A 249,436-nucleotide genomic window follows, 5' to 3' on the forward strand; every position below is an offset into this window, starting at 1 on the left:
ATACCTCAAACGATTTTAAAAAAGTGCTTTAAAATGCTGTCTTCATTCGCACTAAATGACAGTTGTTTCCCCCATGCAGTATCTCTAACAACCCAACCTCTTGCAGCCACACAATACCCACCTCAGTCTGGTAAAAACAGTGTACCCTAACTCAAACATGATGCTGCATCCAATAGGCAGGATTAATCATCTCCTTGCTACAGCGCTATAGTGGGCTGCTCCATCTTGGCCCGGAGGAGACATCAAACGCACTCTCCCTGCCCGCCTGCCTACTGTTTCCCCTGGAGAGACAGAGATGGGTTAGAGAGTGGAGACTGGCCTCTGGTAGTGCAACTCTCTGTGGAGTCCATATTGATTACACCTGCCACCGGCGGCTAGCTGGAGCTGTGTATTCTGACAGCTGGCAGCACAGGGCGAGATGGATAACTGCTCCAGCCAGGCTCTAGCCAGCTACATCATCACTTGGCTCTGTAGAGGGTGTTTGGAAGGCAAGATGTTTTTTTTCTTTTCTTTTCTTTTCTTTTTTTTTTGTCACTGGTGCAGTTTTAGTTTACTTCTTTATAGCAGTGATTCCCGACCAGGGGTGCTCGTACCCTAGGGGGAACTGCTGTTGCTAGGGGGTACTTGGAGAGATTGTAGGGTAGCTCAACTAATTTTAAAAAAATGAATTAATGATTTGATTAAAAAATATACATCCACATATTGAGTCAGCTATAACAATTCATTTAGGTGTTATTGCAATTAAGAGTATGTGAAAACTAGTCAGCAAGCCAGCAGAAGAGATGAAATAGTTACTGTAGCTAAAAATAATGGATAAATGGTTGGAACGTCCAGCTTTTGCCAATCCATGTGGTTGTAGTACGAATACAAACTGAACTAAACATTGACAGTTCAATTGTATAAAAATATCGTAACATCCACTATTATATCCACTTCTATATGATTAATAGTAAAATAACATCCAGTTTAAAATTAATGAACACATCTGGAACATAAATGGTGGTGTTGATGAAGGGGTACTTGAGTTCATCAGACTGGGCTGTGGGGGTACATCTTTCAAAAAAGGTTGGGAACCACTGCTTTACAGCATGGTTGACCTGTGTGGAATTCTTCATGTCACAAATCTTGTTAGCAGAATGTGAGGTTTCTTAGCTTTTCTGTCATAATACACTAAATCATCTGAATCATTTGAAACTCTAGACTTGACTTTATCTTGTATGTTTTAATGGCTGCAAATTAAGATGTGTAAAACACTAAACACTGAAAGAATCTGGTGATGTGAATTCATTTTTTTAAGTAGTGGCCCTTTTACAGTAACATCCATTGTCTATAACTTATTCTACACATAAATGACCACAGCCTTGAATATTAAAGTTTTCTCATCAGAGATGGGCAGCATCGGGAGTCCTTCAAAGTGAATAAGTCTGAGACTTGTGAAAACATTTCTGCCCTTATATCAGCCCCTTAAGGACTGCTCGCTAAACTCTGTTTAGAAGGCAGGACGAGTGACTTGTGGGAAGAGTTGGGAGGTAAAGCCAGTGTGAATCTTTCTCCCCTGTTAGCTCGCAGTCCCTCCTGTAGGCTGCTGGGTATATGGTGTTGATTATGGAGATGAGCGGCTATAAACTCAATATTTTCCAAGGTGCAGTGAGAAGACTGTAAAGTAGGCAAATATCTCTGCTCTCGCACAGGAGAGCCATAGAGTGAGCAAGCTAAATGGGTGTAGAGGGATTCAGATGGCTTAGTCAGGATAAGGAACTTAGATCTCTTGGTATGTTTCTCTCATTTGTGTTCCTCTGCCTTTCTCCCTCCTTCTCTCTCTCTCTCTCTCTATCACGATCTGTTTTCACACCCCAAAGGCTTTATTTACAATCCTATACTTCTCACACTACAGTCTGTGACAACAGCAGAGTAAAACAGAAATTGAAACGTAAGCCTCACCAAATCCCTGGTCATCTGCTTTTAGAAAATGCACTCATGAATTCACAATACGTACTCAACTTAAGCAAGCATTCGGTACACTGAGTTAACAGCGTTATAATTAAAAAGTAATTTGATATATGACAGTATGTGGTGCACTTTTACAAAGTTGTCCCACTGAAGTTGAGCAAACATTTGCTCTGCTTAATGATTCATATTCTTCAGTATTATTCTCACTTTCTTTGTCAGCCTGTGCATTGTAATTTCTTCGTTCCCTGCAAGTGCAGCTTCCCCCCAACCACCATGCATCTGTCTTTGGTAGTGTTCATCAAAGAGTAGTGGCTCCCCTGACACCGCTACAAGAATCCGGGATCAAGTTGCTCTACTTTTATTTATGTCTAGTGCTGGGTGTTTAAATATTGTCTTGCGATCTGAGAGCTTAGTCTGCTTTGACCCAGCCATTATTTCTGTGGTAGGGACCATGAAAAACCAGACCTCTGTGTCTCATGAGAGATCAAATCAAAGAGTAAGACCAGAGATAGAGAGAGAGAGAGACAGAAAGAGAGAGTCAGTCAGTTTAGGTATTTTGAGAGTCAGTCAGCTTCTTGTCTGTCAAGCTAGTAGTTCCTCCGCTGTCTGCTGATGCCCGATGAAGTAGGAGACATGCCGAAGCATTAATGGAACTGAAACAAAAATAAACCATTTTCAAGTATAAAAAGAGATGCACACACACAGCTGCGTAGAACTTGGCATTGTTGCCTTTGATTTATTCCTCTGGGGGAAGAAGGGCGGTGTTTTGTGTGTTTGGAAAAAGAAAAAAAACATGGCACACAAGGAACATTCCAAGTTCGCCACAGGAAATCAATTTATTTGAGAGGGCAGCCAGGCTAAAAATAGGGAGGCCACAAACAATAGTGTTGGAATTAATTGCCCAGATTTTGTGAGAAGGCAAGAAGACTCCAGAGAGCCAAAGTTTGTTCTCTGTCTTGTTTTCATATGTGTGTTATGGAAATATTAGTCTGGTCTAGTTGTCATGTTATTTTGTTTTTGGCATATTTCTGCTTGTCTGCAGCTGTCAAAACAGAACTGAATCTCAATCATTTTCCTCCCTGATACGACGACTTACCACTCGTCAACACCACTGCCAGCTGCCTTATTTGACAGGATATGATGATTTATCACAACTACTTCACAGTAAATAGACAATAACTGTTTTGTCACACTCCACCGAGTTCTAACTGCGTTTTTGGGAGTGTGTGAGGGAGTGCTGTAGGGGCCTTATGGGGGCTGATGTGCCGTTTTTAATGAGATCTCACAGCAGTGTTTAAATATTTAACCGTTCCTGGTGAAGCCTCCCCAACAGCCGCCAGGCAAAACTGGTGAGGTATCATGCAATCATCACAGACTATACAGCACCTATCCCCTGAAAACATCAGAAAATAAGCACAACCTGAATATATAATGGCATTCTGAATACACAGCCTGCTGTGCCTAATACCCGCACCTATCGACAGAGATGCTGTCTTTGCCCCTGCAAATAAGTATTCAAACACCATGACAAAGGGTGAGCATGATGATGAAAAGCTGTTGAATTATACATCTGTTTTTTGATGGGATATTTTCAAAACTTTTTTTTCTTCCCCCGACAAAGTAATTCCCTCATCTCTGCCTGGCGTTTGCCTTTTCCACCTCATTTTGAGCTTTGCTGTATTTTTTTTTTGAGAAACATTTCACCACCGATCAGTTCAACTCCTACTCCCTTCATGTTTTTACATCCCACCACCCGTCATTCAAAGAGAATGGCGCTGGGGTGTCTGCCACCACCTGCTGTGTTCAGAGGGAAGTGGTAGTGGTGCGTATGCATGCTGTGTGTTTATGTGGAAGTGTGTGAGGAGGGGGGTTGGAGAGGAGAGTGGGCTGGTTGAGCAAAATTTTGGTAGGTAGTGGGGGGTCAAAGAGGCGATTGAAGGCTGAGAATTTGTAATTGTGGTCATGTACTTTAATTTAGTCTACTGGATTATTCAAACTCAATGATATAATCTGATTATTTTTCCCTTAATCTTGTTTAAAAGTCTGTAAAAATATGAGGCTAGCAAAGCAGTCGATTTTAATCCTAAATTTTAAATGCCTCCTTAAACATACTTTTGAATTTTGTTTTTGCAGTCACTCTATTTTAATCAGATTTTTCTAATCCAATTTGGCGTAATGCTTTTACACATCAAACCTGGCAGTTGTTAAGGATGTTTAAGAGGTTGATGTTGGATATGAATATTTCGGAAGGACCTTGGATCTGCTTGGGGAATGCTACATACTGTATTTGGGGTGAGGATAGCATTTGGGAAATACGTTTTACCTGCCAGCTGGAGGAATGTAGAGGGAGTTGAGCCCGCAGATGACAGCATCGGCAGCATCTCCCTTCACTCTCGCCTGCCCCCCCTTTATACTATCCTGTCCTCCTTTTTCAGTTTTCCCCTCGGCTCCTCTTCCCTCTTTTATCCCCCCTCCCCCCATGCAGACAGCCCATCCCTGCCTGTCTACCCAGCAAACATAGCTCTCCCAAAATCCGCCATCATATCCAGTCACTGCTCTGAGGCCACACTGATTGAAAGGAGCATTATTAGCCCCTGCTAACCTGCCCATTCACTGTGTAAAATGTTGTTTATTTGACAAGGGATGTATATAGACATTGCTGTAGGGTCTTTAGGAGTTTGGCAGACTCTTATTGGTGCCAAATCATATGCATGACTCCTCTTGCCATGCCGCTTCATGTGGCTGCCAAGTGAGGCCCACTGGGGTCTTTGCCAGGGGACCCAGACTACTATTCAAACCCCTCACCCCCCACTCAATCACACTCCTAACACACACACACACACACATAAAACACCTTGTGCTTCCCCGATGCCCTCTCTCCCTCCCCCAACCTGTACCAGCCCTATGCTCTCCCATTCCCCTCCCACCCTTACCCCCTCAGTCTCCATACCACACTCATTATTAATGATCTGAGGGACAGCTTTCATTTGATCTATTACTTAGGAAGGGACGGCGGCTGCTGTGCTGCTGCATCCCTGCTGGATCTTTAATTATTTCATGGAGGGCTTTCCTCCTCTCCGCTGCTCCTTCTCTGTTGTGCAGATGAAATATTGAAGTTGAGGAGTGTAGTGCAAAGTGGCCCCATACAGGGTGAGGTGTGTGTGTGCATGTGTGCTAGTTTGCTATCTTGTGTGTGTGTGTGTGTGTGTAAGCGTACAGTATAATTGTGTGTATGGACATGTATGTGTGTGTAAGGCTGGGCTCCTCCTATGGTTCGTAGACAGATCTTAGTTTTGCCATAAATACGGCTTGGACTTTAATCTTGCAACTTCAGTAGGGAGGTCACAGATTGGAAGCAGAGCGCATTAGTTATTAACTTTTCCTCAAAGTAGAGTTCAATTTTGAAACACAGACACTTAGTGTGTGAATGTGTGAGCTGTTGTTATGGTTAAGACCTCTGAGTATATTCTGGCTATCTGACAAAACCAACTGAGAAAATCCTTAATGTTTCGAAAAGGAAAAACATTATTAACAAATGTAGAAAGAATTATTTCAGTGCATGTGTAATGTACTGTGATTATGGGCCATTAATGTCATATTACAGTCGTGTTGAGGCGCAGTAATGGCATGATATCACCGCTCACTTTTGTTGCCAAGAATAACAAAGCATAACAACATCTGACATGGAAATATAGCTAACACCATGTGCGCACACAACTTTGCATTCAGGTATGATGTATGGCATAAAGCCTAATTGCTTTGCTCTCCTACTTCATAAATTCTGGCCTCTCTTGAGACAGAGGCTACGGTGTTAATAGCAATCAAAATTCCACACAGGTTTGAGCTACATTCATTTTGTGTCATATAGCACATCTATAACGTCGCTAGGCAGCTGAGAGTTTATGAATTCAGTAAACTGTTCTGAGATACTTACCTCATGCAGGAATCCATACTCCATAAACATAATGACACCTTATTTTAGTTTATGTGATTACATGTGATGCTAAGATTTGCATCCACAGCACCTCTCCACTCAGTAAAACATTGGATTGCTGTAATTGGTAGTAGGAGTAATCCATGCGCTTATGTGGGGGAGCATTGGAATGACATTGATATACAGCGCTCCATTAATTGCCATATGAATAGGGTCTGCAGTGGTTGGCGCGCTGCTGATGCATCACAGTAAAAGAGATGGGTCACTCTGTCTTCTCCAGCCCGCAGCTTTGCCAAGCTCATAATTACTAAAACCCCCAATTAATCTTCCCATCACATAGGCCAAATATACACTTCCTCCCTATATAAATGAGATACAGTATATGCTCTTAGTAAATGTGCACGCTTCTGTGTGTGTTTATACAAGTAGATGTGCCTGTGCCCATGAGAACATCAAGTACAAATAGCACTATATGTTCTCAGCGTACTCTATAACTCCACTGCAAGCCGCAGAGGTTATCAATACAAGTGGCATCATTTGTGTCGATATCATTCAGTTGAACTAAAGGGAACTGCAATGTACAGTGCACTGCAAAAAGGACTGTTTATTGGTAAAATGCAAAAAAAATGTGTTCACAGAAAGTTCATACAAACTTACACAAGCAACAGATATACTGGTACATATGAATAACCAACTTCATATAGGCTTATGTAAGACATAAGGAGTTAAGGAGAGATCGCAACCACACATTTACTGTCATTTAGTTTTAATTTTAAACAACCTAACTGTTATCTGAATGTAAATTTGATTCTGAAGTGCTTATACTGTATAAATGTTTTAAATGTCTACTCATTTCCTCTTTGTTGGTCCAAATACAAGTAGCTGTCAATAAGTGCAGCTACACTGTATCTGATTTCTAAGAGCTCACAGCAGTTAAATGCACACTTCTTCTGCACAATTGTTGTGTGTGTATGTGTGTGTGTGTGTGTGTGTGTGTGTGTCTCAGAATCTGCACATGTATGTGTGTCTACATGAATATGTATTACTGATTGTAGCATGCGGTTCTGGCCCCTGGCCATTAAACCTTTACTCATTCTGAGTAGGATCTCCTCTCCACACTCCAATCTGGCCACCAGCCCTCCTATTATCACATTCACATCACCTTACTGGCACCCAGTGGTGAAAAGAGGTACTGCGTCCACTTGATGCTTGGCTGCCAGCAGGGGAGATGGAGAACTGTTTACAAGTGGCATTTGCCCCTAATTAAAAGCAGCACTTGTTGGAGCACTTGGTCTGCAGGAGGACTAGCATCCACAGTGACGCAAGCTGGGCCACTGATCCTCCGGTAAGCCTCCTCCACCCTGAGGAGACATGCACAAACACAATGGTCAACAAATGAAGAAAATACACATATAAACACAGCAAATGACACTTTACATTTATTAATCTGTTTCTGGATATTTGAGTATTTTAACTGTTTGCAGTTTTGGTGAAAAGTTAGGACAGTGATGAATTGCATAACATCTGAGAAATATATATGAGAAAAGAAACAGATGGCCCCGAGCGCAGCCATTTCCTGAGACAAATGAAGAATAGTCCTTGTGATAGTGATTGACCAAGTCCACAGAATCTCTCACTCTCTCAGGGGCCGTCAACTCCCTCCATTTTCTAATTCTGCTGGCCCAACATCTGGCTGTCCCGTGTGGAAAGGCCATTCTGTCAGGATAGAGGATGAATGAAGGTAGCCATCGACCTGTCTGCGTAGCGACTAACTGGCCCGGCAGTGCCTGTGAGTTTTGACCAGCTTAATGGAGCACAACAGCTCAGCAACTAATCACCTGTTCTTTCTCATCAGCTGCTTCCCCCACGGGACAGTAATTGATTGTTAAGTGTTTGATGGATCAGACTCAGACTGAACTGACCTGAGTCAGTGAAACGTTTGGTACAGTTTGTACCACCATCTGTGGTTTCATGTTTTCACACTCAGAGAGAAGTTTTTTTCATCAAAGACTATAAAAATCTCCACACATGTTACATAGTAAAATGTGTTGACTTTTTCTTTGTCTGTTATTACATATTCTGACCTGCTCTATGTGAAAAGTCCCACGAGATAACTTCTGTTGTGATTTGGCACTCTATAAATAAAACTGAATTGAACTGAATTGAATTGAATTCTGGGTAACATACTGTACAGTAGTACTGTAATACAGTATTTCTGTCAGATTTACAGAATGTAATCATAATACAATCCCAGATACATCTATTTTATGAAAGCTTTATTTATGTTACAATATACACCTACTATGCAGTAGTCATTTGTGATTGTGGATTAAAGACTAAATGTCCATCTTAACAAATTAGTTGGGCTTTCATTGTATTGTATTGTAAGTCTTTAAGTCTTTCTTGTGTAAATGGAACATTTTGATGAGATAGTTGTTCCCAGGGCAAAAAAATCAGTAGGCATGTCTTTCAGCAAACCAGAATAAGTCCTATAACTCTGGTAATTACTTTGGAAATTATTTTTTACTTTGGTCGAAATTATTAAAATGAACTTCAGGAGAATCTTTCTTTTTTCAGGAAAAGTAATGTTAATATTTTAAATGTGAAATGTTACACTTGTAAACTAGAACTTGTACGTATTCCACAGATATTCTATGCACATGTAATCAAACTACCTCACCTGAGTCTGAAAAGTTGGTTGTGATCCAGCTTATGCTCCTCTACAGTCTTTTCTTGACCTCTGTCCCTCAGCCTCCTCTTCCTCTCCTCAGGATCCAGGGTAAGTATGACCACCAGGCTGGGCTGGAGCAGGTCACTGGGCCAACGGTACATTTCCGAACCCTCTGCTGGAAGGTTACACACTGGACCGCTCACTGCTGTGGCAATGGCATACGCTGCTGTGCTGTGCCAGAATCTGGGGACAGATCATGAATGGAGGATTGAAAGGTGGATGAGTCTCATAGGTAGACTAAGAGATGTTAAATTTTGAATTGTAGGCCAAGATCCCTGTGGAATGTTGTTCTATTGTCCCCTTTATCCTCTTACAACTTCTTAAAAGAGAGAAAAAGGTCACAAAATAGGCAGACTTCACTCTACCTCTGACATCTCAGCTGCCTTTACCTGTCAACGATGACAGGTGTCTTCATGCCCTCCTGGCCTATTTGTTCTGCTGTGATGTAGTTCCCCAGAGCGTAGAAGGCCCTGCGGATGAGGGGTGGCTCCTGATCAAAGTGGGCCCTCCAGGGGGAGAGGCACTGGGGAGGGGACCGCAGAAGAGCGGCCCCAAGAGTATCCCTCAGAGACTCCGTCAGAGTGGTCTTACCTATGATGGGGAAGAGGGAGGGAGAAAAGATTCACCTCACAAACAAAGAAGGGAACAGACACAAAAAAAAGAGTTGTGGAGCATAGAAGGTCTTTTTTTTCTATTTTAAATTTAATGAGGGTTTAAAGTGACTGATGAAAAGTTGTCTGACGTAAAACTTCCAGTTATAGCTAATGTACATGGTCGAGTTTTTATAAGGTTTGCAAAGAATATTAGATGAGCGAGCTATTCAATAAACCATTTTCACAGTGATGTAACTTTTCTGAGGTCATGATACATGATATTCCATTAGGTGAAGCTCACTAGCAGATAATGGCTTTAGCAGAGAACAACCGGCCATCACCTTAACAAGACATCTATACATCATGCTGATCATGTATTTATTTATGAGGTAATGGCATTAACCTGTGGCATCCAGGCCTTCTATGACAATAACAGGGAAGTCTGGTTTACGTCTGGCCTCCACTCTGCTGGGCAGCAGCTCCAATACAGACGTTGCCTCTGGGATGATGTCACCACACTGCGGAACAGACAAAATCAGTTTGCTGTAGTGAGAAGAGGCAGGAGGGAGTCACAGACTGTGGTGCACATGAACACACACACTACTGTGGGCCAGCTGGCACTGGTAGATAAATTGAAGAATGAACTGCTTTGAGACACTAGTTACACAATGCTATACCACCTTCTACCACACGAGTGTGCCATTTTTTTCAGCTCTCGCATGTTTTCATACATTTAGTTCATGCAATTGTAAAAGAAGTATGTGAATTTAAATAACAAGAGTATCAGAACCTTCTTTAAAACTTCATAGGCCTCCTGAAAACTGTAGAAAACATCAGAGTTGATGATGTTGAGAGTAGATGGGTGATATTCTGGCGCTTCTGACGGTACCACATAGTAATTCTTGGACGTTTCCATCGTTGGGCACTCTGCGTCAGACCAGAGATGCTGAGTCCACAGTCGACCATCTTCACCTCTTAAGTATGAACACACCAACACTGGGTCATGCTGCGTTAAACGTCGCAGAAGTCGCTCTGTAGATGAGGAACTCTCACATGAATCTTTTAAAAAATACCCCTTGATGAGTGAATCCTTGACGTTTGGCAGAAATGATGACATGGGAGACAAATCACACTCCGGAGGCAAATCTTTCAACAATTTGTCTTTCAGCTCCCAGTAAAACTTGGCTTTTCGGACTCTGTCGCTGCTGCACACAAGGAGAGAGTAACACTTGTCATGCTGTAGTACTTTTCTGAACACTTGTGGCACTTCAGCTCCCCGGTGCTTTTCTTGAATTGCAAAGTAGAGAGGTGCTCCCTCCTGCTCCACTGAAAAAATACGAGAAGACCACTGAGGAAGAACAGCCATCGTACGCCGCGCCATTAGGCTACTGGTCAGAGTCAAGTCCGGACAAGTGACAGCCTATTAAGTGCGAGGTGTGGCGCAAGGGAAAACGAAAGTTAACTTAGCCAAACAGGCAAAAACAAAACTTAAACACCCCAACTGTACGTGCAAGATAAGCTTAACGCGTTTTCTTCTGTGAAGGAGGAGTTTGAGCTTAAGTTATGTTTATAAAAAAATACTTAAATAAGCAAAGAAGTAGGACAATTTGACAGGTGGCAGGTGCTCACATGAGCGCAATGAATCGATCAGGTGTGATCAAAAGGTGGGCCCGGAAGGTAACAAGGGTGATGGATTGCGGATATAGGAATAAAATAAAAGAAACACGGAATGAAATGAGTCATTATTATGAAGACAGAGACGAATCAGGCTTGCACAGAAAGGTTACCAAAACTACAACAGTCTTATACTGACAGTAAAAAAAACAAAACAAAAAAAAAAACGCGCAAGGATACAGACACAAAATAATAAACATTAGCAGACAAACTTTTAAAAACATTTGACAGCTTTGATTCTGTGCAAGTTTTAAAGGTGATTTAAGTATATATTTCTATACATTTTATGGAATCTCACTAATACACATACAATCCTCTATAATGCATATAACGTTTCAATTAAATTGTCAATTCTTATCATTATTGTATCAGTGTAATGATTGGACTTCTCGCCTTATCTGCCACGCACCAGCTGGGTTTCGTTTTCGCTGTTTGTAAACAGAAACTGCTCAGCTGACCGTTTTCGCATCATCTCTAAGTTATGTAAGGTGCGCCCTGTAGCTCAGTATTTAAGACATCGACATCCAAAGTGCAAACATAGCAGGTGTGATAGGACTCCGAAGATGAATCTCTCTTTTTCTCCAGTCGCGTCTGCAATGCTGCTTTTGCGGCTCTGCATCAGCACCCTCCACTGCTTTTTTTCGAGCGTCTTTTCAAAAGTTTGTTACTGGACAGCAGGAGCCCGCAAGGAAACAACCTCACCTGTTTTAACTCAAAAGCTGGAACAAAAGGAAATCCAAAATGCTACGACTCCAACAAGTGTCAATTATCATTTTACACGCCAGTGTAATTATAAATGTGGATTTTGTTTCCATACTGCAAAAACGTCCTTCGTTCTGCCTCTGGAGGAAGCCAAGAGGGGTCTGAAACTTCTGACGGATTCAGGTAAATTTGACAGATTTGTATATTCTGTTATTTTATTTTGTGTCAAACCTCTTGCTTGCAGTTTAATGTATGTATCTGCTTCTTAGGCATGGAAAAGATTAACTTCTCTGGAGGAGAGCCCTTCTTGCATGAGAAGGGGGAATTTCTGGGGAAGTTGGTTCAGTACTGTAAAGAGGACCTCCAGCTACCAAGTGTCAGCATCGTCAGCAATGGAAGCATGATCAGAGAGAAATGGTTCCAGAAATATGGTAACATCCCAAATTAGTGTCAAATTTTTAAGACAAATTCACTATTACATTCAATAATTGTGTTGTAGCTCTTTTCTTACCACAATGCACACCTGTTGGCAACATATGAAAATATTTTTGATGTCATTTTGCACCAATTCAAAAAGGTTATGCAAGATTTCCAAAAACAGGCTCTACCTCTTTCTATTTCCCTTTATCAGGTGACTATCTAGACATCTTGGCCATCTCTTGTGACAGCTTTGATGAATCAACCAACCAGCTGATTGGCAGAACCCAGGGCAGGAAGAGCCATGTGGACAACCTCTACAAGATTCGCAATTGGTGCCAGCAGTATAAAGTGGCATTCAAAATCAACTCTGTCATCAACACCTTCAATGTTGACGAAGACATGACGGAGCTTATCGACGCACTTAAGCCTGTCCGCTGGAAGGTAAGGATGGAAAAAGGAGAGTGTGTGTATATGTTTTATGTGTATCTTTGTCACAACAGATATACTCATCTTCTTCGTCTGTACTTCCTGTGTTCAGGTATTCCAGTGTCTGTTGATTGACGGCGAGAATGCAGGAGAGGATGCCCTGAGAGAGGCCGAGAGGTTCGTCATCAGTGACCAACAGTTTCAAGAGTTTCTGGATAGACATAGCAACGTCTCCTGCCTTGTTCCTGAGTCCAATGAGAAGGTATGAGATTACAAACAGCTACAGTAGGTGCCTTATTAGCAGTGATCTTCTCTCCATATGTCCCTACACTAACAACATTTTCACTTCAAGATACTATTGTTCACAAATATCATCTCTAAACAAATGATAGCAAGTCAAATCTCACTGAAATACATACTTATATCAAAGTTATGCTATGATAATTGCTATGATATTAATATTGCCTATGTCATGTTGGGAATAAAGGGACCCTTGACAATCAAAGTAACATTTTGTGATTTTGGTTGTCTTCACAGATGAGGAATTCCTACTTGATCCTGGATGAATATGTAAGTATATAATATAAATATATAAAAGTATATAATATTTTTTATGCCATAGGAGTCTTTCTTTGATTAACTGTTAGTGCAAGTGGGCCATTTACTAATTATTGAAAGTGAAAGTACTTCCTTCAACAGTTAAAGCACTTAAAAGTCATCAAATGGTGATTGTTTGAAATCCTTGAACATAGTGGAAAGGCTTAATTGTGATTATTGAAATTAGCAGGTTTTTTAGGTGTTTAGCTGAGAGAGAAAAAATTATCTAAATCGTCATTTGCCTTTAAGCAGTTTAATACACATGTAACTTACCTCATGTGATGAGCAGTGAAACTCCTAAACTGATTTACTCTTTATTTTTTTTCAGATGCGTTTCCTGGACTGTCGAGAGGGTAGAAAGGACCCATCCAAGTCCATCCTTGATGTTGGCGTGAAGGAGGCCATTACCTTTAGTGGCTTTGATGAGAAAATGTTTCTCAAGAGAGGAGGGAAATATGTTTGGAGCAAAGCCGACATGAAGCTGGAGTGGTGAAATTTTACAACTGAAGGATTTTGATCTACCTTTGTTGCTATTGCACTCATAATTTGTACAGCATGAATTATGTCTGTTACTTTTACAACTTGTTCAAGTATTAATGCATAGATTTAAATTCATCAAAATGTTTTGCACTTTCCTGTTTTTATTGAATATTATGTTTCTTTGCACTGACTGAAGCTTGTGGCTAAAATATATAAATAATTTAAAAAAAATAAATATATTTTAGATTTTTTTTAAAAACTTTGTTGAAATTGTTTTATTTTATTTTGTTATTTTTTATTTTGTCATTCACAACACAGTTAAGTCACTTTCTCCCATCACGACCATTAACAGCTATGTGCAAAAAATACATTATACATCACATGATCTTTTAGTTAAACAAATACAACATAATTTTGCTCATGAACACTTTATTACTGAAACTGGCCACATTGGCTTTTGCACTTACATGCATGATGCCAGTAAAGTAAGTTGATCAAAGGCCATTGATGACTGGACAATGGAAGCGAACTTTAACCTTTTTATTCTCTAGGTATGTGAGATATAATCTACCTTTCATGAGTCTGGTGTGTATCAGTGTATCACCCCACAGTTGCCATGGGTCATGCATGATGTGGACATTTTATCCTGACTGAACTGAGATGACTGGCCTGTCTTGTCATTTGTTAGCTGAGGACAGGTCTAAGTTTGTTGTAGCAACCCAGCTGTTCAACCACAAGGGTAACCTGCATTAGTTTTGTATGGTGAATTAATATTATATGGAGGCTGTAAAAACATTTTGATAAAGAGCTTAAAATGTGTTCACATGAGGATATAGACCACATTTAACAAGGCTTTTACCCTAGAACCCTTTTATTCTTTTATTTGCTCAGTTTTTCAAAATGTCATTCTCTGACATTTCTGCCTCCACGCCAATAAATGGAGCTGAATGGAATTTAGTTTTTGTTGCTCACATTGAAAACTTATAGTGAAAATGTTCTTGCGTGTACATTATAATTTTATATGTTTATGTTTGTCTTTCTTCAGCTTGGTTGTTCTTGTGTATCTTCCTGAAGAACTGTCATGTGTAAGAACACTGAGAACCACTAGAAACCAGAATCCTTGTATTTTTTGCCAATAAAGCTGATTCTGATATTCAACAGCAGCATTCATTTGGTAGAAATAGTTCAAATGAGAATTGTATTCAGATTCAGGGATCATGATTAGTTGTATTGACCTTATTTGTCCAGGATTTCAAAACCTGGACACATACAGCATCTGCAAACTATCTGCATGGCTAAAAAAATAATAATAATTGTAAGACTTTGACAATGAGTATTCACAGACACAGACTGTGTTAGTGTGTGTTTGTGAAAAGGAGAGAAGAGAGAGAGAGAAAGGTGGAGTGAATGATTGAATCAAGTGCTAATATATCATGACAGTACATGTACTATAAAAAAACTACTTTGGTACTGAACACTGACCTCTTTCTAACAAATAACCTATCATACAACATTTACAAAATGAACATCGTAATAGTGTGATATCCGTAATATATACGCCACTAGGGGAAAGCTCTGTTAGAAACAGTCTATTGCGGTGTTTTGCCAGCAGGGGGCACTCTCGGTTGTGAGAAGCTGTTCGTGCAGAGCTCTCCTCTAAGCGGCAGCGCAGGACAGGAGACGGGAAGCCTCTCACGGAACAAATGGCGTCCCTCCAGTACGAAGCAGCTGATTTCCTACCGAGCACGGCAGCAGGAACCGCGAAGAGGTAAATACACCGCCCCCGGATTTCTTTGCAACAAGACAAGCCTATTGCATATCGCAGGATTTGTGTAACAGGGTGACGGCTGGACGTTGCGCACTCTTCAGTAACCGAGAGTAGACCGCTGTTCCGGTGTAGAAACAACCCTCAACAAATAGCAGAGTGGCAGCTGCAGCTTATGCTTCCCTCTGGTTTGCTTATTTTTTTTCTTTCTGTTTTGTTTTTTCGCTGATGGTTGTTGCTATTAGAGTCTCACCGGGGCCTGATTACAGGCGCTGTAGAAGACAGTAGCGGGTCAAATGTTTCCACCCCGACGTTGGAGGGACACATAAATGAACATGGGCATCACCCCTTCTGAGATATCCCCCTCCTCCGTCTGACTGACTGGTTGGCCGCCTCTTCGTTAATCCAATTCAGGAGATCATCTTTTCAACCTTTCCTGAGGTTACACCAATCAAGACGGCGTTATCTCAGAAAGCCAGGTAAGATTTGGTGCTTTTGTTCAGTGTAATAATATAGTGGGAGCCGTTCTGGCTTATGATCTGTCACTCTCGATTATTAACTGCTGTCGCATGTTTTCGCCATTTCCTCATTTTCACAGCAAGATATCCTGTGCTTATATCACTGCCAGCCGACCATAACGGATGTCAGATGAGTCTTCTTAAGTCTAATTGTGAAGCCTTTAACTCTTTGCTGGGCTATTTTTGGAGTAAACAGTTATAGTGGTAGATGACAAAGCATTGGCTGCAGGTAGCTTCTTCAGGATGACATCAGTAAGGTTTTCATATGTGTGTGTGTGTGTGCACTGACTGCGTTTATAGCTGATTTTTTTTTTAAATCAGATTTGCTGTGTCTGCTCCTCACCACAGCCTTAAATCATACATGTTTTGCCATACAGCAGCTGCAGAGTGTTGTATCCACAACTCCAAGCATAACATGCTCAGAGTGGATGGCTCCACTGAGCCCTGAAAGGTCACTGGGTGCCCTGCTATTTCCATTTTAAGCAGCAGGTCCCCCTTGGGTAGCAGTCAGATTATAGGCATGAAACCAGGCTACTAGACAAACAGAGCATTCCTGCAGTCTGCACTGGCCAAGGCTGTGTACATGAAATCTATTTCTAATGTCTGTGCTAGCTGTGCACTGTGTTCACATCTCTGATTCTGCCTTACGTCCCTTCAGGTAGGCTGACATGTTTGTATCTTAGATAGACTGTGAGCATATTTTCTCAGATATGAAGCCAAATATCAGCATCCTGTAAAGTAGGGCTGGATAATATATCAATATTATATTGATATCGTGGTATGAGACCAGATATTGTCTTAGATTTTGTATATCATGATATGGCATGAGTGTTCTTTTCCTGGTTTTAAAGGCTGCATTACGGTAAAGTGATGTCATTTTCTCAACTTCCCCAGACTGTTCCAGCTGGTCTATTATTTGCCTTTACCCACTTAGTCATTATACCCACATTACAGATGACTATTTATCAAAAATCTCTTTGTGTAAATATTTAGTGAAAGCACTAATAGTCAGAGTCAGGTATTTGGTCAAAAATATTGTGATATTTGATTTTGTCCATATTGCCCAGCCCTAGTGTAAAGACATTATGTCCATAATAAGTCAATATGTTGTGTTTAAGTGCCTGGTTTTGTTCCTGTGAAATACATTCTACATACATGGTCCATCCTGTTATAAACTATGGCTTTTAAGATCCCTCTCATTGTGTGCTATTGATTCTCTCTCCAGTTTCATGCATCTAGCCATATTACAGGAGCTATACACACTGAAACACACGCTTACTCTTCCCCTCACAAACACACATTTAGGGAATGTGTCTTTGACGTGGAATTTCACAGACATGCTTCTTTTTTTCCATTCTTGAAAATTTGTTCTTGAAAGTGCCCCCTTTTCCCACCGGGGGAGTAAGTGCATCAAGCTGATCCCACTGTCTCAGGATTTGTTCAAAACAAGAGAAGGACTGTTGGTACAAAACAGTAACACATTACTCAGAGTGACCAGCAGCTGTCTGCCCTTTCCCAGAGGAAAGCAGAGATGAGTTTACCGAAAGAGTGAGAAGGAATGAGGTTACGACGCCCAGAACTACGTGTACCATTCCATGTATAAGACACATGGACTTTCAGAAGGAGCTGTGATTGTTTTGGTGTGCTGTGTTAGCCTCAAACAGCTCAGGTCATCTCTCAGTATGTTTATCTAAGCCTTTCATGGGTCTGTTTGTCCTTCTGAAAAATATCACTGCTGCGTTTTTCAATCACTGCTAAATATGTTATTGTGAAGGTGATGAAAAGGCATTTTAGTTGACTTAACAGATATTTTGATTGCGCAGGAAAATCCGTCACTGGATTTGTTTTACATTGACTCAGCTTTGGGTTGGGCCTTTTTAAGCAATCTTTCAACAATATTAGATATATTAGATATGGAGTTTACAGCATAATTATAAGCAATATATGGGAAAAAAATAATAGATTCAGATAATAACTGTAATATCGTTTTGCCTGCTGCATATACTATAATACTTTCTGACTCTTAGTTTTGTTGAGTGTCATTTTAACATTCTTGCATAACCACAAAAATGTGCCTGGAAAATAAACTCTGATTCAGTCTGAGGTAAATTTCCACATCCTGAATAGGTTATCTGTCTATGTAAGAGTTATAACTCTGGTCAGCTCTAGATCACACAGCGGGACCTAACGGTAAGGAGATTAGACATCCTGAGACAGACTTGATCTAGAAATGTGACACTTGCTCCACTTAAATTTTCCCAGTAATTAAAGCTGGATTACTGTTCATTCAGATACCAGTTACTTGTTAAATGGAGTCTGTGAGGGCAGGAGGACACCGATTGTAAAACTTCCGTGGTTAAGTAACTGGCATTTCCAAAGACACGCATGCGGTACAGTACCGCAGTGTGCTTTTGTTGAATCACTCTGTTCTTCTAGTAACATTTATACGTCTAGCGAAGTCATTTAGCTGTAATCTGACTTCAGGGGTTGTATTCTGCCTCTTATGCAGTCAGGCTGCCAAAGATTATGCAACAGCCTAAATGCAGGGTGTTTTGAGTGAATGTTCAGGGTGGTGCCAGTTTCCAGGTGAACCGTCTGTGTGTTTTTGTGTGTGTGTGTTGTGTGTGTGTGTGTGGAGTGGAGGGAGGAGAGGTGTTGAGGAGTGGAAGGGTAGCATGTAGACAAAAGACAGTCAACAATGCAATCACTTGAGTTCTTAATAGCTCCTGAAAATGATGTTCATTGCTCAATTAGCGCTTTAGCTCTGTGCGTTATTGTTCGCATTCAGCCAGTTAGGATTGCACTGGGATGAGAAAGGGATTGTGATGAGAACATTATGTGATGCTCTTGTGCGCCTCGCTTCTCGCAGACGGCTGCTCGGCGTTTTGAACCGTTCCCGAGGGCGCCGTTCTCTCAGACAGGTAGGGCTCGTAAAGTGAGAGACTGTTACGTAATAAATTCACCGCAGATTCTGTTGACCGTCTGACACTTTCCAAGATTTAGCATTTCAGGAATGTGTAAATTGCAGCAAGCCCTCGGGGTTAAATCAGCCCCACACAAACAAACAGTGAGCCGAAGTCATTTTAGACAAAGGGAAAAAAAAATAAAGAACTTCCTATGAGTGCCTATGAGTTCACAATTATGTGTTTATCTTCTTCGAACAATGAAAAGAGTAATTTCTTCTGTTATAGGAAGCAGATATTCAAAAAACGTCGAATTAATTGTTGAGCTGTTTTCGAGCAGCGATGCCGCAGCTACATCCACACTTCCGGTACACAAGAACTGCCTAATGAGGGCCACAAACAGCTGTCACTGCAATTCTGGAACCACTTTTTATTTTGTGGAAGATTTTACCGACTCCAGCAGAAAAAAAGGGCCCCAAATATAGATGATGTAACATCATTATGTTGAGATATTTCCAGTGCAGCTAAAATTGAGCTTTACAAGTTTAGATTTTTGTGTCCCCCCCCACACACTCACAGTGCCAGATACTCTTTCCAAAGTTACTAATTTGGAATAAAATCAGAGAAAAATATATTGTAGGAGGAGATATACATTTTCCCACCTACAGTAGCCTCAGTAGACTATAGTCCAATTCAACAACAAATCATGTTTCATGTTCATAAAGGAGTACAACTCACACTTCAGCTCAACTGGGAATAAGCCAACCCTTTGCTCTTACTATGTCTGTCTCTATTGCTGATGCTTTCCGCCTACACATAGAAACAGCAGAATACAACACGTCCAGGCTCGTACTCTGCTGAAAGTCATTCTCGGAAAGGCTGGAAATCACTAACTGAAGTAGAAGCAGATGAGTCAGGAGGTAGGACGGGATTTGGGAGTGCCAGCAGTGAGCCAAAAGCTAGTGCATCCTGGCGTGGCATAAAGCACGAGCTAATGCCACTGGGGGAAGGAAAGTGATGAACGGCACAGTGACTATGCACAGTACGACAGATCTGATCACATTACGACTTGGCGTGTTCTCATTTTTTGGGCATATGCTACTAAAATCTAAACTTTCTTGCTGGCACTTTGTCTCCCTTTGGAAGGGCTTGACTAATACTTGGAACACAATAACAGTCCTTTCTTACACTGGAGATGCTTTTGATTCCCAGTGAAGCAGCAGCCATAACTTTTTTTTTTATAAACTAAACAGAAGATTTAGGCGGTGTGAAAATAATTGGCTGTAATGATGTGTGTGTGTGTGTGTATGTGTGTAGACTGCATATGAACCTACTGTACATCAGTATATTAGATGTAGCTACTGGTGTGTTCAAGTGCAACTCATATCAGAAGACATGAGGCAATGCCAAAGTTTTTAATCCTAGTTTTTTTTTTTTAGTTTGACCTGCTGTGTCAGAGCCCTAAAGGATAATGAGACTCCAGCTTTGTCAGGTTATCTGAAAGTAGTTTTATCAGTCATTCTGATAACAGTTTCCTCCCTTGCATACCACTGTCTGATATCCCAGTAGTATAATCTATTACATCCCAACCCTGACCATGAGTGTACCTCTACCTATACAGTACACCAGCTGTCTGGAGATTGCAATTGCAACTTCTGAGGTGAGTCCTAGGTGATGTCTTCAAATGTTTGACCTAAAGTCCAAAACCAAAAGATATTCAGGTTAGTGTGTATGTATATATATGACAAAGAGAAGCAGCAAATCATTTTGAGATGCTGGAACCTGAGAATGTGTAGCATGTTCCTTTCTCGCTTGGAAAAATGACTAAGCGATTAATCAGTTATTAAAATAGTCTATTATTTTTCTGTCGATCAACTCATCAATTAATCTACTAATTGTTTCAGCTCTACATGCTACCAAATCAATACTCATGCGCTGTAGTGTCACCAAAGAGATAGATGAATTGTTAAATGTAATCACTGCTCAAAGCATTCTTTCGAAATGTGTCAGCACAGCGGCGTCTCTTCTCTCCCCCCCCCACCACGCTATTGATATGTAAAGTCACACAGAGACATACGCCTTTTGTAGTGTTTCCTCTCCCCACTTTGAGAGGGTTTACGTCCTTTGTGTATCTGCAACAAACCCAACAACAGGATGTTAGTGCATTTCCTAAGGTAGTTTTTTGGCTTCCTCCTTTGCTATTCTTCTGCAGTGGGACTAAGAGTCTGGGTTTGCTTTACAAGGCAGCAGCTGGCCAACAGCAAGAATGAGGGCTGGCAGGCAGGAAAAAAAAAAAGTGTGAGACAGAATGCGCTGTTGTGCTGCGGTGTATAATATGTGAGAAATCCTGCTAGGGTAGATGATACGTCAAAGTATCTTATCCACCGAGAGACTGCAATGAACAGGGAAGCCAAACCGGTCAAGTGAGATCCTGGAATGACACACAACATTTTAAAATTCTTCAATCTATACTCTTATGTTTTTTCAGCATGACCCTAACTCAGCAATTACTGAAATTGCTTGTGAATTGTTTAGCCCGCTGCTGGTGAGAGTGCCACCATACCACACAGATTAAGTCCCTGAGTGCCTCTCTGTTGGAGTGTCTCTCTCCTCCTGTGACCATGAAAACTGCGTTGTCCAGTGGAGTGACAGGAGTCCTCACTGTGCAGCTGTCACGCTAGTTAGTTTAGTACTATCTATGGAGTGTTCTCATCACAGTTCATTTCAATAAAAGGATCAAACTGTTGCTATGATATGCTGCGGTTGAAGTGTCTCAGTACTGCGCAGTCGCTTTTTAAAAGTTGAGGTGAAATGACACATAGTGTTATGAAAGCTTACTGCAGATCTTGCAGCAAGTCCCTCCAGCCTCTACATGTATAGCAACAGTTAGTATTGTTGCATAGTGAATTTATCCCCAGGGTGGCTTGTGTGTGTGTTTATGTGTCTGGTGAAACTGATGTAGTCTGAAAGGATCTGGCAGACACACAGAATAGTCCTGCCATTCCTTTTTATGATTACAGTAACAACAACAACATTAACAATTTAATTTAACTTCAAATCTCTGTGTAGTCAATGTCTGATATAGCTTATTATGCCTCCAAGCCAAGTCTAAATCCCAAAAAATGTACTGTAAACAGATGAAAGAGCCACACTGTTGTATTGGTTTTCATATCCTTTTTATTTTACGAAGACAGACTGTGTTATTAGTTCACTAATCTCATAGTGTCAAACTGACAAGGCAGTGTAAACACAGAAGCGAGTCTCCTGCCAATGTAATATTCATGTTTCAAACATCTTAACCAGTTTATTATCGTAGTCAGATAAAGGTGGGAAGTAAGTAAGCACAACCAAATTTATTAGTCATGAATTTATCAATTTAAGTAGATTTTTCTTTTTTTTTTATTCCAACAGCAGCATGGATAGCAGTGGTGGTAATTCAACTTACATAAGTGCAAATTTAACAAGTGAAAAAAGAACATTTGACTTTTTTTTTTTTTTTTAAAGAGAAACATTCACAGTTAACTGTCTTTAAGTAGTAGTTGTTGGGCGAACAGTCATAAGGCATCTTCTTTTTGTCTCAGAAACATTACCAGAAGTTCACTCGAGTGTGTTCACCAATTATCTCACTGGCAGACAGCTTGTGAATACAGCTCTTATTTGTTGGTTTTCAGCTTCTGCTCTGGGAGGGTGTGACCTTGTGTGAGTTTGCTGTGTGGTTGGTGGTAAACTTTTTTTTTTTTTTTTTTTTTTTTTTTTTTTTTTTTTTTACAAAAAAGACTGGAGTCCATTTAGTAAATCTAGTCAGCCATCACTGTGGGTTTCACTGCGGTATTTATCTCCCACTTTGTTTTAGATGGTAATTTGCGGGGAATTCTAATGAGGCTTTCTTCAAAGACAAACTGAAAGTAGGAAAAAAAACAAGCTGGCAGCAAAATCACAATAAATACTTCACTGAATTGAGAACATAAACCAACTAAATCAAGCGAGTTCTGAAACAGCAATATTTGCCAGTTTATTTTTGTTGAATTCTGTTTTTGGATGAGATTACAAAAGGAACTGGATGGATACATGAAGCTATCTTCAATGACAAACTGAAAGTAGCCTCCCATGATAACACAAATGAGAGAACGATTGAGTCCAAAACATGTTGACAGCCAACCGATCTGTTAGAAAATACATTTTTCTAACATCGTGCACCCAAAAAAATCTGGGATTTTGCTTCTATAAATACAGGTAAGATTCAAGTTTGTCCACAATTATGACCTGAGAGTTTAATCTGATTGTGACTGTAATCTGGTTATGGTGCACATGTACACATAATGACTGAAGCTGTAGAGCAGTGAGAGACAACAGATTGCCAGCAAAGTCGACCCTGTGCTCGGGCTCTCTGCATCTGTCAATAGAAATAGGCTCAGTGTGGCATGCCTGTCGTCTTCACTTAGCTTCTTAGACGCTAATGTGAGCTGGGATGGCTTTTTGGAGGGGGAGAGCAAGCCTAATATTGCTGCTTAGAGCCTTGTTGTAAGCACTTGTGGAATTGGAAAGCTACGCCTTTTGCCGCGGTCTCAAACAGGACACTCTTCTAGCTGTCTTATCTTGTTTTTTTTTTAACGTTCTTTATTATCCTTTGTGTTGTAGAGAACTGTATGTTGTCACGCTCGTTCGGTACAGTCTGAGCATGTTGTCGCCCCGGACAATAAGACTTTGTGGGGAAGAATTGCGTCTTGCTTCATCCTCTACTCTGAATGTTTTGCTCTGTGCATGTTGCTCACCATCATGTCATTGAGTCTTAGTGTGCTTTCATATCTTGTGTAATCAGAACAGCATTGTGTTGTTGTGCTTTCTCTTTCCTCCAGGTACTGAGAGGTGATTTCGGGGTGTGGACATTGATCTCATTCAGGTGAAAAAACATTCCGAAAAGCTTACTAGCAATCTGAGAGCTTTACTTAAAAGTGCCTCTCATCTCAGGTCCAGACAGTGTAGACCCATTTACAACTTCAGGGAACACGTACAGAGCATTTAAAATGCTGCTGAATCTCATGAATATTTACACTCCGTCATTAAGTAATGCTAGAGCCTCAGCTTATTTGCCTAATGGTCCACTTACGATGCTTACGGGAGTGTGGAAAATAGTCCTTTTTTAATTACAATTTCACATTATTTTTTTTACTTTTCCTCCCATCTTCTTACTCTCTGTTGTTCCCATGTCTTTTTTTGTTCCATTTCACTCTTCGCACTTTTTTTTTTTTTTTTACATCATCTCTGGCGTGTCCTTCCCCATCTTCCTTCCTTCCCTTTTCTTTTTTTGCCCCATCGTACACTCATTTCTTTTGTTCCTACTTGCTTCTCTCCTTTCTCTCGGGGCAGCTTTATAGTTTGTACAAACGGGCGGCATTAATGCTGTGAGACTGTTGTCTTTGCTGACAGACAGTGTTTATTTTAAATGTGGTAGCACTGCTGGGTTCGCAGAGCTCAGAGTTTCCTCTCCCTGTTGACACTGTTGAAAATAGCAGATTTTTGGTCATTTTTTTTGACCTTCCTGGGACCCTTTTATGGAGTGTGGCCTTTGTTACACAGACTCTGTACTGCTCAGTGAAATGCTGAAAAAGTATAAACTGACCCTAGAGACTGCACTATGCTTCTCTGTACTAGTGGTGTAGTGATTATTCTGTAGACTCCAAGGGTATAGGGGTTGATTTATAGCTTAGTGCAGGATTTATGTCATTGTTGTAGCACTGCAGCAACACTAGAAAGCAACGTCTTCCATTCATCATACACCTTAAAGTAATCGTGTTTACATTTCTCATTCATTTTTTGATAGAGAGTAGTAGCGGTAGTTGTGAAGACAAGGATGAGACTGGGTTTGCTAGATCAGAATAAATTTGTTTAGCATTACTGAGACACAAACATCAGTTAGCTGTTCTTCAGCCTGTTCTGTTTTTGTCATTATCAACAAACACAACCAGCATATAAAGCAAACACAAACCAGCCCAAGCAGACTGCTCACAGTTCTTGCAGTTACTGTGTACCCCGCATAGAAAGAGGATATTTATCTTGCATTGCAGCAGAGAAAATGGCAAGAGATCAAGTAGACATGAGGCTACAGTCTTTTGCCCTACATACCCGATGCATGACCACTGTCAGTGTCTGTCTGTCCTAAACAGCAAAAACGGACTTTGACTTGCAAGGCATCACGAAAAGCACGTACACACACACACACACACAGAGCTTCTCCGCACCACTCACAATGCCAAAATACATCTGGGTGATTGTGTAACTCCTCAGGGCATGGAAAAACTGGGCCTATCACCACTCTTAGCAACCCTCTTAGTGTCCCCCTGCCCCTCCTCCATGTCAAGGACAGACGGCGACTGTCCCCAACCGCTGTCCCTCCATGTCACCTTTCACATTCAGCAACCGAGCTGTCCAAAAATAAAGTCCCAGTATCTGTGTGTGTGTGTGTGTGCTTTGGGTACTGAATGTGAATGTGGATTAGTTGACAGTTGATTAAGAGAATAACACAGGCCGACACCCGGGTTATGTAGGTTATGTTCTATGCATGGTATAACTTTTAAACCTAAGGCCCATATAGACCCATGACCTATATTCTGCCTACAGTAAATGTGCTCAAAATAGACGCTGGCATGATTTATCGCCGGGTAGTAACACGTTACTGCCAGGTGCTGGTAAAAACATGTGTGGCACATTCAGTTCAGCTCTTTCCCGGACAAGGGCAGTATAGCATTTGCTACAGCACTGTGAGATGGGCTAGATGCTACTGTACAAACAATACACACAAACATGCTACTACAGCTGTCAAAAAGTTCTGTGTGGAACTCCTTCAAACTCCTCTGTCAGGGAAAGCTAGCATATCGCGAGTCTACAACAACTATGCACAGTCAATTGAGAGTGAAGCACCCAGCAGAAGGTGGGGGCCCATCCACAGATCAACAATCAATGGCTAGCTTTGTCACCAGGCGAAGTAAGAGTTTGATGGTAGACATGCAGAGCGAACAACAGCCAAAGATGATAGCTAAAGACATGCTTCTTATCAGCTTTGTCGAAGATGAGGGATTTCAAAGTTTGAGTTTACGGTCCCATCAAGAATATCCATTATTGCAAAACTGGAGAAACTGTAACAGGGGCATACTTGTGTGTGCTTGCAAAGTCTGTGCCATCAGAGAGGGTGTTTTCCACAGCAGGACTTCATTCATTCATTCAAATAATTTTCCCTTATTCGGTTGTGCCATTGGCATTTTGTTAGCTTTTGTTAGGCCTTAAGGGTCAGGACCATGTTGCCTTAAACATACTTAGTTGTAGTATGACAGGCTGGTTCCCAATAACCTGTCCTGTGGAAGAGATATGATTCATTTCTGTCTGTGTGTTTTATGGGGAAGGAGGTGGTGCAGTTCATTATACCCTGTGTTTTATAGGGTTTTGGGTTTCCAGTTTAATTAGATTTTATTGTGGATTCTGGCTCATTCAGACAAGCATCAGATCACTAAAGAACATGACATCAATACAAAAAGACAGAGTTGTGAAAATCGCAAATGGGTCTCTGGGAATAGTGGGAATAGTTCCCAGTGAATATCGAATAGTATTTTATTTATTTATCTGTCTGAATAATGCAAAAGATGTCTATTACTATCCAGGCCAGGGCAGAATTTGTGCCCCAGGGCTATAAGATTCAACTTGACTTGTGTCAATTTTGATTTGATATGAAAGAGAAGATCTGTTTTCACACATATGTTTGTGTCTCCGTTACCGTGTGTTGGGACTGAAATTGGATTCCCATCAGTCATTCTCCAGGTGGCCATCAAAAGGTAAACAGTTGCTTATTATTTGTCTGCATGACAGACTGAGCATTAGCAAGGTTTACTCTGGACTCACTGTTAGATGAAGGGGATTTTATAACAATACTTTTGCGCTGGTCAGTAACATGGCTGATGATCAGTTAAGGAAATGGCTTAAAATTAGCCTCCCTGATGTTTGTTATATGCCAGGGGTTTTCAGAGTAGGAGGTGGTCCTTCCCAATGGGGCACCAAACAGTTTCAGGGACCATGAAAATGAAAAAATATTATATTTGTTATCAAAAGGAGATCACATAATAGCCTAAATGTGTGTGATTTGGTTAAAGAGATAGTTCTGAGATACAGTAGTTTGGGAGAATTTTACTGTTTTTCCCACTTTCCCACAGTCAGAAACAAATGAATGCCTTCAGACAGACCTTTTTTATGTATTTGGTTTGGTCTGAGGTCATGTCAAACAGCAGTATCAGGCTATCTTGGCTCAATTGTTGAGTGTCTATGGGATCAAATAACATAATCATGATCCCATAGGCATTCAGGAATTGAGCGAAACAAGGCAAGTAAACTGGGGGGAGGTGGAGTTTCCAAGCTTGGTCTGAGGCGAGACCCACAGCCTCAGACTTTGAAAACCCCTGTTATATGCTCCCATAGTATTATTTGCTTCTGTCCACTCCATCTACAATATGTTTTAACTAACCATTGGTGTCTGCACGCATGTGTGCTTAGCGTGATAGTGTTTTCTCTGTGGTCTGTTGGGCTGTTAGTTCCGTTGCCTGGTGTGAACTTCACAACAAGGTGTCAAGAAATAATCGCAGGCAGTAAAGGTGAGCCAAGAGAGTCTAGAAAATAGACTAAATTCGCACATCGCCACTTACCTCCTTTCACTTTACTCTGTCTCTCTCCTTTTTTTCTTCTGCAACGGTGGACACATAGAGGATATGACATAAATGAAACTTAAAGGCCCTTCTAATTGGCTTTGAAACATAGGGCTGGGCTCTTGAGGGAGGAAAGGCAGGAAGGAACAGAGGAGGGAGGAGAAGACGGCAGGATCACTAAGTGCTTATTACAGACCTGAGCTCACTGGGATCACCACATAGACAGGCCAATCTAGGTTTTTTTCTTTTTTCTTTTCTTAACCACAAATTGCCATGATTTCAGGTGATTCAATATACGTGGATTTTGAGATGAATGAAATCGCATGCTGTTTGAGTAAACAGTATATGTGTTGGCAGAATGCAATTATAGGAATGAGTCCAGAGAGACGAAAGGAAATCACTGTAGCAGTTTGCCAGACAGAGATGTTGACACGAGTAAACTTGAGGCGAGATTAGGTTTCGCTGATAAGGCCGGTCGGAGCAAATTTAGTCCAAGTCAGCTAGTATCGTATCATGCTTCTCACTACATTAATTTTGCTGTAGCAAATAACGACAAGTCTACTGTGTTTGCTTGTCCCCAGGCTTCAGGTAGAATATCATCTGCATGGCTCAACCCTCATTTCAACACTACTCTCCCGTCTCTGGCTGAACACAGTGCGGCCTTCAGTTTTCGTCCTTCATTGCACTCCCTGACTTGTCTTATTGGATGAAAGCAGAGTCTTGTAAATCAGCTGAGGGACAGCTTTGTGCATGGAAGAATGTCAGTATGTGTATGTGTGTGTGTGTGAGAAAATGAGTGAGAAAAATGTGTGGGCTGTTCCCACTCCCAGTACAGCTAACAGTTGTTTGCAGCTTTCTTTCACATTAGCCATAGGTGAGGTATATAAATAGAGTCTTACGCAATACTTTGATGTGACATTATATAATTACACACAGGTGAAAATGGTGAGCTGAAAGACTGTTTCTGCCTTTTTTTTCTCTCTCTCTCACATTCCTCTCTCCTCACTGCCCTCACTTCCCATCACTGTCTGAGTGAATTCAGATGAGAATTTGCATTTTATTGTTTTTTTGTTTTTTTTATGCTAGGCGACAGCATTTTATTTGAATGCAGACCGGGCTCGTCACTTTTTGTGGAAACTGAACAGGCAAAAACACCAAAGGTGTCAAAAAAAAGAAATCCTGGGCTGCAACTAATGACTATTTTCATTATTCAATTTTTTTTTAGAACAGTCCAAAATCAAAAAGTACTCAATTTAAAATAATATAAAAAAGCAAGTTTTCACATACATTTGAAAGTTAGAACCAGTGAATGTTGAACATTTTTGTTCGACAAATAACTTAAAAATCAAAATTGTTGGCTGTTATTTTTTTGTCTGTTGAGTAATTGGTTCTTTGATTAACAATTTAGCACTAAAAAGATCATTAAAAAAATTCCGAATTTCTATTTGCTGTGATAATAGAATCATCTCTAGCAAATTTGAATTTGACTACTACTGGTTTGTACAAACATTATCAAACAATGAACTTACAGCAAATTCCACATCATAATGAGACTAGAAATGCTTACATACTGTCCTTAAGAGTGCCACTTAAAGCTTGACATCACTAGAGTGGGGGCATTTTGTGAATGCTTGCTTTAAAGATTAGAATTAACTTTGGATTAAGATTGAGGTCAGTTTAGGGTTTAGAGCGAAGGCTAGGTTATTGTTGTTGCCGTGTGTATCTGTGTTTTGGTATAAAGACCTGTATCTTTGTTTTGCATACTTTAGTTGATCTTTATGTATCAACGCTGCATGTGTTGCAGGTTCAAAATGAACGCTGCAAGCTTGGTATCATGTATACTGCAGCAAGAATTCCCTTTCAGCTCCCCAGAGAAGTTCTCCTCAATCGCTCCTCCATGACCATTACGCTCGCCCCCCACCCCCACCCTGCTCTGTTATGCAATGGAATGTAATGCGTGTGTGTGTGTGCGTGTGTGTGTGTGTCACGGTTGTGGAATCATTATCGCATGAATGCCGCTCTTACCATTTCAACTGTGAGTGGAGCCCCTTCAGACTGATGACCGACACATGGTGACCACTGCTCAGGATGGATGTTTGACTTTTGACTCACTTCTGACTCCCTACTTTATCGATTTTTAGCTCTCTGACCTCATCTTTTCAGATGTATAGTGCTCTGGAAGGCTATATTTGAAATGAGCACACTGAGCATGAGTGGCCCACATGCACAGTCCCATTGCTCCGATATACTGTATATATATGTGTGTGTCTGTGTGTGTGTGTGTGTGTGTTACTCTGTGATAATGGACCCTCTAGTTAATAATGCAGCAGAAAGATTGCACTGCACCACCTTTTCTCATGAAAACTCATTTTCCCTTTGTCGCTCTTTCCCTCTCTCTCACTCCCTCTCCCCTCCTCAGGCCATCCTTACAAAACTATTTCATTTGTCCCCATCGACCCAGTCTGTCAGCATTTGCACAGCCAATATAAAGTCTGGGAGTAGAGAGGTAGATTCAAATAAAAAGTACACACTATATTAGAAAGACTTGGTTTGTACGGTGTAAATTGCTTTTTACTGTGAGTTGTTTTTTTGTTTTTTTTGCCACATTGCTAATGGAGTTCAGTGGCTTGGCTCATGCAGAGACTAGCAGACAGGAAGGAAGATAAACAGACAGACAACTTTCAGTCCTCCTGGAAATGATGTCATTCAAGTTCTCAGCTGTACAGATTTGAGGTTACCGCAGAGGTGTTGATTCAGTTACCGAGACTGAAGTTTTTAGTTGTAAGCACCTATGCTGGGAAGTGTCTGTTCATTTCTAATAATGAGCTTAAACACGAAAGCTCTTCCTCTGTGGCTACATTAAATCATTTTGAAGTTTTTATGACTGATGCTCTTGCAACATTCACCCCTTTCGAACCCTGTCAGATCATGCTTCATTTTGTTTTGCACATTGATGATGGTCTGTCCTGTTGTTAAAGGGGACATATCATGCACATTTCCAGGTCTATATTTATGTTCGGGGGCTCTACTGGAATATCTTTGCATGATTTACAGTTTAAAAAACTCTTTATTTGTTTTATACTGGCCCTTTATGCAGCCCCACAGTTCAGCCTCTGTCTGAAACAGGCCGTTTTAGCTCCTGTCTCTTTAAGGCCCTCCTTCTAATGAGCCCACTTTGTTCTGATTGGCCAGCTTCTGGAGGCTATGTAAAACACACAGTAGTAGTAGGATTTCACTTCTTTTTCTCATTCCTTACTCAAAATGGATACTAAAAACATCCATACATCTTTGAGCCCAAATATGCGAGTGGACAACGCTAACAACGCATAGAAAAACCTTGGTAACAAAGACTACAGAACAGGCGGCAAGTTTAAATAAATAAACATTTATTTAAAGTAAAAGTTTTTTTTTTGTAAAATGAAAATGCCTGCCTTAAGGCAGGCTGACATCGCTGCGTTTGTGTGTGTGTTTGTGCACCCACCTCCCCTTCTTCTTCTCCGTATGTGCAGTTGTGCATGTGGCAGAAGAATATATGTGTGTGTGTGTGTGTGTGTGTGTGTGCCTTGTCACATATAGTAGCTTAACATTAGTGTATGCTGCCTCTGTCTGCCTGCAGCTCTCCCACTGTCTTTTTTGCCGCCATTGCTGTTTAAGACAAATGGACCCCGCAACTGGCGCAATGAGTCTAGTCTGCTAATTTGTGCCTGATGGAAAATGAAGCTTAAAATATGTTCACATTTTAGAGAATGTAATTAATATTTCCCTCATAAGTGATGTATTATTTCACCCACCCGCAACCCATCCGCTATTAATCAGAATGTTAATTTTTATGACTCAGCCCGCCTGACCCGCGGTGCCCGCGGATATAACTGCGATCCGCGCATCACTATGACACATATTACGGCTTATTTGCAGTCAATTGAGTATGGCTCACCAGTGTAGCTTCATTTACAAGTGTGATTTAATTACTTCAGTGGTAAAATCTTGTTCCATGTGTCTTTTTAAAATTTTGACCACCAAAGCACACGCCGTCCCACACATTCCCCACATGGTCCTGTTTGTAAGTTCAGCACCTACATAACAGAGCTCCCTCACTGCTCATGAGTGTAGATTTGGGTAAGGATGGTAGGGACATGTTCCTACCAATGTCAAGTTGTTGCCGAATTGTCCCTACTGATATTTTTTCAAACGATCTTGTCATTTTAACTTCACACAATGTTCCCAGTAAGATGTTTGCAGAGTTGCTGGGTTTGTGTGTTTTCTGTGTTATAGTTTAAACATTTCAAACATCGTGGAATTAATTTGTTGTTAGTTTGTGATCATTGCTCAGATATGTCATTTTTTTTTAAACAACTTTATTACTGTAGGCGAAAATGCCTCCCAAAGGTGGAAATAAGACATCAGGTCCTTTTTAAATGAAAACCAAAGTGTCAGTAACTGCTGATCTAATCAGAACGTTCTGTAATTAATCCAATATTTTATTACTTGCAGGAAACTTTTTGTTGCCAAAATCAACCAACTGTAAGCTCAGGTGAGATTTGAAGATGTCTTACATCAGATTAAACATAGTAGCACATTACCTACAGGTTATTGTACATTTATTTTCTTTTCACATTCGTTGTGAAAAATCTATTGTTTCTGCCAAAAATCTGGAAACTGTTATCCACTCCTTCATTACCAGTCGACTGGACTATTGTAATTCCCCTCTCGCTGGCATCAGTAAAAAAATCTCTCTCTACAGCTCATCCAAAACTCAGCCGCCAGGATTTTAACTGGGAACAAAGAAACATGATCACATTTTGCCGATCCTGGCTTACACTGGCTATTGTTCATCGATTACTTATAAAACCTCACCCCAAGTTATATTTTGGACCTCTCATTGCCTTATGTTCCTTCCCGCTCCCCGAGATCCTCAGATTCGTCTTTTCTCGCTGTTCCAAGGTCCAGACTTAGACAGAAAGGCAAAAGAGGCTTTGCAGTTAGGGCTCCTTCTTTGGAATGACTTCCCAGAGGAGATCAGGGCTGCAAACAGTTTCCTCTTTTAAATCAATTTTTTAAAAAACGCCTTTCATGTATTATTTATGGTATTTTATTTAGTTTTAATCTTTTTGTATTTTTATTCTGTGTCCTGTTTTTATTGTAAAGCCCTTTGTAACTATGTTTACAAGAGTCCAGCTCTCTATGTGTGCATATGAAAGACAAAAGAGAGAGATAAGTTTGTTTTGGTTGTCCGACAAAAAACTGACCCTGCCAAAGTTAAAACCAAACCTCGGCCCTTGACTCACCGCTCAGTGCTTTCCGGTCAGCGTGACGGATGGTGGATTGATGGATGAATGCCAGGTGATTTGCGTGAGTCAGACATGAGGTGCATCTCATACATCTTATTTGTCCTCTCAGTTTTCTCACTTTCCTTCTTTTTCGTCACTCCGCCTACGCAAGACACAGTGAAAAGATGTGAAGGAGATAGAACTGAGGCAATCAGATTTTAAAGAAAGCAAACATGTTTTCCAGCCCAGTGTCATCTGAATCGACATCAGTCTACTGATAACATGTGCACAGCTGGATCACCTGTCAGTGGGCTTGTACAGTAACTGCTCTGTACCATCTTGTTGATTTGGAGTATGTGTTAATATGATGTAGTGAAATATTTTGAATATTGTCACATAAATCTGCACATTTTGACAAACAGTTTCCTTTTGCCAGTTTCATTTTTGCATCTGGATTTATTCATGCTCATTCATGCATTTTGTTTCTCCTCCTCATCGATGTTGAAATAGTTTATTACCCGTTCGGGAAAATATGAAATGATTTTGTTTCTGCCCCATGTGATTGATCGCTACACTGAGACTAAACAGGAAACTACACTCGTAGACAATCAAAACCATCTTAAAACGCTGAAAGAACAGAACAGACACAAGCCAGCAATGAAACCAGCTAAAGACACTCTAAATAAAATCATTTGACTATGTGGGAAAAAAATAAATCATATGGCTCATCAGCAATAATCATATTATGTGAATCATATTCTCCTGATCTCTCTGAATGTGCCAAGTCGTGAAAGATCATCAGACCATCTGGCTATTTAAGAGACACTTGAGAAACCTTCGCTTAACACATTTATCCAATAAAAAAAAATGTTCTAACGCCCAAATTTGTGCTGCTATTTCTTCTCTCCTTGATTGCAGCTGCTGTTCATCAGATCATCTGCAGTATAGAATCACATACAGATTTTCAATCGGTGTGTTTCCAATAATAATAATCCTTTGGGAATCCTCCTCCTTCCTCTTTCCTCTGTCCTTGCATCACCAAGCAGCATTAAAGAAACTGACACATCCTACATAATGGCAGGTAATGTGGGGACAAATGAATGAGGAGAGGAGATAAGAAAAAAAGAAAGATGCAAAGACTGTATGTGAGACAAACACGTCCTCAGCACCTTCTTGACAGATCACCCTGCTCCTAAGGTTTGAGCACATCATGTAATTCCTCATTACAAGAACTGATTAGTCTCTGTCCCAGTTCCCTCTCACTGCCATATCATCTGTGGATTGCCTTCACCTTGTGTCCCACTGAAGTGCCTTTCAGTTAATACACGGTGGATGCATAAGCTCCTGCATTTTTCCTCCTCCTCCTCCTTATAAGATTAAATGTGTTATTAAAAGGGGCGGTGTGAAGTGATATCATATCTCTGCTAAACCAGAACACACTGTCTGTCTCTCTTCTCTCCACTCCGCTCTTTGGGTAGCACATGTAGTCAGCACAAGAGTCCATGGAGTGATAATGTGAACCCCTCTCCTCCCACCCGCTGTCCTCTTCCTGTAACGTCTGTGAACAGGCAGCTGCACATTGAGGCGGACTGTGCTGTGACCAGTTAAAGCGAACCGCGATCCCTCCCAGTCTCTTCTACTCTTGCCGTGCTTCTCTTCCTCCTATCTATGCCCCCTCCACCTCCAAAATCCTCCTTCAGCCGGTTGCTAAGCAGCACGGGGAGAGCTTGACAGTGTTGACGCTGTGTGCGCGGGACCACTTCCTGTAAACAGCCGAGTGGGTGCTCTTTGCTCTCAGCTACAGAGGGAAGGGGGGGGGAGTGAGACGAGACGGCCTAAAATAACCCTTTCTGACTTTCACAAAGAGATGCGATGACGCGCAGTGAAGGGGAAAAAAAAAAGTGTTATTTCATCCGAAGTGAAAATTTCACAGGGTGTCAAGATAGCTGATAGCTACGGGAGTTTCAGGAGCTTCTGAACTGTATTTTCTTTTTTTTTTCTTTTTTTTGTTTTTTACTGTTACAAAGCATGAGGCCCAGATTAAAAATGAACACAGCTGACAAGGGCCATTTAGGCCAAGAGCTGGTGTCACTCTGCATATAGCAGGACTGTATGTGTGTGTGTGCACCCTCGCTGGACACAACTCACAATGCATTTTCAGTCTGTGCTCACTTCATCATGCTGATTTTGTCACAACAAATAAAGCACATCTTAGACTCTGGATATATTATGTAGACGGACACAAACAAAGCTGAGCCAGATATGTTCTCACTTTGAGAATTTCCTCTTGTCATCAGCAGGATTATAAATAGTATCTGTTTGAAATTTGTTTCGTCTCGGGATACATTTTTACTCTCTTTGTGTCTTTCTTGTGTGTTTCTTCAGCTCTGTGGCGGTGAAGATGACCACGGCGCGGTACCGTCCCACCTGGGAGCTGGCCGTAGACCCCCTGGTCTCATGTAAGCTGTGCCTTGGAGAGTTCCCTCTGGAGCAGATGACCACCATCACACAGTGCCAATGTGTCTTCTGTACACTGGTGAGCAGGACACAACACACATCAACCAGGTTCTCGCAGCTGTCAACAGAGTGATGACTTTAAGTAAAAAAGAAATGATCTACAAATCAGGTTTATGCATCACCAGAAAAAGATTTTTTTTTATTGAGCTGCTGTAGAAAAACACTAGTTCATTCACAATACACTTCAATGAACATAAGTCGCCCAAATCACTGTTAAAGTAAATGTGATTTTCAGATGGATTTTAACTTAATAAGAACCACGCAGGATTTGCACGGTATTGTAATCAGTAATGAGCTCAGGATCTATTACAAATCTCACATCCCTCCTGTGTAACACAGGACCCGTGTGAAAAAGGCCAGACTAGTAGGGAGGAATAGTAACACCCACTGTCAGATCCTAAACAATCTAGTTCAGAGATGAGGAAACAACAAACCAAGAGGGACCACTAAAAATAGCTTCTTCCTAGAACACAGTTTGAGTGGCGGCGGTCATTATCAAAGTTCAGTTGTACCGTTAATTCTACAAAGGTCAGTCATGATGTCAACACAAAGAGTGCCTGATATCTCACTCAAGCTACTGTTTTTTTATGAGTAATTTCATATTTGATATTTAATCAATTTTAAGAAAGAAAGAAAAGAGGAAACTACATACACAATTGACTGAACCAGTAAATTCTTAAGGAGACATTATGTATTAAATCTCACACAATCTTAAGGATTTTTAGTTCATAAAGGATAGGTCATCAGTTGTTCCATATATTTAATCTTACAATCAGTATCATTGTCTTCCCCTACACAAATAAAAGTTGATGTGGCAAACCTGCTAGAAAACAATTGTATATTTACACATTGAGCGGACAGAGAGCAAGATTTGAATTTATTTGGACTTGTGTTTCCAATCTTCTCTCTCCTTTTAGCTCTGTTTTGGCCTCCACTAACTCCTGTGGGAAATATCTGGCTCTTAAAACTTTCTTCACCAACTTGTTGGCAACTCGCTGTTTGTCAGAATTAAGGTTTTCATCAGATACGATCGCCACATACCATCACATATTCACCACGTACTCCTGCCGCATTTTCTGAGACAACAGACAGAGACAGAGATCAAGATAGACTCTATGGCCGGTGTTTGTTTACCAACTTTCCTGGTGCATGATCTGGTTGTTGTTTCTTCTTGTTTTTTTCCGTCTGGCTAACTGATTAGATATTGAACCGGGTTGTGTTTGTCTGTCTGTCTCTCCTTCAGTGCCTGAAGCAGTATGTGGAGCTCCTGATTAAAGAAGGCCTTGAAACTGCAATTAGCTGTCCAGACTCTGCCTGTCCCAAAAGAGGACACTTGCAGGAAAACGAGGTACTGATAAAAGGAAAAGTGTGATTTTGTTTTTTACTCTGATTGACATTAGATTAGTTTGTCCTTTTTAGGTGGTGACTGATTGTCAATAGCACCACATTCCCCGCAGCCCATCAGGCTCATGAACAGTGAATAAAGATGTCCAATATGTCTTCGCTCTGAGACGGCATGAAACTAGATTTTATCAGAGCAGCAATTTCCATAAACGGTGGTTTGCACACAGTGGTGAATAGAAATTTGCAAGTAACTTTGTACATGCAAATGTAGTACATGCTGAACCTGAGGTGCGTGTGCATAAAATGAACAAAAGTACATGGTGGTTTCTTATCTCTACAGATCAGTTTTTACCATCTCACGTGTCTCCTATCATACTGCTCCTTTTCATGTCAAATAAAAAGGTCCCAGTTGGAAACATGAACATGTTTGCAGTTAGTTTAACACCTCCAAACCTCCTCAAAGCCCTAGCCTTACTCAAGATCACCACTGTGCTGCACCTACCAGTGTGTTTATTGCATTATAATGAGCGTGTACTTACATGCTTGCCTTCCTAGCGGAGGTCAATCGGAGGGCAAAGCACTCTTCACCCTCCAGGCAGTTTGGTTGATGGACTCACCCTCACTCTCACTTGGTCTCGGAGGCTCGGAGGCACAGCATGGTTCAGCCCACCACGGCCTTATGTTTCTAATCAATCAGTGTCAGCGGCCCTCACTACTACTCCTCATCCCTGTCTGCTCTGACAGCAGTGCCTTCACCTTTTTTATAATTGACTGCTCTTTTACAAGCTCGTATGCTCATTTCATTACCCAGTAAATGAGTACATTTAACCTTGAGTAGGCCTGTGTATGCACCTTGAATATATTCTGGCAATTGTATTCCCCTTTTGTCTGAGATGAAGGGCCTTATTGGTAAGCAAGTAGCAAGTTCTGATCTTGTTGAAATTTGACATTGTTCTGGAAATGAAATTCACATTCTGAATGTATAATCGCTTCTCACAGCTTCTGTCTATAAATACGCACAATGACCTGCTTATTTCCCTCCCACTTCTCCTCTCCTCTCTCCCTGTAGATTGAGTGCATGGTGGCCACGGAGATGATGCAGAGATACAAGAAACTTCAGTTCGAAAGGGGTGAGTAAACGCAAGAGCAGCCGCAGTACGTCAGTGTTTGCTCCAGAGTTCCTCAGTGGGTGTTGTGTGGACAAGGGCTGTCAAACGCAGACACACGTGGACCCTCCTGTCTTCCCGGGGCAACCGTATTTCACCGTGACACACAAAAGGACGACGACAATCCAGTCCAGCACGTGTAGCCGATCTGCGGCTTATTCTGTGTAGAATCACCCCCTGTGGACTGTTCTGCTCTTGAATTACACCGTGGGGTATCTGAGGAAAGCTAATAGAAAAGATTTGGGCTATACTTGTTTGCTTAGTAAATCTTCACCAACATCAGATGCTTTCTTTCCACCTATTTTTCATGTCCAAACTGAAGAGCAGTTTAACAGTTTCAATTACAACTTCTGACACAAAACAGTTCTGGACTGGTACCACCTCACTGCAAATAATCATGTAGTCGGCGAATATTCTTGTCACAGGTACTCAAGCCTAACCCTTGTCTGATTTATACTGTATATTCAGACTCAACCCTGTCATCATCATCAAAGTATAACACCAGCTCCCATCAAATATACATGAAGGGCAAAGCCTTCCAGACTTTGTTTAAAGAGACTGTAATTGGATTGGTTCAGCACTAGTCTCGTAAACTGTCTGCCTGACTCTGATGGAGGCTGTTCTCTTAGCACAGAAATATATTTTAGTTAAATCCCTTTTATCTCTGTCTCAGTGTGCCGCTACATATTCAGCGTCTACAGTTCACACTGTTTGTAGAATAAATGTTAACCTACTGATAAAAGGCTCGGATATCGGTGCTGGAAAAGATAATGGCAGGTCTGTGTCACTTTGCTGCATGCTGTCAATGTAGATATGCTAATCAGTAATATTAGAGATCCCTCGCTACAATAGAAACCAGTAACCAAGCAGTGCTATCGCTCTTTGATGGTACTCGTCATGCAGGTTTCTCCACCTACACAGAGGCACAAACTGTACACAGAACATGCAGATCACACTTGGTTGAATAAATGCATGAGCACAAACACTTATATAGGAACACAGAGGGGGGTCCTGCAAATGAATCAAAAATCCTCAGAAAAAGCTGTTGATGCTGCCTAGATAAGGGTAGTCAGCCGTCTCATCAATGTCCCATCCAGTCAGGCAGAACAGTTGCTGTACCCATTCCATATTTTTCAGGCTGAGCCAAGAGTGCATGTGGAACGTGTGCTCGGAGTTCTTGGCAGAGAGGCAAGGGGAAGGAAGGAGAGGATGTAAGGGCAAGTGCATCATGCTATGAATTTAGAATAGAACTGGAGGAAAAAAAACACAAAAACTCATCTCTTTACCACCTGAGAATATAATAGAAAATGATTCAGAACTAAAAATGACACACATTCAAAAGTCATGGAAATTTGTTTACAGACAGCAAGACAAAAATGAACATCTCTACAAATGCAGTTTTCAGACATAAGCCAGTACAAAAATGATCCCTGAAAATTGTACATTATATAAAATATGCATGAGCAGGAAGCCTACAAGTTTGCATTTCCATTTCAGGTTGGAAGTTGATTGTCCCTTCCTGAAAATGTCTATGCAGCCATGCAGAGAGTTCTGGTTTTCTGTGCTTAGATTTTGAAATGTCCACCCATCTATTTTGGCTTTCACCACAAAACGTAGAATAGATTTTTTGCAGGTGTCACTCAAACCAAAACATCAACACCAACTTGACTACTTTCTACCAAAAAACTGTTGTGAAAACGATTTTTTGTGATGGGGTTGAAATGATCCTTTTAAGGGAGCATCTGTCCATAACGCTGGCACTTCTCTTGTGCTATTAGAGGTGCTGCTGGACCCGTGCCGGACGTGGTGCCCTTCTTCAACCTGCCAGGCCGTGTGCCAACTAAAGGAAGCAGATTCTCCGACACTGCCCCAGCTGGTCCAGTGCGCCGTCTGTGCCCTGGAGTTCTGCTCGGCCTGCAAGGCCAACTGGCACCCCGGGCAGGCCTGCCAGGAGAACAACCTGCCTATTACCTCCTTCCTTCCAGGAGAAAACAGGTACTGCTTTTTACCTGTTGAGATAATCTACATTTTTTATCTCATCTGTGTCTATGTACCACATATACTGACAAACACATTCATACATGTTTCTTTTCTGGTGACCCTTTGAGGCTTTCAGCAACTATTAAGTGTTAGTTACAGCTGAAATGATTAAGTGATTAGTCGATCAACAGAAAATTATTATTTGGTAATTAACTAATTGTGTGGTAAAAGGCATTTTTAAGCAAAAATGTCAAAGAGAAATTTGTTTTAGCTACTCAGATGGAAATACTTGCTGGTTTTCTGGCTATTCAATGATATTAAACTAAATATCTTTGGGTTTTGGACCCTTGGTCAGACAAAACAAACTATCTAAATATGTGAACTTGCGCTTAGTATTAGTATTAGCTACTGGATAGTGTAATCACCTGTTATAATGATATATATATATCATATATATATGATATAATAAAAGTACCCTTTAAATTGGTCCAAAATGTAATTGTATGTATCAATTAATTTGCTTAAGTTACTATTGACCCACTTAAAACTGATATTTTTACTGTTACAAATATATTGACGAAAACTTAAATAACTAATTAAATTTAATGTTGAGTGATAAAAGTTTGCTCAGTTTTATATCAGCAGTTGCAATGCTGATATAATAATGTTAGCAATGTTATACCCCAGCAATTTCTACTCCAGTATTGATACAACTACATTATCGAGCATGTTTTTACTACTTCTTCAAACATTCAGAAAGATATTTTACTTCATTTTGACATATTGTGACAGTATCAGTTGCTATAAGGCCATATGTGCAGATGCAACTGGAAATGATATTCAGTTTCTCAGAACTGAAGTAGCGTGTCATGCTCAGCTCACCTGACTACCATTCAGTACCACAAGTCAGTATACAGCAGGATTCACTCAGTGCATCTTTAAATTTAGACTGACAGCCGGTTTGACTGGCTGTTTTGCAGCCACTGCTCAGTGGAGCATCAGCCAATGCCCGAGTACAAATTAATAGCCAGACATAAAACAATCTGCTGAAACTTAACTGCAGTAAAGTAGTCTGAGGTGGGCGTATTATTCATTTCAAGGATACAGGATCTGTCTGTAAGAGTAGAAGAGGGCTGCCCCGAGACATATGCTGCTGACCCGTTTTCTTTGTGATATCCTCTTACTCTGGAAACGTCATTAGCTCTGCTGAGCTTTCCTCTATCAGCACAGGTTCAGGACCAAGCCCAGAGGCCACAGTGGAGGGAAAGAGAGGATTAACAGGTCTACTCTTAGTTGTAAAAAGCCCTGGTGTTTGAACTACACTTGTTCACAGTAAGAAAGTCTCTGATAGCTGGATTCTGATTCTTCTTTGCACCCCAGGCATTTTATTATAGCTTGGAGGATGGATGATGACCGGAGAAATTCTGATTGTCCCCATATGAATGGTCCACCTGATCAAGCAAGCGAGACTTATGTTAAAAATGAAAAGTTCAGAATTACTCACTTCTTTCCTTCATCCCAAAGACAGTCATTTTCTCCCCACAGCACTTTAACCTGACTGCTGTAGTTGCCCAGAATAATGTTTAACTAGAGTCACCTAAGAATGTTAAAAGCTGCCCATTAGATATGCAAAGTAGATGATTTGATTGACTAACTTTAGCTGAGGTTGCTCCAGAAAAACAAGGAACGGCTTTATGCAGGGCAGAAATTCAGAGCCAGTTTCATGATGGCTGCCAGGTGTCAGATGAATGGAGGTGTACAGAATGTGCTGTAATTCAACTCAAGGCACACTGAGATCAATTCATGGAGAATTGGCCTGGAAATGAATGGGCTTGTGTGCTGTCCTATGACGACGCCCAGAATGACAGCTACCTGCTCGCCTGCAGATTTCGGCTGTCAGCACTTTACTGAAACAGGAGAAATGGATACAGATAAACTGACACCAACAGGAGAGGGAAAAAAATAAGAGTCAGGGAGGGAGTTCGATGCCATTTAGTGATTGGTGGTTTTTAGAGAATTTGCAACCTCCTGAACTAAAGCTTTTCACACTGCTGGCACCAACCGCCATTTCACACAATCCTGTTACGCCAAAGATTGTAAATATTGATTACCGCATAAAAGCAATCTCATCCGCAGCACTTCTAGTAAACTGAATGTTAAATGATTTTAGATTTTATGTAATGTTTGGAATTTAAAAAAAAAAAACACATCAGGCTTATGTCTTTCTTCTCTCCAGCTCTTTCTATAAGAATGAAGAGGATGATGCACCAATCAAGCGCTGTCCTAAATGTAAAGTTTACATCGAGAGGGACGAGGGCTGCGCGCAGATGATGTGCAAGAACTGCAAACACGCTTTCTGCTGGTACTGTCTGGAATCTCTGGATGTGAGTTGGTCTTTACTAATTTCTTTGTCACTTGATATTCACTTCAGTAGCAGTGAGAGCAACATTATGCCATTTTTCTCCAACACTAAAAGTCACTACACTTAACTGTGTTAGGACACTGTGATAATCTTGGATGTGGACATCATTTGTCTCCTTGTGACAACAATAGCTTTCATTATCAGGAAACTGCAGCATAACCTTGGACTTGATAAGGAATGAATAAGATGTATTTGCATGTTCTGTTTTTTTTTTTTCCTTGAAATTCATCACAAGACAGATGAAAATGACAGGTTCAGCAGAGCTTGGATAAAGGTGACTCATGAGCCGCTGTACCTTATGTAATCCTAATTGTGTGAGCCCTGACGTGAGGGCCACACAGGTCATTTAAAAAGCAATTTAGTCTGAACAGCTGCCCGTGTCTTTCAGACTGCTAATGGTCAATCTTTATCTCTGTTGCGTGTGTTTGTATGACAGGATGACTTTCTCCTGATCCACTATGACAAAGGGCCGTGTCGAAACAAACTGGGCCACTCCAGGGCGTCTGTTATCTGGCACAGAACGCAGGTGAGAAACCCATCTCTCTCCTCTCTCTCACTCACTCAGCCCCCACCCACCTCCCCTTTAACCACACTGCAGCATGTGGCCATACATGTGCTCTCTGGTTCTGCCTCTTTCTCTCTTTCTGTGTGACACGCACTCGCATTCAGTAACGGGCTGGTAATATCTTGACAGCACAATAGGAAAAGGACAGCTTGATCCGTCCGCAGTGACAAGTGCCTGGTGGTCAGTGTCCTGCTGTTTCCAGCTAAGCCCATTTATGTACACCTTTCACACTTAGATAAAAACATTTACATAACCAAGGTCTTCTTTACCTACAGGTAATAAAATGAAATGACAGATTATATGAGAAAGATTGGATACAACATGTAATTTCCCTGCATGTGATAACATGTTTTAGTCTGCATCAGAGGTTGACAATGTTCTGTACCCACATTTCACCTTAATATCTCTCCTTAGCCAAAGTGTCTATTCACAGGCATCACCTCCCTTTGTCCAACATACTTGTTATTTTGTCAACATTAGCATACACACTGGCATCTGTTGCCCAGTGGGGCAGGTTGAGTCATATGATTACAGTTCAGCTGGTGGAGGCCAGCTATAGCTTCACTGCCCTGTGAGTCTTTGTCTCTCTCTTACTCTCCTCATTTCACCCCCTCGCTCCTTCATATCTAAAAAGCCCTTCCGCTCACTCCCTCATAAATACATAAGATGCACCAGCGCAAACCTATCGTGCAAAAAACATCCTCTCTCCCGGTTGGTATCGGATTACATGAGGTTTATGTGTCCATGCGAACCATGCCATCGGCTAAAAGAAAGGTCATGTCCTAAACATGTAAGCATCATCAGGGTCTGTTAATCAGAGGGAATTGTGCTCAGTGCACTGCACTTTCCTCTGCAGCACAGCCTGTGTACTAGCTGTAAAAAAAAAAATAGTTAGGACAGTTAGTAATGTAAATGCGGTCTTTAATAATAGGCAGAAACCTGGCTGCAAGTGATCCCCCAAAATCTCTCTTTGACCTCAAAACGGGAGGAAAGGCATTGTGCTATTGTAAGTCACTGTTGAATGTGGCTGTGTGTTATATATTCCATTTTGTGGCTCTGCGCTTGCTGGTGTTTGGCTCCACCATGTGGTGAATTAAGTAACTTGCACTGCTCATAACAGTGAAGAGAAATTTTCATTAAATCTTCAGGTTTGTTATGTGTTTTGCCTTGGTAATGTTAGTATTGCACTGAATATTTCAGTGCAATACTATGGGTAATAATAATCTATGGGTAGTTAGGATGTGTTAGTAGTTGTTCAGACTGTTCCATATTCAGAACATCCTACATTCACCACCCAAACTACAAATGTTCATCAACAGCCTCCCTGGTATTGATGGTTTGACTGAGAACCGGTAAAACCAGTCTGTGTGTGAACTTCTGGCACTATGTCCAGATAGTCAAATTTCTTTGCGTTGCACTGTGCAGTGACACTTTTTCCAGTCCCTGTAGCCTGACCTCGTGCTTTGCATGAGGTCAACTGTCTTTGTCTGTCTCTTCCCATATTTCACTCAATGACAGAGAGATATCTACACACAGCTACAACACAAAGTATAATGTGAAAAAGGAGCTTCCCAAATCTGGACAGAAGAACTAATTCACATCCTATTAGACTCATATTATGTTTAGATAAAATAATAATCCTTAAATTTACAAGTTGTTTTAATTATTAAATCTTTTCATTAAACCATTAAAATAGCTACAGGACAAAGAGAGATTTCTGAATTTATTGTTTTTGAAGCATTTGGTGACCTCTGCTGGCCACCTTGTGGTATTGCAAGAACAGCTGTCACCTCTTTTGATTCATGAGGTTATGGTTATAATCACTAACAGTTAGTGGTTATGAATAAATAAATATAAGAATGGGCTACTCAAGCCTTGATATAACAAACCTTTTTTTGTTTATTGTTTTTCAGTATGCTGAAGTAATGCAATGAGATGTTCTGCTTCCAAGAGCAGTGGATAAATCAGACTGTATTGAAATGAATGTGTTTTCTGCTGCTCTCCCTGCAGGTTGTGGGGATCTTTGCCGGGTTCGGCCTGCTCCTGCTGGTTGCCTCCCCCTTCCTCCTTCTGGCCACTCCCATCGTCCTCTGCTGCAAGTGCAAGTGCAGCAAAGGCGACGACGACCCATTGCCAACTTAAACACACCATCAGAGCCGAAGCGGAGAACCGCTGCGAGGATGGGCCATCTTTTTTTCCTTTTCACCCCTTTACATTCTTTTCCTCCCACCAGCTTCCAGTGCTTCATTTTTTGGGCTGAGCCTGCACCGGCCCCCGGCTGCTTTGGGATCCATCGCTCTGCATGAGAGAGGCATGGTAGAAAAGTGACCCGACAACTTGGCCCAATGAGAGATGCGGGGTCAAAGGTCAGAGGAGGTCAGACTTGTCTAAGGACCACTGTGTCCGTGTGTGTCAGACGTTGGTGGTTTGAGAATGTGGAGCAAGTCTGGGCCACTTCAAGTGGTCCGTACGGTAGTTGTTGCTTACTGTGGGGTGGCGAGTTATTACAAACGAAGGAAAAATTAATGTTAAGAAACGCTTTTCTCTTGTATGGACAATATCATGCAGGAGACATCTTAGAAAGAACATTTACTTTATCGCTCTATTTTGTCGGTTTGTCGTACGCAACAAAAGCTTTTTCCCCCCACCACCACAGTCAATGTAGCTCTACAGGTTCAGTCAGTAGCATTAGAGTTACACCACGCATGTTTGGTGTTCACTCGATTTGCACACAGAACATGATTTCTTTGTCATGTTCACGACTGAGGTAGAGAAGGGAGGCTGTTGTCACTCTCAGCTCAATGTACAGCACGTCCTCTTGATGATGTCAATGTTTTATAACCTGTCGCTTTTAATAGAACTGTGCTCAGAGTAGTGTCTGTGTGTTGTACTTTTGAGTGTTTTCCAAACCGTTTAAAACACGCATTAAAGGGGATTGCCACTCAAATTTAAAATACGCTTCTTTTCTGTGGTTCAGTAAATAAGATTATGAAGGTTTCTTAAAGTATCAGCTTATGTTTTATAGCCAGATGTTTTTCATTGCTATTTTACCATCTCTCCTAAGTCATTCTCTTTAGCATTAAACATTTTAGTCATCTCCATGGATTGTGTTTCCAGGTGATGTTATACATTTTTACAATCCTAGACTGAGTGGTGCTCCCCTTTAAATTAAGCATTAATTTAAAGTCTGTCAGAGGACTTTGCGTCCATATGTTCAGGACCCATTTTAACAGTTCACTAAAAAGAGATGTCACTCCTGTAATTCTCTGATCCCAGGTGGTGATTTAGCCAAATAGAAATGGACAGCCTTAAATTAAGAATAGCCAAAATCAGGCATTTCCCCCTGTGCATTAAAAAGAGTAAAAAACAGTTAAATCCAAATAATCCCAGGGAAAGCATGTATAAAGGCATTTTTAAAGCATTACAGACAGTCAGTGAAGCCCTTTATATTCAGATGATTCTATGATGTCATCCATATGCCATACTGTTAATAGCCATACTGTTAAAAAAAAACAAAATATCAAAATAACTGTCCTAAACTGATGTTCTGTGTTAACAAGGGCCTACATTTCCTAAGCCTTTTTGAGCAGGAGAGCTGATCAACATCCATCCACCCATCAGAAACTAGACTCGGTTCAGATCTCCCACTCTTTGAGACTTAACAAATACCCGCCGGCCCAAATTGCAAACTTGCATATGTTAGTGGTCAGAGTGTCGATGTTTTGTTTTGTTGGTAGTTAGACCTCCAACAACAAGCAGCTATTCCTTACAGGGACGTCAGAAAAGCCTCTACAGTAAATATTAAAGAATGTTCCTTTTTTTTTTCGGGCACATTATTATGAAGCTGCTCTATACTATATCACTTTATCTATGCAAGTTTGTACATTACCATTCTTAAACTGTCACCGATTGGTCATAAACAGCTCTATGTCATGAGTAAAGATAACACAGTGAGATCTGCGGAATGTCACCATGCATTTGCATATCATGGCTTTTGTTTAATCAGGGAGTTATTCAGAAACTATCCATTTTACTTTCATTATGTATGTCGCTATTATCTTTATTTCATTTAACAATATTTAAAGATGGTTAGCTTGAAAACGAGGACAGAGATTTTCACATTGCATTTATTTAGTCTTTTTTCTGAGGAGTCTCAAATTCCTTTTTATAGTTGCATAGCTTCACAAAAAATGGAAAAAAAGGTCAAACCATTTAGTTATAAACAGATTATTTCAGTACATATGTCTGCGTGAGGTCTGTCTAATTAGTATTTCATCATTTCAGATTAAACAGAAATCTGAGTTTTGCCATCATGCATAGGCATTCCAACGTTTTGAATAAGCCATTTACTTTATCCCTCCCTCTGGTGTAATTCACCAGTGTTCATGTAGCATTTCATGAGAGGTGTGGCTACAGTTACCACAAAAAGGTAGCTCAGCAGTAGCTAATCTAAGCTTAACAGTAGCTAAAAATCTGCACCTCCCACCTGTCCTCACTAATTTAGCTCTGATATTCAGTATAATCGTTCTTGTTATTAGTAGCCTTAAATTTTGAGTATCTGACCCGTAGCCCGTTTTGCTTTCACTGACCTCACCTACTCTATGAGCATGATCGTTGGATATCAATGCCAGTCCAATTTTTTTACCTTATGTTTCTTCCCTAAAACTGATTAAATTCCTGAAGCTTTTGTTGTTTTATGACAATCGTGCCAAGCAGATTTCCTAGAAGGGATAAGGAAACTTGAGTTGTCTACTGTATGTGCATTTTGACCATGTATTTGTAATGTATTACAAGCTTTTACAGGGTGGAAATATTTTAATGCTTCTTAATGTAAGCGCTGCACTGTATATGGGTTTCATTGTTTTACTTCTTGATATGATCCGTGATGTGTGTGTGTGCGTGTGTGCGTGTGTGTATGTGTGCGTGTGTGTGTATGTGTGGGGTATGGTGCCTGCTGTGTTTATCGGAGGAGTTTAGCAGCTGAGATCTATGTTGACTCTATAGAAACGTCAATACATATGAGAGATTGCAACTGTACTTTTTAGGAGTTTTCACAATTTTATCTGTCAGGGGTCTGATAATATTGCTGGGCAGTGCTCAAGCCTGGCCGGATAAGAATTGATTTTAGATAGTGTATAATATTCAAACACAAAAATGTCACATTTAAGGCACAAACTAGCGTCAAACTACATCCCAACCACTTCCAGTTTTGTTTTTTTTTGTTTGTTTATAACACAACATTTTGTTTTTTAATACATCGTTCTTCTTTACTTATGTTTGCTGGCACCACAAAACAGGTAGATAATGTATTATGCAACAAACATAAAAGGGCCAAACGGCAAACATTGCAATCACTGCAGTGTCACATTGCATAATGACTTGCTTTCCACACTGGGGCCACCTGAAGAGGCTTATCAGGCCTTGATATAAAGGCCTATATAACCACTTAACGTAGATGAAACATCAGCACAGATGTTGGGAGTACGACAGTTTGAATAAGGGCTTGCTTCTAATATTTGGCCCTTAAATGGGAAGCAAGGTATTTATTTTACAAAGGCTCAAGACCTACTTTGCAACTATTCTAAGATCATGGTTGGTTACAAGCAGCAATTTATATTTTATAACCTGTTGTGTCAAGAGATGAAGCTGCATGATTTTTCTCTGACTTCTACATGTTAAATATTACAATATTGTAGCCTCTAAAGATCTTTGAAACGGTAGCGTTGTCACCCTGTCGCCCAGCTTTCTGGTTTTTGTTTTGTTGTTTTTCTAGAAAACATGTTTTGATGTTCAGCCATATGATATACAATGTTGTTCAGCCTTCCTCCATTCAGGTTGGCTTCATGTGTCTGTTACTATTTTGGTTTTTGCTTTTTATACGACTGTGTTACATAATAGTTTGTTGTTACTGCATTATCTGTTTTAAGGGCAGAATTTTTCAGGCCTGATTGGTCAATTAAATGTCCGTCGCATAAGTAAATGGATTATTGTCAGAGGAAATGCTGTCTGTACACAAGACTTCTGTATTTAGAGATGGTAAACAATGTCTCTAGTTTAGTCAGTAATTGAACGTTAATTGACCTGGGTGATAACAAAAATATCAACATTGTAAAATGGCATATTCGGATGAGTTCTGTACAACGTAGACTTGGCATCTCGGTATATCTACAGTTCCACCAACACTGTGACACCAGGTATTAAAGGTTGTTGTTTTTTGTGACTCTGCCCTCTTCATTCATTCACACCAAAACAATCACTTGAAATATTACAATTTAGCATCTCAAACATACCATGAAGATGTCTCATGGCCCATTAGGTTGTGTAATGGCTCCCTCTGGTGGTAGAAGTGTATAGTTCTCTTTTCCACTCAACAGGGAAGATCCATAGTACAAGATGTGCACAAATGATCTGCATCAGTTAAACAAGAGATTCACATGTCTGAATTAATCTGCAAAAGATGAGATATGACATACAAGATGTGTAAATGAATAAACAGGATATTACAGTAAACGTGAAAATCGAGCATACTTTCATAAGGCCAGTTAATACACACAATTAGAGTTCCTAATAATCTTTAGCCTTTATGCTACAAAGACACATTTATTTTCCCTTTTAAGTATTAATTAGTTGAATGTTTTTACTATTTCATAGAGATGATAAGCAATACAGGCTGAGGAAAACAATGTAGACTAGCAAGATTCAAAAGGAAAAATTGATTATGTGACAGTCACAAGTGTATGTAATTTCCTTTTTTCAGTTTTAATCCATCTCCTCCTTTCCTACATGGCAGATGAATAATGTGAGTCATACAATACTTTGTTCTGATCCTCATGAGGCATATTCATCATGTCTTGTTTTTAACAATGACCTTTTGTAGAGCATGTTCACATCTTCTCATCTATTTTTTTTCCCACTTGTGTCAAGCATCTTTCCTTCATATTCACCACAGCTCTGTCTGTTCCATTGCAGCTCTGTCTGTTCATCAGACATGTGTCAGCCTTTTGTTAAGGTCTGCCAAAGAACAGGTTGTTCTCTCCCTCTCTCTGCCTTTGTGTCTATTTCCTGCCAGATGCTGGATTGGGAGCATTAACAAGACAACCCTGAAAATGAAAGTGCAAACGCTTGGTGATATATCATCCCTCACCAGCTGTTCTCTGTTTGGAAGTCTCTCCACCAATCACTGGGCAGGACCACAGGAAGTTACCATCTGTGGGCACCATGGTGACAGGGTTTGTGGATGGGCGTTGAAGCTGATGTGTTATCTGGAGCAAATGAAGTATGATACAGGGAGAGGCAGGGGAGATACAGAGCCAGGAGGTGCAGGGGACAGAAATGGAGAGATGGACAGAGAGACAGGGAGGAGTGTATCGCCTAGAAGACAAAGAGCTGAATCTAAGAGAAACAGAGACAGAGAGCCAAGCTCCTTCGCTGAGAGAGGGATGGATGAAAAGAGAAGAGACAAGGCCTTTGCACCTGCTCTGTATAGAACACAAGGTTCAGCTATCACACATGTGCTGGCTGCAGGCCGATCAGGCAGGCCTGCTCTGGCTTTACCTTCCACACCCTGCTGCCAAGTCCTCCTCCTGCTCCCCATCAGCATCCTCTCCTCTGTTGCTCTTTACTTTCCAACCAAACAACAATCTCTTAACCTTTTTATGCTGTAACATCATCGCAAGAGAGTGAGGTTTACAGTCACAAATCATAATAGCTTGTTTTGAGTGAACTTGTATGTCGACTTTAGATGGGCCCCTCTTAGTAGTGCTATTCATGGAGTGTCTGGTGGTTAAAATATCTTGAAACAGTTGAATATTCAAAGGAAAAGTAGCTAAACAGGAGCTAAGCAAACATTTTCTGGATACAGAAAACCTGTTTTGCGTGTGACTCTTAATATGAGGTCATATCTCCTTGAGAACACTCGTCATACGTTGCATGTCTTACTTGTTAGCAGTTCAATCAAAAAATGCGTTTTCAATTATCAGATTGTTTCATTTAAAGAATTTTGCAGAGGCCTGAAGAGATAAAATTATATAGTATTTCATAAGAAAAAAGACAGATTAGAGAGTTCAACCGATAAACATCTTTAGTTTGTTTACCAGCATCTGGCAATCCCTTAGATTAATTTCGCAACCCATTTAAGTGGTCCGGACCCCCAAGTTGACAACTGGTGTAGTTCAGGTAAGACCTACAGAATGTGGATACAGTGAGAGTTACCGGTGATATTTTTTTCCCCTGTTCACAGTTAATATAGAGGATCTACAACAATTTTGTCCAAGAAGGCCATTGGATAAATGCCCGTGCTTCATTTTACTTGATGTAGCTTGTTAGAATGGTCATCTAAATCCCTTGATGACTTTTCCATGACCAGAATTCAGTAGTAAGACACCTTACCTTTACTACTGAAGGTGAATCCATGGGTAGTATGGTATGGCAGAAGGATTTAGTCATTAAGTAGTGGTGTTGTACATAATATTCAGATCCACTTGATGTTAATGGTAAATCTGCTTGCCAGAAGAGGGAACTAGAGTGCTGTTAAAATAGCACAGCCTGTTTGTCAATAATGATACACACACTTTTTTATTTTATCAAATAAAAATACGAAGTGAGACTTTCTTAGTGTAGAAAGATTAACTAGCTTTCTGTATTTTGAATTTTTCTTGTTTCGTACATAGTTGAAGGATGCATGCTTTTGTTAGCCAGTCAAAATATCATATCAGCTGTGGTCAAATAGATCAGTGATTCATTCTGTATGGTTCAGCACCCTCAATCGTTATGGTTAGGAAATAGTCTTTAGTCCACATGTAGAAATATATAACCTATGTCTTCTGTTGCAGTGAGCATCAATGCCTATTCTAGAAGATATATCAGTGTTTGCCCCCACCAAGGAAAGAATGGAGTAAACACACGTTGACATTGTAAGAGCAAAGAGCTCCCTGCCAGCTCTCGATGGGGGTAAGGGTTAATAATAGGCATGTGCATTCGCTCATACTTGCATACGCACAGCCTACGGGACTCTAATTGCGACCAGGGGCCATTGTACAACAGCCACTGACTGACATTAGGGTGACAGGGCTGATCCAGGTCTGCCTCTGATCTATTTTATCCTAGCATGTAGTTGTACTGCTCATTGTCCCTGAAGCCTGTGACACCTATTAGCTCTCATTAGCTTCCTGTGGTTCAGTGAGAAAAGGCACTGGCTTGTCAAAACAACAACAAATGATAGCCTGGATTGTGACTTGAAAAAGTTCACTTCTAGCCAGTAGTTGCTTCTACAGGGAAGGAATTATGGAATTTTCAAGATTTCATCACATTAAAAATAATAACACTATTTGGTACAAACAAGTCTACAGCCATGCTAGCAGCTTTGTGAGGCTGTACTTAAGCATAGTAGTGCTTTGAGCTAGATGCTAACATCAGTATGCTAATATGCTGATGTTGAGCAGGTATAATGTTCGTCATGTTCACCATCTTAGTTTAGCTTGTTAGTGTGCTAATATTTGAACATAATAATAACTACTAAACAAAAAGTACAGCTGAGACTGATAGATACATCATTAGTTTTACAAGTATTTAGTCATAAGCAGTGGTGGTAAGTAACATTTACTCAAGAACTGTACTTAAGTACAATACTACTTTATACTTCCACTACATTTCAGAGGGTGATATTGTACTTTCTATTACGCTACATATATCTGACAGCTTTAGTTACTTTCCAGATGGAGATTTGACACAATGGATAATATAACAAGCTTTTAAAATACAACACATTGTTGAAGATGAAACCAGTGGTTTCCAACCTTTTTGGCTTTTGACGTGTTACAAAAAGCAGTGTGTAGTCGGGTCACATTCCAGATGTCTATCAGTTGTTAACAGCTCCACCAAATAGTGATTTTCCCTCTAAACTTCTCACATGATTTCATTTCAATAAATGTTCAAATGACCCAATATTTCACCAAAGATCAAAGATAAGAGAAAAAGCCCAAAAACTGAAAACAGATTTGTGTATCAGAACTTTGTTTTTTCTTCTGTCCTCTCCCATTAATCATCTTACAACCCCTCAGATTTATCTGGTGACCCTTTGGAGGGGCCCAACCCCTAGGTTGGAAACCATTGGACTAAACTAGCTAACTGTATATAAAGTAGTTTAAACTAGCTCCACCTCCAGCAGCTACAACAGTAACATGCTGCTTACACACTGATGCTTCAGTATTAATAATCTAATGATGTCATATAAAATAATCTATCAGTCAGAGGGACCAAACCACAACTTTTACTTTTAATACTTTAACTACATTTTGCTGCTAACACTTATGTTCTTTTACTTAAGTACAATCTTCCATGCAGGACTTTTATTTGTAATGGAGTATTTTTACATTGCTGTATTGGTCCTTTTACTTAAGTAAAGGATCTGAGTATTTCTTCCACCACTGGTCATAACCACCACTGGTAATAAGTAATGGAAAAATAGAAATTTAGACCTGCTGCTAGCACTAGAGGAAATGTCAGGGGATCACTAAGTCATTGGGATTCATCCAGTGCTTATGTAATTTTTCAGTCATGACCAGAGACAGATTGAACTGCATACTCTCCATCTTTCCTCCTTCCATTCATATGTCATTATCACCTCTCCTCTCTTAACCTGCAGTTGATGTACCCTCTTGCCACTCCGCACCTTAATAAAACTCATGTACTTCTTTCTCTACAACACCCTGTGTTTGCTTTCCCACTCTACTTACCTCCTGTCTCATTCCACCCCGTCTCTCCTCTCACTCAATTTTATCTGGGAGAAGAAGTTTGCCTGGGGTCATTCACCTGAGCCTCCTCACCTGGCCTCTGACAGGTCTGTTGGGATGGCAGGCCTGCCTGGTGAGGATAACAGTTGTCGAGGGCCGCAGGGAAAGTAACAAACTCTGTTTTCTGTCATGATGACATACCTGAGAACAGCTAAGACCTCAGGGATTTGGTTTGCAATAGGCATGTAGTCAAATACAAATAGACTTGAGTTGATTACAATATTGCCAGGTGTAAAGAGAACTGTAGGGAAATCACTCAAAGACATGTTCTCAAGTCCTGTTTACATTTGGTTAAGCAAAGCACTTTTTCCTTTTTATGCAGCTCACAAATTGATTTTTTTTAAAATACCTTAGGCTACAATAGAAAAAAGTATTTTCACCTGCAGATTTAATGTGAAGTTTGTGAAATGGAGCTGGATGCATATCTAGCCCATGCTCTTTATATAATGTCAGTCATGTGTCTTTTAGTCACTGGCAGTTGATGTGTGTTTGATTAGTAGGACTGGAACCGTCAGCTATCACAGATGACGTACTGTACTGAGCCCCTACTGCTCCTACCACCACCACAGCTTCCAGCCATGCACCTGTTCCCTCAGCCTGCTCTATCTCTCACTCCCTCTCTCTGAGACACATACACACACACACACACACACACACACACACACACACACACACACACGTCTGTGCCTGTGGTTTCAACTTGGCTTTTTCTCATTAAAGACTCAGTGAAATTTGACAGGTTGTGACAGCGAAGGTTTCCACATAGATCCTGCCATAGTGACAGATATCCGACAGCTTGATGATAACTGCTGCCTTATTGCAGAAACACAGGTGTCCCTCATGGCTCATGACAATAGACAGCTCTGAGTGATGGACGGGATTGATGAAAAGTTACAGAACTGGAACAAGTGAAAGGTGTGCATTCTGGGACAAAAACAAGATAGGGATTGTGAATTTGTGTGAGGTTACTGTGTAACTGGCTCAGTAATGAGAACACTGATTTAAATGCTTTGATGTTCACTATTGTACTCGGATGCAAGTTTCCAGAATGACTCCGCTTGGATGGGAATTTATTAATGTACCTAACCTCGACAATTCCTCCACATCCCCCTCCCTTCTTTAGCACCTACTCCTTGCCACCCACCTTTCTCCTCCTATTTTTCCTCCTTTGCCTCCTCCTCCACTCTCTGCCTGTAAATCAGCTCCTTAGCGCTGCTTTTAATATTGCTTGAGTGTGCAGTCTTTTTAACGCGCTCTGGCGTTCACTCCTCTCGCGTGCCCTCTGTCAACAGTAAACTTTCTGAAAAGCGAGCTTAACAGGCCGTGAAAGGGCGGCACAGATGGCTACATCCTAGGTGGTAATTATCAACCACTTCCTCCCAACAAAAAAAAAGGAAACAAGCGAAGGTGTTGCCGTCAGGTCAACTGATGCCGCTGACACGTTCGTAGGCTCTCTGGCAGTGAGCTCAAACCGACGTACAGCGAAGGGCCTTCTGGAGCCCAGACAGCACGTTGACAGTGTCACAGGTCAAGCACAGCCATAAGAGGATGATTTTTGGCTTCAGTGCACATCAGCCAGAAGGAGATCTATATTAAAACCCAATTCTAGTTGGCTGGAAAATCAGTTTTTCTTTTATACCATACTGCAGGTGCTCGTTTAGCTTGGCATCTCATCTTGTTTAACTGAAGTTCCTGAGAAGTCTGTTAATTGCATTTTAACAGGCTATTTCTGATAGGTAGGTAGGTAGGTAGGTACTTTATTAATCCACAGGGGGAAATTTCTTTGCTTTTTTTGGGGTCGGGGCACCAGGTATGAGTTATAAAACGGGTAAGGAGGACCTCCTGTGCTGCTCCGTGGTACACCAAGGCAGGATGAGTCTGTTGCTGAATGTGCTCCTCTGCCTGGCCAGAGTGTCATGAAGTGGATAAGAAACATTGGCCATGATGGCCAGCAGTTTAAACGACACTCTCTTGTCAGTCACCAAATTCACTGGGTCCAGGCTGGCCCCCGAGGACAGACCCCGTCTTCCTCAGCAGTCTGTCTATCCTGTTGGTATCTGTAGCTTTTATGCTGCTGCCCCAGCACACAACCACAAAGAAAAGGGCACCACCACCAACTGATAGAACACATTTAGCATGGTTCTACATACATCAAAGGACCTGAGCCTCCTCAGAAAATAGAGTTGGTTCTGGCCCTTCTTGTATATGGCCTCAGTGTTCCACTCCACTCCAGGTGCACTCCTTGGTACCTGTAGGACTGCACCAAGTCTACATCCTCCCCCCTGATGGAAACAGGGGTAATTGGTGTCTTAGTCTTCCTGAAATCCACCATCTCCTTGGTTTTTCACACATTCAGCTGCATGTGGTTCTGGTTGCACCACCCCACCAGTCACCAACCAGTCCTCTGTACTCCCCCTCCTGACACCCCCAACACATCCGACAACTGCAGAATTATCCAACAACTTCTGCAGGTGGCATGACTCTGAGTTGTATTTTGTTGTTAAGTTGGATTTATAAAGGGTGGGCATGAGGGGAACCAGAATAGTCTCCTGCGGTGCCCTACTGACCACCGTATCTGACACACAACCCTGTAGCCTCATATACTGTGGTCTGCCAGTCAGGTAGTAAATAATCCAGGTCACCAAAGGGCCCTCCACCCGCATTGTCCGTAGCTTATCTCCCTGGTCACTAAGGGGCCCTCCACCTGCATTGTCCATAGCTTATCTCCCTGGTCACTAAGGGGCCCTCCACCTGCATTGTCCATAGCTTATCTCCCAGAGTATGGGCTGGATGGTGTTAAAAGCACTGGAGAAATCAAAAAACATGATCCTCATGGTGCTGGCCACTCTGTCCATATGGGAGTGGGCCTGATGAAGCAGGTAAATGATTGCGTTCTCCACTCCAATGGTTAGCCTGGTAGGCAAACTGCAGGGGGTCCAGTCCTCCCTTCTCCGGGGGTCTGAGGTGAGCCAGCACAAGCCTTTCCAGGCTCTTCATGATGTAGCAAGTCAATACCACAGGTCTGTAGTCATTCAATACACTGGGGCACCCTTTCTTCAGTACAGGGACCAGACAGGAAGACTTCCACATCACTGGGACACTTTCAAGTCTCAGGCTCCAGTTGAAGATGTGCTGGAGGACTCCATACAGCTGGTCTGCACATGCCTTGAGGACACCTGGTTTGATGCCATTAGGGCCTGCTGTATTGCCTGCCTGGAGCCTCTTCGACTGCCTCTTCACCTGATCGGAGGTCATATTGATGTGTGGCTGTGTGGGTGTTGAGAATCCAGGGGGAGGTTCAATGTCAATGTCTGAGCTACAGAGTTGTTCCTCAATGGTAATATGTTTTGGATTACACCATCTGTTATTCACAAGCAAGGCAAGCCCCCTGCCTTTCCATTTACCACTCTCTCGCTGGTTCCTGTCTGACCTGTTGATGGTCATGTTTGAATTGGGGATATGGTCATGCAGCCATATCTCCATAACGCACATGATACTACACTCCAGATACTCCTTCTGACTCCTAGTCAGCGCCACAAACTCACTCTCCCAAGCTCTCACGTTGCCCATAATGATGGAAGGAATAAACAGCATGTACTTCCTTTTCTTTTCATGGGGTTTCACTCCCACTCTGTACCCGCGGCTCCTCTTCCATAGGTGCTTTGGAATATCCAGACTCTCTCCCTGGAACATGGCTGGCTTGTTTAGGGCAGTACATGAGTAAACAATGCCTGTGCTGTAATTCGCATTGCAACTGGCCAATAAAAATTTCCCCAAGGCTAGTAAAAATGTAAAAACACTCATCACCCAACTCCTAGCCATTATATCAAAATATGAAGAAAGTACTACTAGCTGGAGCACCAAAAGACATAAAAATAAAGCACAAACAACAAAGGTATAAGAGCTTCTGCAACAGGCTGCCACCCTCACGGCGCCATCTTTACTGATGTTGTGTAATGTACAGTAGACAGGCAATAAGAGCTAATTAGTCTGAAAGTGTTTCAATCGGCACTAGGTGTTGGTAATGGCTGCATTTATGCACACTAAACAAGCAAGGGGCCATTTTTGAAGAGCTCAACCATTTATTTTGCTGTAGATCTATTAAAATTGAAGGTGACAGCTAATTTGAATCCTCTTTAATTTGGGGGAAATTTAATACACTGCAAGGTGATAGGCAAGGCTCCCCCTACCTCAGTACAAGTCGCCCGCCACATGCAAAAATATGTAAATGCTGCCCGTATTAGAATCTTTGTCTGGTTGTCATTCTCACATGGGGCACATCAAAGCCATATGACCTGATTTTGCACCTGCTGTTTAATTAAATTTACAAGACAGACACAGTCTCCACTCCCGGTGATATACAAATCTGGCTTTATTACCCCAGCACTGTAATTTACAAGGCAATTTACTGCTGGGCGGTAATGGTGCCTGCCAAAGTGCTCCCTCTGAAAAGATACACAAACATGCACAAAAACAAGTTATCCCATTTCGCTTCCTGAAGATAGGACCAAGAATGCCAAGACCACTTTATAAATTGTAACCACAGGATTAAAGATTGTGCTGTTTTAGCCCAGAAGACATCGGCTGTACGTTCTAGGAATCTCACCTCAATGTTCCACTTCCTGGAAAGTCCAATAGCAAAAAAAAACTAAACTGAATCTTAAAAATCCACCATAAACATCTCATCACTGGTCGGTGGGAGTAGCACAAAACGTGTGTGGATGAGCTTCTCTAAATTATTCTAAATTAAACAGTGCCCATTACTGAAAAAGGAAAATCTGGTTAGTATTTTGTGAGTGACTCAAGACCCTGATCTTGTCACTCCTCACAAGCATACAGTAAACCAAGCTCAGCACTACAGAGATTGGGGAGTGACAGTCATAAACTATACCCCCAGGAGAACTGAGATTTAGAGACTAGAGGGTGGAATCTCAAGTGATGGTGGAGCTTGTGAAATGCTTTACAGGTAGCAGTAGCAGAGCAGAGTTTGTAAAAACAGCATACCCAAACAAAAAAGTGAGTTAGCATAGACAGCTTACCATAAATAGGCCACTGCATTGCCAAGGCTTGGATATACAGTATGTTGCTATTGTGTCTTGTGTGAATGTGGCAGTGCAGCCAGTTCTCTGCCTGAACTACCTTGCGGGCTTTGCTCTTTTTCAGTTAGTCAACTCATATAGAGCAGATGAGGATAATCTACAAAGTTAATATGTAGTGGGCCTTCATATCAAAAATGATTTTGCATCAAAGCAACACTGCATTGGTGAGAGCGTGTTGCTTTAGCTACTGGTGAAACATGAAATACAATCCAAGAAGCCCAGTTTGAGTGACAGAACCATTAATTTGAAAGCTTATCAGATGCCAAAACACTGGATTTTACAACTCTGGAAGGCAGCAAATATTTTCATTGTGACGATCACAAGTTAAACAACAGAAATACAGCGTTCATGTTACAAAGTAATCTGCCAGTAATGTGCGTATATATCTGATTGTCCATCGCAGCACCTTGCTGGATGACGTTGCACTGCTGTCTGGCAAAAGGTGAGCTCTCTGCGTTGGCATCCCTGCTGTGTCCATGGACCAACCTCATTCAAATTAATAACACTACTGCATGTTTTCATGCAGGGCTGGTGTTGGGCTGAACACAGCCTTAGCTATAGGTTCTGACCTCATCACTCACCGCGAGCGTACACCAAGCTCAGCACAGCACAAAACCACATTAGATACAGAGCTTGACAACAGCTGTTACATGAAATCTACTATATGTGGATTGGGCACCAGCTGCCATGTGGCCATTCGCCTGTTAGGCACTTCTGCCCATGAAGGGAATATACTATCTAGAGTGCACCTTCTATTTAAGGCCCAGACACCAGCTATCGCATGGCTATTCCCCAACAAAGCACCTCAACCATTGCAGGGTTTATACTATGAAGTCAATTGTGTCATAGAACAGGTAGTAATGGTAAAATTATTTGATTATTGAATTACTGCTAATCCTCTTGGCTGTGTGGTATCAGCTACTGACAGGCCGCAACATGCACTGAATTCCTTGGTTGCCAACAAGAAACCTAAGCTTGAGCTCAACCAGCTTCCCACAGTCTCTTCCTCTTCTTGTGATGCCAACCGTGCACTGAGCTCAGAATTGGTTTCAGGTTATTTAGGTTAAAAAATAGTCAAAGATAGAAACTAAACCAAAATACCTCAGGGATGAGGATTATCATTCATTGTCCGTCCTGGTCTCAACAAACATTCTTCACTATCAGCAGAGGGCAACTCTTTCTCTCCTCTTCATCTACTCTCTCTCATGCATCTTTTCCTCTGACAGATTCATAATAGTTAAGATCCACCTCTTGACATGCAGCAACCAATCAGTAAGCAAATGACAACCTATGACTGTAATGATTGACATGGATAAATGTTAACCCAGTAAGCCACTTGATATGCAGCAGACAGATCAGACACATCAGCTAAGCAGAAGATAATTATTAATTTTAGCACATTAAACTCACAAAAATTCATGGCTTTGAACACACATACTCCTCTTATGAAAGGTTATGTAGCAATGATAATCAGCAGAGCAGATTAGTACATGGATATAACTTTAAGATCAGCAATGAGTGCAGCTGATTAGCAGCAACATAAATAGAAGTTATATGTAATTATGATATGAAAAATAGTAAAGCAGGATATCATATAAACCTATTTCCTTCTCAGTTTAAAAATTTGCAGAAATTAGCAACCATCAGACATCATAACTTCGCCCACAAGCAACATCTGGAGAGCAATTTCAGTACTCTCTGCTATTGACATTTTCTAAATAGCCCATAAATCTTTGGAAGTGATAATAATATTCTCTCAACTCTCTTGTTCCTATAAGATTCTGTTCTGTTTATGTATCCATAGTTCCCATGTAGTATGTTTAAAATATCCTCTCATAGTAATACTGCAACAAGTTCAGGTTTTCTGTATTAATGTGCACCCCACTCATCATCTGTGTTTTGGGTTCTTAACATCTGGTACAATGTGGGTGTTCTTCCATTACTTTGTACTATATGGACCTTGTCATTTAATCTGTTTGGCTACACTTTTTTTTTTTTTTTAAAAAAGTAGAATGCGTGTGTGCCTGGATAAATTTCTCCTGTAAATTATCAGCACAATATACAGCAATCAAATGGCAAATCATTGATTTTGCTCATAGGGAGTGAACATGCTCTTGTTCCCAGTTTAGGGGACAAGGCCTTCTAAGTTCTGTTCCTATAGGGTTCAGGGTTTTGAAATACTGCGCCCTAGTAAATGTGAGCATGCATATGTGTGCACGCAGATTTGCAATTGCATGTGAATCCGAGACATGCCCCTGGTTGCAGTAGAGTGTGCATCTCAGGCAATCCATAATAGATGATGAAATTTGGCAAGCCGTCCAGCCTTATGGTCCTTTCCTCCTCCTGCAGCTGCTTGTTTTCCCAGAACTCATCTGTGCTGCTGACCAAGAGTTGTGTGCGTATGTGTGTGTATCTGAGAGAGAGAGATAGACAGAGAGAGAGAGAGAAAAAGAGAGAGAGACTGTGTCCGTATGTCACTATCTTTGCCCACAAGCGCTCCACGAGCATCTTTCCATTCCTCAATATGTCAGACTTGAATATGAAAACGGGCAACTTTTTCATCACTCAACCACCATGTGCACATATGGCCACAAAGCTGATGGTGAATGTCAAAGTTGAGTGGAAAGGCCAAGGAGCAGTGACAAAGTGACAAAGCACTGCAGATAATAAATCCAAGCCGCTGCGGTGACGGACACAGATCCCTGTCCATTTTTAGATGTTAAATGATAATTTTGCTGAAGTAATTTCATGAGAAAAAATCAATGGACAAGACTATATTGAAATACAGTATCAAAATGTGGAAATATGTGCAAAAAGTACTGTCAGCTTAGTTGGAATTTAAGTTGGTATTCAGACCAGAAACAGTCAAAATCATGTAACCTTCGTCACAACAATGGCAAGGTAAACGCTAGAAATATATTGTTCATGTTAAAAAGTCTAAACTACCAGGAAGGCGCACTTACACGTATTTGATTGGCCAATGCAGTACCAGCACTGCATTGCTGGCAACAATTTAGCCAGGCTCATATTTTTTGCCAAACAACCGTGCATCTGCACCATCTCTGCATTAACACAGGGGGTCCCGTTAAAAATGAATGAGGGGGCTGCATTTTTTCACACTATACTGTTAACTGTCTGAACGCAACTAAATAGGGGAAGACTGACACCATCAATAGTTATCTTTATTTACTGATTTCACCTGAAAGTGTAATTCTGGTTACTTCTCTATTGGTTATGATAACATTGCGCTGCACCCTGCTAATAACTGAGATCCTGGGAAAGTGACAACACCATTTTCCTGTCCAAAAAACGGATTATTATCAACATTTCAGGTGTTCTCATGAAGGATCCGATAATCTGGCTGAACTGTTGTCTTGTTTAAAACTTGTTAAAAACTGTCTGATCAACATGTGACCAGTTGTGTTTCTTGGCCGACTGGAGTTCGTAATAGGGATACAGCCATGTTCCCAGATCTTAGCAATTACTTTGGCGAGTACACTTATACTCAAACTGATAGAAATGATGGCCATAACTGTCCAAACAACACTTGAATTATCATAAACCAAACTGATCCTTAAATGGTATAAATGATCTGGCCCATGGGTTCGGAAAATGGGTAAAACTTTGCCTGCTCCCAAGTGCCTTGATAAGTTGTGTGAGATGGTCAGTGATATATTGCAGTAATTTATGAAGTATTATCAGCTGGTATGGTGGCCTCAGGCCTTCTAATAAATTGTTTCAAAGTCATTGACCCACAAAGTCATATGTTTCTTCCTTTCTAGCACACTTGCATCCATACAAACAGCGGTGAGTAGTGTGCCATGATTGATGGGATAGGTTGGGCTGGTAAGGTGGGATGCCTGTGCACAGGCTGTACAGCAGCTGTTTTCTCAAAGCTCGAGGAGAGCAGAGACAGAGCGAGAGAATGTGTGTGAAAGTGAGAGAGACACAGAGACAGAAAGAGAGAGAGGTCGAATAGAAAGCAGGGGGAGGGCAAAAGGAGGGAGCAGAGAAAAAGCAAGTCTACCTTCCTCTTGCCCTTCAGGCAGACCAGGTGTCTGTAGCTCCACGCTGACTCGTACCACAGAACCTGGCACGGCTGCTCTCGAACAGGTCCTCCTCATCGTTCTCCCCTTCCCCAAGGATGGCCGCAATTAACACACACAGAGAGTGCACAGTGTAGAGAAAACATGCCGAAAATGACAACGCCCCAAGCCACAGCACATGGAAAGGAAAGAGGGAGAGGGAGGGAGAAAGAGAGAGAAATGAGGGGAACACAAAGAGAGAGAGGGAGCCAGAGAGGCACACCAGAGAGCTTGTTTTATAAAGGTGCAGGTGCAGGATTTGAGTGACTGCCAGGTTGCACTCTCCTTTTGGTTCCATATTAACGTTGTCAGCTTTTTATCTCCCCTCTCCTCACCTGCACTGCTCCATTCCTCACCATGTTCTGCTGTTCACTCATTTTCAAGTGCTCCCCTCTCACCCAGGTAAAAGAAAGTTTGGCAGAAACTTTCAGCCTTGCAGCCATGCTTTTTCGATTTCAGAAATGTTTTTGAGGCTGTGGATGGAAACAAAAAACAGGGAAAAATCAGATTAAACCTAACAGCAATGTTCATTTCAGCACCCTACTGTTTGTAACGATCAGAGGTGCACACACTTATAAAACAAGATGTCACTCATTTCTGGTGAGTCAGCTGAAGGGGGTGCTGTGACATTGTGAATAATTAGGCACCTGTGTGCTATAACAACTGTAGCGAGTCATGTGGGTCTGAGTCAGATGTTGCATCTCACAGGGATGACATGACAGACAGGAGTGCAACTCCATTTGAGTCAACTCCATCATCACAGCAGGTATCTTTCTAATCCTGACAAGAAAATTTTAACATGGCTGCTAAGCAGCAGTGGGCAAGATATCCTGGCTTTTAATGTCTATGGGTCAGGCCTCAAAAACCTTAGATCTTTTCGTTAGACCCTCCATGCCTGACAAATGCCAACAGAGGCTTTCTACTACATACAGTATTTGTAGTCTCAAAGCCCAAGACAAGCTTTGTCTTGTCTGAGCCCCTTATAACAACATCAGGGGTTATGATAAGTCAAAGCTCCTCCAAAGCCACAAAAGATATACAACAATTTGCACAAGCTGTGTAGTACTGCAGATGACCTTTAAAAGAGTACTCCATCAATTTGAAATTGCACTTCTAAAACATTGTCTGACTCATTATTTCTATTTTTCAGTATCAAAACCGATGCAGCAGAACCACATTGTTTCCATATCATGTTTTTATTCCACACATGCTTTTACCTTGTTAAAATCTGGTGCCTTCGTTACCCTCTATGCAACTGGACCACCAACATTGGTCAGAGATTCAGGTGTGTGATGGTAGTAGTGACTAATATAGCGTTGAGCTACCAGCCTGAAGCAGAGATGAGGAGGTGGTTACAGAGGTCTGTTAAGCCCACTTTTTTCTAACTCCACACCCCTAGAATTTTTATTTTCAAATGTGTAGTCTTCAGCCCCAACCAACATGACAACTGACATCACTTGAGGCAATTTATCAGACCTCATGCAATTCCCACTGGGGCCACAAATGACTTTATATAACGGTTTTCACTTGTCAGTTTCCTATTCACACATCCAGCAGGCACGGAGAAACAATAGCATTCATTTGGAATCATGTTTCTGGCCATCCAACGTAACAGTCCAATATTCCATCACTCCACTAACTGCTGAGACAAATATTTAGCTCTTTAACTGCTAAATGCCCTTCTATGTTCACTATGTAGTCGCTAACTTTGTCTGTGTGTTGTTTGGTGCAGGGCAGGTTACATGTTGGGTCAGATTTTTAGAGCTTTTTCACTTCTGCTAGCCAAGACTGCTAACTTCTGGTTTAGCTTTCCAGCTAACTTGAATGGGGATAAAACGATTAAATCGTGCGGTTCTTCTTAACTTCTGAAATGTGATCAGACTGAATAGATCAGATTCTGATAGTGAAACAAGTCATTTCGCCGGGGTTGTGACACTCAAATAAAATGTATCTGCTGATTTACATACATCTCTTTCACAATGTAAGTTTATGAAAAAAGTTATTTTGGGTCCAATAGCATCACATGACGTTGTAATTACACAGTTTGGGCACTATGTCAAATTGGCTTCAAAGCCCGGTGCTCTTCATGGGGACATGGTCTGTCTCTCTGTAGGGTATTCAATACAAAATGGCAACCATGCTCAGCAAGCAGATACGACAGGGGAACTGAGAAACGCTGTGAAACTGTTTGGGAGTTAGTCACAGCACTCTGTTATATTTTTTGCCTGTACATTATACTTACACGTTATACAGTCTTAATTTCATAATGGACGTTTGTGTTATGATATTTAAACCAACCATTCATCAACACAGTTTAGACCTCAATATATGAAACATGGATATTTGCCCCCCCCCCCCGATATTTGTAATTGACTGGACATCAGATTCCCCCAGAAGCAGAAAGAAAGCTGATTTGTTCTCCTCAATATTCAGATTTAAACTGACTCCAAAACGCACCGGATGTGTATCATTCATAGAAAACCCGCTGCGTTTGGTTTGTGTTCATATTCAGCAACAGCGAAATGCAGCTGTGAGCGCAGTGCCAAAGCTTTGGGTCCGTCCTGTAGGTCCTGTGGGCTGCCACTGCTTCAACTCCAAATAGTTCCACATATTTCTGCTCCTCAGAACTGGTATTTTAATGTAACAGAGCAGAACTTAATGTGGAGCGTCAGAGGTAAGGGGAGAAAAATGGTGCTGCACATAACAAGAGTGGCCACTGATGTATTATACGATCAGTTAAGTTATTTTTACAGTGAGTGGAGCGGTTTCTGTAGCTGTCTCCAGCGTTTATAAAAATAAGTGCGTCTTTAAATTGAGAGTGATGTGCACATTTACGCATGACGCACAGCAGCGGCAACTTCATTAACACCAGATCGGTGAAGATCTGACGGTAATTAATGTTCTGTGTTCTGCTACACATTACACAGGTCAGCTTCTACACACAGATTCCAGCTTTATACAGGGGAATTGTTTATAACAAAGCAGCCAATATGGAGGAGAGCTCCAACAGAGCTGTCAGGATATTTTTATTTTAAGTAGCTAAAAGTCAAAGATAAATCTACCGCCCCATACCCACTTGGTCCCCCCACAATGTCTGACTGAAGATTTCACCTTTAATTGTGTTTTTAATAACGTTTCACCACATTAAAAAAATCGGCGACATTTACATTAAAGCCTACGTTTTATGTTACATTTTTGAACATAAAACAGAATAAACATATAGCAGGTAGTCACAGCTGACATGACAACTCACGGTTGTGGGATGTCATAATAACACAACACGCTTTCTAGCTTGGGAGTTTTGCGGGAGCTCAACAGTCAGAAAAAAAAAAGAGCATCAAAGCAGCAATGGAAACATTTGAGACGGTAAACAGCTCAAATAAATGCTGAAACATCTCAGCTCTCAACACAAAGACAATTGAATCTGAGCCAACCAACAAAACTACTCAGCTAACAGCTAACGGACAGGTTTTGACTGCTTGTGGAAGATGAATATCATTTGCACATTCACTGTGGTCTATTTTTCTAATAATTTCTCTATGCTTATATATATTTCTCTTCTAGAATGTAAGCAACTGTAACATAACCCTATTTTCCCCCAGGATCAGTAAAGTATTTTTTATTCTGATTCTATTTACACGCTCATGCTCATGGTACCTTTTCATATACAGCTTCAGGGGATCATACTTCTCAGATTTGTCTCATCAAAGTCTCAGACTCATCTCGCCTTCTTCCCTTTACTAAAACCAACAGCCCTACTTTGAGGGGTTACTATCTATAATGGAAAACAAAATCCAGTACCATGTAGTGGAAAAACGGCTTAGACCCCAACTCCACTACCACAGCTAGAGAAGTCAGCTTTCACATAGAGATGATAATGCTGTGAGTTATACAAATGCAAACCAGCCAATTAAAGTAGTAGGGGAACTGTGATTCTTGTTTTACATTTAAGAGCTCCAAATATTTCAAATGTGGAAAACCAAAAGTCAAGTTTACTCATTTAATTTGATTCATGTTTTTTTGAATTATTTATATTGCAGGGGTTGGTTATACTCTTTTTGTAAAGGAATATCTCTAGTGATCACACATAAGCAAATGGGTTCTGATATTTACATGCATTAATTGCTTCCCAAGCTCCCCACTCACCGACTGTAAATTAATAAGAATTTTTCTCTGAAGTCAAACAATAATGGACCAAACTGAAGGTGAACACCATTGACAAAGTATCTTTCATTTGTTCCCTCAATATTCACTGTTGAACCGTCTCCAAAATGCTCTGGATGCTTAACATATTGTTAAATTTAACAATATGTTAACGGAGGTTTTCCTCCGACAGTATGAAAAAGATGAAGACTTTATCTAATGTTATTTAAACTACCTTTCACTGATAAGGTGTTAACTGTTACATACGATTTGAATGCAGGACTTTTACCTTAATTAAGTTGTTTCACAACATGACACTTAACGTCACAAACTGATCTGGCTGACAGGATGCTAATCCTCACTTAGCATGATGCTAACAATATATTAATAAAATGGGATACACCATAGAAAAATGGCAAAGCTAGTAGAGTTAGCTTTGCACTATTTAACTTAAAACACAAGATGTGTACACAGCTAAATGTGTCAGGAGAAGGATCTTTAATGCAGGACTAAGCAGCCTGATGGTCTTGTGTAAATGTACAGAGGCTTTAACTAGAGTAAGTGTTCCTCCAGAGGTGCTTCTTCCTGAGGTTGGAGAAGCCTAGCCTCTAGTCATCATAGACAACGCCCCAGCTGCTGATGAAGATTTAAATAGCAAAGTGAAAGTGCTGTTGCAAGCTGAGGGAAGGACTATGGAGGACCTTAAGGCTCTACTGTCCACTGTACAACTCCCCACTAACTCTACTGAGTACATTTGGTGATTTTTTGCAAAGACCAATAAACCTCCATCTGAAAGTGGTTATCGTCACCTACGCATCTTCTCAGGAACACAGCCTGTTCCAGCAGGTGAGAAGCAGTTCGATTACTGGCTTGAGCAGGAATGGCTCATGATAGAGGAGAGTGCATGCACTGAGAGAGAGAAAAAGCAAAAGCTAATGGAAAGTCTAAAGGGGCCAGCAGTTGAAATAGTCAAAGCCACATGAGCCACCAACCCTGATGCTAACCCTGCAGAGTACTTGGAAGCCCTTGAAAGTGGCTTTGGAACTGCAGAATCCGGAGATGATCTGTATTTCACTTTCTGACTGATGCAGCGGCAACAGGGAGAGAAACTGACAGATTTCCTCAGACGACTGCAGGACTCTCTCTCTCTAGAGTCATTCAGGGAGGCAGCCTTCTTCCAGCACTATGGACAGGGCTTGTGTGAAGCAACTACTGAGGGTGCAGTTGCTTTTGACCTCATGCTAATCCAGCTATGCTTAAGAGAACAAAAGACTGAGCCGCCAACCTCTCTACAGTGAGGTCCATGCTGAAGAAGAATATAAGGCTTCAAGGATGAAGCTCAACAATTCAGTGCATCAGGTACAAACAAAACAGACAATCAATGTAAAAGAGGCAGTTTATTCAAAGCCTAAAAGCTGAAATTGGAGAGCTCAAGTCTATAGTTGCATCTGTGGTGACTAAGCCATCTGAAACTAAAGAGGAGTATTCTAATGCAGTACTTGCAACCACATATACAAATAACGAGATTACAGCAGAAACTAAATAAGAAAGTGGCAGCATCTGATTCTCCAGCCAACTCAACAGAAGGCTCAACAATGGAGGCTACCACTAGAGTGGTAGAATTAGTTTGGAGAGGCTGGGCTGAAGTTTTGCCAGCCAAAGGTGAAATATCTGGGACACATTGTGTCAGCTGATGGCGTCTCAGTCTACTGACCTGAAGACCCTGAAATCCTTTTTGGGCTTCTCTGGGTTCTATTGCAGGTTTATAGCCAACTATGCTGCTATTGTCAGGCCACTGACAGAGCTAACAAAAGGCTATGCTCCAACACAGAAGAGGAGGAAGCACAACAAAGATCCTACTAAGAGCTACCTGAGAGAGTCAGAACCCTTTGGAGAAAGATGGGACCAGTGCTAGCATTTGCCAACCCTGAAAAGCCATACATCCTGCATGTGGATGCAAGCTTTAAGGGAATTGGGGCTATCTTCTATCAGGAGTACTTTGAGGAATTAAGACCAGTGGCATTTGCCAGCAGGAAGTTGAGCCAGTCTGAGAAGCGATACCCAAGACACCAGTTGGAGTTTCTGTCACTCAATTGGGGCATCGTGGACAAGTTCCATGATTACCTTTATGGGACTCGGTTCACAGAACGCCAGCAAACAACAAAAGATAAATAACATTAAGTTAATCAGAGTTACCATACCAAAGTTAATTGGGATAAAGAACTTAGGGCCCCATCTACATATATAGAGGGTAGATGGGCTACATATAGAAAAAAATTATATACACAGCACCTGTTTGCATCCTCAATGAAGAACAGCTGGCAGCACAGAGACACCTTACCACAAGCCCTTTGAAAATATCACCGCACTGGCCAAATCACATTGAATAGGCCTGTGTGTGTCCGTGCATGTATCCTATCTCCAATCCCCAGATTCTACACTTCCACACAAGCTGCTATTGGAACCTCAATACTTATCTGTGTAATTAAGCTTTCATGTCATCATTTCATCACATCATTTATTTATTTTTGTCCCTACAGATGTTTGCCTTCATACTGAGAGCTATTTTTAATCAGTGAGACAGATGTCTCTCGTGACAAAAGCAAACCTTTAAATCAACTGAAAGGCTCCCACATATTGTACATCCACACACACTCATTTTATTTTTGTGGTATTAGAATAAGGATTCGCTCTGTGGGTGCTATTGTTTGTAACATTAAATAAATCCTTATTCAGTTTACTGTTGAATTTTGAGGAATGGAAAGTAGAATGTGAGCAGGGAGCAAATTCATGCAGTATTGAATGGTAAAACTAAATTATCATTTTATTTATATTCCTTTCTTTAAATTCCAGTCAGATTATCATCACATAAGTTAATTGTACCACATGTTGTAATACATATCAGACATTAATCTCTACTCAGATCTGCATTGATGTGGAGGTAGAAATAGCTTTTTGTCATTGATGTATAGTATTCTAATTTTTCACACTGATTAAAAGTATTCGAGTCCTCTATGAGCTACGAGGCTATGCTTGACAGAAGCTGAGCTTGGAGAGGAAAAAGTTTCACAAATGGCCAAATGTCACTAATTAGTTTGAACTCTGCATTTTTGATGAAGCCAGTTGGTGTGGTGGGGTGGTGGTGTTGGCAGGGGGCAGCAGGAAGAGGGGGAATTGATGGGCTGTGCCTCAAAATGTAAATTAAACAAAAGGCGGGAGTTCACATGACAGCTTTGGAGGGGCAGGGCTGGAGCCGTCTGATTTTCTGTGTGAGAAGGAGAACAAGTGGAGCACAGTGCACCAAACATTGGCACATGGCAAACAGCTCGGAGGCAGCGGAAGCAAAATAACTTCTGTTCTAGGGAACAACAAAGGAGGAACAAACAGCGTGGCCCACAACTTTTTGGTCCTTATTATTCTGTGATTTCGTAATCAAGAGGATGGGATCTGATCTACAAACCATGGACAGCTGGTTCATTTCCACCGCCGGGCCTTGTGGGAGATGTAGTTTCTTCTCTCAACGACATAATGCAAATCCCAACTGTCCCTCCCCTCTCTCTCCATAATTGCCGACTTTTCAGTAACAGAAGGAGGCCCATTTGTGTATGTGTGTGTGTGTGTGTGTGTGTGTGTGTGAGAGAGAGAGAGAGACAGTGTGTGTCTGTGTGTGCAGCCTATGCTCTCGTCAGGGTCCAGCCTTATTTCAAGGGATAAATAAAAGATGCAGAGTTCTTCTAAAGGAGCCCGGCAGAAGGTAGACACAGACAGGCAGGATACAGAGGGATTCTTCAGAGAATCTGGGCCGTGCATGGCACTGCATCGATTCTCCATTCGGGTTTCACAAGGTTCAAACACACTGCATTGTGGGCTACAGATTGTGTTGCCTGGGCGTCCCTCAAGTGACATGTAAAAAGCCGGCCCCCCATCTGCCTGACAGATTTGTGCGGGCAGCCCCTGAAAGCTTTGGCAGAGAGAGACAGGTGGGGATGGACAGACAGACAGACTGAAGGACGAGTGCCACTCAGCACCCCTCAGCTGTCACCAGAGTAGACGAAGTGAAGCTTACTTTACTGTTGACAAGCTGTGGCAGACAACAAACAAAACTTTGCCAAACTAAGCAACAATCTGAGCATGCATAGAGCTTTACACAGTGACTGCCGAGTGCTACACCTGTCTATAAGCTCCTGGAAGCTCCATAGGGCAGGAAACAGACCTGCTGATGATATACCCTGACAGCCTGTATCAGGGTAAATTATGGTAATGGCATGCAGTCATCTGCCTGGTGCCATTTGACTCGACAAAAACACTTAAACACTCCATCTATTTCTCTAAGTGGGAAGCAGAGAGGCCATCTTGGATGGGTGGGCCTGTGGGTTTTTTGACAGGAACAGAGCAGAAGAAACCTATTGACGCTACAGTGACATCCCACAGTCTGTTCAACACAGAGGCAGGCGGACATGCCTCCTCAAAACCTGCCAGCATAGATGGATGTGTTGCCATATATTTAATATGGCAGCACCGACATGAAAGGATGTTTACTTGGAGCATGACTAAAACTGGAAACGTAGGCTTTGCAAATTCAATTTGTGTCATTACTGCGGGTATTTTATGTTTCTCTCAGTCTCAGCTAACATTCTATTTTCTAAATTAGCTTTACATTTTTTGGTCTGTATATTTTATCCCATATTTGTTCTTGATTGTTACAATAACAAAACTCAGATTCAATGATTGCCTAAGGATTAGCAAAGGCTTGTTACTAAAAAAAAAAAAAAAAAGGAATACCTCAACATTTTGGCAAAACACTAAGTTTCTTGCTGAGAGGTAGATTAGAAGAATGACACCACTTTTGTGTTTGCGTGTTAAGTATAATGCAAGAGCCAGGAGGCAATTAGCCTAGTTTTGCATAAAGACTGGAAGCAAGGGGAAACAGCTAGCCTGTCTCTCTCCAGAGTCCCACATACGCCTATCAACACCTCTAAACTTCACTAATTAACATGGATAGTGAACAGAAATGTAAAAATGACAAGTTGTAGTTTTATGGGGATTTATCTTAGCAAACAGCAGCTGGGCACAGTCATTTCCTGGAGTCTCTGCTGGTTGCTTTCCTTGCAACCTTGCGGTGATGACAAGACTCCAGGAAGTCGCTGCGGCCAGCCGCTGTTCACCAAGAAATAACACATTAATTAGTGAGCTATAAGTGCTGGTAGGTGTTTTCTTTACTTTGAACAGTGCCAGGCTAGCTGTTTCCACTATCTATGCTAAGATACGCTTAATCCAAAGACAGGAGAGTGGTATCAGAGGTAGTGGTATGAGATTATTTCACAAAATGTCAAAGTATTCCTTTAAATTTGAGTATTTTTCAGTGTGCAAATTCAAAAAAATTGTTCCCTGGGTAGATAACATTAGACATGCTTTTAGTCTGATCACATTAGGGTTGTTAAGGGCCACGATGTAATGACTGTTCAATCAAATCAATGCTTCCATTCAAACTTCAAATCAATAGCAATATGTTGTCATTATGAAATGTATCTTCTTGCACTGCTGAGCAGCTGCTCTCCCTCTGGGAGCTTTCTCTTCTCTCTATATATTTGTCCCTCCATCTCTTTCTCTCTGCTGAAACTCTAGACAGGCTATCTGAATGTCAGACAGACAGAATCGATACAAAACATGTCAGCGGCAGGTCTCTACTCTCTGACTGTGTTGTCAGACACTATATAAAGAATCTGATTCACGGGAATGATGGGCAGTCAGACTGCTATATCTCTATTCCTGGACCCCACAATATACACTATATTTTATCACTATGTTATTTATTTTCATGCTACATGTTTCAGAAATGCAATTATGTTGATGTGACACAATTTGACCACAGACCAATACAGGAAATAGAAAATTATTGTCAATTCAGAAACAAAAAAGCATTGTTGAAAATCATATCAGTGTGTTGTTTGTGTTTGTATCTTCAGAGAACCATAATTTCAGCCTTAGATATCTGACTGTCCATTTACAACTGAAGTCCTGAGTTTTAGTGGATGCTAATCCATGCTAGTCCAGGTTTTGAAACACAAAATATTATCTTTTCCAGATCTCATAAACACTCAAGTCAATAGGCAGCATAAGACATGACAGTAAAAGCTTTAAATTAACATTAAAATGAACACTGTTTAACAGAAAGCTTTATAATTAAGGGAAAGACACAACTGGAACAAAAATAATCATTCTGATAGTTTGCTTAAAATAGATTAATTTGAGAGTTCAGGATGTCTTATGATGGGATTAATATCAGCCAATATTGATTAGTCATCCTATTTTTTTAGTTTGACAGAATCAATGAAGATCAACACCCAGTCACTAAGCAACTCACAGTGGTACATATCCTGCCTAATGCTAAGAGTAACACCACTGGGGCCTAAATACTTACTTCTTGCCCCTTAGAAAACCCCATAACATACATAAATGACATGATATTTAACATGTAGGATTGTCAGTCAGATTGTACAGACATGTTTACACCTCAACAGCATCTCTGGTAGACATTTAAATTAAAAAATCAAAGATGACAGAGGACTTCATTACATCTGTGCTGTGATATATTTCAGTAAAACAGCAGTGCCTTATTTGGTAGCTGACATTTGTTTAGAACAAATGGACCGGTACCATATATTCATTTTAAAGAAGACAGATGGACAGGGCAAACAGCACTGTGCAACCAGAAGCAACACGCCAGAATTACACTGCAGAGAAACCACATGTCCTTCCTTCCCATATACATGTATATTTTTTGTTATTCCATCTACATTTTGCTGAATACTGAGAGGAGAAATAGTCACTTAATTAAAGACCCTATCTTTCTTGTGCAGGGTGACTGTTTTGAGGTGTAGGACGCATCCAATAAGCACGTGCACGCACACACACATGCACAACAGTTATTAAAAAGTAATAAAACAACAAAAAGTCTATGTAAGGTAATAGAGACTAAATTTGAGAGAGAAAGAGCAGGGGGGGGGAGACAGAGAGAGTGCATCAGGCCATGGCAGGGTCTGAGGCTCAATGTGGAGATAAATGTCACTTCTAACCCTCCACTGGCCTATACAGCACAAATGTAGCGACCGCGCTCCTCTTATCATCAGCTGCACACACATAGCCTACACACTGCTCTCTCCCTCTTGCTCTAGAACAATTAGCTTTATGGTGGCTCAGAGCCTGTGAAATGTCATTCTGCCAGGTAAACTAGCTATTATATCACAAAGGCTGCAGCTGAGTCAATTATACAGCATAGGGAAGAGGGGTAAAGAGCAGGAGAGGAAGAGAAGGGCCCAAGAACCAGGGCAATGAATTCATGAGTTCATCAAAGGAGAGGGCACAAAGGTCACTGGTGAAAGAGGCCGGGAGGCAGGGAGGAAGCGAGAGAAAAAGGAACAGAGATGGAGAGCCTTAGTCCAGTCAATAGTATGCTAATATGATATTTACATCAGAGGGGAAAATCAAATAAGACACAAATTCGGGTTGATTCATTATCAGTTCCTGTGCTGAAAATTATCTGGTTTAGCTAAAAATGAAAGTCAGTAACAGATTTCTTGACATTTGGCTCTTGTACAAGAGTGTACCGCATAAACATTCATTATATTTTAAGTATTCAAATCTTTTTCTTTCTAAGTTATAGGTTAATACTGCAATATAAAAATACTTTACAAAGAAAACATCTGCATTCAAATTTTTATTTAAGGTACGCAAATCAGCAAAATGTACTTTAACTAGCATGACTATCATTCCATCTACTCACTATGTAGGTAGTACGACCCCTCTCTTTGTTTTGTTATTATGTTAATGACTCATTATTACTGAGGCAATAATGAGTAAGCATGCTTTTCATGTTTCAGCTGGTTGAGATTGAGCTACTTTTTACTATACTGCTGGGTAGTCTATAATATAACAATTAAATGCATCATAAAATATTAGTCTGCAAAGTAAACTAAATCTGCCAAATAAATTAAGTGAAGTCAAAACATTTTCCTCTGAAATGCAGTGTAGTGGAGTAGAAGTATAAATCAACATGCAATGGAAACAAGGAACAAGTGCTTCAAAATTGTGCTTGAGTAATTGACTTGCGTTTACATTCCAATGGTGCACACAATTAGGCCAATATGCGTTCTTTCCTAGATTTTTGCAAAACATTGAGACATATTAAAGTGAGAATACAAGGGAGAGAAGGGCAGAGAGAACCAAAAACTATGAGGCGATTGTTTTCTAAAAGCAAGCTTGTCACAGACGCTGTCCTCTCTGCAGAGTGACCAGATGGAACTTGATGCTCAGGGCACATGAAGGTGGCCCCTGGGGGCCTCCCATCCTCACCCACTCACCCCTCCTCACCCCTGAACTGGGGCTGGGGATGTGGCTGGGCAAACGGACCCATTCTCTGCTTCTTGCCTGCTGTGGAGGCCACCCCCCCTCCCCCCCCCCTCCACCTCTCAAGTCCCCCTCCCGTCTACCCCTTCCCTCCTGCAGCGGACAGTGCCCAAATGCCAGCACGTCCCACCTGGGCCTAGCCAAGCCTGTCCCTACTGTCGGGGGGCAGGCATGACACGCAGTGCCGAGAGCACTCACCCCTGACGGGAACACAATGGCCCAAGGACTGGCTGGCTGACTGGGCTAGGTACAGATAATACTGTTAATCGTGCAGAGTGGCAAACAGCGTCCCAGAACAATGAGAAACCGGCAGAGCAGTGATTGGAAAATATCTCCCACCACTACCATAAGCACACCCACACAGACGCATATGAAGACACGCCAATACATTCACACAGATGTGTGCAAGACCATGCACATGCATGCGTGCATACACACTAACAAGGAAATTTTCATTTGAGCTTGTAGCTACCTCTGAGCTCCTATCAGCCCAAGGTGTTCCAGCCTGATAGAGATGAGAAGAAAAGGAGATTCCTTTCCCTTTTTTATACAGAGGAGTGTAAATCACCAGAAATCCTTCAGCCTTTTCTCTCTTATAATCTAAGTTGTGGGACAATGAACACACATTGCTCTGAAATCCTGAATTTGTTTTCTTTCCCGTTTTAAAAACTCTGTCTGGGTGTTGAAAGATATTATACACAAATATTTTGTAAAGGAAGATAAACTTGTTCAAACATTTCAAAACCATAGTTAATATGCAATGGGTCATCCACTGAAGAAATGTAGCACATCCTCTGCAATCCCTTATGCTTAATGTGCTAGAGCAGTTAGCATAACAAGGAAACCACTCTAAAATATTATATGGCTGGTAATGCAGAAAAAAACAAATGCGTGAACCATCTGTATGAACCTTATAATTAAGTTTTAAAAAGTAAAAATCAAACTGTAGAGCAACATAATTTTCAGGAGCTCTTGAATATTACTACTCTGTTCAGTTCACTCTCTACATGCTCTATGGCGGCCTTTCAGACCAGATGTTGTTGAAATAATTAATGCATATACTTTGTAAATGTCCACACTTTGCTGTAATAGTGTTATCACTCTCATAGTCTGTAGAGGGCCGAACTCAAACATTCCTCAAAACACAAAGAAATGTTTTTGGTTGTCTGTAGCATGCAAGCTAACCTTCATGATGCTGTACAGTGTAACAAAGTATGACTTTTTTTCCTGAACAATTTCATGATAAATAATGGGGTAGAGCTGCTACCCAGATATGGTAACCATGACCTTTTATCAATGGCATATGGACCTCTTTGGACCTTTAAATTGCATACTTTGACTCGACAGACTGGTAGGTTGCCTATTACTTTTTTGCTATTGAATCGCTTCAGCTGCAAAATCAAGCCTTGTTTAAAAACAACTTATCAGTAGTTTTCAATTATCTGTACAGTATACCACATGGACTTACACTGTGAGATTATGAACATGTTTTTCTTCCTCTTCTTCAAATATGTGCTTCAATTATTAAATGTGGCATTTTAAGTTTTTAGGGGAGTAGCCAAAAATGCTTTGTTAGAGGTAAAGAGAGTTGATACAATGCATGTATGTAACATTAATTTCAGTACAATCTACTTTATTCTACGTGAATTATATTTGTTAATTCTGCACTTGTGTGGTTATTGACTTTACTTATGCTGACTTTCCCTTTTTATGGTGTTCTATTTCATATGTAGATTGTTTCCTAATAGGCCATTCACAAATAGACTCTGGAACTGATTATCCTGAGTTCATGACCCCGGATTAGCTGTATCCCAGTACAAGTTACTTATAGTTTGCTGAAAAGTTTTGTTCCCACACTGCTGCTTGATAAAAGTCTAAGCTCTAATTGTTTGTTGCATTAAGTGTGCTGGACTCCTCTCTTTTGTAGCCTTATTTCCTCTCGTCCAAGAATCAAATTACACTGAACTGGAGTGATATTGGTTCCATTTAAGCAGTTCCACACTATGAAAAATTCACCATATATATGCAGTACATTTCCATTCAGGTAAACAACATAGCACTTGTAGAAATGTGATATACTGTAATTGTCTGTCTGTATTGAGCATCTCATTTTTGCATTTTTAAACTTTTCTATGAGACTCGTTGTCATACAGTCAGGCTTTTGTAGCCAATTACTGCTGCTTAGCTGCTCAGATGTCGCCGAATTGAGTGGCAGCCTCCCCAGCTCGCCTACATCTGGGGTGTGAGGGGTATGTGTCGCAAACAGTCACACGTCCCAGAAATCCACTCTGTTTATCACCTGCTGACATTCATATTCATGTCACTATGCCTCTCTGGCCTCAGACAGGATTCAGTTAGTTCACTGACCAGCGAGGCTTTATTCTGCATACAAGCACAACATCCTAGAAGCATCCAGCAGTTTTTACTCAAAAGTGATCTTGAAGTGATGCTCATCTTCTGAGTGGTGCAAACTAAAATACTTCAAGAGACTTTTGCACTGGAGAAGTATTAATACATCTAATGCAATGGCGGAGATGCATCAGATAAAATGTTCCTTTTCATAAGTATAAAAACTTGTAAAAAGAGATCCACTCATGCATTCGACTAAGTTCCAAGCGTGTGCAATACAGTGATCATAAGCAGATGGAAAAAGCCTAAAAAAAACCTTGATAATTGTCCAAAGATCAAAGATCAAAGATCATAGCTTAGTTTTTAATTCTGTTTCATTTTATATATGTAACAACTTATTCAGCTTTCCATTTCCAGGCAAGTTAACCTTCGTGATGGGATTTGGCCCATGTCTGTATGTGTGTTTACTCATGTGTCTGTGTGTTGCTGTGTGTGTGAATCACAGGGGGCTTCTCTTCCCTGTTTGGCTCAGATTTTGGCAGCCCTCCGAACTCTGCCATGCATACGGAAACATGCAGGAGTGGGCTTGGAATCAAGGTCAGGCCTGGAAAACGATGTAGCAACACTCCTAAGACCTGACTTTCTGCTGAGTTTGGCATTGTGCTACCTGTCCCCCGAGGCCACAGCCAGGAGTTACCCATCATGCTTATCCAGACCAACCTGTAATGAGCTGCTGGAAGACGGTCCTACTTAGGGACAGCGTTTGGAGACTCTTGGCGTGCTGGTTCTGTTCAAGAGACTACATGATCTTCTGGCACAAATGTAAGGCCTACTTCAACCTCTCATAGATTAAATTTTACTTAGCAGGAGCCTTCATTCTTGAAACATGTTCTCCAATGTTCAAAAAACAAAAGTTTAACATCACAATCATCTAATCCGCATTAGAAAATTCCCATTTAAGTTCCTCAAAATGTCAAGAAGTAAGAGGGCACAAGGCTGAAAGTACAAAGAGACGGAGATCAAAGAGCCCCCATACCACTTTTGTGCTGACCTTAAAAGGAGCGGCGCACTGTGCAAACATCTGGTCCATCAGCTGGATCCTATGCATCAGCGGGCACAGGGACACACTGGGACAGGTTGGCGGCTGCCTTTGACAGCAACAGTTAATTTCCAACATAATCAATTTATGTGCAGCTCCATAATAACCATCTGTGTTCTGCACGAGGAGGACAGTCCTGAGGAACAGAACAGCGCTGGCTGCTCCTCCTCTCAAAGAGCTAAGCCAGGAGCAAAAGGGAGGAGGAGGCGGAAGAAAGGGAGAAGAGGAGTTAAGGAGGTGGTTGACGGGAAGGGGGGTGAGGGAGAGGATGATGAGGGGATGATGATGGGAAGAAGAGGAGAAGGGCAGCGGCAGTGATAATCCAGAGAGGTATTGACGAAGTAAAAAGAGAGAGCAAAAAGTAGGGGATGATGACATGGAAGTTGAAAAGGAAGCAAACAGAGGACAAGAAGGTGAGGGCGGATGATGAAATTAGATGACCATTTTAAACACAGTCAAGAACAAGGACAAATCTAGCTGGTTGAAGTCAATAAGGTTAAGGGGGTGAGAAAAAAACAGCATTCACTATAAACTTTTCATTATATGATGCAAACACACTGAATGAAGTGGGTCCCCTCCACATTTCCCTGCTGTGTAATTTGGTTTTCCTACAAGGTTAGCTCCCTTGGCACTTGAAGCCCACCGCATCCTAATCCACCTCCAATGTCAAAATTTGCCAGAGAAGGTGTCACTCAGGCGATTACTGAATCACCTTAGTGAGCCAATTACACTGTGTGCTGTCAAGGCCAATAGCAAACAGTGCCTCACACACAGACACCCACAGCTTGGCTAGTGTGAAACAAAACATGAAAACGGAATTAAGCTCTGGTGACCCCTCACCCCACTACATGCAATTTTCATAAGAGTAATCAGCATAATGTGCTAGCTTCTTCTTCCCACTTCCCTTGACCTTAAAAGGAATGTTTTTTTGTGAAGGGGCAAAACTTCATATTAGATTTGAACAAAAGTACCGGTGTATCATTTGAGTATGCAAACTTACAATACTAGCATTAAGAGATATGGCTAACATCATCCTGATGTTAAAAATTTTCATAAAGGTTCTTGTGATATTCATGGCTAATGTGCCTTTCTTGTCTTTGTCTTATCTTTTATCACCCAGGATCCGGCTGCTGACTGAACACTAAACCATGGAAATTGTTTTGGTTCAGGTGAGAATAGAAATGAAGGTAAGATTCTAGAGAATTAATGGCTGTCACAATAATTTCACTTCACTTTCACTTCTTTTGCAAATATACAATAGATAATGAGTGCACTCATGTGCGCGTGCAGTATACACACACAAATTGTCCTCAAACATCACCAGCCTACTCACATCAATTCTACCTGCCAGTGAGAACCTCAGGTGTGTGATCTTGTCTGAAATATATATATTTTATACCCCACTACTGCTGGATCCAATCTACTGGTAGACCTCAATACACTCCATCCAACCTGTCATGCATTATACATGTGCTGTGTGAATGTCCATGTGTCCCTGTGCATCCTCTGCCATCCTAATTGACATGCAGCGGGTCCTAGCAGCTGTGAAGCTTTCTGTGCATGCACGTGTGTGTGTGTGCGTGGGTGTGTGTGTGTGTGTATAGTGTGTATAGCTCTCAGTAAAGCCCCTGCATCCTCTAGGCCACCTGGACATAATGGCCTTCAGCTGCCACCATCACCACCAATACAGGCAGCAGCAACAGCAGAGTTAGAGACTCATTTCCACACTACCCATTTTCTTTTTATCACACACGGACCTAAAATATTGTTCATTTAACAGTTTGCAAGAGAACAAGACTAGAGTCTGTAGCCATGCTCAATGAGGCTGTACTCAAGCACAGCCGTGCTTTGTCAGCATGCTAACTTGCTCACAATGACAATGCTAACATGCTGATGCTAAGCAGCTATAATGTTCATCATTTTATTTTAGTGTGCCAGCATGCTAGAATTTGTTAATGAGCACTAAACACAATGGTACAGCTGAGGCTGATGGGACTGTCATTAGTTTTGCAAGTATGTGGTCATTAACTAAAGTATTGGACAAATAATATTTTGACCTGCTGATGGTGCTACCTATAAGAAAGGTCTGAGGATCACGATAAAGATGACGATTCAGCTTGAGGAGAACATTAATGCCTGAATTGTCACAATTTGAAAGCTATAGTTGAGCTTGCCGGCGTTCACATAAGGCCAGCATCTATCACATACAAAATACAAAACACATTTCAATTTATATTAATAGATATAAATGGAAACTGTTAAGTCCAACTCTGCTTAAATTTGCAGGTGTATTTGGATTTTTTTTTAGGTGAAACACTGCTCTCCCCTGACATTTTGATAACAGATAAGTTAGCTGGCCCGCCTGTCTGCGCAGAGAGCAGCTGCGCACACACCCCTTGAATCAGGTTATGGGTTGCCAGGTTACGGTGACAGATGGGTTGAAATTGTATGTAGTGTGTGGGTTGTGTGTGTAGATTGTGTTTCATGGATGATCTGGCAACTTGGGTAACATCAGACAAACATAAAGAACTTATGGATCCGTGTATGATGATCATTCATAATAAAGTTTGAAGGCCATGCAAATTACAGGAGTTTCCCAGGAGAAACAAGAAAATGGGAGGGTGCTGGGAGACAGCCTTGAAATACGGGGGAGACACCTGGGAAAAACCAGGTTGGCAGGTCTGCTTTTCACTTCAAACCACAAATATCATGGTGGCACTAGAGGTCTAAAAGTCAGCAGATCACTGAAGTCAGGATTCAATATTTGGAAACCATGAATGTCTGTTCAGGATTTTATGGCAATCCATCCAGTAGTTGTTAAGATAATTCAGTCTGGACCAAAATGGTGGACCAACCAACAAACAGACAACATCCCCAAAGTCATGCTGCTAGCATGGCTACAAATGGTAAAAATAGTCAATACAGGCAAACACATAATTTAAAAACAACACATCTGAGCACACACATACAAGTACATTTGAAAAGGATATGTTGTATACAAATCGTGACCATAGAATTCAATGTGGACCACACTTCTCTAAGACATACCGTGTGATATGCTCAGTAAAGGTTAGTTGTTTGATGTTAAAACAGTGTGTGCATCTCCTGCGGGGTTAGATTTTACTTTCTATGTGTGATATGAACCCTCCGTCTTTGTAGAGCTGCTGGTGATACCATGATTTCATTTTTCTTTACACTGTGGGCTTCATGTGAAGGCCTCTGTGGCAGTGAGATATAGAAGTTTCTTTGAAACTTCAGATATGTTCTTTGTTCATAGCGTATATGCGATCAAGTATGTGTGTATGTGTGCGGGTGCGGGGGTGGGGGGTCGGAGGGGGCTTTTTTTCGATCTTCCCTTTTTCCTCATCTCAAGTCTTGATTCTATATTTTCTTCCTTTCCTGTATCAGAAGCCTTTGATTCTGTCCTGCTTCTCAATTCTTCATGGAACTCCAGCATTTCAAAGAGTTCTTCTTCTCTCCCCTCCTCCTTCCCAGGCGGAGTGCTGGCCAAGTCTGGGAGAGGGACTGCCCATCAGAGGTTGGCTGCTATCAGCAGGGGGCCGCATGTCTCCAATTCAGGTCAGCCTTAGCTACAGACGGGGACTTTAAAGCAAGCCACAACGCGTCCTGTGATCCCAGTAAGCACGCTTGTTAGTGGAATTGATAACGGACCCATACACCTGGGTCCTCTGAAGTTGGCATGGCATTTTAAAGGGGAAGACAGGGAGCCAGGGCAGCCAGATACCGCATGCAAACGTGTCGAACCGAGAAAGGGAGGGATGGGGGGAAAAAGGTCTTTTTGGCATGTGACGAAACAGAATATGTTTGGGGGAGCGACCTAGAACATTGTGGAATTATGTACAAATACAGGGCATATGGCATGGAATCATTCTGAGAATCCTAAATATGTTTTGGCTCTATCATGTTACCCCCTGTAATTTTAATTGCAGAAAGTTTGAGTAATATGTAAATGAATTACAAATCACACGCATGCATACTTGATTCCTATATGTTGCATTTTTCCATTAAAATGCTGAAATATAAACCTTTTATTTAAAAATGACATTGTTCTAGTGTAAATCTGTATGTGTGCCCTTCAGAGGCAGCAGTGCAGCTGATACAATATGTCCCAGCATTTCCCTTCTGAACAACAGTAACGCAAGCGCCATGCTCAGATGCCACATTTATGATAATCAGAGTATAATTCATTTATTGGGTCTACCTTTGCCATGTGTTGACCCCACGGCCATGTTGCCAACTCACATCTGGCTGCATGGTGCGCCGCTCAGTCCTGGATGGGATTTGCCCCTGGTGATGGGGCATCTGGGAGGCCAGATGAAGCTGAGGCTTGATGAGTGCTTTGTCTATTATGGATATGGGGCTTTATGGAGACATTGACAGCTGCACATTGACAGTCTCCTGAGCAGTAGGCCTACTTCAGCAGTTGTGCTCTTTCTGTTGTCTAGAACACAGAGAACAAACACAGAGCTCTGAATGTAAGCTCAATTCTGTGTTAGCTACAGCAGGTTTTCAGTAAAACCTTAATCTGAAAGGAAGAGGAAGGATGACTTGGTGCTATTTTTATTGTTGATAACATTTAAATTATTTAGTCTAGTCATAAACCTTTAAGCACAGTTTAGTTGATTGATACAAATGTTAAATCTGCAATCAGGATAAGCCTCGAGACCACACACATATATGGAAAACTATTTTCTGTAATTGCAAACTACCTAACGTCAGGCATTAATGCGTACAGTAAGCGTTGCCCCTAATAGACTGCATGGATAAGATGCACCCACTAGTATCAATACATGTTTCTAAAAATTACACCAACAGTCAAAATGATGCTGCCAATGAATGAACCTATCAGCACATCCGTTGTATGATCCTGACACTCCAAAGTGATAGGTTCTGGGTCGGAGGGGTGGATGGAGAGAGCTTGACGATAAACACGAATGAAAGATCATCCACCGACAAGAGACATGTAGCTACAGACCAGGCAAGCCGTGTTGACGTTCTCCAACCTTCCCTCCTGCCCGCCATTTGTGAAGGATTTGGGGATTTCATAATTTCCTGTTCTTTCTGAAAGGGGGATGGCAGCACCTGGTCCACACAGCTGTACTTCATTTAGAGAGCAATTTGAAAAGAGCGAGGGGGAGAGGAGAGGAGCGGAGCAGCCTTGTCATTAAGGGCTCCAGAATGGCCTCCGTTTGTTAGACACATGGCACAGAGTTAATGCCGCTGAATGGGGAATAGGCGCTGTTGATGCTGTCACAAATTTCTCATAAGTGCTACGACATCTGAAAAAGCCACTCCAAGAGCAGGGAGGGGGGAAATTCAAATTTTCCTTATCAAAGAGGGTTTTTTTGTAGGTAATTGACAGCTGCGGCTAGGATGTAAGCATGTGTTTCTGTCTGTTAAGATGGATATTCTATTTGTGTACCATTTCATCTTTCATACACCTTGAAGTTTGTTGTGCATGCAGGTGATGGCTGCGCTGGAGTTTGTATCAATGAGTTGACAATGAGAATAATAACCAGATTGTTGGTAAACTAAGGTGATGCAAAGGTTTGTTGTGCGGATGCGCAGCTGCCTCGCCTCTTCAGAGTTGATCTAATTGATTTTGACGTGCACATGTGCAGGGGAGAAAAAATAGTGAGGCGGGATCAAAGGCAAACGCTTTATTGCCACATCACAGGCCCCTGCTGCATTTTGAATTCTACCAATCTGTCCAAACAGTCAGATAAAATCCTGCGATGAAGAGATGCGCTTCTCTCTCTCTCTCTCTTTCTTTCTCTCTCTCTCGCTCACCCTGCCTACCCCTCCCTTCCCCTCTCTCTCTCTCTCTCTCTCTCTCTCTATCACGCTCACTCTCTCCCTACCTCGCTCTCCCTTTCCTGCCTCCTTTGCTCTTTCTCTCCTTTAGAGTAAATCTCAAGTGGTAATAAGTGATGCAAGAGCCATGAGGGCAGTATGAAAACACTGATACATGAAGGTAAAAACAACTTCCACAACAACTTGTCAGGGACTTGACAGATGTGAAAGAACTAAAACAGGAGGAGGTAAAATTCAAGTTTGTGAGTTACAGAAACTGCCAGAGATGCACTACTTTACTCTGAATGGCAGAAAATGAGCTTCTTTTAGTATTAACAACCAGAACAGAGTTTATCACTGGTGGGTTTTTTGTCTTTCTTTGTTGATAGTAAATGCCCAGTAACACCACAAAGTGGCTGAGTAAAATTCATTCATGTGTCCTCTCAGAATAGGCGTTGCTGGAAGTGACTACTTACAGGATGTGCAGCACTTTTGATGTGACTAGTTTAATTTGTGGCAAAATGGATATGAAAACAAAATCTATATTGGCATTGCTTGTCAATCAGCAGAGCAGGGGTATATAAAATTGGATATTATAACATATTTTACAGATAGCTTACTCCATTTTGGACTCTAGTCTATGTGAAAGCACTGCACAAATTTACTTGTGAATCCACTGACAATGGCAGTTCCTTTGAAATTAGTTCATTTTGGTCAAAAATGTCACTGTTTTAAATTCAATGTTTTTTAAATTAGCATTTAAGCAGAACAAGTATGATAAAAATAAGAGATATTGCTTTCACATTTTACAAACACACAATAATGCACACAGCTGTCTTTTTCAGTCGTTAGCCATCTTGACTGCTCAGTGAGCAGTGTGCCTGCTCTCTGTGCTCATTGTTAATGGGATGCTAGAAAATGTGTGCCTATGTCTGTGGGCAGTGTGTAATAACAGAACCACAGTTGGACTATCCATGCTGAGCTCAAAATGAGAGCTACAATGAGAAGATGAGGACAACATACACACAGGCGCGAGCGCACACGTACACACATGCACCTGGCAGGTGTGTGAGGAGGCTGTGTGATATGGTGTCGGGCTCCCACAACCGTCCGGTCTCACAGAGCTGTGCTTCTCAAATGAGTCAGAAGCAAATCCTTTGGTAAAAAGCTCAACAGTACAGAATATATCCACTGAGCCTAGCCAAGCACTGCCATAAATACATATTGTTTAACACATTTGTTGACTCAATCTCACCTCATATGCTTGTTTCAACAGTTACTGACACTGACATAACAATGATGGATTTCTCAGCAAGAACTGGAACTAAGAAGCATCCTTTACAACCAACCAACAACTTGATGAGATCTGTATGGAAACTTGTGAGTGGGCTATGCGGTTTGTCAAGTGTGCCTTTGGCAGGGCAGTAGTGGTAGTGATGGTGGTGGGTGGTGGTGGGGGTGGAGGGGGTCAGGGGGGCTCTTGGCTGCTCTCCTCCCTCCTGTCAGCCCCCTCTCTCGGCCAGGCAGGCAGGCTGTGTTGGGCGGCCCGGCTCCTCGGTAGCAGATGCGAGCCCTCATGTCAGAGGCAGGCAGTGGCCCGACGGAGTGCCGCTCGTGCTCATACCTCATTGAGCCATCTCCCCTAGCAGATGGCGCGCTGCTGCGGGCGCTCCTCTCCCCGATAATTACCAGGCCTCGCCACAGATGGAAATGTCAGTCAGCCTCACAGGTCCTGGTTCCTGCCACTGCCTCCGTCCGCGGCCCCTCTACCTAGGCCGGGCACTGCCAACACTCACCATGTGTTCTGTGACTGCTGACTATGCAGGCAACAAAAGAGAAATCCGCCCACATGAATATTCATACAGGGATGTTAGGTAGCTAGCTGTAGACCAGACTGGGCACCAGCAAATAGTTGGCCAGGTGCAGGTTGTGACACCGATTTCCAACCTCTTTTTGTCTTCCACTTCTATACTGTGTCACTGTTCACATTGTGTGACACGGTGCAGTGAAGTGTGCCTTGATCAATCTTGTGTCACACTGAAAAAGGAATGGTGAAATTATACCTACTGCTTTGTACAGTTGTGGAATGACATATTTAGGAGATTAGGATAACTGTGTTTGCAAAATGGATTAATTCTAGCAGATGCCAGGACTAACCCCCACTTATCTGTGATAAGGTGACCAGATGTCTCAGCTTGGCAAAGGCAACACTCTCCGAGTTTTATTACTCGGCGCCAAAGCATCCCCCGAGAAATTTCTCCGTGCATTCACAGATAATCTACCTTCGCAGAGAACAAGGCGACAGGGTTTTGCCTCTTTGTGTATTTGTCCGTGTAAGAATTTATGTGGACATGTTGCCTAGTTGTAGAGAGCTCAAGAAGATTAAACTAAAGTAAATACCTTTGTGCCCAAGTGCCAGCACAGCAAGGGAAAAAGACAGAGAAAATAAGCACTGGCTTATTGGAAATATCACTTTGGTACAAATCTTATAACAATGTTTCTCAATAGAAAACGGCAAAGTAATCATTTTGAGAAATCTTCAATGGGCTTTGGTCTGTTTGTTTCTCAACAGGAATCATTTACTCTTATTTTGCAAGTGTGTGTTTGAGTGTGTGAGCGTAAGTGAGACAAAGTGTTTATTCCTCATATACGAGTCAAACCATGACGCTTCTCGAATATTATAAAATCTAACATTATATCATTGTCAAAAGAAAGGATATGCAGCACTTATAAGAATTATATTTTTCATCTTAGAGTGCCAGCCTTAAAATCTATCATCACTAATAACAGGTGATGATATAATTGCATGTTATACAATAACATTTTATGACCATCTATTTTTTAAGCACTGCGATGTGTGCCTCAATATAGCATCTGTAATGCACTTCAACCTAGGTTGCAGTGTCTCACCACAATGCTGTTTGCAGATCATAGAAGCCCACATAATAAAAACTGGATGTGGTTGACAGAAGAAGTGATATGAGTCACTGTGAGGGTGCCTATAAGTTATTGCGGGCAGTGATGTCTTGCTAACTGCAGTGCACCACTGCTGACAGTTTAGAGTGTCAGCCACAGAGCCCACTGTGCAGGTGGTGAGGATTCATGCTGTTGCAGAGCATCACGCATAACAGCTTCAGACACGGAACAAGGAAGTCAACACTTAGTTTGAACTTATAACCAAACTCTGCTGTGGTTTTTGACATTGACTACAATACAGGAGTAACTAGTAAGGGGCAGCTGTGTGGCAAAGAAGGAGGGAGACAGATCCTTATGAAGCCAAAATAGTCAATAAATATTTGGTCAAAACTGAGACCACATTCTAAAAAAAAAAATAAATAACAGCATGTAAAATTTATCGAAACTTAAAAACAGAGATAAAAACTGCACTGGAGCGGGTTAAGGCTAGCTGGAGTGCATTCACAGTTAGGCATAGCTACCCATTTCCTGTGATATAATTGAGGTTTCTATACAGCATAAACAAAGCAGTAGTTATATTTAATCATAACGTAACAACAGATAAACTAGTCCTGTGAAAGCTAACTAGCCTCGCTTAGAGGTCCTCTTGATTGTCCAAACATAGACTGTAGCTAAGCAGGCAACAGCCAACCCCTTTTTCTTAACCTCATTGTCTCTGTAGTTACTTCTGTCTGCCTTGTTAAGCCAAAGAACTTCAGGCAGACTGCTGAAGTGTCCTTGAGCACCCACCAGATCCTGGGGCACTGTTACGTAGCTGAACCCAGTTTGACCCCTGTGGAGAACGGTGATTGAACGGACACTTCTCATTGACAAATATGCAAATACATTCCAACGATAAATGTGTGCCTTTATCTGCAGCAAAGCTGAAGGCGTAAATAACCAAATCAGCAGTTGTAATGCATGCGTATGCAGCTTGGTCATTTGTGATGACTGATAAAGTTTCGATAGTTGAGTGGTGCAGAAGAATCCGTTTCATCAGGGGGATTAATTCTAGTCCAACTGCCAAGTCCTAACTCACTGTTCTCTTGTTAGGCAGACTGAAAGATGAAACTTGAAAACATGTGATGCAACACGAGTGCAATGCAGTCAGCATAAAATAACCAGAAGAATCCAGCCCTCTACAAGACTGAAAGCTGTCGGCAACTCGATAACTCATATTCTGTGTCAAAAAGTAGCATTAAAATTTAAAAAAAGATACTTTTGTAATAAAAAAAAAACCCTGTGTAAATTGTATTACTAGCTAACAAAACAGGTGGATGTAAAGAAAGCTAATATACAGTTGTGTGCGCTTACATAATGTCTACATGTTGTTTGATTATCCATCATTTAGCAGCCACTTATAAGGCCTTTTGTCAAACCATGAGCGTGGCAACACTCGATATAACCTCTGATCATAATTAAAAGTGGACAAATGAGACTCAAGATATCACACCTTTGTGTGGTACAGATGCAATTCAACAGAATGGCATCAGTCTGTCTCCCTTTTCTCTTTCTTCTTTTTGTCTTGGGCTGACAAAGCTGGCCCCTCATTTCCATTCTGCCCATTATGCAAATGAGGACGGATCACATACTGGTTCAGATGAGTAAAGCAAGTGCAGAGGCCAGGTCTCCTTTAGGACCAAGTGGAAATTTGCACTTAAAAGCCATTTTGTGTGATAAAACAATGGCCCAGGTGCTGTGCCCTTGACCAAGGGCTTTATCGTCTCCTGTGAGGCAGAAAGTTGGTGTCACACCTGTTTCAGCCCCTTTCTGTCAGCTCCTGGCCAGTTCATTCAGCCTGGCTGACAACTGACTACAGATGATGCTGTCAAAATGAATTTATGGTTTCACTGCTTTCTAACCCACCACTCCACTCACTGCTAAAAGTTGGTGCCATGTACATTTTTATGATGGCTGTGATAGGTGTGAAAAAGACTGAAAAAGTAACCTGTCTTTTTTTGTGATGCTTGTTTCTGTGGATATCACATGCCTATTTATTTTATAACCTTGATTTCATGAAAAACGAAGGGCCAACAATGTTGTTTAACCTTATTAATATTCTACATTTTCATTAAAGGGGACCTATTATGCTCATTTCCAGCTAAATATGTTTATTCTGGACTCCACTAGAGTAGCTTTGCATGATTCACAGTTCAGAAAAATACTTATTTATCTTATACTGGCCCTTTATGCAGCCCCTCAGTTCAGCCTCTGTCTGAAACAGGCCGTTTTAGCTCCTGTCACTTTAAGGCTCCCCCCCTCCCAATGAGACCACTTTGTTCTGATTGGTTAGCTGCCAGAAGCTGCATCACGGCTGACTTCTGCTGACTCTGGAGGCTACGTACACAAACTACAATTGCAGGATTTCACTTATTTTTCTCCTTCTTTACTCCAAATGTGAACTTCTCAAATCCATCCGTACATGTTTGAGCCTGAATCCGATCCAGAATATGAGAGTAGACAGCACAAACATCAACAGGACATCTCTGTTTGGTAAATATTACGCTCATTACCTGCTTATTATGTTACATAACAGTGTAAAGTTACGTGTGGGAAATGCACTAAAATGCCGACTGAAGTGGAAAACGTCTGCTGTCAGGAAATAACAAAGGTAACGTAGTTAGTAAAATGTTATTCTGCCGTCACCAAACAACTGTATAGTATCTCCCTGCACTGTGCGTGCTGTGCCTGGAGCAGATGACCATAAAAAGAAATCCGTCACAAGTTCTCGAAAGTAGAAAAAATGGAGGTTGGCAACCTCCATTCAGATCAGACTGACGCCTGAGCTTTTTGCTCACAGGGATTACTTTAAATATGTTTACCTCATTATTTGAAACTTTGGCCACGTTTAATATGAACATATGACATTGTAACATTATATATATGACAGAAAATAATGAAAAGCTTAATAGGTCCCCTTTAACTGTTAATAGTTGTCAAGGGGGCACTGCACTCGATAGATTAACAACAGAGGCCATATGTTATTTGTTACCTGCAAAAATTTACTTTCCTCATACAATCATGTTGTTAGTCCATGAACAAAGCTAGATCAGAGAGATTAGCACCCATCACCTAATGCATTCAATCAGCAAATCACCTCAAACCCTGTCAAACAATACTGATTTTTGGCACCCAACCAAAGAAGAAATCACTCATCTGAGGATTTCCCTAAATAATCTGGTAGGAAGCTGATGATTTGAGCATAAAAGGCAGACCTTCTGTAAACATACATTAGAATACACGCTCTGTAAGTGTCACATTGTTAGGTTTACACTTTTAAAACTCTATGATAATTTCAATTCGCAAACATGCTTACATCTCATTGTAAATATTTTTAGAGAATATTCTTAATCAACCCACAGGTGTTTAGATTACCAGTCCTTCCAAATAATCATGTACAATATAGTTGCCTTAAAACCATCCAATAAACATTATTGCTGGTAGAAACTAATTTCTGGATATTATGCTCTTTTTTTCATTCACAGAATGCAATCTACTTTCAGATTGTCTGAATCTGAATCTGAATTACTGAAATTAGATTATATAGTGAGTCATAACTTAGTACCTCAAAATGGGGGTTATTTTAAGCCATTAGTCAATACACTTTCAAAATACGCATATAATTTAAATACATTTTGGTTTAAGGCAGTTCAACACTGTGTCTTCTCAGGCACTCTCATCAAGTCTAAGTCATTAAAAAGAAGTTGTAAGATATGAATTGTCTAGTGAAAACATGCAGCACTGTGAAAGCTACAAGTTCCCCTTTGGGCTTTATGCATAATTATAATTTTGTACTAGTTTGATAAGATAAGAATGAACAATGGTTGCAAAAAATGTTGAAAAATTAGTTCTCAAGTTGCTGGAGCCAATTATTTTCTTATGATAAAAGTGTCCCTTTATCAACTGGGATCAAACTATGCAATTAACATTGGGCATAGATAAAGCATAAACAGTCTCTACAGTTTGAAAAGGAAAAGCTGTTCTGTGGTGCTCTGCACATTGGCATTGCGCTTACATAAAATTGAATTCGGTCTAAACATCGCATGCACACATTTTTGCAATCTGCACTGCACTAAGGGCCTGCTGCTTTCACAACCTGTCCTGAAGAGCGAGAGCGAGAGCGAGAAAGAGGAGCTGTCTGTAAAGGAGGGAGTGAGCGAAACAGGAAAAGAAGTACAGAGTAGTTCAGAGTGGGTGTGCGTGCGTGAGTGAGTGAGAGAAAGTAAGAGTTGGGTGACCTTGTTACCAGTTGGGTTGAGTTGGACAGGCTGGTAGGAGGTTGCTGTCTACGGGGAGGGACAGACAGATGCTCGCTCTTCTCCCTGGGCAAAACATCTCGCCTGGTGCAGGCAGCACACAATCTGGCCCGGGCAGCTGTAACCCTAATGATCACTGGTGGCGCTGCACCTGACCGACCGACCAGCTCAACACTCACTCAGCCCTCCCCTTCCCTGCTCTCCACTCCCCGGCCCTCCGTCTCCTCTTTGACCTCCAACGCCTCCGAACTCTGCGTATAGAAACTAGTTATGTTCACAAAGCGTAGAGGAAAGGGGGTGCGTGGCTGAGACGAGAAGGTGGTTTAGAGCAGACGGGGGTTAGGCGGGGGAAAAAGGTTGATGTGCAAGTGATGGGGAAGACAGAATAGGTGGGGGGAAGAAGCATTGAGCAAGATGCATGTTGCAAGAAGAGAAAGTGCGGCCAAGGTAATCAAGGCAAGACAGTATATGTGGATGCAAGAAAAAAAATGAAAAAAATGTTCAGTAATTTATAAAAGAAAGAGATCAAAGAGTAGACGTAGAAACATGTGTAAAGGGCGAAGGAATGGAGAAAGAAGGGGGGGGGGTGTAAGGAGCTCCCATGCTCCCCTCCTGCGACCACTGATCCGGTCTGAGCTGCTTATCGGGTCTCTCCCACACCGCTCTCTGGTGTAAGGGCTCAAACTCCTGGGGCTCTGACTAGCTGCCTGGAAATGTGTCAGGATAGATGTACAGCATGGATGGATGGATACAGATGAAAGACTGGCAGTATATATATATCTATTGTGAAGGCTAAACAATGACTGGCATGTTAGATATATGTATGGCTGGGTGATTCATCAGCAGGCGTCCAATACCTTCAGACCAACTGATGAGCCATTTAATATCACATAATGTGCATGGATAGCTCTAGGAGTTATATTTAGGAGAAAATGGTTCCATTACACCCCTTAATAAGTTGCACTTAGTTTCTAAAACGGCTGTTAATCACATACTATTGCTCATGGCAACTTAAGTGGGCAGATTTACAGTAATACTGACTCCTCTGCATAGTGAGGATTACAGTAACTAAACAACTTCTAAAAAAGCGGATTTATACTTAAGAAAAATACATGTGTAATATTTTATGTGATATTAAGCTATAGCTTATATTTAAGCTACAACAAAAAAGCCAGACACTTTCAGAGAGTAATTATTTTTCTGTAGTATTTTTTTTTCCACATTTGAGAGGAATTAGTTTTACCAAACATGTTTTTTGTTCACTCTGTGAATTATGAGTTGTAAGACTCCTAATCCATATTAATCAAAGCTGAGCTGTTGTTTTCTCTAGCATGCATCACACACACACAAACATGTTGTACATAAAAAGGTCATCCACAACAACCTCCCGTGGTAAACATTTTAATCCCAATTAATCGCTAATTCAGCTCATCACTCTATCCATTCGTTTCTGTGAGACAGTCCAATCTAGATTTGCAGGGGTGACAGAAAGCTCATCTGCTGCATGAGCCTCAATGCTGATGAACAGAGAACGGTGGAAGATTGTTGTTGTTTTTTTTTTTTTTTTCTGGTCAAGTGTGCACTTTCAAAAGGGGGTGCTAGTTAGCTTCATTTGGCTCCTCTGCCTGCTCTGCACTGAATGGGGGAGAAGCCTTGTTAGACTAAATGACAGAGTATAGAGCACAACAATAGAGAACAGAGAACGCAAATGACTCAAAGCTAAACACCCTAACAAAATTATCTTGTAGTGTTTTGATTTTTAAAAATAATTATTTTTTGTCATCTTATCTCTCAATAAAAATGGTTGTGGATGATATCTGAACATCTGAGAGTTCAATATTTCCTGTAAAATCAGTCGATCTTAAAATTTCCTTCCTTGCTGAGCTGCTCAGAAAAAAAAACACGCATAAAAGTGTGTTTGTTGACAGGGGCAGAAAGAGCAAAGGAGCTGTAGATGCCAGAGAGAGAGAGAGAGAGAGAAAGAGACAGACAGCATCTGTGAGTGAGAGAGAGGAAGGAGAGTGAGAGCTTGAAAGTGCGAGAAGGGGGATCGTGGTACTGAGTGTGTTTGGAGATTGGCCTGGGCCAAGAATGTGTCCGTGACTGCTGCTCTGTGTATCTGCCTTGCCTGGGTGACACCGGTGACACAGACATTTCCCAGCAGCCTCCTTGCAGTCCTGAGCCACTGCTGCTCTTCCGGGAGCCAATCTACACACACACACACACACACACATTGCCACCACAACCACACACTATCACTCTGTCTTTCCCCTCTCTAGGCCAGGCAACAGGCTCTGTGTTAGCCTAAGCAGACCAGGACTGTCAGAACCATATGACCCCAACAGGGCTTCTCATACTGTGCTGCTGCTCTGTAATCATACTCTGCCGGCCAAGACTGCTCATGTTCACAGTATGTTTCCAGCACAGCAGTTCCTCCGCTAGGGATTGTTATCCATCCATCAACTTGGTTTGGTGATTTGTGGGGCTCTATATGCTGCGGTTGAGACATCAATCAGCTATATGTTACAACTTGCAACCCCACTGTATGGTCAAATGGGACAAAAACACAAGCAATTCTATTATTAAGACATATTTGTCATATAATCTTTGAATTTTCATGGATAAATAGACAGATAGATAGACAGACAGTGGACAGATGAATGGACAAACAGGCAGGCAGGCAGGCAGGCTCGGGATACTTAAAATCATCCAGCCAGGATCTGGAGAGAGTTCACATCCTCCTCCAGCAGCCCAGCTGTCTATCTGCCATGTTTTCTTTATCAGCCCCTCGTCATCCGGCAGCCCTGCACATGACCAAATTAGTCCCAGTATCAGCCGTTATCTGTCCATGGATGGCCTGCCTGCCTGACCAGAATCACTCTCTCCCCAGTCCTCTGCTACACTGGCTGCTCCGGACTGAGGAAACCCAGGCTACGGATCCTGGGTTTGAGCCTCAACAGACTTTGCAGAGCTCCGGCACAAGGAAAAAGGCCCTGCTTCCTTTTAAGGCGGCTGGCCTTGCTTTGGTTTATAAATATATGAGATATAAATTATATATTTATATACCAAGTGAGGGTCAGTCGGTTCCCTGAGGTAAAATAAAAAGCGCTGCGAAGGTGGAAGAAAAATAATAAATGAGATTGTTGGGGTATAGACCTGGGGATATTTGCTTACTTTAGGTTCTGTCGGCAGCAGATGTACACCGACCTTGTAACTTTGAATTTCTGGAATGGCTGTGCTCAGTGGACGCCCTGGCAGAGTGCTCTCTCCTGCATAAGCAGAGCTGAGGGAAGATTAGAATTTGCACTTGGCTGGCATTGCTACATGAGTCACTCATGCCCTGCATGTGACGTCTTAAGTAAGTTTCAAGTAGCAAATTCTCAAAGTAGAAGATTAGCCACTGGCATATGCATTCATCTTAATTCATGTAGTATTTTTCTTCTTGGAACTTGGGATTTTACAGTCCCATGACCTTAGGTGCACTGGAGATTAGTTTCAATTTCAGAACCATTTTCTGAAAAACTTCTCATGCTTAATTAAAGGAGCTAGTAGTCCTTCTGAAAAAGTACAGATAAAAGAGTCTATGAAATTTTGATATAAAGGATTGCTGCTATCTCTTTTATGTAATATTCAGGCTAGAAAATATCTTAACTGTAGTTCAAAGAACATACAAACAGGAGGACATGGCATACATGCATAGTTCCAAACACATGAAAATGCATACATACACACACATACACAAGATGTTACAGAGGCCCAATAGAGATGGGGAGAGTGTATGTCAGGGGGACAGGAGGGATGCGAAGAGGTGCCAAAGACCACAGCACAGTGTCTGTGCCAAGCAGAACTGAGCGCCCGCTGCCATCCAAACATAAATAAAGTGCTTTTGGCTCCCAGCAGCCACCAGTGTGTGCTGTGCATCCGCCAAAGCATGTTTTTTTCTGACAAAGTTAAAAACAGGACAAATTTGATGCAATCACTTGCTGGAAATAAATATGTGCCATGTCTTGGACAGATAGGGTGTGAATCAGATGGTCGGTCAGTTATTAAGTTCCGTAACTTCAGGATAGATTTCCTCTTCAGACTTTTAAGAGCCTTGGAGGGAAAAGACACAAACTGGGCACGCTACACAAAGTTTCTCCTTATTTACTTCTTTACAGCTACATGCTGTAGGGGCCAACAGGATTTGCACATATTGAATCATATGAGCAACTCAATGATCTTCCTCATCGGGGAAGTGAGACAATATAATAATACATTGAACTATTCTTACTGGAATTTACTCTTAAAATTCCCTCAGTGGTAATTGAGAATGACGCTGAATTTCAGCTTATCACAGAGGACACAAATCATTTACTCTACTTGGTGTTTATTTCATGCATCAGATGCTGGTCTTCTTAAAGCTGAGCGGGTGTGTATGCATGTGCATGTGTGTGTGTGTGTGTGTGTGTGTGTGTGTGTGTGTGTGTGAATGTACTGATGTTCCTGTTCCAAATAGCCCCAGGCTCCATTCCCACTCTTCACCCTTGTATCAGCGCAGACTGATTAAGGCCATGATCTCCACTGCTTCTTGAACAACGCTCACACCGCTGATGGTACCCTGGCCCATGACTCTTGGGTGGGTAAAAAGGCATATTGCCATAGCAACACAGCACTTTCTCTGCCAAGGAGTTGACCTGCTACTCACATGATCAGCCAAATGGCCTCTGTTTCTGTTTTGTCTCTCTCACTCTCTTACCCTCACTGTCTCTGCCCCATCATCTCCTCACCTCCATCCAAGCCGCCTCTGTTTGGTCTCAGATAGCTCTCTGCATGTAGACTAAGATATAAAGCCCTATAAGCCCCTGCTCTACTCCACACCCTGTTTGGATACTATTGACTTTAATACCTTGAGATCAAAGTTGTGCACAGTGTAAATCCAGAAGTGGGGGAATAAGCTAGAGGAATTCATGGTGGCAACAGTCACCACTGCTAACACTCAGATGCCACATAGCAATAACACTTATACCACATTTGGGAGCAAATACCATTTTGGTTCACAAAATGACATAAAGTGTACAATATAACATGAGACGTGTATTTGCATATGCTTAAAAATGTCAAAATATAAAATGTATGCTAAATGGTATGACCCACATTTATAACTGCAGTACCATACAGTTGTAATGTCTGTGAACTCCTTAGTTTTACAGAACCCTCAGTGTGACTTGGCCCAACGTAATTTGGACCACCAGGGTCCTTAGACTAGGTGTCAGGTTACACACACTGCTTTAGTGAAATCCATCTCCTCCATCACAGGGGCTGTGGAAGCTGACTGGCCGACTGTCTGGGTAGCTGGCTGGCTAAGTGAAACCCTGGCCGGCTTGTGATCACTCTGATGTGGGGATTTCTTCCGGCATTGGCCACTCAGCTCCATTCCGGAGCAGTGACTCTGACAGGAAGTAACACATTAACAGAACAATCAGGTTCCTTGTTAGGGAGCTTTACACCACCACAGCCTGCCATTAACACTGCTGGGGAATCTGGTCAGTTGATAAGGCCTGACAGATGAAAGTTACAGTAGAATTAGCAGGCTGCAAAGCTGCAGTATCTACAGCACCAGTTGAAACTTCGGACACACTTTCTCATTCAAGAGAATGGGAGTTGAAATTGCCAAAAAGCATATTATTAAAGAATTTTTTTTAAAAAACACACATAAATGTGACATTTCAAAGCATCTACAGGAGTTTTAAAATAGCCCTTTGTTGCAAGTGCATACCCACACAATGCAAATGTGGTTTTGCATGTTTAAAATCTTTGCATATTGATTTTTAAGGATAATCTAGTGATGTTTCTATTTATCTTGTGTTATGGCACAGGTGGTGCTGGCAAAATGTTGTGTTGTTAGACCTAGGGGATTTTTTTTTTTTACCTCTAAGCCATACAAAACCACTGGAATGACCCTTTAATTTTATTTTCCTTTCCCTATATCTCCTGTAAAATAATATAACCCACAAGCAAAGCAAAAGCAGAGAGGACGTCTGCTGTTCAGATGCAAGTTAATAGGAGAAGCCCTACATATCTGAGTCATGTAGCCAAGAATGCAATAGAACGCAATCAGCAACGAAGCAAACCTAAACGGGTGCGTTGTCTGGTTTTCACTCGCCAGCAAGCAACTCCTTAGTTCACCGAAACCTTCTCATGGTGATGTCATGTGATAACTGAGAACTTCAGCACCATGTTCAAACTATACAAATCATCTGTGGCAAGTTGTTATGGCTGACACCAGTCTCGACAATCACCAAAAAAAAAAAAAAATCTCTGAAACTAAAAACAATGAGATGTAAATCTTCCCAAGTCACCAACCAAGAGATAAATATCAAGGCTGATTCAATGTTTGGCATAGCTGTAATGGTACTGTTGAGATTATACTGTTTTGTTCTTGTCAGATAACATTCATTTTGACATTTGTAGGACTCCCAAAGCTCATTGAAATTCTTATCTAATGGGCTATTTGCTTTTCAAATATTTATTGTCGAGGCAGATATTTAAAATATTCAGTTTGGTATCAGCTGTGAGGGTACTGCATATGCTGTGCAATGACAGGACTTTGTGTACCACATAGAAGGACACAACACAAGATAAAAAGAAAAAAGAAATCATGCACTCTCTCTCTCATACCCTCCTTATGCCCTCCCTCCCCCTCCCTCTCTCTCCAGACTCTCTCCTACCCTTGCAGGGGAGGAGAACACAGCCGTATGTGTGGCAGGTGGACTTCCTGTCTTCATAATTAGAACCAAATTAGGTTAAACTGCAGTTCTTCCCCCAGCCCACAGTCCATGGAGAGCCTCTGCCCCTGCACCTCCAGGCACACAGAATTAGCTCGGCCACATACTGGGAGCCTAATGGACAACCGTGTACACCATGGCTGCTGTTCACGAGCTAGATAACACCCTGCACCTGCACATATCACACATCCCATGCACTCTCATCATTAAACATTGCATTATATAGCTCCTGAGTGTTTACACGGTAGAGCTGCTGCTGTTGTGGTGGTGCAGGTGGGGTTGGGATGTGAATAAAGCTAGGGTCCTATTGGTTTGAGATGGAGTCTTTATTTTGGGTGTGAACAGAGCTCTAATTGAAGACTGATGGATTTACATTAATTTCCTCCTCACACCTGCCTCCTTTATCTTCTCTCAGATAGCACAGGAGCGATGGGTTCGCTGGCCGGCCCGCCAGCCTTTCTATTATGAATTATGGACAAAGCCGAGCGCATGCCTCTCTTCAACGTACACGACCACACAGAACACTATCATTCAGTACAGTTGCTAGCACAGTAGCAAATGTACCTGAGAAACTGTGAAATCCAGCATGTTTGGGCTGCCGATAAAAAAACAACAAAAAACAGGGCTCTTCAGCTCTTCTCCTGCTGTTGTCTGTGTATATTCAACACAGCTCTGACTGGTCAACAAAAATGAGCAGCTATTAAAGTGACAACACTGAAAACAATAGTAACTAAAATAAGTTTGGCCACATTTGGCAGTTGCCCAGCTCAAATTAGTGGTAACGTACCATATATCATTCTTTCAAAGCTGGTACTTTGAAGTTTTTCAACATTCAACTGAGGGGAACATTAAACCCATCCTTCATCTGTCTGTTTGGTGTTGGGGGGGAATATGACCTAACATGGAGTCTGAAGGCTGAAAGGCCAGGGGCTAATGGTGAAGAGCCCCGAGCTGTCAGATGTGACTGACAGAGCTAACTGCTCCACAGAGATGACGGAGAGGAGGAGTAGCAGGGGAGGACAAAGCAAACTGCTCTGTATGGGAAGTCAGGGTAAGAAAGGGAGGGAGGGAGGAGGAGAAGGGGTGGAGGCAGTAGGAAAAAGAAATTATGGAAAAAGAGGAGTATAATGTCTCCTCCAATGGTTCAGGGCAGACCCCACCAGCTGGAGAATAATTGCTGAGTTGGGGAAGGGAGAGGAGAACAGGCTCTCATGATTGACTTGTCATTGATCATAATCTTAATTGCATGCATCCAAATCCCCTGGGTGTGATTTGTCCACTTGGCACGTGCGTGTGTGTGTCTGTGAGTATGTTCGTGTATGCATGTGTGTTTATGTATGTGCTCGCATATGTGAATGTGTGTGTGTTTGTGTGTGTAGGTAATGTGTCGGCATACGGTGTTAAGCTACAGTGTTTCTAGAGACAGCGAGCAGAATAGGTTGAGATGAGTGTATGAGCTCTCTTTATAACACACAGAAGGAAGGATGTCTCTTTTAAAGGCCTAATCATATAAACTATGTGAATATTTACATAATAACATATGAATTAAATACACATAGTTTGACTTATAGATGTAAGCCAAGAATGTTTGTGCTTCTCAGCTGATCATAACTGAAAATATGGACCTATTTTTTTCTGCTGCAGTTGCAAACATGAATCATGTAAACAAACCTTCAGAAAACTACAGACTATCAGACAATAAAAGTGACTCAACTGTTTTGAATTTCAGTGGTGGATTGAATTATGGGTTTCAAGCACAAATTTGACATTTTGGGTGGTATGAGAAGATTGATCTGAAGCTACAACTGGTTAACTTAGCTTAGCGCAAAGACTGAAACCAGGTAACAGAATCTGCAGCACTAAAGTTAACACAATATACTGTATCTCATTTGTTTAATTTGTAAAAAACTGAAGTGTAAAAACTCTCTTGTCTGGGACCAGTTACCAAGAAGTAGTCTGGCACAAAATCTCCCTGTAAAAATCTGAATTTAAGCTTTTACACTTCTGCTTTTGTATGGATTAAACGAATAAGATAGAACGTCTTAATTAGTAAGCTTAGGACATGCTGGCCGCCAGATTTTGCAAACCTTGGACAAAGCCAGGCTAGCTCTTTCCCCCTGTTTCCAGGCTTTGTGCTAAGCTAAGCTAACATCTACAGGCTATAGCATATATAAGCATATATTCCAAAAACGTCAAGCTATTCCTTTGAAATTAACACCAAGTTAGTTAGTGATCACTTAAAATAACTTTATTTCACTAAAAGTTTTGACACTACTTTTCCTCCAAAAATGGATCCATTACCATGCAAACCTGAAAGAATATGTAGTTGTGCTATAACGTAACATTTTTAAATGATAAGGACATTGCACACATTGTTTGCCAGTTGCCTGTATTTAGGGGAGTCCAATTCTAAGTAATCACAGATGTTGCAAAACACAAAACTTCAGTTAGACATAAGCATTCTTTTAAACTGTCCGGGTAAAGAAAATAAAAGCAGTGGAGCGTCAATGGAAATGTCAGGAAATTCTTACATGTAGTTTGATGAGTAAGTGAACCCATTGATTCATCCTTCTTTGAAAATGCAGTATGTATATGTTTCTTATTAGTGACTTGACAGGAACTGATCGGGAAAGTGATCTCACTCACTTTCTCACTTATTCACACACACACACATACACACACTCAGCTCTTTCCCCATGTGTTTTCTCATGTGGGATTGATGTGTTGTTAAATAGCAATCCTACAGTGAGAAACTGACATTTCTTTAATGCATTCCTTTAGCGTTTGCACAAATGGGATTTTCATGTTCAGGCCCTGGTGAGCATTAACACAAAGGCCAATGACTGGAACAGTATTGTCAATGCCAATGGAATTACTGTGTGACTAGCAGGAAAAAATACACCATCACCCCCATCAGGCCTGCCGTGTGTCTTGCTTGTGCCCAGGACAAGATGATCTCCAAAGGCCCCCCACCCCCTAGTCCCGACTGCACACAGGTCGCTGACTGGCCATAACGCACACACAACACATGTTCCATTTGCGCACTGCAAAAGAACTCTCCATTCCGACACACTATTTGATCCAAAACAAAACTAAACTAACAGGCCAGCCCCACCACTAAAATTCAATCATATTAGAAATGTATTAAATTGATAACAAACCCGTTATTTAATGATACAAAAATACATATTGGGACCTTAAACAGCCCAAAAATAGGTCTACATACATAATTATCACACACATTATAAACCAATATATTCATTACTGTTAATAACCCACCATAGTTTTTTCAGTCACCACAGTCAATCTTTCAAATGTAAATGCGTAAAACAGGTACTGTGTTACATATGCTCATAGACTTCCCATGCACAGTCTTATTATCGAGCAAAATAGGCATGCAATGAATGCATGAATGAATCCCACTGTACTAACCTTTTCTTTACCGCACAAGAAAACCACGTCCAATTAAACATTAGTTCTAGTGGCTACTGTTTAGTCTGAAACTGAAGCGCCGAATTTTCCTTATAGCAAAGTCATTTATGATGTCTTTAAAGTCCAGTTTCTGGGCAAGTTGACACTCGATGGAGAGCATTGCCAAACCGTTTAACCTCTCCTGGTAGAGCGCAAGTAGTTTTTTATGAGCTTCATTTTACTGAAGGCTTGCTCACCTCCAGTCACAGTCACATGCAGAGACTGGAAAATGCGCAGCAGGATGCACAGATATCCATAAATGCTCTGTAGTTCCATACTTTATATGGCATTTCACTAACAAAGACCACGCCATTTGAACGGTATAAAAGTAGATTTATTTGGATTGTCGAGAGGGTTCAGGATTGATGAGGAGAGTGTATGGTGGGCTGGATGCGGATCGAGGAGAGGGATGAAGGGGTCGATTGCCGGGGGATGAATGGGAGTTGAAGGTCGGTCTGGGTCGTGTACGGTGGGACGATGGGGTAGAGGAGAGGGATGAAGGGGGTCGATGGCGTTGGGATGACCGGGGACCAAATGGAATCACAAAGAGGCTGGAGCGTCTAGGAACCTGGGGGTCAAGACTCAGGGTGGGGGACATGTCTCGATGAGCTTTCTGCTTCGTCATCCCCCTGTGGTTCCTAGAATAGGATGAGAAGAATCACTTATGTGGAAGTATTAACCCTAACGAGCATGTCTTTGATGGTGGGAGGAAACCGGAGTACCTGGCGGAAACCCACGCGAACACGGGGAGAACATGCAAACTCCACACAGAAAAGACCTGGGACGGCCAGTGTTCGAACCCAGGACCTTCTTGCTGTGAGGCACAAGTGCTAAGCACTGTGAGCCACCGTGACGCTCATTGTGAGGGGAGAGAGAAGAAGAATGGGGTTTGGGGGGGGGGTGGCCGTGAGAACTGAGACGTATGGGAGAGAAAGGGGTTAGAAACCAAGGAGGGACCGGCTTTCAGGTGTGGAATCAGAGTCTGGTGCCAAGGATTTAAATTTCTAGTTTATAATGGTCGACGACGATGTAGTAGGCTGTATGAACGAGGATGACTGGAAGACCGCTCATACCCCCAAAGAAGAGCTGCGAAGATAACATGGTACAGTTCATAGAGAGCAGAGGGTTGGTGAGGTGGGGACTGTTCAGGTGGCTGATCGGAGGCGGACCACCTACTGCTGCGTCTGAGCATGGCGAAAGTTGTGGGATTAGGTAGTGCGGTTGTCTTGGAAAGCCCTTGGGGGCGTCAGAGGATGAGGGGGTAGGATGAGAGCTGAGAGGGTCATAAAAGGCTAGATGAAGATCGGATACAGAGGGATGAATGAGGGTTGATGAGTGGCGTGAAGAAGGGACAAGTGGAGGGATGGAGGAGAAACGAGGACTAGTTGGAAACCGCAGATGGACCAAGAATAAGAAAACGGGAAAACTGGCGATTGGGATGGTCGGTTGGAGCATGGTTTTGGGCGTGTGATTTGTATGGGTGTATGAGATATCAGTGTGATCGTGAACTGTGCGTGGTGGTGGGATAAAGGAGGATTGAGGGGTGGGATGAAGGAGGTTCAAGGACTGGGTAGAAAACGTGCTTGAACCAAGGGCAGGAAAGCGGATGGCATGGTGGTCGAGATGGTCCACCAGCGCATAGTGTAGGGCATTTAATGTCTATGGATGTTAGAGATGATGGCATGGTTGTTTGGTGGCGGGATGAAGGAGGGTCAGCGGAGACCAGAGTGAAAGTGCCAGTGGACGGATCGAGGGAGGGATGACGAGATGAGGGTCGAGGGATGAAGGGATGGAGGGATGAGGGTCGAGGGATGAAGGGATGAGGGTCGAAGGGTGAGGGATGAAGGGATGAGGGTCGAGGGATGAAGGGATGAGGGTAAAGGGATGAAGGGATGAGGGTCGAGGGGAGAGGGATGAAGAGATGGAGGGATGAATGCTGTAGACACAGATAAAACATTTGGGTGTTGGGGAAGGGAGGGGAACAGGGATAGAACAGTAGGAAATTGAGTTGGTCCATCAGAGGGAGCATCGTGGCTCGGTGCAACTGTTGCTGTGGTAACGGCTGGACCGGAGGTGGCTGAGGGAAGAAACATAAAAGAAGGAGCTGCTGGATCGGGTGGAGTCAAAAGCGTAGAGGCAGCTGCTGCTGAAGAAAGGGAAGAGGAAAGGATGAGGGGATGCATGTGCGGGGGTTGATTGTGCAGCCTGTGGACATGGGGATGAGAGAAAAAACGGAAAACACGAGACAGATCAGACAGGGAGGGAGCAGGCACAGGGGAAGATACAACCTGGCCCTGCGTCGTGACGTCTCCTCGAGAGCTCGCCGGAGGTGAGCAAACATCCAATTGAAGATGTTAATCGCTTGGAAAAGAGCCGCATCCGAGTGGGCCATTGTGTAGATGCGTGTGGAGCGTCTGGATCCCAGCTGATCAGAAGCGCGGCGTCTGGAGGAGAAGGGTTCCATGTGGATGTGGTGGTGAAGAAGATATCACATTGGTACTGCTGGATCTAGTTGTGGGCGGTGTGTTGCCGAGGAACGTGGATCACGGAGCACGGGCGGGAGGTAAGCGTTTGCAATGCAAGCGTGTCGTAGGTCGCGTGAGAACTGAGACGTACGGGAGAAAAAGGGGTTAGACACGCTTATATAGGTATGCACGGATGATTGAATTAGTGAGGCACAGGTGATTGAATTTAGTGAAAGAGAGGGGCGTGGTCTTGTTCCTGAACTTTGTTATAATAATAACTCCATTTAGTAGCCATCTTCAAAAGTTGCATTGCATATTCTATTAGTGGTGAATTTGGTCTTTAAGTGAATCTGTGAGATCATTCACATATTTCCCAGAGAGCCTTGTGCACGACACATTGATGTCATCCTTTGACATATTTCAGGATTTCCAAAGGATGCAGAACTCGTCACATATCTGCTTCATTGATATGAGCCGCGCACTTGGTTGAGAGATAATGCTGTCAATTGCAACATAACACACTTCATTTCTGAATAGGGTATCCGGTCTTTCCTATATTTCATGTTCCATCTCATCAAAAAAATGCTTCCTCTTTCTTTGTCTCATTTCCAACTTTGGTTTGATGCCCATGGCACTGGCAACAGCAGTTGCCTCCATCAGAAAACTGTCCCATGATCCACACATGCAGGCCATTTCTTCCTCCAGTGCCTTTATATTGGCAGCCTGCACATCAAGGGAAATGGCTGAGGACTGGATGATGAGGTTTCTATCCTGTAATGCGTTGTAACACCTTGACCCAAAATGTGAGGAGCACAACTGCATTAAAGGAGTGGAAGTAGGTCCTTAAGCCCTGCGCCTCAGATCTGGCTTCATTGGTGAGGTTACCTGTTGTGGCGAGGGCATCTAATGCATGGATCACATCAGGGAAATGCTTTGCCACTGGGCGCACTGCCATTGGGCGCATTGCCTCTCTGCGTGCACTCCATCGTGTGCCAGACAAGCGGTGCAGAGAACAGTCCAAAACCTTCTGTAAGATTCCCCATCGGTGAGAGCTTGCACTGAATAACTTGCATCGTTGATTGATAAAGCCAAAGAATGTGTCTATATCTGGGCAGGCCTGGACTGCATGGACTCCAACTAGGTTAAAAGTGTGAGACGCACACAGGGAGTGTGTGGCAAAGAGATTTTTACTCATTCACTGACCTCTGCAGTCGGCTATATCAATTCCATGTTCACTCAATGATTCTTCCAACTTTGCTGCAATATCATCTCCTGTCTTTTTTGAGAAGTCCCTAAATTCTATGAAACGATCATTTACTTCATACCCATCCGCAGAGGCAGTTGGATAGGCACCTCACCAACAGTACATTTTGCTCCATGTTTGAGACATTTGGGGTAGCATCACACATTATGGAATAGTACGTTGCCTCTTGTTTTTGACTCAAAATAGTCTTTATGACATGCCAAGCACAAAGATCAATAAGTTAATTTTGCCTGTCAGGTGACAGGTAATGGGTTTGGACTCTCTTTCCTGTTGCTGGTGCTCCCTAATGTTTTGTAAATGATCATATAGGATGTTATCGGACTTTGCCAATAGCTCAATTATGCCTTGAAAATGCCCATTATCTGGCTCATTGAGTCTGTGTTGCCCCTGAATGATAGATTCCTGGAGGCTAAATACATCCAGCAACAGTCTCTGGTAGTACTTTGGGTTTTTTTTTTCGATTTCTGACTCCATGAGTTTTTGCTGTCAGCTGTCAATTCCAGATGATTGTGGGACAGAATGCTGCAGGTTCTTCCATTTCCAATAACAGTGTTTATGTGCACTGTTTCTCTTATGCTCTGGAAATTTTTCGTAAAGCTTTTGCCATTTGATATTAGCAATTTTCATCCCATCTATGGAATTCAGTGCATGCATGACTTTTTGTCTAGTTCAAAAGAGAACAGCAAGCATGGTAAGTAAAGTAAAGCTTTTTTTAGAGCTGCTACATATTACTCAGTCCCTCTCTGTTTTTTCACAACCACTAGGGGATTCAGAATATGTCAGGTAACTTGGGGATGCCCTGCCCTCTGCATCTTTTCGTGTTTCCTTTGCGATCTCTGTGAAAGGTGCTCTCTGTGCCATGACACATCCCAGGTTCACCCTGTCAGAATCAGTCATTTTATCCAGCCATAATACAGTGGCCAGATAAAATGATTGATTAGCCTCTGATGCTATTTTGCTTGTGCTTGCATCATCTACCTGCTGCTCTGACTCCGGGCCAGGCGCTGTGTCTCCCTCCCTCTCCTCTCCAACGCAGCTAGCCTCTCCTGCCCCGCTCTCATCTGGAGGCTGGGTCTCTCCTCCTCGCCATATCTCCTCTCTGACGCAGCTACTTCCATCTCCAGACTCAGCTGTTTCTGTTAGAGGACGCGTTGTGTTAGGCTTTTATACAAGCTAATAACTGGACATTAAAGTTAAAGCTAGGCGGTAGCTATTAGTGGCTGTGTTTGCCAGATGTTTAAGCTAGCTAAATGGATGTCTCACCTTGCTCTCGATTAATACGCTGCACCCCCATCGCAGGTGAGGCTGTATTTGTTGCAGCTTGAAAGTTTATTGGAGGGGGATTAAACTTTTGACCTTTCAGTAGTATGACAGACTAAACTGTTTTTTGCATTACAGGGATGGAAAGTAAAATTGTTTTTGAACACTATGTCAAGGAAAATTAGGAAGATAAAAAAAATAACAAGCTCTCTTGTGACTCACAAATACTATATAAAGTTTTCAAAAATATGTATTTTTGACAAATTGTTCCAGCAGATTATTTAAAGGTTTGACCCAGGGCCTGGGACAACTGACCCAATGTATGTTGACGGCCCAGCCCCCATTCTACTGTACTGCACACATTTGAAACACTGTCATTTGCTGAAAGGGGATGAACATCTATACATCTTAACATACACTCACCGGCCACTTCATTAGGAACACCTGTGCAATCTAATGCAATCCAATACAACAGCTCTACCATAAATTCTACATTTACGAAGCTTATACATTTTCAGTTTTTGTTGACATTGTCAGAAAGGTGATAATTCTACTTTATGTTTATTATTGAGGTTGTAAAGGGTGGTGGTGGTGTACTGGAGTGCGTTATATTGAATGGTTTTCCTAATATTTTGTCCACTCCATTAACATACATGTATAATAAGGGCAAAATATTAGGAACACTTTTCAATATAATGCACTCCAGTACACCACCACTACCCACTATGACCTCAATAATAAACATAGTAGAAGAAGAATTATCACCTTTCTGGCAATGTCAACAAAAACTGAAAATGTATAAGCTTCATAAAAGTAGAATTTATGGCAAAGTTGTTGTATTGCATTAGACTGTACAAGTGTTCCTAATAAAGAAGCCGGTGAGTGGATAGCCCTTTTGGAAATACTGTTTGTGCATATGTACAACTGTTTTAATGTTTTGTCTGGCTTCAACTTATTTGGTTGACAAAATGTTATCTTTTGGAGGATGTGTTACATAAATAAGCTGTGTTTTCAGAGTGCATGTGTGTATGCATCTGGATGTGTTAAGATGTGTAGCTTTTGTTCATGGCAGGTGATGTTTCTGTGTGTAAGTAACCTCGGGGTGCTCAGCTGTGGGACAGCAGCAGCAGCAGCAAACCACTGGCCGCTCATGTGACCTTTGACACTGAACCACATGGTCAGGGAAAACAGGGAAAGACAGATTCAGTGAAAAGACATTGTTTGAGAAAAGGAGAGAGCATAGACTGTACACAAACATGGACATAGCAAAGTGTAACTTCACCCATTGGTTTGCATTGGAGCCAGTTTGAAGCCCAGAGTTGCAGCTTATGGTCGGCACCATCTTTCTATTCGGAGTCAGGACCTTTCAAATATGGAGTGTGGCATGTTGCCTTCCATGTTCTGGAAACAAGCCCCACCACCATGGACTAAAGCAAATGCTAGCCTTCTGGGAACCCCAAGCAGAGCAGGGGTTTCGCAATCAAGTAACGTTAACTTACCGAAATATTGTGACAATATTCAGTGCTCTGGCTCCTGGACTCAGTGCAAGTCCAGGAGCCAAGGAGAGCAGCGGGTGAGCCAACTGTCAACGCCCACAAAGGATACTGTAAGTCTTCAAATCAGAGCAATAATTTCCAAAATGACAACCACCACATTAGACAGCCCAAATTTAGTCACTGACACCATATTGACTCACTGAAATAAAATTATTGACTTAGTATTTCTGGAGAGATGTTGACGTTTTCTGAATGGGAGTCAAATGGAACCAGAGATTTTTTGGAGCCAGCATCTAGCAGGCATCAGTGGTAGTGAACTTTAAAGTACTTCCACATTGGCTTCAGCCTCAAGCAATGACAGTTGCTGCATGAGTGAGAGTCAACATGAAAATATTTTCACCTGATGAATTATGGTATCTTACAGTCCCATTGTTTAGCTGGTTCTTTAAAGGGTTGGTTCACCCAAATTACAGAAAAAAAAAAAATCCTCACCCGGTTCTTAGCAGTTTTCATTGGAACCATTTTCTACCTGAGAAACAGTAAAAAGGTCACTGTTTCTAATAAGACACCTTGCAGTTAAATTTTTAAAATGTCCAAAATCTCAATCACCCTGATCGTACTGGGGTGGAATCTCAGAGACAATATCTCAAAACCTGGACTAATAAACCAAAATTATGCATAGCTGGATCCCATGAAAGGCAAGGTGAGAAAATATTTTTCACAATTTAGTGAACTGACCCTTTAGTCTGTAAAGCAGGTAGTGAGCTCAATGGAGAGTACTATTGTGTGCAAAAATGCACACGTGTGTGTGTGTGTGTGTGTGTGTGTGTGTGTGAGTGAAAAAGAGGAAGCGTGTATGCGTCAGCTGCCCGAGAGAGGCAGGAAACAGGACAAGGTTAATGTTCTATGACAGACAGAAGCCAGCAACTCCCTTTAATGTTGCTCCCATTAGGGCGCTCCCGGTGCTTGCATCCCACTCTAGCATCCTTTAGAAGACGCCTCTGCCAACAACTGGTGGGAGAGCAGCAGCATGCCAGCTGCCAAACATGACATTTGCTGGCTAGGCCATTGAACCCCAGCGGGTGACATCTGCAGAGCAGCCTTTCATCCCCTCGTTGGGTACCTGTGTGGCCCCCGGCCCCTGAGAGCCAGGATGAATGCATTCACTCTTCCTCCCAGCTGGGTTCCTCATAGCCAAAGGGCCACAGCATTGACACACATGCACAAAGACAGATATACAGTACACACACACACACACACACAAAAAAAAACGTGCAAGCACATGTGTTCACACACCCACACACAATCAAACACACACTCATATACTCCCACAAAATCAAAACAACTTTATTGTCCACCTTTGTTGCACAAAAGTAGAAATTCGTCTTCAGCTTGCATGACAATCAAGCGCACCACCTCTACCTCAAAAACACACCTCCGCACAACAAACAGCTTCCAGCGTCAACATCTGCAGCTCTGGGGGCTGCTTTTGTTTCCCCCTGTCGTTTCATCATCAGGGGCTGGCAGTCAAGTTGTGTTGCTATTGTTGTTATTTCAACCACAGGCCCCGCTGCAACAGGCAACTAGTGACGCTATCAAATCCTCACCAGAGTTTGATCAAATATGCAAACGCAAGCTGGGGTCGGAGTCGGTGAACGCAGAAAATAAACGAGCTAGAGACACAGAACTGGAAATAGGAGTAGGTATGTGAGATTAAGGAAAGGCAGAAAGTAGAAAAGCAGTAATAGTAGTAACACACCATTCAAATCAGTTGAAAATTTGACTCAGACATCTGTCTACAATTGTTTTTATCTTGTGGTTAATCTTAATGATGTATAAATGTGCAGATTTGCAACTCACTGAGGTTTGAGTTGTGGATATAAAGACCCAGTAGTAAAATAACATTTTTGTGGAAACAGAAAAACATTTGCAAGCTGCTGGTTATTAAAATAAAATACTAGCATTGTTTTTCAAACCCAATCATGTATCTAATTTAAAAACGGTAACGTCCAACTTCTCCTCTTCACATTCCTGAATGACATGAGAATATAGCCGACGGTCGGGATTTATAATTCCCAGAAGCGTCTATTTCTTCATCAACACTGGCAATGTGTTTCTGTTTCTCCTCTCTATCTCTTTAATCAGGCTTGATCTTTGACCACTTGTTGTTATGAGTGGTTCTGTGTAGGGGTTCTGCTCCCGGCTGACATCCCATTAGCCCCACATTAGGAAATTCTAATCACTGTGCCACCGGGACGCTGGGACTCACAGCTCCTATTTCACTTAACCTCCAGCAGGAGAGATCAGACTCTGCGTCTCAATGTTTGTCCCTAATTACCTCCCTACAGTGAGCTGCCACACACAATTTAATCCAATTTTCATCCCCTCTCATCTTTAACATCTCGCAAAGCAGTCACACATGCATGCTATGGTTTATATCTACAGCCCATACGCTTCCCACTGGTGCTGTAATCACCTGTTGGATCTGCATAATTCTATCAACACATGAGTTGATACTTGTCACTTTTGGTTTTGTTTTGTTTTCAGGTTGCTTAAATCTTTACCACGGTCTCAAATAATTTGGTGCTATTTATCAGAACGTTCTCAGTCTTTTCACCTGAAGTTGCACTGAAAAAGGTTTCCAAACAATCATTCAAACAATCAACAAGCAATTCATTCATTCATTCATTCAATCTCTACACGTATTCTCCTTTTATGGGCCATTAAACACATCAGCATGTCTAGTATGGGATCAGCTATCAAGGGTAAAGTTTTATGATAATTTGTGAACATGAATTTGTAATTTGTTTCCTCATATTAATAATTTCTACCCTTGAATTTTCAAACTTGTTCTCTCAAGCAAACTATTTGTGCCTTCAAATTACTAATATGTCTTTTGTGACCTCAAATCTGAGTTGAAAAACATATTCTTTTACTCAAAATGCCTCCAAATAACTCCATTCAACATAGTTAGCACTGTTACCTCACATGAAGACATCTAAAGACTGCAGGTAATGAACTTGAGGTACTAAATTACAAATGTGTGCACACAAATTATCAATACATGCACATAAATGATCAAAAAATTGTACCTACTAAAGCTGGAATGTGTAGAATAGAGATTTGACAAATGTGGTAGGATGACAAGAATAAAAAAACTAGAAAAGAAACTAAACTAAGAAACTTTTAGAAACTAACATTCATAAAACATATATACAGAAGCAGGTGATGTATGGGGGGGCAGTAACGAAGCTGTTTGGAAATTTTGAATTCTGAAGTTCAGCCCGACACCCTTCGCAAATGTTATGCTTTGCTCTGGTCTCAAATCCCTCACTTTTCCTGTGTCAACAAATTGCTCATGCAATACAAATACAAATAAGATTTGTATTGGGATCATATGACTTTATCAAAAATCAGACATTCTGATGTTTTTGGGCGTAATTTAACATTTCCACATTCCGAGATCTGTTTGTCATCTTTGTCGTATTTGTTCTACTCAATCCACTGTAGCAGTTACATCTTTCACACGCAGGAGAAATGCTCTGATGCACAGACAGTGGTACATTTTACATTTCTGGTGGCAGAAGTGCCAGCATGGCTTTGTTTAGAATATTTGGAATTATTAATGATATCTATCAGACTAGTAACGACTGTGACCCAAAGGAAAAAGATCTCACAGTACTGGCGATGCTGACTGAATGCCAAGAGATCTCTGGAAATGCAAAGAAGACATGAATCTTAAGATCACAACAACCACACAGAACAACACAATGTCTTGATGAGTGTGTGTGTGTGTGTGTGTGTGTGTGTGTGTGTGTGTGTGTGTGTGCACGTGTGTTTGATTGTGTGCATCCATGCCAGCCTGATTATGAGCAGGCATGCTTGTGCACATATGATATTTCCATGTTTACGTCTTGGTGTGTGTGTGTGTGTGTGTGTGTGTGTGTGTGTGTGTATGTGCGTGTGTGTGTGTGGTTTAAAACCTGTGATGGCGTCCCTATGTGTTATCCTGTGTAACACAGTCTTGGTCCTCATTATCATTTCTCCCTGGGCCTGTTCTAGTGTTCAGAGCCCCACCAGAGGGGCCTTTGGCTCGGTGGGAGAGGTGTTGGAGGCGGCCTGGCCCTGCTGTGCTCCTTCCTTCCCCCTCCGCAGGGTGCCAGGCACAGCGTGTACCACTGGCAAGCCAAGCCTGACGATGAGGCTGCCTGCACAGCCAACGCCGTGTTTGAACAGGGCAGGGGGTTGCCACGTCATGCCGAACACACACATGCAGGAAGGCCTACCAGTACACACAAATACACACGCTCAAATCTCCATAAGGCTGACTCCTGGTGGGTTCGACACATGTTTGGAAGATGCTGCGGAGGTGAGAGTAAATGTGTGGTTTCTAATTTAACGGAGGCTTTCTTGCAGTTTGTGCAGGTGAGAAACACCACAGACAGAGATTTTAAAAATCTGTGATTCTGTCTGAAGAATTGGATTGACATTGATAATACTGAGTACAAATAGGATGTCAGTTATAGCAGATCTGGAATCAAATAAAGGACACGCCATTTACTCTAAACATGTTATCTTTTATTTATACAATTAAGGATTAAATCCTTTAAAAAGTTTAAAATAAAAAGTGACTGCAGTTCAGTGTTTTACTATACAACTATGTCATCCTCGATGCAGTAATTCAGTCTCCTCCTCCCCCTGACTTCATCATTTCAGCATATTGCGTGTTCCACATTAAGTTTTGATTCAGTCATATGTTTTGCTCTCAGGTGTGCCTCTGAACCATGAAATATTAAACCTATGAATTCAAGGAGATGTCACATTCTGTGTTTCATTCAATATTTACACCTACACTACATTGTTGACTCTTTGAATTCTAATAGGTATGGATAAGAAGAAGTAGTGCAATCTTCATCTTGGCTTTACAACTTGTTTCCAGCATCTGCTTAGTTTAAAAGTCTCAACTTTTTCGCAGTTTCTTTCCGTCCGTTTTCTACGCAAAAAAAAATGAAAATCTGGTGAATGTTCAAATGTTAGAGAGCATTAGCAAAGAGCATTAGGAAGGCATCCTAAAAATGGAACTGTGTGAATATTGGCTTGAAACGTGTTAACACATGTGTGAGTGTGTGTCTATGTGTGAATGTGTTTATCTGACCTCCTCATTTTTGCCATCTCTAAGCGTCACGTCTCTTCTCAGAGCCTTCCGTGGGAGTCACTCCCACTCAGTCCCAAATAAAGTAAGGCCACTGATATCAGATACAGTATTGCAGTAGATGCATGCTTATGAACACCAGCGCACACATACAGTACCAGTCAAAAGTTTGGACACACCTTCCCATTTACTTGAATAAGACCGTGCGTCCAAACTTTTGACTGTATACTGTATATGCATGCAGTATATGCACACACACAAGCACAACGAAGACACAAATCAATGTAGCCCTCACAAATCAGATTGAAACAACAGAAAAAGAACATTGTGTCTGTCTCAGTGCACCTCTGTGCTGCAAAAACATCAGCAGCCCTCCACTCTTAAACTCTGGCTCGCTCTCACAAGCAGTCAAGGGGGACGGGGAGTTCAGGAAGGGAAGAGATTGGGTTACCGTGACATAAATCTCTACGTCTCCTTCTCCCGTGTGTGCAGGAGGTGGGCAGCAGGGCGACGAGGCTCTTAGCACCAGTGTCTTTGGGAATGCCGGCATGCTCCCTGGAGGAGATAGAGGAGATAGGCCTGGCGCCTCCAGAGGAGTCTCTCGCCTTCTCTCCCTCTCCCTCTCTCTCTCACCCTCTTCTCTGCTTATCTCAGAGACACCACAATGGGGTTTTGTACAGTGGAGCAAAGCGAGGAGGCTTCAGGTGGCAGCGGAGTATGATATGCAGGAGGACAGAAGGCGAGAGAATCACTCCCTCTGTTCCACACAATGATACGGAACGATGCAGCACACCACACATCTCTAATGGATGAAGCACAGCTCCATGTTCGCCCAGCATATATTACATACACACCAGTCACAGGGAAGATACAGTGTTTGTTGAGTCCATGTTAAATGTTTAAATAAAACCATGAGTGATTCAGCTTTTAGTTTAAACTTGTGCTATTTTACGAGCAAGGTTTTTGTTTTTGGGGGCAGTTAATGGTGTCTGGCAGTCTTCAGCTGGACTTTGAAATGCTTCCAAATAACTTTTTGCCCACAGTATCTGGTTCAGGCTGTGCACATCAATGGCTCCAGCGCCGTGCTATTACTTTTCGGATAAATGGCTGTTGTTATTGTTAGCTAAATGGAACAAAGGGATGGGATCAGCCGCAGGAGGGCCAGACCAGGTACCAGCTATGGGGAATTAGATCTGGCTCAGTAATGATCTGTCTAATAATCACCTTTGTTACAAATGGCCTGTTTGCTGCTGCTTGGAGGAGCACAGGAGATCAAAGTGGTGATGACACACACGCAGTATAATGACGGGCTGCTTGTCGGCAACAGGAGTGGGCTTGTGTCAATAACTGTCACATTAACACGAGGACTGAAGGCTGTCGCATTTCTGCAAAGAGTACATTTCTGCAAAGCATACAACCTGCTCAAGAGAGTCCATTTAGCCCGCATGACGCAACACTGCAATCTTAACCTGAAAAATAAATATGTTCAATGTGGTTTCTACGAGACAATAAAAAGTTAAAGTGTCATTTATGTTTTGTGTCATAAAGGTCAAACGTTATCAATCTACAGAATACTGCCAGCCAATCACGCAGAACTCACCATAAATCTTATCTGCTGGAAGCCTCGCAACCTTGATGATTATAGAGGCCAAAGGCTGTGCCCTTTCATGTATTTTCTCAGAGCAGGTAAATTGGAGAGCCAGCAGCTGTAATAGGAAAAAGCCTTGGAGACACTTGAGTCCCCCTGACGAAGAGAATAGCAATTATTCTGGAAAATCAATTTTCAACCCAATCTCTCCCTTATCGACCAAGAAGCTCCTTGGAAGTAGAGAAGGTGACAGGAAAATTTATATCCCAGATTCTATTAGCGGATCTCTATTTGCTTCGTGCATTGCAGAGAGGCTCCTTGTTTTCGTCGACATTTTGACTACAGGCATAAACACTGGAGCCGAGCACAGTCAGCACTGTTCTGTTAGAATAGCCAGTGTATATGAAAATTGATTTTTTTTTTCTTACTTTCTAGAAGCTCATTCATTTCCATTGATTTAATGCTTGTACAAACTCAGTCCGCTATTGGAAATTCCATTTGTTGGATGGTTTAAGACATGACAATGGGCACTAGCTACTATTTATTGAAATAGACTCAGACATTCAATATGAGCCTTCCTCCATCCTCTCCTGAGTAGTTTGTATTACATGAAATCTAAGCTGCTGCACTTTGGGTGCTGCTGTTGCTTCTCCGTGTTTGTTTTGCATGTGTATGGGTGTGTACATGCACGCACTAACACGTGCACACAATGTCATACCTCTTCATGATTATTCCCACAGTCTTATCAGTGTTTATTTTCCTACTGCGAAAAGCCTATTGCTCCGGCATTCTTTGCATGTCATTCCCTGACCAAGATTTATCGTTGTGTTTATCCCATTAATACGTCAAGCCATTATGTAAACTGGCTACAGAATATTGCAGTGGCGCTTTTGACTGGCTCTCTATCACTTAGGTTTGTTTTATGCATCTTATACTCTTTTGTCTGTGTCCATTTGTCATGACTGTTGTTTTCTTTTAAAGACAGATTCGCTGCAGTGTTTCTGTCCTTCTTTCTTATTTTATTTGTGTATGTGCGTACCAGTTTATAACGTGTATGTGTGCATGTGCATATATAGTATGAATGTGTGTGTTGACATCACATAGACGTAAATCACAAGTGACAGTGCTCTGACACGGGCTAATAAAACTCCCTGATCTGGAAGCGCTAAAGGCACCTTCCGCATACACCACCCTGCAATGCAGTCCACTGGCAGTCTCTCTCTCTCTCTCAGACACACACACACACACACATATACACACACAGACACAGACTTCCCCCCAAGACTACTGTGGGGCCATTTTCATGATTAACCATAACTCCTCAAGAGGAAATTCATTATATGTTGTCTGTTACCCATATACGCACACTACCATACAACCAGCAAGGGGGAAAAAAGACAAAAACACACACATTACTGTCCTCCCCTCCATGTCTTAATATCCTGACGCAGCAATGAAAAAGGGGGGATTGGAGGATTTACAGTGCTGATTCTGAGAAGTAGCATTTGCTTTTGGTTACCAAGGACCTCTGCGGGATCAGCAGGCCCTGCTCCCCCCCCTCTACCTCCACTTTGTCTCTCTCTCTGTCCCCTCCTCCCCTCTTCCATCCCTCAGTGAAGGATAAAAGTGTCCAGCAGTGTGTGTATGTGTGTGTGTGTCTTTGAGGGGGGGTATTTGGTGAGAGTACTGACTGTTGAAACAGATGCCGGTATGCATGTGCCACCTATGTCAACATGGCCGGTCTCCGGACCTGATGCTGCTCGTAGATAGGACCCTGCCCACAGAGCCACAGAGTCTAGACTCCAGATGTGTTCACACACACACTAGGACCAATGCCAGTCCAAAGCAATAATTCTAACAGTTGACAGCCGTTTACTTACACACAGTTAGGTATGGATAATAACCTTCCCTCTCCCAACTCTTGAAAGAGATATTACTTACAAAATTGCAGATTTTCTTGTTTATGACCAACAGAGGACGTCTTCACTCGTACAGTAAGTGGGAGTGGAGTGCAGAAACACTGTATCATGATGACATTTGGATGCAGTTAGGCGGTGAAATATCATCAGCCACCATGCTCACTTTCTGAACAAAGACACTGAGTCCATTTCCAGCATGTATTTCACAAACACACGCAGGCACATTGATGCCAGGTAACGCTTTCGCTGGAGGAAACTTTATATGATTGTTTATAACTTTTGCTTCACATTTAAGTAGATATCAAATGTAATGTTTCATTGTATTGTATATTTAAATAACCCACTGCTTCTCTCAAGACTGCACTGAAATAAACAGAAACATATGCTGACTGCATATGCTCAACACCGCTTTATTTAGACTGTTCTATAGCGACACGACAACAAGAGTGTTTTTGTGAAAAAGACACATGGGTAAATTGCAACTGTTATACAAAACAAGACTCGGGAAGAGGAAAAGTAAAGAGTGAAAGTGTTCAGAGCACAGATGCACCCGCTCTCTTGCTATCTCCTGTGCTTGTGGGTATACTGCCGATCCAGCTATTCTTGTTGGTTTGTTAATTGTTTGTCACCCACCAGGTGCCATCTGTCTGTAGTCCCACAGTCCCCGAGCCATGTGGGCCGGCCTGCCTGGCGCCTGCCAACGTCACTGACCTGCAGCAACCGTCCACACCTCCGTCACACACCTCCTGATCCGTCTGGGATAAATAGCTTCTCCCTCAACTTCTGTGCCGCCATCACGGCTTCCCAATCTGTCCTGTGTTAGAAGGGGAAGAGGGAGGGGGGTGACAGGAAGACACGGGGAGGGAGGTAGAGAGACAAATGAGAGGAAGGAACGGATAGATGGATGGATGGATAGAGTGAGAATAAACAAGAGATAGAAATGGATGTCTGCAGAGATAAAAGCCTGAGATGTGCAGTTAAAGGCCTGTTTGTGCTTTCTGATCAGTCTGTTGTTGCAGAGCAGAGAGACTCAAACAGCGTACAGCCTGCTACAGTAACTCAGCGACAACTGTCACATTTGTGTCTACATATGTCTGCATACTGTAGATGTTAAAGCAGCACTTTAATCGTGCTTTTAATGACTCTGCTCTGCAAAAAAAAAATATGTTCTGATGCAACCCAAAATTAAAACAGCAACAATTACATCACCAGAAGTTAAGGTATTTTGGATTTGGCACAGCATCAATTGGACCTCAACACTTTAAGAGGCACTCCAACAGGCGAGGGAGGTCACCTTCACCTGGGCCTGATGTTGGGGCAGCTGTGTGTTGAAAAATGAGATCAGCTGCTTGCTCACCGGGATACGTGCGGCAGTCTGGAACTACCCAGGGCCTCGAGCACCAGCTAGCATACGGTGGCCCCTGTACAATAAAGACAGAGTGAACAGCCCCCTCTCTCCCAGCCTGTCTGCCTGCCTGCCATCCTGGGGCATGTTGGGTCACCTTGACGACTGGGCCCAGCGAGGGGAGCCGCACCCCACTTCGGGGCAAAGAAGGAGGCAGTATGGGTAATGAGGCGTTGCCATGCAAGTGGAACAGCTTTTGAATAACCCTATCTACACACACACACACACACGCACACACACAGTATTCTACTTGTGTTTACAGAAGGGACAACAGCTTGTTGGAGAAACCTCTCAGGAGTTCTTAGTCCAGGAAGGAGGAGATGCACGGGCACGATTGTGGAGGTCAGCAAGTCACGTGGTGAGGTGTTCATGCACAGATAACTTCGATAGAAATGCATGATTTATATCTGAAGCATGTGCAAAAAGGAAGATAGTACACTCCTGCAAGTGAGTTTCGCTGTTATCTAGCAACATTAAAAGAGACTGGTGCCTACTATTCTCATGCGATTCTCAACTTTTCTCAACACTTCTTGTATTCAACTCCTGCTCTTCAAGATGAAACAGTTGTAAGGGTTACAGGCTGAGCTATCCAAGACCAAAACCCTGTGGACATCAATATTTGGAGGAGCCAACACATCTAGCTGAGAAAATAGTGTATATCAGCCACCCATGAAATGTTCATTTGAAAAGATGAAGTAACAAAAAGATTTTTCCAGTCCAAGTACGCCTAGTAATAATGATTGCAAGAGATGGGGTTTAATCATTCTGCATCTTGGTCTCATAAAGACAGGGAAGGTACAGTATTCCCTCATGTTGACTCAACGTTAAACATTCTCTAATAGCCTCTGAAACTGTGCGGCATATGAAGCCACTGGAATCTTGGGACTGGTTGAGCGGGACCCAGTGGGAATTTTGGACAACCTCTTCTCACACAGACACACAATCAAAAGTAATGTACACTTATCACCAACACTGACATAATGACAATTAGTGGGCACAGAATGGAGAATGCTGTTATGGTTGACTTCAAGAAGGTTGAGAAACATAACTTTTTATCGGTCGCAGGAGAAAGAATGAGACAGAGAGGAACCTTCAACTGGTTCATGAAAAAAAAAGCAGCTCGAAATGAGAAAAATATCCCCTTAAGTGAAAAATGAAAAACTGAAGGTTTCTGACCACATAGAAATGCAAATGCTTGAGTTTGTTTTTCATTAGCTTGGCTTGTTTGAAAGGAATAAACCTCCACACAGGGTCTGCCTGGAATACGTGTCTTATGGTAACATAATCCAAAGTGGCTGCAGTACAGTACGTAGGCTTCACTCCAATATCTGAACACTCCATATGGGTCATCAAATGTGTTTTTTATTTATCCATGTTGTTCATGTAAGTAGTGAATGCATTAAACATGAAATTACTTGTGAACTTTAGTTCCTTATCTGTGGCAGAAAACCTAAAAAGGTTCCACTTCATTATTCAGCCATTCCTTCAGTTTGCAATTGGACACAGCCCTTTATAAATATAAAATTGCTCAAAATCTTGGAAACCACACTGAAATTCCGCAAACTCATGCACCATATCGGCATTAAGCTATAAAACCATATTGTAGAAAAATGGACCACAGAAAATGTTTTTTTCACAGTTTTCTGAAGATGATGTATGTTTCCAGGATGGATTGTTCTTTTTTTATTCCTGTTTTTTTTTGCTCCACGTCTGTCCTCTCTGAATACTAATAGCCCATCTCCTGCAAGCTTTGCTACAGATGCTGTCAAGTCTAGCCTGAAATGATTATAAGAGCCAGATCCCACTGGCCAGCTTTCCAGTAACACTCCTACATGGAGATGGAACCAGAGCTGGGGCTGAGGCAGAGACTGGGGATGGAGCTGGCGCTGGGCTGCCAGGGGACGTACGCCAACAGGCCCAAGAAATTAATACCAGCACTGGGGCCTCACCAAGGTCCAACATCCAGCTCCAGCTGGAGCAGAGGAGACGAAATGGATGACTGGCAATGATGTCACGAGACAAGGTGGCTCGAGGGTCCCTGCGCCACTGCTAGCAATGCCCTACCTGGAACTAAGAGCGAGAAATCAATGGTTCCGATTGATGTGCTCGGCCCAGAGATGGAAGCAAAACTTGAGAATGTGAGTGCCAACTTCAGAGAGATTTGAATCTCGGCACCGTAAAATATGTTTTTAAAAAAAAGAAATTTACATGAAATATAATCACGCCATCACGTGCTATTATCAATCTGCATTCTCTCCAGTTAATCAGACTTCATTCAAACTACAGAAAATGTTATTTTAAACATTATAAACTTACTGTGCAGAAGAACAACAAATCCTTTAACCACTCTAACGAAAGGGAGGAGAAGCATGACAATGATGAAGAGTTTAAGCTGAACCACAACTTCCAAACCAAACCACAGCTTCCTGACATTTGCTAGTCTCATCATATTAAGCTTAAGTTGCCAAACATTTGATTCCGTTTGACACAACATATTAATCACCCCCAACAGCCAATTACAATATTATGAGTTGTTGGACACAACTTGATGAGAAAATGACTTCATAAGACACAGATGACTGTGTTATTTACATTAGGTCATGTCACGTATTTGTATTTGATGCATTTTTTTCCTGCGTCATCCAGTTTGAGGGCAGAACTGTTGTGCTAATACTGTAAAAACAATACAATCACATCAGAGTTACTTTCTGTCATTGCACATTTGCAAAGAGTTAAGTGTTACCGTCGTCTGTGTGTTTTGTAATGAGCTCTGGGGACGATCCAGGCAGTTTATAAGCTGAAATCTTGATCCTGTGTGTCTAATCACAGCAATGATGCTTTAAACATCAGGAAATCATTTACATTGCTACGGCTCATGGGGAGTTTGAAAGTATCTCATCGAAGTTATGACAACAGAAGACTACTCACACACACACTAGTCTAAACCCATGTCTGTATGATCTGACTCAAAATGTGGTTTCCTAATACTATAGAGCCTTGGGGGGAACTCAATACATTAATGGGTTTAGAGGAAAACTATTTCATTTCATTTCAGAGCTTCTGTAGAAAAAAAAACAGTCATTTCATTCATTTCATTTCATCTGTTGACTTCATCATTCAAAATAACAGCATGTATAACTGCCTTCTAATTAATTTTGTAATTCCTTGTTTTTTTGTTTTACTTGTATTTAATCAGTTCTAAAACATTTTTTCAATGTTAAAAAATTGAAGTGGAAAGAAACTGTCATGGCCCCGGCCGTGCCTCCAGTTATTTCCCTTGTGTTTCCATGTGTTTCCCTTTTCCCTTGTCTCCTGTTTTCTCCTGTCTGTGTGTGTGTGTGTGTGTGTGTGAATGCGGTGTGGGTGTGGCTTCCCTCCTTGGCACTCTCCGGCTCCCTCCTGATTGCGGCTCATTCACCTCACCTGCCCAGCCTGCACATCTGCCTTCCATCAACTCATCAGCTCAACAGTATATCTACTCCAGTTCTCCATCCACTCATCGCCAGATTGTTGTTTCAACAACAGTGGTAACCTCTCGCTCTGGGCCGTTCTGCAATAGCATATTCAGAGTTATTCCTTGCGTTACCTGCACTTACCGTGTTTCCTTGTGCTCCTGGGATCACTACTCTCTGGTCCCTCTGCCTGCCTGCCTGCCTCGCCTGCTTGCTTACTAAACCCCCAAACTTATCCTCAGCCAGCTATGCTAACTCCCTCGTCCGCCTGTCCTGCCCAGCTCGACTCTGCTAACCATCATCTAGCTCAGTTCAGCTCTGCCATCCACCATCGCCTCTCTACCTTCTGCCTTGCCTGCCATCCTCATTCCCCTTTATTCCTACAATAAACCCCTTTTTATATTACTTAATTCCATTGTCTGTGTTTAGGTCCGCCTTTACTGATCGTAACAGAGACAATCAATCAGCTGGTTATTTGTTGTAATACTAATAAACCAAGACAGTTTTCTGTCAAAGAAATGAAGGCGAACATGTTTCACTAAAGAGGCTTGTTTCTTGTTCCCATAAATATGAGTTATGCCAAAGCTGGAAGGCATCCAATTTCGAGCCATGAGGCAACATATTTTGTGTGGGCTAGCTAATAATGTTTGCCCCCACTGCATCTATCTGTTCCTGCTCTGGAAAAGTCTTAATGAGTAGGTGGATTCATGTACATTAAAAGGGAAACATTCATTTTGTCATGGAAGAAAGGAGTCATGGTGTAAAGTAAAATACGACTGCAAAAGTGGGACGTTTAGCCAGCCTGGTTTACAGTGGGATAAAGACTGAATTTTGCTCACCAGCAGTTTTAATGGAAACAGACGCTGAACATTCAGCTGGGGAACAAATACACAAAACAGCAGAGCTTCTGTTTTCTTTTTCCACTCTACTTTGCTTTTTTTTTTTTTTTTTTTTAAACTGCCTAACACTCCCTGATGGCGTATCGTCCTAAAACTGACCAGGCTTGAAATATGACAAGTTTAATACGTCCTACATCACCGTTGAGCACGATTGAGTTACTAGAGCAACAACTGGCCTGTCCCAGCCTGCAGCAGAGCCTGTGGAGCAGCGGTGTGAACATAACCCCTCGTCAAAAGGGTTCAAACCCAGGAGGAGACACAAGGTCTGACGGAGTGGGGAAAGCGTGAAACAAAAGAGTTGAGCCGCTCAAAGGAAGGAGGCTTCTCAGGTTTGTGCCGGACAGACGTCCAGGGCAGTGGCTCTGATGACAGGTAAGGAGGAAGAGGGTTGGTTGGTTGGTACAGTTGCAGGGTGGGTGGGCCACCAGGGGAGGCAGAGAGAGAGAGAGAGAGAGAGAGAGAGAGGAAGGTGGGAAGGAGGGAGGGCAGGCCTACCAGCGCTGTCACCAGCCCTGACGTGTTTGGATGAGACCCATGGAACATGTGGGGGAATCAGCATGAGGCATCACACCTGGAGGAAAAGACAACTAAATCCAGCCCCCAGTACGGCGGGCCCCGGCTCCACCAAGTCTAGCCAGCATCTGGAATGGATATGTAGAGATGCAGCAGGCTTCACAGCCCCTTCACGGGTGCTTCTCACTCTACCTTTGTTCCAAAAAAAAAAAAAAAGAAAGAAAAAAAAAAAATGCACAGTGAAAGGTTGCGGTAAAAATAAAACAAGAGTCTCACAGTGGATTTGTGTTTATAAATAAATGTTTTTTCTCAAAGTTTTTCTTCTTGCACCGTATCCCATCTGCTTGGCATAATGTTATTGTGCTGTTGATAAAATAATACACTTTCTCTTTATAATTGCTAGACTCCCTTCACCCCCAATATGCTTCCACTTGACTCTTCTTGGCTTTAGCAAGTGTACAGATGCCAACAGTTTTTGGTTACAGTAGCTTCAGTCTGGTTCACCATCTTTCAGCATGTATCACTTTGAAAAAGAACAATGCATCCACTCATAGTCAAAATACATTGTTGATAACTAAAGATATATTCTTTAAAGTTCTAAAGCAAAGGAGCATCCATCCCTCTCGTGATGTCAAATTTGACACTAAGTGACCACTGATATCTGCTGAAGTTCCATAAAAGGTGACTTAAAAAGCGACTGCAACCCATCAGGACGCTCCAGGAGGAGCATGATGCACCGCAGTGTGTGTACTCTCCCCGCATGTTTGTGTGTGTGTGTGTGTGTGTGTGTGTGTGTGTGTGTGTGTACGGGGTTTGTCAGGGGCCAACCAGCCGTGTTGTGACTGGAACAATCCCGGCCACAATGTTTGTTTACACAGAACCGCTCACTCACCCAAATAATCAGCCGCTGTGGGCCTTTCTAATCCCCACACAAAGTCAATGGAGCCAGGTTGAGCTGGCGACAGCCGCGATAAGATACTCAAACACAGCCTCTTGATCTGCGAGCCGCGGCCTCTCCTTCCCACACCCTCTGTCCCCTTTGTTTCCTCTATTGCAATTCCCAACGTGACACGGATTTGAAGTTCATGGGATGCATTCAGAAACAGACCCGCTAGGCTGTACGGCTGAATTTTTTTTTTTTTTTTTTGCCTCCCTCTACCTACCTAGCCGCTCTTGTTTTTTTTGTGTGTGTGTGTGTGCGTTTTTTTTCCACATTGTTGCATTGTCTGCAGCACAACATACAAGTCAAAGCAAGCTGCCGTGGTCTGAGAAAAAAAAAAAAAAAAAAACACCCACTCTCTCGCAAAGGAATGCATATTTGAAATAGTGTATTGTTATGGTTTTGGCTAGGTTGGTACTCACTCGGCAAATCCTGGTGTGCGACCGTGATTCTCCATGTGCGTGTGTGTGTGTGTGTGTGTGTGTGTGTGTGTGTGTGTCCACTGATAGAGGTATGTGGTAAAACATTCATTAACATTCCATTCATGACCTCAGTATTATGTCCACAGCGAAGGAGAGCATATATTTGCCTTTCACACCTCTTGCACGGGATGAGGGAAATGATAGAGCATTATGTGTGTCAGTGTGTATGTGTGTGTGAATGAGATAGAGAAACAGAACGAGGGAGAGCACAAGCAGTGGGGAGAGGGATAAAACACAGCTCACTGATACTACATAATCTATCTGGAACCATGTCTCAATATCACAATATTTCACACATTTACGTATCACAAATTTGGCAGTGGCAGCCTCCTCCTCAGATCAGTGGAGTTATTTCTGCCTTGTTTACTGGATGCTGCAGGACCGAGATACAGTTTGCAACGGCACAGATGGGAGAGGCTATAGCTTCGGTACCACAGTATCGCATGCAAAAATGTTTGGTATGTTTTAACACAGATAAAGCTGACATATTCCGAGGCGTTTCGCAGACAATACCCATGAAGGAATCTCCCATCTGGCAGTGCAGCCTCTCTGAAATCCTCTCTGTCATGCTCAATGAGAACTGGAGAGACAAAACATTCTCTGTCTGTATATCAGTCCTTATCAAGGCTGTACCTTGGGCCTCGCTGGATATCAACAAAACATCACCCCGCAGGCTAGGACTTCTCAAAAGAAAAAAGGAAAAAAAAAAAAAAAAAACCTGCACTTTATGTTATAGTTTGAATTATAAACATCTCTTCATGGTTTGATGCTATACAGAAACAGTTTGTGTATTCATCCTGAGGGTACAAGTAAGGGATTGGATAGCAGCATAGCGGACAAACTTCTTAGCTCTGGAACCACATGTACAATTTCCTGGTTAGGATCAAATCGATCAGCTTTACACTGTGTCCTCTTCCTTCCCACATCTCAGTGAAGAAGGATTACTTTTTTTTTTTTTGAGGCCGGGTTAGCCGCTGCCTTTATGAGAGGAATGTCAATGAAGTCACTGCTGTACTGCTTCTCTCCACATGATGGTGCAGAGGACAAGCCTCCCCCTGGACAGCATGAAAGCTGACATTTAGCTTTAGGTTCTCAGATTTGCATGTCCACTGCACACAGATACACACACACACACACACACACACACACACACACACACACACACACAGACTCAAACGCTGCTGCTTTAGAGGGGGGGAAACAAATGGTTTCTGATTTTCAACTGTATCAACAAGAGATCTAAACAACGAAAAGGATTTAATATTTTTTTTTATGGTTGTAAAACACACAAATATACATGAAAAATTAATTTGCGAGTGTGAAAGTGACATGCACTGTATGTAAATGGATTTCACCAGAAGTAAACACAGTGTTCAAATAATCACAGTTAATTATGTTTTCATTGTTTACTATGAACAGATGCATGTTTGTATAAAGGCTTATATTGTGAAGTGGGCAATCTATGTCTTTGCTAGTTTTTATTTTACATAGATTTTATTCATTCACAGCTGTATGCACATTGTATCCAAATGTGAGAATAATCCCCTACGCTATGACGTTACTGTCTGTTGGTCAGTGAACAAAGAACTGTGCCATCCAATATGATATCCAATATGAGTGTGTGTGTGTGTGTGTGTGTGTGTGTCCTTCCTGTCTGTATGTAGTCGCACCTGTACTCTCTGTCATGATGTTATCAGACCCTAAACACCTGCTCTCCACAGTCTGAGGTCACCAACTACATAAAACTGCCTCCTAGCACAGGGAGATGGGCATCTGAAAATACATTGTGTGTGTGTGTGTGTGTGTGTGTGTGTGTGTGTGTGTGTGTGTGTGTGTGTGTGTGTGTAAATAAAAAAACGTCATGTTTTTCTTCTACAGTCATTTATATGCAGCTCATGTCACACAGCACATCACTCACAGGTGTCATACAACCCTGAATATGACCTGAACGGAAGGAGAGGGTGGATGTAGAGAAACAGAGTGAGTCAAAGAGAGCGAGAATATACATGGTGGGATCATACATAAGATCTACAGCAACTACGTGAGTGGTCAGCAAGTGAATTATTACAAAGTATTATGCATCCAGGTGATATAATGCCTCCATATGACTAAAAAATAATAATAATACAGAAGACACCAGTATGCTTAAATGTACTAAATATGGACCTTTGAGAAAGTACAGGCCATGGTGAACAATTAAAAAAAATCAACTATTTCAGCAATATCTGCTCAAGCAGAGTTACAAGTAGTGATAATGGAGTGAATCACATAAACACAGATTAACCTACTGTATTTTATAGTTGTCTCTTTCTCTTTTCTCGATTTCCTACCATTCACTTTGATTCAACTTTAAGCAAAAATCAAAACAGAATTTAGAAAAAAAACATTGTATGGAAAATAAGTATTTGTGTATAAAAACAATACATTTCAAAATGAAACAAAACGGGACACACAATGCACCAGTGGTTGTCACTTTGAAGGTCAGTAAAAAGGGATCCTTGAGGCAAAGAAGCAGGCAAAGTTTTTTTTTGGATTCTGAAAACAAAATGATAACAAACAATATCTCAATTAATGCTGATGTGACTCATATGACCCTAAACATCTCCACATAATCTTAGTTTACAAATTCTAATTCATGCATCCATTTTCAGACAATTATCCAGGTCTACACTACACTGGCAAAGTGACAGCATACCTCACATAGTCCTCCAGTTCCTTCTGGAGGATTCCGAGGCAACCCTAAATTAGTTGGGATATGTACTGTAATCTCTCGTCTGAGTCCTGTTTGCCCAAAAAGCCACAAGGTGTCCTGGTGAAATCCTGATTAAATGCCTCTACCGCCTCTTCTGGTTCCTCACAAAGAAAAGGATCAGTGGTTTTGCTTAAGATATTCTGAAAAGGAACTTCACCTGCATGTATGACCCCATTCCTCTTTATGCTTTTGATTGCTTTCTAAACTGTGACTATAGGATAATGATGTAGATTGACTAGTAAATTGAGGGCTTTCCCTCATTATTGCTAGTATCTTTATTAAAAAGGTGTGTTGCCAACACCCACATGACTACAGACATTGTACATATCATACCACTGCATCCACTTTATGCATCAATACATGTTTTTAAAACAAGAGATTCATGGCCTCAGAGTAGGATGCACCGATCTTCATCCACCTCTTTGAGCAGCAGAGGCCACCAAACTGGATGTTGTCCAGTTCTAACTGTTTACCAAAGCCCTATTCATGAAAACCAGACACATAATAGGTGACAAAGTCCAACCTTGGTCAGCACTCACAGAAAAAGAGCTTCACTTGTACTGAAGATGCAGACAGAGCTTAGTCTGATTACTCAGGTATGGTTCACTGTATGACTCGCAACACCTTTCCTGAAACATCTTAGTCCAGCAGTAAGCTTACACTGTTTTCATTTCCTTATGTTTTGTTTTTTTTTGTCTTTTATATGAAACTACTTTTGCTTTAATTTTCTGGAAACTGTGAAAGCTATGGAGTCAGTATTTAAACATGCAAATGGGTGTACATAAAATTTCTACTAATAATACCTTTGCAACTGACGCAAGTGCGGTGTCACCATCCAAAAACATGCTTCACTTTCTTAGCATAACAGGTTTGCTAAGTCTTTATGGCAAGAATTTCCTCATTTTGCAGAATGATTCTCTCCAACAAAAAGCAGGCGAGCATCCAGTTCTTCTGAGTCACTTTCTGTCTTTGTTATGGTCCAAGTCACCCACTTTTGACCAAAACCTTCCATTATTATGTTCCACTGCTTTGAAAAAACATCAAATTACAGCAGAACGACTTCATATGTGCACATACATGATGTTTTTAAAGGAAGTAGGTAGTACTGGTTATCTCAGAATAAAAAAAAATCTAGTGTTATGCAATATATAGTGTTTTGTATGGTAATTCTTTGTGGATATTTTGTTCAACAAAATATAATTCCAAAAAAGTTTTAGGTACAGTTTTACTTCTGTGAACAAACAACACAGCAGTGTCACTACAAATTATTTTCTAACATACCCGATATTCTGCCATCAGCTGTATGTACTTTTCAGATAATTAATTGGTGAACCACAGTTATTAATAAACGAGGCAGGCCACAGAATAATATCCTCCAGGCTGCAAAGCAAACTGTATGAAAAAACTCTTTTGTGAAACAGGTTCTTAACGAGGCTGCAGGACATCACCGTATTGGTTGGATTACTGTGTGGAGATAGCGTGGAAAAAATTGCATTACAATGTTGTGCCTGTTGGTGCTTTTGCTCAGAAATACTTCCATTTCCAATCCTTAATGACAAACAAGAAAGCTTTTCTGATTGAAAACAATTCCAGCACTTCAAGCCATAACAAAAATCATGACAAGAGCGTTTTCACCAAAAGGAAGACATTTCACACACTGGGAGCCTTTTGTGATATTTTCTCTCCCTCCCTCTTACCCTCCCTGTCTCTCCCTGTCTCTTTCCTTTGTGTGCGTAAATCATCTCTTCCCTGCGGCCTGTCTGTGATCATGTTGATGGGAAACAAAGAAATCATCTTGAATGGCACATTAATTTCCTCCGTTCTCCCCCTGCCCTCTGCCTAATGAAATCCCCTCTGCCACGGGGCCTGAGGAGCCACACTGGCAAGCCGTCACCAGCCAGTAAATATGTTTACCTTGGAGCACTACGCTAATGGACTGTTTACTAGGGGGAGGCAGCGAGGGGTGTTACAGAGACCAGGCAGCACTGGGTCTGGGGTGTGTGTTCCTCAGACCAAGTGACAGCTCCTTTGCTCCCCCCATTTCCCCAAAACCAACAAACCACCAACCATCTGATCTAGAGTGGCTGTCACCAATAAAGACTTCAGATGGAGGACCAAAATGCAAAGACACATGACTGGATTACTCTGAAGTTTAATTAATCTTAAGCCGGTTTTGTGACTGCTTGTGAAACTTCTGTATACAGTGGTTAGCAGAGTTGTGAAGTGAACTGGAAGACCATTTCCACACAAGTCTGAACCATGTACACAGACGGTGTTCCAGTTGTGGCCCATTTATGCAGCTTGTTGCTCTGGCTAACAAACACTGTATACCCTAAATAAATTATTAACTTGACTGCTCTCCAAGTGAGCAACCAATTATCAGATAAAAAGTGGTAATTCATGGGTGTTGCACTAGAAAAAAAAAAGATTATTGTAATCAATACATGCCAAAACAAAGGCAAGCCATGTCATTTTGTATTAAATCTTGGTTATTGTAAGGCATACACCATGCAGCATGTGACATCGGAAGTGTTGTGTTGGCCAGACACTGTCATTCAAGTATCCAGACACCCCAGAACAAACATGCAGGGCCCTTTAACCATCAGTGGACAACTCCTGATAGCCAGAGTTATGTGAAACTTGCCTCAGCCCATGTGACAAAGCCACAGAGATGGAAATGTTGCAGACGCTGAGGCATCTTCTGGCAAAAGCCTCTCCAGTTTTGGACTCATCACTACACTCCTGTCTATATATTTAGCAATCTGGCCTTTAGACTTTTAATATTATTTTCACGTTGCAGAAACATACTTACCAAGCATTTAAAACGTGTGTTGTGGTAAAAATCTCTTATTGGAAATATATGGTTTCATAATGTGATTTATAATATGCTTAACTGAACTTATAAATATGAATGTGAATATTTTGGTGCTCTGTATTAAAATGTTACAAAGCTTGAAACTGCATGCCCAGTAAATTATAAAACCACATATGGTGTAACATCATCAAATCAAAAAATGTATTTGGCAGTGAAACCAATAATGTGAAATTAAACAACTGGACTGAGTTTGATTTTTCAGAACACCTCACTGACTAACAGTAATAAAGTGGGTGTAGGAATATAGAGCAATAATAACAGTGACACTGGCACAATTTATTTTAGGGAAATTAAGTGGGTTATAGATTTTTTTTTTAACTTGAACTTTTAATGCATTTTCCAACAAGTAGAAAAAACACAGCATACACACACTAACAGCATATTTTACATACATACCAATACAAATGCCTGTACAAGGTGAAAGATAAATAAGAGACAATAACAGAGTAACAATTTAAAAGAACATAAAATAAAAATAAGTAATTAAATTTAAAAAAATGAAGATTGTGTTCAGCTTAGTGAGATGAGGGTCTAGAGGATAAACTTAACAAAATAGAGTACGGTTCAAGCCATCTATCAAATAGAGTAATAAACCAAGGAAACATGGACCATTTATATTGCTTCGGTAATATAATAATATGTCTCTAGATTCTGGGGAAGATAGGTATTTTACGTACACTGTCTATTATGATCTTCCACAATTGCTGCTCCTCATTACAGACTTCAGAGAGAAAGGATGCAGCTCTCTCCATGGAGATCGTCTCTAGGAATGTTTGAACCCACAGACCCTCTTTCAGCTGATCTGTGTCCTTCCAATTTGTTGCTATCAGTCTTTTCGCTGTCATGCACCCAGTTGTTAAAATTTGTTTGTTGCGTTTGGACCAGATTCCTTCAACAGTATAATTCAAAAGGCACATTGCCGAATCACAATGAACAGTATAGCTGATGATCTTTCCCAGGGACTGTGTAACATTGTCCTAGAAGGTTTTTACCATAGTGTAAGCCCGTACCATATGATAAAACGTACCTTTATCTCGTTTGCAGTGCCAACAAAGATCAGAGTCAGATACACCCATCATATGCGATTGAGCAGGGGTGAAATATGTTCTATGTACAAAATTATGATTGATCATTTTATTCTTCACCGATTTAGATACTTTGTAGATCTAAATCAGTGTTTTCCAGACATGATCACATTCTTCGGTTTCCAAGGATATACCTAAGTCGGGTTCCCAATTTTTTTGAACAGCGTTCCAATTTTTTCCTGATGTTTTGCAATTTGTATAATTTCAATGTCATTGTGTCCTGTCTGACCATTGATTCTAGTTTAAGCTCAGTTTCTGTCATCCTGGGTATGATTACAGATAATATGTCTAAAGTTTCCTGTTCTATCCTTTCCCATCTTGTGTCTCTTGAATTAAAGCCATAACCCCAATCGTGGTGTCCAAAGACACCACAATTAGTGGTTCAGCTGTCAAATTGGAGTAATATATTATGTGAATCAGTTTGAAGCCTATAAGCAAACAGTCTTCAGGCCTTGTCTCCATTTTCAAAGTATTTTGATTTTAAGCAATACAAATCAAATTCTGTCTTTTTATTTAATACGTTTTTAATTTCTAATTTGGTTATCAGCATATCAGTATATGATCATTCATAGGATTTGCTTTATGAGCTGCTTCCAATTCAGATAATTTTTTTGTATAGTCATTTAATTTTTTGCTCTTATTTTTTTCTGATTAGTCACAAAACTAATGAGCCACCCCCTGCATATAGCTTTGCATGCTTCCCAGACGGTTGCAAAGGATTTAACTGATTCACTATTCGTACCAAAAAGTTTTGTCTCTCAGTATTAATCAAATTTTAGAGTAAAGAATTATTCAATTTCCATATGGAGGGTTTGATATGATGAATGGATGGACAGAGGGCCAACGTTATGGAGCAGTGGTCACTATAAATCATGTTATGAATTTCAGAGCTCCAGACATTCGAAAGTACTTCTTGAGTAACCCAAAAAGCATCTATTCTTGAGTATGATTGTGTGGGTTCCAATAGAAAGTATAATTTTCACATCAGACAATCCAACATTTTTGCATAAATTGGTAAGAGCAGCTGAGATAGTTCGCTCAGATGGAAGGGGTTTACTATTCCTATCTAGTTTGGGATTGGGGACGACATTAAAGTCACCTGCCATTATGATGGGTTTACCTGCATATTGTTATATAATAATATTAAAACCACTGGAAAAGGGGACATAATTTATATTTGGACCATACAAATTTATAATTACTATAGGCTCATTGTAAAGTAAACCATCAATAATATATCTTCCTTCAGAGTCAACAACAGAACTCCAAGGTCCAAAAGGTGTCTTTTTGTGTACCACTATCACTACTCCCCTGTTTTTGCTGTTAAATCCCGAGTGAAAAACCTGTCCTACCCATTTTTGTTTTAATTTACAAGCTTCAGATTGTATAAGGTGAGTTTCTTGCAGAAGAGCTAGTATTTCTGATTTAAGTTTTTCCAAATGGCACAAAATATTTGTGTGTTTCACTGGACTATTCAACCCGCCTACATTCCAACTTGAAACTGTTACACTATTTAAGATCTGACTGTCTGTCTGCTTTGACATTGTTAACTCAAAAAAAATAATATAAGAATGGCCCACATAGTTTTCATATCTCCAACACCTATCTCATAATTGTGACAACTCAACTTATAATTATTTACTATGAAGTTTAGACCCTCTGTGCTGAAGAAAAAACTATAACAAGTGCACAAGAAATAGCAAAAGGCTACATAATGGACCAACCAGTTCCAAAAGAAAAAGAAAACCATAGCATTCTACCAATGCCACTGTGTGGACAAGTCAACCCGAATGCAAAAAATAAAAAAACCTTTCGATTGCATCCCCAAACTACTGTTAAAATAATATCTGTTGTTGCTTTTCGAAATGAAAAAGTAAAATAACTACATTTTACATAACTTCGTCATGATAACAGTAGCTTGGTAATAGGATGAGAAAATAAAAACAAAAAAAAGACACCTTTCAAGAGTCATACATTTTAACCTGCATTATGTCAAATAAGAAGTTGTTCAGAAAATGTTTTTTCCCCCAAGTTCAGGGGCTCAAATTAACGAGAGAAATGTGTATCACAATTATTCAGGTTCAGGGCCCCAATTTACTGGGGAAAAAAATACGGTAATTTGGTTACAGACCATAGATGTCGTGCTGGCCATTGAATCCATTCAGAAGCGTTAATCTTTGGCTTTGGTTGGCGTGTCGTAGCTGTATGTCTCCGTCCCTATCTTGACAATAAGTCGGGCCGGGAATAACAATCTGAAGGAGATGTTCTGATGATGCAGTGCAGCTTTGATGGCATTATATTTCATTTTTTTCCATGACACAGCTACTGAATAATCTTTGAATATGAAGAATTTTTTTGGACTTGAAGGATAGTTCTTTGTTCTTCCATGAGGCTCTGAGGATCCTTTCTTTATCTTCAAACCGGAGTAGTTTCAGCAAGATTGTGTGTGGTTTTTCGTTCTGTCCTCACTGCGAGCCCAGCCTGTGTACCCGTTCCAACTCTGGAGCCGGTTGGTCATCGGGGATCTGAAGGATGTCTTTGAACAGGTCAGTGGTGAAGGATTTTATGTTTGTTTCTTCCATATTTTCCAAGATGTTGATGATCCATAGATTATTCCTCTGTGAATAATTCTCTAAATAGTCCACTTTCTGGGATAGCTCATTTCTCAAGGACTCAAGTGTCTTGTGGTTTGCTGAAATTGAGGATAGTAGATCTTCCACATCAGATATGCGCTGCTTGGCTTGGTTGATGCAAGTGGCAGGGCTGGATAGCTCTGATTCAATCCCAGTAGTTGTGTCTTGTATTGTTGGTAGATGTCCCTTTATTTTTTGCTAAACAGAACCGAGCTCAAGGATCATTTTCTGTGCCCAAGAAGGTGCGATATCGGAGTGTTCACAGTCATCTTCTAAAGTCAGTATGACAGTGTTTGCTGGTGGAGTGGGTTAACGCTTGCTTCTTCTTTACTGTTAGCTTGACGCTGTTGTTGCTGCTGTTCGCCTCCTCTTCGTTTGTTTCTGAAGACGTTTGGAGTGTCTTTGTGCCGATTAAAGTGGGTTTAAAGTAAAAATAAAAGATTGAAACTGTGGAGCATGCTCGGGACACGTCTCACTCCACCGAGGCAATCTACAGAAGCCGGTTATAGATGAAATTTCTAAATACAGATTAATTTAAGCTTTAAGCTTCATATTTAAATCGCTGTCTTGATCTGTCTGATGCAGTGAACGTTTCAAAATAAAATCTACATGGCTGAGCTGATACTATTCATCCTTTAATGTTTTAGGCCCAGAGTGCATATTACACTCAATAATTTAGTGGATAAATGTGTCCCCTGCTCAGAGACGGACAGTTTACCAGTGAAGGAGGAACTGAAGTTCAGCTCATCTGTGTGCTTATACAAGATTGTGCATTAGTGTGATATGCATTATATGCATGTCAGAATATGGATGTGCATGCACATGTGTTTGTGTGTGTAACTACACCCACATGACTTAACGTTCCAAGGGCAACAGCAGCAGCAGACTGCGATAACGCCCCCTGTCTCATCTATGGGTGTCTGGCGCCTGGCAGCACTATCAGTGACTGTGCCTAGATGTGTCCCTGTGTCCCATACACACACACACACACACACACACACACACACACACTATCACACAAAGAGGGCCCTGCAGCTGGTGACAGGCTGCTTCTCTCAGTCTGCTGCCAGCCTGTTCAACACACAGCTCTCTATCCAACTCTTATCTCCATTGATTTCCTCCCCTGCCTTCAAACTTAGATATGCACTCTTTAAAAACAGGCCAACTGCAGAGTTTTGGGCCCTGAGAAGGCAGGATATCTCGCTACTTGGGTGGTGAGTCCAAAGTAATGCCACTACTGCATTTAGGTATCCTAAATTCGGCATGATTAGTTCTGTAGCATTAGTAATATCTGCATGAGAACAGCAATAATGGTTTGATTTTGCTTGTGACTTCCATACTAAATGTGTGAGCTCACACTAACTTGAATCAGATTGGATAAAAGCAGCTGCTAAATATGCAGCTGGGGAGTTTCTTGTGATGTATGTGTTAGATCTACGTTATGTCCATATATTGACATGGTCATGAATTTCCATGTCAAATGTCTCAGCAGGATATAGCTGAAGGCTATGATTTCTATCCAGCTGAGATGGGAGATTCAGACCTCCCTCCCCTTTACCTCTGCAACATCTTCTTAGTCCTCCACTCCCCTCCGGTGTCCCTCTTCCCCTTTTCCCATGGCTCTTCTCCGTCTTTCTTCCCGTGTCTGGCTTTCTTTCATTCTCTTCTTGGGTCCTGCTCCTCTTTCCATCTCCACCTTCCTCTCTTGCCCCTCCCCCCTCCCATTAACTACCCCCCACCACACACCCTTTATTCCGGCAGACTCCATCGATTGATTTCCCCTCACTGTGACACATTTGGTGCAGCCGCATGTGGCCTATTAATTATATCCACAGCAGACTCTCGTCACGCTCCCCTTTTCCCAACAATACAACCCCTCACACACACACTCGCACACACACACACACACACACACACACACACACACACACACACATATATATATATATATATATATGCACTACCCTCAGAACAGGCAACCAGGGGTCTACTAGACAGCATTCATGACCCTGCAGATCACCCTATAACCACTGGATGTGACAGAGAAGCAGATAGAGAAGGGGGAGGACTCCAACCTGGAGCGTTTGAGTGGAGGCAAACAGACAGTGGCAGTTGAGGCGAGGTTGGGCCCATGTTGCGTGTAATCTGGCTAACATCTGTTAGCCATCATGTGTGTGGCTCCATTTAAAGTCCAGAGTGAACTAAGAGCCTGAGGAGGCTCCCTGCATCCCCGCTCGCAGGCTTTTAGCAGGCCTGCTCCAAATGTTTCCCTCTGCTCAGATAGACCGACCGACCGAGAAAGAACAAGAGCGAGGAGAGAGGACAGTGGAGACGGAGGCTGACACACACTCGACAGAATACAACAGCACTTAGTGCATCAGACGGCTTTTTCCTCCATTGTCTGTGTGTGTGTGTGTGTCTGTGTGTGTGAATGTGCATCTGGCAAACAATACAGTAAGCCTTCGCTGCAGGCCTCTTACAGCCTCAAAATCCCGGGTTTTTATATTTAGCTCGTAATCACTATAATTTCCAAATTAGATACAGGCTGGCCAAGTACACATTCCTTCTGTACAATAGCCCTAAATGGTTGTCCTATCATCTCCGGAGACAATCTCAGGAGAGAGACACTTTAAATATTAGAGTGATATTCAAAGACAATCCATAGTGATGAAAACAAGCGGAGCACGCTAAACAGCTGCTGTTGAGGATATTGTGCGAGGGGAGGGGGGTGGGGGATTAAGAGCAGATTACAGGGTATACAGGGTATAGGGCCTCCATATTTCAGATTGACAATGTGGTGGATTGTGAGATCAACCTGGAGATTTTCATATGAAAAGATGTTTTCCATCAGAGATTAACGGCTGTTATTATTCATTAACTTTTTTTTCAACCTCTCAAAGCCTTGTTTAGCCTGCTGCCAGTACTGTAAGTGCAGAGCAGTAGAGAAACGAGAGCAGTGAGACAAACTGTATACATTCAGTAAGAGGCAAGGAGGAGGGAGGAGAGGATGGAAAAGCATAATGTATTGAGAAGCATTTCTTGGCATGAAGGCATACTCAGGACTATGCATTACCAACCCAGTCTCAGATCAAAACGTGTAATAGCTACATTGGTCCACAGCGCAAAACATATTAGGGTTTTTTTTAGATTTTTTTTAGGCTTTCTATCGCTGCTATGGTGGTTGTTATGGACGCTGCCATCACTACACCAACGTAGCTAACATGTCTGAATCATTATCTTTGCGTTGTGTAGTTATCTGAGCTGTTGTGTTATTTTATGTAACTGTTTGATGTTCTTTCAATAAAAAAAACAACAATCACAGGCTATAAAACACCTTTTCTTGACAGAGATAGCGACATGTGAATTTGGGTTGCAGCAGAACGGTGGCAATTTGAAATGGAGTGAAGCGCACCGACAGAAAACAATGCAAAGCTGTAGTAAATCACACCAAGTTACCCACAACTCAATGCTCTTCCACAGCCCTCCGCTATCATTTCTCAGAACCGAAGGAGAAATCATTGAAACTGATGGCCTTAACATTAACCTGTCGTATTGTTGAGTTTTCAAAGGCACTTTCGTGTTTATATGTTGAGAAATGTTAAAGATATCATTAAAAGAAAAGCTTAACACAGTGACAGTGAGGAAAATACTTCCAGGTGATGGGTCCTCCGGTCAGCTAATCGTAAAACTTAAAATTCTGAATTTCAAATTCAATTCATCCCTGAGGCGCTCTAAAATCTACGTTTCTTACTGAAATAACATTATCAAACAGTTATATAAAATAACACAAATAACATAACAGCTCAGATAACTACATAATGCAAAGACAATGATTCAAACAACACACAACTACATGGTTTCAGTGATAGCAGCATCCATAGCAGCATCCATAGCAACCACCATAGCAACGATAGAAAGCCTGCAAGAATCTCTGTAATAACTGACAAACTAAACATCACATACATTCACTGAATGAAGATTATGAAAATAAAATGCACATTTCTCACTAGAAATGTTATCAAAACGTATTTTAATTCCAAAACTATCTTAAAATATTGTGTTTCATTAGACTTGCTCCAACGGTGTTTTTTCAAAACCGAACTAAAGACCTTCCTTCCACTTGAGCATTTTCTTAAATGAACATACCGTATTTGTACAGTGTGTTTGTTTGTATGTGTGTATGATTGTGTTTTTATGTGTATATATAGATGGATGTTTCTGTTCATTTGCACATTTTTTCTGTTTTATTTTTTATTTTATGTTTGTTTATTTTTAAGTAAAGCACATTGAACTGCTTTTGTATGAGATGGTGCTAAACCAATAACTTTGAATTTAATTTAATTTTCCACTCAGAATAAAAGGAGTGTCAGCCTTTTTTTTTCCACAGACAGAAACTTGTCGTCACATGACGTGGACACAGGCCAATACAAAAGAATAGGTCCCAAAAAAAACCGTAAGCATCTCACATTTTAAAGCCATTATTGTGAAACTAATACGTTTTGCGCTGTGTACCAACGTAGCCATTACACATTTTGATGTGAGACTGGGCTGGCATTACATCTTACCATAAACAAAGGCTGGGGCTCATGCATTATTTATTGGCAATAATAATGAAGAGTGCGTGCATAGGACGAATACATTAATCATATGATCATCTGGAGTTTACACTTGCTCATACTGTATCTGTTGGTTTGTTTGTGTACACTCGCTGATTAAGATGCTTATTCGTTTGATCATTACTGCCGGGTTGTCCATACAATTACATGTGGGAGGATAAAGATGCAAACCTGTTGTTTGCATTTTTTTGTTGGTTCTGTGTGATGCGTTGTTTAATAACATCATCTTTGTGTTGAATGTTATAATCTACAGCAGGAGATTCATATCCTCCTTTAAAAACTATGAATTTCTCATCAAAGAAAGAATTAAAATGATCAGAAAAATTGTAATGCAAAGCAAAATTAGCCTGATTTAAAAGGGGTGAAATAACAAAACATAAAACAACAGAAGCAACCAGACAAAATTAAAACCCAAATCATTTGTTAATTTTATTGACACTATCTGAGTCCTTTTGCAAGCAGCCAAAGTAATTATAGCGTCAGAGATATTCTTTATGGGTCCTTGCCCATTGCCATTCTCTATAATTAGAGACAACACAACAGCACAGCAGCAGCACCCAGCAGAGTGAAGGGGGGTACTCCCCAATGTCAGAAGACCATAAAATAAAAAATAAATATATAAGAAACATAAAAAAGGTCCCAGATCCCCCTCTGGCTATCGATCTGAGCCCATGGCGTTGGAAATGTGTGTGTTCTGTTTTTAAATGTGTTGCATCTGTGCATGTGTGAAAGTGTGCGTTTGTCCGTTTACATGCCTGTGTCTGTACGCGGGGTTGCATGTTAGTGTGCTGGTGTGTGTTCACAGATGATCCCATGCCAAAGAGGAAAAATCCCACAGGGTGAATCAATAGATGGTGTTGGATAATGGAGGCCTGCTCAGACAGCTGTGTTCTGCCTCTCTCTGTGCCTGCCTGCCCGGCTGCCTGGAGGACTGAGTGAGTGGTTGACTGGCTGGCTAACAGGCTGGCTGAGGGACTTCAGTTTAGCCCACGTAGCATCCCACACCTGCTAAGGCATGGCTTGCTATGTACTGGTCAATGGACAACACCTACTCACAGCTCACTTCACACAATGATAACAAATACACACACACACACACACACACACGCCCCGTGTGCCAAGTTTCTCTTTCTTATTACATGTGGGCCACAATATAAAATCTTATAAAAGTACCCATCTGAAGAAGTCACGCTTCAAAATTCTACTGTTACATGGAACAAAAACAATATTCTTTATATGACAAGGCAACGAAAACCTGCTCTGTATTTCTTCTGTTTGGTTGCACAAAAAAAAATTGTTGAAATTGTATAAAGGCAATAAAATAAAATCTTAACAGCTAAACAGTCAAATTTGCCCTTAAATCAGCTTTTCTGCCACCCTCTTTTCTCACAAAGGTAATGCTGAGACCTCTCTCTCTCTCTCTCTCTCCATGTCACGGACTTCATAATCAATACCAATAAAAGTAAATCCTTTATCTCATTTCCTTAAGTGCACCCTTTATTGATCTACGGTTTACGACTTAACAAAACAGCCAATAAATATTAACAAGTACCCGAGCCCTGATGGAAATTATCAGCAGATTACAGTCATGTATCAAAACATGAACGATAAATTCTCTCACACTTTCTAGTCCTATTAAAAAGTATTATTTACAAAGATCATCTGACTGAAGCTTTCAATTAAATATTTGCTGAGAGCGTAAAGGCATAAATGATGAAGCAGTGCTGCAGTAGCAGATTTTCATGTGAGATTAAAGCAGGAGATAGAACAAAAAAAAAAATGATTATGCTTCAGATGAATTCGTACATCCACCGTCCAGTCTGCGGTTTCACTGTTTATCTTCCTCCCTTCACCCGTCTCTCTCCTTGGTTTGGAGCTTTCAGTTGTGGTGCCATAACTGATAAAGAGCTGACAAAAATGCAGAAAAATACTCCTTAATTAAAGAGCCATGAAGAAAGACTGAGGGTCTGTACTACACATCCAAACACACACTCATAAATACACACACAGCTACTGCAGACTTGATGTGCTGTGGCTAATGAGAAAGGACAGTGGACCACAGTAACCATGTCTCTTCCTCTCCAGCAAAAATGAGTTCATCGTTTCACATCATTATTCAAATCAACCCCCTAATTCCTAAAATATTTGCATATTTAAAACTGGATAGCTTTTTTCTTGCCTTAGGCTGACACAAGTCTCAGTGATACAGAGAAAAATGGAAAAAGGGGTTGCTCTTCTAAACACACTGTAATCTTTCACATCCCATAAAGAGCAGCAACAGACACAAACGGTAGAGATCCATGCACTTCAGTGTTTCTGTAGGAATGTTTGTCATGGACCAGCAGAAAGCTCACCTCTATTATGTATAATTAATGACATGTCAGTCATTAACTGTCCACATTACTCAGCTCACATCTTGCTCAGTCATCAGTGCCGACAGGGCGCAGCTAGAATCTGTCACATATATATCATGTGAATTTATTTTTTCTGCATATCATTCATGACCAATATCATCAACACAGACACATACTGGAAAATCAGACGACTGGTGCCAACTCGGGCTGCAGCTAAAGATTATTTTAATCTTTGATGAATTTGCAGATTACTGTCTTGATTATTAGTTTAATCATTTTGTATATAAATATAAGAAAATTGTAGAAAAAAAAATCACACATCACAATTTCTCACACCCTATAGTTACGTAATTAAATGTCCAAAACCCCAACATATCCAGTTATTATCACGTAAGACAAAGAAAAGTAGCAAATCTCCACAACTGAAGAGCTGGACCTGGGGAATTTTTGGTATTTTTGCTTAAGAGGTAACTGAAACAATTATTTACTGGGGTTGGGTATCATTTGCACATTTTCAATATTGCCAATACAACATCTAAGCTTTGGTACAGATACTAAAACAATAGTTTTTTGGTCCTTTGCTGTGAGGAATATAAACATCTTTTTACTAAATCAAAACTATCTGATCAGAGAATAAGTAAACAAGAGGATGAATCTCATCAGATATTTAATGCCAACTTTCAGTACTTGACCGTTTTTGATACTTGATGGTACAGTCAGTACCAAAAAAATATTGAGATTTGATTCGCCCTATTTTCCACTTCACTATTAAAAATAGAGGCCCAATTTGAACATTGTCTTTTCTGAATTTGTAGCGTGACCCAGAGTGAGAATAAGGAAGACATGGGACACTTGAAGCTGTAGATGCACACCCCAAACCTGATCCTCTGAATGGAGCTGATACTCAACACTGGGTCACTGTCCAAAACAGGTCAACAAAGCGCCAGGAACATATGGGTCACATTAGACCTTCCATGAATGGTGCCATGCACACCGTACAGTGTATTATCCTGAGCTGCTGGAGTGTGTGTAAATGCGTGCATGCGGATGTGTGTATTGTGTGTGTGTGTGTATTGTGTGTGTGTGGACAGTAAGCGTGTTGTATTCACATCAGCTAGATGGAACGTCACTGAACCATGTTACTGAACCAATCAATAGACACAGACATCTGGTTAGTGATGGTATGTAAAGTATGCATGTATGTGCATGTGTGTATGCGGGGGGGAGGAGGGGGGAGCACGAAGGGTATTGTCCAGAGTCCTCTGAGTCATGTAACATTGCACTGCCTTTGTAATAGAAGAGGAGAGTTCCTGTAATGATTTATTCATTGAAACATCAAAGATACATTCAAGCACAGGTGTCAAAACTCCCATATTGAATGTCATATCCACAGAGTGCACTTTCCTATAGATTTACTTAAACTCAATTTCATCATTCAACATTTTAAAGATTCAAGATGTCACTCCGGTTACACAAGTACAATCGTGTGAAATACTTTGACAGGGAGGCTCCATTACAGAAAAACAGTAAATAAATATATATATAAAAACACATATATTTATTTAGTAGTCTTATGGCCTGAGGGAAAAAAACTCTTCCTCATTTATTCTCGTTGAAAGCGGGACCCACTCGATCGTATTTCTAGCATTTTTCCAAAGTAAGTTGCATTACTTTCTGTTTGGCCAAAGCCCACTACACTAAACGATGATTCACATATAACAAACAAAAAATGAATAAAACAAGAAAAGCAGAAAAAGAGAGTGAGACCGCCTGAGAGACAGACAGATACACACGCGCGAATACAGAAGCAGAGAGATGAGTGCTAGTGTGAATAGGAGGGAGAGAGAGTATGCTGAATCCCACTCAGACCACCTGCTCATCAGTTCCTCTGGCACAACAGTTACTGTCATTGTCCACACAAACACAAACACACACACTCATGCACACACACATACTAAGCTCAAATATAAAAATCTCCCGGTGCGCTCACAGAAAGCCTTTCCCAGTCCCTCCCACATCAGATGCTGGGCACACAGACTTGATTTAAAACTGTTAGGTGCCATTCAATATGGGCTTGGTTTGGAGCCAAGCCTCGGACATTTCTCAAAGGTTCTGCTCAGTTACCTGCTCGGTTATTTGTTCCAGAATACTTCAGAAAAGTCTGAGCCGTTTGTATGAGCAGCGTTGTTTTCCTTACTCGGTCTTCATTTTCATTGTTTGGATGTTGAATAATAATAATGTATTATTTCCTTTTTAATTTCAAAGATTGTTACTGATGAGGAACAAAGAAGAGATTCTGCTCTATTAAAGGTTTTGCCAATTAGCAGAAATGTCACGGCTGCAGTTCTTTGAAAACATTTAGAACGAAAAATAAGCTAATTTAACACATCGGGGACTCAGGTTAACACTTAAGAATTGCGTAGTACATAGTTTCATTACGATTATCATAATTTTGACACAAAATATCAAATAGGAAAAAAGTTATAGCATTAAAACGTTTTTGGACATTTTAAAGCACTGACTTATCCAGAATACAGACCCTAATCACCAAAATCACAATAAACCAATAGTGAGAACAGATTACAAAAGAAAAATGGAAAAATATTAAAACAAAACAGGTAATTGTAACATTTTCTTTTTTTAAATATGAAGAAAAATTTTTTTTGGCATGAACCAATATGTTATACAGTAGAAAACACGCTCAGTCTCCGCAATACCCCTAGCCCAATGCCACCCCCCCCCCCCATCTATTATTCTCCATTGAGGGGATTCCATTGAAGAGACAGGTGCAGCTATGCATCAGCCCTACCCCCTAGTGAAAAAAGACAGTCCACTGTGTGCACGCACACATACGCAGCCACACAAACACATAATGTCACACAACATATAACACACACAAGCATATGTATAAGCACCCCTCCACCCCCACTGGCTGTGAATTGTTTGGTCAGAGTGTGTGTGTGTGTGTGTATGTGATACCCAGGTACCCAAGGTAATGGCACCTGGGGTTATTCAGGCCTAAATGGCAGCTCTGGCTACACTGCAGCTCACAAAGTGCCTGTATGAGCACTGCAGAGACTAATGCGCCTGTGCACACAATGTCTCGCTCAACTACAAAGGACAGGTGTGTGCGTGTCACTAAATTGTCCCCCCGTTGTCTGGGCCTTGCCGAGTGGCAGGCCCTGTCCATTAGCCGCAATTTAACAGGATGATCAGAGTGCTTGAAAAGGGCCACATCAAACAGGTCTGGAGAATCCCAGGTGCCCGACGCAAACGCAGGCATCGGCAATAACCAAGCCCACTTACAGGCCTAATGTATTCTGTGAGGGAAATGAAGATGTTCCTCCTCCATCCAAGGCTCTTTTGTTCTGTGGACAGACAGGAGGGATTGTTTCTAAGTTCACATGGCGTCTGGGTGATGAGAGCAGTGAGAGCAATTATCTCTCTGAGATGCATATTAATATTTCACTAATGGAAGGTTGATGGTCCTGTTATGGTAAAGTAATAATATACTGTAGTGAGTGTAGAATACAAAAGCTGATTGTAAGTACAAAGGTGAAGCAAAATCTCTTGATCTTGCACTCAGATATTCACCTTATGTAGCTAGGTTACGAGGACGTGAACCAGGTTATCGCTGTTGTTGCGATCAAGGAGCTTAAAATACGATGGTCAGTACAGGTGACAGCTTTAGATTTTATTTTAGAGCATAATGGGTGAAGTTGAATAAGATGAACTGTAAATTATATCTTTTCCAGCACTTGTACCATTTTGTACACTCTGTTTAAATATTTAATTCAAAGAAATATCCAAGTACTTTACATAAGCAATATTCATAGCATTTGTACCAATAACTCAAGCAGCTTCTGCATAAAGCTTTCTGCTCTTGGCACAGGATCACATCCTCTACGCTTTCAGGGGAAAGATGTATTTCAGGCTTTCATTTATGTTGGAACGCTCCGTCTTGTATGATAACATTTCTCCTCTTGAATCTAGGGCAAGGCCCAAGCAGGACAGTGGAATTGGGACCAAAAGGACACCACATCCCAAGTTACCTTGTTGATTTATGACCAGAAGTCTGCCCCTGTGGTGACCTTTTATAGGTGTCACCCAGACAGGGACGCAGTGCTCGGGCCGAGATGACAAAGCTTCTCTCCGAAGGTCATGCCCTGCCCCGCAGCCATGTTCTCTGAAACTCATCACAAGCCCCGGACACACTTCTCCGACTGCATTAACTTCTTCTGGGAAAAGTGACTAGCCGCAGGCCATGGGATTGTGACACTAAAGCAATCATAACCACCTGCTCGTTGACGTGCCCCAACTGTGCTGAAGTGCATCATGCTCCTTTTTTACGTGCACTTCTGAGCCGGTATTTGTCATGTTGCTCACAGTGCTGATCCAAGTCAGCTCACTTATTAGCTTTAGTGTAAAAATCGGCACTACCGACAGTAAAGGTCTGCACTTGAAATATATAATACAAGGAAACATACAGGCATGAATCACAAAAACTAAACAATAGTGAATATTCTTTGAGGTAGGAACACTCATCACATCTGACCGTAGTATGTGACTGATGAGCTTCAGACACACAAGCATAAAGAGATGAAGAAAGAGGGAGAGAGAGAGCCAGAGAGAGAGAGAGAGGGAGACTGAGTCCTTTTACACTGACAGGTGTGCAACACTGGTTGGCCCCTTTGAAAAGCATCCATTTCCTTAGCAACTGGACGTCAGCTCAATTCAGCTAGGCGATTTTAGCAGATGGCTTGGTAAATACCTTGCCATGTGTTCCTGAGGAGAAACTATAATGCATCATGACAAAACACACGCACATCCGCCCAGCCTCACACACTGTATTCACCTAATCTACCCCTCTTTTACGCCATTCTCCCTGTTCTCCTAATTAAAGCTTGTTTGTATTCAAGAAAAGTTAAATGGTGTTTCCATACATATGTTTCAAGGTTTCACACTTTCTGAATCGCTTTTATGGCGGCCATTCCAAAGTTAATAGTGGATCTAATTCAGTCTTCCTTTGTAACAATCAGCCACAACCAAAGGTCTCATTTCATTTAATTGCGTAACCATGGTTACCATCATTTTGTACATAGTGTACGGAATACAACCAAGGGTTCCTTTATTAAAAAAGATAACTCCAAGGGTACAGCAAATGCAGTGCCTAACGTAATGCCTTGAACCATGAGGAATACACAATAACTCTTTTCAAGTGACTCACTGTAGAGACATATAAACAGGTTGCTGATGAGACACAACACAAAAATGTGGATAGATATTTCAAAAGGGACCTTTAAGTTGAGAGACCACGGTCTCTATATGAAGCACTATTCTTTATTCCCTATTATTCTCTCTCTCTGTTGCAATACTGCTCTGACCTTGCAATAGCATGTTGACTGTCCCCGCCTATTACTGTCCCTCTAAACACACAAACATTTCAATCTGCCGCCCACTCTATCGCCTCCACTTTGCTTTTCGTTCTTGTACTGTTATTTTTTCTTTTGTCACTTTCTCTAATCTATTACATACGTCTCTACACTCCTCTCTCCCTTCCTATTTATCTATCTCCTCTAATTCTTCCTTTTCCTCTTTCTTTTCTCCATCATGTGTTGCAGCTGCGCAGGGCAGCTGGGCTCAGCTGTACAGTTCAGTTCAGCTACAGACCCTGTCATTAACATTAAGCTCCCTGAGTGGCCCAATGCTGGAGCTTGTGGTCATTGTGTGTGTGTGTGTGTAAGTGTGTCACTCATACAACGGGCCAAGGGCAAGGACATCTCCAATGGCTTCCATGTATGTTGATGCGTTGGGTCAGTTTACTGTGCTGTTCGGCCTCTTCTGAATGATGTGATGGCCGAACCCTGTCCTCTACAAAATATGTTTATGGACTACTCGTTAAATTTGCTGAATACTTTTGAGAGGAAACATAACTGCACAATTGTTCACTGATATTTGATTCAGTAAACCAGTGGCTTATTTGCCACTGCTACGCCTGTTAAGCTTACTGCTGTCACATAGCACATTTGCAGTTTACAACCATACGGCGGTAGATTTACCATTCTCAATTCTTAGTGTATTTTTTTTCACCTGTTCTTGACAGAGCTCTGGAAAGAGGTAGATGAAGGCAGGGTTATCATTTCTAACTGGCACCTGGCAATTTTGATTACATACTTGTTTGTATTTTAAAATAGTATGTTTTCACTTTCCCTTTTCACTTAACATTTCAAGAAAAAGGCCCTTTAGGACGGGAACTAACAGATGTGTTTGGCAAACGTAACGCTATGGTTGGCTGCGGCTGTTGCACTGTAAACTTCCCCAAATCCAATAAAGACCAGGAAGGGGATGCTAGCATTACCCTAAACTCTGACCGCAGTGGGGAAATACTACACAGTGGATGTGCTAGTCATGTATGGGGCTTTTTTTTAACCTAAAACTGTAACCCCACAAACTAATTTTAATATTGATAAGCTAAGTGGTCTTGGAAGTAACGCTAGATTACTACTGTAGGTGGTAAGCTGGTTAGCCGGACATGCTGCTTTGCATCTGCAGCGTGACATCGTAGTGCTGACATCATAGGGAGGTGTAAGTTAATGGATGTGTAAAGCACTGCAACCCACATGTTTCTAGGTTTAGGCTAATAAACTGAAATACATGGTTAAGTTTAGGGAAAGACACACAATATTTAACCTTGACTACAAACTTTCCCTAACCTGTCCAAAACGCTTTGAGTTGTTTAAACATAATCATGAAAAATGTAAATCATGCTTCAGTTGCCAGGACCAGATATTGAAGAGAAAAACATTAAGTACATTGACAGTGAACATTTTACAGGTATATTTACTGTACTATTAACATTTTGTGGAGATGTTCAACATAATTGTTTCCTTGGTACAGTATCTTCATTAAAAAATGTAACCGAAGTTGCATTATTTTTCCCACTACCCATATAATTTACCAAGCAAATTAGTTATATCATTCTGGCCATGTGAGGACCATTGATATTTATGGATGATAATACAGGAAATGGATTCTCAATAAACTCAGGTAATGCTCACTAGAGAGTAGGTTGCAGATTACTATGGTAAGCTATTCAGTGCCTATTGGGGAAGTATAGCATTTGTGGTTCATATCCTTTATAAATCATTTCATATTTATTGAGCAGAATAACAACTGATAATTAGATTTTACAGGTACTATTTGTCATTTTAGTTCTATGCACCACTAGCTAGTGACAGGGATTTGAGCTTCTGATTATGCTCACTACATTCACAGGAAAAAAAATCCCCACCCTGAATAAACATGTCCGTATGTTTATCAAATGTTCAGTTGTATATGCTGTTAACAACATAAAAATATTTGTCAATATGGATGTAGCCATTGCAATACCTGTACACTAGGGATGGGGTTGGCTGAATGCTGACTGTCTGTGTGCCTGCTACTGCTACTGTACAGCATGTTAATGCACATGAACAGAGCTTTGTGTCTCCCTCCCTGCCCACTGCCTGTTCACCACTCAGCTCCCCATATGCCGCTCCCCTGCGCTCCTCTCATCCAGCCACTGGGAGCTTGATTAAGCCTGACTTGTCACCAAATTACACACACAAAGTTTACATGCATTCCCCGGCTCTCCAGCTGTTGCAGATTTGTTACAAAGAATAAATCTTGAAGCAGTTGACTGAGCAGGTCTGGGATGTCTGCCGCCTCATTGATAGGGAGAGATGGGAAGAGGGCAGGGTGGGGGTTGGGGGGGGGGGGGACTGAGAGAAAGAAGGACAGACAGTGAAAGCAAGACAGACAGACAGAGACTATGTGAAAGGAGCAGGGTTGATTCTGAAACTGACCAAGCTCTGTATCTGCTTTGATTGTATTTATAAGGCCCAGTGACCGGAAAATATGACTCAATAGACTGTATTCTCACATTAATTTTAAGATCACAGATAGACAGAGTACTTCTGTGAAAACTTGTTTATGTTATGTATTACTTTATGGGTATTTAGTCTGTTTATCTATGGACTAACAAAGCAAGCATAAAGAAAAAGCTACTGTATATTGGAATAAACAGGTTCACCCATGGACAGTGGATAAAAACAGATCCACTCTGCTACTCGGCTATGTGTATACTTCAATAGGTCAGCTGTCTGTCAATATCCTATTGGCAGGGTAGCTAAAATGTTACCTTAGCAATGCGCAAACACACAACTATTTACACAAAATGCTGCTTTGCTAATGTTCAATCAGATATCTTTGCAAACACCAACATTTAATACTACACCTTACAAATCCCTGATTGTAATTTAAGCTAATAATCAGAGAACAAGTTCTGATTGCAGACAATGGAAAATAAGACAGCAACTGAGATAAGCACAAGAAAAAGAGCGGAAAAAGACAAATCAGTCCACTCTAAAGACTACAAATGCCTTTTAAAAACAAGCTCTTAAATCAAGCTTATTCATATTGGAAATATACGCTTATCTCACCCTATAGGAAGGTTATTCTTAATTGTGTAAAGAAAATCAAAATTAGGACTCTACACTAGATTCAACTATGAGAAATTGAGGGAAGTTAATGGAGATTTTCCTGAAGTCAATGTACTTGAAATCTTGACATGTTTCCATTCAATAAGCAGTTTTCTTTTTTCACCTAGATAATGACACATGATTCTTTTTTCTTCTATTTTCCCTCCATCTTTTTATGATTATGATTTCTCTCTTAGATCATCTGAATGGCTGTGTCAGTAATTGCTGTATGGGCATCATTAACCAAGAAAGCATGAATAAGACACAGTAATGAGCAAAAGCCCTGGAGCTCGCTAGACCGTTGATCAATACCATTAAACAATGTGCACTTTGAGCCGAGCTGCGTTCGAGAGCTCCGACACTCAAATGGATATTCCTCATAGCACTAATGGCTTTGAACTAGGCCTCCATTACCATGTATAAAACGCTGCTTATTAACATAATCAAATCTCTCTCTGTGTTTTTTTGCGTCAGAGATAATATGAAAAGACAGGAGGTTGCTAATGTAATTAAGCGTATGCTATAATTACTATCCCCCGATCACATGACCTCTTCTCCTAACAAAGCTGAATAAATAGTCCCATTACTCTGACTACTGCGTTGTGATTTGGTGCATTTGCCGGTTTACATGTTGTCTGATGTTCGTACGTAAACAAGATGGCTCCAGTATGCCATGTGCCAATCCTGCTTTTGGACCGCAATGCTAACACACAGAAAACTTATAAAGGACACAAAAAGGCAACATTTGTGGCTTAAATTTTGAAAATTGCATCACTAAAATCTGTTTTCTGTTGCAGCAAGACTGCAGCAAAAAAGCCATTATGATCAGTGGGTTTAATTACAAACATTTTAATTTGCATCTCGGGGCTCTATTCATCACATCCATCTCGACTAGCAGCCCTGTTCTCCCTCCATATGCCCAATAAATAAATAAGAAGCTAAAAGAGATTCTGGGGCCTGAGAAATGATTACTATTTCACTAACAATTACTGGGATGCTAATGGCTATTGTATTGATTGCTCTGCCCTTTGAGATCAAGGTCATATGAAAATGTAATCAAAAAGCTTTGATAATTCCTGCTGAGCCATGAAATTAAAAAATGCAATAGTGAAGCTTGGCTCAAATGTCTTAGCTCTTAAATTTGACTGGAATATCTCACATTATATACACTAAACGTCATGATACTCTAATTTCCTGTGCAACCGAGAGTCAGAGTTTTCAAATTTTTGCATCATTATCGTAACGTTTGTCTTAAAATCTTTTGATACGAGAAGATTTTCAGTCCATACAAGCTTACATGAGAACACGAAATGACTTCTCAGAATATTTGTCAAGTGTGTGTGTGTGTGTGTGTGTATCAGCGTGCACCACAAATAATACGCCAGCTATTGTGTGTTGTATCATCATTAATTCGCATCTATTGTGTTGCTCACTAACTTTAATACGATGTTAATGTGATGCTGAGAGCTAATAGAATGATTGATGAGGTCGTGAAACTGATCAGTGAAATTGTGTCGGCTAACAGTCACCAAAAGCACAATGAATGACTGAATGATAACGATGTGTCCTTATGACTGCAGATGGTTCTACTGTACGTTAGAATTAAGCAATGGCTTCATAAATAACCATTTAACCCTGGAAGCATTTGCTGTCATTCACATTTTGAAGTCATTTCCACAACTCAAATGTGAAATTCACTCATTAATTCACTCAGGCAGACGTTCAACCTCAGTATATCAGTTCTGTCAACTCATTAAAACCGCATTCTTTAATAGAGGGATGTCCTCAAAATGAGATGTAGTTTTCCCATGTATTAAGATTTATATTTTTTGTGTGCGACTGCCAGTGCCTGCTGTGTTTCTGTAAAGAAGATAGTGTTTGCAGTGTCACTGTAAGCAACCTGCAGTAGGTAATGTGTAAAAATAAATGACAAAAATCATTTCCAGACACGTACAAGGAAAAAAAAAGTATCCGTACGCTTTGATGCTAAGCATTCCCTCCACTGCAACACTATATGGAATAAACACAGCAAGTATACGCCACCCCCAGTGCATGCCTATACCCTCAAGACATCATCCCCCGTATCCCAGAAACCTCTGTATGTTTAGGAATCATGCTCCACCATGACTCTGCGTAGCGCCTGGGAAGATATCGCCACACGTCCAAAAATTTCCATCAATGGCGGCTCAACTCCTCCGCAGCAACTCTCTGATAGGTTAATCCCTGTATCACACTTCAGCACCAGTTCACTAAGCGGCTTAAAAGGACACATTAGAACGATGACAATGACCCGCTAATGGTGTTACATTTCTCTGAAGCATTATGAGCTATCTTTGTCACGTTTATCTTATAATGAGATCTGTCAATTGGGGGGAAGAAGATCCCATGCAGCAGCCAAGGACGTTGATATTTCACATAATAAATAATGACCTAGAAAAGGGAGAAAACAAGCCTTGATCCCTCTCCCCTGATCTGTTTTCTTTGCAGGCGACAGAGCGGGCAGCCCCATGGGGGCCATGGAGCTCAGTGTCACCATTTAGATTACTGGCTGCTGTGCAGACCCAAGTCCTCGGGGCCACCACAACACCCCCAACCACACCATGTGTGATTGATGACTGCCGGTTCCCATGGGCGTCTTACAACATTTCCTCAAGCAATGTCCCCTGAAGAAACGTGCCATAATTATCTCCGCCAGGCGTAAGCCTGGAGGAGATTATGTGTTTGGTCGTGTGTGTCCGTGTGTCCGTGTGTGTGTGCATGTATCTGTCTGCAGCTAATCTCGCATACTACTGGACCCATCAGCCTAACATTTTTTGCGCACATTTATGACTGTATGCTCAAGGACCTCTTGTCGTTGCAGTGATTCACAATTGTTGAAAAACCTATTTTACAACACGTTTTTCATCGCCATTGACTGCTGACTCCTGACTCCTCTTAACCAGCCGGTAGGGGCTGCAAATGATCAACAACTGCAGCAAAAGGCATTTCCGGCAATCAGCTAGGCTAAAAACAAGTCTGTTGCAGGTCACATTTTGGCTTTTGAGGTGGCTCAAAAACTGACATCCATAAAAAAGTTTGGTCTCATCTTGAACCGGAGCATCTGTAGATTAACATAACCCAAACCCGATAACCCAATATGTTATGATCCACTAAAGTTAGGCATGATACGAGATGAATAAAACCCATTTGTTAGCTTCTTACGCCACTCTATGCATCTTAAAGAAAACTGAGACTACTCAGACACACCTGGCGGAGATCTGCACTCTACTGATTGCACTCTTCTAGTTCATCATACTATTACTGTACCAAGTCCAAATAATAATTTCATCCCCTCTAATTTCATTATGGTGTGCGTTTTCATCCTACGGTGTGCTTTTATAAAGGAGGAGAGCATATTCTGTATTCGGGGAAAACACCATGCCTCCAATCCTGATTGTAATATAGACACAGTGCATACATAATGAAATAAAGATGGAAATTTTGTTTCTTTGGTCCAAAAGAATGTTGATTTAGTCTTAGTCACTAGCAAAGATCCTATCATTGAAAAAGGTATTTTAAATATCCAAGTGCAGACTCATGTTTTCTGAATAATGTCTAAATTGACTGAGTCCAGTGGAACCTCCTAATAGCAGGTATTGCTAAATGAAGCATTCAAGTGCATTTTTGAGATAAACATCAGTTGATTTATAATGTGCTGTGTGCCTATTTCCAACTTCCCTGGCACATCCGAGCAATGTATTCATAAGTGTTTCTGCTAAATGACCTTTTGGTCTTACTTTTTCCCTTCATATTCCCCCCATTTGTTTTTATTCACACTAATTTGTTCAAAATAACAAACGTCTTTAAAAGTTCCAACCTGTTCTGGACAGAAAAGTTTGATGCATAAATCCAGGGTAGAGTGGATGAACCTTTGACTTTCAGCTTTTGAGTGTGTATATCATTATACTGCGTTTTTGAAAAAACAAAACAAAAAAACCACTTTAATCATTCCTGTGAATACTGTAGATGCAGGTACACAGGGTTTTCTTTTACAAATGTATACCCCCCTAAAACATGGAATACAACAAAGCCATATCTCTGCTTGGTGGAGGCTGTAGCAAAATGTTTATTTTGACACACTCGTTTTCAAGTGATTTCCTCAGGAGATACTTGCAGCATCTTCTTTTTTTTGTCTGGTGGTAGTTAATGTCATAGATGAAAGCTACAGAAAAGCAAATTTTCTTTTTTATAGTAAACTGGTTTATAACTTCCTGTCCTCTTACTAAAAGTTTTCTTTACATGACTAACCTCAGCCCTGACCTTAACCTTTTTCTTTAGTGAACCAAAACCTCACTCAGATCTTAAACATTCAGAGTTCATGGACTACTGATTGTAACTAAGGTGGGTTGTTGGCAATAAACAAGCTACAGAAGCTGTTGACAAGCAACTGAAAAAAACTATTCTTGCTGAAGGTCAGTTAACACACCGTTGAAAAACTACTGAGAATAAAATGGACTATAGAAACTGAAATGTCAAGGAACTTCAATATAGTAAAGTTACTCTGCATTCAAGAAAAGCTGTTTCAGTATGGAGAATGAAAGTGAATTCCACAATTCCTATTTCTTAAATGCTCAACATAACCTACTGTAGCAAACAACTCCTCAAAGAGGGTTATTAGTAAGATTGTTGTGGGAAGAAAGATTGATGGCTGAAATGACCGAGCAAAACCATATCAATTATGCATCATGTTTTTTACATGTCCTCTGTATAATAATTATTCCGCCTTTGTTATGCATTTTACGTGGGTTACTGCACAGTCACAATTAACTTTGATCAAGCAACCATTTAGGTGATTGAAGAACAGACTTAATGGGATGTGAGGACTTTGTTGTCTTGCTCTCTTTCTGACACATACATACAAACACACATATGCACGCACACACACACAAACACAAGGTTACAACAAGACACATTATCATTAGTTCTCAACATTATGAATTACATCTCAGTATGTTTTACGAACACCCAGTACAGACATATACACATACTATATGTACACACGTATGAACACATATATGGTCACACACACGGGAAACATAAATAAACACACTTACTCAGACAGTAGTATCACTGTCTAGGACACTAATCCAAAAAGCGCTAAGCTCTATTACTTTTAATTATCCCTGACAGCCTCTTGCTTTAATCTACACAAAGCACGTGCAAACGAGCTGTTACACTCTGCCTCCAAGAAAGGGGGACAGGAGAGGACGGCAGGCTGCCTGCCTGCCTGCCTGCTGAGAAGGCCTTCTCTGTGCATGACATAGACATGGGCTTCGGTGACCCGGCTGGCGCTCGCCTACGTCTCCTCGCCGGCTGAAGGCTCTGGGGCCGCCATGTGGCATCTGCTGCCATGGGGCTGGGCATGAGGCTGGGGCTGGGACTGGCCCTCTGTTCACCAGGCCTGTCTATAGAGCTGTAGCACATTTCTAGGACCTGGCGCTGTGTTACCAACCAAACCATTTCTACAGAGGAAGTGGCAAGGTCACCCCTCGCTCTGCCTGAAAAACCTCCACCTGCCACATTCTGCTCGGCTGTCATGTTACACAGAGTTGGGTGGGGGTTGGAGCAGGGGCACTTTGCTCAAAATTCAAAAGGTAATCTGTTGTGCACACTGTTTCCATACACAATATTATCCACTGCAGAAATACTTCTAATAAATAAACAATGTGCAAATTATGTAAAAAGCGTGATGTTTGAATATAGAAGGTATGAATTTAATCATGTATTTGTGTCATCTGAGTATAACATGACACATTAATCTGAAAGCACATAATCTACTCTCAGTAAAAAACATAGTGGTGCTCACCAGCTGACTATTTATCATGATCTGCGTAACATCTATAGTCTGATCCAGTATGGTGAAATTGGTGATAGAACGCATCCAGAATGGGAACTATTCCCTGGTGAGGGAAAGGGGCGTGTTTACCCCTGAAGGTTACTTCTTGTAAATCCTTGCATAGTTTATTCAAATAGTGCCCTAACCATGGTCTCCAGGATTTTCCCCTTACAGCAAGCAAAGCATGACCTTTACATTTGACGCTTGACAGTTCTTCAGATTCGCCCAACCAGAACAGATTAATGCATATTTATGTGTTTGTTACTGAGCAGCAGTGGATGCTCTTTATCTCTTGGAGAACAAAAGACAGAGAGCTCTTTGCAGACACACACATGTGCACAGTATGCATCCATGCGCACTCACGTAATTTCAAGTAGACATCGACGTTACCTGACCTGGCAGAAAAAAAACAATGCTGAGATTTGACATTGTTTCAAATATAAGGCTTCTCTATGGTACCAAGATAGGGTCGCTACTTAAAAATAGGTTGATCAGACTCAAAAAAAAAAGTTGTCAAAAGATTAATGAACCATTAAGAACTAAATCCTGTTTTCATTGCTCCTGAACAGTGTTCATGTTGCCATGAATAGGCGGCACAGAGCAGGTGACTGTATGGTTTTTACATAGTTGGTCCATTTTACACATTGGCACCTGGTCGGGGGAGGATGCAGCCAAGATAATCTATTTAGATTGGCCAGGCTGAAGGCTGTCATTTATCATGAGTGTATAGCCCCTCCTCAGATGGCTCGCTGACTGCTCCAGCCAACCAGAGTCTAAGTCCGATGGCCTTTACATCTGTCACAGCGTATGGATGACTGTGAATCTCTCCAGTCTAGTCTGAGGAATACGATTTGACAGCATGGGGAAGGACCTGGCAGATATAGATATAACTAAGACAACATCAGCCTTCTTTTTCTTACTCGATGCTACTCCTTAAAAAGCCCAGTCCCCAGAGGTTGAAAGTATCTGTATTCAAAAATATTTTGGTGGAAAATATTTTGCTGTCGCACCACTCTGCTATAAAAAGGGTCAAATTTAAACACAAAAAAGGAAATTAAAGCTAGATGAAAATAGGCAGATGTAAGGTTCTAAACTCATGAGATTGTCTTTAAACACAGCAGAAAATAGCAGGGATATTACCGTCTCTTATTTCAGCCTACGCTGTTCTATTTGTGCTACAATAAATAATTTTTTTTTCCATGCTCATGTTCATGCAGCCCTTTTTATGCTGCGTGTATGTTTGTGTATGTCTCTCTGTGAGTAAGAGAGAGCATGCATGTCAATGCATTCACTGGTTCATACTCACTGTCATATAGACTCAAGGTTTGCTGGGTAAGGTCCAAGGAAACAAGGTGCAGCAGTCTAAACACAGGCAGCCTTTCCCCTCCATCTTATCAAGGTCTGAGATGAGAGGCAGGACAGAATTAGAAAGCTAACCTCACCCCCTCCAGATAGAAAGCAAAAGGGAGCCAATACAGAGCTAACATGCAGCAGCAGCAGCAGCAGCAACCCTGTAGCTCTTATACATAATGTTAGCTATAGCATTTTCAAACAGAGCAGCCTTTTATGGTCTTAACTTTAAGTAGGAGCTAGAAAAATTGCACTTCTGTGTTGAAATTGGAACAGATATTAAATCACCAGTTGGTTTAGAGATGCTGAAAGAACAAACCCTATTAACAAATGGCTTCCAGTGAAAGGTAAAAGTGCAGATCACATCCAGTTTCCCAAAAAAAAAGCTATTTCTGCAGAACAATTCTGCACCATTACCGAGCCACCCACTAACAGTTATTTGGACGTAGTAACCTCCACGCCTCAGTGCCGCAGAGTTCTCTGGCGCAGCGAAAATCTAAGCGGCCACATGTGTGGGGGCGCAGAAATAGTGCACCATTAAAAGGTCCTGACTCACCTTGTTTTAAGTGCAAGGTCTAATTGCCAGCCTCTTTTCCAGAGGGCCAGAGCAGCAGCTGGCAGCAGGCTGTATCTACAGGGATAGCCATTAACGATGGTGTAGCTAGCACAGAATAAGGCCTGCAGACCCTGGCTCCCTCACAGACAGTCACTCTATTCTGAGACAGGCAAACACCACAGGAGACAAATACAGCAAGAATGCCCTCTGTGACTTCTCACCACATGTTTGACTTATAAATGGTGCTATTATTCTAGCACCAGTTCAGTCAATCTTACGTGTCTTATATAAAAGGAGTCATTATTCAGAATGTGGTTGAGTTGTGTAGTAATTTAAATTAGCAACACTTTAGCCCCTCGCAATTCACCGGTGACTCATTTTTGCAAGATATTAAAAGTAGCGATAAAGATGAACAGTGGGGTGTTCTTTCTTCTTCAGGTGATGCATCATTGTTATTAAAGGGTAACAGCTGTAATGGGGCTTATTTTAGACAAACCAAAAGAGAACTATTTGTATTACTTTGCTCTGAGATGTCTCTTGCTTGCTTTCTCTTTCTGTCTTGTTTTACACTTTTTTTTTTTTTCACTTTTCTCACATGGGTGTGTTGGAGGTTAGATGCAGTCAGATACAGATGAACAATGAAACGATGCATCTATGACAGACTATGCACAATAGACTGCAGGCTGGCAGAAACACAAAGAAAGAAAAAGAAAAGAAAGAGATAAACACAAACAGACACATGTACACGGTGGATGATAGCTCAGATTTTCATTGAAAGCACAAATTATTTACTGTTTCAGGTGCAGTATTTTGTTTTCACAGCATGAACGGAAGGATCATTGGAGAATATGCAAGGTTTGTATACACTCCAGAGCCTCCAGGGTTTTAACCCACAAATCATAGCGGACACCTCCTTGGGGCACAGTTGACCACATACACGTCAGGAGCAGGAGGCTGTCCCACACAGTGCAAACACGGCACACTGTTGCCTTTCTTTCTCTGCTGGCCTCGCATAGAAAAAACACCCAACACGGAGGTGTAACTGACTCCCACACTGGCTTGCTTACTGTCTCACCTACATGCACCTTCACTCAATTACTCTCATTCCCAAAACAGCAAATCTGCATGGAGGTTCTCAAGGAGGATTTCAGTTTTGGCGTCAGTCTAAATGACCCCAGCTTAGAGATACTTTACTTCAGCTACTTAATCTAACTTCTTTCACATTGCAGGTGGGCTGAGAAAAAATATCTTAGCATGGAAAAGTCACACAGCACAGATTTCAAACCTGCAATATGTGGTTTTACAGTAGAAATGCTGAGACTCTGTCCAGCTGGCCTTGTAAAAGTCACGGGCACCAGTGAGGGCTAGGACAACGCCATTTGTCATAACGTCAGCAAATTCCATAATTAATGGGCCGTATCCTATCAAAGCTCTCCAGTTTACCCCCCTCAGTCTCAGTTCTCTGCCCCCCCCCCCCCTGTTCAGGAGCATATTGTAGCCTCTCTCAGTGGTCCACCATGAACATTTAATTCCTCTTCATTAAGAGATGTCCAGTCGTACCCAGACAGTTATTTGCTCCCAATGACAAATGTACACACTCACTCTTTACATCCACATGGGTTTCTCATGAAGCATCCTCCCCAGAGGGAACCAGCATGTGAAATGCAGTTACTGTCATTATCTGCAGAGGGTGATTATTTGAATTTTAGTTGTATGATGATATGTACATTAATTCATTTTAGTTTCATGATTAATAAAATACATAAGCTAGAGATTAACTTTGATACACATTAAAAATGTATTTCTGCCTCTGAGAATGTTAATGTGTAGAGTGTAGAATATGGATGTATATGTTTGCACGGGTCTATGTATGCATCTGCGCATGTGTGAGCGTATGTGACCCTGGATTTGATCAGCTGTAGCAGGCTTGGTGTTTACAAGGCCGGGGGAACAATGACAGTGTGTGATTAGGGGCAGGCAGGCCAACAGGGCCTGTCCCAAACACAGCTGGCACCAGGGGACTGTGAGGTGAGCTGGGAACCACCACATCCGTTTTGATTAATGTGAGAGTGAGCGTGGGAGACTGAGAGGAAGGCGGCACTGTGCCCTGCACTGCTCTGCTCCTGCCAAGGAGGTGCATGTAGGTGAGGAAGGTCCACCATTGGCCCAAATGTCTCACTGTTCCGTGCGTGTGCGAGTTGTGATGTAGTTGACAATGGAAAGGAGTTTTACATGTTTAATTAGACCTTCGGTCCCACGACCTTTCATTCCTGACAGGGGCAGACAGTTTCAAGCTTCCACTAAAGATGGGAAACCACTCCATAATGTTGTGTATCAAGACGCATATTATATAAATGTGGTGAATCAGACAAATTTACAACAAAAACTCCCTGAAGAAATGTATAACATGTGAATATGCCACAAGAGTTTGCACCAATTTTAAGATTATTTGACCAAGACAGGCTACCATCAGGAATCTGTTGCATAATGTACATTAACTAACTGGTTTTCAAGTTAGCGTTATGACTGAATAGAGGCCTTGGTAACTTTGATAAATATTAGGTTATTCTGAACTCTTCTATTACAATACCCCGTGGACCAAAACCACCTCTAATATTGCTCCATCCTGATTGTGACATAGCCCAAGTTAATGACTACTAATCTAAGAACAATTATAAGATTACACATAATTAAGCAGTTTTGTATGGCGTGAGTCATGGAGACATGAAAGGATAAATGCTTTTGTCAAGGCCTCCTAAGACAATGTAGAGTGGCATCATTTTTTCCTATTATACAGTATGCAGCCCTTTGATTCCACACAGGCCTGTCTAAAATACTGCTGCTTGTGAAAAATCCATGTCAAATTATCATGTACGGCCTCTCTTCTTCATCTATCGCCTCTCCTCCACCCTGTGACCACACAGTTCAATAGAGCACCGACTCTATACGTAGAATCTATGGGCACAATCACCCAGTGTGAAAATGTCAGCCTTCCCTCACTCCGTTTCTTTGTTGACGCTGACATTTAGCCTTATACCAGAGGGGGTTTGCTATAGTACATCACATCAATGGCAACATACAATCTCACTCTATGTAGGGGCAGAAATGTGTTAAATCATCTGATAAGGACACTGTTGTATATTTTGTATTGTCACAATCTTTTCAATACCGTATGAAGAAGCCAGAACAGCACTAGTATGCTACACTAAAGCTACTGCATTACACTGGATGCTGTCTCTAAGAGACCACATACCCCTCTCCGCATCTTCTCCACCCCCTTTCCCCTTTCTCTATCCCTCTTCATCACCCCCTCCTCCTCCTCCTCCACCCATCACCCTCTCCCCCAGGTGGCTGTGGGGCCGGCCTGTCTGAAATGTGATAGGCATAATCCCATTTAGCCTAATTGCATCTGCGGGAGAGCAGCCCTATGTGTCCCATCGCGTGCCTACCGAACCCCTTAGAACACATTATACACACATATCACATAGAAACCTCCTCAAAGCAGAGTCAGGCGTGCACGCACACACCCGCGGCAAGCATGCATGCTGTTGCAGGGCTCTTGCATGCCATATGTACTGCACTGCAAGGTCCCTGTGCATTTCTTTGTTTGTCTTCCTTGTCAATAAATGCTACAAAACTGAGACACTGATCTCTGTCTCTCTCAGACACACGTCGGTGGGGGTCTGCCCCCAGTCTGCATTAGCACAGATGAGACAGAGAAGTCAGACAACCATGTTAAGAGATGTGTGCTACAGTAAATGGCCTAATGGAAAGACTAAGGGTCTAATTTGTGCATGTATGTGTGTGTGTGTGTGTGTGTGCATCTGCCTTAGGAGGATGTGGTCCAGTGGGTGGAGGGGGATGATGCTGCTATAGGGAGATTTGGGGAGTGGTCCACTGCAATGGGAGCTGTAATGAGACTCAGTGTTCTCCCAGGCTACTGCTCACATATTATTCACATTAGAGTGGAGAGGGCAGAGGCATTAGGGCCAGTGGCATAGCAGCACATTAATGATCATGTTAGAGTCCAAACAGGGATCCAGAGGTACCTATGAAATCATCATTAGCATTTTCTGTGATGTAGTTCATTTGCAATGTGTGCAGTGGTGGAAGAAGCCCTCAAATCATTTACCTGAGTAGCAAAACCACAATGTCAAAGTCCTACTTGAGTAAAGGTACATAAGGACTGTCAGCTAAATTTAAAGCATTAGAAGTAATAAAAGTAAAAGTGCTTGTTTTGCTAGTACTTGTCACGTTTAATAAAAGTACATTATTAATACTGAAACATCAATGTGTAAGCAGCATTTTAGTGTTGTAACTACACGAAAACTACTTTACAGTGAGCTAGTTTACTCCAGTGGTTTCCAGCCTTGGGGTTGGGCTGCTCCAAAGGATCACAAGATAACTCTGAGGGGGGAAGAAAAAACAAAGTACACAAATCTGTTTTCTGTTTTTTGGTGAATTATTTGCTCATTTGAACAGTTATTGAATTTAAAGCATGCAAGAAGTTGAGAGGGGAGACATCTCTTTGGAGGAAATGCAAACAAGTCATATGAGACATATGAGACATGACAGGGAGCCACAAGTACATACTGATTTATGGGGGAAACTGGCTTAATTTTTAACAATGCATTGTAATCTATAAACTCATCATATGTTATTTCAAGTAAAATTTTAATCTGAGAAGTAACCAAAGCTGTCAGATAAATGTAGTGCAGTAAAAAGTACAATATTTCCCTCTGTACTGTAGTGAAGTAGAAGTATCAGGTAGCATAAAATCTAAATACTCAAGTACCTCAAAAGTGTACTTAAATACAGTACTTAAGTAAATGTACTTAGTTATGTTCCACCACTAAATATATGTATGAATGAGTTAGCTTGTCTGCTGAAATGTGCATACAAATATGCAATATACTGTATCTTTCGTGATATTTGATTTACTCTATACCTTCTCTATTCCACTCTGTTATATTCTTGTATGTGTTCATGCATCTGTTTTGTATTGTGGCCCTTTTGCAGGGAGGCTGTGACATATTGAGCTCTAACAGGCCACAGATCAATCTGCAGCACAAAGGAAATCAATGCCCCGGAACTGAGTTACTCCGATGGGCTGAGTGCAGATCATTAGATTTTCACTTGAATAAAGGACCATTACCATAAAACCAAGTCTCCTGTGGTGGAATTTAGTTTTATCCCAGGAATTTAATAGTTATGTTCAAGATAAAGATCATCACAAACATTGTTACTGCTAATGTATAATAACCAAAATAATAACTACTTCAGTTAAAACATTGTCTGGTATTTCCTATTAAATGGCAAGCCATCACTGCAACTAAGCTTGTGGAAAAAAATCCATGAGAGTCACAATCTGTGAAATGAAACTATTATCTTGAAAATAATAAATAGATCCACTCTGCATAATATGATATCACACATATAGAGTGCCATTCAGTACATCATATTCAAATAAGTTCCATATGGCCACATTGTCTTGGAGGTAGGCACGAGAGAATGCTCAATCACCTGTTATTCTTAAGTATGGATAAAAGTGCAGCGCCAGTTTCCAAATGAGACAGCTTGAGTGTACCTCTCCTATATAAGAATAGCCACTACATTACAGAATCTCCAGCTGTTCCTTTATCCCCTACTCAATCCAGTCATTAAAACTTTCACATCTTTTCAAACATTTGTTGAGAAAGCTGCTGAACCATGTTCTGATGTCTGATGCGGTAAACACGTTTCGCAAGAAAAAAAAAAAAAAAGGCAGTGAGGTGACGGAAAAATAAGTAAGACGTGAGAGGTATTGGGGGATCCAGATAACTTGAAAATAACATCCATCTGAATTACCATATTGTAGTAGTGTTAGTTTCTTAAGGTTGTTTTAGAAGGCTTTCTTTCTGTGTTTGATAAGTATGTAGTGTGTGTAGTTTTGTGTGTTTTTATGTACTGTACGTGTATATCCATGTGCATGCGTGCCCTCCAGGTCCTCAAGTCAAGGTGTGTGTGGGTGCAAATTCGATTACACTCAAGTTAAAGCAATTTCCTGTGGAATTCAATTCTTGTCCGCCGTTGCAGGTGAGCTCCCCGCGGACATCTGTGTCTTCTCAAAGAAATAAAGCACCTATAAACAGCAGCCTTAAAGGAAGGAAGTAGAGCCAAAATGCAATTAATATGCAAATTCAGGGGGAGACTTAATGGGGAGCCTTAACAAACATTCGTGTGTTGGGAGATAAGGCTGTTTTCAGGTTGTTTTCCTCTAACCTCTGCCTGTCCAAAGTCAAAGCCTTGGGGAGCTGAAACTCTTGAAAAGGCGTGGATGTTGCTGGTAATGGATTATTGCATTGGGAGAAGTAGGGCAGTCTAGGGCTAGGTTTTTAGAGTGCACACTGTTCATCATGTCACGCAGTCATGCAAAATGGCAGTCAGTTAACTGAAACAATTCACTTTCTTCCTTTTATGTTACCCTGTGTCTTTTTACCCGGGGTGAGCAATTTGCTCTGAATCCCATCAGAGTTTGCCATGGGTGCAGTGAGGGGGGGGGGGACAGAGGAGAGGAAAGAGGGGAGGAGAGGCAGAATGAGTTGCCTGAGGCGAGAGATGGAGGGCAGCAGAGAGAGGAGAGGGTGAGAGTGTGCATTCAGATTTGAAATTCATTTGCCATTCGCAGGCCCAGTCATACTTCAAGAGGCTTAGGAGAGACATGGAGAAGGGAGAGATGAGGCCTCTGATGTGGAATGACATGCCTGATGATAGAGGGAAAGGAGAAAGAGAGAATAAGAGAGACTGCTATGAATCACGGTGATAGAGAAATAGTGAGACCAACAGTTTGCAAAAAAGGAAGCGAGATGAGGAAAAAAAAAAAAAGATGGACGAGTTTGGGCTGCAGTCCTGCGGGTCGATGCTGCAGTCGAGGCCACAGCAGTGCTGTCTGATGGATCTAAGCCCCCGGGAGGACTCTACCCTCTTTTCCATCTCTCCATCCCCCCCTTTGCCCCCACCCTAATGATTCATCCACCACCTCCAGCCCCCCTGCGCCTTCACCATGATTCACACCCACTCCCCGAGCTAAATTATCGCTGCGGTCCCTTGGAGAGCTCCATCACTCTCCCTCCATCTTCGGTTATCATCAAACAAGTATATGAGCTGAGACCGGAGCCTGATTGCATTGAAGAGCCCAGCTCAGCAGTTTTTATGAGACTACGCGCGTTTGTTTCGCACACTCCGAACTCACACACCGCTGGCTTTGATGGCACTTTTGCAGGAAGAGTTTTCCATCTTAAAATGCTTGAGTGTTTACAAGTGATGATGCAGAGTCGATTTAGTGGAGGGCAGTGTAATTCCACAGGCAGGACACTATAAATGTTGATTAGATGAAGGTTGAGTGGAATATCTAATCATCAGGGACCCATTGGTATTCTTTTCATACAACAGTTATACCCTGTGGCCTCAGTGGTAGAGAGCACTGCGACAACTCTAGTTCATGCGCTGCACCGTCAGGAAAGTTCACACACAGATTGATGAGAAAACAGCCTTGACTATTTGATCAAAGGTTACAATACGTCACACAGTTTTAAGTCCCTGCTGGATGATGATTATTGTAAACAATCAGTGATCTGTGCCAGCCAAAGGTCGTCGCCAGCACATTTCCTGGACTGTGACATGCCAGTGAAACACTTGGGTTACATGTTTTCCCAGTTACCTCTAATAACATCTAGCTGTACAGGTAGTATCTGTCGACCCAGGTTTTGAGATATACCGTATGTCTCTGAGTTTCTGAGCTTTCTGCATCTACATGAAGACAACAGAAGTGAATGGAATTTAATTCATGGCAGCATTGATAAATGAAAACCTCTTTCAAGAATTAGTATCATTATTACTCTTAGTAAAATAACACAAGCAGTTCCAAAGAAAACAGTTGAAAGCGAGGTATGTGGATTATGCTGACAAACCGTAACACTGTTTCTGGAAAGACATGTTGCTGTTCAATTTTGAGAGCTTTACAAACGATTTTACTGGAGTGAAGGCAAAAATCTGTCAAAAGCTGGGCAAATGAAACCAAAACTATCTGCATGACTAGGTACAGTACCGCTAGAGGTAAGTGAAAAAATATGTTATTTGTATTTGGGTGCGCCTACTGCTCTCTAATGGATTCACAAGCAAACCCAGATCACCCACCCACTCTGCCACCACACAGTCACACACCAGTACAGAGGGAATGATCTGGCATGTACTGGCCTCATGATTAAAGTGTATTGCGCTCACCTGCCCAAGTCCAATCAGAGGCTGTGCTGATTGCAGCAGCTTGCTGGAGACAAGAGATGGGGGACTGCAGGGGGTGGGTGGGGTGGGGGGGGCGCGAGCTCCATCGCTGGTGAAGTGACACAGTGGTGAAGCCATGGCAAGGCGGCAGGAAGCTGCAGCCCCGGGGAGGATCCAGCTCCGCTCTCCTCTCCACTCCTCTCTGGCCAGACGGGGTGAATCAATCATCTCCAAAGATGTCAGCATCTGCCCAAGCAATTTCAGATTGGAATAAATGGCAGATGGGGATGTTGTTCCCTCTGTTTAATCAGTTCCACCAAATGTGGTTTTATCTCTTATAAAATGAAACCATCTGTAGCACGTAGGTGTAAGGATCAAGTGAGGGAGGACGGAGGGAGAGGGTGACAGAGGGAGAGAGGAGAGATGTGTGTGTTTGGTGTGTGTGCATGCATATGTGTGTGTGTGTGTGTGTGTGTATGTGCATGTGTACGCTTTTTTATGTGCGTGCATGTGTGTGTGTGTGTGTGTGTGTGTGTGTGTGTTTTGCATGTGTGTGGTGACGGAGGACAGATAGAGAAATGGAACACTGTGAAACAGAAGCAGAATAGTGGGAGTGAAATAGGAAAAAAAAGAGAAGCACTTATCCATTAAAAAGAGGGAAAATGTAATCTTACTGCGAGCTCACACCTCCACTCTAATCTCCTCTTTCTCCCTCACAGGAGTACCACCCAGGGGCCATCACCATTATATCTAGACCCATCTATTTCCTTCTCCGCCTCCAACCAGACACTGGGGCTGTAATTTGGTCCCCCTAGCCCCAGCCCAGGCAGAGACATCCCTGATAAATCCCCTTGTTTTTAACCAGGGATGATAGTGTGTAAGCATTATAGCTCTCAAAGCTCTTGCTTTAGGGATCGTCTTGATAACACTTTACTTTAGGATGGCCTTATTCCAATGTGCAGGAAACTATGGAAAAGTCTAAGTAGGGTAAAAATTGTGTTTCAGTGAAACTCCTTTGATTACATTAAGTTAACACAGAACACAAGGCAGCAACAATGTCAAAACAAGCAGCTACATCTGCATGCTGGTTGCTACACGGTGTTGTTACACCCTAAGCACATTATGCATGAGAGACTTCCATTAAGCAGTAAAGTAAAGTGTTACTAGGGCCTTATACAAGGTGGAGAGCGGCTGATGGAGGGGAATGAAGAAAGGAATCAGGCGGCAGGAGGAGAGAGAGATACTGTAGGTTTCCGTGTCCCACTGTGTGTGTTCCTCACATGTCCTGGCTTATAGCTGTCATTAATGAAAGTCTGACGGGGTAATTCACTGGAGACTCTGAGGCAGGAAAATTCAACACCTCCAGCAAGGCATCATCACTCTTCTATCAGTCATTTCTGTAGGGAGAAGGGCTGCATATATGGAATGATTTTGCCAGGAGAAAATGTATTTGATTCACATATGTTACATATTTTAATGCTCATATTAAACCATTTTTAAAAAATCTATAGATACAAATGAATTTAAGAGAAGCTACACATCTTAAAAAGGGACATTTATTTTACTCAGTGTCGACTGGAAGGCAGTCGATGCTTTCTAGACTGCCAACATTAGGATTACACCCCCAGCCAACAAGTGATGGGCAAACTGTTCCTTGATCATTTTCTCAGCCAATCACCAAGACTTCTTTTTTCACTTGGCAAAAGAGTTAGAAATCGTAATTGTTTTAGATTCATGACAACTGTGATAATCAAAGTGAAAAAGGTAAACACATGTCAGTAATATTCTATTAAATACTAGCACTACATATAAAAAAAAAGAAAGAAAAATAAGAACCCAAATCCAAACAAAGAAAATGAATTCAAGAAGGGAAATATTTATTTGAATCTCAAACTAGATTCAAGATCAGATCAAATTGTGCCTTTTTTAAATTCTATTAGTTCAAACATTTTCTATTCTTTTTTTTCAATCCAGTCATCTCTTTATAAGCATTCAATCAATACAAAATACAATGTCTGCTGCCATTAATCCCTTTCTATGTAAATAGGGGATTTCAAATTACTCAAAATCCCCATTTTCCATATTTTTTTCTATAATAAGTTTATGTGGACACTTTCATTCAGAAGTGATGCATCAACCAAAAGAAATACAATTTAAAAAAACATTAAATGATTCTGAAATGTTTCAGCCTCAAGCCTTCATAATCCTGATGAAGGTTTGGGGCTAAAATGTTCTTTATTATCACCAGGAATGTTCTGTGATAAAGAACTGAGACATATTTCACATATTTCATCCCTTCATCATCTGCTGATTAAAAATAAAAGATTATGTTCAAACATTTAAGAAAAACTAATTACCTACCAAACTACCTTTACTGTCATAATATTTTAGGGAGGATGCTGGTTAATGACAATGAATTTAGAAATATTTCTCAAAGATTTTTGTTCCAAAATATGGACTTTCATTGAAATCGACTGCCACTGACTTCATTGACAGTAACCAGCTCTTATAGACATAACATAGTAATGTGGTCAAGGGCTTTTTTTAATAAATGTTTTGATGTTCAAACCACTGATACTGATATGATGACAATGATAGTCATATAGTTCTGTTTATTTTGTTATCTTCAGAATTCTTGCATTTATTCTAATACATAACCTGTTTTCATATTTTTAGACTTACACAATATGTTTAGTAAATAAAGAATGACTCATGTATCTGTATTTCTGTCATGCAGTGACAGAGAATATAAAGTGTTCCATAAACGATCGACTACTTCCTTCATAGAAAAGGGTTATAATTAAATTTTCTGCTTGGTTTCAAAAGGCTATCTACAGACCCTTCCTCCATTCTGCACAGACCCTGTCCCTGTCGCCTAACCTAATGTGATGGGATGTTTTGTGATATAAGCCTGGCTCACTATTTATTCCTGAGGATGATTTAAACTCATGCTGAGTGCTAAACGGACATGAGACATGAGAGAACAGTTGCTATAGGATGGCAGCCGGCTATATCTGGACAGCACAGTTCACATCCACTTTATTTTCTGGTCTGGCTTTATCAATTTTTAATATTAGCACAGGCCTGAACGTCTCCCAGAAAGACAAAGAGACCCTCGACTACCAGTAAGTTAAATCGATGTCAAGTGAGGCTCGGTCACTCGGTCAAGTTATTTATAACCTGTAAAATAAAAAAGCAAAATAGGAGCAAGAAAGAGTCGTGTGCAGATAAGTCAGAGGGAAAACAAAAGACCAAAGCATGATGTGCAGATATACAGTCTTTTAGTCTTTCGGCCTCCTTTATTCTCTTACAAAGTGGGATAATAGTGTTTCAGAAATGATTTGTTAATTAGGCTGTCTAGACGTTGTTCGACTGCGCTCGGTACAGCTGGCCAATTGCAGATTGTGGAGCATAAGTGTACGTGACCATTAAAGGGATATCAGGCCAATCCCATCATGAGAGACAAATCAGATCCTGTTGTATTGGAGAGTGAAGAGGGGATGACAAAGAGAAAGGTAGGAAAACAGAGCAGCAAGTGAGCGGCAACCAATAAAATGAAAAACTATATCCACATCACAAGGCTGGGATAATTGCTGCTGCAAAAAAGCCTTTCCATTCCCCGTTTGTAGTGCAGTCTGCAGTGTCAGGAGGGGTTGACAGGACAGCGTGGTAATCAGTCATGTACTGATAACCCAAACCAACTGGTCTCAAAGTAAAAGGACAGCAGCCCGTTTGTGTTCCCCCCGTCTGCAAATAGAGCCTATTAGCTGCTGCTAGACATCCAGACGCATGGTCTGAATAATCACCTTGTAAAACCATCCTGCTTGTCCTTTGTGTCGCCCGTGTCCGCTATTCTATTTCTATCTCCAACGAACGAGGAACCAATTTGAGCTCCAGCAGGCCTTCAGACAGTCAGGTAGGCAGGCAGGGAGGCAGGCGCTGAACAGAACAGAACAGCCAGCCATACATATGGATCAGGTCGACAGGCTGAGCATTAATGGCCTCCCTCTGGAATCTAAAACACCGGCACAGGCCAGAGAGGAGCTCCTGAGGGAAATCAGAATACCAGCAGCCATTCAGGTCAGCTTGTACGTGTTCCCTGCATGTTACAGCTCCATTTTCCTCCCCCACCGCTCACAGCCAGAGAGACAGAGAGCCTTCTCTGAGGTGATTTATACGCTTGTATTATGTATTGAGTGGAGAGCATTGTTGACCGCTTTCTGGAATACAATTGGGTTTCTGTTGAGTGTGATGCATACGAGGATGAAATATGGTTTGGGTGAAAGGATTGATTATGTGTGAAGACGAAGTGCTGCTTTCGCTTTTTGGGAGAGAGTTTGTACATCATTTTTGTTGGTAGTGCAGTATCTAGTGCAGTATAAAATGAACTACAATGTGTGGAAAGGAAGGAAGAAGTGATGAAATGATAAGTCGAATAATCGTACTTGTCAATTCACAGATAATTAAATGAAGTAATGTATCATATAATACCAAACATTTGCTAGTTAGAGCTTCTCAAATATGGTGATTTCCTTGCTGTTCTGTTATTTGGACTTTGTTCAGACTGAATGGGCAAGAATGAACCATTTTTTTTAACATGAGTCAAATTTTTGAAAACAAATTTCATTATTTCATTTCAAACTATTCGCTATGAGTAGACTACAGTGAGCAGAAAATCCACCTAACGAAATCACACTCCATGTGAAGTCCTCCCCATACATCTACTTCAGTTTTCCCATACATTCAGACATTTGTCGAGAAAATGCAAATCAGTTAAATGTGACGCATCATTATACAACACCGTGAGATGGTATCATTACAAATAAACACAGAACAATCAAACAGAGAGATAGGGAGGAACAATTTCTCTACCTACAGTAACCTTAATATTGCATACTGCACGAATGATAAGTAGCATTTTGAGTAAGGGATTTTATTATTCCCTTTTCTCAACAATAAAACATACTGTTATTACTCTTGCCAGTGCTCTCACCAGCTTGTTCTCATTGTCAAAAGTCATTTAAAGAAATGTAGGAGCTCACTGACTCATGGTACATCAACAAGTAAATTACAACACCAGCACATAACATAACTCCTGAAATGTTACGTGTGAGACAATGTTAATGTCAGACTGATGAAACTGTATATCACAGAGCATAGGAGAGGGGAATTTTCCATTATGAGTATGAGGATATTGGTTTCACTCAGACTCACTTTAATGAGTAACAGACTCACCGTTTATCACATGGAGAATCTTACAAAGATGCTTTTCTCACATTCTCGACAATGTGGCTCCTGAGTCTGTTTTTACAGTTTAACCCAGCGGTCCTTCTATATGCATCAGACTTGACAGAAATTAAACCCATTTTCGTACCCTGTCAAAAGTTTCGGGTGTTTTGTGGAGAACAAAAGGCTCTATCTGAGCTAGTTAGGGAATGCTGTCAATGTGACTGTCATAAGCAGGACTTGTGACCTTGCTGAAGTGCCATTCCCTCCCACACAGCCATCACATCAATACTGCCTATGTCCTCACTGCTGAAATTCTTGTAAGCTTTGGTGTGCGACTAGGGCGAGCCGTTGGGAACTATAGAAAATGCTGTTCTATCCACCAAAGAAATAATTGTGCAACTATGATTGCATTATTATGGTGAGGAGAACCAGAATCTTTTACATGAATGAAGTGATATTTCACGCTACGAAAAGGCCTGTAGATATCTGGGAATCTATTTTGTCTGCGCAACGAGAGTTCACATGAAGAACAATCTCGTCTGTAATGGCATTAACACTTCCTGGAATGGCCTAAAGAATACAAGCCTGACTTAATGAGCAGAGTGGAGCACGTTATTGCTTTACACTGTGCAATTGTGAACTGTAAACTGAGTTTGTTTTATTTAGGATGAAATTCTCAGAGTGTGATTGCTGCCACTACCAATCAGAATAGATCAAATGACGCAGAGTACTTTGGCCAGCACGACATTTTGTTATCGCAAGAAAACCTTCCACAATCTGACATGCCCTAAATTGATATCGTACAGTCTGATGAAGATTGCCACTAAGATTTGATATACGACCCATAATTGAGCATTTATAGCAGACTTCTGGGCCAAAGGTAAAAACCATGTCGTCATAGCTCACACAAGACCTGAGTCTGCAACTGTCGGTGTACACATCACTACTAAAGTATCTAAAATGACTCTCAATCTTTTGTCTGTGCTGAACAGAGTTGCAGAGTTTCAGCATAATTTAACTGAGCACATATATTAGCTGTAATGTGTATGCTAGTTCATCTAACAACTTCCATTCTGCAATCAAGTATCTTTACAGTTGACAAATGCAGCCCCAGTTCTCACCTCCATCTGAAAGAAGTATAACTAATATAACTTCATGCACATCATGACTGATGTTCAGCTAATCATCCCTCTTGCAAGTTGCTCTTAATTTGTCCAGTGAAGTCAAATAAAATGTGGATGCAAAGTGTCAGTTTGGGTGTGGACACTCAAAGAAGTATTGTGCACGTCTACAGGCCAGCCGTGCCCTTGCAGAAATTGCTTTCTGACAGCTTCACAGATTGTAGTCTGGTTCTTTTTTTGGAGTCCAACTTCTTCAGAAGACAGCGGGTCACATTCATTCAACACTGTTTGAATTACAACAATGGAGAAACATGAATTCTGTGTCAGAGCAGATTCTCCCTTCTCTGCACTGATAGCCCTGTGTGATTGTGCGTGTGAGCGCATCCACGCCTCTTCGACTCAACACATCTCATTGATGAACTCCAACCAGTCACCCCTTTTCTCTTCACTCTCCATCCATCCGTTTCCATCATCATGCTTCTTTGCTCTGTCTTTATTGCTGTCCAGTCTCCGTGTGTGTGTGTGTGCGAGTGTGTTTAGACGTGTGTGCCTGCTATAGATGAGGCAGGGATGGTTATGTCTTGACGCGGCAGCAGCAGTAGCAGCAGCCTGTGGAAACAAAGGCAGGGTGATTTATAGCCCCGTACTGAGAGCATAAATCACACCTGCAGCGCCGCGCCTTTAAACGCCCTGCGTCCTGACAGCATTTACCTTTTATAAATGATTGGGCTGAACCTCCCATGGAGCCTGAGACCACAAAGCTCACTCACTCCCCATCTAACTCTTCCTTTGTTTCACCTCTCTCTCTCCCTCCCTCTGTCTCATTTCAATTTTCTCTCCCTATCTATCTCACACGTCATTCTGTCTCTTTACTCCCGCATCTCTCTGCCTCTGCCTTCTCTGTCTCTGTCTAAATTTCGCCCTCCTCCTTCTTCTCCCCTCCATCCTCCTTCCTCCTATCTGTCCTCACCATGGCCTCCCTTTCTCCGTTTGCGGGGCATAATGGGATGTTCCCAGTGGCTCCTCGCTCCGCGCTCACCAGTGTCGACGTCTGTAGGGGATATATAGCTAAAGCTGCTTAAAAGGTGGCAGCACTGCCACCACATCCACGGCCGTTAAGGAAATGAATGTGTCAGTCTTGGCCCTATCTGCCTTCCTCATGACCACTTTTGTGTGTGGCAAATACATAAGGAGGGGGAGGTGTTGCGGGATAAACGGCATACACACATACACATAATGCCACACCTGTGTATCATGGAGGGAGTGTGAGGCAGGGAATACACAGCCCCAGCTGCAGGAGTGTGGCTAAAGATAAAGGTGACGTCTTGAGGCCATTACTTATCCAGCACAGCGGCAAAGGTTTGCAGATATTATACCTGCTGTCTCCACATAATAGCTCTGGGTTGGGAGCCACACGCACACATTTGGATACACACACGACACTGCGCGTGCATGCACGCACACACACACACACACACACACACACACACAAACAAAACAAGCACAAGCAACACAGTACACAGACAGGCCCACACAAATTCAGACAAGCAAATTTATATACACATATTCTCACTGCGAAATGCACACTCACACTCACACACACACACAGGCACACACACAGACACACAGACGCACTGTGCGATACCTCGCCTCACTGAGTTAAAACAGATGAAAGAGCTGGTAAATGAAATCTGACTCAACAGTTTAAAATGCAGCACTGCAGCACTGTGAGCATCAGTAGAACCAAACGATAATATTTCTCAAAGCTGCCACAGTAACAACCAGCGGGAGCATCCAAATAAGGGTGTGTTTTAAGATCTCACTTTTCTCGTGAACACTGCGTGTAGCCCAGTATGAGAGGGAATGTTTTCTGTGTAATTCACAAATTGACTTCAGTGTAATACATACAGTATAATTTCACCTATTTTAGAACAGTGGCAGCACGTTAAGTACTCATTATCAAAGTCACAGCACTGTACAAATACAGGGGCAGGATGTGAAGTGTCTTCACAAGCCTGTTTCCCAAATCTCACAACAGATGCATTCAGACTTCGAAAACACATCCATCCACATCTGAGTAAAACTGTTATTTCCTCTTTAATTCCTTTTAGTTTACCACTTAATAAAGTATTAAATGAAACAGGTGCCCATAAGCATATTAAAACCACAATAGGTGCTGTTGCATGTTTCAATATATGAGAAATCTAGTCATTCTGTATTGTAAACCAAGTACTAGTATCAGTATTGCACACCTACACAGATGTACATGTTTCCACATGAAATGGAAAAGTCAATCAATTCTTTATAAACCACATGCATCCTTGCTGATTTCCTGCAAATTGTCTGCATCTCAAAAAAGTAAAATCACAGATATTATTTTAACAGGATTTGACATATTTTTAAACAGATATCCTACAAAACTAAAGTGGAAATTAAATCAACAAACTTCTACCTTGAACACAAACCATATCATCATGTCCCTGCTAGAGAATTTTAAACAACCTACAGCTTGCACAGTGGATTCATACCATCCATGCATTAGCGCTTCATTTAGTCCCAATTCCATCTGTTAAATCCTTACACACTTGATCTTCTCCCTCTAGCGCGGGGTTCTCATACAGTTCCAACTTTTCATGGCAGCGAATAAAAAAGAGGGACCCGGACAGACAAGATGAATCGAAACCCAGCCAGTCATTTCAGCTCCAGTTTGAATGTGACAGTTGTTCTTTGTATTTGCGTTGGACGGTCTACAGTGGAAACGAGAGATGCCCTGCAAATGTGAGCCATTCCGCTGCCAGCATGCCGGTTGTTCTACTGTAACTGAGCAGGAGCCTGTGTGTGTGCAGAAAATAAATACTAGCACCCTCGCAGCGAATAAAGCTTTGCAGATATCCTCAAGGTCTGAAGAGATTTTTTTTTTATTTGTAACAGACAATTATAGTATATGGTTATTGAAAGAGACCATAAATGGCAATGCTTTATGAATTAGCAAGAACATGGTTGGGGCTTTATGTTGTTGGCAGAAAGAGCTGTTTATCTACTGTTATGTATACTGTTATGATGCTGATTAACAGGGAGGGAGATGAAGGATGACGGCTCGTCATGGAAGTCAGCAAAAGATTGACAGTGGTGACATTTTTTTTTTTTCTTTTGTGGAACATATGAACCAAAATGACTCACTTGGTAAGTGAGACTAATAATTACGTTCAATAACAAAGAGGAAAAACAAACTCAGACGTTCCTTTCCTCTGAGAACGAGCCAAACTCTCCGTGGAGGCTAAGAGGCTAATGTTTGGCTGCTATTAGCATGCCCTTTGTTAGTCTTGCAGAGAGGCCTTGCATGTAACAGACCTGACCTCCATGTTGAAAACTACACCCCGACATGGAGCAGAGTGTCCACTCCCCTGAACCTAACCTTGCTCTGTCTGAGGTAAGGGATCAGTAGAAGCAATGGTCCATACTGTATTACTTTACTGCATACACACCCCACCTCCACAGTTTTCTGCCCTGGGTTAATTGGTTTGATTGTTGCCCTAGGCTACGGCTGTTTCTGTGGGGGACTTCAAGCTTTACAGTCGCTAGGGCATATAAAGCATTCAGATGGTATTAATTAACTATTCATAGGAGTCTAGCCTCGGCCTGAGGTATGTGTTTACCTCATCTTCATCACCCCTAGAAATATCTCCTTTTATAGTTACCAAAAGCTACATCTCCCCACCTTCATGAGTAAAGGTTTAACTATTTCAGCTATGCGGTTAAATTAATGTAAACCTTGCCCAGTTTGTTACAAACATTTACACAAATGACATTTTTTTGGCTAAGCAAAAAGAAAGTATGTTGATTTGACATATCTCTCAGAGTGAAAGCTCAACAATTTCACTTTGCCAAACCCTCATAAAACAATAAAAGTGGGCAGCACAAAACATGAGGAAATGTTGAACGTAGCTTGAAAGGTATGAAAATATAACTCTTTGATGGTTGAATCTAAACTCAAGTAAAGGCATCATTTAATGAGGTGGTTTGCCTTGAGATTAAAAACAAGAACGAAATTAAGCACCATTCGACCTGTGCCAGTTTTAAGCTTCAGCGTGCTGATTAGATAGAAATGCCTCTTCTATCAAGGAGTCACAATTTCTCAAAGGAGTTTCTGGTCTATCAGACAGCAGCCCCTCCTGAATGAGTTAACCAAGACTGTTGAGCAATCACTTCGGTGAAGGTGCCCTCATTCAAACCTATTTTTAACCATTAGCGGAGTACATTGCAAGGCCGAAACATATCAGCATCCAAGGCCCACCAAACGTTCGGCTGTGCCAAGCAGTGCTGATTTTTAGGGTATGATAACAGTGAGTTGTGCCTCAGGTCACCTTAACCTCAATCTGTGCCATGTCAGGCTGAGATCTCACAGCTTTACCAAGCAGCAAGTACCACAAATTAAGGCTGAAGCCAATGGGAAGTACCTTGAAGTGCAATGTCACTGATGGCCAATAGATGCTGGCTCCAAAAAATCCCTGATTCCAGCTGACTTCCATTCAAAAAGCATCAATTTCTCTCTAGAAATAAAAAGTCAATCGGGTCCTCTAATAAGTGTGATGGTGGTCATTTTGGAAATTATTGCTCCATTAATAAGATTCAAAGACATAGTAAGGCAACACACAGCTCCAAACAGAAAAGATGGTGCCAACCATTATGAGCAACTCTGGACTTCCAACTTGCTTCAATGCGAACCAATGAGTGACATCACCTCGATACATCCATCTTTGTATACGGTGTCTATCTGTGTTTCCATGTAATCGTCAAGCGAATTTTAAGCTTTTGAAATGTTGCAACATGTTTCCATCAACTGGTTTGGAGCGAATAAACTAGGCTACACAAAGCGTAGATTCATCAGAAATTGGAAGAATAGACTACTTTACACATGGCTGTAATAAACACAGTAGAAGTAGAGGTTGCAAACCAGAAACAAAAACCAGTCACCATATAGGAGAGAGATCTTCAGGAATTTGTTTCAATTGGGCAAGTTGTAATTGTTCTTTCATGTCAGCTAGTATTGGTTGCTTATTTGCTACTACCATACCTGTTTTTCCACATTATGGGAATATCCAGAAAGATGGAAACAGCTCATCAGTCATGTGAGTTAAATGTTTGCTAAGTCAGAACTTATTCAGCAAAGGTGTTCCTATCTCCCATTTAGCGCATTAACTCTTTTTCGAAAAAGGTAAAAAACCACCTCAAATGAGCGTAAAAACTTTTTTTGCGAATTTTGCTGTTTCCATCAACCTTTTCTAATGCGATACTTCAAAATGCGCATAAAAATACACTGATGGAAACACAGCTTATGAGCTCTACACGGTACAGCACAACTTAGCTCATAAGCAGCGGTAGAAAGTGAGGAATTAGTAGTGGTACGTGATTGTAACTAAACCACCTAGTAATGAGCATGCACAAACGCTTATATATACAATCATATCCACTCTTACACACACAGCACTACTGCAATAGCTCAATATTTGTATGATAACGTCGGCTGTTTACAATGAGTTTAGTCTCTTCTCCTCCTCCTCCTCCTCGCTCTCCTCTCAAGTTGCACCTGCTTGAAGCCTCCGCCCCTCCGCTATAAGCTGGTATACATTATGTGGCTCAACATCACGGGTAAAGAAATATATAAATAAATATAAACACTGGCTCTGGAACATGTTTTCTCCCTCCCTCCCATCCCTCCTCTCCCCTACACTGAGAAGTAATGAGGGGCTACCTGTAATTACAAGCAGCTGCTGTCTTCCCTGACGAACGCTAATTGCCAATAATGATTTTGGAGAGCTGTAAAAATTCACCGGCTGACGCTCTCTCCCTCTCGCTTGCTCTCGCTCTCTCTCTCTCTCTCTCTCTCTCTGTGGTTTGTAGAAGCAGAGAAAGAGAGAGGGAGGAAGAAAGAACTAAAGGAAAGGAGAAGAGAGAGAGAGAGACAGAGAGGAGTTGGTGGGTTTATTCTCTCCCTGCCTGTGTCACAGTCGGGAGTGCAGTTAGCTAATTTCTGTTGCTGACATATCAGAACCCTCAGTCGCCCGTTTGCCATCTCTCCCTCTCTCTTTCTTTCTCACCTGTTTGCCATCTCCTTCACGGGCTGATAACAGCTTTATTAGAGCTATAATGTGCAGGTGGAAGTTTAAAGGTCCCGTATGAGCACGGTGAGGAACAGAGGGGAGTGTAGACGGGAAGGCTTGGGTGAACGGGTGAGGTGCCTAATAAGCCACATGCATAATTAAAAGACAACGATGCCACTAATTAATGAATGCTTGTGTTTGGCTGCGCGTCGTAATGGAGACGGCGTCAGCGTGTGAGAGAGTCTGTCTGAGGGAAATTGAATCAGCCCCCAAAATAAGGGAGAGGAGGACTGGTGGAGGTAGGGGGACTGATGCATTGCAGTACAGCATCCTAGCAGGATGTGAGCTGCTGTTACATCACTTCTTTTAAAAACACCTTTTTATATTTCTCATATTCTGATTTTATTTCTGAGTAAAGCAGACAGTCATCCCGCGACTGCCTCGCTCTGGATTCCTTTTTTTTTCGACCACATGAAAGTCTGCAAATGTGTCTAATGACTTTTGAATTTACGGTTAAGTGTCTCACTCTTGATGATTGAACTATAGATTGTTCAACTGATTTGGCAGATCTCCATGGTGCTATCAGCCATGACTGTGGAGAAGTGTGTTATTAAGACTCAGATCATGCAACATTGATTGTCTCATTTCTGGCCATCTCTATCTTTCCTCAATCCACTGACCCTGAAAATAGGAGGCTCTCAATTTGAAACAGAAAGGAGAAAATAGCGCCTTCTGTGCGTTTCATCTTTATCTGCTCTGGTATTGAGTGTCTTCTTGTCACAAAGATAACAGAGTGAACAAACACATTGATAGGGCTGCACCACTGCATAAAGTCCATACATGAAAGAGTTTCCTGGTCAGTTTTACAGCAGACAAACCCACTCACTTATGAGCTGTTATCAGAGACATTATAAACCTGAGCAAGAAAAAATCAGTTCCCACCGTTCATGACAACACTTTTATAGACTGTCCTCTTAGAGTGATGATCACATGTGGAGTATGCAATTAGTGAATCATTTTGACCCCAATGCGTAAACTCAGATGTTTTTGAGTTCATATGACGCCACTAGACTACACAACAGAAAACGGTCTAACCACTGAAAATGTTTTTGGATTATGAAATACAGATTATGCTGCATGTAAAGCTGTTTTTCTGTCATATGTCACAAGGAATTGCTACTTTTTTTATTAGTTTGTAGAGAATATAAAAATAAAAAGGAGCTTTTGTCACATCAGAAACTTCAGAAAATATGTTTTTTTTAAAATAGAATTACTTTACATAGACAATACACTTATGGAATTATAAAAGAGAAAGCAAAAGACCAAATGTTGGTTCCAGGGTGGGAAAGGTGTGGGCATAAAAAAGGCAAATGTATCTGACAGAAAATTCTGAGAAACTCGACTTGCAGGTGGACACATACCGTCTAAATGGCCACTAAAATGACCTAAATTCAATAACACATACAGTAGGATAGTTTGTTTTGTCTTGAACTTTTAAAATCCAATAAACTAGTCATTCAAGCTTTCACCTTCTGATAAAATCTCATGTGATTTAAGTTGTATTTTAGCCTCTTCTCTCTATACAATATATAATTCCTTTGGCTGCATCTCATCATTGTCATAATAACATTGTTGTATTTTCCCAATTATGTCTTTCAGTAAAAACGCAATGCGAGAATTTGCATGACATGTCAAAATAATTCCCTTTTTTTTTTTAGAAAAGACCACGGTGTTTGAAAATGGTGCACAACTTCATAGAAACAATAGTTTTATTTAATTTCATAGTATTATTCCTGACCCATCTGAATCACACCGTGAATCATGTTTTTATTGTTTAGATGGAAGACTGAAGACATCAGATTAATTTTAGATTCACAAAGCTTTTGAATTACTCGGTTGGTAGGCAGGGGTCAAATTAATTATCACCCAATTCTCAAATAAATTAAACTTTGTTGGATAGATAGAATTGCTTTTACTTTTTTTTACATTTTGCTTTTATATGCTGTTATCATTCCACAATGTAAGAAACTTTATAGTGCCTAATGTTGCCTATTATTTTATTTAATTTCACATTCCTATATTTCATTAACTAGTTGAACTTTGAATTAATCATCATTTAACACAAAGATGGATAGTTAAAAATTATAAATGACTGAAAAATTGAAGGTAAAAAAGCAGGTTTTTATCCCGGATCAACTAGAAAGTGAAAAGCATGGATGTTTTCTGTGAATCAAATATTAATTTTTAATTGATTTTACTGTGTGGGCTGATTTGAAAATGAAAAAGGCTTCAACCCTTCTGTTAACACACCTAATCACCAGAAGCTCATCTGTGACATATATTTATTCACTCTCTGCTTTGATCAAGAACTGCTGGTTTTTATGACCATCTGTGGTTGTGTAAGAGACCTTTGAACACCCTGAACTGTGGGAACCTCCTGCAATAAAGAGATGCTTAAACGCTATCTTATCTCAGCTGCCGTGAATAGTTTAAATGTTTATTGTTGTGAGTTCATTACTCTGTAATTATTATATGACTCTGAGTTTCTTCTCTGTGGGAAAATTGTCATGGCATCAACTCACATTGATGCCATAATCCATGGAGGGATTTTAATGTCATTTTTAAAAAAAAAAGCAGAAAAGAATATTACGTTGAGCTTTTGGGAGGCAATAAAACAATAGGATATCACACCGTTTGATTGTCTCATTGTTTTCTTTGTATTGCTGCACAATACCCAGCGGCTGTATCCAACTTCTTAGCTCCTTGTTCTCTGTCTTTAATGGGCAGGCAACCTGGAAAAGCTGTTTGTAATGATTTCATTGTTTGGAGAGCTCAGGCAAGTTCTCTCCTTCGAATCCAGTGATGTCATGACAGTTCAGACTTCATTCTCAACATGTGGTAAAAGGCACTCTCAAATTATATTGCATTTAGTCTCCTCTTGCACACAGGTACATACAGTACATTCTCAGATTGCAACTTGCACTGATCCTCCATTCTGTGTCGATTTAACAAATTAACAAATGTGTTGGAATTGCTGAGAAATATGGAAATACATTTAAAATAACTACATTTATAACATTCAAAGCAAATTCCCTCATCTCACACGGTATGTGCACTTCATTTATCTATGTAGGCTGGTGCTCTTAACAGGCTCAACCAGTTTAGGCATATTCCCCACAGCCAGCTACTTTTGGATTTGAATATGGTGCCTGATATTTGGTATGTAATAAGGGGCCTGCAGCCTTTCCCTCTCAGTGAGCAGTAAGGGCCTGTCTTCCTGATAATACCATGCATGGATAACTGAGTGAGACGCCATCAGATACTGAAACCAGCGGGCTTAAGGGAAATGAAATTTATTTGGAGGCAGAGAGTGAGTGCGGCAAGGAAACGGCGAGGATAATTGAAACGGGGAGCGTTCAGTTGGGGAGAGAAATTGAGATGTTGTCACCAAGTCCTCCTTATCATCATCAGGGCCACTGTGCAAAAGCAATTAAAGAGTCAAAAAGAATATATGGAGTTATGCAGAATCCAAGAGAGCAGAACGCAAGTCAACCAGGTGCCCTGTGCACAAAACACACACACACACACACGCACACACACACACACACACAGGCCCAGAAGAAGAAGATTTGAATGACAGATTGTAGTTATATGTTTCTCCTGATATGTTTCTGTCTCTAATTTGAAATTACAATGCAAGACAGCGCTTATTACAGGCCCATCAGTTATTCATGAAAGTACAACTGAAATTAAGTTTGGTTGATCATTATTCTTATCTGTCTATGAAATATTCAAAAATAATACATGTGGGTTTTTTTTTTTGTGCATGTTCTCATGACAGATATTTGCATTTCCTGCATGTGCAGCCCACAATGTAATTTCACATTCACAGTTAAAAATAACAATTGGCTGAATTGAAGTATGTACCACATTATGTACAATGCTGGCATAAGCTGATGCCAAGTTGCTCTCACTGTGGTACCATATGAGAGACTGCGGGTGCAATTTGTTCTTCTTTTTTTTCCCTCTTTTGTCGTGTTTTGGACAGAATTTATGGTACAGAAAAAGTTACAGCTAAAAACAAAAATCCTTCCTGTTTTATAGCAAACTTTTGGCTGCTTTGATTTTTTTTTTTTTTTTTTCCCAAAGTTGATATCTGTGAGAGTTCTGTGAGAGTGTCATGGCAGAAGCCATTTCATGATTCACCTTGGCTAAATAAATTATCAAAAATGTGAATGAGCTCCAGCGAGTACAGAGATTATTCAGTCCTTTTTTGCACACAGTAAAAAAAGGGGAACAATGAAGAGGGTTTTAAAATCTCACATATTCCCATGTCTGATTTTCATGGATGTTCTGGCATACCTCAATAAGCTAAATCTTGTCATTTCCTTTCTCCAAATTGAATTTCTAAAGGGATTTAAATGGGCCAACTATGAATGATGCCATGGGCGAGAATGCTCAAATTACCAACAATGTGGAGAAAAATGGGTCTGAAAGCAGACAAGAGGCACCAGGGGGTTTGAAGATGTGGGTAGACTGATGCATTTTCACAGACAATTCATCAAAAGCCTCTTTTTCTCCCCCTCCACGTAGGCCGGCCACTTCTGTCTCCTTCGCGCTAGTTAAAACAACCTGTCTGATGATCCGTTCCTGTTAGAGAATGACCATCTTTCTATTAGTCGCACAGATTTTTAACTTCAACTAAAAAAAAAAAAGGGAAGAGACAGCGAGAGGAGAAATAGCACTGTACTGCTGAGAAAAAAAAAAAACAAGGAAAAAAATTAGCAAAAAAATGAAAGAAAGGGAGAAATTTTGGTGAAAAAAAAACAGCAGGATAACAAAGAGAGAACTGGAACGAGTAGCGACAGACAGAGAGAAAACGAGAACAAGGGAGCGGGTGAGAGGAGAAGAGCAGAGTGGCGGTGGCTCAGTGGGGGGGCCCATAGTAATGAACAGGTGGTGGGGGGAAGAGAAGGTTAAGCCTGTTTCTGTGGGTGTCGCTGGAACCCACCCCGTGCTGTGTGGACAGATGTGTGGACGGGCCGCTAGCTAGCTCTCCCTGTCTCTCCCTCCCCTCCTGCCTGGCCGGTGCTGCCAAAGCCCACTTGCCTGTGCTCAAAAACTCACTCGTTTATCCGCCTTTGTTCTTTGTTATTTTTGGACTCGGACGCGGCAGTGAAAATTGTCTCTCTCCAAGGAGAATCACGTTCCTGTCTCCCCGTCTCGTTAGCTTCTGTCCGTGTACGATGCACAATAATGTGACATTTGGGAATGCTGGGATGTTTGGTTTTGTTGTGACGACGCAGCTTTGGATCTTATCTGCCTGTGGCATATAGAAAGAAAGATTAGGAGTGTTAGTTGCTTCTGTTTGAAAAGCCAGGTGGCTAAGGGAGCCCCAGACAGGTACTATTCTAATGAACGCACACGCTTATACTGTTGTTGCTTCAGGCCTGTTGACAACCAGAGAGGAACAGGATGTTGTCACTCAGACCTTCCACTGGGTGTGTGTATGTTGCTCACGAGTGAGTCGTTTGACTGAGGGCTGTATGTGACAGGTGTTTCCTTGTTTGTCTATCAGACTGGTTTTACATCGTCACCTCAAAGGCAATGATTTATAATTTATCAATAAGGGACCCAGTGGTGGGAGTGGAAGTTCAAACTCTCTAGATAATCTAGGTAATCAAACTGTCATTTAGATCTGAAGGCATTCTGTGTTTTAGAGTGGAAAAAACTACAGAAAGTGGAAAGGATGTGTTTTGTGTGTGCCTTTCTAGGTGGAAATCACCTGTGTTGGCACAGCAGAGTCTGTATTTTGTCAGTGCATAGAGATCTGGTCTGCACCTGTTGTCAGACACACACACAAACACACACACACACACACACACACACACCAGATGAAAATCAGTTGACAGCATGGCCAGCTTCATCAGATGTGCCCACTCCTGTTCCGTTCATTAACGTCCAACTGAAGGCGGCTGGCCTGGGGCCTACTGTTAGTCCCACTCGGCTAAACAGCACCCCCACAAAGCAAACACAGAGAGAAAGACAGCGAGACACACACATGCAGGCGAAGAGAAAGACATTCAAACAAAGTAAAGATTATTATTTAAGAGAATATGTGAATGCAGCTGGCAAAACAAGAGCGCGATAGCAAGAGAAAGATAGATACAGGCAAACACAGAAAGCCGCAACTAGCGTTTGCCGGAGATTGGCGAGCGCAGCCATAGCCTTGGTTTGGAGGTCAGCTGGGAATTTTGGATTGGCGTCGCCTGTGTGACGCCCACGCGCTCTGCCCGTTCTCCCTGGGATGCCAGCGCCACCTGCTTACATTGTGGATGGCAGCTTTGGTGCCCAGCAGGAGGGCTGGATGGACGGACTCACAGACAACATGTTTCAGCTAGTTTGTTTGGAAACCTGCGGCCGCCCAGCCAGAGAGAGGAAAACTTTGGGAGAGAGGGGTGAGGCAAACAGAAACAGAGAGAAGGATTTTCAAGAGTTTGCCACATCTCGCTCAGTCTCGCTGTCTGACTGGTAAGACGTGCGACAAACAATGACCTGAAGTGATTGGCAAGTCGTAGTTTTATCAGTCGGTTACAGACTGATACAATTCCAAATGTTGAGATTTTCGGCGTCTCGCTTCATCAGACATGGGAAAGGCAGTGACATTTAGCCATTTTGACGGGCAGGTTTATCGTAGAATCATAAAAGCCCAGTTTCATCAACCTCAAGCCAGTATTATCACACCATCTGACCGTTAAGACGAAAGCTGACACTGTTTTGGTCAATACATGCACGCAAACAGCTCAAATCTGTGGGAATGAGAGAAAGAGGTGATTTCCCGAAGCCTCCCACTAGATGTGAACTCTTTCTCCACCATCAAAACACAGAGTCATCACCCTGGCATGACTCATAACAAGTGATACAACCCTAGAAGAAATAAATATGATATAATCATCTGGCATCATTGCCGGCACCCACCTTTTCTGTTTTTTCATCTACCTACTGAGATGAGTGAGCAAAGAGATGTGGAGGTACGGGGGGGGGGGGGGATGCCAAAAATGCAGTGTGCGCTCTATTTTTCGAAGTTATTGGGAAACTATTTGAGAACAGCGGTGTAGCATGTGTGCGTGTTTTTCCTGAGGTGAAGGTGAAGAAAGTGTGGGCAAGAGTAAGCGAGAGAAGAGAGTGAAGGGACCGGAGGGGAAACCACCTGCGGAGGAGAGAGGAGCGCTGGGGCCGGAGGAGATGAAAGACCGAGGTTTTGATAACTTCCTTCAAAGCCCCTCCGAAAGGTAAAAGTATCCCGGAAGACACACGCAACCACACACACGCTATATCTAGAATTAGGCATCCGGTGTCAGAGGAGTTTCTGAGAAGGCACTCTGAGGTACACTCCACTGTTCTCTTCAACAGAACGAGATGTTTCTTTTGTTCTTGAAACAAACTCTCAGACAGGAAGCAGGGGCACGAGATAAAGACAGACTTGTTTCCTTCTTTAAAAAAAGAAAACGTCTTTCTAAGAAGTCAAGGTTTTAGAGCTCGGCTTCACAGCGGCTCTAAACAAAAGAGGATGTTGACGTTGTTGGTGAATTAAGAAGCATTTGAGCGAATAAAATGCTTTTCAGTCCTAGGCTTGACCTTATCAATCATTTACCTCACCTCATCTCCTGTGCAGTACCGGTAAGGGTCATTAAAAAGGGAATATGGGCATTTTAATTAAAAAGAGAAGAGAAGAGAAGAACTACTAAATGCCCTTCTTAGTACAAACATACCCTTGATATTTATGCACAGCCACGACAGGCCTAATCAATCATTAATATTCAACTGGTTATACCCTCCCTGAAACTCATGCATGCACACACACACGCACGCACGCACACGCACACACACACACACACACACACGCACACACACACACACGTATGCACACAGAACAGAAAGGTCAAAACAATCTGACATCTGTAGGCCTCAATTAAATATGGAAGATGATACTTTAGAATGTCTCTCGGGCTCTCTCTCAAATTCAAATACACTCTATTTGCATGAATGGGTATGATCCATATACTGTATGATAACTGATAATAAATAAATGATAATGAATAAATAAATGCATGGTAAATAAATAATCAATAACAGTAATAGGTCAAATGGAAATAAAACATAATTGCATGTATGCAAATGTAATAAATATGTATTTTAGTATTTTGTAGGAACTCTGTTTCTTTGATATATTCATATTTTGAGAGGTGAAAAAAAAATCAAGTATTGCTTGCTCTACTTCTGTCTGTACATTTTAACTTCGTGCAACTGTATTCCAAATTTGATGCCATTATAATCAACACTTTTAAACTCATTTCGCTAGTAAATATCATAAAGCTGCTTATCAAACAAATCTCTCTCAGACCTTACCTCTCTGTGTCTCGCTTTCCTTCCTTTTATCTTTTTTTTTCTCCAAATTAAACTTACAAGATAAATATAACAATTCAGAATGTCTTTGAAAAGACATATTACTACATATTATACTATGAAAGAAAAACAAATGAATAAAACAATTTTAAAATGATAAATAAGAAATGGTTTAATGAGAATGGTCTCTCTCTCACTCACTCATATCTTGTTAACTTGGTGTTGTTTGTTGTTTCTGTCTGTCATGAATCCAAACTACTGTCAACACTCTCTGGGTGTCACTTTAACTTTCTAATCTTCCCTCTCTTTCCCAAAGGTGCACAGTCAAATCATGAGAAATAAAACAAGAAGGGGGTGGGTGGGGGGACTAGATGAATGGATAGTGAGAGTGAGAGAGCGAGAGTGAGAGTGGTCCCATCACACGACTCTGCAGGAAGTCCTCCTCCAGTCAATCATAACCGTCAGCCTACTCAGCTTCCTGCGCAGCAAATCTCATTTGCTGCCTCTGCTCCCTCACTGGTGAGACTTTAAAGGGGGATGTGGGGATAATGTGCATTATTACTTTTATCCAATGTAAGTGAGGCAGGACAATAATTGCGCAATGTTGGAGTTTTATTGTTCCCAGCTGCTGTGATCATTACTAAACGTCAAGGAGATGCAACATTTCCTGTCGACTTAACGACAGTAATAATCACTTCCCTCTCCCTGTGCTCTCTCTCCCTCGCTACGCTGAATACTCTGCCACCCAGCCCAGGCCTGCGAGGTGCGGAGATGAGGCTTCTTCATCATCTTTATTGGATTCCTCCTCCAAACCAAATCATGGTAAACACACACTGCATCATTTTCCCATATTTTCTCATATAGACTGACTACCTGACTGCAGCTGCTGGAATTATTGGCTAATAATAAACTTCTCCGTCCGTTCTTCGAAATGTTCCTGAGTGAGTTAGTGAACCTGCTGCACTCCGGTGTTTACTTTCAACGCGAAACCAAAAAAAATCTGTCATGATCAATGTCGGGGAGCCTTGGTAACAAGTTGCCTCTCTCTTTCTTTCTCCCCTCCTTTTCCTCTTCTCTCTCCTTCTATGTCTGTCAAGCAGGTGAATGCCCTGCAGCCAACGCACCAACAGGCTGACTTTATTTTCCGAAGGTGATTCTGCCTTGGCGGAAGCTTCACAGGTATCGCAGCTGAAGTGAGAGGGAGAGAGAAAAGGATCTGAGGGAGACAGTGAAGGTTGCGTAAGGTTGCACGCTGAACTGTTTTGATAAAAGTTGCAGGCTGTTTTTACCATTAGGGAATGATTTCCTCTTTGGTGAGCTGCTGAGATACATTCCCGGTGGTTTCAAAAGTTGTTTTTTTTTCCTTGTCTGTTTGGTGCACTAAAAAATTTAGGAAGGCTTTATTTAGAGCACAACCATTAGGATTATTAATGTCACCTGTTGGGCTATGATGGCTATTTCAAGAGAGTTTTTACAGAAAGCTAAAGTGTGTGTGTGTGTGTGGGTGTGTTTGTGCACATGCTGTCCCCCAAAATATGCCCTTTAAACCAGTTATGAAGGAAACCTTTTCTGAATTCTCTTTTTTATTCTATTTTAATAGAAATATTGTGAGTTATTTTCCAATACATGCAAAAATAAGCCACATTAGACAGTAATAAATTGGCTTTTTATTGTGTTGGGTCTATCCCACCCCAGGCCCACTCATGCAGATATCTAAATATCTAACAGTATATTCACATGCTGTAAGTCAGGTGTGTTCTTACCCCGATGTGTCCGAGAATCTCCATGTGCGACACCCACCTATTCTTATAACTGCAGACAATCTGGTGCCATTTTCTAACACATCTGGGCTGCTTGCGAAGTGTATCGTACCATACGCTGAGAACAACAGTGAGCCATTTACACAGATGTCATCTCCAAAGGTGAACACCTTTCACTCAGACAAATACACACACACACACACGCACTCGTTTTTGCCTACTCTTCCTCTCACGAACAAACATTCCCCTGCATCCCCGCATCCCCCTCCGCCCGATGTGCGTGTTCATTCTAAACTTTGCCTGGCTTTTGATCTGAGCCACGGATGATACTCCTGCCTGCTGCCCTGCTCCCAACACCCACATATGGGGTGTAAAGAGAATTATTCATTGTTTTCACCACACAACAAAAGTGTTTGAGCTCAAAGAGCAGCTGCCTTCACATAGTTAATTTAACATTGCTAGGGTTCCAAGCCGCACTGATGATTGGAAGTGTCCTGTTCATTGCCATTCCATGACAGTGGTGTGCTTATTAAAAATAGATAGGTGGTGAATTTCGCCAAAAAGCATGTGAATCCAGATCAAAACACAGCTGTGCCATGTGGCCGTAAACTAAAGAATGCATCAAAACAATCCACGTGCTCACCAATTAAATCAAATATGGAAACAGAACTCGGTTAGTTTGTAATGGTACATAAAGATTTCATGCGCTGTTCATCATGAGAAAAAAATTACTCAGCAGGAGGGTGTTCTTTCTGTTAATATCTTACTTTAATTCAAGTAACAATTTACTTCACAGATCCTTTTAGCTTACTAATACATTTCTCACTGATATACCTATAATTTCTAATGAAGGTCTCTACAAAGACTATGTAATTTTGTACAAATTGTTTGGAAAATGGAGACGTTTTTTTATAATAACAAACTGCTTTTAACAGTCTTTTAGCATCATCAAGTAAATAAAAATTCACATTAAATGTTTACATTTAAATGAATGTTTCTCAACTTTGACAGCTGACAGCAGCTGTTACAGCTGGAGCAGATTTTTTCAAGGCTACAACACAGTTTCTGCACATGCAATCAAGTGCGTTAGAACAAATGCAAAAAAAAAATTGATAATCTTAATATTTATTAAGAAAAGTTACAATGTTGCCTTTATCACGTATCCAGTTACTGGATGAGAATTTATTATTACATCAAAAATGCAGTGGTCAGACAAAGAACATGTAGCCTTTAAATCATCATATAATGAACAATAAAACATGAAATGAAATTCATCTTCAATCTCACCTAATTTATTTACAAAACTAAATATTTTCTCTTCAGAGAGACCCTTAAACCTGCCTGCCTGAGCGTAACTGTGCATCTTCAACTTTTAGTTCAATTCTGTCAAAATGTTGTGGCTGTACTAAAAACATCTTTTTGGGGGCATTAATTCAGTGCAGGGACACCTTTCTCTAATGCAGTTCTTTCAAGATAATGCCTCTGTAAATCAACAATTGCTTTTAACTCTACCTAACAATAGAACCACTGTATCATTTCCTGGTACTGGATACTGTGTACTTTCTCAGAATATGTCTATATTTTCACCATAATCTGCACCAAATTTCATCACCTTTTCTGGGAAACTTCACAAGATCAGATATGTTATGAAACATAGCATATTCATGTGTTGCTACATTAAGTAAAAAAAAGGGACAGAGGTCACCGCCTCTCCTCCGTAAGTGTGTAAAGAGAACAGAGAATAGTACTAATTGAGACAGGACAGAAAGTAGCTGGTCCTAGTGCTCATCACTGCAGTTCACCACTGAGGAGAGGAGAGGCAGCTGAAAGCCTGTGCCAGATCTCCTCATGCACCACTGATTGCATCTACTTGGCCTGATTTTGGCCTGGACTAGCCCTCTGCTATTGTGTCCCAACTCACTACCCAGTGCCCAGCGCCTGCTGCCACTAGCCCATTACTCGGAGCCCAGTGCCCAGCAGTGGGTTGACCCAAAGTCCCACAGGCTTTCACCCAGCACAGAGGAAAGGTTTGTGCCAACAGTTAAAGATGTGCAGTGGTGTGCACCATCAGCTGTGAGAAGTGATCACCAACTTCACAGTAACAAACAGCGATACACACAGTACCTGTAGCCAGTAGTGATTGGCAAACTGGTTTCCAACAATGGGGGAAACTAAAATGACAAGGTTACGACAGTAGGTATATCCTAGATGGAGAGTTTAATGTCATCAACTAAGCTTGCCTCCGTTTTATCATTCTGTCAAAATAAGACAATACTTTTCAATAGATATGATAATTGCAGATACTGTCAGCTGGAACAACAACCCAGCTGTGACGTCAGTCCATCACAGAGAACCAGTCAGTTGCTCAAGCTGTTAGAAAGTTTGCTGGTACACAGTCCCAGCGAGGTAGCATGTAACTTCGCTTCTTATTCTGTTCCTGTGCCAAACTCCTTCTCGAGCCAAACTAGGAAATGAGACTCTCTCTGAACTTGGTAGACTGAACAGAATGTGAGAATTGACAGGTATGGCAGAGTCTGCCAAACCGTGAGGCTTCCTGCCTCTGCCATCCCATCACACTCAGGATCAATCTCCATGACTCACTGAGCTCATATCCACATGCAGTTTCCTATCAGCTGGGAAGTTAATGTACAGGTTAATTATCCAGGCAACTCTGGAGAAAAACAGAATCTGAGCCAAGTGCGGTTTGTTAGGCCAGAATTGTTGTTGTCATCCGTGATATCCTTGACTTGCCACTCCTCTCAGTTCGTGATAAATCAGTCAATAAAGAAATGCCAGAAACAAGTATCATTTGTGAGGCTGGTGACTTGATGGCCTGGACAAATGAAGGCAGATGTTGTAAAAATCATTCAGCTGCTGCTTATACGTCTACAGTAAATACCAACAAATCAGCAGCCAAATATTGCTTGTGTAGAGAATGTAATTTGTCATCTTCATCCTAAAGACGAAGAAACCTGAGAAATTACTGTTTCATGATTCACAAATCAATTTTCACACACACTATGAGGCCTCCATTGTTCATCCATCTCCATCCTACGCTGCATGTCACATAACCATCAACCATTGTGAGATCACCAAGAGAGGATACAGACGCTTCCATCTTCATTACTATCAAAACTATATGACAAACAGAACAGTTTTTAAATTGCCCTGCTTACAGTTTCCAACTTCTCGCTCCTTTTTTTTTTTTTTTTTTTTTCCTCTCTCCTCTGCCCCCTTTGACCTGCTCAGCTCCACCGTTTCTCCAGGGCTGGGCCTGATCACAGCTCAGTGCTTCACAAAGCATTAGCCTGTAGATGAAAGGGGGTCTACAGTAGGATTAGGGAACTGTTGTACATGCCCCAATGATTGAGGAATGCTCTCCTGCCCCTCTCAAGGACAGGCTCAAACACTCCAGACTCCAGTATGTCTGGAGCAAAAGAACAGCACTCTCAGGTCTGGACAGCGGTGAGAGGGTCTTACTGTAAGCCTCGTGAAAATGTTCACGTGCAAGTACTTTGGGGCATTCACGTACTGTATGCTGCAGAGATTTGCTGCAGTGGGAATATTAAAACCAAGAAAGAAATGACATGAAATGCTTATAAAAGAAAGGTTATAAGTAATAGCCACCTGTGGCCTGAACTTCAGACTTCCTGTATAACTGCATCACAAGACAAAGCAGTATGCAACTACATTTCCTTCATCAATTTGAAAGGACTTTGATGATGCCACATTGTCTACATCAACCGGCAGCGTGGAATTCTTTTCAGGGCTATCCTTATCTTACCTTTAAACTAAGATCAGTGAGAATGGGTGTAGCTCTGAGCACAACCAAGCCTTAGTAACCAAACCCTCATTAAGATGCAGACACAGGAGTATGCTAATTTTACCCTACATCCTAGAGAAGTAAAAAGACAACAAAAAGGGGCTTCATTAAAAAGACCATGCATTATTCAGAGAGCAGCAGGCCAGAGGAATGGCTTAAGGCCAATTACCCACTGCTGGAATCTTCCTCTGGCTGGCTGCGCTGCTTTGCTCTCGATGTCTCTCTCTTCTCTTTTCTCTCTCTCTGTCTATATATTTATATATATATATATATATATATATATAAATAAATAAAAGAAGGGAGAATGAGAATGCTAAGAATGTAAAGAAGTGATTGAGCAGAGCTGCATGGTAGCCTAAAGGGATAATAAGTGACCTATTTCTGGTAACAGCAAGATTCCTCCTATCAGTCTTCTAAGGCCAACCGGTCACACACACACACACACATACACATACACAAACACACACACACACACACACACACACACACACACACACACACACACAGACTACACAAAGTTTAATGAGATATACATACAGCGCTTTTGCTCTACGTGCCCTTTCCACTATTAGGGTTTTATTTAACCTTTCTTTAACCTGGAAAGTCCCACTTGAGATTGGAAATCTCTTTTGTAAGGGAGACCTGGTCAAGCAGGGTCACGTACTCCTTGGATTATGTGTGTGTTTACATGCCCTTCATATTTAACAAAGACCAGAGGTCAATATCCTAAGAGACAGGTAATGTATGACATGTATATGTGTGGGAGGTATTTTACATATCGAGGCAGACAGCAGCGAAAGAAGAACTTTCATGAAGCTGCCAGAAAACTTAAGTACAGCACTCAAGTATAAAATTCCCCAATTCTCTGCATTAATGTTTTTTTTTTCAGTAACTGGTAGGAATCCATTCACAGAGCTAACTGCGTACTCAAAGTGCGGGATGTGTTATTTGGATAGCAGGTTCAGATGGACAGTAAGTGGAAGAGAAACAGGAAGGAGGAGAGTCAGTGCCTACTGGACGTCATCGCCAGATCAGATCACACAGCAGACGGAGGGTGCAGTCAGAGCACACAGCTGCTGGGACACAATTTATTAACACTGGAACATAGGGTAGTAAGTGTATGTGTGTGTGTGTGTGTGTGTGTGTGTGTGTGTGTGTGTGTGTGAGTAGAGAGAGAGAGGAAGTCATGTGGCAACAGCCTGTCCTTCTGTCAGTCATCCTGTCACAAGACTTGCACAGTGTGTCCCATTGTGGTTTTGTGTGTGTGTATATGTGTGTGTGTGTGTGTGCGTGTGTGTCAGTGTGGTAATGGGGGTGTGTATGAATCCTGGCTGTACTGGGAAGGTACATGCATCAGCCCGAGCATGTTTTCCAGCCGTCTCCTTCACTTTAGGCTGATTCTTCCAGAGTTCCCAGCCATATTTAATTGTCCCAGCAAGACCGTGTGTGCGTGCGCATGTGTGCGTGTGTATGTGTGTGTGTGTGTGTGTGTGTGTGTCTGGGCCTGCTCCTGGGCCTGCTCAGTAATGAGAGCAGACAGTGCATCAGCAACAGAACCCCAGACCTGTCTGCTACATTGGAGATATATGGGGTGACCGGGCATCTGAACCCTGCTTGACACACTCAGGCACACACGCACACACACACACACACACACACAAGTGCATATGCATGCATACTACCTTGTACACACACAAATACGCACAGACAAACACCCCAGGGACAGCAGGGGAAGGGCAGATGAGGACATCTATCTCGGACTCATCAGAGGTTACACTACCCACCATCAACACGAACAAACACACCCCCTCTGTCTGTCAGTCTCTCCAAGTATGTTTCCATCCACCTGCTTTTATGCACATTTGGAATTTGTGCTTTAAAAAATGCACAAAAATGTTACAAACATAAAGGCAGAAGATCAAAATATCAAAAAACTGTTTAAGGTCCAACTGAAATAGAAATACATATAATGGTGATGTGATAACGGGTGGTGGAAACACATTTTTCAAAAATAATGCTGCTTCTTCTCCTTCCTGATATAGCATCACCATATTTCTGATATCCTATGTTACCAGATGCCCAAACGACAAAAACTGAAATAGGCAGCAGACTAAAACAGTGCATAGTATGTGTAAGCAAAGGAGAAATTAATTCACAAATATATCAAATGTCATATTAGGTGGAAAGCAGAGAGGAAACATCTTTATTTGACAGCATTATAGTAGGTTACAGGTGCAATTTTAATCATAATCATATGATCTTGTTACAGCCATAAGACAAATTCAAGGAGACACTGATTTATTTTGATATTTTTGATGACTGATTTTTTCTTCTGCTGACTTTTTGGAAAACTGTTTGAATGGAAACACATCTTCTCCCTGTGTCTCTCTCTAACACACACACACAATAATGGGGCTGTGTACCTACTAGCATAATTCTCCTAATTGACTGCGCACGGGGGTCCAGAGGGTGAGCTTCTGCCAAATACATGTAGACTCAGAGGCATGTAAACGTCGGCAGTGTCCCCACCACCACCCCCAAAAGACCTAATACACAGAGGAAGTCCAGGTACACCTGGCAACATGGCTTCTGTACACACACACGCACAAAAACATTTCCAGCACTGAGGAGGTGAATAATGTGAAAATGACTTTTTACTCGTGTGAGTTTATGGATGTGTGCGTGCATCGGTTCAAACATCTGAACATATGTGTTGATGATGTAATCCCTGATGCTGTTGAAAAAAAAAAAAAAAAACAGCTTAACTAAAATGCGCCCCAACCTCCAGGCTACTGTAACTTCAATTAGTCCTCTGAAATCACCAGTGTCCTGGATTCAAAGATAAAACCGAGCGGGAGAGAGAATTCCTGCTCCTATCCTCCCTTCCAGGCAATTTTCAGCCAAAATCTGGACTGACGATTAAGTAGGATTATTTGGTCTGTAGCGAGGTTTAGCGGCAACCATGTCCTGCGCTCAAACCCTGTGAGAGGATGTGGGTGTACGAGTGTGCACGTGTGCGCGTGCGTGAGAGAGAGAGAGAGAGAGGAGAGAGACACCGAGAGAAAGAGAGAGCAGAGGAGAGCGAGCTTTTGTTCCAACTGAGCCCCTAATTAGCCAGGCTAATTGAGCTGTTAATTGATCTGTTGTCTTAATTAAACATCTCCTGACGCTTCTTTGCTCCTTGTAGTTGGGAATCTGAGGGATATGCATGCGTGTGTGTGTGTGTGTGTTTGTGTGTGTGTGTGTGCAGGAGCATGGAACACAGAGGTAGCTAGCCTAAACAGATGATGATAATCTGAGTGGGCTGATGACTCCATTAGACACTTTGGCTTGTTTTAGTTTGGGGCTAAAGCCGTCATTATAGATTTGTTTGGGGTTATCGCGGTGCTGAAATGCATTTAAAGTAGAATCTGATTAAATTAATCTATGAAAGATGTACTCCGATAAAGCTGCCAATTTCAGCGGAATCTGTTGACTGACAGGCGAGGACTTAAATCACTTACTCGAACAAATCTGACCCTTTCGTCGGGAAAACAGACCCATGGGTTTCTTTGTAAGAGTTTAGCGTTGGATTTTAACTCATCGTTATCGTTTCCATCTGGAAACAAGAGCAGAGAGATATTTCCCTACAATAAAATCATCCAGCGACAGAATTAAAACGTCACACTATCTTGACAGAGAAACCAAGCTGAAGAAACACCATGGAAAAGATGTGTTCAGTGAACCACTGTCAGTTTCATTTAATTTCTTTCAGGCTCTAATTACTTCTGAAATCAGGGAAAGTTTATACAAAACTGCAAAAACTTGCAGAGCAGACAGTCACCTGTCTCAGACCTTTTATATTACATTTCTTACATCTAATTTTCATCACTCTCTGATAAATTTGTATTAATATTATAGAAATAAGTCACTATAGACAGTATAAACATATATATACAGTGCATACATATGTTGAAGCAACTTCACAAAACTATATAAATCTGTTGAGAGATCATTCCTTAGATTTATTTTTCTAAGGGTACACTGAGTAAACACTTACTGCCCTGATCAAACAACCCCCTTTCTCTCTTTAAGTGATTATTCAACCTTTCAACCTCTGCTGCCATTATCCTCCTCCTTCCATCACCCTCTTGTTGCCCTCATCTCCTCTCCCTGTTTTCTGTGTCTACCTCTGGGGAGAACAGGAGTTGGAGATCACTCAGGTAGTCATTTCCTCTCCCAGCTCAGCATAGATATGCTAGAGCAGAAACGTGCTGTGTGCGTGTGTGTGTGCTGTATGTGTTTGTGTAGGTTTGTCTCCATGTGCGTCTGTTAGTCGGTATCCAAGGGGAGGATGCAAAGCGGAGATGCTAACTTTATCAACCGCTCAGAGGGCCGGTGGCAGATGGCGCTTCGGGGGGCTTGCAACACCGGTGTTTCCGAGCCGGCTGGGGAGCACATGAAAGGCAGGCTTTGTCGCCGTGCGGCCAGCGGGTGTCAACAAGGATGTGATGAAGTAAGACTAGTGGCATGAGGAAAAGGGGAGGAGGAGGAGGCAGGCATCGTGAAATTCTCATATAGGCTCGGGGAATGATTAATTGAGTATGGTAATGGTTAACCAGCATGAAGCGATTTTGTTCCTGGGAATGTTGCGCAGATTAAAAGAGGCGCTTGACTGAGTTGACCCTTGTGCTTGGTGAAAGGAAATATAAACGTGGGTGGAGATGTAACATATAAAACAAAACCAACCTCATGGTCATTTGGGATATGTTGAGAAACATGAAGCTGTACGTGTCTACATTAGGACCTCTACAAAAGGTTTAACTGCTTTATGCCAAATAGTTACCATGATTTAAAATGCAGAAATGACATTCGATACAAAAACAAAGCAAATGTGATTGTTAAGTAGCAGAAATTATTTAACTTAATAGTTAAAAAAAATATATAGAGTATATGCAGTATGTCCCACGTATTTGAAGGAACTGGGAGCTACAATCATTTATTTGTGAGAGGAACATTTTCTGTATTTATCAAAGTGCCTTTGCCTTTGCCTGGGCTTTCAATAATCAAACAAGGCAAGCACACCATGGCAGATGTCAGGTCCATACTCTGTGGACTATTAAAGAGGTTACCATGGCAGCACAGGGTGGTCAGACACTGACAAATGAATTATAGCTCTAACCACTGTATGCCATGTTGAAGACAACTAGTTTGAATTAAAACATAAAAATCATCAAAATAATACATGTAGACTGTTTCTGTAGGTTCTATAAATGCTGTACGAAAGAGAACTGATTCTTATATGCAAGTATTATGTGATGGTTTTTCATGATTCCCTCAGGTGTCTTTACATGTAAACACACATTCACACTCTTATCTGAGGGCCACAGAGAAACCACCCTCCACTGAGCCTGCATTGGTTGTTAGGATACTTCTGGCTCCCCAGAGACCAAACTGCTAGCTCCTCACTAACCCCTAACATTATGTTTATGAGCTGGACTTACTGTAGGAAGACTCGCCAAAGAAACTCCCTGTAAACGCAGATTCCTGTGTTCATGAAAAGCTCAGATGGCTAAATGCGCAGTTGTTCCTGCACTGCAACGCTCTACATATAGCATCTCTGCTGACAGCATTTCAATCTTAATTGGATCTTTGTCAGGTCGTAAAAAAAAAAGAAAAAAAGCAGCAGATCTAGCTGTATGATTTAGAACTTCTCTCTGTGTTGTGCCACAAGTTATCAGAGAGAACTAGCCAATAGGATTTACCATCAGAGAGAGAAGTGCAATATATCAACTTCCACATCAGTACAGAGGAAGACTGTAAGGCAGCCTGCTGGTGCAATGTTGCACGCAGAACTGTTATGTTTTATCGACAGTGACGCTTACACTGCACTGTTTATGATAGATATGACCACAACTGTAACTCACTTGCCTTCTGGTTTTCATCTTAGGTGTTTCAGATAACAAAATGTCAAAGTGTCAGTAATATTTCTTCATGTCAGGTTATGGACAGTTACCGTCCTGGCTAATAATTCACTCTGCTTCATCTGTGTGAAAAACACTAACAGACCAAGTGTTATAGCTTGATATCAGCTGTCGTCTCGTGTTAGGGCCGGAGGGTTCATGCTCAGGCATTCTTCACACTTAATGTAAACAGATTAAACTGGCAGAGGATTCAAGTGTACTCCTCTGGAACACATTATGTATGTCAAAGTAAGGCTGGCTAAAAGGTTTTCCAGGTTTTTTTGCTCTTTGTTGATGTGTGATAGTGTGGATGTGCCTGCAGGAGTCGGAAAGAGAAAACAAAGATTAGATTAGAAGGAGGCGGGGGTGGCGTTAATGGAACACTGATTGATCAATACATTAAAGTGTGAGGTCACTGGAAGTTCAAGCTCACCCACAAAATATCTGGCGTGTCACTCACGGCAAATGAGGATCACATCAGCTTACGTGAGTGAGTGTGAGACTTGGTGAGGTGTGTGTTTTTTAGCCATAGGTTTGTGTCCAGTGCCTGTCTATTAGTGATGGAGCTGGTACATGCAGGACCACATGGCCGGCTGTAACCGGTGAGTGGGAGGGAGGAGGCGGAGTAAACAGGAAGTCATTATTACACTTCCTGCAGCTGCTTTACACCTACTGACCACATGGACTGACTGGAATAAATTCAGTAATAAACTCAATATTAACAGGTGTTCCTCTCTGCAAGAACAAACACATGCACATGCTTTTTTACCACATGTCTCATTTAGTTGTTTTTTTCCAGGGAACTATTTCTGAGTTTGCAAAAAGAGGAAATATCTAAAATTATATTTGTTCGCTCAGATGAGCCATTGAACTAAGAATGGGATGGTCCATTAGACTCCAGACCAGAAGGAAACAAGTCCAAAACAAATGTGCATATGTGGGTGGAGTGCATATGAGTGTGCACGCGTGTGTATGTATATGCGTTCATGCTGCTCTGCCTTGTATGCGTCTGCTTGTGATTGAGTCAGGGTGCATTTCTCTGTTTGAGAGAAACTTTGACCGCCTGGCGTCTTTGTTCTAAAGTTCAGACAGGGAAGCAGATGGCTCTTCTCAGTGTGACTTAGCAAGTTAGCTAGCTGTGGAGAGCGACTTTACCGCCTCTGGTCGTGCCACTGATATTGCTGTATAGAAGGCAACAGCCAAGATATAGATTGAGCTTATCAGACACAGCCAGCCAGCAATTTATTGTAACTGAATACTTGAACATTATATGGTTCAAAAGAGAGTATGATGTTAATTTTTTGCTTTTTACTACTACCTCAAACTCAACAATACAGACTGAGAAATGTCATTTTAAGTCATCTACTCCCTCCTCATTATCAGGCCTTTACTTAATTTCAAAGAAGCAAGGCCTAGATTATAGTTAGATTTATTTGACAGTAATGAAAGCTGCAATCATCCAGTCCTAATATACAACTACAAAGCTACAAGTTTTTTTTTCAATTGTGATCCTCATTGGAAAGGCAAAAGGGTAAGATGACAGAGGTCAGGAAAGGTTAAAAACAGGTTGAAAAAAAACATTTTGTTTTTAACTTTTACTTTCAGTTATGACTCACAGTTAATGACCACCTTTAAACAGTGTGTCATTTAATGCTTTCAGCTCTACCACTGATACATTAGTTGAGTCAAAAAGCTTGTGGCTATGAATCAGAATCATGCCCTAAAATAGAACATAAGTGTCTTGGAAAAGGACAATCATCAGCTACAAAAGATGTGAAACAATGGTGAAATAGAAGCCATGAGAAAAATATTGTTTCCACCACACCTGTATTTATCAGTGTTCCTGGAAACGGTTACTCTATCTGAGAAAAATATTGGTGTGTTACAGATTTTATTAAATCAGAAACATGTACAGTGCCAGATTTATTGGGTCACATTTACTGGCTCGCTCCTAACTCTAAACATGCTGCTTAGCTGACATAATGAAAAACAAATTTAACTAACCGCATCACCAGAAATTTCTCCTGGTCATAAAAGCTCTCTATTTAACACAAAGTTTGCTCGAGGTTGTTCTCTTTTAGTGGCTCTGTTACTCCTGTAAGACAGATGACTCTGATCAGCTGATTCATCCCCCCTACAGAGACATTGTTCCCCATATAAAAGACAAACACCACTTAAGTCCAGACCTCACATTCTACTCCTTATTTGAAAAACCCCAAACTTTATCTACAGTGGCAACATCCTCTCTCTTTTGCTCTTTCTCGCTTTCTCCCCCTTCACAAGACGTTTGGTCTTTAATGTATTTCAGAGAACATCTGCTAACTATCACTGAACCTCGTGGGATTTCCATTTAGCCCAGTTAATTACTCTATCAAGCCAGGTTCATTATCATATTCCTCCTCTTAAAAGATGCACCCGACACCGTGCGACAGTGTGTGTGTGTGTGTTTGTGTGTGTGTGTGTATAGGTGTAGGTGTATGGGTAATTGTGTACCCAGACATGTGCACACACTGACGTAAGTGTAAGTGTAATATGGTAGTGTATGTGCGCTTGTATGTGCATGGCTCTGTCTTAAACACATTCCTAATTGCAAGAGGTTCAGCCATAATACCCGTGTTAATGAACCAGAGCCGTCTATAGGAGCCGGCTCTGGAAGTCAAGTAGGGAATCTGTTAGTTTTCCTCTCTGGGGAGGACAGTGAGCTGGTATTAATCTTGATGAACAACGGCCCTGTGACTTCTGCTTGTCTGTATCATTCCCCACAGAGGTTAGTCCAGGTGACTGATGGCACAGCCTCTCTGTCTCAAAGGAATAGCACATGAGGAGTTCAATTCTAAAATGAGACACCCGCCATTTAAATAATGTGACATTTGTACTTCAAAAATGTTGTTGGCTTGATGGTGAAATTCATCCGTTTTTCTCTACCTGATTAATCAAAATAATGGCCGACAGCAGCAAGGACAGGACTACAAAATATTAATGAAGTTCCCTGCTGACAGAAAACGTATCCTCAAAAAATAGCATCTCAGGGTGTGAAGTGTAGCGAATGGGGAGACGTTTTTTCACCTACAAGGTCACATTTCTCCTTCAGGGATCAATAGACAACAACAAATAAAATAATAATCAATCTAAGAAACATTGCCTTTCCCAAAAATTGATACCAAGCACTTTGGAATGAAACCCTTTATAATGAGTTTGTTGTCATCATTTATTATGTGCCTTCAAGTGAGTGACTATTGTTTTGTTCCTAGAGGTCACAGGATTTAAAACATCGCCAGCTGTTCTGCTGAACAACAATCAAAAGAAAAACAATCGCAGATCCATCTTCTTAAATGTACGAGCAGTGAAGCCTGAATCTAAAAGTAAAAAGGTTACTGGTTCAAAAACAAGCTTTGACTCCCTCCAAGGCTTTACAAATACTGAGAATTTGACCTTAAATGCTGGATACAACAAGTTATATACCAAAATAATGAGGACAAGCACTAAAAATGACTCTAGTGATTACCTGTCTAGACCAGGCAATGTCACGGTTCTCATAATAGAGTAATAGTAACTCACTTTTAACTAATATTGATGAGGAGGGTCATTTTACAGCCAAAATAAACCATTCATTAGAGTCAGATTCATACTGTGTATTATCATCATTCTTTGTTTTTACAGTAGGACACTAGACTAGAAAACATACTATATTGATATTAAGGCAAATTTGAATAAGTTTTCAGGGATTTTCTTAAAAGAATGGCTGCTGCATCATCACTCAATTTCCAAAATAATGAGTTAAATGTTATTCTTATGCAATTCTGACCCACAATAATACGTGTAATACAACATTTTGAAATGAAATTGATCTCTGAGAGATTTTATGAAGGCCCTGCACTTGTATTTCATTTGTATGTTTGTATTTATTCCATTATCTATAGTACCAATCAACCCTTTCTCTAATAATTGCCTTTCTATTTTGATTGTGAAATCAGCCCCCTCACTGCGAAGTTCTCCGCTACGTACAGATCGTCTTTCTGTATATCAGGGGTCTATATGGCAGTGGGTGTTCGCTGAGTGCAGAGCAGTGAAATCTACCCTTTGATGAGATTAGCTGAGTGGTGTACTTGAAATAACCTTTCATACGCTGCCATTATTGTATTAATCTATTCTAAAACAATTTGGTTGAATTAATTAGGCCCTACATATTTCAGCAACGCTCACAGGCTGCCTAGAAACAGATGGCTCTGAGGGCGAGCCACTCTCCAACGGATGTGTATGTCTGAGGAGTAAAAGGGAGAGAAGAGAAATGGGAATGATGAGGAAATGAGAAGAAGAGGAAGAAAATGGTGGTCTGAAAGGAAAAGGTGTGTCATCAACACCTCCTTGTTGTGTCACTGACGGACTGACGAAAGAGGAAAAATTGAGCAGAGAGAGAAAGAAACAGAAAGAGAAAGTTGCCCGAGGTCTCGGGTCCTAATGCCTATCAGTTCCTTTGCAGCTGACAGGAGATTGGTAGCTTAACAACAGTTGGGCGAAGAAGGCTATTATCTCAATCCTACAGTGTTCTGGATGGGTTCAACCTTGAACAGCTTGTAGATGATGAGCCTATCCATATGGTGTTTAAATCGCTCAGCGTTTCCTCAGCCATTAACCTTCAGGACACCTTGCACTTATCCTCCACTTTGACTGACAGCTCTGTGTAGATTTCATAAAACAGCCTCACTATTAAGTAAAATTTCATATGTGCAAATACTGCAAAGCTGTAGCTTTTAAAACCAGCTTCCTGAATAATATTACAACCACACATACAGTACCTGTGATTCCCAACCTACCTGGATTGTGAGCCCTTATAATGAAGTATTGTCTACTTACAGATTATGGCCTTATTATGGACAGGAGTTGTATGTAGGTCACCCTGAGAGTTATTTTTCATTATCAGGCTGCTTAATTGAAATGATTTTTAGTGGCCTGAAGACGTGAATGCATCCAGTGTTATAGAGCAAAAAGCTAAAAATTGATATTAAGTCTTTTTTTTTCTCTTCTTTCTATCCCTTCATCTGGTCAACCCTCAAAAATATCTAGACGAGTCCCGCCCCCGAGGTGGAAACCACTGACATATAAAGTATAATTTCTTAAAGGTATTTGTAATGTTAATGTAATGTAATTAAAGTTTTTAATCTTTATCACACTGTGTGTGCCTGAGATACACAACAACCGCTCACTTGGCTGAGTTTCCCTCTCAAAGGGATATACAACAGTGCAAAGTGGTGAGGACAGTCAAAATGTTTTACAGACTGTGGTGTGTGGATTTAAGAGCCGAGGAGCTCGAGCGCTGAAGTGCTGAGGCGTTTACAAGCCGCTGCCACATCATGAAGGACAAGTTAATGGGTAGCGGAGAGGAGGTGGATCATAATGCACTCTGTGGCCCGGGTCCAGCCAAGTCTTGACTTTTTAACAAGAATCTCAACCTTGCTGATGAGGATGCCCTCAGAGAGGAGAGACAACGAGGGAGGGAAAGTGAGAGCAAAGAGGGGAGGGGAGGAGAAATGAAGAGTCGAAGAGACAGCAAGAAAGATGATACGGAGGTTCTGGGGTTAGCTAATGTTGCCACAGAGTGCTTTGCTCACTCCAAGTCCACGTCAACTCTTGTTTCGGGGCTTGGGTAATGGACATCAAACCTCTGGCGCCGTCTCTGGAGCCAGGGAAATTAAAGTTTTCCAACTCCTGACTTGGCAGGAGCTGTGGCAAATGATACCTTTCACCTGAGAGGGAGGGAGGGAGGGAGGGAGGGAGGGAGACTTTGCAGTGAGAATGATGTCACTGGCAAAGCTCTCTCAAGCCATTTCAGGAACAGCTTGAGCTGGAAACACAACACAGGAAACTAAACATAGAGGGCGTGATGTGCCAGCATCAATCTATTGTACGTTATATTTCTGTGACACAAGCTGATAAAATACAAATTACTACCTCACATTACCCTAACTGCCCTCTCTTTCTCTGGCAATAAGGCAGGCTGTGGCCCATGCCATGGTCTCCTCTCTGCCCGCATGACTACCGTTTAAACTAACATGGACGTCCTGCTGCCCAACATGAGTCGGGCAGAGTGATCCCTTGTGCCTGCTTTTATTACCTTGTTGACACCAGCTGCTAGTTTTAAGCACTTTTAAATGCTGAGTCTGAGTGGTGGCTCAAATCACAGAATTAATGCCGTTATTCCTGCCCAGCTTTCTTTTTGGCAGTGCTTTTAAGCCCCAGACTTAACAACAAGCCTGGGTTTTATGCATTCAGACAGCTGGTGGGAATAAGGCAGTTGCCAGTGGCATAAAACTGTGTGTGTGTGTGTGTGTGTGTTTATGCGTGTTTATGTGTGTGTGTGTGTGTGTAGTGTGTGTGTGTGTGAATTGAGGTTAAGGTTAGGGTTAGGCATGAATTGGTTATGGTTAAGGTTAGGGTTAGGCTGTACACAATGAATGGAAGTCAATGCAATGTCCTAACAAGGATAGCTGCAAAAACTTGTGTGTGTGTGTCTGTATGTGTGTGTGTGTGTGTGTGTTTGTGTGTGTGTAAAAATGTGGCTAGCGTGTGCCTTCGCGTGTGGGAGGGCATCTGAATATTAAAAACTGTCTTTTAAAAGTTGCTTGTCCGCGGTCCAAATATTAAAATTGCACATTTGTCATGTTGGTCAGTCTTTATAAACAAGGATTTATCTCTCATGCTCAGTATTTGGCATTAATAAAGGTGATTAAAATGCGGTGGAAATGTGACATACTGGAAACCAAATGTTGCAGATTCCTCCTTCCTCTTCACCAGTTTGACACTCAACTTCCACTCTCTCCACACTGGCACGCTTCATTACTACTACGCCTGTGTGAAGTCACTCGCCTCCTCTTGCACACAAACACACACCACCACCACACTGATGAAAGTGTGCATTCCTGTGCCACCCCACCCCCCCACACTCCCCCCACACACACACACACACACCACACACTTTCCCTCACTTCACACACACAAACTAAGCAATGCTATCTAGCAGCTGTACCTCTCCTTATGTGCAGAGAGTGTTGATCCCAGTTCTTCTCTCACACACAGTGAACATATGTCAGTCAGAAACAAGGCAGACTCTGTATTCCTTCTGAATAAAAAAGTTTGGTTCTCATTTTGTACGGTACTTCTAAAGTCTCCTTAGACTCGTGCAAAAAGAGTCAGTGGTTCTCAAAGTGGGGTCCCCATCAAGGTCCCCTGAGGGTCCCCAGCAAAAAGGAGAATCATTTATTTTCAATATAATTCCATCCATAAGTGACACCATGACAGCATGTGTGACTATTTTGGTCATGGGTTTCATACACTTTCTGTCATAAAACATCTAAAAGCAAAAATCTTATCAGATGGGGGTCCATGGTCTAATTTGTGTGAGTTTAGGGGTCCTTGATGAGGAAAAAGTTTAAGAATCACTGCTCTAAAGTGATACACTGAGGTGACCTTGTTGTGAGAGAGAGTGTGCACGTGTTCAAATGTGCGAATGTGCATGTGCGTGTGATTAAAAGGAAAGATCTGAGATGCCTTAGGTAAAACAAATACAGACTCTGATAGATGCCAGCAGCACATGTCTGATTTACATTTCCTAATTGCAAATGAATTACCAAAGAAACATTTCGCCGGCACCGACAGGAAACACAACACAGAGACGAGTTCTACCTGAAGGAGAAAGTGTTTTCACAGAAATATTTATAGGAGGCTTAGAAAACCTCCACATAAGCCAGCCGTCTCCTGACGACTGTTTGAATGTATGTACTGTAGGAATGCAAATGTATGTGCACATACATTAGCAACCGTGAAGTTTATACACTAGCTTTGACTCTGCAGTGGAAGAGGGAAAAACAACTCTGTGTACAGAGTTCTACTTCTGCCGCTTCATAAGCTGGTGGCAACGATGCAAAGTTTTCTTGACACTCATGATATTCATGCCCCTCTCGTTTAATGTACATTTTTTTTGCACTTTGCAATTTTTAAAATTTATAGATCAAGATTTTGTCTTTGTTTGATAAATTATGATGTCAAACCTAGCCCTATGCTATGAATGTTGCTGCTAAACAATCAAAAATAATGACTAGGGCTGCTACTAATGATTACTTTCATTATCAATTAATCTGCATATTATTTTCTTAATTGGTCTAAAATTGTCTTTACCATTTGACATCATCAAATTGCTCTTTTTCTCCAACTAACAGTCTAAATCCCAAAGATAATCAACTAATTGTTTCAACTCTAATGTTGTTTAATCAACTAAAAAAAGTGCAGATTATAATGAAAAATCTTCAAAATCTTTTAAAGGATATTTGTGTATTTATAGGACACGGTTACTGAACGTTCAAATTATTTGTTTAATCAATGTAAATGACAGCTATTTGGCACCTGTAGTAATACATAAAAATTCACTTGAATGCAAAAAAGTCCCCAAATCAAAAGAAAAAAAAAGAGCAAAAAGACAGTGAGAATTCATGCTATGTAGCCACTATATGGTAATCCTTTATTCATTATGTTTCAAACTCAAATGTACCATCTTTCCACTTTCACGTGCCACCTGAGGTGAGAAGTGGTCCTGAGGGTCCAAAACGGGTCCGACTGGTTTGGGCTGACAGTCAAACAAACTCATGGCCCCTCGCCCAAACAATGACAACAACAGCAAACAGCACCTGTCCTGATGATGTCATGCTCTCACTGGTATCCCATACTCGCCTGAAGCCATATTGAGTTTTTAACCTCCTTTGTTTTCTCCTCTCCCTGCCCTCCCTGAAACCAAACACTTCCTGTTTATATCATCCATCACTAGTGAGCATCAATTCTCTCAAATACATCTTCAAATAAATCCTGTTGTCTTTTGTCATCTTTATCTTTGCACTTTGGAGGCAGGACAGGCCAAGACTATTGCCACCCTGACAAATGATAAAACAACCACAAGATTTGTGTCATTCTGTTAAAGACACAGCAGGAATTGACAAAATACAGAGATAATTCATGAAGGAGAGAGAACAGAGGAATGCGGGTCAAAAGGTTCAAGTGACACAGGTGGATGTGGATGTGTGTTGTGTAAGTACATGCTTGTACATGCAGGTATATGTAGAAAAACAGGTAGAATCAATATAGAATGTAAACCCACGTTTACTCCTTTATCTAAATCTTACTTGTTTCTATAATTAAAGAGAGGTGTGTTGTGGTGGAGAGCCAGTCGTCTTTGATTTGGGAGCGTGGCGCTGTCACCGCTGAGCACAATGACACCACGCACACACGCACGCACACAAAAGACCCACACACACAACCCAACCAGCGGGAAACAAGAGAGGAGCAGCTGTGAGTTGCACTCATCAGTTCAGATTGAGGGAGACACAGGCAGGCTGGTAAACAGACACAGATGTACGGAGCTGAGCAGAACAGAGAGTGAGAGAAAGAGGAAGGTCACCCTTTCACAATGGGAAGGTAGCGACAAAGTCAACAACACTTGCTGCGTGACTAAAGCTACTGTCAAAAAAAACAAGCTGGTCAAAGGGGCAAATGTCAGTTATTTATTTCCTTATCGAGTGAAAGCTAGTGTTACTGTTTTGGTGGAAATATGATTTTTAAGTAAAGAAGGGATAAGCTACTTCTTTATCATTATTTATTTTCTATACCTCTACTTTTTCCATTTGACTTACACATGATTTCTGGAACAATGACCATTGCTTGAACCACTTCGGTGGTACATATGTCAACTTGTCATGACTACAATCCAAAAAAAATTCCCAGAATCTGTGCAGGTCTCTAATGAGCAATAACCAAATAATCGTCATTCATGAAGAGAGAACCTGAGGAAATTCACCTGCCAAGACCTTCTCATGTGACACACACACACACATACACAGCTTTGTCAGCGACTGTTGCCTCCCCTGAGGGTGACACCCCACCTGAGAGCTCAATCCTGTCAATGCTCACTATCTCAGTTTCCCTTTCAGTCTCTCTTGTTACACTCATTCCCAGAGTTTTCTCCCTCCCCCTGCCCAGGGTCAGTATTAACCCCAGTCACAGCCCTACACAGTTAAGACGGGAGCAGTAAGGTGGTGTAATGAGGGATCATTCTTTAACTTAAGGAGTTCAAGCCCACTTGAAAAGTGAGAAAAGAAAATGCATAGGGATTAAGAGAAGAGATGGGACAAAATGACACTTAAAAGGCCTACATTTGTTATGAAAGCCTTTGGTTCAAAAAATGGTGACATCCACATATAGAGACAGGGTCATCAAGAGTTCATTTTAGAGGTATTTCATAATGATCTACAGTACCAGTCAAACATTTGGACACACTTTCTCATTCAAGTGAATGGTGTGTGTGTGTCCAAAATTTTGATTGTTACTGTATATTTTTTCCAAACGTATATTTAAAGCCTTCATTCACTTCACTACCTTCAGTTGATTGATGTCTTGCAGCTTTGTTGGTTGAGGAAGTGATCAGTCCAGGTTTGACAGGATCTTCTGTATCAGAAAGAAGCACACTAAGTTAGTGGACTGTGATGCATTGCAACCGTAATTCTCTCAAACCCTCTTTGACTTTCCCTCTCACTCTCAGTGGTCTCCCCTCTGACTTTACATAAGAAAAAAACACATTCCCATGTTTTCACAGAAAGCGAGATGCTCTGGAGTGAACTTCATGAACTCCCACCCACTTTCCTCTTTTGTGTTTTCTCTAAATCTCTCTATTCCACCAAACTATGTGGTGTGCTATCATGTTACCCGTTACTATAACAAAAAATATGGGCTTGTAGTTTCCAAGGCTTTTATACATTTTCTGTATTTTTTTCTGACAACATAAGAACTACATGTACAAATGACCCTGCTTTGCCTTTACCTTAAACACCTTAACTGTGGCTTGGCTTGTTTGCACTTTTTCCAGTTCTTAAAGAAACAAATTATGTGTCACTACAGTTACAAATAGTTACAAACTATTACAAAAACTTCCAGTGAGGACTTAATGATCCTTAGCCTTCAGGCTCCAGTGATGTCTAACCAGTCTGAGGTAAACATTTACCTGCAGAACTGATCAGACATTAATGAGTGATCACCACCTGGAGCTAAAACATTCTCCAGTTCCTGACTTAACATGCTAATAAGGTGTCCACTGTATGTGTGTATGTATGTATGTATGTATGTGTGTGTGTGTGTGTGTGTGTGTGTGTGTGTGTGTGTGTGTGTGTGTGTGTGTGTGTGTGTGTGTGTGGGTGTGTGGGTGCGCACACACACAAGCTGGGATGTTTGTAGCCCGCAGGAGGTAGAAGTGAAAGACCACCAACTGAACAACGAACCAGGTGGTGAAATCAAAGAGAAGACATGTTGGTCCAGCAACTGTTATCCTCAAACAGCCAAACTAAAACTTCAGGGGGTTGAATCTGTACTCTTTGCAGCTGCTGCTAAAAACATCTGTGCACCTGAGAGACAAGCATGTTAGCCGCTGAAAAGTAACAATATTACTCTTTTACAGTTTTTCCCTAATTTCCTGTATATATTGAAACGTCTGTGGAAATGCATGGAAGTGGTTTTGTTTTCAAAAAGTCTGCGACAATGTTGCATTCATGGTTAGTAGTAGAGCTGCCGCGGTTACCACAGTTACCGCATTACAACAGTAATGCAATCACTTCATGCCCACCGCAGAGTCAAGCTGATCACCGCTTCACCACTGAGTGAGCAGCTCAAGTGATGGGACATTTGTTATTCTCTCAGGCTTGACAGAAAGAATGATGTGCTGAAAGACATGCCTGCTGAATGCTGACCAATATTCCTGCTGCAGAGACCGCCTCTTAATGACAACGCTGGAATAAAGATAAACATTAAGACTACAGAGGCTTTAAAGAATAGACTAGTACAGGAATAAATGCATTCGAAAAGTTTACCGTACTGGTCCAAATATAAGACGGGGGTCTTTTCCTGGAAATACGTCTGGAAAAGTGAGGTTGTTTTATATTTGGGGTCTAGACAATCAGGTGTTCACAACATCAGATATTCTTTTTGAATGGATAAAGTACCAGTGTAAAACCGACTTCTACACAGAGTGTTGCATTATGGGATGTTTGTAGCCTTAATGTTGCTAGGGTAGCAAGTGTCTTTAAGTCTGTTTTTAGTGAGTGTGTTAGAGTCAGTCAGCACTAAAAGTGTTTCGTTAGTCCAGTTTAAACTGCAGGAGGTTCTGAAGGTTCATGTAACGTGTTTTTCTGCCACGGAGGATCCTGTGAGGGTCTTGCTAGTGTAACTCCTTAACCACAAACACAGTAGAACTGCGTGTCTGGAGAAAAATCACTGTTTATTCTTTAAATTGAACCATCAATCAATGTCCTAACGGCAAACATCAAAGTCCACCATAAGTCTTCAAAACTTATCAACGGAGCAATAATTTCCAAAATGACCACCAGATACATATTAAAGAGCACATATTTAGGGATTGAGACTAGAATGACTTGTTGAAAAAAATTATTGACTTAGTATTTCTAGAAAGAAGTTGGCACTTTTTGAATGGAAGTCAATTGGAGCCAGGGACTTTTTGGAGCCAGCATCTAGCTGCCATTGGTGGCATTGCACTTTAAGGTACTTGGTAGTTGCCGCTTGTTCCATAACAGTCTTACATAACACCAACACCTCACTGTCTAATGTCCTGTCCGATCATGCCATTTTAAAAGAAAATACATCACACTGATGAAGTAATAATACCGTTACCTTTAAAGTAAGGTGAAGATTATGGTTACAGATTTTTAGATGCTCTACACACCCATCCACTAACCCAACCTCAGCACCCACATTTTCTGCATCTCCACATAAAGGGCACACTGTTTCATGCATGGGTAATGAACATTGGAAGAGAAATCGTGCGCTGCAGAACCATCAAATACTGTATGAATATAACTCCTTGGGCTACTGGGCTGAGACAAACAAAACTATATTCTCCTCCTGCGAGAAATGCAGCTTTTATTTTTTCTGTTGTCAAGACAGGACAAGTGAGGTAAGTCAGTCGAGAGTTGCAACTTTTCCTTCTTTACTCCTACCATCACCTTGAAAGCGAACAAGCGTTGAGACTCCAGTGGACCCACGACATATTCTCATTTAGCGTCTCCGCTGTTGTGGGATGTCATGGCTATTAATTCTATCTGAGCTTCATTAATCCACATTTTCCCATCCAGCCCCCCTGTCCTTAATCATCATTTCAGCCTTTGCCAGCATGGCCTCTGGTGGCCAAACACAACTAGGGTCACAATGTGTTCCCTCAGCACTCGGGGAGTATATGCACACATACACATACATACAAAACACAGATAATAAAACAGGTCATCCATCTCAATCACACAGTATTGGACCCATGTCATTACAATCCTCTCATTGGGGTGAAGCATAAAGTATACACACTCACAGACAACTGCTTCAGTGCGTACACAACCGCCGCAGACAGGACTAAAGTCGTTACAGTCGCCAGGTTGTGACATCCACTAGACTGAATTTATCTTGTATGGTACTCCTGAGTGAGATCTGATTTGTGAAGAAGCTGAAGGTCAATCAGCAATGAGGAGAGAGGGAGGTAAAACCAGAATCAGAAGGGAGGCTTTAGAAACGCTAGCTGTTGGAAAAAGGAAAAAAAAAAAACCCACACTGGCAACTGAGCGGTGGTGAAAGAACTGACGACTATCAAGACTGTCTTAGCACAGCTCAGACCAGGTGGGCGATTGGTTGGAAACCGCTTATTGTTCCAGCAGATCTGAGCTGTTTGCTGTTATCTGAATACCAAATGGTTCCAATTTGCTGCATAAGGGGGGGGGGGAGAAATACCACGGAGGGGGCCAACACACACAATGGAAACTGGAGAGGGTAATCTGATGGAAATCTCTGAATGTTCCTCTCCCTGCTCGCTAAAGGTTAGCCTGCTTAACTGCCTGTCTGCTGGGTGGTTGCTTATTATTCATTCAGAGAGGCAGACAGAAACACATGAAAGAAATGGCTTGCGTATGCATAAGAGAAAAGCAAGAGGGTGGGTGGTAGGGTTGTCAGTTTCAAATGGAAAAATAATATCAGTAGCTTTAAGATTTGGTAATGAAAGCGTTCCCCTCCGCTGATCCTTCTTGACTTTCAAGATCATCGGCTGATCTGTGACCTCTTGAAATCTCAGCAGTGCCTGTCAGCGAAGTCTAAAACTCTACCTACATCACCGATCAGATGCACATCCTCTTCTTTTCTCTCACTCACACACACAAGCAAATTATTCCACCATACTGCTCCCACTCATATAAAAGCCATTTCATCACTCTAATGCAGATAGCACATAAAGAAAATAAGGCAATGGAGGGGGGGGGGTTCTGTCTGCATCACAGGACTGTAAGCACATAGAGTAACTGTCGCCCAGCACAGCCAAAAGCCCTTAGCATTGTGACAGAGCAGATGTTAAGAGTAATGACAGTGGAGATTACCCAATAATTGTAGCAGTGTAAATCATTTCGGGGGGGGGGGGGGGAGGGGAAGAGAGGGGAGAGGAGGAGGGTTGGGGAACAAAGGAGGATGAACCACGGCTGAAGCAAAGAACACCTTATTGTTGGTATGAAAATGTAAAAGAGGACAATTTATATGCCGCGCTATTTTGTTTTCCCAAATGTTTATGGGCAGACAGCTCATCTGTAGTTGCATAAAAGAGGGCGGAAGCTTCCAGAAATGAGTCCCTGCCATGTTTTCTGGTGATGGTGGCGGGGTGGATAATGGCGATTATGACGATGTGGCTGCTAGTGTTATTGTCTGTGTTTAGGAGCTAATCGCTGTGATGCAAGCTGCTGCCTGAGGCCAAGGATAAGGGATAGAGAGGCCCCTCCATCTAAGGATGTGATGACACATTTCTCCCTAAGTAAGATCCCTTAACAACAATGTCCGCCCCCGACCTCCAGCACCAGGCCCTAACCAGCATCCTGCCACGGTTCACCAAAGCCCGCTGACACCCGCTACAAGGAGCTCCTGTGTGTGTGTGTGTGTGAGTGTAAGCGTGCGCGTGTGTCCCTTTCACTTGCTCTGTTGTCGCCTTGATTGTGTAATAAACTTTATTCAGTTAAGCGTGAATTATTGTTAATTGAACTAAAAAGTAATTTTCTTAATTGAAACAGAGGGGGGAGGGGCAGACCAGATTAACGACGTAAAGGAGTGTTTCTCTCTCGCTCGCTCTCACTTGCACTCTCCCACCATCTTGAGACTTTTATCTTGTCTAATTCTTTTTCCCATTACAGTTCTCACCATAATTTTTCCCATCCTGCTACTGCAGTAAAAAGCCTGTAATCTACTTAGCTTCACAGCCATCTTAAAAATCGAGACTGCAGTGTGCTGACACATTTCTGAAGAACAGTCCTGCCAGACTGCCGCTTGCACTCTAAAATGCCTTTTTGCCAAAACCCGGTGGCCCTTTCACACATACATCCACTAACATTAACCACAGAAATTGTTTCAATACCGCTGAAACCCTTTGTGGCCAGAATTTAGAACAGTTACACTGGTGTTCTGCATGTCCACAGCAGTAATTTAACACAATATGTATATTTTGTTTACACAGTATGCAATTATGGACCCTTAGCACTAATGTTGCTGTGCCCAATTATTTTATGACTGATTAACCATCATTGCAGTATCAACTCCCCAATCACACATGCCCTGTTATATGCTATATAATCAATGGTAAAGGCTGCAAGTGTGAAACTTTACAGTATGCATGAGTATTCCAACAGCAAAAATACATACACCTGCACAATCATAACCACTCATACACCCTGCTAACACTGCTGAGGAAGACTACACCATCTTTCTCACAGCCCTCTTTGAAACCGCTCTAAAAATGTATGTACTAAAAAGGCTTATTGAACGCCGTCCTGCCCTGACATTTTGACAACCGATAAGTTAGCTAGCTCGCCTGCCTGCGCAGAGAGCAGCTGCACATACGCCCCTTGAATCGGGTTGTGGATTGCCAGGTTGCGGGGACAGATGGGTTGAAATTGTATGTAGTGTGTTTTGATTGTGCGGGTAGATTGTGTTTCATAGATGATCTGGCAACTTGGGTAACGTCAGAAAAACATACAAAACTCATGGATCCGTGTATGACGATTATTTATAATAAGGGCCATGCAAATTACGGGAGTTTCCTGCGAGAAACAACAAAACGGGAAGGCGCTGAGAGATGACCTTGAAATACAGGAGAAACCCGGGAAAAACGGGAGTGTTGGCAGGTCTGATTATACTCTACAAATCTGCGGTATGTGGGAGAGTGAACAAGACCGCAGAAAAGGGAGCAATGTTTTGGAATTCAACCCACATACCAGAGCTACTGCAGAGCTTCAGGAAACAGTCACATTCCAGTAAACACATGTGGAATTACCAGGGCAAGAGCTCCTGGTCACCAGCCCAGCCAAATATTATCTCATACAGAACAATATCACCCCCCAACACGGCAGCTATTCGCTGAGAGGGAGGAAGTGATGTATATTGACTTTTCATTTGTGTCTTGCTGACTCTGCCGGCAAAACGACCAAACCACTTCCAGCTGCTAAACCGAGAGGAAACAACGGAATTTTGCTGAACATGATTCAGCTGCATTTTGCTTCCAAAATTAGTTTTTTTTTTTCATTAAGCACTTCTGTTTCTCAACAGCCACAATTGTGAGTCATGCGGTGGTTTAAGTAGCTAAATGACACTCACACTATTATCGCCATAATATTCCTCTAAAATGATTAGTACTTTACATGTAATATAAGCAAATGAGGCCTATAAATGACATAGCTGTCCATGTTAATGAGATCCATGTACACAATAAAATAAACATAATCCATCTATTCCTCCTGATCTCCCCGCATTAACACATGACCTCTGTAACATGAACATTCTTGTCTAACAATAGTGGCAGTCCTCCACTATTTGTCTATCTATAGAGTGTGTCTGAGCCATCTAGCACCTTGTCAGTCATAGAAGCAGTGGGAGAAGAGTGGAGAGGGGGGAGGAAGAGGAGGAGGAGAAAGAGGAGGGGACAAGAAGAGTGCCATTACCAGTGTTCTGGACCCGTGTCTTCCCAGGGTGAATAATTACGTCTGACATGTCGTGAATAGGGAGGGACATTATCGCAGTGATCCTCTGTACCCCCTCTGTGTGTTCCCCTTGCATACACAGACACACTGGCGCACACACACACACACACACGCACATTAGGGCCCCTCTGAATGATTTAGGGGGTCTGTTAATAATGCAGGGGCTCCTAGAGCTAATTAGGTAAGTAGCAGAGGGCGCCGGCTGTGACGCCTCAGCTCACTGATATGAGCTGTAAAGGAATGAAGCATCGACTGCACACAAGTACTCACACACTGAGTTTGGGTTTATGTTTCACTGCACACACACTCCCACCCCCTAAGCTCAATAATAGCCCTGATTATTTTCAAAAGGGATGGCTTACAAATAGGTTTCATTATTGATCATGTGGCAAAAATGAAGCCCTGCAGGACTTCTTCTTTTATTCGCATACATTATGCATTATTAAGTGGATGAGGGAAGGTAATAGGTAACAGGTCTGTATACTGTGGCCCTAGATATTTTGACAAGCAGTTATCAGAGAGGCTGAAAGGTAAAAGGGATCTGTGTGCTCCAAGAAAATCAATAGAAAGTGATTATCTGGAGAGGGAACAAGTGGAGAGCCAAGGTGGGCCTTGTCACGTGTACAATCTCTCTCTCCCTCTCTGTGGCGCCATAGCTGTCAGCCCTGTAAGTGCAATATCAGGGTGATTAGAGAGCGGCGCAGACCCAGACAGAACACAGCCAACCTCCAGAGAGGCAGCGCCACAACAAGCCTCAGCCCAGGGTCAAGACTACTTTGTCAGCCTCCCTGCGTGCGAAATGGGCCCCTTCAGTGCACAACCAGGAAGCATCTTGTGTAAGAGATTGCAGGGTCAATGATATATGGCTCCTTTGTGGTGCCTTTAGGGTAAAAGCAATTACATTTAAAGGAGTCAGCTCACCCATATTACAAAACCGTATATTTTCTCACTTACCTGACTGGTATCTAGGCATTTATGATTTATGTGCCCATGTTTTGAGATATTGCAAAGATTTCTGCCTCCAACCCAAAACAGTGGTGGTGAATAGACTTAACTGAAAACTACTGATAGTGTGTTCTTACAGAGTAATGGGGGCACTTTCTGATTTTTTTAATGGAATTATTAATGCTGTAAAGACCCACTTAATCCCACTGTATTAGGGGAAGGCTTAGGTTTACATCTTAGACATTAATATCTCAAAAACTTGATTCAAACCAAAATCTACATCCCAATCAATGTGATTAGAGTGCCAGTGTAGCAGTATTATTCAATGGACAAAAAATAAATACAGTTCTGTAGTCAAGTGGCAGAGTTGATACTATAATATACTATTACTTATAGTAATACTAATAAATACTATGACTGTACGGTACTGTAGCATGCTCTTTCCCTAACAACAAACTGAGAAGACCCACAATTATGATAACACAAAGAGCAAACTGTAAAAGCTGTGGAGTCTTCACATTATATCACGTTCACAGTGTTGTTAGCTAAATATCTACAGGTGTGTAGCTTACCTTGCTTTCCAGTGTCCATAAGTCCCACAGATAACTGGTCCAAAAAAAAGTTAACAAGATATCAGGTTGAGGTTTTCACCGTGAATATGGTGGAGTTTCAGTGAAAAAAGCTTTTTGTTTCAGTCCAATGTCTTTAAACAACTAGCGGTGCGTTTAATATGTAGAGATAAATCCATTACAGGAAAATGACGCTGCTAACTTTTCCTGGCAAGAAGTTTGCTTGATAATGGCTACTGGATATAGTGCTTCCACTTACATGTTTTGTAAGGGACGTACGTAAAACTACATGTGTGATATTTTTTGGCTGGACCGGTCACTCACTGAGTGATGAATTTACACCATTGGTCGGCCGGACGGAACCATTTTACCAGTCTGCGCGGCGGCTAGCTGCTAGTTAGCATCGTTAGCATAGCCCTGCCGTATTGTGTGTAGCCAATAGACTGTATAAAAATAAGGTGTAGCCACGTGTTCCCGGTTTAACAGCACCGTGCTGGAAAGGTGACAGGTGCGTTTACGGCATACAGTCTATGGTTTACGGTGCTTGTTCGCTCTGAATGACGTCAGCACCGATATAAAGTCACACAGCTGACAGACTGTTAGCCTAGCATGCTAATTCAACATAAACATGTATGAGACCAAATGTTTACAGGCATCTACAGAGTGAAACAGATGAAAGCAGGGTGAGTTAAAAGATAATTAAAAGAGTTATAATTAAAATACTAAAATAAAATATAAAAAATATAATAAAACATATAATTAAAATAAAAGTTCTCTTTCAAATCAAATGTAGTCCATGACCTAGAAAGAGAAAGTGAAACCATTTTTGACGATTTTGAGAAAAAATATTCACAATATTTTTTTAAAACACTTTATCAAACATAGAACAACAATAAACATAACATCAGATCTGAAATAACAGGCAAAAACGATAATGTGATTAAAATCAAAATACTCCAAATTGATGATAAAATAAATAAATCGGTTATGTAGTATGAAGTTATTAAAATGTGTAAGTATTTATGGAGATGTTTTTAAAAAGTAGATTATAACTACTACTGGATGAGGCAAGTAACATGTAACTGGGCAAAATTAAAGCAAATGATTTGAGCATTAAAGGATTTGACCTTGGGAATAATCTTAATTCAAGGTGCACTTGAATTAAAAGGTTGATAGCCCATGATGAGATGGAGGCTTTGAAAGAAAAAGATAGTTTTAGGATCTTGAGTTGAGATCTTGTGAGTTCAATGTTTAGATGCAATCAGAGGTTTACAAATTGAATTAAAACAAGCACAAAAATTAAAAGAACTGAGGAAAGTAATGAATGAAGAAGGGTCTGTCGGTGGAGTTCAAACTAAGAGAGAAGTGCATCAAAAGATGTGGACTGTTCACATTAAAGGAATATTTCAACAATTTCTGAAATATGCTTTTCTGCTTAAATTCAGAGAGTGACACTAGAAGATCAATACTGATCTCATAAATCTGTGTTAAACTATGGGGTTAAGCAACACATTGTATCCTGTTTGTTTAATCCATACACAGGCAGAACTAAAAATGACAGGTTATGGTTTTAGGGGCAGCTGCATGCTGTGACGATTTCTTGACGAACAAGTGCTGGATAAACTGTTGCTTGTCAAAACATTGTTTCAATGTGTAACTCCCCTAAAACCTTTTGTCATTTTAATTTTTTTGGCTGTGTGGGGATTAAACAGACAAGGTACAGTGTTTAAGCTTTAGGGATATTTTTGGAAGGCATATTTTTATTTAACTTTTGGAGAGAGCCAGGCTAGCTTTTCCCCCAGCTTCCACTCTTTATGCTAATCTAGGCTAATCACCTCCTGGCCTGATCTCAAATATTTAACACATAGACATGAGATTGGTATCAATATCCTCACCTTGCTCTCAGAAAGAAAGTAAAAACAAATATTCCCCAAAATGTTGAAATATTTCTTTCAAACACTTTAAAAATGGTGGTAGGAAGAAAACCATCTGTCCTTCAAAATAGAAATATTTTCTGTTACAAGTGAGTTATTCTTACTCTGTCATGGAGGTGTGTGTGTGTGTGTGTGTGTGTGTGTGTGTGTGTGTGTGTGTGTGTGTGTGTGTGTGTGTGTGTGTGTGTGTGTGGTTTGGGGCAAGGGGAGTATACATAGCCTACAAGGATTTCCGCCATATAATCTACATTTTTTCAAATGTTTCTTTTTTTTCCTCCATGTTCCCTGTAGCGCACACTTGTTGACAGATTGCTCATTAGTGTGACACAAACTTTCAGCGCCGTCTGCAGTTTCTGGAGTTCACGAGTTGTATCCCATCCCACAACATAAGGGAAAGCTATAGCCTGACTGAGCTCTACCTGTATGCGATAGCTATGGCCTGAGGGTTGACAGTATCTAATCACAGCCTCAACAGGTAGGGAGAGGAGACGGTGCAGACAGCATGGCACCACATGGAATTCCTCCACTATCATAATGTAGATCAAACCACACACACAGCATTCAAGATTTATGGTGAATATATACTGCTCTCTACTATGAGACTAAATAGAGTAAATAATGCACAGCACATATACCAGCAAACATCAGATTATAATACATCCTACTGTATTACATTACAGTGTAAAAGCATTTACTGTCAGCATCTTACTAACAGGATCAAATCCATAAGGATTTATGACAAATGCAAGACAAAAACCACAGTGTTCAGACATTCGCTCAAGTGTACACAAACATTATTGCATTAATCTTTATTCATCGAATAAGATGTTCCTCAGCACGGCGTTTGAAGTCGTCTGACCTCGTCCTCACCTCGACACAACAGAACCTCGTCAGACATAAAAGCCGTCGTAGGGGGCAGAAGAAGACAAACCTCCCCAGGGGAAGGAAAAGCAGAGGAGTGGGACGAGATGGAGGAGGAGAAAGAGGAGGATGGGTGTCACTATCTCTACAAAGCCCTCTTATCCTCCAGATTTCAAAGCTGTACTCCCAGCATAAAATATTGTCAGAATGATATGACTCACACAGGGGGAGCTTGTCCATTGCCAAAGTAAAAGCTGAAGGAAGGAAGGAAGGAAGTAAAGGAAGAAAAGAAAGAAAGAAAGAAAAAAGAAAGACAGTTTCATCACTGTAAAAGCAGCGGCAGGAGATTTCATGCGGTTTTGGCAGCACAAGGGCCCACATAAATTCTCTTAAAATATGTTTTTGATATTATACAAAGAAAGTACTGTGCGAGGCCTCTTCCTCGCTGAGGTGAGCTCAGTGTTTCAGGAGTGAGCGCATACTGTATGGAGACATTAGATAAAACAGAGTGCTGTGTCTTCTCACAAAGTCACCAAGATGATGTCTGCAGCAGTCCCAGATGTCTCATAGCTGGCATGTGGTAACTGCTTAAATAGTGGTAAATATGATATAAAATGAATGAGAATCATAATAACTTACTTCTGACCAGTTTTTAAGGCACAAAGTGCTAGCTCTCTTCTCCTTTTTTTATTTGTTTTCTAAAGAGGAAGTATTTAGGATGTAGGCCAGATGGGTACACAGCGCTATTGTATGGTTGACAGAGAGATGACCTTGTTGCGCCTGTGTGTGTGTGTGTGTGTATGTGTGTGTGTGTTTAATCAGACAGAGAGGGGGGATTAGAGACCAGGCACCTGGCAGGTGGAAACAGTCTGTACTCATCTGATGCCCTCCTGTCCTTCAGCGCTCACACAGACACACAGACACACACACACAATATGTAACTTTCTCATAATCATACTGTCATGTTACAGTGTGTACAACAACCTGAACTGCATCTTTGTTTCAGACTGAGGGACTTTGCAGTGAATCGCCCTATTACAGCCCCATGTAAGATAGAAAGTAGACAGGAAATTACTCACACAACATATACTTATTTCTACGTAAAGTACTTCTTACATGACATTCTGGAGTTTCCCAATTTTATACTGGTTATAGTTATCTATAGTGGTTCCTAACCTGGGGGCCAAGACCCCCACAGTAGCTCACAAAATTAAATTTAGAGGTCATGAAATGATTAATGGGATTGGCACACTGAAAAAAAAAATATTTCTGCTACACATAATTATGTTGGTTTTTTTCAGATTCTTCTCTAATCTTTACTTTTTTCTTGTTAATTACTTGTTAATTTTAACACTTCAGGACTCCAGAAATTGTTCACATTAAAGAAAGAAAAATAATCACTCTTGAAATGGTCAAAATGGGTTAACATATGCAGTCAGTGACAAGGAGTAATAAGAAAACTTTGCTTTGTTGTAATGGGTCACAAGCCAAAGAGGTTAAAATCACTGGTCCAACTTAGGGCGTCAGTAAGCTTCAAGTGCTTGTCAGATAGTCAGACAGCATCTGACAGCACTCTCTAGACTTTTCCAACTTCAGAACTGGGGAATGCCTTAAATAACAATTTCTGTAACTTTCCCACACAGAGAATCCAACAATCACACGCCCACTTCAAACAGTGATTGGCCAGGTGAGGCCAGTGTTTGAAATTTTCTTTTTTTTCATTCTTCACACAATTGCTTCTGTCAGTTTTCATGTGTACAGCCCAGTGCAACAGTACAAAGACACCACGCTTAGAAGAAAGACTGTCAGAAAGTGTTACTGACATTTAAAGGTGCAGTGTGAAGAATTTAGTGACATCTAGCAGAACGGACTTGGCAGAAATGGAATATAATTTTCATAAGTATGTTTTAATTAGTGTATAATCACCTGGAAATAAGACTTGTTGTGTTTTCGCTACCTTAGAATAAGCCCTTTATATCTACAGAGGGAACAGGTCCTCATCCACAGAGCCTCCATGTTTCTACAGTAACCCAGAATGGACAAACCCTTCTCAATGACCACAGGTTTTTCAACCCACATTTGAGTGTTGCTGTTAAAAACACTTTTGCCTTCAGACGTGGTCAGAGGGCACATCGTAAAAACTAGTTTGTTTCAGGCATATCTCATACTGTCATATAAGTCCATAAAAACTCCTTAACTCTGTCCTCAAAGTGACTCATTTAAATGAGTGGGATGAACAAGAACGTAATGAAAACAAAGAAAACAAATCAGAAGTACCAAAAGACTCATAAAAAAATGCAGCAAATTGTAACATTACTGACCAGTTTTAGGCAGTGTTATATGTTGTATTAGAGGGCAGTGGATGAAGCTTAACTTGTTTGGCCAACAGGTCTGTTGACACTGCATCAATCAAAACAAATGTGACACTTCATTTTGGTCACAAACCAGTTATTTTGCCGGTGCAAACAACTACTTCTGTTTCATTTCTTGCGTATTACTGTCACCCCAGAAGGCTCCATTCCCTCTATGGAAAAGGTTTGGGAGGAATTCCTGCTAAACAGTTTTTCAAGGTAAATTAAGCTGACAAACATCAAGCTCAAAAATCATACAGCTCAATCCTGACTCCTGTCAGCTTTCCCAAAAGAGTACTAAGCACCCCATCTGTTATGGCCTGCTCAAAGATAGTAGCTCAAGTGGAGTCATCAGTGTTAAGTTAAAACAAACACAGTAATTACCCTAATTAAGATCTGGCAGATTCCTTTAGATTAGCCTGCACTAGATACTAGAGAGTTGATATCAGAGGGGAGAAAAGAGGATTAGAGGAGGTCAAAACGAAGAGCAGGAAGGAGAGGAGAGACAAAAACAAAAAAGTCTTAAAATTGAATGAGGCGATGAGGAGGAAAAATTGATTGTCAATTAAGAAACTGAAGGGGCATAGCTATTAAAATGAAAGGAAATAACTTTTGAAGAGAAGGTAAGGAAGAAGAGTGGAGAAAGGAAGGAAGGAGGGTGTGCGCCTGCATGCCCAGTGAAAGCCAGTGATTGAGGAGGGCTTTTTTCGGCTGCACCAGGAGTAAATGGCTCTGCAGGCGCTTGTCACTCTGGGCCAGCATGGGACGATCAGCGATGATGACGGGGGCACGGACCTGTGTCAAGATGTTGAACCCGGCTGTCAGTCAAACCTCTCTGCCCTATGGGATGACAAGGATGGGCCTTAATCCTGTTGAAGAAAGAGAGAGAGAGAGAGAGAGAGAGAGAGAGAAGGAGGAGGAATGATGGGAAGGCAGGAGAGCGAAATTAGAAATGAGGAAAGAGCACAGCAACAGGCAGAGGAAGAGAGAGAAATAAGGCATGGAAGTTGGAAAGTATTCATTTATTTGAGAAATATAATGATGTCATTTAATAAAAACTACACGCAACAGGTTTGTGTAACCTCATAAAGTTTACACCGTTCTGTAAAAGGCGGTGAAAATTGCAGCTATTCACTACTCATTTAGACTTCACAATCGAACCATCTGTCTTGGGAAATGAAATATTTGATGTCCTTCGCCTTAGTAGGCAATATGTCGCTGTGTGAACTTGTCATTCGATGGCCAGAAAGGCCCGTGTGAGTCAACATCCAGCTATCTAGGACTATAAACTCCAAGGCCTCCTGGGAACGCAGAGGAATGACCAGGGAACCAGTACATTAGAACACAATAGAAAACTGATCCCACAGTCAGTATTCACTGGAACTCCAGCAAGCTGCTTTCAATTAGTGCTCGCTCATTCTCAGTGTTGGTCTACCGCATCATTTCAAGTAAATGCAACTATAGCTTAGAGCCACAATGTTTGGTTTGGCAATGAGGAAATTTGTGCTTCTCTCTTTTCTCTTGTCAGTGGTAGCCACTGCAGAAGTCCCTTTTTACATGCATTTGTGTTGTATGTACTACAAAGTATTTCCTCCTTGTTTTACAATGACGTAATGTAATGAAAACGTGATACAAAAGTCACATCTTTAAGCAACTACAGCAACCACCAGATCCTAGAGGATGCCAGTGCCGAAGCAGAGAGCAAAATATACCAGTGTTAAAATCTGAATAAATTTATAAGCTAATAAAATACTGCCTGGAAGATGTGCCCTCTGGAATGGGACACGCAGCAGTGCTTTAATAGTTAAGTGAACTCAAGTTTATTTGTATAGCCTAATATCACATGCAATGTCTCAGTGGGCTTTATAGGTCTAAGGTCTAGAAGGAAAAACTCCCCTAAAATTCTAAACACATACGTAATAAAATAGAAGAAGAGAGGAAATCCAGATAGCTGGGGTGTATTAAAAGCCACAGGTTGGAAAATGCCAATTACAAAATCTGGATAGAAAGTTGTAGCAGCTAGAGGGAATACACAATACACCAATAGGATTATAATCCACCAAATCCACAAAGCAAACTTTATTTATATAGCACTTTTCAAAGCAGTAGTTACAGTTCTTTACAGAAAGAAGAAAAAGAGGGAAGAGGTGAAAAGAAAAAACAGGGAATAAAGTAGGCAGACAATACCATAAAAACAAGGACACGATATGTACAAACTACAGAACATAAATTTATGAAATCTGGAGAGAACCATGTAATTCTGATCTTTGCAGCTCAACACCAAGCCTACTGCTTCACAACAGCTGCTCTTATTGCCAGTGTATCCATACACTTATCTACATAACACTTTATGTAAAAAGATTTGTCTCCTTCAAGTAATCAAATCAATTTGATTCATGTTTTTAACATGCATAGATTAAAAATAATCCTAGCTAACAAATGCATTGCTCACATAGCTTAGTGAGTGTTCAAACAAAAACAGCTTTGTGACAGGATTTTACAACTCTGAAAGGTTATCAATCATTTTCACTTTCCTCGTGACAATCGCTAGGTAAAACAATACGTATTTGACTGGCTGATGCAGCGCTTTGTATGGTGACACTGCATTGCATCGCAGAAAAGTTGACCTTTTGTCTGATCCGCCTCAACCCTGTGATTTTTCGCTGTCTTCACCCCCGCTGAGCCAACGCAGCGGTCCCCTGCCAATGAATGAGGGGGCTGTATTTTTTTCATGTAATGCTATTGTCTGTCTGAACATGGCTTTAGTTTGCTGTGGCACATGAGGAGGAGTACTGGATTGAGATTTATACATTTTAGATCTTGTTAGATAACATATTGCCCTCAGTGAGGTGCATTTTCGCAGGTCGCACAGAGAGATGAGCTCAGAGCATATTGACCAACCAACTGTAAGATATACATATTATATACAGTATACACATAATGATAAAAATTCCGTTCAGTGTTAGGGCTGCACCCTATTTCCATTCAGCCGCAGTGTTTTACTAGCGACAGTTTACATTCAAGCATCCCCAGACTTTACTAGTCTGGGTAACAATCCAAGAGGTCTGGTCAAAACCTTTTGATCTCAACATCAGAGTCTGAAACTTGCTCTTTTTGCCAGAAATATTTGTATTTTCAGTAAGGGTGTATGTGTGTTTGTGTGAGGGGTATGACAGAGACACTGTGAACCAAGAGAAAAAGCCAATGATCTTTCCGGGCCCAGATGTACAGTGTCCCTGAGGTGATCAGAGCCGTGACCTGACACTCCAACGTCCCAGCATGCTCGGCAGATGTGGGTCAACTGACATCTGTTTCTCGCTGCAGCCCGGGCTCAGCTCAGCTCGGCCCGACCCAACCCTGCTGCCATATTCATCCTAATAACCACTCCCATAATCACCAGGGATTATTCTAAAATTAGTGAGCACACACACACACACACACACACACACACAGTGACTGCTCTGATTAAGGTACAGTGCTCCATATGGTTTTTCAGAGGGTTTGGGGGGGATTTGTATGTTTTCAGCCCTTCAGTGAAAAGCCTTGAAAAAGCCAGCTTAGAGAGGACTAAAGAGAGTCCCTGCATAAATAATATTGGAAAATAGCCTGAACAGGGGGGTCAGGTTGGGGTGGTATTCGGACTGCCAGCAGAGGTGCTCTGACAATGAGAACGCATGAGGCTACTGCGCGGTGATCTGGCCTTGAAGTTAGGCGTTGAAGAGAGACAGCAGTGTGCTATTCTGTCTCCATAAAGGAGGGATTACGAACCAGTGACAGGATGTGTGAATCAAGATGGCACACTCACCACACAACAGGACTAGAAAGAGACACTGCAGGGGGCTGTCAAGACAGACCCAGAGTGAGCTGGGAGGATTACCATATAATGATGAAAGATGATGAAGACTGATGAATAGATTGTTGGCGCTTTAGCTTGGGGGAGGGAGGACGTCGCGCTTCTGTGAGGAACTTGACATATCAAGCGTGGATGCCAGAGCTTAGGATTTCCAGTGCAAAGAAATGCACTGATTTTTTTTTTTCCCCCAGCTTTACTTATGCAATTGTTTGCTTGTTTATGCATCTTCTGTAATGTAATCAAATTTTTTTTGCCTTGTTCAACTGTAAACTCATTACGTTCCGCACATTCTTGTGCTACATATCTTTCTTTTTATATTGTGTGTGAAATAATGTATAATAGCCCCCCCCCCACCCCCCCTTCTTTAGCCTCTCCGTTTTTTCTCTAAGAGGTCTATTTGTGGAAGTCATGGCCTGCTGGTGTTTACGACTCTCACTGGGCCCCTACTGCTGGTGTTTTTTCCCGCACTCACACACACATGCACACACAAACATGCACACAGTGGGCCCTCACTGCTGACACTCAACTTCATTCTTTGCTGCAGCTGCATCTGTTGTCACCATGGAGACCTTGTTTATTACTTAACCCCCCTTGCTCACACACACACACACACACACACACAAAACACACTATGACAGAGAAATAGGCAGGCTGCGGCTCCCTCTGTGTTTGATTTGGTGTTATAGGGCCCATCGGATCACAGCCCCCAGCAAGCCCAGGCCCATATGCACAAACACACACACAGCAGTTGGCCTGGATGGATGCAGCAGGCCCATGCTAAACACAGAGCCATAAGCAGCACACTACCTAATCACCTCCAGGCTGGTCTGGATAATGACATTTGTTAAGGCTTTGACACAACCTGCGTGAGTAGGGAGGCCAGTCTGGCTACCTTTTCCTCCCACACATCACTGATAGAGAAACAAGCAAATAGAAAAGGACACAAAGCAAAGCAACACAAGCATCTTGGGGGTGAAGCATAACAATGTTCCTGCATACATGTCCATGTGTGAGTGTAGAGGGCGTTAGTGAAAGGCCATCCTACTTAGCGGGGGGCAACATACAGGCAGGTTTTTCACGAGAGGGGGAATCTGTTATGCAACATGTGAGAGCCCGCTAATCTTGCTGAACAGCCTGCTCTTCCTGGCCACCTCTCAGCCAGTGCACGCACAAATATGTGTACGCTCACACACCTCCTGGCCATCTTTCTAGCCATGCATGGCTACACACCCAGGTGGCCTTAATGGGTTTAAGAGCAGTCCGAGAGCCTCCTGCGCTTCTGTCCAGACCTGAGCCCTCCTGTCTAAGCATGTGACTGCAACAGGGAGACGCGTGAGAAGTCAAGGAGCCAATGAGTTACCAGAACACACCACGGTGGTTGCCTGTTTAAAGTAATTATAAGTGGAATGTATTACAGCCTGAAACTGAGTACCATTTTCTGAATTGTTTTGACTTGCTGACGCTAAAGGAAAGTGTGGCCAACAGGGACTACGACCAAAGGCATTTAAATGTTATTATATCAAAAAGTGTTGTCAGTGTGGTGGCTGACCCTTATTGATTGATCTGGCATTCGGCACTTGGCAGATGGTAATTCTGGACCCTGTGTCTGCAGCTACACATCTGAAGTAAAGGTCATTAGTTGACCTATTGGGGTCAGGTGGCTCCACTCACTAAGCTAACTCCCAGCAGCCTTACTCAGCTTGTTGGCATATGCTGACAGGCTCCCAGCTGAGTGGCTCAGCCTGTAACATACACACACATCCACATGTACACACGCACGCACCTATCTTACCCATGAATATACAGCCAAAGGTCGTGTCCAAGATGACCTCCAGGGGATAGACGTCCTGCAGTCTGCTCTCCTCTGTAATTCCTTGAGCTCACAAGTGCCACTGCACAAGTGACTTCTAATGAGTATTGAAGTAGAGGAAGGCCATAATTTGTTATTATTCATTTAGTTTGACAGATGAACAATTCTAAATTCAGCTTATTAATCAGTTGCTTATCAATATTGTGCAATGCCAAGCTTCTTTCCAATTAGTTCACCCTTTGAAAATGTAAATGGAACTAAATCCAGTAGCTAAGAGAACTCAGCAAAGAGATAGAAGTGTGAGAATATTAGCCAATAGCATAAACTTGCACAGCACAATCACTGCAACCCTGAGAGAGCTTTTAAAAGTGGCTTCTTATCAGTAACAGTTTGGGCTTCTTTCATTTGTGCCCACAGCATTTCTTGCCATTTAGCCCCTGCTCCATTTTTGTGACAGTTTTGATGTGCTACGAGGCTTCAGGCCCTCTCTGTATCCATAACTGCAGCACAGCGGCACAATAAATACTTTGATAACAGCACAATCTGTAACTCGGGCAAAAACAAATAACACAGCGGTCCTTACAAGAGTTCTTTTGTCAGGGTTTGGTTCTGGATTCATGAACCGAACAAAACAATTGGTTCCAGATTGAGGCGGGCTTCTGTTCTCCCCAGGGGGATGGTTTAAATATATCAGAGTAGAGAGAGGCAAGAATAACAGTGGAAATGGTGAGAAAGCATATGAGAGAGGAGTGAAATGGAAAACAAGTCAAGCATGGGTAGTGTGGGAACGTTTAAAGGGAATAGATGGATGCGAGGATGGATGGAAGATGATGTGTGCAATAAAACATGACTTTTATGGCAAAAATGGAAAAAATAAAGAAACAACAGAAAGAATCAAGATAACCATGAACCCTGAGCTGAAGTATTGTGTGAGCGCTTTAAAGGCCGGTCACACCAGCATTTAAAACAGTGACATTTTGGAGTGAAAACCAAAATGTCACAAAAGCCGAGTTGAACTTTGATGTGTAAATTTGCGTCATTGACCAACATCAAACCGTCTTGATGATGCAGGCTGAAGGAATGGAGAGTTGTAGCTTATTAGTTGTGTAGGGCCATTTACTTTTATTTAACCTCTTTCAGTTTAAGTATAAACTGCTTCATACAAATATCGCAGACAAATTATGAGACAGGAGATCATGGTACAAATATGTCTTTTAAATAAACAGTGTGAACTTGTCCCGTTAGTGACCTAGCTTTTCTCCCCTACTTCAACACAATACAATCCTGAGAGCAAAATGCCGGGGGCAGCACAACAAAAAAAAAACCCCAGCTACAGTAGTTCACTAACAAGTAGTCCTTACGTCACCAAGCCATGAGGATGAACTTCATTGTTCCGCTCTCTGGTGAGAACGAGCCTTTAGTGAAAATTACGGTTAAAGCTGAGTACAAAGGATGATTCGTCTTCCGTCACTGAAAGAGTCCCTGCCTGCAGACTGTACTGACCTAGTACTGTACAAAGCTTACCATGACTACTGTCCTTTGTACTATTTTTGAAGAGCCCCATCTGTATGTAGACAGCTAGTGAGCTTGGGAGTTAGAGGATGAGGGGTGAGTGTGGGTTCGTTGTCGGGGTTATGTAGGGGGCACTTTCCATCCCAGATGTTTGGTTAAATCGGGCCTGCTACACCTTCAGAAAACACTGCTTACTTTCTATGGCATACTAGTCTTAAAGGACCAAATGGCACATTGCTGCTCTCCGATATCAAAACTGATCTATTTTGTTTCTTGTTTGTAGCTTAGAGGGAGACAGGAGATGACATTTTCTTGATGTTAATTATGTCATAAGACTCTCAGTGCTCTTACACACATACACTCTCAAGGATGTGCTTCATTCTTGAGAGGACGAACCAAAAAGGACCTGGCAAGGGTTTGGCTAAGGTCCAGCTGCTTTCATACACACATAAACACACACACACACACAAACACACACACACAGGGCGTACTTAGTCCCCATCTTCAGTGATTACATAGCCTTTCAAACTCATTTAGACACACAAGCAGTCAAGCTGAAAAGTAATTTGTCCCAACATACACAAATACAAGAATACACTCACACACTGACACACACATACACACACGTTCTCTTTTTCACACCCACAAACATAAACACAGTATCAATAGAGCAAGGACAGGAGAAGTGGAACAGTGTAAGAATAGAAAAAAACAACACAGACACACACACACATATAAATCATAGCCATAGCCATGTCTAATCTCAATTCCAAATGGTGATAAGTGACAGTAATTTGACATGACAGCCATGAATTGTAGAATCAAACAATATGAATCTGATGTCACAATAGGATACTGTTCCTGTGGTGGACGTCAGGTATCAATTGGCCAATCCCCTTATGGCTGTTGAAGTCTAAATCAATTTCCATTGGATGATGAAAGAGGAAGTTTCCTCCTCCCTCCTTCTCCTCCGCAACACCTTCCTACCTACCTCCTAGATTCTATACTGCACCCTCAGCCATTAGCTCAGACAGTACCTGTTTGGTCGGCTAATTACTCATTATCAGAGCTTCAGCGAGTGTGTGTATGTATATATGTGTGTGCACGTCTATGTCTGCGTGTGTATATGCCAACAGATGCAAAGAGGAGGTAGGCACACACTCGGCAGGAAGGGGGCTGCTGTCGACTGAGCATCCATGCAGGGCGCTGAGGGAATGAAGACAAACTGCTGCTGTGACGTATACGTAGATGACAGTTTGCGTGTGTGTGTATATGTGTGTGTGTGTGTGTGGGAGACAGATAGACAGACGGACAGACAGTTCTCCTGTTGTTGTGTCCCAGAGATGTGTCCCTGGGCCATCTGACACCTCTTCCTGTTTGGACATCAGGCCCCTGAGGACACACACAGCTGGGGACGGGACAAAGCTAGCTCCCTCTCTATGCGTCCACACACACACACACACACACACACACACACACGCACACAAACACACAGTGTCCCCTATAAGGTCCCATCTATCAGCCTTGTTGGTGACACATTCTCCTTTTCATGTGTGACCACCAGCTCTTGGTCACATGAAGGATCTAACAGCAGCTGTGAGAAACACACAGAGGAGCATCTGTGTATATGCATGGGTGTGTGAATTATGTATGTATACTATGTGTGTGTATGTGAGCATGCTCTTGTCAGTTGCGTCTGTGCCAAACAAGTTCCTTCTGACATCACTTTGTCATCTCTGTGAAACTACAGAACACAGAAAATGACCGTAACAAAAGAAAAAAAACTGCAACAAATCAGTGTAAGACCACAGCTGCATGTCTGAGCTGGATGACTCAACTGTCATAAGCTATAAAGACAAAAAAAAAGACAAAGCAAGGTTTCACACCTGCTTTGTTTGGAGCAGTCAGATTACAATGTGATATTTTTTTCTCTTTTTATATTCTTTTTGTTTTAGTTTGGGAGGTGGGAACATAAAAATCAAACTCATGTACTTCCTGAAGGACTGGAATCGAGACTCTTGGAAATACCCAAACACACAGTGCTGAACAACTAGCATAACAAATCACAGAACAAATCACATTACTGATTGTGTACATGATATGTTCCGCATACTTTTGTGAACTTTTGGTCTGGGGATGTTTGTCATGGTTTGAGTTAGGCTCCTTTGTTCATTTAAGGGGAAATCTTAATGCTTCAGCATTCAGTGATAATGTTCTTTTTTAACTTTGTAGCAACAGTTTGGGAAAAGCACTTTCCTGTTTCAGCGTGACAGTCACCATGACGATCCCCTGACCTCAACCCCAAACAAACACCTTAAGAGCCAAGCCTTATCACCCAACATGCAAATAGTTATATAAGAAGTTTTTTCAGCAGTCCACATACTTTTGGCCATTTAGTGTATTAGCTTAAAAGTATGTTTCCCAATTCTCAATGGGAAAAAATAAGACATTACTGAGAGTGCCATTCAGATTGTCACTGTAGTGGATCTCAGGGGCCCAAAATTGGCGATGTTAAATGTCCAATAACCATAAATCATATAGGGTGCTCTGGTTCCAGTAAATGTAGACCTGAAGAATATATCAAGAATTAAAGGACTTATGTCTCAGCAGGATTTGGAAAAACTTGTCCATGCATTTATCTTCAGTAGACTTGACTACTGTAACGCTGTCTTCACAGGTCACCCTAAAAAATCGATCAGACAGCTGCAGCTGATTCAGATCACTGCCGCTCGAGTCCCCACTAAGACCAAGAAAGTGGATCATATAATTCCAGTTCTCACATCTTTACACTGGCTTCCTGTCTGTCAAAGAATTGATTTTAAAATACTGCTGTTGGTTTATAAAGCACTGAATGGTTTAGGGCCAAAATACATTTCTGATCTGCTGCTACATTATGAACCATCTAGGCCTCTCGGGTCATCTGGGACAGGTCTGCTTTCTGTTCCAAGAGTAAAAACTAAACATGGAGAAGCAGCGTTCAGTTTTTATGCTCCACATATCTGGAACAAACTCCCAGAAAATTGCAGGTCTGCTGCAACTCTCAGTTCTTTTGAATCGCAGCTGTTTGCTGCTGCCTTTTATTAAACCAAATTTAATATTTTATACTGCACTATAACTTTTATTCTCCTGTTTTATCAGTCTTATTCCATTTTAGCTTCTTTTTATTTCCAAATTTAACACTTTTAAATTGTATTTAAATGTCTTTTTACTTGTGTTGCATTTATATTCTGTCTTGATGCCTTTTATGCTCTATGTAAAGCACTTTGAATTGCCTTGTTGTTGAAATGTGCTATACAAATAAATTTGCCTTGCCTAGACTCATTGGGGCTAAAAGTGTTCCTCTCAAAGATTCATGTACTTGTTGTGAGCCCAGCGTTCTCTCTTTACTTTTATACATAATGACATTGCCAATATAATATAAAGATTTCAGGAAATAAGGTGCTTCAATTAATGGGATCGGTGCTCTTTGTGATTTATCCTCATCTGCCAACTCACAAAAGTGAAGCTTTATACACCAGTCTAGAGCATTTCCACCCGTGTTCTTGTGTCAGCAGGCTTTGGTGCGGTTCTAGCCTCGGGCACTTTGACATTTAGCATGGCGTAGCATTTCATCTCAGCCACACAAGGTCTGATAAGGGATAAGACATGTGGTGTGTTAGTGTAGCATCTTAGCCAGCCATGCTAGTAATTCCTGCTTTGATATGAGTGAACCTGAGGAGGACTAGAGAAATATTGTAGCCAGCCATGGCAGTTAAGCTAGCCTTGATATGGGACTAGACGTGTGTGGGAGATAGAGGAAGAAGTGGAGAGACTCCTCTTCTCATCTCTGGGCAGCAGGATTAGAATGTTTACCCGCTAATGTCTTTAGCTACGCTGGAGCAAGAAACGCACACACATACACACACAAATAGACTACATACACACTCTGATACATACCGTATAATGTAGATACTGTACATGCAAACATACATGAAAGAACAAACATGTGTTATGCATGCATCATTTCACACATATACATAAATACATACGCACAGTCATATACATTATATAGATCCAGTACATTCAGCTGGCCAGGCCTTGCTTTGTGTATTTGTGGGTGCTGAGGTCTGCACCCATCTGCTCGTGTGTGTGTGTAATCTGCCTCAGACAGGCTACAGCGCTTAGAGGGGCCAGACTGCAAACACTGCACTGGGATGAGACACCTGCCACCGCGCTAAGACCAGAGCCCTGACGCACACACACACAGATGGAGAGGCCATGGTTACCATGGACAAAGCAGTCCACAAGCAGTTGATTACTGCTCAAGCAGTGTGACGTTCAGGTGTTTCTGCACTGTTTAAAACCATATTTCTTTTATTGAGAACTGTGTATTTCCTGCGGCATGTGGATTTTCTGTCCCCATGCTGCAACCATCAGTCCTAATTGGTTGGTATTATTAATCGTCCATGGAGGAAGCACATTTGACAGTTCCATAACTACAGTGTTCATAATGCTCCTGGTGAGGAGGGAAAAATCTCTACTTATCCTTGTCTTGAAGTCTAGCTTTGAGCATCTGCTGTCAGAGTGTCACGTCTGAATTTAGCAAATGCCCAGGCACGAGGTGGCTGCGTTCTAAACGCCCAATGCTCAAAGGAGTGTCTGTCGTGCCGCGGCTCGGCGTGCCAAATCAGAGCTGGCTAGGAGCTCCCTATAGGCGAACAGATGGCCATTACTATCATTTATAACTTATTAGGGCCTATAATCCTACCTGCGTCAAACACGCCCTGATGCTTAGGGCTGGCTCTTTTTTTTTTTTGCCTCATTTAAAACAGTTCTATGTGCCAGAAAAGTCCTCATCACGATTTTCTCTGTCTCTTTATCTCTCTCTCTGTATTTTTAATCTGCAAACTGTGTGGTTGATGCATATGTGCAGAGATAATATGATATAGGGTTATCTCTCCTTTAAATCAACAGTCAACAGATTGCCCCATGATGGTGTAGAGCTGGAAGCTGATAGTACTGGATGGAAATGCAGGCGCAACATGCGGGGCGCGGTAATTTTCACCAACTGTAAAGGAGAGTCATACACAATGTTATGTTCATAACAGTGCATTGTTTTGCCTATATACTGTAATCGTAGCAACAATAAACAACTCTTCATTAGAAATCATATGGTGCAAGCCCGCATTAGTGTGTAACCGACTAAAGGCACGCCCAGGACAGAGTTAAAATTTCACCAGATCGATTTTAACAGAATCCTGTTCATCTTTAATAAAGTGCTGATGCCGTGCCACAGTGATAATTCACATTCTAGCAGATATCTGCATGCTAACAAAGTCCTTCCTTCTACTTTGTCAGTCTCTCAGTCTGGCTCCACAGAGGCAATCGTCAGTGATGCCTCACATTCACCACCCAAGCAGGTGTGGGCATTGACGTTTCTGCTGTGAACAGGCTGCATCTGTCATGTGGCAAAGCAGAAATAGCTCCAATCAATGTCCCCCTCGGACACACACACACACACATACACACACACACACACACACACACACACACACACACACACACACACACACACACACACACACTGTTCTCAAGCAAACAAGGATCTGTGGAACAATCATTGTAAACCATCCCAGCCAGCAGTGAGGGCGATCGATCAGCTCGACTCGTATAGAAAGTCAACACGACTGTTGCATCCCCTCAAATGTCACTCGGACTTAAAGATAATCACGACCTCGAGAGGCTGGAGTGATTCCGAAACCTTTGACTCAATGTCGCACCTCCCATCTGTCGCCATTTTGCAGCAGCTACTTTGTTGCAGCCATTTTGTGTCCCTGCCATTTAGCACTCTACTGAGCTTCAGCTGGGGATGCCAAATGGTGCGTGTGAAACCCCATCCCCCCCCCAACCCCCCTCCACCCCATTATTTGTGACCGTTTGGATGACAGACAAATAGATGGGCAGACACGCAGGCAGACAGAGAGACAGAAGGAAGGCAGATGACTGGCTTTGATGAGCTTTATGGGGATGTGTGTGGAAAGACAGACAGACAAATGTGTGTCGGCAAACAGACAGACAGATAGACAGACAGAAGGTATATATTCATGTCGCGTTTGTGTGTGTGTGTGTGTGTGTGTGTGTGTGTGTGTGTGCGTGCGTGCATGTGTGTGTGTGAGCGGATGTCAGACCAGGTTGTGTGTTCCTGCAGTGGCAGAGATGAGAGGGAGAGAACAGGAAGCTGCTCTCCTGGAGACAGATGGACTGCCATGCTGTGGACACACACACGCACAAACTCACAAACACATACACACACACACATACACACACATACACACGGAGAGTGACACACAACAGTACAGCCAACAAGAGAACATATCAGAGCACGACTGCTGAAAACAGAAAAACATGCTAGCCTAAACAGGCGTCGCGAACACACTCGCAGCACATTTGATGAAATATGCAAACAAAAGTATGCGAGCCAAAGTTCACTTCACACAATGTCATCAATTTTAGTTGCATCTATTGTCTCTTGACTATACAGAGAACTTCTTTCTACAACCCACCAAGTAATTAAGCCGTGTTTGACTGATTCATTGCAAGTTTCTTTGCATAAAATCTCAGCTAAATGCCTAAAATGTAAAATCCACAGTGAATACACAGTGAGAAGCTCATTGACAAACATTCATGACACACTCACGCTCATAACAGGTGTTAAACCTGCCAGCCTCAGGTATGTGGTGACAACCTTCTCACACCCAACTTGAGAGCTCTGGCGGATCTAGACTACACCAGGTTGTCACACAGGATGTGTGACACAAAATGCACACGCACACATGTTCTGCTTCTTCTCTTCACTTTTCTCTGTCTCTCTTTTTGAACACAGATAAGGAAGGAACAAGAGAGTGAGGGAGAGAAGATGAGAGAGTCTTCACAGACATCGACTCCAGCAGCGACAACAGCAGTATCACACCGTGTGTTTGGGTGTTTCAGCAATTGGTGTGTGTGTGTGTGTGTGTGTGTGTGTGTGTGAGCGTCTGCGAATGTGTGTGTGTGCCCGGGCGCGTGTGTTAGGTGTGTTTCGCAGGATTGCCAACACATCTCCTCGCAGCGAGAGCCCTATAGGAACAGAGACATCTGTGGAGTGAAAGGACGCCAGCTTGCATGGCCGTCTCTGGAGAAAGGAGAGGATGGGAGGATGGGAGGATGGGAGGAGAGGAGAGAAGAGGAGAGGAGAGGAGAGGAGAGGAGAGGAGAGGAGAGGAGAGAAGAGGAGAGAAGAGGAGAGGAGAAGAGGAAGAAGAGTCTACAGGAGCTCTAAACCTGTAAGCTGATAATTAGAGGAGAAGTCCTGTCTAGTTTATACAGAGATGAAAATGTCAAAAATTGTGTATTGATTCCTCGAGAAAAGTGAAAGAACAAATCTGCCAGTCAACTTCAAATCTGTCCCTCCTTAGCCTGTTTCAAGTCAAATTATAAAATTATCTCACAAGAAAATTAACAATTAGTTATCCCATCAATTGTTCCAAGATTTCAGTGCTCTTATATTGTGCTGCTGATCCACCATATTTAAGTTGATAATTGCATGTGGTATCTTGGTGGTTCGCCTCTGAATACGACAACTTGAAGAACATTAACCTTGAACATTGAAAAAGCCAAACATTAGTAATATCTGCCTAAGTGATGCATTTATTTGAGTAAGAGCTGCTGTGCGATGTGCACAGAATGAAAAGTACCTCAGCAAAAATAAAATACTTTACAAGTGCCCTTGGGGGAATATCGGCAGATCAGCGAATAGATATTGGAGACATTGGCCTTCCTCAACAATTCGTCTGTAACCCTGCAGCCGGGGACCTCCACCGCAAATGGAGTTGATGACAATACAAGCAAATGTCCTCCTTGTGTGTACAAGCAAGTGCACTCAAGCAGATGTGCACTGCAGACCTTAGGAGTATGAGCCAGGGAACAGGACACAGGTGCACCTGCTCTCTGCTCTTGATAAAAGGTCAGCCAAATTCAGAGAGGGATGCAACCTTCCAGTATTTGTGTGCAAGTGTGTGTGAGCCAGACAGGGGAAAAAAAACAGGAAAGCATGAAAAGGTGTGCTGGAGTGACACTAGAACTATTATGGTGGGTTTATAGTCTGAATATGTACAGTAAATATTTATTAAGCTCCGTTATTTGCAAAATTATTACCTAGAATCTATTCCCACCGGCTCATCTTTTTTTTCTGTAACCATCTTCACCACAGTCTTTTTTTCTAAATAGCCATCATTGCCACACGTGGCTCCGTGCTAGTTGCCAAAGTGCATTTCCAGCGATCTGAGCAGGTATACAGGAGAAAACATGTGCAGCCGGACCGGTGCCAGAAGAGACAGAAGGTCCGCAATGATGTTTCACTACATAGATTATGCAGATACCGCAGTCAGAACGAGGAACAGACAGAGAGAGGGAAACAGAGAGAGGGAGACAGAGAACACCAGAAACAGAAAGAGAGACAGAGAGTAGGCGACAAACGCAGACAGGAAGAGAGGACAGAGATGGGATCGAGCACAGAGAAACGGAGCAAGTGTAAGCATGAGAGGGGGAACATGAGAGACAGAGAGAGGGGAAGTGAAGCAGGGAGCGGTGTGTGCAGGCTACAGCTGGCAGAGGGATTCCCAGAGCCAACTGCCAGTGTAGTGGAGCTCCTTAACAACTTCACAGGCCTCTCAGAAAGGAGCTTTAAAGTGGCCACATGGCCTGGCCAGCACAGCAGAGCAGAGCAGCAGGCTTTACTGGGGCTCTGCACACACACACACACACACACACTCGTGCGCAAGCATTCATACACACACAAGCTCAAACAAGACTCAGCCCGCCAGCTGCTGACAGGGACAAGAGTGTCCAGAGCGATAAATCTGTGTGAGTGTGCGTGTGTGTGTGTGATGGAGAGAGGAGGGTGGGGAGGGGGGGGGTGAGGGGGCTAAGCAAGAAATAGCAAAAGAGCAAAAAGCCTCTTGTAGCCCTACATGCTACCCAGAAGTCACTGTGTAGCCTAACGGTCTCACATTGGCATGAAATTATGAATCTAGCCTGACACGCTCGTTAAAGCTGCCTCATCAATGTTTGCTTCACTTGTACCTGCAAATGCTTTCATCCGCTTGTGAGCTGCCTCTTTGTACAAAACAGCAAAACTAAACCACATGAAATTCCTACAACTGCTGTCCCTCCTCCTCCTCCTCTGTACCTGCAGTACGCCTCCAGGAGTGAAAACATGTGGTACACGCTGCTCAGCAAAGCGGCTTTGCTTTTTCGCCGTTTGATTCCTCCGATAACAGCAAGCAGTGGCTGATCATCAAATGTTTCCAACGAGTTAAGCCTCCTAATTTCGGAATCGCCGCCTGATCCTTTAAATGCTGATGCTTGCTGTAAAGTAGAAATTGGTTCTTTTTTTTTTTTTTTTTGGCTCCATTCATATGCTCGATTATCATTATCCTTCTTTTGAGCTGAACTTTGTGGAAGGGGGTTGAGAGACATGGGGGGGGGTTAGATGAGATGCCATCACACACCCTAACTCTGTGTGTGGCGGGATAAATATCTCCCTCCCTTTCTTTCTCTTTCTCAAACCTCTACTAGACGCTTGTCCGTCTGCATCAGCAAAGTATATTTTCCAGGGGTAGTTCAGCGACAAAGGTTTTCCAGTCAGGGATCGCGGTCTTTCCTTTTTTTCCCACCATCACTATGCTAGACCACTGCTATACTAATGGCGGGGCATTAGCATTTCAAGGAGCCTCCATTAAGGAGGGCAAGAAAAGCTGCTCTCGGTGGGGGGAAATCCATTTTGTCCCAGGCTCCAACATCTGCTGCAGCCGTCCCAGCCAGAAGGACGCTTGGATAAAGCCGAAGAGCCCTCTGATTTACTGTAATGACAGACAGACAGATAGACAGGCAGAACGGATGACCATATGCGGAAGCGAGGGAGAAAAAGGAAAAGACAAAAACAACTTCTGTCTCACTGTCTGTCATTTTCTGGTGCTTTCTATGTGCATGTGTCGGCGGTGGTGATGGTGGTGTGTTGTGGGGGGGGGTGGAGGGGGGTCATGGGAAAGGCAGGTTGCCAGATTAAGCTCTACTGGGTAAAATCCTTTATGCCCAAAGTAGTGCTGACAGTAATAGCACAATATTTTAAAAACAGGATATCATGACATAATAGAAATACTCTATGTTAAAGTTTGAAATCAGTGGTGAAAACAGGTGACTTTCACACATCTGTCATGATAAGAGACACTCACAGGATGGTCGTCATCTGGTCCCACATAATGGCTAAAAAGACCTGAACCAAAAAGAGAAGACAAGTCAAAGAGAGAGACAGAGGGACACAGGGCCTTGATCCTTACCCCATCTGTCCTGCTTCTCGCAACTCCCTCTATCTCCTTCATCCTTCCCTCCCTCCCTCTATGGTGGTCTTCTGTTTGCTTTGGTCTAAAACCTACTAAGTCCCTCACTGTCCTAAAGCCTGAACAGCACGGAGGTGAGCTGAATCACACCCAGGCCAGCTGGGAGTCCAAGCTTGCAGCAGACGGACGGACAGATACACACACAGCGAGACAGTTGAGGTCAAAGCAGGAGAAGGATGTGTTTTTTATCTTATAAGTTATGTTGTTTAATGACACTGTGCCCTTCTAATGACAGAGTATGTTTGCAAATTGACCTTTTTCCCACCCAAATTGATCGTTTTATGATGTCATGGCGCCACAGCGCAGACATAAAGCACGGTTGATAATAGCACATTCTCAGAGATGAACACCGCAGCAATAGTGGCCAACATTTAACAACCTCTGGGTTGCTGTGACACAGCACAACACCACTGTGATAGATTCTGACTGTTACCACGCACCATAACAAAAAACTCACCCCAGCTGATAAACACTGTATTTTCTGTTTTCACTGCAGCATATCTGACTCTTTAGCTTGATAACGTGTCTAAATTCATCTGTCTTTGCTCTGCAGCATCTTCTAGTAGTAAAGATAGAGATACAGTACAAGGTGTCTGCTGGAGTTTAAACAGATGGAGGGCCTCTACTGGGAAGTTCTTTTAAAGAGTTTTCTCACACATACACACACACACACACACAAAACAAAGCAAAAAAAAAAAAATGTCTGCCTTAACAAGCCATTTATTCTCATATTCCATCTTAAAATCTTGGTTTCATTTAGAGACAGAACAATACCTGCTGTTAGTGAGAGGTAACTGTTTCCAAAAGCAGTTTCACTTCAAACATTTTAGCAAAATGGGTGAAAATATGTTCAATATATTACTTGACCTCAGGAAAATCTTGAAACAATTTGATACGTATTGGAAACAACTGAAATTCTGTTAAATCTGTTAATTAGCTTTTGGAAGATTGTTTTCATTTGTTCTGAGAAAAATGCCATTTTAATATTCTCAATACTGGATTTAATGACTTAATTAAGTGCACACACACACACACACACACACACACACACACAAGCTGCTTGGTCGGCCCAAAACTAGTCTGTCAGGGAGAAGTAGGGAGATGATGTCATCAAGCCGAGCGGGTGCATCACATCAGCGGCTGACCCGGTGATGTCGCCTGCGGTGAGCACCTGGCTGCTTTCACCACAAGAGAGCCATTACATGTCAGAGGGGTGTTTAGAGCGCACAGTCATTACACACACACACACAGACACAAACACACACACACTTATACACACAGTGCCAGCAGCTGGTATGCAACTCCAACTGGACAAAACAATAAAACTTGGAACATCACAGCACATTGGATGGTACAGAAACCTGGTAAATTTGGAATGAGCTCTTTCCCTCTGTCTGTCTTTCCATCTGTCTCTCTCTCTCTCTCTCACTCTGTCTTTCTCTCTGTCTTTCTTGTTCTCTCTCTCTCGTGCCACCCAGCCTCAGTGCGACGCCACAGCTTTTACGCAGCACCAGCCTGACTGATGCCTTTTACTCTGTGTGGTCCAGACGTAAGTCATCCAAGCCACTTGCCCCACTCTGTTTACTACTGTAGTGGGTTACTTGTCACACACACACATACACACAGACACACACACACACACACACACACACACACACAACTACACATGTCATCTCTCGCTCTGTCTCCACAGGTCTGGTTCTGAGCTCCATCACTCCTAACAATTATCTTTGGTGTTAGCTCACAGATCAGGCACCTCAGAGTCTGGGGCTGCTACAGACGGCACACACGCTGGCTTAGAGATGTGTTTACAAGAACTTTGGAGTAAAGTGTGTGTGTGTGTGTGTGTGTGTGTAAGAAAGAGAGAGAGAGAGAGAGAGAGAGAGAGAGAGAAAGAAAATGTATGAGAAGAAGGAGGGAGCAGAAGGCTAGCTTATAGTGTGCTACAGTCAGCAACACTTAAAAAGGAAGGCTTGTAGTGCTCTTTCCTCTACCGGATCATGTCCACTGTCTACACATACACACACATACAAACATGCACACACACACACACACACGCAGAGCCAGATGGACAGCAGTGCTAAGGCTTAGTTTAATGACAAAAGGACCCTCAATCTGGACACGGATTTATCACTCACTTTAAAGTCCATCTGCGATAAGTTTGGACTGAAAACACAACTGCTCAATCTCTCTGCCTTCCTCGGCTTGTGTTTGAGAAACTTAGCAACTCTCGCTCTCTCTCTTGCTGGCTTTCTCTCTGCAGACCACACTCACATACACACGCACCGCTTTGCCACACACAAAGTCCCATACCTCTCTTGCATCTGTAACAAATCAATAAATCTGAATGATAAATGTTTTTAGATGGGGGCTGGTTGAAAAATGAGAGGACAACTATGATTCCCAGCCCAGCGGCGCTATCGTAGTGTGCAATAGAGGAATGCAAGCATCGGCTTTTATTTCCCGGGTTTAGTGGTGTCCAGGGGCCTGGCAGCATGTCGGGTAGGGTGGGGTGGAGGGGGTAGGCGTGGGGGGGGGGGGAGCTGGGAGGCAGATAGACAAGAAGAGTGACAGCACGGAGATAGACTAGCTACCTATTTATAGCCCGGGCCATCTGCAGAGCTCCCTCTTGTCTTTGGTCATCCTGTTCACAAAGGCTTGGAGGCAGATTCCAGCAGCCCAGCGCCCAGCCGCTCCATTCACTATTCATTCCAGAGCCGGCAGCACCATATGGATCCGGCCCCACTGCTGGGCCCTGGCCGGCCTGTTTCTCCCTCTCTATCTCTCTCTCTTCAGATTGACATGGTAATGAAGCCTGGGTGGCTTGCAAAGCGCTCTCCTTTCTTTTTTCCCTCTTTCTCCCTGTGTCTTTCCCTCTTCCCTCTCAAAGACGCCGGGCTTGAGCATGACCGGACACCCCCTCCTCCTCCTCCTCCTCCTCCTCCTTCCCTCCTGTTCTCTTCCTATTACTCTCCCTCCTCCTCCTCTTGCAGTTCTCTCCTTCTGTCTTTCTTTATGAGCAGCCCAGACACTCTCCTCTCCTCCCTTTTCCCCACTCTCAGACATTCAAATGATCTCATTTCATTCTCCGACACCTGTGAAGAGCTAACATGACCTTAAGTGGCCGAGATGTTCTGTTGCCAGTCTTACCACACAGACATACATCTCCATTCCCATCGACACTGATGCATTACATTGATACACTGAAGTAGCAATGAATCAGAATGTCATTTTTTAATCATCAGTGTCACATGAGAGATTGGATACTCCCAGACCACATCCTCTTTTTCAGCTCACATCCCCTTTTCATCTTGACCATCTCACTTCACAAACTGGCCATAAAGTGGAAATGGAATCAGAGAAGGGGATTCCACACAAGGAACTGTTTATGATGCTACAAAGCGCAGCCCCTGGGGGAAGTAAGAGGACTGTGAAACTGAACCCAAACAGAGCTGCTGTCAGCCTCCCTCAGTCCCAGTCAGTGCTTCAGTTAGTGGACAAATAGGAAGCTGCACTTTAAAAGACTTCACAACAAGTATGCTATTTTAATTAGCAAAGTTGTATATGTTTTCAAAAATTTTAACCTGCAAATCTATGATCCCCCGAAAGTTCATGATGAATATGTCTTTAGCGTTACTTCATGATATTTTTTGCATTCTCCCTGATGTAGGCCAGTAAATGTGTTGGACAAGTCCTCACTCTGCAGATACTACAAGAAAGTAGAGATAATCTGTCACTGCACATTATGCATTTATTGCTCATTACTCCTTTCGAAAGGCCGAGCTCTGACAGAATACAGTCACTGGTTATGACCACAGCTGTAGCTGCGTCGTCTGGCTGTGGATTGACCTATGGTTGAAGCTGTAGCTGTGACTGTGGACATGGTTATTGCGAGGGCTACAGCTGCAGTTGTGGTTGTTGCTATGATGTTATGGATATGGCTACGGTAGCTGTACCATGGCTACTTTTAACTCCTCTGATTAACATTAACCCCGAAAGCATCATAAAGTCATAAAACTTCTATCAGATATGACAGATGTGTCGTCACACATTAGGAGTTCAGGAATAGTTTCAGCTCAGCCATCACAGCCTTGTCACTTCACTGGAAAGCCGTATAGGGGGTTCCCTGCTTTAAAAACTAATGTGTCACAGCCTTGATCATCATAACAATCAAAGCCACAGCCATGGCCCTGACCTTTCGGAGGCTCCATAGAAACCAAATCCATGCCTACAGAGACCTCACTTAGCCTTAAAGGAAAACTACAGTTTTTTACAACTTGGGTTCTATTTTCGTGACTCTGACCATCACTTTTATCAGTTATAATAACACTGTTCTCACCAGAGTAATTACCGAGATCTCAGAACATGTGACATCGCAAATAATAGGCAAGAAGCACTGACAGTCCCACAAGTTGCAGACTAACTCCTCAGGGAGTGTCGTATCCAGTGTTGTTCCAGTGTAACATTACAGGGTGAGCTCACTCTCAGTTTTTCTCCAAATAAAGTGTTAGCTAATATGGCAACCTGTTGCTTGAACATCTGAACATCTTGAACACTCCCATTTATTCTCTGTTTCCGTCACATTGCCGTGTCCCAAGATCTCATCAACTACTTTGGTGAGTACAATGTTATCATAACTGAACTAATCAGATCAGTCAGAATTATGAAAATGAATTGAAAACAAAATTGCAACAAACTGTATTTTTTTTCGTCAAGACTCAATTTTGCTCCTTATTCAACACACTTGCTTTCTACCCTCCCACGCTTGCAACAGGAAGCAGGTCAAAAAACCTGATGTTGCCAAAACATGAGCTGTGCATTCAGTACATTCGACTGCTATTAATAAAAATTATTGAGAATTGTACTTCTGGCTGACAAAACATGGGTTTTGTTTTCATTCCACTTCCCTAACTACAGTGATGTCTGCGTATTTATCAAGCTCTGCCAGCCCCGAAAGTTCTACCTGCTAATTGTAGAGGGAGAAGAAAAATAAACATGCATATTTGTTGTGGTAATATTTTTAGAAGATAGATAATGTTAAAAGTACATTAGTAGTCTGAGGTATCATTCCTCAGCTGTAGTGTGGCAGTCACCTTGGGATCTGTGGAGCCCGAGGCCTAGGCCAGCCTAGTTAACCATGCATGCTGTGCTGGGCCTAACCTAATTAGGTGCCATCCCAATGTCAACACTGCTGCGTTCAGAGCCTGATAAAAGACAAGCCTTTTCTTCCTCTACTCATACTGTGAAAGGGCTACAAAGAGTCGGGTTAGAGGGACCCCACCATCTGCAAGCTCTGTGTGTATTTGTACGTAACTGTGGGTGTGTGTGATGCATGCATGCTGTCACGTTGGTTCCAACTTTGAAACATTTGCTGTGAAATGTTGGAAGTGAAGCATCTGCAGGATCTGTGACTGGCTCCTTTATCTTAACAAGAAACTGATGATTAAATGATTCAACGTTTAAATCCAATTTATAGCCTTTTCTATGAAAAGACACCGTCATACTATCTAGCGTCCCTCACATCTCACTTACAGTAGCTAATGGTAATGTACTTCATACATACGTCTCCATACAGCTGTATCTCTTTCAGTGTTGATTTCATGCCATGTGTGTTTTGTGAATCCACTCTCACTCCAAGTCTGTGTACACTCTAATTTCATACCAACGCCTTTCATTTATCGTTTTTTTTTTTTTTTTTTTTTTTTTTTTAAATTTTACCTCACATCCCCAGCATCATTAAAGCATAAAAACATTTTGCACAGAATTCCCAATTAAGGTTGATCAAATATGGATCCTCGAGCACGGAGGCGCACGCATACACACGCAGTGTTGCCTTTTTAATGTGTCGTCAAACCATCCACTAATTCCATTTATACGGATAAAACACTCTCACAAATAGATTACCTGCTACATACGATCCCCTCTTTCACTGTGAAATTGTGGCACGGAGCCACATCCTCCCACTGCTTCTTAGTCCATTAAAATACAGATGAGAGCGTTTTACAGCCTGGGCCAACAGCAACGCCTCCCAGCTAATCCACCAACAAACACAAACATCAGATGAATTATCTGTAATGGAGAGGACTCTGTTCTGGCACCACTGACGGAGAAATGAAACAAAACATGAGTTTATTTTGGTAAATATTTGGATTTCATTTTGATTCTGCTTTTCATGTACGTAATTAGCTGGCAAATATAGATCTGTATAGAAATCCTTGCTTTTTCATCAAGAGGGTGTTGGTGTCTTTAGGTGTGCTTCCAGCAGCTCCTTTCAGAACTGCTTCTCACATTCTGAAAAACTACATATAAGAGGGAAGTTTCTTCGCTTTCAGCATTTGAAGAGTTTGTCAACTTCGGTGTCGAAAAATGCACTTTAAGAAGAGGAATCCTCCATCCATCCATCTATCCATGGCCAGCAGCACACTTGACAGTTTCACTGGCTCAGGAGCCAAGCAAACAATGCTGCTCTGACAAGCGAATCTCTCCCGTGTCGGAATCTCATCTACTTAAAGCACTATTTATTCAGCACACATCCTTTTAATGCTGAATCTTGGCAACAGCGCATGAAATCCAGCACCTTAATTCCATTAGCTTGTTACTCCAATAAGTCCCAATAATCTAAAGCTAACTGCAACACATACAGTACATAGACCCTGGAAATACACGAGCCATAGCTGCTCCCTCTGGGGCATTTTTAATAACGCTAATAGCCTTTAAAGGTTGATTCATTCTACTGATATCAAGGTAAATGGCCACATTAACCTGTGTTGGCTGCGACTAAGTGTAGTGGAGCTTGTCATACTGAGGAAGTAAAAACTGATAGAAAAACATAAGGCTCTGAGGATTTAATATAATTACATCACAAAGATTTAAAGAAGCCATTGCTAAAGAAAGTATTCAAATGCTTTTTGTCTCGTGCTGCTGCTTAGTTTCCCACCATCCTAAATGAAACGCCTTATGCTTGATCGTGGTCCACACACGGCCAAAGCTATTGGCGATAATAGACTGAGGCTTCTCTTCAAATGGGGCTTAGCAAGTGTCATTCAAAGACTCTGCTCTTCATTTCAAAAGTGACTAAGCTTTTGTAACTCAAAGGGTGAAGAGGGTCCTTTAAGACCCAGATGCCCTTGGTGGGAAAGAACTGATAAACTGGTGGAAGAGGAGTGAAAAGCAGAAAAGAAACGAGAGACAGACAGAGAGAATGACGACGGCGCGAGACAGATAATCTGTGGAGGAAAGAGAAAGAGAAAGTAATAGGGATATTAAGAGCATGCCAAAAGAGGAAGGCAAGAGAGAGTCTGTGCTTGTAGGTCTGATCCTATGTGAGCCGATGAGATGGGTGACGGGTGAGGAGGGGTGAGCGATAAGAGCCAAAGAGGATTAGGGCCGTGAGAACCTTTGTTGTTGTGATCAGTTAAAAGCACTGGCTCTCAATGATCCACCTGACCACTTCAACGTGCTTACAGCAGCAAATCTGCATGTGAGGGACGACAAGACTCCTTCAGCAGCCCTTTGAAAGGATGATGGGAGGCCATGCCTGCAACAATTCGGGTAAATTTTGAAGATTTTGAGCATTTTTAAAAAATCTCTCTAGAGTGCATAAATGTGAATAAGTGGGAGAAAATGCTGATGTATGATGGTCATGTGAGCCCAGGTTGTACCTGAAGTCCTTGTATAGTCCATTATTCAGTGTTCGCTATTTTATAGTGATGTCAAAATGTCTAGGGAGAATTATCATACCATATAATGGAATAAAAAGCAGTTAACATTCAAGAGATAACTGCCATCATGCGTTTCACAAACAGGGAAATTTAGGGATTTTGACAGCTACAAAGAGAAAGAAATGTGCTGTTTAGTGTCCAAAATAGTTTTACCAGGGCTGTAAAGTAGTTACCATTAAGGGCACTGAGGTAATTTTATCTCGGTATTTTGGGGGGAGTTTGCAACCTTTGGTGAGTTTCCATTCTGAAGTTAAAAAACACACATTTTTAGGCTGATTCTGCTATTGTTAGAGCCAGTATTTTGAGACTCTGTGACATATTATCACAATTTAAGTTGATATGGGAAGTTCCTATATTAACATATTATCACCATTTAAGTTATGGTGATATTTAAGTTAATATAAGAATTTCCCACATTAACTTATTATTTAGCAGATAAAGAGCAACATTAGCATTCATTCGGAGTCGTGTTTCTGGCCACCTGATGAATGAAAGTCTAATATTTACTGTTTTTAGCTTGGTTTTGTTCACCACCAACGCTTCTCTTAAGCAACTGAATGTTCCTAGTATGTTCACTAGCTGGTCACTTTGTCTGTCTGTTGTTTAGTGCTGAGCAGGTTGTGTGGGTTTATCTTAGTGTAGCTTTTTTTTTTTTTTTTTTTGCAGAAAACAGCAGTCTGCAGAAGCTGGAAAGGATGCGGATGAAAGCAACGAGAGGGATCCAAAACAGGAAAATTGCATGCAGTGAAACCAAAACAATGAGTTAAAAAATGCTGAAGGGAACTGTAGAGTTGGGTGACAGTTTGACACCAAAAATGACCCTTTTCACATAGACACAATCCTTTGAGCCATTGTTAATATGAAATATTGATTAGTTAAGCTTTAAGTGTAGGTGATTTGATCTTTCAGTGTAGGCCAACAAAATTTTCTCCACAAGAATTTTATTCCTGGCAGTGGAGACGGCTTTGAAACAGTGTTTAGATCATCATGTTGGAAAATGAGACAGTAATACCTTATTTTACTGGTCCATACTTTCCTTGGAAGTTCAGAGAAAATGTCTGAGACTGACCTCAGTATTTCTAAAACCAGCCATGCTGTCACTCACATGTGATCCAGGTTTGAGAATGTGGTCTTAGTTTTTCACACTTGCTCTCCAAACAATATGTAACGCTTCAAAAACAGTGGAGAGCAGCTTGGCAGAGATGGGGTCGAGCTATTGGCTTAGAATAGAGTATATTTAACTCTTGTGTGGCGTTTCTGCTTTTGTTACTCACCCAATGTTTGCAAGTCTGGTGGATCCACAACATTATTGGGTTTTTAAAACAATACAGCCATAACAATTTATGTAAAAAAACTTAACAGATGTTGACTTCATCTCAATTACAAGCAATACGGACAGCATACATGGTTAATATTTGCCATTTACCTCTGCTAGATCACATTAATCAATAAAAGTGCATATGTTTTTGTGATAAAATGTGATTTTTGTAAAAAAAAAAAATCTATTATAATCAAAACGTGTTGGAATAAATCATGTTTATCTTGAACAAATATAAACGTAACAAGGTTTTCATCACTATTTATGTTTATTGCTTTGAAATGAACACATATTCATACTAGTCTATACAACACATGAGGGACAGAGTTTTACTGTGTGTGTGCGTGTGTGTGTGTGTTTGTGTGTGTGTGTGTGTGTGTGTGTGTGTGTGTTGTTGATGCATGTATACTGTGTCTTCCTGTCCTTCTTGGGGCCACACACCGCAGCGCTTCCTTTTGTTGCTGCTGGCTGTAACCTAGAATGATGAAAACACTTAGTTTGTCTATTTTACTAACACTCCTCTCTCTCTCTCTCTCTCTCTCTCACACACACACACACACACACACACACACACATAATTACAGCAGGTCAAAGTAGGAGAGTCAGACATAAATATGCAACAACATCACTCACACTTCAGGTACTGCAGGGTTCTTGGGATATGTTGTCTCCTCTGGATTTGAGGTCTTACCAATGACTTGTCCAGCTCCTCGAGAAACAGTCATCACCTCCGGAGCTTCCCTCTGTTCCAGTCTGGGTTCAATACCATCCAGATGACAAAAGCATTGTACACTAAGATGTCCAAGATGTTGGAAAATATCACCAGTGGCCAGCATTGGGTTCTTCTTTCACAGCTGTAGCCAGTCACCAGCTTGTGATAAGGAGCCACACAAGCAAAGCTATTTATTTGTTGTGTCCTGCCCCCAGTTTGCAGCTGGGATTGAGTTTGAGAAAATATAGATTTTTTAGAATGTTTTGAAATAACATTGTGCAGGTTCCTGCAAGACATTTTGTTGTTTCACACACTACACAGGGTAAAATGTGCAGGAATATGTTCTTGGTACTTGAAATGTAACAGTGGTGCAACCTTGACTGTG

General features: G+C 41.7%; 4 protein-coding genes across 29 annotated transcripts; 2 read left to right on the top strand and 2 right to left on the bottom strand.

The window, feature by feature from the left end:
* Nucleotides 1-6,463: 6,463 nt before the first annotated feature.
* Nucleotides 6,464-10,717, bottom strand: cmpk2 (cytidine monophosphate (UMP-CMP) kinase 2, mitochondrial). Its single transcript, XM_067614033.1, has 5 exons — nucleotides 9,999-10,717; nucleotides 9,612-9,726; nucleotides 9,005-9,206; nucleotides 8,565-8,798; nucleotides 6,464-7,245 (listed from the first exon to the last, which is right to left on the bottom strand). The coding sequence occupies exons 1-5, from the start codon at nucleotides 10,587-10,589 to the stop codon at nucleotides 7,125-7,127; spliced, it is 1,263 nt and encodes a 420-aa protein (XP_067470134.1). The 5' UTR covers nucleotides 10,590-10,717; the 3' UTR covers nucleotides 6,464-7,124.
* A 598-nt stretch (nucleotides 10,718-11,315) lies between these two features.
* Nucleotides 11,316-14,665, top strand: rsad2 (radical S-adenosyl methionine domain containing 2). The gene is made up of 6 exons (XM_067614034.1): nucleotides 11,316-11,767; nucleotides 11,854-12,015; nucleotides 12,216-12,445; nucleotides 12,543-12,692; nucleotides 12,968-13,000; nucleotides 13,356-14,665. Exons 1-6 carry the CDS (start codon nucleotides 11,446-11,448, stop codon nucleotides 13,518-13,520), a joined length of 1,062 nt encoding a protein of 353 aa, XP_067470135.1. The 5' UTR covers nucleotides 11,316-11,445; the 3' UTR covers nucleotides 13,521-14,665.
* Nucleotides 14,666-15,161: 496 nt separating this feature from the next.
* rnf144aa (ring finger protein 144aa) lies at nucleotides 15,162-48,858 on the top strand. Of its 2 annotated transcripts, none has more exons than XM_067614057.1 (8): nucleotides 15,162-15,751; nucleotides 35,030-35,180; nucleotides 36,405-36,509; nucleotides 37,575-37,635; nucleotides 39,450-39,666; nucleotides 41,888-42,035; nucleotides 42,510-42,599; nucleotides 44,649-48,858. In XM_067614057.1, exons 2-8 carry the CDS (start codon nucleotides 35,046-35,048, stop codon nucleotides 44,778-44,780), a joined length of 888 nt encoding a protein of 295 aa, XP_067470158.1. In that variant the 5' UTR covers nucleotides 15,162-15,751; nucleotides 35,030-35,045; the 3' UTR covers nucleotides 44,781-48,858. The 2 variants fall into 2 exon arrangements, with proteins under 2 accessions (XP_067470158.1, XP_067470157.1); XM_067614056.1 differs by lacking the exon at nucleotides 15,162-15,751 and adding an exon at nucleotides 16,319-16,448.
* LOC137199626 (uncharacterized) lies at nucleotides 39,592-217,251 on the bottom strand. Of its 25 annotated transcripts, XR_010931822.1 has the most exons (11): nucleotides 216,568-216,878; nucleotides 208,380-208,448; nucleotides 165,585-165,827; nucleotides 156,723-156,817; nucleotides 117,650-117,830; nucleotides 106,580-106,737; nucleotides 62,948-63,085; nucleotides 62,555-62,660; nucleotides 49,783-49,845; nucleotides 48,929-49,086; nucleotides 39,592-39,680 (listed from the first exon to the last, which is right to left on the bottom strand). XR_010931822.1 is itself a non-coding variant. In XM_067614047.1 (8 exons), the coding sequence occupies exon 8, from the start codon at nucleotides 57,248-57,250 to the stop codon at nucleotides 56,243-56,245; it is 1,008 nt and encodes a 335-aa protein (XP_067470148.1). In that variant the 5' UTR covers nucleotides 57,251-63,085; nucleotides 106,580-106,737; nucleotides 117,650-117,830; nucleotides 156,723-156,817; nucleotides 165,585-165,827; nucleotides 208,380-208,448; nucleotides 216,568-216,601; nucleotides 216,889-217,251; the 3' UTR covers nucleotides 55,493-56,242. The 25 variants fall into 25 exon arrangements, 19 of the variants coding, with proteins under 19 accessions (XP_067470148.1, XP_067470149.1, XP_067470141.1 ...); XR_010931820.1 differs by lacking the exons at nucleotides 106,580-106,737; nucleotides 156,723-156,817 and having other exon boundaries at nucleotides 48,929-49,046; nucleotides 62,555-63,085; nucleotides 117,728-117,830; XR_010931819.1 differs by lacking the exons at nucleotides 106,580-106,737; nucleotides 156,723-156,817 and having other exon boundaries at nucleotides 62,555-63,085; nucleotides 117,728-117,830.
* Nucleotides 217,252-249,436: the final 32,185 nt, after the last annotated feature.

The sequence above is a fragment of the Thunnus thynnus genome, chromosome 16 (assembly GCF_963924715.1).
Source record: "Thunnus thynnus chromosome 16, fThuThy2.1, whole genome shotgun sequence".
NCBI classification, from domain to species: Eukaryota; Metazoa; Chordata; class Actinopteri; order Scombriformes; family Scombridae; genus Thunnus; species Thunnus thynnus.

Coding starts and splice junctions, on each gene's coding strand:
- rsad2 (XM_067614034.1), top strand. CDS start 11,446: ATGAATCTCTCTTTTTCTCCAGTCGCGTCTGCAATGCTGCTTTTGCGG. Junction 11,768..11,853: donor GAAACTTCTGACGGATTCAG/GTAAATTTGACA, acceptor TCTGCTTCTTAG/GCATGGAAAAGATTAACTTC. Junction 13,001..13,355: donor ACTTGATCCTGGATGAATAT/GTAAGTATATAA, acceptor ATTTTTTTTCAG/ATGCGTTTCCTGGACTGTCG.
- LOC137199626 (XM_067614047.1), bottom strand. CDS start 57,250: ATGGCTAGGAGTTGGGTGATGAGTGTTTTTACATTTTTACTAGCCTTG.
- rnf144aa (XM_067614056.1), top strand. CDS start 16,390: ATGTCTGTGCTAGCTGTGCACTGTGTTCACATCTCTGATTCTGCCTTA. Junction 16,449..35,029: donor TCTGCCTTACGTCCCTTCAG/GTAGGCTGACAT, acceptor GTGTTTCTTCAG/CTCTGTGGCGGTGAAGATGA. Junction 42,036..42,509: donor ACTGTCTGGAATCTCTGGAT/GTGAGTTGGTCT, acceptor TTTGTATGACAG/GATGACTTTCTCCTGATCCA.
- cmpk2 (XM_067614033.1), bottom strand. CDS start 10,589: ATGGCGCGGCGTACGATGGCTGTTCTTCCTCAGTGGTCTTCTCGTATT. Junction 9,207..9,611: donor AGAAGGCCTGGATGCCACAG/GTTAATGCCATT, acceptor TCCCCATCATAG/GTAAGACCACTCTGACGGAG. Junction 7,246..8,564: donor AACCAACTTTTCAGACTCAG/GTGAGGTAGTTT, acceptor ATGTCTCCTCAG/GGTGGAGGAGGCTTACCGGA.